General features: G+C 44.2%; 3 protein-coding genes and 1 pseudogene across 5 annotated transcripts; 2 read left to right on the top strand and 2 right to left on the bottom strand.

Annotated features, from left to right (window-relative positions):
• The first annotated feature begins 78,621 nt into the window (after positions 1-78,621).
• On the top strand, positions 78,622-212,321 carry LOC135549787 (retinoic acid receptor alpha-A-like). Its single transcript, XM_064980083.1, has 8 exons — positions 78,622-79,174; positions 99,243-99,391; positions 132,808-132,949; positions 162,049-162,209; positions 190,663-190,839; positions 204,127-204,331; positions 207,024-207,182; positions 207,342-212,321. The coding sequence occupies exons 1-8, from the start codon at positions 79,018-79,020 to the stop codon at positions 207,590-207,592; spliced, it is 1,401 nt and encodes a 466-aa protein (XP_064836155.1). The 5' UTR covers positions 78,622-79,017; the 3' UTR covers positions 207,593-212,321.
• Positions 212,322-212,503: 182 nt separating this feature from the next.
• Positions 212,504-261,962, bottom strand: LOC135549786 (DNA topoisomerase 2-beta-like). 3 transcript variants are annotated; one of them, XM_064980080.1, is made up of 35 exons: positions 261,476-261,962; positions 251,636-251,863; positions 250,769-250,859; positions 249,060-249,123; positions 243,323-243,468; positions 242,965-243,062; positions 242,095-242,307; positions 241,681-241,854; positions 241,340-241,441; positions 241,058-241,195; positions 240,670-240,808; positions 229,047-229,204; positions 228,624-228,749; positions 228,199-228,309; positions 227,802-227,907; positions 227,453-227,562; positions 227,022-227,114; positions 223,503-223,617; positions 223,046-223,167; positions 222,349-222,497; positions 221,881-222,112; positions 221,348-221,482; positions 219,802-220,002; positions 219,213-219,408; positions 218,542-218,633; positions 218,275-218,430; positions 217,901-217,984; positions 217,437-217,634; positions 217,008-217,173; positions 216,580-216,741; positions 215,094-215,381; positions 214,817-214,906; positions 213,786-213,926; positions 213,464-213,564; positions 212,504-213,360 (listed from the first exon to the last, which is right to left on the bottom strand). In XM_064980080.1, exons 1-35 carry the CDS (start codon positions 261,515-261,517, stop codon positions 213,169-213,171), a joined length of 4,959 nt encoding a protein of 1,652 aa, XP_064836152.1. In that variant the 5' UTR covers positions 261,518-261,962; the 3' UTR covers positions 212,504-213,168. The 3 variants fall into 3 exon arrangements, with proteins under 3 accessions (XP_064836152.1, XP_064836153.1, XP_064836154.1); XM_064980081.1 differs by having other exon boundaries at positions 213,786-213,923; XM_064980082.1 differs by having other exon boundaries at positions 251,636-251,845.
• A 186-nt stretch (positions 261,963-262,148) lies between these two features.
• ngly1 (N-glycanase 1) lies at positions 262,149-270,958 on the bottom strand. The gene is made up of 12 exons (XM_064980079.1): positions 270,774-270,958; positions 268,709-268,823; positions 268,307-268,534; positions 267,852-268,014; positions 266,338-266,557; positions 265,979-266,100; positions 265,537-265,682; positions 265,155-265,265; positions 264,575-264,751; positions 264,116-264,307; positions 263,648-263,825; positions 262,149-263,409 (listed from the first exon to the last, which is right to left on the bottom strand). The coding sequence occupies exons 1-12, from the start codon at positions 270,872-270,874 to the stop codon at positions 263,231-263,233; spliced, it is 1,932 nt and encodes a 643-aa protein (XP_064836151.1). The 5' UTR covers positions 270,875-270,958; the 3' UTR covers positions 262,149-263,230.
• Positions 270,959-272,241: 1,283 nt separating this feature from the next.
• On the top strand, positions 272,242-275,430 carry LOC135549284 (3-oxoacyl-[acyl-carrier-protein] synthase, mitochondrial-like; annotated as a pseudogene).
• The last annotated feature ends 12,928 nt before the right edge of the window (positions 275,431-288,358 follow it).

The following is a 288,358-nucleotide window of genomic DNA, read 5'->3' as shown; positions in this document are numbered from 1 at the left end:
CATGAAACGAGGGGTTAATACGAAAATACGAAGGAAGTAATAATCGATAACAAACCTTGTTTATTCTCCTCAGGACTTTAAATGTCCCTATACACTGCGGACCCAGCTTCCGGCAGGGCAAGCGGAGGGGCAGGTTTCGGGTCGAGAGCCAGACCCTGTCCCCAGGTGCAAGCACGGGGGCCTCACTGCGGTGACGGTCAGCGCTCTTCTTCTGCCTTACACTCGCTTGGCGATATGACTCTTGGACAGCCCTCCAGGTCTCCTTAGAGCGCTGCACCCACTCCTCCACCGCAGGGGCCTCAGTCTGGCTCTGATGCCACGGTGCCAGGACTGGCTGGTACCCCAACACGCATTCAAATGGTGACATGTTGGTAGAGGAGTGGCTTAGTGAGTTCTGGGCTATTTCTGCCCAGGGAATATATCTCGCCCACTCCCCTGGCCGGTCCTGGCAATACGACCGCAGAAACCTACCCACCTCCTGGTTCACTCTCTCCACCTGCCCATTACTCTCCGGGTGATACCCTGAGGTCAAGCTGACCGAGACCCCCAGACGTTCCATAAATGCCCTCCAAACACGGGAGATAAACTGGGGGCCCCGATCAGAAACTATATCCTCGGGCACCCCGTAGTGCCGGAAGACATGGGGGAAAAGAGCTTCCGCAGTCTGTAGGGCCGTAAGGAGACCGGACAATGGGATAAGACGGCAGGACTTAGAGAACCGATCCACAACGACCAGGATCGTTGTGTTTCCCTGAGAGGGGGGAAGGTCAGTAAGAAAATCCAACGATAGATGGGTCCACGGCCGTTGTGGAACGGGAAGAGGTTGTAATTTACCTCGTGGCAGGTGTCTAGGAGCCTTACTCTGGGCGCACACCGAACAGGAGGAGACATAGAATCGCACATCCCTCCTCAAAGTGGGCCACCAGTACTTCCTCTGAAGACCTCGCACTGTCCTAAAAAATACCTGGGAGACCCGACGAGGGTAGACAATGAGCCCATCGATTCAATTGATCATAAACAGCCAGCGGCACGTACCTACGACCCTCCGGACACTGTGGAGGCGCAGGTTCCTCCCTTAGCGCCCGCTCGATGTCCGCCTCCACATCCCATACTACTGGTGCCACCAGCTTAGCTGCCGGAATGATGGGAGTAGGATCGATGGACCTGTCCTCAGTGTCATAGAGTCTTGACAGCGCGTCGGCCTTAGTTTTGAGGGAACCTGGTCTATACGAGATAGTGAAACGAAATCTGGTGAAAAACATGGCCCACCTTGCCTGACGAGGATTCAGTCTCCTAGCTGATCGGATATACTCCAGGTTACGGTGGTCAGTCCAGATAAGGAAAGGGTGCTTAGCCCCCTCAAGCCAGTGTCTCCACACCTTCAGGGCCTTAACCATAGCCAACAACTCCCTATCCCCCACATCATAATTCCGCTCCGCTGGCCCGAGTTTCTTCGGAAAAAAGGCACAGAGGCGGAGCTTCGGTGGCGCACCCGAACGCTGTGAGAGCACCGCTCCAACCCCAGCCTCGGATGCGTCCACCTCTACTATAAACGCCAAAGAAGGGTCCGGATGCGCCAACACCGGCGCCTCAGTGAACATCGCCTTCAACTTATGAAAAGCTCCGTCCGCCTCTGCTGACCACTGTAAACGCACCGGCCCCCCCTTCAGCAGTGAGGTAATAGGGGCAGCTACCTGACCAAAACCCCGGATAAACCTCCGGTAGTAATTGGCAAACCCCAAGAACCGCTGCATCTCCTTTACCGTGGTCGGAGTCGGCCAATTACGCACGGCCTTTACGCGGTCACCCTCCATTACCAACCCAGAGCTGGAAATGCGATAACCCAAGAAGGAAACTGATCGTTTGGAAAACTCACATTTCTCCGCCTTCACATACAGGTCATGCTCCAGCAGTCATCTAAGAACCTTGCGCACCAGAGATACATGCGCAGTGCATGTAGCGGAGTAGATCAAAATATCGTCAATGTACACCACTACACCCTGTCCGTGCAGGTCTCTGAGAATCTCATCCACGAAGGATTGAAATATAGCTCGATCATTCTTTAAACCGTATGGCATGACAAGGTACTCATAATGGCCAGAAGTAGTGCTAAATGCAGTTTTCCACTCATCTCCATCCCGAATACGCACCAGATTATAAGCACTCCTGAGATCCAGTTTAGTGAAGAACTGCGCTCCGTGAAATGATTCCACTGCCGTAGCAATGAGAGGTAGTGGGTAACTAAAACCCACCGTAATGGAATTTAGACCTCTATAATCAATACACGGACGCAAACCACCGTCTTTTTTCTTCACAAAAAAGAAACTCGAAGAGACAGGTGACATGGAGGGCCGAATATACCCCTGTCCCAGAGCCTCGGTGATATAAGTTTCCATAGCCACCGTCGCCTCCTGGGACAAAGGATACACATGACTCCTGGGGAGTGCAGCGTTACCCTGGAGGTTTATCACGCAATCCCCCTGTCTATGGGGTGGTAATTGGGTCGCCTTCTTTTTACTGAAAGCGATAGCCAAATCGTCATACTCAGCTGGAATGCGCACGGTGGAAACCTGGTCTGGACTCTCCACCGTTGTCGCACCGATGGAAACCCCTACACACCTGCCTGAACACTCATCAGACCACTGCTGGAGAGTTCCCTGTTTCCACAAAATCGTAGGATTATGAATAGCTAGCCAGGGAATCCCCAGCACCACTGGAAACGCAGGTGAATCGATAAGGAACAAACTAATTCGCTCCTTGTGATTCCCCTGCGTAATCATCTCCAACGAAATTGTGGCTTTACTCACCAGCCCTGACCCTAATGGTCGACTATCTAAAGAGTGCACGGGAAAAGGGGGGTCTACTTTTACTAACGGAATCCTCAACCTCTGAGCGAGTCCGCGATCTATAAAGTTTCCAGTTGCGCCTGAATCTACCAGTGCCTTATGCTGGAGAGAAGTAGAATAATTAAGGAAACAAATTAATAAGAACATGTGACCAACAGGAAACTCTGGGAGAGTGTGGTGCTTACTCACCTGGGGTGACCGAGGAGTGTTCTGCCTGCCTTCTCGATTCCCAGATGAATTCCTCCAGCACCGACCAGACGTGTGCCCTCTCCGGCCACAACTGGTACAGGAGGGGCTTCCTCCTCCGATCTCCCTAGACGCGGTCCCTCCTAGCTCCATCGGGATAGGAGCAGGAGGGTCAGGAGGTAGAACTGACAGGACCCTTTCAGAACGTCCGCGAGCAGCTAGCAGATGGTCCAACCGGATCGACAGGTCTATCAGTCCATCCAGGCTAAGTGTAGTGTCCCGACAGGCCAGCTCCTGCGGACGTCCTCTCTCAGGCTACATCTGTAATGGTCTATCAGGGCCCTGTCGTTCCACCCTGCTCCAGCGGCCAAGGTCCGGAACTCCAGCGCGAAGTCCTGCGCGCTCCTCGTCCCCTGTCTGAGATGGAACAATCTCTCACCCGCCGCTCGACCTTCTGGAGGGTGATCGAACACGGCCCTGAAACGGCGGGTGAACTCCGGGTAATTGTCCTTCGCTGAGTCGGGCCCGTTCCAGACCGCATTAGCCCACTCCAGGGCTCTACCCGTAAGGCATGTGATGAGGACCCACACTCTCTCCTCGTCCGAGGGAGCCGGCCGAACGGTGGCCAGGTAGAGGTCTAGTTGAAGCAGGAATCCCTGGCACCCCGTCGCTTCTCCATCGTACTCCCTCGGAGGCGTAATGCGCAGAGCGCTGGAACCGGATCCAGATGGAGGAGATGGTAGAGTTGCTGGTGGGAGGGTTGGTGGGGTAGTAGGGAGACCATTCCTCTCCCAACGATCCATCCTCTCCATCATTTGATCCATCGCTGATCCTAGGCAATGGAGGATGGATGTGTGATGAAGGACTCTCTCCTCCATAGTGGGAAGAGGAGTGGTCGCTGCTCCTGCTGACTCCATATCGTGGTGCGGGCTTCTGTTACGGCAAATGAGTGAGGAGGTGTGGAGTCAGGCGCAGAGAGCAAAAGATGTGGGGAAAAACACGCTTTAATGTCCCGGAAAAATAACATGAACAAAAGTAGGAAAACAAATGATCAGAAATATTAACGGACAGCGCGAAACCCAAAATACAAACAAAATACACTCAAACATATAACAGACGAACAAGCCCGCACGAAACAGAAGTGGGCTGAACAAACTATATATAACCCTACCCTAACAACCAAACTAGAAACAGGTGATACCAATCAGACAAAACCAAAGGAACACAGAACAACGGATCGGTGATAGCTAGTAGACCGGCGACGATGACCGCCGAGCGCCACCCGAACAAGAAGGGGAGTCACCTTCGGTAATATTCGTGACAATTGGTTAGTTTTTTGTGTTGTTTGTAAGTTATTTTTAACCTGTTGCGTCGCGCAATCCCGGATCCGGGATTCTATTTATAGCCTCAAGCTCATTAGCATAATGCAACGTTAACTATTCATGAAAATCGCAAATGAAATGAAATAAATATATTTGCTCTCAAGCTTAGACTTTTGTTAACAACACTGTCATCTCAGATTTTCAAAATATGCTTTTGAACCATAGCAAAACAAGCATTTGTGTAAGAGTATTGATAGCTAGCGTAGCATTTAGCAGGCAACATTTGCACAAAAACCAGAAAAGGATTCAAATATAATCATTTACCTTTGAAGAACTTCGGATGTTTTCAATGAGGAGACTCTCAGTTACATAGCAAATGTTCAGTTTTTCCTGAAAGATTCTTTGTGTAGGAGAAATCGCTCCGTTTTGTACATCACGTTTGGGTACCAAAAAAAAACGAAAATTCAGTCATCAAAACCGCGAACTGTTTTCCAAATTAACTCCATAATATCGACTGAAACACAGCAAACGCTGTTTAGAATCAATCCTCAAGGTGTTTTTCACATATCTCTTCATTGATATATCACTTCTTGTGACGGCCGGCCGCCCAACAACCTGCCCGCTTGACCCTATCCCCTCCTCTCTTCTCCAGACCATTTCCGGAGACCTTCTCCCTTACCTCACCTCGCTCATCAACTCATCCCTGACCGCTGGCTACGTCCCTTCCGTCTTCAAGAGAGCGAGAGTTGCACCCCTTCTGAAAAAACCTACACTCGATCCCTCCGATGTCAACAACTACAGACCAGTATCCCTTCTTTCTTTTCTCTCCAAAACTCTTGAACGTGCCGTCCTTGGCCAGCTCTCCCGCTATCTCTCTCAGAATGACCTTCTTGATCCAAATCAGTCAGGTTTCAAGACTAGTCATTCAACTGAGACTGCTCTTCTCTGTATCACGAAGGCGCTCCGCACTGCTAAAGCTAACTCTCTCTCCTCTGCTCTCATCCTTCTAGACCTATCGGCTGCCTTCGATACTGTGAACCATCAGATCCTCCTCTCCACCCTCTCCGAGTTGGGCATCTCCGGCGCGGCCCACGCTTGGATTGCGTCCTACCTGACAGGTCGCTCCTACCAGGTGGCGTGGCGAGAATCTGTCTCCTCGCCACGCGCTCTCACCACCGGTGTCCCCCAGGGCTCTGTTCTAGGCCCTCTCCTATTCTCGCTATACACCAAGTCACTTGGCTCTGTCATAACCTCACATGGTCTCTCCTATCATTGCTATGCAGACGACACACAATTAATCTTCTCCTTTCCCCCTTCTGATGACCAGGTGGCGAGTCGCATCTCTGCATGTCTGGCAGACATATCGGTGTGGATGACGGATCACCACCTCAAGCTGAACCTCGGCAAGACGGAGCTGCTCTTCCTCCCGGGGAAGGACTGCCCGTTCCATGATCTCGCCATCACGGTTGACAACTCCATTGTGTCCTCCTCCCAGAGCGCTAAGAACCTTGGCGTGATCCTGGACAACACCCTGTCGTTCTCAACCAACATCATGGCGGTGGCCCGTTCCTGTAGGTTCATGCTCTACAACATCCGCAGAGTATGACCCTGCCTCACACAGGAAGCGGCGCAGGTCCTAATCCAGGCACTTGTCATCTCCCGTCTGGATTACTGCAACTCGCTGTTGGCTGGGCTCCCTGCCTGTGCCATTAAACCCCTACAACTCATCCAGAACGCCGCAGCCCGTCTGGTGTTCAACCTTCCCAAGTTCTCTCACGTCACCCCGCTCCTCCGCTCTCTCCACTGGCTTCCAGTTGAAGCTCGCATCCGCTACAAGACCATGGTGCTTGCCTACGGAGCTGTGAGGGGAACGGCACCGCAGTACCTCCAGGCTCTGATCAGGCCCTACACCCAAGCAAGGGCACTGCGTTCATCCACCTCTGGCCTGCTCGCCTCCCTACCATTGAGGAAGTACAGTTCCCGCTCAGCCCAGTCAAAACTGTTCGCTGCTCTGGCCCCCCAATGGTGGAACAAACTCCCTCACGACGCCAGGAAAGCGGAGTCAATCACCACCTTCCGGAGACACCTGAAACCCCACCTCTTCAAGGAATACCTACCTTACCTAGTAATAAGTAATCCTTCTCACCACCCCCCCCCTTAATGATTTAGATGCACTATTGTAAAGTGGCTGTTCCACTGGATGTCAGAAGGTGAATTCACCAATTTGTAAGTCGCTCTGGATAAGAGCGTCTGCTAAATGACTTAAATGTAAATGTAAATGTTCGTGGATATCTACTTTCTCCTCTGAATCGCTTGGAAAAAGACATGGAGCTGAAGATGACGCACCAATTTCGACGGAGGACACCGGGCGGACACCTGGCAAATGTAGTCTCTTATGGTCAATCTTCCAATGATATGCCTACAAATACGTCACAATGCTGCAGACACCTTGGGGAAACGATAGATCGGGCAGGCTCATTCCTTGCGCATTCACAGCCATATTAGGAGACAGTGAAAACAGAGCCTCAAAAATCCTGCTCATTTCCTGTTTGAAGTTTCATCTTGGTTTCGCCTGTAGCATCAGTTCTGTGGCACTCACAGACAATATATTTGCAGTTTTGGAAACGTCAGAGTGTTCTCTTTCCAAAGCTGTCAATTATATGCATAGTCGAGCATCTTTTTGTGACAAAATATTGCGCTTAAAACGGGCACGTTGTTTTATCCAATAATGAAATAGCGCCCCCATAGATGTAAGAGGTTAAATACCTGTATTCCATTATAAACATTCCAACAGTAAGACCCACCCACAACCTCTCACACAGACATTCCAACAGTCATTAATGGCATTAACCTTGCGCACACAGAAAACACATGAATCACAGTTTCCCTCATAACACAAGAAAGCACACCCCTGCCCGACTCCCGGTTCACACGTGCCAACCAGCTGTTAGTGGCCAGGCTCCCTTAATAGCTGTCAAGCCCTCAGCACCGCAGAGTAAAAGTCTGAGAGACCTGCTGTACTCAGGCTCACCAGCTTAATGAGGAACAGCTGCCGGTCCAACCCTAATCCACCAGCTCTCCTCAGCAGCGCACATGCTGGCTCCCTCCAGCCGACTTCAGTATTATACAGCAGTCTCTCTACCGCTTTTAGTCAGAAAGCAGCCACCCTGCTCTCCAGTTCCACCAGGCCTTGTCCTCATTCGTGGACGGACATGTACAACACTGCCGCCCTCAGCCAGTGATGGCCCGACCATTAGAAAAAAATCCACCAGCTTGTGTTGCAGTTCTGTGAGCAGACCGGCATGGGGGTTGAGGACAGCCAGTTTATGCTACAGGGAAGATGCCACCAGGTTGTTGATTAACAGCACCCTCCATCTATATATGACACTTCAGACAGGAAGCACCTCCACCTGGGCAGTCTCGACACCACTGCCTGTGACCGTCAATCCCAGTTCTTCCCGACCCACCCCTCTGAGCCCAGGTACACCCCCAAAATGTTAAGCCCTTCACAACCCCACTGCAAACCCCCTGGAAGCAGAGGGGAGGGGGGGGCTCCATGTCAAACATAACAGAGCTTTGTTCTTGCCCCAGTTCACCTTAACTGACGAAGCTCCCTCGTACACCTTCATACTATTCTCTAGTTCCTGCATATCCTGTCCATCACAGAAACGTCATCAGCATACGCCGACACTGCTATGCATGTCAACACACCCATAACTGTCCAGCACACTCCCTGTCAAAAAAGCTCAAAAAAGGCTCAATGGCTAGTGTATATAACTGCCCCGATAGAGGTCATCCTTGTCTAATGCCCCGTCTTACCCAGACTGGCCAACTGAGCCCTCCTCCCACCTTGACCATACATGATGCTCCAACATCCTCACAGGCCAAAAAACCTTTCCCCAAACATCACATTAAACAGATACTCCTAGTCCACTCTATCAAAAGCCTTCTCTTGATCTAGAGAGACCAGTCCAAAGTTCACATTAGAACCTCTCGAAAATTCCAACATGTCCCTGGTTTAACCTCTCTGTGCACCGAACCCGTGATGAAATTCGACAACATACGGTGACCGCTACATAAATAGTCATATTAAACATTCATGAAAATAAAGGTGTCTCACATGTTTCGAAAGCCTAGAATCTTGCTAATCCAACTGCGTTGTCAGATTTAAAAAATGATTTACTGCGAAAGAATACGATGCGATTATCTGAGGATAGAGCCCCATAAAAAAACAACTATTTCAACCAGCACAGGCATAACAAAATCACAAACTGCAATAAAATAAATGGTTTACCTTTGACGATCTTCCTCTGTTTGCAATCCCAATGCTCATTATTACACAATGAATGGTCTTTTGTTTGATAAAATCCATTTTTATAGCCTATCACAAAACATTTTGTGAACCGCTTGTCGTGAATTCCCTCTCATTTCATTTTCGACAACACATTCGATGTAAATACACACACTAAACGTGACTTTTCCAGTCATGTTTGGTTTCATTGCAATCAACTGGTTTGTTTGTAACACAACCAAACCTGATGGGTCATTTCGCGGGACGTATTTACTGAAAGAAACCGATTTGAATACAACAAGTAATGATGTCATTGTGCACCAATGATATGACCGCTGTTTCGTTGATTGACTGTATTTTAACCCAATGACCACTGATCGTCTTGAAATCTAGCTGGGTAGATAGCCAATGAGCTGAGGTAAACGGCAATATGTAATGTTTATGTGTTGGAAGACCAACCCATGTAGTAAACTCCGGCGTGAGGAGGGTCATTCGCCATTGAAGTTTCATATCGGAAGGAGCAACGCATGTTACGCACAGAGTTGTTTTGGTAAATCACGTCTTCAGCTGTTTATATATCAATCAGTATGGCGACTAAGTCAGAGAAAGCTAAATCTAAGTCTAGATATACAGATGTACAAACAATTTTAGAAGAAATTGATCAGGAAAGTGAGACAGAGATTGTTGAAGGACGATTCATTTAGCGATTCCCAAATGGAGGAATATTTTTTGAACGGAGAGGACATAGTTTTGGACTGGTAAGTTCTTTTCATGCTAATGCCGTTGTTTGAAATTAATAATCGAAAATATTATTTGTGATTAAATTTTTTTTTGTAGCAATATATAAAAATGTAATGTAAAGAAATGTGAGATGCACGTGTCTGTCGCCCCACCCCACCCCCACATGAAATAGCCTATTTGAGGCTGCTGAGGGGAGGGCAGGCCCATAACAATAGCCAAAGTGAAATGGAGACAGTAGATACAGCTGGTCTGTTGTAATATAATAAATACAGTAGATCTAGCCGTTCTGTCATAATATAATAGAGACAGTAGATCTAGCAGGTCTATAATAATATATTCAACCTTATGTTCCCTGTACTCATATATAAATCTGTTTATTATGCCTGTTGATACAGGGCTCATATGTGAAACTATTCTAACTGAACATTTCTTTTCACAGTGACACTGACTCCGAATGGGAGCCCCCAGTGCCAAGGTGTCCATCCCCCACTGAAGCTGGTTCATCCAGCTCCTGCCACAAGTGGTGTTCATCTGCCCAAATGTATTTCTGCAAGCATGGATGTGCCTCGGGTCCAAAAGGGGACAGCATGGCGGCGTCACTGTGTTCTTTGCAAAATGAAGTCCCCCATCACCTGCACCAGATGCTTGGTGACTCTCTGCTTTACAGCAGAAAGAGACTGCTATGGGACCTGGCATCAGCAGCACAATAATGTGTAGAGGACTGAGGGTCTTCCAAATATTGAAAGTGTTATTTTGTAAATGTATATTTTTTTTCTCCATTTTTTTGGGGGGGGTGTATGTTAGAATACCATTTTGGTATATTGTATATAGTTATTCCATTCAAAATGTATAACTTCACCAATTTGGCCACTTGGGTACATTTGGGCTACTTGTGTGGGACACCTGGGTGACTTCATGATAAATGTCATGTAGCACACTCATTTTGGAAGTTATCATTCTGAAACTTTGCACAAGTACTGTTTCCCTCTTATATTTTTCACTGAAATCGTCCCCATCATCCTATCTGAATGTTTGTTTTGTCTTGTTCATTTTAAAGATGATGATACAACAATAAAAATGAAAAAAACATGTTTTTTCATTGTATTATCTATATCAGATCTATTGTGTTATATTCTCCTACATTCAATTCACATTTACACAAACTTCAGAGTGTTTTCTTTCAAATGAAATCAAGAATATGCATATCCTTGGTTCTGAGTCTGAGTTACAGGCAGTTAGATTTGGGTATGTCTTCAGGCGGAAAAAGGAAAAAGTAGGGGGGTAGCTGTAAGAGGTTTTAATAACTCCAACCTAAGTGTATGTAAACTTCCGACTTCAACTGTATATACAGTCGTGGCCAAAGTTGACACAAGTATTAATTTTCACAAAGTCTGCTGCCTCAGTTTGTATGATGGCAATTTGCATACACTCCAGAATGTTATGAAGAGTGATCAGATGAATTGCAATTAATTGGAAAGTCCCTATTTGCCATGCAAATGAACTGAATCCCCCAAAAACATTTCCAGTGCATTTCAGCCCTGCCACAAAAGGACCAGCTGACATCATGTCAGTGATTCTCTCGTTAACACAGGTGTGAGTGTTTTGACGAGGACAAGGCTGGAGATCACTCTGTAATGCTGATTGAGTTCGAATAACAGACTGTAAACTTCAAAAGGAGGGTGGTGCTTGGAATCATTGTTCTTCCTCTGTCAACCATGGCTGCCTGCAAGGAAACACGTTCCGTCATCATTGCTTTGCACAAAAGGGCGTCACAGGCAAGGATATTGCTGCCAGTAAGATTGCACCTAAATCAACCATTTATCGGATCATCAAGAATCTCAAGGAGAGCAGTTCAATTGTTGTGAAGAAGGCTTCAGGGCGCCCAAGAAGGTCCAACAAGCGCCAGAACCGTCTCTTAAAGTTGATTCAGCTGCGGGGCACCACCAGTACAGAGCTTGCTCAGGAATGGCAGCAGGCAGGTGTGAGTGCATCTGCACGCACAGTGAGGCAAAGACTTTTGGAGGATGGCCTGGTGTCAAGAAGGGCAGCGAAGAAGCCACTTCTATCCAGGAAAAACAACAGGGACAGACTGATATTCTGCAAAAGGTACAGGGATTGGACTGCTGAGGACTGGGGAAAATTCATTTTCTCTGATGAATCCCCTTTCCGATTGTTTGGGGCATCCAGATAAAAGCTTGTCTGGAGAAGACAAGGTGAGCGCTACCATCAGTCCTGTGTCATGCCAACAGTAAAGCATCCTGAGACCATTCGTGTGTGGGGTTGCTTCTCAGCCAAGGGTGCTGGCTCACTCACAATTTTGCCTAAGAACACAGCCATGAATAAAGAATTGGTAGCAACACATTCTCAGAGAGCAACTTCTCCCAACCATCCAGGAACAGTTTGGTGACGAACAATGCCTCTTCCAGCATGATGGAGCACCTTGCCATGAGGCAAAAGTGATGACTAAGTGACTCGGGGAACAAAACATCGATATTTTTTGGTCCATGGCCAGGAAACTCCCCAGACATTAATCCCATTGAAAACTTGTGGTCAATCTTCAAGAGGTGGTTGGACAAACAAAACCCACACATTCTGAGAAACTCCAAGCATTGATTATGCAAGAATGGGCTACCATCAGTCAGGATGTGGCCCAGAATTGACAGCATGCCAGGGCTGATTGCAGAGGTCTTGAAAAAGAAGGGTCAACAATGCAAATATTGACTCTTTGTCAATAAAAGCCTGTAATTGTCAAAAATCCTTTGACACTTATGAAATGCTCGTAATTATACTTCAGTGTTCCATAGTAACATCTGACAAAAATATCTAAAGACACTGAAGCAGCAAACTTTGTGCAAATTAATACTTGTGTCATTCTCAACTTTTGGCCATGACTGTAGTCATAGTCAAACTTTTGGACACACCTACTCATTCCAGGGTTTTTCTTAATTTTTGAAAACTATTTTCGACGTTGTAGAATAATAGTGAAACATCAAAACTATGATTTAAAAAAAATCATCATCAATCATTTAACCAGGTAGGCCAGTTGAGAACAAGTTCTCATTTACATCTGCAACCTGGCCAAGATAAAGCAAAGCATTGTGACATAAACAACAACATAGTTACACATAAACAAACGTACAGTCAATAACACAATATGAAAGAAGAATCTATGTGCAGTGTGTGCAAATGTAGAAGAGTCGGGAGGTAGGCAATAAAATAGGCCATAGAGGCAATAATTACAATTTAGCATTTATACTGGAGTGATAGATGTGCAGATGTTGATGTGCAAGTAGAGATACTGGGGTGCAAAGGAGCAGGAGGGTATGTAATAATATGGGGATGAGGTTGTTGTGTGTGCATATTACACATTGGCTGTATACAGGTACAGTGATCGGTAAGCTGCTCTGACAGCTGATGCTGATGCTTCAAGCTAGTGAGGGAGATATGAGTCTCCAGCTTCAGAGATTTTTGCAATTCGTTCCAGTCATTGGCAGCAGAGAACTGGAAGGAAAGGCAGCCAAAGGAAGTGTTGGCTTTGGGGATGACCAGTGAAATATATCTGCTAGAGCTGGGCTATGGGTGGGGGTTGCTATGGTGACCAGTGAGCTGAGATAAGGTGGTGCAAAGACTTCTAGATGACCTGGAGACAGTGGGTTTGGCAACGGATATGTAGTGAGGATCAGCCAACGAGAGGATACAGGTTGCAGTGGTGGGTAGTATATGGGGCTTTGGTGGCAACACGGATGGCACTGTGATGAACAGTTTGCTGAGTAGAGTGTTGGGGGCTATTTTGTAAATGACATCGCCGAAGTCGAGGATCGGTAGGATAGTCAGTTTTACGAGGGTATGTTTGGCAGCATGAGTGATGGAGGCTTTGTTGCAAAATAGAAAGCCAATTCTAGATTTAATTTTGGATTCGAGATGCTTAATGTGAGTCTGGAAGGAGAGTTTACAGTCTAACCAGACACCTAGGTATTTGTAGGAGGGTAGCCTAGTGGTTAGAGCGTTGGACGAGTAACCGGAAGGTTGCAAGTTCAAACCCCTGAGCTGACAAGGTACAAATCTGTCCTTCTGCCCCTGAACAGGCAGTTAACCCACTGTTCCTAGGCCGTCATTGAAAATAAGAATTTGTTCTTAACTGACTTGCCTAGTAAAATAAAAAATATGCTGAGCACTTGTTGGCTGCTTTTCCTTCACTCTGCAGTCCAACTCATCCCAAACCATCTCAATCGGTTTGAGGTTGGGTTATTATGGAGGCCAGGTCATCTGATGCAGCACTCCATCACTCTCCTTCTTAGTCAAATAGCCCTTACTCAGCCAGGAGGTGTGTTGTGTCATTGTCCTGTTGAAAAACAAATGATAGTCCCACTAAGAGCAAACCAGGTGGGATGGTGTATCGCTGCAGGATGCTGTGGTAGCCATGCTGGTTAAGTGTTGACTGACCATCATCTCTTAAAGTAATGATGCACTGTCGTTTCTCTTTGCAAGTTTGACCTGTTCTTGCCATAATATGGATTTTTGTCTTTTACCAAATAGGGTTATCTTGTGTATACCACCACTAACTTGTCACAACACAATTGATTGGCTCAAACGCATTAAGGAAAGAAATTACACAATTTAACTTTTAACAAGGCCCTACTACAGTGAAGTACGTTATCAGCGATAAGCTAGATACATTAGCACAGATTTGTTAAGACTGATGGCTCCATGTATGACTGGTACTGTGTGTGTGTTCGTGCATGTGTTTGCGTGTGTGTAACATTAAATGAAATTTCTGGACATCTGTGAAACTAAATCTCAGGTACTGTAAAAGCATATCACTAAGTCCTTTTCTCTCTGCCCCCCATTGATCTCTTTACCGCTGTGTACAAACATGTGCCAGTACAGTTAACTGCCAAAGTAATGTAAACACTTTAGTAAATGAGGGATACTAAGTATATCCAACATAACATACAGTGGAGCAAAAAAAGTATTTAGTCAGCCACCAATTGTGCAAGTTCTCCCACTTAAAAAGATGAGAGAGGTCTGTAATTTTCATCATAGGTACACTTCAACTATGACAGACAAAATGAGAAAAAAAATCCAGAAAATCACATTGTAGGATTTTTAATGAATTTATTTGCAAATGATGGTGGAAAATAAGTATAATAAGTATAATATGTAACCCTATTACATATTGGATCAGTAAAAAATATAACTTTTACATTACTGTGTAGTTTACCAATTAAGGGGTCTGATGGTGAAGTGAACATACTTGTTTACCAAGGCACAAGGCGAGACCCAGATGCAGACACCGGAGGCAGATGGAGTGTTACAATGTTTATTAATCCAAAAGCTGTAGGCAAGAGACTGGTCGTGTACAAGCAAAAGGTCATAACCAGTTCAGAGTCCCACAGTGGTCAAACCGGGAAGACTAGCAGAAGAGAATAGAAAAGGAATACGGGGAAAAACATGCTGGTTGACTTGACTAAACATACAAGACGTACTGGCACGAAGAGACAGGAAACACAGGGATAAATACACTGGGGAAAATAAGAGACACCTGGAGGGGGTGGACACAATCACAGGGACAGGTGAAACAGATCCTTGTGGTGGGCCGGGTGCCTACAATCTGACTTCGGTTGTCAGTTAGAAAGTGTTTCCTCTGACACATTGGTGTGGCTGGCTTTCAGGTTAAGCGAGCAGTGTGTTAAGAGTTCGCGCCCAGGCTCTGTCGTAACCGGCCACGGCCGGGAGGTCTGTGGGGCGATGCACAATTGGCCTAGCGTCGTCCGGGTTAGGGAGGGTTTGGCCGGTAGGGATATCCCTGTCACATCGCGCAACAGCGACTCCTGTGGCGGGCCGGGCGCAGCGCATGCCAACCACAGTGTTTCCTCCGACACATTGGTGCGGCTGGCTTCCGGGTTGGATGCGCGCTGTGTTGTGTATCGGAGGATGCATGACTTTCAACCTTCGCCTCTCCCGAGCCCGCACGAGAACTGTAGCGATGAGACAAGATCGTGGGAGAGAGCAGCCTCGTAACAATTGGATACGATGAAATTGGGGAGAAAATGGGTAAAATCCCCACCCCCCAAAAAAAGACTAACTAGCAATTGGGGAGAATAAGGGTAAAAGTAATTTTAAAAAATATATAAAAAAAATGGAAGGAGGAGAAGGTAAGGAACTTGTCTGTCGGCCCTGAATGAAATACCTTTAAAATAGTCAGTGCCATACAGGTTACAAAATACTTGGTACATTACTATTGTCAGTGGTTGAGGAAAGAACAAATATCTCATTTAGGTCTATGAATGTTGAAATAAAACCTGTGTGTGTGTGTGTGCATGGGTGTGGGTCACTGTGTGTTCCTTGGTGAAGTGTGTGTGTGCGTGTGTGCATGTGTGCTTTCCTACAAACATTTTAGAGGCTGTATCAGAGAGGCCTCCATGGGAGAGAGCAGCCTCGTAAAGCAGACTGACTGATAAGCAGCTCAATGATTTGGAGCTGTCTTTTATCTTACCCCCTCTCTTTCTTTCTCTCTCTAATTCAGTATCTCTTCTCTTACTTTCTCTTTCTAATACAGTATCTCTTCTCTCTGTTGCGCTCTCTTCTCTCCTCTCGTTCTCTTCTATTTCTCTGTATCTCTCCTTCTCTTTCTCACTCTTTCATCTCGCTCTCTCCTCTCTTTTCAACCTGTTGAGTATGTCAACGACCCCCCCACCCCACCATTACCTGAGGCCTTGAAGTAGTGGCAGCAGCATCAAACCTCTTTAGGATTTTCTACATCTTCACCTCCAGCCTCAACTCTGCTCTCTCACATCTAATGGCGGCAGAGTAAAACGAATGTGACAATATTGATGTTATTGCAACAAAGCTCATTGGAGTAGGATAGCTGGTCTTCTCTCTCTCTCTCTCTCTCTCTCTCTCTCTCTCTCTCTCTCTCTCACTCACTCACTGGGAGTTCTTGAGGTGAGGTTAAACATGTGTTTTGTATGAGTTCTGACAATACTGCCGCTGTGTATTTGACCAAAAATTATGCCGGTAAAATACCTCCGCTGAAAGGAGCACGCTGGGTTAATCACATTACAGGTCTAACCCAATGACCTGTGTGTGTGTGAAAATAAAGTAGCTGCAGGGACATTTTGGCAGTCAGTGTCCTGGGATTACGTTCCCCACCTTTGTGCCACTGTTTCCTAAACCTACACTCTTGATTCCCTGAACCCCCAATCCTGCTCCAACATGAAACACAGCTGGAGTGTGTGTGTAACTATATGTGTTTAACATCATGCAGAACAAGGTGTGACTTGTTTGTTGAAGATGAAAAACATTAATCTAAGATGAAAAGTGCCACAAGGGAACTGCTAGAATCACACTCTCCTTTTTCCATCCCTCTTTTTCTTTCTCCTCTCTCTCTCCCTCCCTCCCTCTCTCTCTCTGCCCATCCCCCATCCTCTTTCTTTTTCCCTCTCTCTTTCCCTCTCTGACAGGTCAGGATAGACAGTAAGACGACGGAGGGGACATTATCAGTCAGCCAGGTCGTTCATTATTAACAGCACCCTAACTGCAGATTAGTGTCTTATGACCTCCATTATCCTGCCGCAGTTTATAACTCTGTTAAATGGTATATAGCACTAGGGCCTGATGGCTCCTCCACCACACCTCCGCTCCTCCCCACTCGTTTCCTACAGTACTCCTCATTCGGAGGGAGACACACTGGGGAGGAGGGAGACACACTGGGGAGGAGGGAGAGCAGAGGAAAGGCATCCAGCAGCATGAGGACCAGGGCTTTGGGCTGGAAATCAGACCGATTTTAATGGGGTAAATCACTTTCTTTTTCAAACTTATTTTGATGTTTTTTCTTGTCCCTGGTCTGTGTGCATTATATATTTTTCTGTATTTAGAACGGATGAAAAGGTACTCAAAGGTTCGCTCGATCGATGCTGAAGGCTAAATGAATTAAGATGATATGAGAAGATGAGAGAAAAAACATCCTTCTAGTCTTAGAGATAGTATTCAGCAGTTCAAGGACAGTATTTACTTATGTAAGTGCCATTAACATTGGTTGGAGAGAACATGAATTTTCTTTGACTGAAATCTCAACTATTTCATCTCAAAGGATGCCTGCTGAAAGAAGAACCGCAAGTGCTTGAGAGGAATGGGAGGATGAAAGTAGAGAAACAGAAAAGCAGAAGTATATGCGCATGAGGGTCCATTAACATTGGTTGGAGAGAATATTAAAGAGAGGTTGATGTGAGTTAGTAGTTGGTATTGAACAGAAAATAAACACTCGCTGTTCACCAGTACTACTAGTCAATCATAGCATATTGAATGTACAGTATTATAAACTCAGCAAAAAAAGAAATGTCCTCTCACTGTCAACTGCATTTTATTTTCAGCAAACTGAAGTATTTGTATGAACATAACAAGATTCAACAACTGAGACAAGTTCCACAGACATGTGACTAACAGGAATGGAATAATGTGTCCCTGAACAGGGGGGGGGGTCAAAATCAGAAGTAACAGTCAGTATCTGGTGTGGCCACCCAGCTGCATTAAATTCTTATGGTATAGGGGACGCTTGCGTCCCACTTGGCCAAAAGCCAGGGAAAATGCAGCTCGGCAAATTCAAATAAAATTATATAAAAATCAAACATATAAGATACTAAATTAAAGCTACACTCGTTGTGAATCCAGCAAACATGTCAGATTTTAAAAAGGCTTTTCGGCGAAAGCATAAGAAGCTATTATCTGATGATAGCACAACCGTAAACAAAGAGATTAGCATATTTCAACCCTGCAGGCGCTACACAAAACACAGAAAGAAAATATAAAACACCTTACCTTACCTTTGACGAGCTTCTTTTGTTGGCACTCCAATATGTCCCATAAACATCACAATTGGTCCTTTTGTTTGATTAATTCCGTCCATATCCAAAATGTCCATTTATTTGGCGTGTTTGATCCAGAGAAAAACAGCTTCCAAATTGCGCAACATCACTACAAAATATCTCAAAAGTTTCTTGTAAACTTTGCCAAAACATTTCAAACTACTTTTGTAATACAACTTTAGGTATTTTTAAATGTTAATAATCGATCAAATTGAAGACGGGTCTATCTTTGTTCAATACAGGAAGACAACAAACCAACGCTACTTTTCAAGTCTTGCGCATCTCTCAACAGTGTTACCCATTTCCTAGATGGCCGTACTTCTTCATTGCACAAAGGAATAACCTCAACCAAATTCCAAAGACGTGTGCCATCCAGTGGAAGCGGTAGGAACTGAAAACAAGTGCCTAAGAAATATTGTTTCCCAATGAGAACTCACTGAACAGACAGAGACCTAAAAAAAGAAATCTGAACGGTTAGTCCTCAGGGTTTTGCCTGCTACATAAGTTCTGTTATACTCACAGACATCATTCAAACAGTTTTAGAAACTTCAGAGTGGTTATCCAAATCTACTAATAATATGCATATCTTATATTCTTGGCATGAGTAGCAGGAAGTTGAAATTGGGCACGCTATTTATCCAAAAATGAAAATGCTGCCCCCTATACCTTTAATTTAAGTACTGCAGTGCATCTCCTCCTCATGGACTGCACCAAATTTGCCAGTTCTTGCTGTAAGATGTTACAGCACACTTCCACCAAGGCACCTGCAAGTTCCTGGAAATTTTTGGGGGGAATAGCCCTAGCCCTCACCCTCCGATGCAACAGGTCCCAGCTGTGCTCAATGGTATTGAGATCCGGGCTCTTCACTGGCCATGGCAGAACACTGACATTCCTGTCTTGCAGGAAATCACGTACAGAACGAGCAGTATGGCTGGTGGCATTGTCATGCTGGAGGGTCATGTCAGGTTGAGCCTGCAGGAAGGGTACTACATGAGGGAGGAGGATGTCTTCCCTTTAACGCACAGCGTTGAGATTGCCTGCAATGACAACAAGCTCAGTCCGATGATGCTGTGACACCTTCCTAGACCACGACGGACTCTTCACCTCCAAATCGATCCCACTCCAGAGTACAGACCTCGGTGTAATGCTCATTCCTTCGATGATAAACGTGAATCCGACCATCACCCCTGGTGAGAAAAGAGCTCTTCACTGACAAAACTGCGACTCGTCATTGAAGAGCACTTTTTGCCAGTCCTGTCTGGCCCACGACGATGAGTTTGTGCCCATAGGTGACATTGCCGGTGATGTCTGGTGAGGACCTGCCTTAAAACAGGCCTACAACCCCTCAGTCCAGCCTCTCTCAGCCTATTGCGGACAGTCTGAGCACTGATGGAGGGATTGTGCGTTCCTGGTGTTACTCGGGCTGTTGTTGTTGCCATCCTGTACCTGTCCCGCAGGTGTGATGTTTGGATGCTGTGGCCACATCTGCAGTCCTCATGTCTCCTTGCAGCATGCCTAAGACACGTTCACCCAGATGAGCAGGGACCCTGGGCGAAATTCTTTTGATGTTTTTCAGAGTCAGTAGAAAGGCCTCTTCTGTGTCCTAAGTTTTCATAACTGTGACCTTAATTGCCTACCGTCTGTAAGCTGGTAGTGTCTTAATGACCATTCCACAGGTTCATGTTCAATAATTGTTTATGGTTCATTGAACAAGCATGGGAAACAGTATTTAAACCCTTTACAATGAAGATCTGTGAATTTATTTGGATAATTACGAATTATCTTTGAAGACCGGGTCCTGAAAAAGAGACGTTTCTTTTTTTGCTGAGTTTATATAGTTGGGTGAGACTTTGGTTTTAGAAGTGGGGGTGACATAACTGGAGTAGATCAGCTGTAATATTGCAGATTGTGGCTTCCATCAATGTAATTGTGTGCATAATTTCCAATCCCCCATATATTGTTTTACCAATATATTATCCTTTATTATTTTCACCTAACCCTACAACCCCTCCCCTAATTGGAGAAAACTAATGGACAACAACTTTTAGGCTTCTACCTCCAGCTTATACATACACATTTTACGGACACAGTATATTTTACAATAGTTGTCTTTTGTTTGTTTTTAGTCCCATCCTTCAGCTCCACTCAACCCCTCCCATCTATCTCTGAGGAACATCCGGTTTTGATCTATTTGCCATATATAACTGTGCTATGATGTTTCACAAAAGTTCTTAACCTTTCTATTCTCATAAATTCTACATATTGTAAATTAAATAAACATTATTGCTAAGACTATTGTTAATTATTCATCGATTGATTATGACTTTTAAATCACCCAGCAGTGCTATTTGCAGAGAGGTTATATCGTGTGTCACGTTCGTCATAACGAGGAGACCAAGGCACAGCGTGATAAGAATACATTATTTTATTACACGAAGAACACTAAACAAACTAACAAAAGGAACGTGACGCTATAAGACATGAGTGCTGACATGCAACTTCACATAGACAATAACCCAAAATGCCCACAGTCATCAAGATAGGTAAGATATTATTAAATATGTTTAAGTGATTGATAAGACTGATCTAGATCCATGATAATTAAATAAGCAATATTGTGTTGCACCATTTATTAACCAATAGCCTAACAAATGAACAACTCTTACAAATAAAGTACAAAGACAACTTTTGATGGACTTTAAGACCTCTAAATCAAATTTCAGCCAGACTGCCCAGTCAACCCGAGCTGCCTACACACCTGACCCCCACCAGTCTAGTCAGTAACTCAACTCTCTCCCAAATACAACTTCCTTCCCATCTTTTTTTTTGTCTCAAGTGAAAGGTGTGGGAAACAAAAGTTGAATGATAACACACACACACCTACACAATAACACACAAACAGTACACCCTCCATATAATTCATATCATATCCCTAATAGTACTGTAGAGCTCTTTTACTTTCACACAATATAGCTGGGTCACCCCGTCCTGTCCCTAGGGGTCCACGGGCCTGTAGCGCCCCAACCCAACACACCCCACTCAGCTTTAGGATCTTAGTGAAACACAAATGATTGGTTTCAGGCGTGTTAGGCCAAGGCTGGAGTGACAACAGTACGACAGACACCTAAGGCCAAGACTGAGAAGCCCAGCATCTAGGGATTGGCTAAATAGCTCTCTCCCCTGACTTGGGCATGTTTTCAATACAGACTCCTTTTGTCGTACAGTATTCCATATAAGGCATCTAGACCTTATGAAAGTTGCACATTATACCCTTAATCTTAAAACAAATCTAGTAATGCTGTACATAACTTGACATTTCTTCCATACATTGTTGGAGGATAACCAACCTTCCAATTAATGGTAATGTAGTTATTAGCCACTATAAATGCTAGGTTATACAGTTTCTTCTGATAAGTCTCCAATATCAACATTTCCAAGCAAACAAAAACAGGGAGAATGGAGAATCTGTAGACATGCTGAGATAAAAGAACATACTCTTTGCCAGAATTCCGCCAGCCTTCACAAGACCACAACATATGCAAATCTGTCCCCTATTGTGTTTTACACCTCCAGTAGAATAATACAATCGCTGCCAAAGGTGCTTCAAAAAAGTACTGAGTAAAGGGTCTGAATACTTATCTATGTGTGATATTTAAATTCTCTTCCAAGATGGTGTAGCAGTCAGGCGTCTTTTGTCTTCGTCTTCGTCTTGTCGTGTCCGGTGTACATATATTTTTTCTTCATATATTTAAAAACAAATTTTCTTAAGTCCAGCTTCAACATACTCTCCGACAACCTGCCTCACCCCATGTGGTATGGATCTGCTATTTTCTTTACTTCAGAACCGGAACCCCCAAAAGAAGCTAGCCAGATAACTAGCTACTAGCTAGCCACTGCTAGCGGACATCAGCTAACCGTTAACCTGGACAACTCCTGCCAGTCTACACAACGCGATTCAACCCAGAGCATAGCGGACTTCTTATTCTCCAATTCCCCGGATTCCTACCGCAAGCTCTGAACCTCTTCACCTGGATCATCGCAGTTAGCTAGCTGCTATCCGATAGCTTCTCCTAGCTAAAGTCTCTATCCCGACACAAGCACCAATTAGCCTGGAGCTAGCTTATGCTAAGGCCATCTCTCGGCTAGCTGAAGAGGTCCATCAGCCTCTCCTTGGGTTACAATGCCTATTGCCAATTGGCCTGGACCCCTTTTATTGCCGATACGCAGCCTCGCCGATCCTTCACGGCTGGACTACCGACGTAATCTGCCCGAGGGGGTTTTTCAACTGGCTCCCCCGCCGCGACGTCCCCTGAATGCCCATCTGGTAGCCTGCTAGCCGCGGCTCGCTAGCCTAGTCTAGAGCACACCAGACTTTTAGCTGAAGAAGTCCATCAGCCAATTGGCCTGGACACTTTTACTACACGGAGCCCTGCTGATCCATCATGACTGATCTGCCGACATAACCGCATGAAGGGGCTACAACTGACTTCTTCTGTCGCGACGTCCCTTTAAGGCCCATCTGCTAGCCTTCTAGCCCGGCCCTGGCGCTGTCTGAATTGCCGTGTCTCCAGCTCGCCCAGCTACTCACTGGACCCAATGATCACTCGGCTACGCATGCCTCTCCCTAATGTCAACATGCCTTGTCCATTGATGTTTTGGTAAGTAATTATTGCCTTATTTCATTGTAGAGCCTCTCGCCCTGCTCAATACGCCTTAGCTAACCCTTTAGTTCCACCTCCCACACATGCGGTGAACACACCTGGTTTAAATGATGTTTCTACAGACAATATTGCTCTCATCGTCACTCAATGCATAGGTTTACCTTCACTGTATTCACATCCTACCATACCTTTGTCTGTACATTATGCCTTGAATCTATTCTACCGTGCCCAGAAACCTGCTCCTTTTACTCTCTGTTCCGAACGTACTTGACGACCAGTTCTTATAGCCTTTTGCTATACCCTTATCCTAATTCTCTAGTGATGTAGAGGTTAATCCAGGCCCTGCAGTGCCTAGCTCCAATTCCCATTCCCCAGGCGCTCTCTTTTGCTGACTCCTGTAACCGTACAAAACTTTGGTTTCATGCATGTTCACATTAAAAGCCTCCTCCCTGAGTATGTTTTATTCACTGCTTAAGCACACTCTTCCAACCCTGATGTCCTAGCCGTGTCTGAATCCTGGTTTTAGGAAGACCACCAAAACCCCTGAAATTTCCACCCCTATCTATAACATTTTCCAACAAGATAGCTCTGCCAAAAGGGGACGGAGTTGCAATCTACTGCAGAGATAGCCTGCAGAGTTCTGTCTTACTATCCAGGACTGTGCCCAAACAATTTGAGCTTCTACTTTAAAAATCCTCCTTACCAGAAACAAGTCTCTCACTGTTGTCGCTTGCTATAGACCACCTTCTGCCCCAGCTGTGCCCTGAACACCATATGTGAATTGATTGCCCCCATCTATCTTCAGAGCTCGTGCTCTTAGGTGACCTAACCTCGGACATGCTTAACTTGATGCCCTCAATTTCACACAAATTATCAATGAACCTACAATGTACAACCCCAAATCCATAAACACGGGCACCCTGATTGATATTATCCTAACCAACCTGCCCTCCAAATACACCTCTGCTGTCTTCATCCAGGATCTCAGCGATCACTGCCTCATTGCCTGCACCCATTATGGGTCTGCGGTCAAGTGACCACCCCTCATAATTGTCAAACGCTCCCTGAAACACTTCAGCGAGCAGGCATTTCTAATCGTCCTGGCCCGGGTATCCTGGAAGGATATTGACCTCATTCCGACAGTAGAGGATTCCTGGTTATTCTTTAAAAGTGCTTTCCTCACATTCTTAAATAAGCATGCCCAATTCAAAAAATCTAGAACCAGGAACAGATATAGCCCTTGGTTTACTCCAGAACTGACTGCCCTTGCCCAGCACAAAAACATCCTGTGGCGTAATGCATTAGGATCGAATAGCCCCCGCGATATGCATCTTTTCAGGGAAGTTAGGAACCAATATGCACAGGCAGTTAGGAAAGCAAAGGCTTGCTTTTTCAAGCAGAAATTTGCATCCTATTGCACTAACTCAAAAAAGTTCTGGGACACTGTAAAGTCCATGGAGAATAAGAGCACCCCTCCCAGCTGCCCACTGCACTGAGGCTAGAAAACACTGTCACCACCGATAAATCCATGATAATTGAGAATTTCAATAAGCGTTTTTCTACGGCTGGCCATGCTTTCCACCTGGCTACCTCTACCCCGGTCAACTGCCCTGCACCCCACACAGCAGATTGCCCAAGCCTCCCACATTTCTCTTTCACTCAAATCCAGACAGCTGATGTTCTGACAGAGCTGCAAAATCTGGACCCTTGCAAATCAGCCGGGCTAGACAATCTGGACCCTCTCGTTATAAAATGATCAGCCGAAATTGTTGCAACCCCTATTACTAGCCTGTTCAACCTCTCTTTCATATCGTCTGAGATCCCCAAAGATTGGAAAGCTGCCGCGGTCATCCCCCTCTTCAAAGGGGGAGACACTCGAGACCCAAACTGCTACAGACCTATATCTATCCTACTCTGCCTTTCTAAGGTCTCCGAAAGCCAAGTTAACAAACAGATCACTGACCATTTCGAATCCCACCGTACCTTCTCCGCTATGCAATCTGGTTTCAGAGCTGGTCACGGGTGCACCTCAGCCACGCTCAAGGTCCTAAACGACATCATAACCGCCATCGATAAGAGACAATACTGTGCAGCTGTATTCATCGACCTGGCCAAGGCTTTCGACTCTGTCAATCACCACATTCCTATCGGCAGACTCAACAGCCTTGGCTTCTCAAATGACTGCCTCGTCTGGTTCACCAACTACTTCGCAGGCAGAGTTCAGTGTGTCAAATCGGAGGGCCTGTTGTCCGGACCTCTGGCAGTCTTTATGGGGGTGCCACAGGGTTCAATTCTCGGGCTGACTCTTTTCTCTTTATACATCAATGATGTTGCTCTTGCAGCTGGTGATTCCCTGATCCACCTCTACACATACGACACCATTTTGTAAACATCTGGCCCTTCTTTGGACACTGTGTTAACTAACCTCCAGACGAGCTTCAATGCCATACAACTCTCCTTCTGGTGCCTCCAACTGCTCTTAAATGCAAGTAAAACAAAATGCCTGTTCTTCATCCGATCGCTGCCCACACCTGCCCGCCCGTCCAGCATCACTACTCTGGACAGTTCTGACTTAGAATATGTGGAAAACTACAAATACCTAGGTGTCTGGTTAGAATAAAATCTCCTTCCAGACTCACATTAAGCATCTCCAATCCAACATTAAATCTAGAATCAGCTTCCTATTTCGCAACAAAGCATCCTTCACTTATGCTGCCAAACATACCCTCGTAAAACTGACTATCCTACCGATCCTTGACTTTGGTGGTGTCGTTTACAAAATAGCCTCCAACACTCTACTCAACAAATTGGATGCGTTCTATCACAGTGCCATCAGCTTCGTATTCGTCGCCAAACCCACTGGCTCCAGGTCATCTAGAAGTCTTTACTAGGTAAAGCCCCACCTTATCTCAGCTCACTAGTCACCATAGCAGCACCCACCCGTAGTACGCGCTCCAGCGGGTTTATCTCACTGGCCATCCCCAAAGCCAATTCCTTCTTTGGCCACATTTCCATCCAGTTCTCTGCTCCCAGTGACTGGAACTAACTGCATAAATCACTGAAGCTGGAGACTCATATCTCCCTCACTAGCTTTAACCTCTTGGAACTACCCATCTCGGATCCGGGAGAATTGTCATCAACTACACTAATTAGCATAGCGCAACGGTCAAAAAATATTACTAGAAAATATTAATATTCATGAAATCACAAGTGAAATATAGTGAAACACAGCTTAGCCTTTTGTTAATCACCCTGTAATCTCAGATTTTGAAATTATGCTTTGCAGCCAAAGCAAGACAAGCATTTGTGTAAATTTATCGATAGCCTAGCATAGCATTATGTCCAGCTAGCAGCAGGAAGCTTGGTCACGAAAATCAGAAAAGCAATTCAATGAACTGTTTACCTTTGATGATCTTCGGATGTTTTCACTGACGATACTCCCAGTCAGACAGCAAATGTTACTTTCGTTCCATAAAGATGATTTTTATACCCAAAATACCTCCTTTTGTTGGCCACTTTATGTTGAGAAATCCACCGGAAATAGCGGTCACGACAATTCCAAATTATATCCATAATATCGACAGAAACATTGCAAACGTTTTTTATAATCAATCCTCAAGGTGTTTTTCAAATATCTATTCGATATTATATCAACCGGGACAATTGGCTTTTCAGTAGGAGCGAGAGGAAAAATGACTACCTCTGTCTTTTACGCAAGAATCACTCTGAGAGCCCTCAGCTGGCCACTGACGCAATGTAGTCGTTTACGCTCATTCTTCAAAATAAAGGCCTGAAACTATGTCTAAAGGCTGTAGACACCTTAGGGAAGCCACAGAAAAAGGAATCTGGTTGATATCCCTTTGAATGGGCAATACGGATGCATAGAAAGACAGGGGTTTCAAAATAAGAGTCACTTCCTGATTGTATTTTTCTCAGGATTTCGCCTGCAATATCAGTTCTGTTATACTCACAGACAATATTTGTACAGTTTTGGAAACTTTAGTGTTTTCTATGCTAAGCTGTCAATTATATGCATATTCTAGCATCTGGTCCTGAGAAATAGGTGGTTTACTTTGGGAACGTTATTTTTCCAAAAATAAAAATAGTGCCCCCTAGTTTCAAGAGGTTAAGCACCAGCTGTCAGAGCAGCTCACAGATCACTGCACCTGTACATAGCCCATCTGTAAATAGCCCATCCAACTACCTCATTCCCCATCCTGTTATTATTATTATTATTTTTCTCCTTTGCACCCCAGTATCTCTTCTTACACACTCATCTTCTGCACATCTATCACTCCATTGTTTAATTGCTATATTGTAATTATTTCGCCACTATGGCCTCTTTATTGCCTTACCTCCGTTATCCTACCTCATTTGCACACACGGTATATAGACCTTTTCTATTGTATTATTGACTGCATGTTTGTTTATTCCATGTGTAACTCTGTTGTTTGTGTCTCACTGCTTTGCTTTTTCTTGGCCAGGTCGCAGTTGTAAATGAGAACTTGTTCTCAACTAGCCTACCTGGTTAAATAAAGGTTAAATAAAAAATAAACAATAAAAATAAAAATAAACAATTTCTGAATGTGAATGTGGGGAGGGACATGTCCCCTCATTCTGAACGTTGCGCCCATGTATGTAGTGCTTTTCTAGGACCCACAGGCATGAAGTCCAAGTAAATATAAGTAAATATAATATGTTTTAATGCTTACATTGAGTGCACCTGCTTAACAAACTTTTCTGTAAAGTCTGATTCAATCAGTGCCATATGTACATATGGAATTTTTTCAGGAGAAGAGGAATTTATGTAATGTTGTGTTTTCTACACCCACCGTGCTTACTATAAACTCTAACAGTTTTCTCTCTTTTGTGTCTCTCTATTCCAGATCCTTGGTGAATTATTGGTTAAATGACTCAGACTGTAAATGAACAAGACGTGTACCCTGGACCAAGTCTCCAATATTATCCAGAATGCATCCAAGGAGGACAAGGAACGGGCTTGCCCCACAGAGCCCGCCCCAGTAACATTAACCTCTGTCTGGGTCCCACCCCACCCGGATGGCCTCCCAACCCCCCTGTGAAGCAGTCCGCACCCTCTCAGCAGAGGTGCAGCCGAGGCCCTCCAACCCCATCTTGCCCTTCACTCCAGTCCTCACTCCGCTCTGTCCATCTCTAGAATGAAGACAGCCAGTTGGGCCCGGCCCCGCTCCCCTAGCCCCCAGCCCCGACCACCACGCTCCCCCAGTCCTGGGCCCCAGCTCGTCCAAATGAGGCGGTACAGGCCTGGGGTGGGGGTGTACCCCTTCCTGTTCCCCTCGGTCATCAGCGCTCTGCCCCTGGCTAACCGACTGGCTTCTCCCCCGGCTCTGAGGCTACAGGTCCAGCAGCCCTCCAGCAGCAGTAGAACTCCATCGCCTGCAGGTGAGTCCTGTCTGCAGAATGCAGTGCAGGGTCCTGTCTTTCGGGCTTTCAGTTAAGAAGCAGCCACTAAGGAGCCTTCCAAGTGGCGCAGTGGTCTAAGGCATCGCAGTGCTTGAGGTGTCACTACCCGGGTTCAATCCTAGGCTCTGTCACAACCGTGTGACCGGGAGTCCCATAGGGTGGCGCACAATTGGCCCAGCGTCGTTAAGGGATTGTTTGGCCGGGGGGGGGGCTTTACTTTACTTTACTTGGTTTTGCCGGGGGGGCTTTATCTACTTCCCCAGAGTCAGATGAACTCGTGGGTACCATTTTTATTACATGTCTCCACTCGTGCATCAATGGCTGGAATTCTATGGTAACTGCTAGTTAGCTTTGGCTCGCGAAACTACCTCTAACTTCCTTCATACTGGAAACAGAGAATGTATTGAGATAGTTTGGGAAGTAGCCCCATATGCAAGCCCTCCTTAGCTTCTTGTAAATTATACAACATCAGCCTATTTTTCTGTATTCACTAGGAAACTAAGATAGCCATGGAGGCAGTCAACTGCTCAGAGGTAGGAGTTGAAAGCGAGGAGAGGAGGAGAGAGAGTAGGAGAGGTTGATAGAGGAGAGGTAAGGGAAGAGAGGAGGGAGTAGGGGAAGTCAGACTAATAAACATATCCACCAGTAAATAATTATAGAGCAGTGTATTATATTCACACTGTAATTGGCCCCCAGTGTCTCTCTGCACCACACTGATGAGACTGTGTGTGTCAAAATATCATAGCTGCAGGGACATTTTGACAGTCAGTGTCCTGGGATTGCAACCCCACCTTTGTGCCACTGTTTTCTAAACTTTCTCCTACACTCTGATTCCTTGAACCCCCAATCCTGCTCCAACATGAAACAAAGCTGGCAGCTCCAGCAGGTTCACCCCAGGGGATAGCTCACTCTGCCAACCCAGAGAGGAGGCACTCTGAGGCAGCCTGAGCCCGCTCCTTCCTCCCTCTGGCGTGTAGTGTAAATAATAACAGCATGAGAATGTCATGTCACTGCAATTTAGTTCAGTCTCACAATCTCTCTCTCTCTCTCTCTCTCTGAATTCTTTGTGGATCTGTGTAATCTGAGGGAAATATGTATCTCTAATATGGTCATACGTTGGACAGGAGGTTAGGAAGTGCAGCTCAGTTTCCACCTCCTTTTGTGGGCAGTGTGCACATAGCCTGTCTTCTCTTGAGAGCCAGGTCTGTCTACGGCGGCCTTTCTCAATAGCAAGGCTAAGCTCACTAAGTCTGTACATAGTCAAAGCTTTCCTTAAGTTTGGGTCAGTCACAGTGGACAGGTATTCTGCCACTGTGTACTCTCTGTTTAGGGCCAAATAGCATTCTAGTTTGCTCAGTTTTTTGTTAATTCTTTCCAATGTAATTATCTTTTTGTTTTCTCATGATTTGGTTGGGTCTAATTGTGCTGCTGTCCTGGGGCTCTGTGGGGTGTGTTTGTGTTTGTGAACAGAGCCCCAGGATCAGCTTGCTTAGGGGACTCTTCTCCAGGTTCATCTCTCTGTAGGTGATGGCTTTGTTATGGAAGGTTTGGGAATCACTTCCTTTTAGGTGGTTGTAGAATTTAACAGCTCTTTTCTGGATTTTGATAATTAGTGGGTATCGGCCTAATTCTGCTCTGCATGCATTATTTGGTGTTCTACGTTGTACACGGAGGATATTTTTGCAGAATTCTGCATGCAGAGTCTCAATTTGGTGTTTGTCCCATTTTGTGAAGTCTTGGTTGGGCCCCAACGGACCCCAGACCTCACAACCGTAAAGGGCAATGGGCTCTATGACTGATTCAAGTATTTTTAGCCAGATCCTAATTGGTATGTTGAAATTTATGTTCCTTTTGATGGCATAGAATGCCTTTCTTGCCTTGTCTCTCAGATTGTTCACAGCTTTGTGGAAGTTACCTGTGGCGCTGATGTTTAGGCCAAGGTATGTGTAGTTTTTTGTGTGCTCTAAGGAAACAGTGTCTAGATGGAATTTGTATTTGTGGTCCTGGCGACTGGACCTTTTTTGGAACACCATTATTTTGGTCTTACTGAGATTTACTGTCAGGGCCCAGGTCTGCCAAAATCTGTGCAGAAGATCTAGGTGCTGCTGTAGGCCCTCCTTGGTTGGTGACAGAAGCACCAGATCATCAGAAAACAGTAGACATTTGACTTCGGATTCTAGTAGGGTGAGGCCTGGTGCTGCAGACTTTTCTAGTGCCCGCGCCAAATCGTTGATGTATATGTTGAAGAGGGTGGGGCTTAAGCTGCATCCCTGTCTCACCCCACGACCCTGTGTGAAGAAATGTGTGTTTTTTGGCCAATTTTAACCGCACACTTGTTGTTTGTGTACATGGATTTTATAATGTCGTATGTTTTACCCCCAACACCACTTTCCATCAGTTTGTATAGCAGACCCTCATGCCAAATTGAGTCGAAGGCTTTTTTGAAATCAACAAAGCATGAAAAGACTTTGCCTTTGTTTGTTTGGTTGTCAATTCTGGTGTGTAGTGTGAATACATGGTCTGTTGTATGGTAATTTGGTAAAAAGCCAATTTGACATTTGCTCAGTACATTGTTTTCATTGAGGAAATGTACGAGTCTGCTGTTAATGATAATGCAGAGGATTTTCCCAAGGTTACTGTTGACGCATATTCCACGGTAGTTATTGGGGTCAAATTTGTCTCCACTTTTGTGGATTGGGGTGATCAGTCCTTGTTTCCAAATATTGGGGAAGGTGCCAGAGCTAAGGATGATGTTAAAGAGTTTTAGTATAGCCAATTGGAATTTGTTGTCTGTATATTTGATCATTTCATTAAGGATACCATCAACACCACAGGTCTTTTTGGGTTGGAGGGCTTTTATTTTGTCCTGTAACTTGTTGAAGGTAATTGGAGAATCCAGTGGGGGTTCTGGTAGTCTTTAATAGTTGATTCTAAGATTTGTATTTGATCATGTATATGTTTTTGCTCTTTATTCTTTGTTATAGAGCCAAAAAGATTGGAGAAGTGGTTTACCCATACATCTCCATTTTGGATAGATAATTCTTTGTTGATGTCTGTTTTGTGTTTTCCAATGTTCCCAGAAGTGGTTAGAGTCTATGAATTCTTCTTTTTCCGTAGTGTGTTTCTGTATTGTTTTAGTGATTCACCATAGTGAAGGCGTAGACTCAGGTTTTCTAGGTCTCTGTTTTTGGTTGGACAGGTTTCTCAATTTCTTTCTTAGATTTTTGCATTCTTCATCAAACCATTTGTCATTGTTGTTCAGGTTCTTCGGTTTTCTATTTGAGATTTTTAGATTTTATAGGGAAGCTGAGAGGTCAAATATATTGTTTAGATTTTCTACTGCCAAGTTTACACCTTCGCTATTGCAGTGGAACGTTGTACCCAGGAAATTGTCTAGAAGGGATTGAATTTGTTGTTGCTTAATTGTTTTTTTGGTAGGTTTCCAAACTGCATTACTTCCATCTATAGCATTTATTAATGTTACTCAGTTCCTTTGGCTTTGATGCCTTGTGATTGAGTATTGCTCTGTTCAAGTAGACTGTGATTTTGCTGTGGTCTGATAGGGGTGTCAGTGGGCTGACTGTGAACGCTCTGAGAGACTCTGGGTTGAGGTCGGTGATAAAGTAGTCTACAGTACTACTGCCAAGAGATGAGCTATAGGTGTACCTACCATAGGAGTCCCCTCGAAGCCTACCATTGACTATGTACATACCCAGCGTGCGATAGCTGCAGGAGTTGTGACCCGTTTTTGTTTGTTATGTTGTCATATTTGTGCTTAGGGGGGCATATGTGGGAGGGAATGCTGTCACCTGCAGGCAGGTGTTTGTCCCCTGTGTGCTGAGGGTGTCAGGTTCTTGTCTCTCTCTCTCTCTCTCTCACTCTCTCTCTCTCTCTCTCAAGCCGTTCATACTGTTGCTTTCTGCTTGCCAAACAAAGGCTTCTTAGACAACCTGTTTATTCTCTTTACCTGTATTACACAGGAGCTTGGTGCCACCCTAATAAGGGAGGACGGGCTTGTGGTAATGACTGGATCGGAATCGGTGGAATGGTATCAAATACATCAAACGTGGTTTCCATGTGTTTGATGCCATTCCATTCACTCCTTTCCATCCATTATCATGAGCTGTCCTCCCCTCAGCAGCCTCCACTGCTGTATTAATATTTAAAGGTTGCCTGTTCAGAACTTGATAATTAAATTCTCAAAATTAAATATACAAAAATGATCGAAAGCAGCATTATGTTATGCTCATCGGACACTGTACAAAGGCAATAAGTTAGGGGATATACAGTGCATTTGGAAAGTATTCAGACCCCTTGACTCTGACGCTCCCCATTCAACTTGACAGAGCTTGAGAGGATCTGCAGAGAAGAGAACTCCCCAAATACATGTGTGCCAAGCTTATAGCTTCATACCCAAGAAGACTCAAGGCTGTAATTGCTGCCAAAGGTGCTTCAACAAAGTACTGAGTAAAGAGTCGGAATATTTATGTAAATGTGATATTACTAAAAGCATGTTTTTGCTTTGTCATTATGGGGTTTTGTGTTTAAACTGATGTGGAATGTAATGTAACAACATTTGGAAATCGTATTGATTGTTCTGTTTATGGTGATTTTTATTATTAAACTGCGCCATTGTAACACCGTTTTTGCTCTTCTGCGCCTGACTTCTCTGCCCTCAGTACGCAGCCCTTACAGGAAAAAGTCAAGGGGTCTGAATAGTTTCCGAATGCAATGTATGTATTCAATTCATATAACATTCAGCGGTAAAGTCAATGGTCAGACAAATTGAGATGAGAATGGGGCAACAATTAACATCAAACCATGAAAACGAAACCAGTTAAAATCATAGCTCTTCCTTTGGAGTCTTTTAAGGAAACTCTGGCTCAAAGCTGTTTTCTTACACACCAATTGGAAAAATTAAGATGCACAACAACGTCTTTCTGATATGTGTCTGAACTTTAGATGTTGAGTGAAGTGAGATTAGCCTAGTTATCAGCCTAGTCGTAGACTGTGAGACTGTGGGCAGGTGCATGTGTTTGTCTGTGCGTGCGTGTGCTGAGATATTTGTGTGTGTGACGGTGAGACAGTGGGCAAGCAGATAAATAAATACAGAGAGATAAATCTGAGAAGAATCGGTGTGTCCCAGACTCCCTTGGGAGGGTCACCTGATCAACATGTACTGTTTGTATTCTTCTTTGGTGGTGGTCAGGTACTCCCAATGGCCTCCTCTCTCTATCTCAGGTACCCCTACACGACACACTAAACCTCCCCCTCTATCTCTCAACGGGGGGGTTGCAGGATCTCCTCTCCTCACTCCACACCCCGGGGAACTCCAATGACCCAGTCAAGATCAGGAGTGTTACTGTATTAGAGAGAGAGAGAGCATAGTCAAACACACTCACATAGACACTCCATTTTAGATTTTTAAAATCCAATTTCCTTTATTTTGCCAGGTAAGTTAATTGAGAACACAATAGACAGTCCATGCTTTTGTATGCCATATAAAGTATAGGATGGATTGAGTTCTATATTAAAAGGTGGCTATTGATATGTAGCCTGGTAGAACCCAATATGGGCCGAGGTTAGCTAGCCAGCTATTTGTCGTCCTTAACGTAGGAGTCACTGCTAGCTAGCTAGCCAACAGCTAGCCAACGTCTTCCGAATTGAACTTCAACAACCCGGTCAACATTCCGCCTCGCTCCACAGGTAGTATCACATTTTCATTTCACTTCATTACAGTACAACGGTTTGATTTGTTTGATCGTAGCTAGCTAGCTACTTAGCCGTCTTTGTATCTAAGACAATTGTGTAGTCTGGAGCGATTTTCTAGGTTAGCTAGCCAGCTATTGTCGTTCTTTTAACGTAACGTTACGTAATCAACACTGCTAGCTAGCCAGCTAGCCCCGAATAGCAGCACTGTAGAAACCATTACACTCGACGGAACGACTTGATTAGTGTAGTGTCAACAACGTAGCCACTGCCAGCTAGCCTACTCCAGCAGTACTGTATCATTTCAATCATTTTAGTCAATAAGATTCTTGCTACGTAAGCTTAACGTTCTGAACATTCGATAAGTGTAGTCCACTTGTCATTCCAATCTCCTTTGCATTAGCGTAGCCTCTTCTGTAGCCTGTCAACTATGTGTCTATCTATCCCTGTTCTCTCCTCTCTGCACAGACCATACAAACGCTCCACACCGCGTGGCCGCGGCCACCCTAATCTGGTGGTCCCAGCGCGCACGACCCACGTGGAGTTCCAGGTCTCCGGTAGCCTCTGGAACTGCCGATCTGCGGCCAACAAGGCAGAGTTCATCTCAGCCTATGCCTCCCTCCAGTCCCTCGACTTCTTGGCACTGACGGAAACATGGATCACCACAGACAACACTGCTACTCCTACTGCTCTCTCTTCGTCCGCCCACGTGTTCTCGCACACCCCGAGAGCTTCTGGTCAGCGGGGTGGTGGCACCGGGATCCTCATCTCTCCCAAGTGGTCATTCTCTCTTTCTCCCCTTACCCATCTGTCTATCGCCTCCTTTGAATTCCATGCTGTCACAATTACCAGCCCTTTCAAGCTTAACATCCTTATCATTTATCGCCCTCCAGGTTCCCTCGGAGAGTTCATCAATGAGCTTGATGCCTTGATAAGCTCCTTTCCTGAGGACGGCTCACCTCTCACAGTCCTGGGCGACTTTAACCTCCCCACGTCTACCTTTGACTCATTCCTCTCTGCCTCCTTCTTTCCACTCCTCTCCTCTTTTGACCTCACCCTCTCACCTTCCCCCTACTCACAAGGCAGGCAATACGCTCGACCTCATCTTTACTAGATGCTGTTCTTCCACTAACCTCATTGCAACTCCCTCCAAGTCTCCGACCACTACCTTGTATCCTTTTCCCTCTCGCTTTCATCCAACACTTCCCACACTGCCCCTACTCGGATGGTATCGCGCCGTCCCAACCTTCGCTCTCTCTCCCCCGCTACTCTCTCCTCTTCCATCCTATCATCTCTTCCCTCTGCTCATACCTTCTCCAACCTATCTCCTGATTCTGCCTCCTCAACCCTCCTCTCTTCCCTTTCTGCATCCTTTGACTCTCTATGTCCCCTATCCTCCAGGCCGGCTCGGTCCCCCCCTCCCGCTCCGTGGCTCGACGACTCACTGCGAGCTCACAGAACAGTGCTCCGGGCAGCCGAGCGGAAATGGAGGAAAACTCGCCTCCCTGCGGACCTGGCATCCTTTCACTCCCTCCTCTCTACATTTTCCTCCTCTGTCTCTGCTGCTAAAGCCACTTTCTTCCACTCTAAATTCCAAGCATCTGCCTCTAACCCTAGGAAGCTCTTTGCCACCTTCTCCTCCCTCCTGAATCCTCCTCCCCCTCCCCCCCTCCTCCCTCTCTGCAGATGACTTCGTCAACCATTTTGAAAAGAAGGTCGACGACATCCGATCCTCGTTTGTTAAGTCAAACGACACCGCTGGTTCTGCTCACACTGCCCTACCCTGTGCTCTGACCTCTTTCTCCCCTCTCTCTCCAGATGAAATCTCGCTTCTTGTGACGGCCGGCCGCCCAACAACCTGCCCGCTTGACCCTATCCCCTCCTCTCTTCTCCAGACCATTTCCGGAGACCTTCTCCCTTACCTCACCTCGCTCATCAACTCATCCCTGACCGCTGGCTACGTCCCTTCTGTCTTCAAGAGAGCGAGAGTCGCACCCCTTCTGATAAAACCTACACTCGATCCCTCCGATGTCAACAACTACAGACCAGTATCCCTTCTTTCTTTTCTCTCCAAAACTCTTGAACGTGCCGTCCTTGGCCAGCTCTCCCGCTATCTCTCTCAGAATGACCTTCTTGATCCAAATCAGTCAGGTTTCAAGACTAGTCATTCAACTGAGACTGCTCTTCTCTGTATCACGGAGGCGCTCCGCACTGCTAAAGCTAACTCTCTCTCCTCTGCTCTCATCCTTCTAGACCTATCGGCTGCCTTCGACACTGTGAACCATCAGATCCTCCTCTCCACCCTCTCCGAGTTGGGCATCTCCGGCGCGGCCCACGCTTGGATTGCGTCCTACCTGACAGGTCGCTCCTACCAGGTGGCGTGGCGAGAATCTGTCTCCTCGCCACGCGCTCTCACCACTGGTGTCCCCCAGGGCTCTGTTCTAGGCCCTCTCCTATTCTCGCTATACACCAAGTCACTTGGCTCTGTCATAACCTCACATGGTCTCTCCTATCATTGCTATGCAGACGACACACAATTAATCTTCTCCTTTCCCCCTTCTAATGACCAGGTGGCGAATCGCATCTCTGCATGTCTGGCAGACATATCAGTGTGGATGACGGATCACCACCTCAAGCTGAACCTCGGCAAGACGGAGCTGCTCTTCCTCCCGGGGAAGGACTGCCCGTTCCATGATCTCGCCATCACGGTTGACAACTCCATTGTTTCCTCCTCCCAGAGCGCTAAGAACCTTGGTGTGATCCTGGACAACACCCTGTCGTTCTCAACTAACATCAAGGCGGTGGCCCGTTCCTGTAGGTTCATGCTCTACAACATCCGCAGAGTACGACCCTGCCTCACACAGGAAGCGGCGCAGGTCCTAATCCAGGCACTTGTCATCTCCCGTCTGAATTACTGCAACTCGCTGTTGGCTGGGCTCCCTGCCTGTGCCATCAAACCCCTACAACTCATCCAGAACGCCGCAGCCCGTCTGGTGTTCAACCTTCCCAAGTTCTCTCACGTCACCCCGCTCCTCCGCTCTCTCCACTGGCTTCCAGTTGAAGCTCGCATCCGCTACAAGACCATGGTGCCTGCCTACGGAGCTGTGAGGGGAACGGCACCGCAGTACCTCCAGGCTCTGATCAGGCCCTACACCCAAACAAGGGCACTGCGTTCATCCACCTCTGGCCTGCTCGCCTCCCTACCACTGAGGAAGTACAGTTCCCGCTCAGCCCAGTCAAAACTGTTCGCTGCTCTGGCCCCCCAATGGTGGAACAAACTCCCTCACGACGCCAGGACAGCGGAGTCAATCACCACCTTCCGGAGACACCTGAAACCCCACCTCTTCAAGGAATACCTAGGATAGGATAAGTAATCCTTCTCACCCCCCCTCCCCCTTAATGATTTATATGCACTATTGTAAAGTGGCTGTTCCACTGGATGTCAGAAGGTGAATTCACCAATTTGTAAGTCGCTCTGGATAAGAGCGTCTGCTAAATGACTTAAATGTAAATGTAAATGGGCCACAGTGTGGTTAAAAAAATAACTTTCTCAGCATGTTGAAGGCTGAGGTCTGGATCCTGTCTTCTCCAACATTCTATCTTCCACCTCTCTAGCTGTCTGTCAGAGTTTCCTCTTTCTGGGCACTTCCTCTTTCTCTCCATCCCTCCATCCCCACTCCACCAAGATGACAGGAGGGTTACCTCGTCTCTCTCTCCATCTGTCATCCTTCATCCCCTCCAACCCTCCTTCCCCTGGTCTCTCCTCCTGTCAGTATGTTACCTGTGCATAACCCTTGGTCTGGCTGCTCAGCGTTGCTCAGTCTTTTCAGAGCCGAGGTATATGCAACAGTTTGGGCCGCCTTGCTCTTTGCGAACTAATTTGCCAGAATTTTACGTAATTATGATATAACATTGAATGTTGTTCAATGTAACAGCAATATTTAGACTTAGGGATGCCATCCGTTAGATAAAATACGGAACGGTTCCGGATTTCACAAAGAATAAATGTTTTGTTTTCGAGATGATAGTTTCCGGATTCGAACATATTAATGACCCAGGGCTCATATTTCTGTGTGTTATTATGATATAATTAAGTCTATGATTTGATAGAGCAGTCTGACTGAGTGATCGTAGGCATCGGCAAGCTCGTAAGCATTCATTCAAATAGCACTTTTGTGCATTTTGCCAGCAGCTCTTCACAATGCTTCTGTTTATGACTTCAAGCCTATCAACACCCGAGATTAGGCTGGTGTAACCGATGTGAAATGGCTAGCTAGTTAGCGGGGTGAGTGCTAATAGCGTTTCAAACGTCACTCGCTCTGAGACTTGGAGAGGTTGTTCCCCTTGCTCTGCATGGGTAACGCTGCTTTGAGGGTTGCTGTTGTCGATGTTTTCCTGGTTCGAGCCCAGGTAGCGGCGAGGAGAGGGATGGAAGCTATACCGTTACACTGGCAATACTAAATTGCCTATAAGAACATCTAATAGTCAAAGGCATATGAAATACAAATGGTATAGAGGGAAATAGTCCTATAATTCCTATAATAACTACAACCTAAAACGTCTTACCTGGGAATATTGAAGACTCATGTTAAAAGAAACCACCAGCTTTCATATGTTCTCATGTTCTGAACAAGGAACTTACATGTTAGCTTTCTTACATGGCACATATTGCACTTTTACTTTCTTCTCCAACACTTTGTTTTTGCATTATTTAAACCAAATTGAACATGTTTCATTATATATTTGAGGCTAAATTGATTTTATTTATGTATTATATTAAGTTAAAATAAGTGTTCATTCAGTATTGTCGTAATTGCCATTATTACAAATACATTTTAAAAACCGGCCGATTTAATCGGTAGTGGCTTTTTTGGTCCGCCAATAATCGGTATCGGCGTTGAAAAATCATAATCGGTCGACCTCTAGTTTTGTCATACTGTAGATGGTGTTTGATGGTGCTGCAGGGGATGGCTGCCCTTTTATGGGCTCTTAACCAACCATGCTATTTTTATTTTTTTTCTCGCATTGTCTAACTTATTTTGTACAAAATGTTACTGCTACCATTTCTTATGACCGAAAGAGCTTCTGGACATCAGAACAGTGATTACTCACCTTGATCTGGACGAATAGTTTTTCTTTAATGAGTCGTACGAGAGGGATTTACTCCAAACAGGCCCTCATCGCTGGAGAAAGAGACTGAGGTATCGCGGAAGGAGATCGGGGTGCCTTGTGAGGATCCGGTGACGAGTGGCTAACCTGCCTTTGCCATCGGTGCTATTGACCAATGTACAATCGCTGGATAATAAAGTGGACAAACTACAAGTACGTATATTCTACCAACAGGACATTAAATACTATCTTTCACTGAGTCGTGGCTGAAAGACAACATTAAGAACATACAGTGCCTTGCGAAAGTATTCGGCCCCCTTGAACTTTGCGACCTTTTGCCACATTTCAGGCTTCAAACATAAAGATATAAAACTGTATTTTTTTGGTGAAGAATCAACAACAAGTGGGACACAATCATGAAGTGGAACGACATTTATTGGATATTTCAAGCTTTTTTAACAAATCAAAAACTGAAAAATTGGGCGTGCAAAATTATTTGTTAAAACAGTTTGAAATATCCGATAAATGTCGTTCCACTTCATGATTGTGTCCCACTTGTTGTTGATTCTTCACAAAAAAATACAGTTTTATATCTTTATGCTTGAAGCCTGAAATGTGGCAAAAGGTCGCAAAGTTCAAGGGGGCCGAATACTTTCGCAAGGCACTGTACATCTGGCGAGTTATACACTGTATCGACAGGTATGAACAGCAGCCTCTGGTAAGACAAGGGGTGTGGGTCTATGTATATTTGTAAAAAAAACAGCTGGTGCATGATATCTACAGTAAGGATGTATTGAGGTTTTGCTCGCCTGAGGTAGAGTATCTCATGATAAGCTGTAGACTAACACGATCTACCAAGATTTTTCATCTATATTTTTCGTAGCTGTCTACATACCACCACAGACAGATGCTGCCACTAAGACCGCACTCAATGAGCTGTATACGGCCATAAGCAAACAGGACGGTGCTCCTAGTGGCCGGGACTTTAGTGCAGGTAAACTTTAATCTGTTTTTCCTCATTTCTACCAGCATGTTAAATATGCAACCAGACGGAAAAAAAACTCTAGACCACCTTTACTCCACGCGTACAAAGCTCTCTCTCACCCTCCATTTGGCAAATCTGACAATTATTCTATCCTCCTGATTCCTGCTTACAAGCAAAAATGTAAGCAGGATGCACCAGTGACTCGGTCAATAAAAAAGTGGTCAAATGAAGCAGATGCTAAACTACAGGTCTGTTTTGCTAGCACAGACTGGAATATGTTCTGGGATTCGTCCGATGGCATTGAGGTGTACACCACATCAGTCACTGGCTTCATCAATAAGTGCAACGATGACGTCATCCTCACAGTGACTGTACGTACATACCCCAACCAGAAGCCATGGGTTACAGGCAACATCTTCACTGAGCTAAAGGGTAGAGCTGCCGCTTTCAAGGAGCAGGACTCTAACCTGGAAGCTTATAAGAAATCCTGCTATGCCCTCCGACGAACCATCAAACAGGCAAAAACATCAATAAAGGACTAAGATCAAATCGTACTACACCGGCTCCGCCACTCTTCGGATGTGGCAAGGCTTGCAAACTATTACAGACTACAAAGGGAAGCATAGCCGAGAGCTGCCCAGTGACACGAGTCTACCAGATGAGCTACAGCTACTTATTTTGGAGTTATTGAAATTTGTTTTTCAACCACTCCAGAAATGTCTTGTTAACAAACTATAGTTTTGTCAAGTCGGCTAGGACAACTACTTTGTGCATGACACAAGTCATTTTTACAGACAGATTATTTCACTTATAATTCACTGTATCATAATTCCAGTGGGTCAGAAGTGTACATACACTAAGTTGACTGTGCCTCTAAACAGCTTGGAAAATTCCAGAAAATTATGTCATGGTTTTAGAAGCTTCTGATACGCTAATTGACATCATTTGAGTCATTTTGAGGTGTACCTGTGGATGTATTTCAAGGCCTACCTTCAAACTCAGTGCCTCTTTTCATGACATCATGGGAAAATCAACAGAAATCAGCCAAAACCTCAGAAAGAAATTATAGACCTCCACAAGTCTGGTTCATCCTTGGGAGCAATTTCCAAATGCCTGAAGGTACCACGTCCATCTGTACAAACAATAGTACGCAAGTATAAACACCATGCGACCACGCATCCGTCATACCGCTCAGGAAGGAGACGCATTCTGTCTCATAGAGATTAACTTACTTTGGTACGAAAAGTGCAAATCAATCCCATAACAACAGCAAAGGACCTTGTGAAGATGCTGGAGGAAACCGGTACAAAATTATCTATATCCACAGTAAAACAAGTTCTATATCGACATAACCTGAATGGCCGCTCAGCAAGGAAGAAGCCACTGCTCCAAAATTGGCTTAAAAAAGCCAGACTACAGTTTGCAACTGCACATGGGGACAAAGATCGTATTTTTTGAGAAATGTCCTCTGGTCTGATGAAACAAAAGTAGAACTGTTCGGCCATAATGACCATCGTTATGTTTGGAAGAAAAATGTGGATGCTTGCAAGCCGAAGAACACCATCCCAATCGTGAAGCACGGGGGTGGCAGCATCATGTTGTGGGGGTGCTTTGCTGTAGGAGGGACTGGTGCACTTCACACAATAGATGGCATCATGAGGATGGAAATGATGTGTATATATTGAAGCAACATCTCAAGACATTTGTCAGGTAGTTAAAGCTTGGTCGCGAATGAGTCTGGACAAAGACTCCAAGCATACTTCCAAAGTTGTGGCAAATGGCTTAAGGACAGCATAGTCAAAGTATTTGAGTGGCCATCACAAAGCCCTGATCTCAATCCTATAGACAATCTGTGGACAGAACTGTGAGAAAAAGCCTGTGCGAGCAAGGAGGCCGACAAACCTGACTCAGTTACACCAGCTCTGTCAGGAGGAAAGGGCCAAAATTCACCCAACTTATTGTGGGAAGCTAGTGGAAGGCTACCCAAAACATTTGACCCAAGTTAAACAATTTAAAGGCAATGCTACCAAATACTAATTGATTGTATGTAAACTTCTGACCCACTGGGAATGTGATGAAAGAAATAAAAGCAGAAATAAATAATTCTCTCTACTATTATTCTGACATTTCACATTCTTAAAATAAAGTGGTGATCCTAACTGACCTAAGACAGTGAAGTTTTACTAGGTTTAAATTATCAGGAATTGTGAAAAACTGAGGTTAAATGTATTTGGCTAAAGTGTATGTAAACTTCCGACTTCAACTGTAAATTACTTCTATGCTCACTTTGAGGCAAGTAACACTGAAACATGCATGAGAGCATCAGTTGTTCCAGATGACTGTGTTATCACTCACTCCGCAGCCGATGCGAGTAAGACCTTTAAATAGGTCAACATTCACCAGGCCGCAGGGCCAGATGGATTAACAGGACGTGTACTCCGAGCATGCTCTCACCAACTGGCAAGTGTCTTCACTGAAATTTTCAACCTGTCGGAGTCTGTAATACCAACATGTTTCAAGCAGACCACCATAGTCCCTGTCCCCAAGAACACTAAGGTAACCTGCCTAAATTACATCTGACCCGTAGCACTCACGTCTGTAACCATGAAGTGCTTTGAAAGGCTGGTCATGGCTCACATCAACACCATTATCCCAGAAACCCTAGACCCACTCCAACTTGCATACCGCCGCAACAGATCCACAGATGATGCAATCTCTTTTGCACTCCACACTGCCCTTTCACACCTGGACAAAAGGAACACCTATTTGAGAATGCTATTCATTGACTACTGCTCAGCGCTCAACACCATAGTGCCCTCAAAGCTCATCACTAAGTTAAGGACCTGGGACTAAACAACACCCGTTGCAACTGGATACTGGACTTCCTGACCTGCCGCCCCCAGGTGGTAAGGGTAGGTAACAAACCATCTGTCACGCTGATCCTCAACATGGGGGCCCCTCAGGGGTGCGTGCTCAGTCCCTTCCTGTACTCCCTGTTCAATCATGACTGCATGGCCAGGCATGACTCCAACACCATCATTAAGTTTGCAGATGACAACGACAAGACAGCCTATAGGGAGGAGGTCAGAGACCTTACCGTGTGGTGCAAGGACAGCAACCTCTCCCTCAGCGTGATCAAGACAAAGGAGATGATTGTGGACTACAAGAAAAGGAGGACAGAGAACGCCCCCATTGTCAACGACGGGGCTGTAGTGGACAGGTTGAGAACATGGTTCAAGCATACCAAGACAGTCATGAGGAGGGCACAACAAAACCTATTCCCCCTCAGTAGGGTTTTACAGCTGCACCATCGAGATTATCCTGACTGGTTACATCACTGTGTGGTATGGAAGCTGCATTGGATCATTCAGAGATCCTCACTGAACTTCTGGAGAGAGTTTGCTGCACTGAAAGTAAAGGGGCTGAATAATTTTGCACACCCAATTTTTCAGTTTTTGATTTGTTAAAAAAGTTTGAAATATCCAATAAATGTCTTTCCACTTCATGATTGTGTCCCACTTGTTGTTGATTCTTCACAAAAAAATACAGTTTTATATCTTTATGTTTGAAGCCTGAAATGTGGCAAAAGGTCGCAAAGTTCAAGGGGGCCGAATACTTTCGCAAGGCACTGTATATAGCCTCGTTATTTTACTGTTGCTCTTTAATTATTTGTTACTTTTATTTCTTATTTTTGTAGGTATTTTTCTTAAATCTGCATTGTTGGTTAAGGGCTTGTAAGTAAGCATTTCACTGTTGTATTCGGCACATGTGACAAATAACATTTGATTTATATAGCTTTCAATTCACTGAAATAGTGATCACAATTATTTTCCACGTTTTTAAGGGTAGTTGAACCACACCCCTGCAGGCCACACAATGCCATGAGCTCTGGGGGCCCCAACCAAAAAATGTAATACATTTCCCTCTGCCCCATGACAAATTGTGTAGAATAGCATGAGATTGGCTATAAAACTGAGTCTTGCTCGGACCTTGCGGGGCACCTCACAAAACTGCTGTGCACCACTAAGTATAATTCAGTAGTAATACCCCAATGATAGAGTATGAGAATCGGTTAATATTGCGAATACTCAAGGTTATAGGAGCATTTTGTAATTGAAGAATGTCTCGACAATAGCAATTTGTTGTTCAATCATCTAAGCTTTGTGTTGAGTTACTTTTCAAATCAATTTTGTCTAGACTAGAAGGTGTGTTTACAAAATATGCTTTGTGATGCTTTTATAAAAGAGGCCCTTTATGCAAGATATCATCTTCTCTTCAGACAAATGAAAAGGCTAAAGAATTGTCCTTACACAGCGCCTTCTGACAATATTATATCATCTTCTTTTACGGCTTCCATCCTTGATGGACTTGTACAGAAACATACATTTCTGCGACGCTGTAGTAGTCTCTCTTCTGATCGAGCTTTGGCCCTGAATTCATAAAGCATCTCAAATTATGAGAGCTGATCTAGGATCAGTTTGGCCTTTTAGATTAAAATAAATAAGGTTCAATTGACAGTGATGCTTTATGAATTCAGGGCCCTGGACCTGTGGCTGTGGTTCCTTGACCCAAGCCTCCACTGACTCCTCGGGCTCTCTGACTCACTGCTTTGACTCTCTTGATTAACATGTTCCTCTGTGTGACTACATTGGCTTCTCTTGTCTGATCAGGACCCCTGGCCTGTAGCAATGCTCTGTGATCTCTCTCCCAGAGACTCAAGCCTCTGACTCATTGCGTTGACTCAATTAAGATACCCTGCCACAGTCACCTGCGGAATGTCGGTAGGTCGCTGAGTAGTGGTGTGTTAGTATAAAGGAGCCAGACTAGAGTATAGACTCTAGCTAGGATGACTCATTCACCAAGACACTTGGTGTGTGTGTGTGTGTGTGTGTGTGTGTGTGTTTGTCAGAGCGTTTGCCAGACAGACAGATATACTGTACATAACTCCTAATCCATTTACACCCAGAGGAAGCCTGCTCAGCTCTGAATTCCATGTAATGGAACACATCTGCCCAGCACACACACTCAGACACAGGATTCTCAGAGACAGTGCCTCACACAAAACTAGGCGACCAGTTTTGATAGCCTTTAGCCGCACCCTCATACTACTCCTTCTCTGTTCCGCGGGTGATGTGGAGGTAAACCCAGGCCCTGCATGTCCCCAGGCACCCTCATTTGTTGACTTCTGTGATCGAAAAAGCCTTGGTTTCATGCATGTCAACATCAGAAGCCTCCTCCCGAAGTTTGTTTTACTCACTGCTTTAGCACACTCTGCTAACCCTGATGTCCTTGCCATGTCTGAGTCCTGGCTCAGGAAGGCCACGCCCACTGCACTGAGGCTAGGTAACACGGTCACCACCGATAAATCCATGATTATCGAAAACTTCAACAAGCATTTCTCAATGGCTGGCCATGCCTTCCGCCTGGCTACTCCAACCTCAGCCAACAGCTCCGCCCCCAACGCAGCTTCTCGCCCAAGCCCTTCCAGGTTCTCTTTTACCCAAATCCAGATAGCAGATGTTCTGAAAGAGCTGCAAAACCTGGACCTGTACAAATCAGCTGGGCTTGACAATCTGGACCCTCTATTTCTGAAACTATCCGCCACCATTGTCGCAACCCCTATTACCAGCCTGTTCAACCTCTCTTTCATATCGTCTGAGATCCCCAAGGATTGGAAAGCTGCCACAGTCATCCCCCTCTTCAAAGGGGGAGACACCCTGGACCCAAACTGTTACAGACCTATATCCATCCTGCCCTGCCTATCTAAGGTCTTCGAAAGCCAAGTCAACAAAGAGGTCACTGACCATCTCGAATCCCACCGTACCTTCTCCGCTGTGCAATCTGGTTTCCGAGCCGGTCACGGGTGCACCTCAGCCACGCTCAAGGTACTAAATGATATCATAACCGCCATCGATAAAAGACAGTACTGTGCAGCCGTCTTCATCGACCTTGCCAAGGCTTTCGACTCTGTCAATCACCATATTCTTATCGGCAGACTCAGTAGCCTCGGTTTTTCGGATGACTGCCTTGCCTGGTTCACCAATTACTTTGCAGACAGAGTTCAGTGTGTCAAATCGGAGGGCATGCTGTCCGGTCCTCTGGCAGTCTCTATGGGGGTGCCACAGGGTTCAATTCTCGGGCCGACTCTTTTCTCTGTATATATCAATGATGTTGGCCCGCCCTTGGACACTGTGCTATCTAACCTCCAAACGAGCTTCAATGCCATACAACACTCCTTCCGTGGCCTCCAACTGCTCTTAAACGCTAGTAAAACCAAATGCATGCTTTTCAACCGGCTAGACTGTAAACTCTCCTTCCAGACTCATATCAAACATCTCCAAACGAAAATCAAATCAAGAGTCGGCTTTCTATTCCGCAACAAAGCCCCCTTCACTCACGCCGCCAAACTTACCCTAGTAAAACTGACTATCCTACCGATCCTCGACTTTGGCAATGTCATCTACAAAATTGCCTCCAACACTCTACTCAGCAAACTGGATGCAGTTTATCACAGTGCCATCCGTTTTGTCACTAAAGCACCTTATACCACCCACCACTGCGACTTGTATGCTCTAGTCGGCTGGCCCTCGCTACATATTCGTCGCCAGACCCACTGGCTCCAGGTCATCTACAAGTCCATGCTAGGTAAAGCTCCGCCTTATCTCAGTTCACTGGTCACGATGGCAACACCCATCCGTAGCACGCGCTCCAGCAGGTGTATCTCACTGATCATCCCTAAAGCCAACACCTCATTTGCCGCCTTTCGTTCCAGTACTCTGCTGCCTGTGACTGGAACGAATTGCAAAAATCCCTGAAGTTGGAGACTTTTATCTCCCTCACCAACTTCAAACATGTGCTATCTGAGCAGCTAACCGATCGCTGCAGCTGTACATAGTCTATTGGTAAATAGCCCACCCATTTTCACCTACCTCATCCCCACACTGTTTTTATTTATTTACTTTTCTGCTCTTTTGCACACCAGTATCTCTACCTGTACATGACCATCTGATCATTTATCACTCCAGTGCTAATCTGCAAAATTGTAATTATTCGCCTACCTCCTCATGCCTTTTGCACACAATGAATATAGACTCCCCTTTTTTTGTACTGTGTTATTGACTTGTTAATTGTTTACTCCATGTGTAACTCTGTGTTGTCTGTTCACACTGCTAAGCTTTATCTTGGCCAGGTCGCAGTTGCAAATGAGAACTTGTTCTCAACTAGCCTACCTGGTTAAATAAAGGTGGAAAAAAAACACAAAAAAACAGTCCCTACACTCACACACACATCCTCTCACTCTTTTCACCCCTCTGTCTGCCTTTGTCTCTCTCCCCATCCCTTCTTCTGAGCAACAGAACTTATTTCAAGTTGTCTTGTCTGTCAGAGTTTACTAACTCAGTATTGTTCTCAGTATTTTAAGAACTGTCTCTCGGTATTTAGGTTACCGGGAGTTTTACACACACATACAGTACACGCACTGGCAGAGCATGAATAATGTAGATTTCTCTCATTACACCCCTGTGCGCTCCAGCTAGCTAACTGTCTGGATTGAAAATCAATGTGCACTCAAGTCACTGCCGATGACTGTGAGTAAAGCACCACTCCATAGAGGGGGCAGAGAGAGAGAGATGGGGACAGAGAGAGGGCGAAGGAGAGGGATGGGGAGAGGGATGGAGGGAGAGAGATCTGGAGAGAGAGGGGAATAGGGAAATTGTGAAATCGATAGGAAAGAGAGAGCGAGAGTCAGAGCATCTTAGGTCTGAACACTCATACAGAGAATAGAGTGTCCAGATGGTTTTTCTTTCACCTTGTAGGGAAGGTCTTTCTCCTGTTTGTCAGCTATTGTTGTCTGTCTGTCTGCACAAGGCTCTTACTCTGTATCAGTAGGCAAACACAACAGGCTAGACCAGTTCAGTTCTCTGCAAACAGAACACACTGCAAACAGAACAAACTCCTCTCAGAGAACAGAACAGCTGTGGGAAACATTTGCACACACACACACACACACACACACACACACACACACACACACACACACACACACACACACACACACACACACACACACACACACACACACACACACACACACACACACACACACACACGCACACGCACACGCACACGCACACACACCACAAACATACACACACATACACCACAAACATACACACACACCTGAGTCATAATTCTCTGTGTGTACGGTGATTGTATGTACACTACCATTCTTTCATTTGCTCAACCTCAGAATCAAATCAAACTTTATTTGTCACACACGTCGAAAGCAACAAGTGTAGACTTTACCGTGAAATACTTACTTACAAGCCCTTAACCAGCAGGAAAGTTCAAGAAGAAGAATATATTTACCAAGCAGAATAAAATAAAAGTAACAGAATAACAATAACGAGGCTATATAAAGGGGGCACCGGTACTGAGTCAGTGTGCGGGGGGTACAGGCTAGTTGAGGTAATCTGTACATGTAGGTGGGGGTGAAGTGACTATGCATAGGTAACAAACAAACAGGATCAGGGTGGCAGATGTGTTGTTGCCTACCTTTACCACCTGGGGGCGGCCCGTCAGGAAGTCCGGGATCCAGTTACAGAGGGAGGTGTTAAGTCCCAGAGTCCTTAGCTTAGCGATGAGCTTCGTGGGCACTATGGTGTTGAACTCTGATCTGTAGTCAATGAACATCATTCTCACATAGGTGTTCCTTTTGTCCAAGTGAGAGAGGGCAGTGTGGAGTGCGATTGAGATTGTGTCATCTGTGGATCTGTTGGGGCAGAATGCGAATTGGAGATTGGTCTAGGGTGTCCGGGAGGATGCTGTTGATGTGAGCCATGACCAGCCTTTCAAAGCACTTCATGGCTACTGACGTGAGTACTACGGGGCGGTAATCATTTAGGCAGGTTACCTTCGCTTCCTTGGGCACAGGGACAATGGTGGTCTGCTTGAAACATGTTGGTATCACAGACGTGGTCAGGGAGAGGTTGAAAGACACTTGACAGTTGGTCCGCACATGCGCTGAGTACATGTCCTGGTAATCTGTCTGGCCCAGCGGCTTTGTGAATGTTGACCTGTTTAAAGTTTTTTTTCACATCGGCTACCGAGAGCGTTATCACACAGTCATCCAGAACAGCTGGTGTTCTCGTGCATGCTTCAGTGTTGCTTGCCTCGAAGCGAGCATAAAAGGCATTTAGCTTGTCTGGTAGGCTCGCGTCACTGGGCAGCTCGCGTCTGGGTTTCCCTTTGTACTCCGTAATAGTTTTCAAGCCCTGCCACATCCGACGAGCATCAGAGCCGGTGTAGTAGGATTCAATCTTAATCATGTGTTGATGCTTTCCTTGTTTGATGATTCATCTGAGGGCATAGCAGGGTTTCTTATAAGTGTCCAGATTAGTTTCCTGCTCCTTGAAAGCGGTAGCTTTAGCTTGATGCGGATGTTGCCTGTAATCCATGGCTTCTGGTTGGGATATGTACCCACTGTCACTGTGGGGACAAATGTCATCAATGCACTTAATTATAGAATTATGGTCAGATTTGTCAAATGGAGGGCGGGGGAGAGCTTTGTGTGTGGAGTTTTTTCCCTGTTTGCACATGTGACATGTTGAAAAAAAAAAAGGTAAAACGGATTTAATTTTGCCTGCATTAAAGTCCCTGGCCACTAGGAGCACCGTTTCTGGGTGAGCATTTTCTTCTTTGCTTATGGCCTTATAAAGTTGGTTGAGATTGGTCTTAGTGGTCCTCACGGGTGGCACAGTGGTTAAGCGCACTGTACTGCAGCGCCAGCTGTGCCACCAGAGACTCTGGGTTCGCCTAGTGTCATCCGGGTTAGAGAGGGCTTGGCCAGTAGGGATATCCTTGTCTCAGCGACTCCTGTGGCGGGCCGGGCGTAGTGCGCGCTAACCAAGATTGCCAGGTGCACGGTGTTTCCTCCGACACATTGGTGCGGCTGGCTTCCAGGTTGGATGCGCACTGTGTTAAGAAGCAGTGCGGCTTGGTTAGGTTGTGTATCGGAAGACGCATTACTTTCAACCTTTGTCTCTCCCGAGCCCGTAAGGGAGTTGTAGCGATGAGACAAGATAGTAGCTACTAAACAATTGGATACCACGAAATTGGGGAGAAAAAGGGGTAAAATTCTAAGGAAAAAAAAGAGATTGGTCTTAGTGCCAGCTTCGCTTTTGTGGTGGTAAATAGATGGCTACGAATAATACAGATGAGAACTCTCTTGGTAGATTGTGTGGTCTACAGCTTATCATAAGGTACTCTACCTCAGGCGAGCAATACCTCGAGACTTCTTTAATATTAGACATCGCACACCAGCTGTTATTGACAAAAAGACACACACCCCCACCCCTCGTCTTACCAGAGGTAGAGTCTCTGTTCTGCTGGTGCATGGAAAATCCCGCTAGCTCTATATTGTCCATATCTTCGTTCAGCCACATCTCTGTGAAACATAAGATGTTACAGTTTTTAATGTCCTGTTGGTAGGATAATCTTAATCGTAGGTCATCAATTGTTTTTTCTAATAATTGCACGTTAGCAAGATGAATCGAAGGCAATGGGAGTTTACTCGCTCGCCTCCGGATTCTTAGAAGGCTGCCTCTTTTCCAGCGTCTTTTCTTCATGCAAAAGACTTGGATTTGGGCTTGTCCCAGTGAAAGCAGGATATCCTTCTTGTCGGTGTAACGGCTTTCTTCCTGGGAAAAAGAGGACCAAAGCGCAGCGTGGTGAGTGTTCTTCTTTAATAATAAATCCCAACTGAACACTTCAAATTATAAAACACCAAATGTGAAAACCGAAAATAGTCCTATCTGGTGCATAGACACAAAGACAGGAAACAATCACCCACAAACCCCAACACAAAACAAGCTACCTAAATATGGTTCCCAATCAGAGACAATGACTAACACCTGCCTCTGATTGAGAACCATATCAGGCCACACACAGAAACAGACAAACTAGACACACAACATAGAATGCCCACCCAGCTCACGTCCTGACCAACACTAAAACAAGGAAAACACACAAGAACTATGGTCAGAACGTGACAGTCGGACTCATTAAAGGAAAAAGTTTCTTCCAGTCCGAGGTGAGTAATCGCTTTTCTGATGTCCAGAAGTTATTTTCGGTCATAAGAGAAGGTAGCAACAACATTGTGTTCTACAATAAGTTTAAAAAAACAAGTTACACAAAAAATAAAATAAATAAATAGCACAATTGGTTGGGAGAATGTAAAACGTCAGCCTTGTTCTTCGGCGCCATATTTATTAGCCCTCTGGTAGAGGTCGACCGATTATGATTTTTCAACGCCGATACCGATTATTGGATTACCAAAAAAGCCGATACCCATTAATCGGCCAATTTTATTTTATTTGTAATAATGACAATTACAACAATACTGAATTAACAGTTATTTTAACTTAATATAATACATGGATAAAATCAATTTAGCCTCAAGTAAATAATGAAACATGTTCAATTTGTTTTAAATAATGCAAATACAAAAGTGTTGGAGAAGAAAGTAAAAGTGCAATATGTGCCATGTAAGAAAGCTAACGTTTCCGTTCCTTGCTCAGAACATGACAACATATGAAAGCTGGTGGTTCCTTTTAACATGAGTCTTCAATATTCCCAGGTAAGCAGTTTTAGGTTGTAGTTATTATAGGAATTATAGGACTATTTCCCTCTGTACCATTTGTATTTCATTAACCTTTGACTATTAGATGTTCTAATAGGCACTTTAGTATTGCCAGTGTAACAGTATAGCTTCCGTCCCTCTCCTCGCTTCTCCCTGGGCTCGAACCAGCAACACAACGACAACAGCCACCATCGAAGCAGCGTTACCCATGCAGAGCAAGGGGAACAACTACTAGAAGGCTCAGCGAGTGACGTTTGAAACGCTATTAGCGTGCCCTAACTAGCTAGGCATTTCACTTCGGGTTACACCATCCTCATCTCGGGAGTTTATAGGCTTGAAGTCATAAACAGCGCAATGATTGACGCACAACAAAGAGCTGCTGGCAAAACGCACGAAAGTGCGGTTTGAATGAATGTTTATGTGCCTGCTTCTGCCTACCACCACTCAGTCAGATACTTAGATACTTGTATGCTTGTATGCTTAGTCAGATTATATGCAACGCAGGACACGCTAGATAATATCTAGTAATATCATCAACCATGTGTAGTTAACTAGTGATTATGATTGATTGTTTTTTATTAGATAAGTTTAATGCTAGCTAGCAACTTACCTTGGCTTACTGCATTCGCGTAACAGGCAGTCTCCTTGTGGAGTGCAATGAGAGAGAGGCAGGTCGTTATTGCGTTGGACTAGTTAATTAACCTCTTGAAACTCCCCATCCCGGATCCGGGATTGTGACTAAGCCTCAGGCTCATTAGCATAACGCAACGTTAACGATTTCTGAAAATCGCAAATAAAATTAAAATAATGCGTTTGCTCTCAAGCTTAGCCTTTTCTTAACAACACTGTCATCTCAGATTTTCAAAATATGCTTTTGAACCATAGAAATTGACTAATTTGTGTAAGAGTATGCAAAGCTAGCATAGCATTTTGTGTAGCATGTAGCACGCAACATTTTCACAAAAGCCAGATAACCAAATAAATAAAATCATTTACCTTTGAAGAGCTTCTGATGTTTTCAATGAGGAGACTCCCAGCCACATACCAAATGCGCAGTGTTTCCTGAAAGCGTCTGTGTGTAGGAGAAATCGTTCCGTTTTCTACATTGCGCCTTTGGCTACCGAAACGAACCGAAAATGCAGTCACCTATAACGTGAAACTTTTTCCGGATTAACTACATAATATCGACCGAAACATGGCAAACGTTGTTTGGAATCAATCCTCAAGGTGTTTTTTCACATATCTCTTCATTGACATGCAGTTCGTGGAAGCTTGCTTCTCTCTCTGTGCCCCATGGAAAAATACTGGCAGGTGACTTTTGCGCACCAATTTCGGCGCAGGACACCGGGCGGACACGTGGTAAATGTGGTCTCTTATGGTCAATCTTCCAACGATCTGCCTACAAATACGTCACAATGCTGCAGACACCTTGGGGAAACGACAGAAAGGGCAGACTCATTCCTCTTGCGTTCACAGCCATATAAGGAGATCATGAAAGACAGAGCCTCAAAAATCCTTGTCATTTCCTGGATGCCAAGTCATCTTGGTTTTGCCTGAAGCTCACGTTAAAGGGCACGCACAGAGAAGATATTTGTATTTCTGGACACGTCAGAGTGTTTTCTTTCGAACAGTAGCAATTATATGCATAGTCGAGCATCTTTTTGTGACAAAATATCTTGTTTAAAACGGGAACGTTTTTCTTCCAAAAATGAAATAGCGCCACCATAAGTGTAAGAGGTTAACTGTAAGGTTGCAAGATTGGCTCCCCCGACCTGACAAGGTGAAAATCTGTTGTTCTGCTCCTGAACGAGGCAGTTAACCCACCATTCCTGGGTCGTCATTGAAAATAAGAATGTGTTCTTAACTGACTTGCCTAGTTAAATAAAGGTATAAAAAAATATATATTAAAAAAATCAGCGCCCAAAAATACAGATTTCCGATCGTTATGAAAACTTGAAATCGGCCCTAATTAATCGGCCATTCCGATTAATCGGTCGACCTCTAGTCCACAGTTCAACCTGCTAGTAGTAGCAGATATATCTTAGAATCCCTCCCCTCGCTGTTGCTAATACGTAGATCCCCACACACACACTATAGGCTTTGGCTAACTATGTTTAGTACATTGCCTATATTTTGGATAGCTCATTTTAGATTTGGACCTTATATATACTCTATATATTTGTAAAAAAAAATTGTATTGCTATTTCATACATTAACCCTTGTGAAAGTATACTGTTTCCCAATGGAGCCTTAGAGGTAGCTATAGGCTGCTCTTCCACAGACCGGCCAGTCTGCTCACACATACACATCTGGCAGGCATCTGGCTTGGGCTAATGAGAGGGTTTCAGTCTTTTCACTCTCTTAGTCTCTCAGATTAAGCCTCGGCCATTCAATCTGCTCCGTTCAACTTTATTTTTTTTATACATCAGCAAACTTCACTAACAGTTGAGTACTTTAAATAATAGCTAACATGATGAATTCAAAATAAAGACGAGGTGAACATTTCAAAACTCAAACAACCAGAGTATGAGGGGGAATAAGATTTCAGTTCCTCCACAGATTAATCCTCTTCCCTTACTGTTTTGTAAAGATTCAGTTCCCCCAGGTCACAGAGAGGTGTGTGAGCGGGCACTTGCGTGTGTGTTTTCGCATATGTGTGTGTGTCAGTGTGAGTCTGAGCATGAGGATTCACTTTCCAACGGAGTTATAGAAATGTCACTTGCACTGAATGACAACATCACTCCAAATCCGTGTTAAACTGATTGGGAATTCCTTGCAAGAAGCCTTCCTGCTTCCTCAACTGTTTCATTAACTTAACACTGTTGTCAACAAAACGGGACAGAAATAGTTGTATTTCTCTTTTGAAACATGAACACTACTTTAATCTCATTTATCCCTCAGTGTCAGAAAACAAGTCTCAAACTCATTTGAGATTCCTGGTGTGTAGCACCGGGCTCTGCATCTGTTGGTTATCAGATGTTGTTTAATTTCTCTCAAATTAAATGTATTCCTCTGTATAACACTGACACCAGTACAGTCTCATTTGTTTCTGTGTCAGTTAGTAAAACAAGATGTGTCAGTGTTAATCTGTAGCTCCTGACCCTGGCCTGTTTTGGCCCGTCCTCTCAGTAGGATCTCCAAGGTAACCACACATAAATCAACAAAATGACCTCCTTTGTCTATTCATTATTAGACACAACATGCATCCATACAAAAGCCCAACTATTCTCTGAATGGACGTTGATTGAAAGCTGGGTCTTTTTAAGGGCAGTATTCTTATTCTGGCCCTGTAGCAGCTTGTCTGCCTGTCCCACCTCAGATGTATGACCCCTTGAAGATGAGACCATGAAAAAGCATGTATATAAAGCAGACTAGTTGGAGCAGGATGGAGAGGAGCCATGTGTTTGTGTGTTTGTGTCTGTGTGTGTGGGTGTGTGTGAGAGAGAGGCCTGCTGTTACAAAGCAGTCTGGAAAGCAAAGGGAGCATCGCATCTCTTTGTTTGGCTGCGCCATACATGAGACTTGCTCTCTAAAGATTGTGCTTTTCGGTGTTGTGGGGGAGGTTTGAGGTGGTGGGGAGAAGGGGGGGTTAACTTAACCATGAGGGAAGATTTCACCAGGGAAGGAGGTGGGAAGGAAGAAAAGAGACTGGGAAGAATTAAGAGAAAGCAAAGTCAAATACAGGACAGTGCTTGCTAACTTACAGTTGATGGGATGATATCATTGTGTTGGTGTGTTTTAGGATGAAGTTGGCAAGTGGTGACAGTGGCCTTGAATAAAAAAACATTTAATTAAAATTATGTCATTTTAGAGACATAAATCTGCATTTTGGTAGCTCTGTATTAGTAGGTCATACTGGTTTTTCTACTTGGTGTTAATTTTTTTTTTATATGGTTCAAATAGAGTTTGATCATTACTGTAAAGGAACATCTTGCTTTATGTGAAGTTTTACTTGATGAATACATACATGTTGAGGAAAAAGTCCTCTTCCTGGTGCTCCTGGTATAGCAGGCCCATGGTGGCGGAAGTGGGTGGAATGACGTTGTTTACAAAGAATAATAAGGTGTACTCTGCTATAAGCCTCTGAAGCACCACCAAAAGAACCCTGTTGTTATGGTACTGTACAGTGCTTTCGGGAAAGTATTCAGATCCCTTGACTTTTTCCACATTTTGTTAGGTTACAGCCTTATTCTAAAATGTATTCGTTTGGGTTGCCGTGTTTGGGGAAGAAGAAGGATGAGTACAACCCCAAGAACACCATCCCAACCTTGAAGCATGGAGGTGGAAATATCATTCTTTGGGGATACTTTTCTGCAAAGGGGACAGGACGACTGCACTGTATTGAGGGGAGGATGGATGGGGCCATGTATCGCGAGATCGTGGCCAACAACCTCCTTCCCTCAGTAAGAGCATTGAAGATGGGTCGTGGCTGGGTCTTCCAGCATGACAACGACCCGAAACACACAGCCAGGGCGACTAAGGAGTGGCTCCGTAAGAAGCATCTGGCCTAGCCAGTCTCCAGACCTGAACCCAATAGAAAATCTTTGGAGGGAGCTGAAAGTCCGTATTTCCCAGCGACAGCCCCGAAACCTGAAGGATCTGGAGAAGGTCTGTATGGAGGAGTGGGCAAAAATCCCTGCTGCAGTGTGTGCAAACCTGGTCAAGAACTACAGGAAATGTATGATCTCTGTAATTGCTAACAAAGGTTTCTTTACCAAATATTAAGTTCTGCTTTTCTGATGTATCAAATACTTATGTCACGCAATAAAATGCAAATGAATTACTTAAAAATCATACAATGTGATTTTCTGGATTATTGTTTTAGATTCTGTCTCTCACAGTTGAAGTGTACCTATGATAAAAATTGCAGACCTCTACATGCTTTGTAAGTAGGAAAATCTGCAAAATCGGCAGTGGATCAAATACTTGTTCTCCAACTGTATGTAAACTTCTGACTTCCACTGTGTATATGTGTGTGTTTTTGTATGCATATATGTGTATATGTATGCATGTTTATATTTATGTGGGTATATATATATTTACCCCAAAAATATGTGGTGGATTGGAAATGATGTAGGCAATTACATTGATGGAAGCTACAGTTTTGGCCAAAAGTTTTGAGAATGACACAAATATTAATTTTCACAGACTCTGCTGCCTCAGTTTGTATGATGGCAATTTGCATATACTCCAGAATGTTATGAAGAGTGATCAGATGAATTGCAATTAATTGCAAATTCCCTCTTTACCATGCAAATTAACTGAATCCCAAGAAAACATTTCCACTGCATTTCAGCCCTGCCACAAAAGGACCAGCTGACATCATGTCAGTGATTCTCTCGTTAACACAGGTGTGAGTGTTGACGAGGACAAGGCTGGAGATCACTCTGATTGAGTTCGAATAACAGACTGTAAGCTTCAAAAGGAGGGTGTTGCTTGGAATCATTGTTCTTCCTCTGTCAACCATGGCTGCCTACAAGGAAACATGTGCCGTCATCATTGCTTTGCATAAAAAGGGCTTCACAGGTAAGGATATTGCTGCCAGTAAGTTTGCAGCTAAATCAACCATTTATCGACTCATCAAGAACTTCAAGTAGTGCGTTTAATTGTTGTGAAGGAGGCTTCAGGGAGCCCAAGAAGGTCCAACAAGCGCCAGGACCGTCTCCTAAAGTTGATTCAGCTGCGGGATCAGGGCACCACCAGTACAGAGCTTGCTCAGGAATGGCAGCAGGCAGGTGTGAGTGCATCTGCACGCACAGTGAGGTAAAGACTTTTGGAGGATGGCCTGGTGTCAAGAAGGGCAGCGAAAAAGCCACTTCTCTCCAGGAAAAACATCAGGGACAGACTGATATTCTGCAAAAGGTACAGGGATTGGACTGCTGAGGACTGGAGTAAAGTCATTTTCTCTGATGAATCCCCTTTCCGATTGTTTGGGGCATCCAGATTACAGCTTGTCTGGAGAAGACAAGGTGAGCGCTACCATCCGTCCTGTGTCATGCCAACAGTAAAGCATCCTGAGACCATTCATGTGTGGGGTTGCTTCTCAGCCAAGGGAGCGGGCTCACTCACAATTTTGCCTAACAACACAGCTATGAATATAGAATTGGTACCAACACATTCTCAGAGAGCAACTTCTCCCAACCATCCAGGAACAGTTTTGTGACGAACAATGCCTTTTTCCAGCATGATGGAGCACCTTGCCATGAGGCAAAAGTGATAACTAAGTGGCTCAGGGAACAAAACATCAATATTTTGGGTCCATGGCCAGGAAACTCCCCAGACATTAATCCCATTGAAAACGTGTGGTCAATACTCAAGAGGTGGGTGGACAAACAAAACCCACACTTTCTGACAAACTCCAAGCAATGATTATGCAAGAATGGGCTGCCATCAGTCAGGATGTGGCCCAGAATTTAATTGATGCCAGGGCGGATTGCAGAGGTTTTGAAAAAGAAGGGTCAACAGAGTCAAATATTGACTCTTTTCATCAACTTCATGTAATTGTCAATAAAAGCCTTTGACACTTATGAAATGCTTGTAATTATTCCATAGTAACATCTGACAAAAATATCTAAAGACACTGAAGCAGTAATCTTTGTGAAAATTAATATTTGTGTCATTCTCAAAACTTTTGGCCACAACTGTTCAATCTATCCCCAACATTAAAACTGATCCACCCTCTAAATATTTTTACAAATTTAAAATTTAAAAAAGGAACACCTTCCTAATATTCAGTTGCACTGCCCTCCCTTTTGCCCTCAGAACAGCCTCAATTCGTCATGGCATAGTGTCGAATGTGTTCCACAGGAATGCTGGGACATTTTGGCTCTGATTTTTCCCGCAGTTGTGTCAAGTTGGCTGGATGTCCTTTGGGTGGAGGACCATTCTTGATACACACGGGAAACTGTTGAGCGTGAAACCCAGCAGCGTTGCAGTTCTTGACACAAACCGGTGTGCCTGACACCTACTACCATACCCTATCTAAAGGCACTTAAATAACGTGTCTGGCCCATTCACCCTCTGAATGGCACACATACACAATCCATGCCTCAATTGTCTTCTTTATCCTGTCTCCTCCCCTTCATCTACACTGATTAAAGTGGATTTAATAAGTGACATCAGTACGGGATCATATCTTTCACCTGGATTCACCTGGTCAGTCTATGTCATGGAAAGATCAGGCGTCCTTAATGCTGTGTATGTATACGAAACACGTAGAGGCTCCTTTCTTAATGTTGGCCTTTCCTCCTGTCTTCTCTCTGGACAGAATCGTGGTTGACCCACAGAATGTAAAATGAGAGAGATGGAGGATAGCCTTCCTCTCGTCCTGGGCACTGGGCAGGTTGCTTTGCCCACAGGAAGGAAGGGCCCCCTGCCTCCACCTGCCTCCTGCGTCCCTGTCCGATGGGTGACCTCCTGAGAGGTTCTACTAGTTAGCAGGAGTTATTGGTAAATCAGCCACAGTCAGCACCGTGGTTATCCTGCATGGACGCAGGCCAGTAATGTGAATGGGACTGGTAATAGCAACTGATGAAAAGTAGGCTAAGTTTGTACTGAAAGGAGGAGAAGAGGGAGCCTGAGTTTTTCTCTCTCACTTTTTTTTCCACCCTCCTTTTTTCCGTCCCCTCCCTCCTTTCTGATGTGGTAAGTATTCTGTTTGCATTCCGTCGATTGTCGATGCCGTTACCTTAAATTCCATACATGCATTTGTGTGTATGTGTTTGTACAGCTTGTGTGCATGCAAGTGCACGACTGCCTGAAATGTATTGATTTTCTGGCACCAGCCTGCCTAGATTTAGAAATGCCAATACTAGTATTCCACCCCAATTCTCTGGTTCATGTTAAGTTCACTTGTCATTTTCAATAATTTGGATAAAATCAAGATGGTTAACAATGATGTAGTTATCCTCCCTGCCAGGCAGGCAGGTTGCCCCCGCCCTGTCTCTCTCTGTGTGTAATTGAATGACATGTCTGTGTTATGCCATTATGCTACCAGCCTGAAGGATTCCCAACACTTAATAGACCAACGGCTGAACAGTTATTACTGTTTTAAAATAGTGGAGTGAATGTTTAAGAGGAATAATTCCACACATGTACACACACACACACACACACACACACACACACACACACACACACACACACACACACACACACACACACACACACACACACACACACACACACACACAGTATGGGTCATAAATTAGCTGATTAGAGAGGAGAGTCCGTGAGCTGCCTAATAGCTGATGTAATTGTTTTTTCCTTTTGGACATTAAACTCTACGAGCAGTTGCCTAAATGGCTCCCTATTCCCTATATAGTGCCCTATAGGTGCTGGTCAAAAGTAGTGCGCTAAACAGAATAGGGTGCCATTTGGGACACATACACAAAGTTACAGCAGGCTGGATCTAGTTTCCCTTTCTGGAATATCAGACTTTAATAAGTGTTCTAGAACTGGTGTTGTTATTATCTGAAAATTAAGTGTGTAGGCGTTTTAAATTTGTTTAAATTATTCTAATTTTTTATTTTTTATTAACCCTTCCACCACCCTCGATCTTCAGAAGGACACATCTTTTTGTTTTTACAGCTTTTCTGCTACATATACATACATTTTACAAATACATTTGACATACATTGTACTTTTATATACAGCAATCACATAACAATAATAAATGACAGAACATAAGCTCTTTAATCTCACCCCTCTGCCCATCCCACCTCTCTCCATAGACCCCCCCTCATTTGGTTTCCATGTGCCATATACTTTTCAACTGTGCTGTGATTTTTTACATACATTTTTTACCTTTCAAATCTCATTGTATCCACAGATTATGAGCTAAAGATGAAAACCTTTCCAAGTATTATTATATTATTGATTGACTATAGCTTTCCAAATTGCCCAACACTGCTATTTGTAAGGTTAATTTTAAGTGTATGTTGTGATTTTTCTTGTTTTTTATATTTATTTTTGATTTATTTTACTTTTACCCTATTTTCTCCCTAATTGGTAGTTACAGTCATGTCCCATTGCTGCAGAGTTGCAAAGAAAAAGCCATACCTCAGACTGGCCAATAAAAAGAAAAGATTAAGATGGGCAAAAGAACACAGACACTGGACAGAGTTACTCTGCCTAGAAGGCCAGCATCCCAGAGTCGCCTCTTCACTGTTGACGTTGAGACGGGTACTATTTAATGAACCTGCCAGTTGAAGACTCGCGAGGTGTCTGTTTCTCAAACTAGACACTCTAATGTACTTGTCCTCTTGCTCAGTTGTGCACTGGGGCCTCCCACTCCTCTTTCTATTCTGGTTACAGACCGTTTGCGCTGTTCTGTACACAGCGTTGTACGAGATCTTCAGTTTCTTGGCAATTTCTCACATGGAATAGCCTTAATTTCTCAGAACAAGAACAGACTGACGAGTTTCAGAAGAAAGGTCTTTGTTTCTGGCCATTTTGGGTCTGTAATCGAACCCACAAACGCTGATGCTCCAGATAATCAACTAGTCTAAAGAAGGCCAGTTTTGTTGCTTCTTTAATAAGAACAACAGTTTTTAGCTGTGCTAACGTAATTGCAGAAATGTTTTCTAATGACCAATTAGCCTTTTAAAATTATAAACTTGAATTAGATAACACAATGTGCCATTGGAACACAGGAGTGATGGTTGCTGATAATGGGCCTCTGTACGCCTATGTAGATATTCCATAAAAGCTTTAACAATGTCTACTCTGTATTTCTGATCAATTTGATGTTATTTTAAAGGACAAAAAATATGCTTTTCTTTAAAAAACAAGGACATTTCTAATTGACCCCAAACTTTTGAATGGTAGTGTATATATAAACTCAACAAAAAAAGAAACGTCCTCTAACTGTCAACTGCGTTTATTTTTAGCAAACTTAACGTGTAAATGTTTGTATGAACTTAACAAGATTCAACAACTGAGACATAAACTGAACAAGTTCCACAGACATGTTACTAAAAGAAATGGAATAATGTGTCCCTGAACAAAGGGGGGTCAAAATCAGAAGTAACAGTCAGTATCTGGTGTGTCCACCAGCTGCATTAAGTACTGCAGTGCATCTCCTCCTCATGGACTGCACCAGATTTGCCAGTTCTTGCTGTGAGATGTTACCCCACACTTCCACCAAGGCATCTGCAAATTCCCGGACATTTCTGGGGGGATTGGCCCTAGCTCTCACCCTCAGATCCAACAGGTCCGAGACGTGCTCAATGGGATTGAGATCCGGACTCTTCGCTGGCCATGGCAGAACACTGACTTTCCTGTCTTGCAGGGAATCACGCACAGAACAAGCAGTATGGCTGGTGGCATTGTCATGCTGGAGGGTCATGTCTGGATGAGCCTGCAGGAAGGGTACCACATGAGGGAGAAGGATGTCTTCCCTTTAACGCACAGTGTTGAGATTGCCTGCAATGACAACAAGCTCAGTCTATGATGCTGTGACACACCTCCCCAGGCCATGACGGACCCTCCACCTCCAAATCGTTCCCGCTCCAGAGTACAGGCCTCGGTGTAACACTCATTCCTTCAAGGATAAATGCAAATCCGACCAGCACCCCTGGTGAGACAAGACTGCAACTCGTTAGTGAAGAGCACTTTTTGCCAGTCCTGTCTGGTCCAGCGAGGGTGGATTTGTGCCCATAGGCAACATTCTTTGCCGGTGATGTCTGTTACAACTGGCCTACAAGCCCTCAGTCCTGCCTCTCTCAGCCTGTTGAGGACAGTCTGAGCGCTGATGGAGGGATTGTGCGTTCCTGGTGTAACTCGGACAGTTGTTATTGCCCTCCTGTACCTGTCCCGCAGGTTTGATGTTTGGATGTACCGATTCTGTGCAGGTGTTGTTACACTTGGTCTGCCACTGCGAGGACGATCAGCTGTCCGTCCTGTCTCCCTGTAGCGCTGTCTTAGGCATCTCACAGTACGTACATTGCAATTCATTGCCCTGGCCACATCTGCAGTCCTCATGTCTCCTTGCAGCATGCCTAAGGCACATTCACACAGATGAGCAGGGACCCTGGGCATCTTTCTTTTGGTGTTTTGCAGAGTCAGTAGAAAGGCCTCTTTTGTGTCCTAAGTTTTCATAACTGTGACCTTAATTGCCTACAGTCTGTAAGCTGTTAGTGTCTTAATATTCCACAGGTGCATGTTCATTAATTGTTCATGGTTAATTGTTTATGGAACAAGCATGGGAAACAGTGTTTAATATTTCTGGGGTAGGGGGCAGTATTTTGACATCCGGATGAAAAGCGTGCCCAAAGTAAACTGCCTGTTACTCAGGCCCAGAATCTAGGATATGCAAATAATTGGTAGATTTGGATAGGAAACGCTCTAAAGTTTCTAAAACTGTTAAAATAATGTCTGTGAGTATAATAGAACTGATTTGGAAGGCGAAACCCAGAGGACAAACCCTCCAGAGGGAAAATAATTGAGGTCATAGGATTTTCCAATGGTTTCTATGGGATACTCTTATTATTAGGAACCTGGTTGCAGTTCCTATGGCTTCCACTAGATGTCAACAGTCTTTAGAAATTGTTCGATGTTTTCTTTTGAGAAATGAAGAAGTAGTCCTATTCATTGTAAGTGTCACTTCAGGTGGACTCTACTGTTTTGGTGCGCGTGAACAGTGCGCTCCATGTTGTTTTCATCCGGTATTAGAAATAGTTTATTCTGTCTTAAATTTTATTGATTATTTACGTTTTACGGTACCTGAGTTTGGATTAGAAACGTTGTTTGAAATGTTTGGACCTTTTTTGGGACATAAAGAAGGACATTATTGAACAAAATGACCCTTTGTAATGTTTCTGGGACATTATGGAGTGCCATCAGAAGAAGATCTTCAAAGGTAAGGCATTAATTATATCACTATTTCTGACTTTTGTGGTGCACCTGCCTGGTTGAAATATGATTTTCATGGGTTAGTATGCGGGGCACTGTCCTCAGATAATCGCATGGTGTGCTTTTGCCGTAAAGCCTTTTTGAAGTCTGTTTTTCCAGACTTGAAAGATTTTATTTCTTAAATAAGTTCCTCCTCTGTAAGTTGGCTTTCACGCAGGTCTTTCTGTACATTTTGATAATTTTACATTATTATTATTAGGAAAGAAATCCTTACAGTTAACATCATTCAGTGAAAATGGAGGAGACTGAAAAGAAAACATATGCTTAAAATATTTTGTAATAAATTACACTTGATCGTTGTTGAACAAGTTCCTTGAATTGCTTGTTTTTCCTCTTACCTATTTTGTTCCTCTATAGTACAGTTTCCATTACCAACTACCTGCACTGTTATTTCCTCTATTTTCTTTAGTAGTCTATTCTCTTTTGACCTATATTGCTTTTGTATTAATGATGAGTATTGTATTGAATTGTCTCTAAAAGTACATTTGCGTGTCTTACAATAAGGGGATCTGCTTTACCTACACGACCGGTCAAAAGTTTTAGAACACCTACTCATTCAAAGTTTTTCTTAAATTTGTTTAACACTTTTTTGGTTACTACATGATTCCAAATGTGTTATTTAATAGTTTTTATGTCTTCGTTATTATTTTACAATGTAGAAAATTGTAAAAATAAAGAAAACCCCTTGAATGAATTGCTGTTCTAAAACTTTTGACCTATAGTGTATGTTGTCCAGAAAAAAGTCCATTTTGAATTATTTTCTCTTAGTTAAGAGCCATCCAGTTGGCTTTGATTAAATTAACAATATCCCCATCCATGTGGAAATTCTGTAAGGGTTATATGGAGGCCAATTAGATGGTGGTGCGATGGCATTCGGTCTCTTATTAATACTTTTTTTAAATGTTTGATTCCAGCAAGAATAAGACGTAGTCAAGATGTCTAGCTTGATTAAACCTCCTCCATGTATATCTCACCAGGTCAGGGTTTTCAGCCTCCATATAGCCGCTAGTTCTAATGTATCCATGATATTTGTGATCTCCTTAAGTGCATGAGGGGGATAGTTTGTAGTGTGATTTATTTTACGATCCATTGAGGTACTTAAAACCGTATTATAATCTCCCACCATAATAATAGATTAATTCGTTGCTTGTGACCTCAATAGTGTCACGTCCTGACCTTAGTTCCTTTTTTATGTCTCTATTTTGGTTTGGTCAGGGCGTGAGTTGGGGTGGGCATTCTATGTTTTGTTCTGTGTGTTGTATTTCTATGTGTTTGGCCTGTTATGTTTCCCAATCAGAGGCAGCTGTCAATTGTTGTCTCTGATTGAGAACCATACTTTAGGTAGCCTGTTCCCACCTGTGTTTGTGTGTAGTTGTTTCCTGTTTTGTGTTTTTTCACCTTACAGGACTGTTTCATGTCGTTCACTCTCTTTGTTGTTTTTTGTCATTCAGTGTTCAGTTTATTTAATTAAATTTACAATGAACACTTACCACGCTGCGTGTTAGTCCGATGATTCCTATTCCTCAGCATCAGACGAACTACCCACCACCAAAGGACCAAGCAGCGTGTAATGGACTCCTGGACATGGGAGGAAATATTGGACGGCAAGGGACCCTGGGCACAGCCGGGAGAGTATCGCCGTCCGAAAGAGGAGCTGGAGGCAGCTAGAGCGGAGCGGCGACACTATAAGGAATTGGCTCGAGGTAACGTGCACGAGAGGCAGCCCCATAATTTTATTTGGGGAGAGGCACACGGGGAGATTGGCGGAGTCAGGTAGGAGACCTGAGCCAAGTCCCCGTGCATACCATGGCGAGAGAGTGACAGGGCAGGCACCGTGTTATGCGGTGAAGCGCATGGTGTCCCCAGTGCACAGGCATAGACCGGTGCGCTACATTGCAGCTCCTCGAATCGGCCGGGCTAGAGTGGGCATTGAGCCATCGAGCCTCCTCGGCCCGGGTTATATGGCACCAGCCCTAGGCACGGTGTCTCCGGTTTGCCAGCACAGCCCAGTGCGGCCTTTTCCAACTCTCCGCACTTGCCGGGCTACAGGGGGTATCCAGCCAGGACAGGTTGTGCAGGCTCGTTGCTCGAGACCTCCAGTGCGCCTCCACGGCCCAGTGCATCCGGTGCCTCGGCCAAGGAAGAGGCCGCCTGTATGTCTCCTCAGCCTGGTGAGTCCTGTGCCTGCTCCCAGAACCAAGTCGCCCCCCTGTCCGGAGCTGCCAGAGCCGCTCGTCTGCCTGGAGCTGCCAGAGCCGCCCGTCTGTCTGGAGCTGCCAGAGCCGCCCGTCTGTCCGGAGCTGCCAGAGCCGCCCGTCTGTCCGGAGCTGCCAGAGCCGCCCGCCTGTCCGGAGCTGCCAGAGCCGCCCACCTGTCCCGCACTGCCAGACTCTCCCTTCTGTCCGGCGCTGCCAGAATCTCCCGCCTGTCCGGCGCCCGCTGTGAGGGTCCCCAGTTCGGGGTCGGCGGCGAGGGTCTCCACTCCAGAGGCGCCACCTAAGTGGGCCAAGACTAAGGTGGAGTGGGGTCTACGTCCCGCACCAGAGCCGCCACCGCGGTGAAATGCCCACCCAGACCCTCCCCTATAGGTTCAGGTTTTGCGGCCGGAGTCCGCACCTTTGGAGGGGGGGTACTATCACGTCCTGACCTTAGTTCCTTTTTTATGTCTTTATTTTGGTTTGGTCGGGGCGTGAGTTGGGGTGGGCATTCTATATTTTTCATTCTATGTTTTGTTCTGTGTGTTGTATTTCTGTGTTTGGCCTGGTATGGTTCCCAATCAGAGGCAGCTGTCAATCGTTGTCTCTGATTGAGAACCATACTTAGGTAGCCTGTTCCCATCTGTGTTTGTGGGTAGTTGTTTCCTGTTTCGTGTTGTTCACACTCTTTGTAGTTTTTTGTCATTCAGTGTTTAGTTTATTTAATTAAATTTACAATGAACACTTACCACGCTGCGTGTTGGTCCGATGATTCCTATTCCCTATCATCAGACGAAGAGGAGAGTCGTTACAAATAGATTATTATATATATTTTCAAGGAAGTGTGGATCGTCATTATTTGGCCCATATAGATGAACTAGCCAGATATGTTTTTGGTTCAATAGCATATTTAACCTCTTGAAACTCCCCATCCCGGATCCGGGATTGTGACTAAGCCTCAGGCTCATTAGCATAACGCAACGTTAACGATTTCTGAAAATCGCAAATAAAATTAAAATAATGCGTTTGCTCTCAAGCTTAGCCTTTTCTTAACAACACTGTCATCTCAGATTTTCAAAATATGCTTTTGAACCATAGAAATTGACTAATTTGTGTAAGAGTATGCAAAGCTAGCATAGCATTTTGTGTAGCATGTAGCACGCAACATTTTCACAAAAGCCAGATAACCAAATAAATAAAATCATTTACCTTTGAAGAGCTTCTGATGTTTTCAATGAGGAGACTCCCAGCCACATACCAAATGCGCAGTGTTTCCTGAAAGCGTCTGTGTGTAGGAGAAATCGTTCCGTTTTCTACATTGCGCCTGGCTACCGAAATGAACCGAAAATGCAGTCACCTACAACGTGAAACTTTTTCCGGATTAACTACATAATATCGACCGAAACATGGCAAACATTGTTTGGAATCAATCCTCAAGGTGTTTTTTCACATATCTCTTCATTGACATGCAGTTCGTGGAAGCTTGCTTCTCTCTGTGCCCCATGGAAAAATACTGGCAGGTGACTTTTGCGCACCAATTTCGGCGCAGGACACCGGGCGGACACGTGGTAAATGTGGTCTCTTATGGTCAATCTTCCAACGATCTGCCTACAAATACGTCACAATGCTGCAGACACCTTGGGGAAACGACAGAAAGGGCAGACTCATTCCTCTTGCGTTCACAGCCATATAAGGAGATCATGAAAGACAGAGCCTCAAAAATCCTTGTCATTTCCTGGATGCCAAGTCATCTTGGTTTTGCCTGAAGCTCACGTTAAAGGGCACGCACAGAGAAGATATTTGTATTTCTGGACACGTCAGAGTGTTTTCTTTCGAACAGTAGCAATTATATGCATAGTCGAGCATCTTTTTGTGACAAAATATCTTGTTTAAAACGGGAACGTTTTTCTTCCAAAAATGAAATAGCGCCACCATAAGTGTAAGAGGTTAAAAGGATCCATCTTCCTTGAGGATATGTTTGCACAGTTTCGGATCAAAATTGTTGTAAATTAATATAACCACCCCTTTTGAGTTTCTTTGCCCATGACAAAAATATGTCTCCCTTCCAGTCCTTTTCCCACCCAACCTCATCTATATTTGTTTCCTGTAAACAATAGATATTATATTATGTATCTTTCTGTATGTCGGTGTTTGTGTCTTTGTGAGGTAGAGCAACTATTTGTGTGTGTGTGTGTGTGTGTGTGTGTGTGTGTGTGTCTGTGTGTCTGTGTGTGTGTGTGTGTGTCTTTAAATGTATAAAATGTATCTTGTCAGTGTGTGTCTATGTGTGTGTCTAAAGTGTAGTGAGGGTGTGTGTGTGTGTGTGTGTGTGTGAGACAGATGCAGTGACGCTATAGACCGACGTCCCATTGTGGCATAGCTATGCGTCTCTGAGACCACCACTTTGAGTGCTAATCTGTGTGAAATCACAGGCCTCAGGGGTGATGCGTGGCTAGGCAAGGTGTAGGTGTGGTGTGGTGAGAGATGGTGTGATAGTAGTGCTATTCTCTGATCAGACGGTCCGGGGCTCACTTTGTGAAGCTGTCTGAACACCAGTAATCCCTTGCAGAGACACTCAGAAGCCTGCAGGGCTGATCAGGAGGCTGTTTGGCTGGGGAGGATGAGGCTCCTTCACACCTCCACAGGGAATAGGAGGAGGATGGAGGGAAGGGAGGGGCTGCAAAGGCAAGGGGAGGGAGGAAGGTTATGGAGACTGGATGGTTTCTGTGTGGAGGAAAGGCTCAGGTGTGTCTTAAATATTTTCCCAAAAGTATTTTTCAAATAGTATAATAGAGCCTTTTTTTAGGGTAGGCTCAGGGAGAGAAAAAGGGAAAGAAAACATTTTATTTGACAGATTGCAGAGAGGGAGACTGATTAGGTTCCGATGGTAGCTTTGCTTCCTGCATCTTGTCTCTCTCCCTTTTTACCATAATTTCTATTGAGGTAGTTTTATTTACCCAGTTCAGAGAGCTTTGTTAGTGTGATGAATTGACAGCCTTTTTAACCATTGAAGGTAAACATTTAGAGATTTTCTCTAAGTTACAATAATTAACAGATATATTGTTAATATCAGCACAAATAGCAGGATAGACAAGATTATTTGCTCATTCACCTATTCCTATCTTCTAATTTTGCTCTCTTTTTTCTTTCTTTCTTTGAACTATCCTCTTCTCCCACCCCCACCCCCTCACCCTACAGCCCCTTCACCTACCATTTATAACTTCTTTTTGTTTTTACCTTTGAGGAAAGAAGGAGAATTTGATTTTGCTGCATCACTCCCTCTGAAATGAAATGTTTTCCTCTGGAGAGGGTGAGAGATACAGGTGTATTGTTGTACTGTTACTGTACTCTCTTAACGTGATGTTAGGAAGCTCATTGACCAGATAGAACAGGAACTCACTGTCTTTTGACTGCCACTAGAATAAAAGTGTGAGTTTCTGCAACTAGAAGCCATTTGTGTAGGTTTAAAGGTTCCGCTTAAACTGAATTGACCCCAACCCAGGTGGGCTGGGATGTGCATATAACATTAGCGGTTATTAACAACATAGCTAGTCGGGATAAACAAATGTTTGTAATTAAGGTGGGCGTTTGTATCATTTCTTTTATTTACTGCATTTAACACGTTAGGAGGACTATTAGCAAAACAATCCTCAATTATTTCACATCACTCATTTGCTATACAAATGCTCGTATTAACTGTAATGACCTCTTAAGGGTTTACACACACACACACACACACACACACACACACACACACACACACGTTACTTACTGCTGATAAAAATGAGTCCAGCGGCACTGACAGTTCTTTGTATGGGAGAGGGAGAAGTGTGTGAGCTCACATCAAGACACTTAGACTGAAGTGTAATTATACCGTCTACATTGATCCACATATCCAACAGGGGACCCATTGCATTACTGTGGTACTTAAAATGCCTGCTCTAAATGAGTGTGTGTGTGTGCGTGCCCATGTGTGTGGCTCTAAATGAGCTGACTTTATTGCCTGCTGATTTGTATTGTAACGCTCTCTCTCTCTCCTCCCTCTGCACCCCTGGCCTCTGCTCCACTGATGAATGTTTTAATAAACCAATCAAGATCACCCACACAGATGTTGATGTTTATTAGCTATTGTCCTGAGAGGAACAAGGTTGTAAAGTTGTACTTGAGGTTCCACAATGACTTCCTGAGGTGGGAGATTCTAAGAGCTCAGTCATACATTTTACAATCACAATGATTCCATGTCTGTCTCCACTGTTCTGTTCTGTTCCATCATATCTCACTCTATCTCTCTTACCTTCTCTCTATTGTGTGAAGGCATCCATTGTGAATCTACTGTACACAGCCTCAATTCATCGAGCGATAGTAAAGAATATTGATACGGTGAAATGGATTTCTATAGACATTGACCCATGCAACTACTCAATCAACGAATCAATGTCAGGCAATGCATTCTCCATTATATCCTTAGACATAGTGTAAGTGTTGAGACGATAGTCCTCTCATATGGAGTTAATAACATAACACACAGTACCATTGCTTTTACAGTATTATGCTCCAGCAAACAGTTATGAAACAACATACAAACATCACACTATGACTTCCTCTCAAATGGCACCCTCTTTCCTATTTAGTGCACTATTTTTGAGCAGGGCTCTGAGCCCTGTTAAAAAAAGTACACTAAATAGCGAATAGGGTACTATTTGAGATGCAGGCATATTCTTAACAGTTACACCATACAGAACCCTTGAACACTGATCGGATAAGCAATATTATTTTGAATACTTTTGGAAATAACAATATTTGTGTGGGTTTGTAGAACAATAATGGTTTGTTCTAATTGAATAGATCATAAAGTAGGGGGTAGACTCTGGGTGTGTTTAGCTTATTTAATGTGTGTGGGGTTGAGTGAGGAGGAAGAGAAAACAGAATGCCCCAAACAGGGTCAAAGAGTCACAGAGAACTGGAGAATATCAGCCTCCAAAATGCTTCCTTTTTTTTGTTATTGGTGACTGATACTATTTAGAGCCCCTATCAAGGCCACACAGTGCGAACTAAGACACACGCTGTGGAAAGACATGTACTAAATGAAAATATGTTGCCTTAACTGTGAAAAAAAGAGAACAAGAGGTGTGAAAAGAAGTAGAGAAAAGAGAAGAGGGGAAATAAATGGATCTTTCAGCACTTTCGGGTTTTGTTAGGTTTGAGTGTTTTTTTCATAATCTACCCTGTTTTGCTCTTTCAAGTTCTCTCCTTCCACCCCTCCATCTCTATCTTTTTATTTCTTCCACTCTTCTCCCTCTTCACAACTTTATCCACCTGGAGACATTTAGTGATGGCTGCAGTAGGAAAGGGCTTTCTCTGGTCTTTGTCAGGGAGCTCAGAATAAGGATATTGTACGAAACATGCTCCTTTATTTGTTTATTGGAAGTGAAAATATAATTATCATTGACATGAAAAACATCTCAAATAAATAATTTTCTTTGGCTATTAGTCAAGATTTGAAGCCATAAAAGGTGTGAATATTTAACACAATATTGAGTATTGGCAAATGCTGTTGGGCAAGACTTGAGAGACATGTTGGAAAATGTACTTCCTCTCCAATGAGCCTTTGAACAAACATGGACTGTAACGATGTACGCTGAGAGTAGGGAAGCAAGTAGGGAGTGAGTATCTAATAAATAAACGGTACATAAAACAAGAAACACAAACAACGCACTGACATGAGTCAAAAACACCTGAGGAAATAACCAAGGAGAGTGACAAATATAGGGAAGGTAATCAAGGAGGTGATGGAGTCCAGGTGAGTAATGAGACGCGTGACGATGGTGACAGGTGTGCACAATAATCAGCAGCCTGGTGACCTAGAGGCCAGAGAGGGAGCACACAGTGCCCGGCTCCAGCCGCCGGATGCAGACCAAAATGACTGTCCCGGGGATCAGGAGCGGACCGGTCACCTCTGCTGAGGCGTGTGAACCTGTCGATCCGGCTGAGCATGGAGACCTAGAGCGCCGGAGAGAGAGCATACGTGACAGTGCCCCCTCCCCGGTGCGCGGCTCCGGCCGCAGAACGCCGACCAAAGGGACGATCCCGGGGATCAGGAGTGGACAAGTCGCCTCCACTGAGGCGCAGAAACCTGACGGACTGGCTGAGGCGTGAGACCCCAATGAACCGGCTGAGACGTGAGAGCCCGACATGCTGGCTGAGGCCTCCCTGGTAGCTCCAGTACTGACACCCAGAAACAACATACCTCCCAACACAAAAAAACAAAGAAAGAAGCACTCCCCGATGCTTCCCTTAGATAAGGTGTTATTCTGTAACGATGACGCCGTGAGTAAAGAAGCAGGTGCAGGTAAAATGTTTAATGAAAACAACAAACATGATAGCGTAACAGAAGCAAGGTAACATGAACACAGGTACCAACTGAGGAATGAACAAAAGGAAGGGACCTATAAAGGGGATGTAATGAGGTCCAGGTGTGAATCATAATGATGAGTGCCAGGTGAGCGTAATGATGAGTGCCAGGTGAGCGTAATGATGAGTGCCAGGTGAGCGCAATGATGAGTGCCACGTGAGCGTAATGATGAGCGCCAGGTGAGCGTAATGATGAGCGCCAGGTGAGCGTAATGATGAGCGCCAGGTGAGCGTAATGATGAGCGCCAGGTGAGCGTAATGATGAGCGCCAGGTGAGTGTAATGATGAGCGCCAGGTGAGCGTAATGATGAGTGCCAGGTGAGCGTAATGATGAGCGCCAGGTGAGCGTAATGATGAGCGCCAGGTGAGCGTAATGATGAGCGCCAGGTGAGCGTAATGATGAGCGCCAGGTGAGTGTAATGATGAGCGCCAGGTGAGCGTAATGATGAGTGCCAGGTGAGCGTAATGATGAGTGCCAGGTGAGCGTAATGATGAGTGCCAGGTGAGCGTAATGATGAGTGCCAGGTGAGCGTAATGATGAGCGCCAGGTGAGCGTAATGATGAGCGCCAGGTGAGTGTAATGATGAGCGCAATGATGAGCGCCAGGTGAGCGTAATGATGAGTGCCAGGTGAGCGTAATGATGAGTGCCAGGTGAGCGTAATGATGAGTGCCAGGTGAGCGTAATGATGAGCGCCAGGTGAGAGTAATGATGAGCGTAATGATGAGTGCCAGGTGAGCGTAATGATGAGTGCCAGGTGAGCGTAATGATGAGCGCCAGGTGAGCGTAATGATGAGTGCCAGGTGAGCGTAATGTTGAGTGCCAGGTGAGCGTAATGATGAGTGCCAGGTGAGCGTAATGATGAGTGCCAGGTGAGCGTAATGTTGAGTGCCAGGTGAGCGTAATGATGAGCGCCAGGTGAGCGTAATGATGAGTGCCAGGTGAGCGTAATGATGAGTACCAGGTGAGCGTAATGATGAGCGCCAGGTGAGCGTAATGATGAGCGCCAGGTGAGAGTAATGATGAGCGCCAGGTGAGCGTAATGATGAGTGCCAGGTGAGCGTAATGATGAGTGCCAGGTGAGTGCAATGATGAGTGCCATGTGAGCGTAATGATGAGTGCCAGGTGAGCGTAATGATGAGCGCCAGGCGAGTGTAATGATGAGCGCCAGGTGAGCGTAATGATGAGTGCCAGGTGAGCGTAATGATGAGTGCCGGGTGAGCGTAATGATGAGTGCCGGGTGAGCGTAATGATGAGTGCCAGGTGAGCGTAATGATGAGTGCCAGGTGAGCGTAATGATGAGTGCCAGGTGAGCGTAATGATGAGTGCCAGGTGAGCGTAATGATGAGCGCCGGGTGAGCGTAATGATGAGTGCCAGGTGAGCGTAATGATGAGCGCCAGGTGAGCGTAATGATGAGCGCCAGGTGAGCGTAATGATGAGCGCCAGGTGAGCATAATGATGAGCGCCAGGTGAGCGTAATGATGAGTGCCAGGTGAGCGTAATGATGAGCGCCAGGTGTGCACAATGTTGACGTGGCACACCGGAGGGGAGGAGCAGGAGTAGACGTGGCATGGACATAACAGTCATGTTCATCTTAATACTGTTACCACCTTGTCAAATATAGTATATACACAGTCATTATTTTCTCAATAAAATAAAAGTGACGAAAAATTATCTCTATCGTACAAAGTGATAACGGAATCCTTTAAAGCTCAGGCACAAGAACAGAAAAAACAAAAGATTTGAATCTCTCTTCATTTTCTGCATATCACATTACTTCCTAACTAGAGAATCCCAAATGTGTGCGTTTCCAGTCTACCCTTCATCATATTACTCTTTAGTCATGCGGCTTCAATTAAATAAGCAGCGTGCAAGTGTAACTAAATATAGCTATCTGAACGCTGAGAGGCCCAAGCAGGAATTACTGCCAGTGCTAAAATCCTCCATCCTCTCCATTAATATGCTATCAAAAGTTTGCTCATGAAAAATAAATGGGAAATAATGTAAAAGATACCTGAAGTTGTGGAACGAACATGCAAGTGGTAATGCTATCCTCCCTCTTTCTCTCTGTCTCTCTCTCTTGCTCTCCCTCTGTCTCTTGCTCTCTCTCTCTTTCTCTCACTCTCTTGCTCTCTCTTTCTCTTGCTTTCTCTCTCTTTCTCTCTCTCTCGTTCTCTCTGTCTCTCTTGCTCTCTCTCTTTCTCTCTGTCTCTTGCGCTCTCTCTCTTTCTCGCTCTCTCTGTCTCTTGCTTTCTCTGTCTCTTGCTTTCTCTCTGTCTCTCTCTCTTGCTCTCTGTCTCTTGCTCTCTCTCTCTCTCTCTCTCTCTCTCTCTCTCTTTCTCTTGTGCTCTCTGTCTCTCTCTCTCTTTTTCTCTGTCTCTTGTGCTCTCTGTCTCTCTCTCTCTTACTTTCTCTCTCTGTCTCTTGCTCTGTCTCTGTCTCTTGCTCTCTGTCTCTTGCTCTCTCTGTCTCTTGCTCTTTCTCTCTTTATCTCTCTGTCTCTTGCTCTTTCTCTCTCTATCTCTCTCTGTCTCTTGCTCTCTCTCTGTCTCTTGCACTCACTTTAAGCAATGATTGAAAGTCTCTATTCCTGAGTGAGCTCAAACTAAATAGCACCTATGGCTAGTACCTGCTAACTGTCCTGCATGCTCCATATGTGTAGCCTAGACCTCCAGCTTTGTCGCTTTGTCCAGCCATGTTAAATGATGTGCTGTAGGAATTTACCATGGTCATAGTCTGCTCGGTTTTTGGCAGCGGGCTCCCAGGGAGCTGCAGGACCTGGAGGAGCACTTGATGTCAGAAAGTATCTTATCTTGAAAGACAGGTTCATTGTCACCTTCTAATTACAGGTGAATCTAAACCATGTGGATAAATTACCTGGATAGGTCTGGCTTATGCAGTACATGGGGGTGGGGTAAGGGAGGGGGTGGGAGTGCATGTGGGTTATTGTTACATTGGTGCGAGCCAGCCGTGGGGGGCAGGTGGTGGTGGGGGGTGGGGATGCAAGTAGGTTACTGTTACAGTGTGGCAATCAGGGTGGGGGGGTGCAGGTTGTGTAACAGGGGGAGGCTCAGGGGTTCCTAATGGGGTAGTGGAGGGGTGTGTGTCTGTGTGTGAGGGGAGAGGGGATACAGTTACAGTGGGGCGAGCCGTCGGGAGGCAGGTGGTATAGGCTGTATGTGGTGGGGATAGGGGTTCCTTTTCAGCTCTCTGCTCTCTCCACTCTCTCGGCCCTGCTACATTATTCATCAGCATCGAGGGGATCAGTCTCTCCTCCTCTGTAAAAGAGATGAGCACCCGCTGAGCATCCCTGAAACTATCTCTCTCTCGAAAACATGTTCATCCCATCCACGCAACATAATCACAGGTTATGACAAGAACTTGTCAAGTCTTCCTCAGTGTTTGCTGCTGAAGTCTTCAGTGTTTGGCTACTTTGGCAAGTACTTTCAGTGAGACAATATAAGTTTTATTAACCTGGAAAGTCAGTAAGAACAAATTCTTATTCACAATGATGGCCTACCGGGGCACAGTGGCTTAACTGCCTTGGTCAGGGGCAGTACGACATATTTTTACCTTGTCAGCTCCGGGATTTGCTGGACAGCCCTCTAACCACTAGGCTACCTGCCACCCCAGGCAATAGCTAGGATTTTGTTATTAATAAGCCAACATTATCAGAACCAGGCTGTTGACTTTCCCTGTTTCTTATCTGGGTTATAAACATACAACATAACATGTAATCAGTGCTGAACTCCCCTTGGGGTTTGTGGAAGGGTTGGGGGTCACTTCAGTTTTAATATTAGAGTAAGGCAAGCACGTGAAATAAAGTTCACCCATTTGTCACTGAGGATTTGTCAATTTATTAATTAAATTAAATTAAATTAAAAATGAATTGACCCCAAACCTGGTTGTAATTCAGCTGATATTGTAGTTGAAATTACATGTAAAATAGAAATACTTACTTTTTTGTGTGACTTTATTATAATGATCAGGCACATTTTAGGTCTGGAGATGTTAAGTTACGGTGTAACGGTCCTGTGTGGCTCAGTCGGTAGAGCATGGCGCTTGCAACGCCAAGCGTCGTGGGTTCGATTCCCGCTAGGGCCACCCATATGTAAAAGTAGTGGCCCCAGCCGACTTGTAAGTCGCTTTGGACAAAAGCGTCTGCTAAATGGGATATATTATAACCAAGTTGAAGGAATGCCAAATGAGCTAATTATTATTTTGGAGTGACTGACTTCTCTGAACCCCTCTTCCTGACAGCTGAAGGTCCAAAGCCTCTGATTCTCTACTTTATGCACAGTCCCTGCTCTACTCGTTCAGCTGTCCAGAGAACCGGCTACCCTGACGAGTGGTGCTTGTTTAATAAAGTTAGGTCAAAGATGAATCAATGTCTGCAAGATCACATACTGATAGTATTCTACATAACATAACTGAATATAATAGAATAGTATAACGTTATTATTTTACCACAGCGGATCACCCACCCACTAGGTTATCACTGTATAACGGGCTCAATAACATGCTACACTTCCTCCCTCAACATTCAAGGAAGTGCAGCTCAACAGTAGCCTATAGCAGGACAATGAATTATATCCTGAGCAACTCTGGCACAAGCAGGAAATCATAATAATTTTATAAAGACGTCAGCTTAAAGGTGTTATGTGTAATGGTTACTGCTGTTCCATGGCTATTTCTATTAATGATTTAGAATCACTGAAATATGAATTACAGATTGTGGCTTTAAAAACAGGTGTAGACCTTACCGTGAAATGCTTACTTACAAGCTTTAACCAACAGTGCACTTTAAGAAGAGTTAAGAAAATGTTTACCAAATAAACGAACATAAAAAAATATCAAAAGTAACACAATAATATAACAGTAATGAGGCAATCTACTTCTGACAGCTCGTGAGCAGCAGTATGTGATCAGAGAAATTCTATATAGTGCAAAGTTATTATATAGCCTAGGCTATGAGGGGGTACCGGTACCGAGTCAATGTGCAGGGGTTATGTTGGGTCTTTCTAAAGGGGTTAGACTGTGTGTGTGTGTGTGGCACGTGCAGAGTTAGAGAGATGGTTAATGGGATGTTTAGATAGTCGTGGTGAGGTTCATGGTGCACCCCCTTCCCCAACCAACCACAAAGGACCAATATGTCCTTATATTTTCTGTGAAATGTAGGTAGTTATTTCAATGCACATTTGTCATTTTGAAAAACACATTTTCCATAAATTCCACAAATTCCATACTTGAGTATATCTTCTTCTTTGGATCTTTCTTTGGTTCTTCACAACACAAAGTCACAAACACTCAAACTACAGTATTATTCGTATTATTCATGCCCTTACTAAAACCCTATTCTTACAAACTTCTTTCCTCTAATTATAGGATTTAGAGATATTAAAATGTCCCTGCCTGTAACAGTGTGTATAATGCATAGATTAAGTAGCCTAGAAACAAATCTAGTCGTAAAGATTCAGATGTAACTTTCCTAATTTAACTTAACTTGCAGTAATGCACATGTGAGAATAAACAACAACTGGGATTTTAAGTAACTAACTATTGGTCATAAAATAATAAGAAAACATCTTGAAGCTGTAAGCATGTCAATACACATAGCCTAGGCTACATAATAACTTTGCACTATATAGAATTTCTCTGATCACATACTGCTGCTCACGAGCTGTCAGAAGTAGCCTAGGCTACTGACAAAACAATGTGTGTTTGTAAAACTCTGAAATTGAAAAAGTATTGAAATGTTAAGATTTACTCCTTTTACGTTTTCTTTATATATTTGTCTTTATCAGATTGCTTAGTTTTACATAATCTTTTAAACAATTGGAGCCTACACTTTTGCTGTGATACAGAGTAATACCCTACCACGGTTGGTTAGATCGTGAACAAATCTAAGTGAGCTACTTTGATTCATGAATTTAGAAATGTGTTTTTATCGCACGAAAATATCGTGTATCGTATTCTTTCGAGGGAAAATAATATTATGCGCGGTGAGCTTGAGCTGCCTGCGTTTCTTCTTTCAGCCTGGCTCGCGCTGCTGCTTGTGATGCTCGCGTTGCACGGTGTGTGAGAATCCTGGGACTTGGTGATGTCAGGCTGGTTGGGTCATTTGAAGGTTAGCAGTCTCGGATGGGTTCATAGAAAGTTCACTCGCATATATTAGGCAATTCAATCTTTCATTCTCTGTGAGCAAACTAGTATGACATGAGCTGCATGGAGGCAGGATAACCCATTCGTCATCCGAACGGGGAGATATGGTTTAAAAACGCGATCTGTAATATTTATAAGAACATATTTTCAGTAGGGCGGGCTCGAGCGAGGAGCTTGTTAAGCGCACTGGACCGGGCTGTGCAAAAAATAAAGTATATACACGTTGGAACGTTACGGAGGTTACTGACTGGCTGACACACGTTGGAACGTTACGTAGGTGACTGATGTCGGACACCTTTTCGTCTCAACAACCGGACACCAGAGGAAAATGGCAAATCATCATTTGGGTCAATTACAAGCTTTCAGCGGTGTTGTCTGTCATAATTCATGACATAGTCTGGGAAGAAGACCAATATTTTACGTGCCATAAAGGGGCAGACTTTGATGGAGTTGTGTGCATTTATGTTCGCGATTATTATCCACACCTAAATTATATTTAAAGGGATACAATAACAGGCAGACTTTTGCGACTAAGGGAAATCATGTTTGATTGTATGGATTTGCTAGCGGTGAGCCCGGGACAAATGTTGGATTTCTACACTTCGAGTCCCTCTTCGTGCATGCTACAAGAGAAGGCACTGAAAGCGTGCTTCGGCGGGCTCGCTCAGAGAGACTGGCAACACCGCCGGAGCGCACATTGTAGGTTAACTTTTTTCCCCCTTTCATTTCACGTGTCTACAGCCTAGTAGCTTCATAACAGTACCCTATCATAATAATGATATAATGAAATTATAATAGCCATGATGTGCGTGGCTTGTCCACTTAATCTCTTTGATCATCTCTTTACATTGTGTCCATGCACCCCTCCTCACAGTGTTTCCTGTCTTCTCATTTCCTCTCTTCTGATGCGTTTAATGACCACACACACACACACACACACACACACACTTGTGACCCCCATCATTGCCCCTTAAATCACCCTAATGTCCCATAAACAGTGTTGTAGGGCATACCTGTGTCTGAGTGTTAAGTAACTAGTTAGATAACTTATTCGAGAATTAAACACAAGAATAGAACATAATAGAATAGATACTTTATTGTCCATAATTCTTGAAAACATAAATTGTTCTTATATCTCAAATGACTTGAAGAGCAGCCATTGACTTCATTTGTAACAACTCAACACTTTTTTTGTCCTGTCACTGTGACATGGCCCTGTGTTTGAAGCGTTCCTCCTCATCCTAGCCATGTCATATTTCATCTGTACACACTTGGGTCGTAAATTCTGGAGGTGGAAACAGCTCTCTACAGCAGGCTGATGTATGTTCAGTAGCTGCATCTCAAAAAGCACCCTATTCCCTACATTGTGCAATACTTTTAAACCAGAGCCCTATAGGGTCCTGGTTAAAAGTACTGCACACTATAGGGAATAGGGTGCCATTTGGGACGCAAGCAGTATGTGATCTCCTGGTTCCTACACTGGGCGGAGGAATGCACAGCGTAAACACGGGCAGGCTGTGCCTTGACACTTCCCTCCCTCCCAGAAAAAGAGCGATGACAGGGGGCGGCTATAACCCCAGGACGTAGAGCATAGAGATGCTCGCAAGTCTCTCTCTCTCTCCCACTCTCTCAATTCAATTCAGAGATTTATTGGCATGGAAAACATGTTTACATTAAATGTTTACATTGCCAAAGCAAGTGAAATAGGTAGTAGATAAAAGTGAAATAAAAAATGGACAGTAAACATTACAATCACTAATGTTTCAAAGGTATAGAGACATTTCAAATGTCATATTATGGCTTTGTACAGTGTTTGTAACTATGTTAAAATAATAGTTAAAGTACAAAAGGGAAAATAAATAAACATACATATGGGTTGTATTCTCTCTCCAACTTTTCAACAAGGTTAATTTTGAACGGCTTGCTCCAAGGCTATAGACAGACCTGTTTTACAGTGCATTGGGAATGTATTTAGACCCCTTGACTTTTTCCACATTTTGTTATGTTGCAGCCTTATTCTAACATGGATTAAGATACTTTTTTTCTCTTCTCTTCCACACATAATACCCCAATATCACAAAGTGAAAACAGGTTTTTAGATATGTGTTAAATTCAATTGATTGGGCATGATTTGGAAAGGCACACACCTGTCGGTATAAGGTCTCACAGTTGACAGTGCATGTCAGAGCAAAAACCAATCCCTAAGGTTGAATGAAATGTCCGTTGAACTCCGAGACTGGATTGTGTTGAGGCGCAGATCTGCGGAAGGGTAGCAAAAATTGTCTGCAGTATTGAAGGTCCCCAAGAACACAGTATCCTCCATGTTTCTTAAATGGAAGAAGATTGGAACCACCAAGACTCTTCCTAGAGCTGGCCGCCCAGCCAAACTGAGCAATCGGGGGAAAAGGGCCTTGGTCAGGGAGGTGACCAAGAACCCAATGGTCACTCTGACAGTGCTCCAGGGGTTCACTATGGAGATAGGAGAAACTTCCAGAAGGACAACCATCTCTGCAGCACCACCAATCAGGCCTTCATAGTAGAGTGGCCAGACGGAAGCCACTCCTCAGTAAAAGGCACATGACAGCCCGCTTTGAGATTGCCAAAAGGCACCTAAAGGACTCTCAGAACATGAGAAACAAGATTCTCTGGTCTGATGTAACCAAGATTGAAATATTTGGCCTGCATGCCAAGCGTCACTTCTGGAGGCAGCATCATGCTGTGGGGATGTTTTTCATCAGCAGGGACTGGGAGACTAGTCAGGATCGACGGAAGGATGAACGGAGAAAACTACAGAGAGATCCTTGATTTAAAAAATAAATAAAATTATTTCACCTTTATTTAACCAGGTAGGCTAGTTGAGAACAAGTTCTCATTTACACCTGCGACCTGACCAAGATAAAGCATAGCAGTGTGAACAGACAACAACACAGAGTTACACATGGAGTAAACAATAAACAAGTCAATAACACAGTAGAAAAAAAAGAGTCTATATACATTGTGTGCAAAAGGCATGAGGAGGTAGGCGAATAATTACAGTGCCTTGCGAAAGTATTCGGCCCCCTTGAACTTTGCGACCTTTTGCCACATTTCAGGCTTCGAACATAAAGATATAAAACTGTATTTTTTGGTGAAGAATCAACAACAAGTGGGACACAATCATGAAGTGGAACGACATTTATTGGATATTTCAAACTTTTTTAACAAATCAAAAACTGAAAAATTGGGCGTGCAAAATTATTCAGCCCCCTTAAGTTAATACTTTGTAGCGCCACCTTTTGCTGAGATTACAGCTGTAAGTCGCTTGGGGTATGTATCTATCAGTTTTGCACATCGAGAGACTGAAATTTTTTCCCATTCCTCCTTGCAAAACAGCTCGAGCTCAGTGAGGTTGGACGGAGAGCATTTGTGAACAGCAGTTTTCAGTTCTTTCCACAGATTCTTGATTGGATTCATTCTAACACCTGGATATGTTTATTTTTGAACCATTCCATTGTAGATTTTGCTTTATGTTTTGGATCATTGTCTTGTTGGAAGACAAATCTCCGTCCCAGTCTCAGGTCTTTTGCAGACTCCATCAGGTTTTCTTCCAGAATGGTCATGTATTTGGCTCCATCCATCTTCCCATCAATTTTAACCATCTTCCCTGTCCCTGCTGAAGAAAAGCAGGCCCAAACCATGATGCTGCCACCACCGTGTTTGACAGTGGGTATGATATGTTCAGGGTGATGAGCTGTGTTGCTTTTACGCCAAACATAACGTTTTGCATTGTTGCCAAAAAGTTCAATTTTGGTCTCATCTGACCAGAGCACCTTCTTCCACATGTTTGGTGTGTCTCCCAGGTGGCTTGTGGCAAACTTTAAACAACACTTTTTATGGATATCTTTAAGAAATGGCTTTCTTCTTGCCACTCTTCCATAAAGGCCAGATTTGTGCAATATACGACTGATTGTTGTCCTATGGAAAGAGTCTCCCACCTCAGCTTTAGATCTCTGCAGTTTATTCAGAGTGATCATGGGCCTCTTGGCTGCATCTCTGATCAGTCTTCTCCTTGTATGAGCTGAAAGTTTAGAGGGACGGCCAGGTCTTGGTAGATTTGTAGTGGTCTGATACTCCTTCCATTTCAATATTATCGCTTGCACAGTGCTCCTTGGGATGTTTAAAGCTTGGGAAATCTTTTTGTATCCAAATCCGGCTTTAAACTTCTTCACAACAGTATCTCGGACCTGCCTGGTGTGTTCCTTGTTCTTCATGATGCTCTCTGCGCAGGGTAGCCTAGTGGTTAGAGCGTTGGACTAGTAACCGGAAGGTTGCAAGTTCAAACCCCCGAGCTGACAAGGTACAAACATGTCGTTCTGCCCCTGAACAGGCAGTTAACCCACTGTTCCTAGGCCGTCATTGAAAATAAGAATTTGTTCTTAACTGACTTGCCTGGTTAAATAAAGGTAAAATTAAAAAAAAAAAATTAACGGACCTCTGAGACTATCACAATGCAGGTGCATTTATACGGAGACTTGATTACACACAGGTGGATTGTATTTATCATCATTAGTCATTTAGGTCAACATTGGATCATTCAGAAATCCTCACTGAACTTCTGGAGAGAGTTTGCTGCACTGAAAGTAAAGGGACTGAATAATTTTGCACGCCCAATTTTTCAGTTTTTGATTTGTTAAAAAAGTTTGAAATATCCAATAAATGTTGTTCCACTTCATGATTGTGTCCCACTTGTTGATTCTTCACAAAAAAATACAGTTTTATATCTTTATGTTTGAAGCCTGAAATGTGGCAAAAGGTCGCAAAGTTCAAGGGGGCCGAATACTTTCGCAAGGCACTGTACAATTTTGCAGATTAACACTGGAGTAATAAATGATCAGATGGTCATGTGCAGGTAGAGATACTGGTGTGCAAAAGAGCAGAAAAATAAATAAATAAAAACATTATGGGGATGAGGTAGGTAAAATTGTGTGGGCTATTTACCGATGGACTATGTACAGCTGCAGCGATCGGTTAGCTGCTCAGATAGCAGATGTTTAAAGTTGGTGAGGGAGATAAAAGTCTCCAACTTCAGCGATTTTTTCAATTTCGTTCCAGTCACAGGCAGCAGAGAACTGGAAGGAAAGGAGGCCAAATGAGGTGTTGGCTTTAGGGATGATCAGTGAGATACACCTGCTGGAGCACGTGCTACGGGTGGGTGTTTCCATCGTGACCAGTGAACTGAGATAAGGCGGAGCTTTACCTAGCATGGACTTGTAGATGTCCTGGAGCCAGTGGGTCTGGCGACGAATATGTAGCGAGGGCCAGCCGACTAGAGCATACAGGTCGCAGTGGTGGGTGGTATAAGCTGCTTTAGTAACAAAACGGATGGCACTGTGATAAACTGCATCCAGTTTGCTGAGTAGAGTATTGGAAGCTATTTTGTAGATGACATCGCCGAAGTCGAGGATCGGTAGGATAGTCAGTTTTACTAGGGTAAGTTTGGATGAAATTCTGCTTCAAGTACAGAGAGATCCTTAATGAAAATTTGCTCCAGAGCGCTCAGGACCTCAGCCTGGGGCAAATGTTCACATTCCAACAGGACAATGACCCTAAGCACATAGCCAAGACAATACAGGAGTGGCATCGAGGCAAGTCTCTGAATGTCCTTGAGTGGCCCAGCCAGAACCCGGACTTGAACCCGATCTAACATCTCTGGAGAGACCTGAAAATAGCTGTGCAGCAACGCTCTTCATCCAACCTGAAAGAGCTTGAGAGGATCTGCAGAGAAGAATGGGAGAAATTCCCCAAATACAGGTGTGCCAAGCTTGTAGCGTCATATCCAAGAAGTCCTGAGGCTGTAATCGCTGCAAAGGTGCTTCAGCAAAGTACTGAGTAAAGGGTCTGAAAACTTATGTAAATGTGATATTTCAGTTTTTTATTTGATATACATATGCAAACATTTCTAAAAATCTGTTTTTGCTTCGTCATTATTGGGAATAGTGTGTAGATTGATGAGGGGGGAAAAAACAGTTTAATCAATTTTAGAATAAGGCTGTAACGTGAAAAAAAAGGTGGAAAAAGTCAAGGGGTCTGAATACTTTCCGAATGCTGTCTATGAGACAGCCCCTTTTTTTCTGACAAGAATGATGGCACACATTCACTCACTCTCTTTACACACTCCATACGCAGAACATTGCTAAACAGGTTTGTTTTTTACTCACTCACTCAGAGAAGTAGGCTTGTCTCTCTGTCCTATCACACAGTGATGAGAAGAAGTCAGTGGTTTGCAGTCCGATAATAACCTTAGCTTATGGAATACTTGCCTTATCTGTGTGTGTTTGCCTGAGGCCCCTCCACTCCGCTTATTGAGAAGGTGTGATCTCCTGGCAATACAAGTGTTTGTTTAAGCCCCCCCCCCCACTTGGTTTATTTTGATAGTATGATGACTGGAGAGCAGATAATGTTAAGCACTGCTGTACTGTCGGTCACGTCACTACACTTTCCAGGACGTGTTTGCTCTACAGGCACAAATCACAGTGAAGTGGCCCTTATCAGTAACAGCGAAAGTGGAGAAGGTGGCTACAATTCACCCCCTACTCACCCCATTTCACTGCTCTCCTACAGTAGGCTACATTGGTTTTACATGAATAGCCTCTGTTTATTTGTTTAATTCGATTTGTTTATATTTTGCATTTGTATGCCCCGTAAATTATAGCAAATTAGTTTATCTGGCAAAGCAGATTTAATCCCACGTAAATCCTATAGTTTCTACCTACATTTGGTCATCTTAATTGATGGTTTAGCTGAGCTGCTATGTGTGCATATTGTGTGTATCCTATGTATAAGAAAGGTATGTGTGTGTTTGCCTTTGTGTGAATGCCTTACATGAGAGAATAGAGGGAATGCAATAACTGTATTCCATAGATTTATAATAGTCTCCAGGTGTAGTAGCTAGTGCAGTGTTCCGTTCATGATTGATAAGACTATTATCTTGTCACTGTGGTGTGATCACTAATAGAAAAGGTCATCATTTCTCATCATTTCAGTACACCACTGTGTGTTCATTGTGTGTGTGCGTGCTTGTGTATGTGTGTGTGTGCATGTGTGTGTGTGTGTGCATGTGTGTGTGTTCTACGTAATTAAATCATCTTGAACATTAAAGTATAAGTAACTCATCATGTTCATTAATCACCACACACAAGGTGCCTTTGATTAGCATTTCAATGCAATTAGAAAACCATTTTCCATTCATGCACAGAGAGTGTGTGTGTATGTATGTGTGTGTGTGTGTTGCAAATTATCCTGATAACAGATTTGCTTGTATTCATCACCAAGGCAATGTAGCAAAACAAGGTTGAACCGATTGGGCAATCTTTCTTTCCCCCCACTATTTCATATGCATAGGCTACATTCACATTAGCCTTGTGGCATTGCACTCGTCTTGCAACGCTCTGCCCCCTTTCATGTTTAAATAAGGACCCGTTTAAATTGGACTTTAATTTAAAGAGCTTCCTAGAGAGGTCATTGAAACTTAGTTTTTTATTAATTAATTTATTCAGTGCAATGGAAGCCCCAAGGGTGTCAATTCGATCTATTCACTATGAGCTGCGCTCTGTTAACACACTCAGGCATGCACAAGCACAAACACTAGCATACACACACATAAGCCCTCTTTTTTTTAGAATGAGCAGGAAAACAAATGGTTGTACGAAGGATACAATGAGAAGGTGTTTGTGTGTGTGTGTGTGTGTGTGTGTGTGTGTGTGTGTGTGTGTGTGTGTGTGTGTGTGTGTGTGTGTGTGTGTGTGTGTGTGTGTGTGTGTGTGTGTGTGTGTGTGTGTGTGTGTGTGTGTGTGTGTGTGTGTGTGTGTGTGTGTGTGTGATGATATTATGAAGTTTGATGCATGCACTAAAACAGAAATATTTTCTAAATTCATAGCTTAGTTTTATATTATGGACATTGTTCTTTGTGTTTGTTTGTTTTCCATTATAGAATGGATATCAGGACAGTAATGTACAGTATATTAGTTACCATAGGTACTATTATGTATAGGCTTATAGAATTCAAGGTTATTGGTGAATGCAAAAAAAAAGAATTAACTCAAAGTTACAATATAAGGATAATCTTTGAAAAACTTGAGAATATTTTATGTATTGAATCCTTTGACAGGAGTGATAGTCATACGGGTATAACACTACATGGCAATACAGTATGAATGGTTTCTCTTTGTCTGTAGTCCATATGGCATTGGAAGCTGTAATCCCAAGGCCTTTCGGGACTTGAATACCAACATTGAAACAATTCACACGTTCACTTAAAGGGTCTAAGCGCTAGCCATTGTCAAGTAAAGCACAAAATTGATGGTAAAATGACTTGTTCAGATATTTCTGAGGTTAGTTGACTCTCATTCCTTTGTCATCTTATTCTTCTAGTGAAGTAGGTAATACTGATTTATATTGCATGGATTATGTATGACATGGGCAGGCATGATTGTTAATAAAGTGTGTGTGTGGGTGGGTGGGTTCACGTGTATGTGCACATGCACATGTTTTTGTGTGTGCCTGCATGCTTAAGTGTGTGTATTGTGTGTGTGTGTGTACACGCGTGTGCTCCCATACACATGTATCAACAGTCTCATGTTTTCTCTGCAGTTACATCCTTGTAGCTGAACAACAATGTCCAATGTCAAGTTCTCCCTTTGTTGTAAACAACGAGCAGACAGACAGACCATGCTTGAGATGACAGCATGCTATGTTAATTACATCCTGTCCCTGTTCTTCTCTTTAAAGCTTAATGTGATTCAGATAGGGACATGAAAGACCATGATCACAGCTTTCACACCAAGCTGATTTTGCAGGTATGCGACAGGACAACTAAGAGGTTGGAGGGGGGTTGGATGGGGGGGATAAAAGAAGGGTAACAACTTTGAAACAATGCTGGTGCTGGAACACCATACCACACTACTGCCTGCTGGTCCCAGATCTGTCAGGCCATTCTCTCTGTTTGGCAATGACAATGACCATAGGATTTGGCTATACACCACAAACAGATCTGGGACCAGGCTATGCCACCTAAGGGGCCAGGGTTCTGATCTGTAAGCACGGTTTCGACTGCTACAATCATGCTTCGGTACTGCAGTTTAACTGACATCTGGCCCAGAAAGACAATTTCCATAGATAAGTCCAATTTGGAAATGTCTAATAAGACACTTTAGTCATCATCTTTGTGCACAAAAGATCCACTGAATTTTTCATATAATTGTTGCTGAGGCCAATTCCCCCCCATCACTCACAGCTGACGATATTAGCATTTTATATTCATCCAAGGTTTGCCATGTTTTTGGTTGCTCGCGCTAATGCGTATGTGACGTTGGGCCGTGTAAATCGTATGCAACCCAGATATAGACGTCCATGAATCGGCGAATGTGAGTAGATTACATTGAAGACAATGGTTGGACATCTTGGATGCAGTTCACTTACCCTCCCGAGGAAGAAATTCCCATTGAGAGAAGCAACGGACTACATTGGAAAAAGGAAGAGTGCCTTTATTTTATTTCACTCTTACATTTGTCAGATGTCACTCTGACATGATGGATGGTGACTCACTTTTATATTACTGCTAAAAATGAAACAATTAGCAGGAAATGCATTTTTCTATTTTTGCTGAAGAACCACTGAACCATTAGACTGAAGGGGTTTCCAGACTTCTTTTGAGGAACTTCCCAGCAAACCAAATTTGTTTCTGTGAAAGTTCTCAGAACATTTGTCAGGTTGCGGCAAATGTTCTCATAACACAAAAACTGTCCAGTCGTGCTGATGATTAAACAATGATTGTATAAAACATTTGCCTGATGTTGCAAGAATATTATCAGAACACATTTTTCTGTTCTTTAAAGGTTTCCCAAATGTTTCATTAGTTTAAAATAACATAATGTGAATCTTAGCTAATGTTCTGGGAATGTCCTCTGTTTGCTGGGTTGTCTCTATCTCAGAGATTAGTAGCCTGTCTAATGCAGGCCTCCTTTACTGCTAAGTTTCCAAAGTATAACTTACAACAAAATCAGACATCTTGACATGTTCTAACAACTCCGGAGTGTGTGTGTGTTCCTACATCATCCCCAGAGCTGACGTGTGGTTCAAATGACCCCCTAATGTGCCTGGCGTAGACTGGAGAATCATAACAACGTCGTCAGGCTCTTATTTCTAAGAATGGATTACAAATAATCGTATCACATTTCTCTCTTTTCCTCTCGATTCCTCTCTCTATTTGAACTTTCTCTCTCTCTCGCTCTCTCTCTCTTTCCCCCTCGTCTCTCTTTATGTCTGTCTTAGCTTCTTGTTTCACTTTATGAAAGCTTTGAAGTGCCTCGCACCTGTTGCATCGCTCAGGAACGTGAGAGCTCCGGCTCTTTATACATCCACTGTTTCCAATTTGCCTTTAACCTCAACAGGTCACAGGGTGGGCGCCCAAAGGTCAAGGTAGGGAGGGTGGCTTGGAGGTTAGCAACAGTCACATGACATGAACCTCTGATCCAAACATAATGCCCTTCAGTGGTTCAAACCAAGGTCCAGTGCCTAACCCTGACACCTCTATCTAGTCCCATTTAGAAGCTGTTGGCCTTCAAATGAAATCACATTTTATTGGTCACATACACATATTTAGCAGATGTTATTGCGGGTGTAGCGAAATGCTTGTATTCCTAGCTCCCACAGTGCAGTAATATCTAATAATTCACACAAATCTAAAAGTACAAGAATGGAATTAAGAAATACATCAATATTAGGACGAGCAATGTCAGAGTGGCATTGACTAAAATATAGTAGAATAGAATACAGTATATACATATAAAATGAGAAAAGCAGTATGTAAACATTATTAAAGTGACTAGTGTTCCATTATTCAAGTGAGCAGTGAATCCATGTCTATGTATATAGGGCAGCAGCCTCTAAGGTGCAGGGTTGAGTAACTGGGTGGTAGCCTGCTAGTGATGACTATTTAACAGTCTGATGGCTATGAGATAGAAGCTGTCTCTCGGTCCCAGCTCTGATGCACCTGTACTGACCTTGCCTTCTGGATGATAGTGGGGTGAACAGGCCATGGCTCGAGTGGTTGATGTCCTTGATGATCTTTTTGGCATTCCTGTGACATCGGGTGCTGTAGGTGTCTTGGAGTGCAGGCAGTGTGCTCCCGGTGATGTGTTGGGCAGACTGCACCATCCTCTGCAGTGCAGTTGCCATACAAGGGGATGATATAGCCCAACAGAATGCTCTCAATTAAGCATCTGTAAAGGTTTGTCAGGGTCTTAGGGACCAAGCCAAATTTCTTCAGCTTCCTGAGGTTGCCATGCTGTCTGTGTGGGTGGACCATTTCAGCTTGTCAGTGATGTGTACGCCAAGGAACTTGAAGCTTTCTACCTCCTCTACTGCGGTCCCGTCGATGTGGATAGGGGCGTGCTCCTGTTTCCTGAAGTCCACGATCAGCTCATTTGTTTTGTTGACGTTGAGGGAGAGGTTATTTTCCTGCCACCACTCGCCCAGGGCTCTCACCTCCTCTCTGTAGGCTGTCTTGTCATTGTTGGTAATCAGGCCTACTATTGTTGTGTCGTCTGCAAACTTGATGATCAAGTTGGAGGCGTGTGTGGCCACACAGTCATGGGTGAACAGGGAGTACAGGAGGGGGCTGAGCACACACCCTTGTGGGACCCATGTGGTGAGGATCAGGGAAATTGAGGTGGCCCGTCAGGAAGTCCAGGACCCAGTTGCACAGGGCAGGGTTCAGACCCAGGGACCCAAGCTTAATGATGAACTTGGAGGGTACTATGGTGTTGAATGCTGAGCTATAGTCAATGAACAGCATTCTTATGTAGGTATTTCTGTTGTCCAGATGGGATAGGTCAGTGTCATGACGATTGCATCGTCTGTGGATCTATTGGGGCGGTAAGCAAATTGAAGTGGGTCTAGGGTGGCAGGTAAGGTGGAGGTGATATGATCCTTAACTCGTCTCTCAAAGCACTTCATGATGACAGAAGTGAGTGCTACGAGGTGATAGTCCTTTAGTTCAGTTACCTTTGCTTTCTTGGGTACAGGAACAATGGTGGACATATTGAAGCAAGTGGGGACAGCAGACTGGGATAGGGAGAGATTGAATATGTCCGTAAACACTCAAGCCAACTGGTCTGCGCATGCTCAGAGGATGCAGCTATGGATGCCGGAGGGGCCGGTAGCTTTGCGAAGGATAACGCGTACATTTCTTTCTCATGTCGGCCACGGTGGCACAGTGGCACTGTGTTATCCTCAAAGCGGGCGATGGTGTTTAGCTTGTCCGCAAGCAAGACGGCGGTGTCCGTGATGTGGCTAGTTTTCCCTTTGTAATCCGTGATTGCCTGTAGACCCTGCCACATACGTCTCGTGTCTGAGCCGTTGAATTGTGACTCCACGTTGTCTCTGTACTAACGTTTTGCCTGTTTGATTGCATTACAGAGGGAATAACTACACTGTTTGTATTCAACCATATTCCCAGTCACCTTGCAGTGGTTAAATGCGGTGGTTTGTGTTTTCAGTTTTGCGCCAATACTGCCATCTATCCACGGTTTCTGGTTCCCCTATACACTTCCTGATGAACTCAGTCACCGCTTCCGTGTATACATCAATGTTATTCTCAGAAGATACCCGGAACATATCCCAGTCCACGTGATGAAAACAATCTTGAAGCATGGATTCCGATTGGTCAGACCAGCGTTGAATAGACCTTAGCATGGGTACTTCCTGTTTGAGTTCCTACCTATAGGAAGGGAGGAGCAAAATGGAGTCGTGATCTGATTTTTCAGACGGGAGGGCTTGGGAGTTGCAGTGGTTTGAGAGTTTTACCAGAGTGAGTACTACAGTCAATGTGTTGACAGAACTTCTGTAGCGTTTTCCTCAAATTTGCTTTGTTAAAATTTCCAGCTACAATAAATGCGGCCTCAGGATATGTGGTTTCCAGTTTGAATGAGGTCCAAAGTCATTCTTTGAGGGCCGTCGTGGTATCGGCTTGAGGGGGAATATACACGGCTGTGACTAACCGAAGAGAATTCTCTTAGGAGGTAATAGGGTTGGCATTTGATGATGAGGTATTTTAGATCAGGTGAACAAAAGGACTTGAGTTCTGTATGTTATCACAATCACACCATGAGTAGTTAATCATGAAACATACACCACCGCCTTTCTTCTTCCCGGAGAGTGGATGATGTGCACGCCTCCTGAGTTGGACTAGAAGTCCACTCCGAATACATACTTCTTCGCAGGTGACATCTTGTAGCAGCCTCTGGGATAAGTTCAATTGCCCTGGAGAGTGTGAAGAAAGGATCAAATTCAGGAAAGTCATATTCCTGGTCGTATTGCCAGTGAGTTACCACTGCTCTGATATCCAAAAGTTATTTCCGGCTGTATGTAATAACACAAAAAATACTACAAAGTTGCTTAGGAGCTAAATGCAGATCTGCCATGTCTGTCGGCACCATTCAGTTTCAGTGGCTCTTTTAGATGCAGTTTGATTGGTTCCCTCTACTGGGAGACACTTTTGCACTTAATGTGTGCCGTCCTGAAATCTGACTAGACAGACCGTTTCCCTGTGAATTTTCAGCATCCCCCACCTGTCAGCACCCCATGACCAGTGTCAGTCTGCCGTCTGTTTCCACCGTTCTCTCTCCTAATCAAAAAGTACTTTTTCCTCATCTTTTTCTAGACAAGGCATACATATTTTTTATAGTTTCTATCTTCTCTTCCAGTCAGTGTTTAACTTCTTGGTGACAGGGGGGCAGTATTGAGTAGCTTGAATGAATAAGGTGCCCAGAGTAAACTGCCTGCTACTCTGTCCCAGATGCTAATATATGCATATTATTAGTAGTATTGGATAGAAAACACTCTAAAGTTTCTAAAACTGTTTGAATGATGTCTGTGAGTATAACATAACTCATATGGCAGGCGAAAACCTGAGAAAATCCAACCAGGAAGTGGTAAATCTGAGGTTTGTAGTTTTTCAACTCTTTGCCATTCCAATATACAGTGTAAATGGGGTCATATTGCACTTCCCAAGGCTTCCACTAGATGTCAACAGTCTTTAGAACTTTGTTTGAGGCTTCTGCTGTGAAGTGGGGCTGAATGAGAGGGGAATGAGCCAGGTGTCTGGCAGAGTGCCACAGGCTAGTGACGTGCGGTCACGAGAGAGTTAGCTCTCGTTCCATTGCTTTTCTACAGACAATGTAATTCTCCGGTTGGAACATTATTGAAGATTTATGATAAAAACATCCTAAAGATTGATTCAATACTTAGTTTGACAAGTTTCTACGACCTGTAATATAACTTTTTGAACTTTTCGTTCGACGTTCGGCTGGACCTTAACGCGCGTTTGGATTTGTTTATCAAACGCCCTAACAAAAGAAGCTATTTGGACATAAATGATGAACTTTATCGAACAAATAAAACATTTATTATGGAACTGGGATTCCTGGGAGTGCATTCTGATGAAGATCAACAAAGGTAAGTGAATATTTATAATGCTATTTCTGTCTAATGTTGACTACACAATATGGTGGATATCTTTTTGGCTGCTTTGTTGTCTGAACGCTGTACTTCATCAACATTTATTATGGGTATTTCTGTAAATTGATGTGGCTCTCTGCACAATCACCGCATGTTTTAGAACTACTGAATGTAACGCGCCAATGTAAAATTGTATTTTTTTATATAAATATGCACTTTAGCGAACAAAACATACATGTATTGTGTAACATGAAGTCAGTGTCATCAGTGTCATCTGATGAAGAGCATCAAAGGTTAGTGATTAATTTGATCTCTATTTGTGCTTTTTGTGACTCCTCTCTTTGGCTGGAAAAATGGCTGTGTTTTTCTGTGACTTAATGGTGACCTAACATAATCGTTTGTGGTGCTTTCACTGTAAAGCATTTTTGAAATCAGACACTGGCTGGATTGACAAGAATTGTATCTTTAATTTTTGTTGTTTTGAATTTGGCGCCCTGCACTCTCACTGGCTGTTGGCTAGGTGGGAAGCTATCGTCCCACATATCCCAGAGAGGTTTTAAAGAAGGGATTATAGATAACCTTCTGAATTAAATGTGTACTACAGCCCTACAGCCAGTGCTGCTCCGTCTCCCTCCCACCGCAAAGCTGCTTCTAATTTGGTGTACTTTGGGTGAACTTCGACCGTTTCCTATTGACTCTCCTTCTCCACCCGCCTGGTGTATGTGAGCTGTTTGTGTGAGCTACGTGCTCCTGCAGAAAACCCAGAAGAAGAGGGGGAGAAAAACACTTCCAGCTTGAATAAACGGCCAGAGGAGAGGTGGGGTTGTGGAGGGAGCTGGATGGGCATGTGTGGCTCTAGTAAGTTAGGCCGTACTGTGGTATTGGTAGGACAGTTTCCTCGTGCAACACAGCACTCTAGTGTCTACTAGCGATAGTTTGGGTTTTAGAAAAATTTAGTTAGCAGTGCCCTCAACTGTATAAATTCAGGTATATCCCCTAATTCTTCCCATACTGCCCAGTGCCTGTCTCTCCACCTCTCCACCTCTTCATGGGTACATCATCACAGCTTCCTCTTAGTATAGCCCAAACACACAACAGGCTAACCCCAGGAACTCAGGAAATGCATCTGTCTTTCACTCTCTACCCATCTCCATATTTCTCTCTTATGCACACTGTCTTTTCCCTTAGTCTTTTCACTTATCCCTTTTTTATTTTCCCTGTCTCGTTCTTCCTGTTAATTTGCTCTCTCTGTTTGTTAAAAGTAGGGCCATTGTAAATGGATCGCTGCAGTATAACAATCATTTTGACGTAACTGTGGTCTCATGAGTACAGTGTAGAAACCGTTCATGTCCTGGTTCCATGTCATTGTGACATAATTGTGCTAAATGGTGTGTGCACGTGTGTGTGTGTGTGTGTGTGCGTGCGTGTGTGTGTTCGGGGACAGATCTTGCCTTAGGTACCTCCCTCCTAGCCATCTGTGAGGTCTGTAGACCATGTGGGTGAAGAGTCCTGATTGTTTTCATATCACTGGTCATCTGTCAATCTGACTGTTAGTATGGGGACAATGTGGTGGACAGCAGGTAGGGACAGGTGGACATAGTGAGGATAGACATGGTTGATTGGCCCACACATTATTTTTTATTGACATATAGGACCCTTATTCTTCTTCTTCTTCTACTACTACTTCACCACCCACAGCAAGCCATAGCCATAACAGTGCTCTTTCCTGACTCAGCCTCTGTCTTTTCACTTATTCTTTCCCCCATTCAGAGGTTGACCTCCCTCCCTCCTCCTCCAGGCCGGGTGTGTTTTCCTGTTTGACCATGCTGGCTGGTTCAGCAGGGGGCTAAGAGTTCAGCAGGATAAGCTATGAGACATTTTTCACACACACACACACACACACACACACACACACACACACACACACACACACACACACACACACACACACACACACACACACACACACACACACACAAATCAAATCAAATTTATTTGTCACATACACATGGCTAGCAGATGTTAATGCGAGGGTAGCGAAATGCTTGTGCTTCTAGTTCCGACAATGCAGTAATAACCAACAAGTAATCTAACTAACAATTCCTAAACTACTGTCTTATACACAGTGTAAGGGGATAAAGAATATGTACATAAGGATATATGAATGAGTGATGGTACAGAGCAACATAGGCAAGATACAGTAGATGGTATTGAGTACAGTATATACATATGAGATGAGTATGTAAACAAAGTGGCATAGTTAAAGTGGCTAGTGATACATGTATTACATAAGGATGCAGTCGATGATATAGAGTACAGTATATACGTATGCATATGAGATGAATAATGTAGGGTAAGTAACATTATATAAGGTAGCATTGTTTAAAGTGGCTACACACACACACACACACACAGAGTATTCTCACATGCACACTGATACACACACACGCACACACTGCTCCCACCCCTTGGTTCATCTTGTCTGTCGCTTGTCTGTCGCTGGTCTCCAGCACTCTAATGGTGCTGGTGTGGAGGTATGTTAACATGTGGTGAAGTTAATTCGCTGCAGAGCCAAAGCTTAATCACCCAGAAAATTGAGAAAAAGCTCCCCAGCGCCCGATATATAGTGCTGTACACGCACACACACAGAGACACACTCACATAGACACGCGTACACACAATCAAACACACACACACACAACACCGAAGGGGGGAAATGCATCTGCCTTTATGTGCTCTATCTGTCTGCAGGTAGCCACACTCCCAGATCCAACCATGAGTTTCAAATAGGCAGCGCCGAGTGTCATGTAAAAATCTTCCCTGAGTGAAATAATTCCCAATTGTTCTGAATGTGTTGTGATTGTGATGTCATGTAACATTTCTCACAGCGTGAAATTGTTCCCAGTTCAGTAATTGCACGCTCATCTCTTTGTGTGGATGGCTGAGCTCAGGCTATCTCTCACACCCTCCCTCGCCCTTGATTTAGCTAGCTAGCATAATTAGCAGTCAGTTGGTTGAGATGGCTTGTTCTCAGAGGTGTGCAGTTTTAGCTTGTTTGTATAGCTAAATAAAGAAGTCTAAAAGCTAGATTTTAGCCAAAGTATAAACAACTGTTTCACAACTCCACTAGTTACTTTTGATAACTAAATGTATTTAGCTAGCGATCTGCCATTCTGTGCATCACATGATAGGCTACACTAGCTAGCTAGCACAACTAGCTAGCTTATAACTTTACCCACCATCTCTCACATTACCCGAAGCCAACGGTACTGTGATAGCCTTTTTGCTGGAGCAATCCTTGAGTGGAAAGTAAATGGCAGCACTGCAAATAAATGCAATGCCAATTTGTGGTAAAGCCAAATAAACCATTAAAACTACTACCAAAGATTGATATAACTAACCCATGGTACTGCAATTTCTCCAAAATAATCTGTTTTTGCTGTCATTTGTCACTTTAGCCTGTAATGTGGAACTAAAGACTTGACTGTGTTGCAAGTGTGTCTTCCAAGTTTGTCACCAGAATATTACCAAGGAGAAAGCAAGTCCTTGATGTCATTTATGGCCATAAATGTAATTAGTGGGTTGATAAAAGAAATTCACAGTGAAATATTTGAGTGAACAGATTTTATTTCAGGGTATGAGAGGAAAAGACAGGCTATCCAAAAGAAAACTATCATCTTCCCCCTGGCAGATATTAGACCATGTAAAACCTGCATAAACAGGTCATGTCTCAGCAATCTACTGTCTTATAGCAAGTGTTTGACACTTTAAAAATACAATTTAATTAATTAATATAACCCCACCCCACACCAAATTGAGATGCTGACCAACAAAAATAAACCATTATGGTTGTTTTTGTCGCACTGCTTTGCTCTATCTTGGCCAGGTCACAGTTGTAAATGAGAACTTGGTTCTCAACTGGCCTACCTGGTTAAATAAAGGTGAAATAAAAATATTAAATAAAAAAAATTGAAAGGAGAAAACTAAAACCCTGAAGACATTTCTGAAATAAAATACAGAAGTTTCTTATGTAGCCCTTTACACTCGTACCCAGCAACTTTTGCAAATGTTTTGTTGTCTGAGGGAAGGAAATGCTGTAAATTTAAGAAGATTGTATTTTGAAAGATGAGACGTTGAGTATTATAATAAATACCTCTTTGATGTCATACAAGCAAGAAAAACACCTGGGAGTCCAAATGTACACACCAAATTATGATCTGTTTTCCTGAATTGTATTGCGAAAGCCTATCACTAATATCGTATTTAAAACTTCACAAGTCATGTTGGCAATAGAACAAGCCTTGAAATTATGACCACCTGACCCAGATTGCAATTTCTAATGAACCATTTCTAGATTGCGTAATTGTGTTATGGTGAGGATGAAGAGTTGTTTTCCAAACAAAACTACATGGGTGCTTGCTCTAGTTCCTCAATGGCACAGCTAGGAAAGCTCAAAGAAAGAAGCTTATAGTTGAAGACTAAAAAAAACACCTTATAGTTGAAGTGCATAGAAATTACTTAGGAACTGTGAACACTTTGTAGAGGTGTGGCCACTTGGAGACACCAGTTAGTCTTCTCACTCAAACCCTTGTCATTACTTTGTATTATGTTGCACCTACACCATATTTTGCTTCTGCTATTGTTGTGTCCTCACCTTTGGTCTAATCATTTCTCCATAATCTCCAAACTGTTCCCTTTCAATTGCTACCATAGTTATAAAGTGGAAGTCGGCCAAATACATTTACGCACGCACGCACACACACACGCACGCACACACACACACACACACACACACACACACACACACACACACACACACACACACACACACACACACACACACACACACACACACACACACACACACACATACACAGCTAGCTGACCTGATAAATAAATAAAAACAAACATCTTTCTGTCCTCATAAATTATACCAGGTTCTAGGAAGAGGGTGTTTGCACTTCAGAGAGAAAACATTAATGCAAACTGCTTGTTTTCATTTATTTAGACTCAACAAAACAAGCACAAAAACATTAGTCAGAGATGTGTGCGTAGTACAATATTGATTACTATCAGCAACACACTATATACATATGATAGCAAAGTGACTCACTCCAACTGACTAGCCAGTTGCACTAGTTTCTGTTTGCTTTGGGATTTGATTGACAAATAACAAGTCTGATTGATTCACCAGAGGGGAAGCAAAGGTCACTATGCATCATGCAGTAGAACTAATATTCACCGTCATGACAGTTCTACACTCACACTGTCCTTTATATATCCCAAAGAGATTGGCAATATAACAGGTAAACAAACATGGACAAGCACACAGAAACACACACACACAATGGGTCAATGTGACCCATTTTTGACCCATCTACTGTAAGTGTCAAATTGACCCAGAACACATTTTGAACATAATAAATTGAATTCCACATGGGGAATTGAGGGGTTGCTCGCTAATAGATGTATTATTGAGTTTAAGCTGATGAAGTATGGAAGAATAGAATCTAATCAGTCAACCAACAACCCAACCAACACTGCTCTGATCTGCGCAACTCTCCATGCAGATAGATCTATAGACGGTCAGGCCCTTGAGCAAGCTACATATATTCCTGAGTAGGGTAGCAAAATTCTGTCAACTTTCAATCAATTCCTTGGTTTTCTCAAAATCCCTGTTGGAGGATTCCACCCAGGATTTCTGTAAAACCAGGGAATTTATTAAAAGTTGAAAGGCTATAACATGAAGTAATCATGGGCAATTTCCACTTTAATAGCATTTATTTTTTCAACCTTTATGTTTAAACTCAGTCAAGCCACAGGTGGACTTTTCAAAACCAATTACAATGAAACCCACTGGCTCAAAAGTTTGCTTTTGTTCACTCTGAATGACCGTTGTATCAGTCAGACCACTAGGGTTGTTCTGATAACTCATTCCAGGGTTCTGGAGGTTCTATATGAACTCATTAAATATCACAATCTTTGTGTTTCCGTTCCAGTAACATCAAAATCGAAATAAAGTGGCCACTCAGAACCACTGTAGGATGAGTATGTGGACACAGTAATTGCATGCCAACGATTTGCTACTGTGTGCCCGTATTTCAGTTTATTCAGTACCTTGTTCACTCACTCAGGAAATGGGTTTTGAATGCTCTACCATTACCATCCGGTTCCACACTAAAACATGAACCCTCTTATTCTTTCCACAAAACATTTTTTCCATCTGGGACTAATAAAGAACTAATCATCTTCTTCTGTTGTGTCTCTGCAGCCATCGAGACCCAGAGCACCAGTTCTGAGGAGCTGGTCCCAAGTCCCCCGTCCCCCCTGGCCCCGCCCCGCGTCTACAAGCCCTGCTTCGTGTGCCAGGACAAGTCCTCGGGGTACCACTATGGTGTCAGCGCCTGCGAGGGCTGCAAGGTAAGTCAACGTTCCGTACCGACATATACACCCCAACCAGCAACATACACACTAAAACCATTAACATATGCAGTGGGGCAAAAAAGTATTTAGTCAGCCACCAATTGTGCAAGTTCTCCCACTTAAAAAGATGAGAGAGGCCTGTAATTTTCATCATATGTACACTTCAACTATGACAGACAAAATGAGGGAAAGAAATCCAGAAAATCACATTGTAGGATTTTTAATGAATTTATTTGCAAATGATGGTGGAAAATAAGTATTTGGTCACCTACAAACAAGCATGATTTCTGGCTCTCACAGAACTGTAACTTCTTCTTTAAGAGGCTCCTCTGTCCTACACTCGTTACCTGTATTAATGACACCTGTTTGAACTTGTTATCAGTATGAAAGACACCTGTCCACAACCTCAAACAGTCACACTCCAAACTCCACTATGGCCAAGACCAAAGAGCTGTCAAAGGACACCAGAAACAAAATTGTAGACCTGCACCAGGCTGGGAAGACTGAATCTGCAATAGGTAAGCAGCTTGGTATGAAGAAATCAACTGTGGGAGCAATTATTAGGAAATGGAAGACATACAAGACCACTGATAATCTCCCTCGATCTGGGGCTCCACGCAAGATCTCACCCTGTGGGGTCAAAATGATCACAAGAACGGTGAGCAAAAATCCCAGAACCACACGGGGGGACCTAGTGAATGACCTGCAGAGAGCTGGGACCAAAGTAACAAAGCCTACTATCAATAAAACACTAAGCCGCCAGGGACTCAAATCATGCAGTGCCAGACGTTTCCCCCTGATTAAGCCAGTACATGTCTAGGCCCATCTGAAGTTTGCTAGAGAGCATTTGGATGATCCAGAAGAAGATTGGGAGAATGTCATATGGTCAGATGAAACCAAAATATAACTTTTTGGTAAAAACTTAACTCGTCGTGTTTGGAGGACAAAGAATGCTGAGTTGCATCCAACGAACACCATACCTACTGTGAAGCATGGGGGTGGAAACATCATGCTTTGGGGCTCTTTTTCTGCAAAGGGACCAGGACGACTGATCCGTGGAAAGGAAAGAATGAATGGGGCCATGTATCGTGAGATTTTGAGTGAAAACCTCCTTCTATCAGCAAGGGCATTGAACATGAAACGTGGCTGAGTCTTTCAGCATGACAATGATCCCAAACACACCCCGGGCAACGAAGGAGTGGCTTCGTAAGAAGCATTTCAAGGTCCTGGAGTGGCCTAGCCAGTCTCCAGATCTCAACCCCATAGAACATCTTTGGAGGGAGTTGAAAGTCCGTGTTGCCCAGCAACAGCCCCAAAACATCACTGCTCTGGAGGAGATGGGGGAATGGGCCAAAACCCCATAGAAAATCTTTGGAGGGAGTTGAAAGTCCGTGTTGCCCAGCAACAGCCCCAAAACATCACTGCTCTAGAGGAGATGGAGGAATGGGCCAAAATACCAGCAACAGTGTGTGAAAACCTTGTGAAGACGTACAGAAAACGTTTGACCTCTGTCATTGCCAACAAAGGGTATATATCAAAGTATTGAGATAAACTTTTGTTATTGACCAAATACTTATTTTCCACCATAATTTGCAAATAAATGTTGTCTGTCATAGTTGAAGTGTACCTATGATGAAAATTACAGGCCTCTCTCATCTTTTTAAGTGGGAGAACTTGCACAATTGGTGGCTGACTAAATACTTTTTTGCCCCATTATACACCTCAACCAGCAACATACACACCAAAACCATTAACATATATAACCCAACCAGCAACATACACACCAAAACCATCAATAGACACACCAAAACCATTAACATATACACCAAAACCAGCAACATATACACCCCAACCAGCAACATACACACCATAACCTTCAATATGCACACCAAAACCATCAGCATATACATCCCAACCAGCAACATACACACCAAAACCATCAATATACACACCAAAACCATCAACATACACACCAAAACCATCAACATAAACACCAAAACCATCAACATACACACCAAAACTGTCAACATACACACCGAAACTATCAACATACACACCAACACTATCAACATACACACCAAAACAATCAACATACAAACCAAAACCATCAATATACACACCAAAACAATCAACAAATATACCCCAACCAGCAACATACACACCAAAACCATCAATATACACACCGAAACCATCAACATACACACCGAAATCATCAACATACAAACCAAAATCATCAATATACACACCAAAACCATCAATATACACACGGAAACCATCAACATACACACGGAAACCATCAACATACACACCTAAACCATCAACATACACACCAAAACCATCAGTATACACACCAAAACCATCAACATACACACCACAACCATCAACATACACACTACAACCATCAACATACACACCAAAAGCATCAACATACACACCACAATCAGCAACATACTAACCACAATCAATCAATCAAACACATGTATTTATAAAGCCCTTTTTACATCAGCCAATGTCACAAAGTGCTATACAGAAACCCAGCCTAAAACCCCAAAACAGCAAACAATGCAGGTGTAGAAGCACGGTGGCTAGGAAAAACTCCCTAGAAAGGCAGGAACCTAGGAAGAAACCATCAACATACACACCACAACCAGCAGACCTCTAGGACCAGATGTTTTCCTCACAACTTGACCTAACCAGAATTGAAAACTTTGTCCTGGTCAGGTCACTTGGTGAGGAAAAACCTCTGCTTGATGTTGCCCACAGTCTATCAATGCAGCTGTACCTGACTGTGCATACTGCATACATACAGAGCGCTCAAACAGTATATCAACGTAAATCAAAGTTTATTTGTCACCTGCTCCGAATACAACAGACCTTACAGTGAAATGCTTACTTACAGGCTCTAACCAATAGTGCAAAAAAGGTATTAGGTGAACAATATGTAAGTAAAGAAATAAAAACAACAATAAAAGACAGTAGCGAGGTACATACAGACACCGGTTTGTCAGGCTGATTGAAGTAGTATGTACATGTAGATATGGTTAAAGTGACTATGCATATATGATGAACAGAGAGTAGCAGTAGCGTAAAAGAGGGGTTGGCGGGTGGTGGGACACAATGCAGATAGCCTGGTTAGCCAATGTGCGGAAGCACTGGTTGGTCGGACCAATTGAGGTAGTTAAAGGATGTACCTGTGTGCATACGGAACATACATCATTGTGTTTACTTGATAGCTACCTACACAAATAGCTAGCTAGAACAAAGTGTTAATAAGATAATACAGTGGTTGACACTCCAGTCCAGTGTGTGCCTGGAGGCTGAATAGGCATCTTCATTCTATCTCTCCTGCTATAATCAAAAGGCTGGAATTTCTGGAATTTAGGACTGGGGGAAGGGTGGTGATCAACTCTCTCACAGGGGTCAGGGTCAAACACAGGTCTCTTTGGCCCTCATATCCAGCCATGAATCTAACGTTATTTAGATTAAACATTTTTGTAATTTAGCAGACGCTATTATCCAGAGCAACTTACAGTAGTGCGTGCATACATTTTCATTCATACTGGTCCCCCATGGGAATCAAACACACAACCCTGGTGTTGCAAGTGCAATGCTCTACCAACTAAGCCCAGCGTAGGTCTGGTGTGACCCTGTACCTCCAGCCCCACGACCTGATAATACCACCTAGAGTCAGACATATGTCAACTATATACAGTACCATGGAGGTATAGATGCATTGAGATTACAACATAGCTACAGAAATATGGGGAAACAAATGCATGCAATCACACACACCAAACTTAAATATTTAGTGGGGTCAAGCACATTCCTTCTACTCCTGCACCCTGACTGGACTGCAGATGGTATCATCTCTGAAATAAAAGGACAGATGGGGGTTTAACTTGTAAGCATAATGAAACAGCCAGCTAGCTCTCTATGGAAATTGCCTAACGTAGTGGGGTGACTTAATTCCATAAACCTCCCTCTCTCTCTCTCTCTGTCTCTCTCTCTCTGTCTCTGTGTCTGAGTGGCCAGTAGCAGGATGTAAAAATAGCAGAATTCATGGTATAATAGCTGTGACATCTTGACACGGGGGGATTATGCCAGAGATTAAGGCTTTTTCCTTGTTGTATTCCTGTCTCCATGGCGAGGGCATTGTTGTCATGGGGTGTGAGGACCGAGTCCCTCCATTGGACAGAGTCAATTGAGCGTGCTCTCTCTCTCCGCAGCTGTAGGGTTTTAGTTGCTAAAGTTATCTCTCTCTCTTCCCTCTCTCTCTCTCTCTCTCTCTCTCTCTCTCTCTCTCTCTCTCTCTCTCTCTCCCTGTCTCTATATCTATATCTCTCCCCCTCTCTCTATATATATATCTCCCTCTTCCTCTCCCTCTCTCTCCCTCATATTAAAGGGTCCTCTACTGCCCTGTGAATGATCGAATTACACCGGCAAACACACACACAGCGTGTGCTATGTGTGTATATGTACTGTTTACATGTTATGAGAGGGATGAGAGAGAGGCAACAGCAGATGAGAGAGAGACACGCCATAAGAGAAGACACAGACTACGGCAGATGTGATCATGCCAGAACACACTCAACTCATTTACATCATCTGACACCAGCAACGCTCTCCTTTGTTTGATATCTTGAAGAGAGAGGATTTGAATTGGTAAAATGGCGAGCAGACATGTGGGCTCCCATAAGTACATGCATATGCAGTGGTAGCGGTGCGCTAGGGGGGCTATGCTACTTCTTATGGGTATTCAGTGAAAGTCAAGACAACTCAAACCAAAGGCTGCCTCCTCTGCAATTCAGATGAGACAGTTGTGTCCTACACCTTTGTGACATCATCCCTCTTGGGGTTCTGAAACTGTCCCCACAGAGAGCAACTCAACACAGCTCACAGCAATGCACCAGATCTGGGTCAAATACCTTTGAATACTTGAAACAGTGTAACAAAAAACAAACTCTTTTTTTTACCATACAGTTTCTTAGAGTTTGCACTTTTGGAAACTATTCTGATAGTTTGATAGTGGGGAAAACTAGATAAAGAATAACGGTGTTTGACCTATGTATTTGACTTACGGTATGTCTGTAGATCACATAAACTTTAAGACATAATTAACATAGTGTACCAGAGTACCCAAGGGCAATAGACTAGGCCTAGGGACTATATAATCATATTATACTACTATAAAATCATATTGTCTGCTCTCTGTCAATAGAACGGATAGCTTCACTGCCTCTGAGAAAAGCAGAAGAATAACCTAAAGTGAAGAGAATAAGAACAGAAGAATACACAATAGGGCTTAGACACACAGACAACGCTTTACTTTTACATCTCTACTTTAGTTCAGTGTACAGCACAGGAGGCTGATGGTGTACAGTATGGATAACAAAAAATACTTTGAATCTAGAAGGACATCACATTAGAAATGGTAGAGAATCACAATAGCATCGTCTCAGGTCTCAATGTTAGGATATTGGGTTTTGTCGATGCACATGACAAAGGCTATAGATTTTTTCAAGTAGACTCATATCTCTACGACTATAAAAGACTACAGCTTTATAGGTTGGACCCGGTCCACATCTTCTTTGTTAGGCTGACTGAAAAGCTTCACTAAAATACTGAATGAACATTTATTTTAACTTAATATAATACATCAATAAAATCATTTTCGTCTCAAATAAATAATGAAACATGTTCAATTTGGTTTAAATAATGCAAAAAACAAAGTGTTGGAGAAGTAATAGTGCAATATGTGCCATGTAAAAAGCTAACGTTTGAGTTCCTTGCTCAGAACATGAGAACATATGAAAGTTGGTGGTTCCTTTTAACATGAGGCTTCAATATTCCAAGGTAAGAGGTTTTAGATTGTAGTTAATATAGTATTTATAGGACTATTTCTCTCTATACCATTTGTATTTCATATACCTTTGACTATTGGATGTTCTTATAGACACTATAGTATTGCCAGTGTAACAGTATAGCTTCCATCCCTCTCCTCGCCCCTACCTGGGTTCGAACCAGGAACACATCAACAACAACCACACTTGAAGCAGCGTTACCCATCGCTCCACAAAAGCCATGGCCCTTGCAGAGCAAGGGGAATAACTACTCCAAGTCTCAGAGCCAGTGATGTTGAAACGCTATTAGCGCGCACCCCGCTAACTAGCTAGCCATTTCACATCGATTAAACCAGCCATTAGGCTGATAGGCTTGAAGTCATAAACAGCGCTGTGCTTGCGAAGAGCTGCTGGCAAAATGCACAAAAGTGCTGTTTGAATGAATGCTTACGAGCCTGCTGCTGCCTACCATCGCTCAGTCAGACTGCTCTATCAAATCATAGACTTAATTATAACATAACACACAGAAATACGAGCCTTTGGTCATTAATATGTTCAAATCCGGAAACTAGCGTTTATTATTTCAGTGAAATATGGAACTGTGCAATGAACGCAAGAGAAGTGACACAATTTCACCTGGTTAATATTGCCTGCTAACCTGGATGTCTTTTAGCTAAATATGCAGGTTTAAAAATATATACTTCTGTGTATTGATTTTAAGAAAGGCATTGGTGTTAATGGTTAGGTACAGTCGTCCAACGATTGTGCTTTTTTCGCAAATGCGCTTTTGTTAAATCATCCCCCAGCATTGCATTGATTATATGCAACTCAGGCCACACTAGTAATATCATCAACCATGTGTAGTTATAACTAGTGATTATAATTGATTGATTGTTTTTTCTAAGATAAGTTTAATGCTAGCTAGCAACTTACCTTGGCTTCTACTGCATTCGCGTAACAGGCAGTCTCCTTGTGAAGTGTAACAAGTGGCAGGTGGTTAGAGCGCGAGACTAGTTAACTGTAAAGTTGCAAGATTGTATCCCCCGAGCTGACAAAGTGAAAATCTGTCGTTCTGCCCCTGAACAAGGCAGTTAACCCACCGTTCCTGGGCCATCATTGTATGTGTTATTAACTGAATTGCCTAGTTAAATAAAGGTATAAAAAAAAAATCGGCAAAATCGGCGCCCAAAAATTCCCGATTTCCGATTGTTATGAAAACTTGAAATCGGCCCTAATTAATCGGCCATTCCGATTAATCGGTCGACCTCTAATACACTCATACCATATGCACACACGCAGCATACGCACGCATGCATGGACACATGCACACGCACACATGCACACACACACACCACACACACACACGCACACACACACTCCATATGCATGCATGCATGGGCACAGGCTCATCTGGGTGATGTTCTCTGATTCTGAGTGTAATGATTATTATTAGAATGGGAGCTATGATGACTGCCAGCTGGGGTAGACAGATGGAAAATGGGTTCCTGTGTGTGTGGTGTGTGTGTGTGTGTGTGTGTGTGTGTGTGTGTGTGTGTGTGTGTGTGTGTGTGTGTGTGTGTGTGTGTGTGACTGATTCACTTTCTTATTGCTTTCAACTTCGCTTAAAAAAAAATATATATATATATAAACATATCTGCTTGAAGTTTGTTGGTTTAACGCTGACATTCATATAAATCATGTATCGTTGTCAATGATTGAGGCACTCAAACAAGCTATGAACACAGATCTCCAGTTAGAATTCAGCCCTTATTGACAAGACAAAACAGTACAAGGCTTCACTGTCCAGCCTGATTAAGAAACCTGCTGCTTGTCTTGAAGAGGGACGGTCAGCCGATCCTGTATGTACGTCAGAAGCTTAGTGGAGCAGAGTGTTACCATCTGCTGAGAGAGAGGATAAGAGTGGAGACTGAAGATGTCTGCTTGTTGCCCCCAGGCCAGTGCCGAGAGAGGGAGAGGTAGAAAGAGAGGGAGAAATAGAGAGAGAGAGAGAGAGAGAAATAGAGATGGAGAGGAAACCTGAAGAATGGGGACACAATTGGTCATCTGTGGAAGGTGGGGGGGATCTGAAACCCAACAAGGAAACTCTCCTCCATCCTCTCTTTCGATTCTACCTTTCTCCCTTTTCTCTCCTCCTCTGTGTCTCGATCTATTCAGGTCATGCTGGCTGAGTCGCCTCTCGTTTGAAAGGCCCCGACTCATTTACTTTTTTCTTTCTTTCTCCCTCTTTATTTTACCCTCTCTCTCTTTCTCTCTCAACCCATCTGTGCACTTCACGGGTGCCGTTTCCGGGGTGGTAAGGAGAAAGAGAGAGAATAGAAGGAGGAAGGAGGGAGGAAGGAGGGGGAGAGATTGGCCCTGCCTATCCGACTTGTTCACTGTTTCCCAGAGGCCCATTGGCCACGGTCACTCTCTAGTCACTCTCTCTTCTCTTCTCTAGTCTTCTAGTCTCTCTTCTTCTTTGCCTTTCTACCTCTGTTCCTCTCTACCTCTCTTCCTCTCTTCCTCTCTTCTTCTTTACCTCTCTGTCTCTATTCCTCTCTATGTCCTATTCCTCTTTATTTCTCTCTACCTCTCTTCTTCTTTACCTCTGTCTCTATTCTTCTATTCTTCTATACCTTTCTTCTTTGCCTCTCTACCTTTATTTCTCTCAACCTCTCTTCTTCTCGACCTCTCTTCCTCTCTACCTCAAATCAAATTAAAAATCAAATGTATTTTCAAATATAATCAAATCAAATGTTTTTATATAGCCTTTCGTACATCAGCTGATATCTCAAAGTGCTGTACAGAAACCCAGCCTAAAACTCCCTAGGAAGAAACCTAGAGAGGAACCAGGCTATGAGGGGTGGCCAGTCCTCTTCTGGCTGTGCCGGGTGGAGATTATAACAGAACATGGCCAAGATGTTCAAATGTTCATAAATGACCAGCATGGTCAAATAATAGGTCTGGGACAGGTAGCACGTCCGGTGAACAGGTCAGGATTCCATAGCCGCAGGCAGAACAGTTGAAACTGTAGCAGCAGCACGCCCAGGTGGACTGGGGACAGAAAGGAGTCATCATGCCAGGTAGTCCTGAGGCATGGTCCTAGGGCTCAGGTCCTCCGAGAGAGAGAAAGAAAGAGAGTGAGAGAGAATTAGAGAGAGCATACTTAAATTCACACAGGACACCGGATAAGACAGGAGAAGTACTCCAGATATAACAAACTGATCCTAGCCCCCCGACACATAAACTACTGCTGGAGGCTGAGACAGGAGGGGTCAGGAGACACTGTGGCCCCACCCGATGATACCCCTGGACAGGGCCAAACAGGAAGGATATAACCCCACCCACTTTGCCAAAGCACAGCCCCCACACCACTAGAGGGATATCTTCAACCACCAACCTACCATCCTGAGACAAGGCCGAGTATAGCCCACTAAGATCTCCGCCACGGCACAACCCAAGGGGGGGCGCCAACCCAGACAGGAAGATCACATCAGTGACTCAACCCACTCAAGTGACACACCCCTCCTAGGGACGGCGTGAAAGAGCACCAGTAAGCCAGTGACTCAGCCCCTGTAATAGGGTTAGAGGCAGAGAATCCCAGTGGAAAGAGGGGAACCGGACAAGCAGAGACAGCAAGGGCGGTTCGTTGCTCCAGAGCCTTTCCGTTCACCTTCACACTCCTGGGCCAGACTACACTCAATCATATTACCCACTGAAGAGATGAGTCTTCAGTAAAGACTTAAAGGTTAAGACCGAGTTTGCGTCTCTCACATGGGTAGGCAGACCATTCCATAAAAATGGAGCTCTATAGGAGAAAGCCCTGCCTCCAGCTGTTTGCTTAGAAATTCTAGGGACAATTAGGAGGCCTGCGTCTTGTGACCGTAGCGTACGTGTAGGTATGTAAGGCAGGACCAAATCAGAGAGATAGGTAGGAGCAAGCCCTTGTAATGCTTTGTAGGTTAGCAGTAAAACCTTGAAATCAGCCCTTGTCTTGACAGGAAGCCAGTGCAGGGAGGCTAGCACTGGAGTAATATGATCACATTTTTGGGTTCTAGTCAGGATTCTAGCAGCCGTATTTAGCACTAACTGAAGTTTATTTAGTGCTTTATCCGGTTAGCCAGAAAGTAGAGCATTGCAGTAGTCTAACCTAGAAGTAACAAAAGCATGGATTAATTTTTCTGCATCATTTTTGGACAGAAAGTTTCTGATTTTTTGCAATGTTACATAGATGGAAAAAAGCTGTCCTTGAAACAGTCTTGATATGTTCGTCAAAAGAGAGATCAGGGTCCAGAGTAACGCCGAGGTCCTTCACAGTTTTATTTGAGACGACTGTACAACTATTAAGATTAATTGTCAGATTCAACAGAAGATCTCTTTGTTTCTTGGGACCTAGAACAAGCATCTCTGTTTTGTCCGAGTTTAAAAGTAGAACGTTTGCAGCCATCCACTTCCTTATGTCTGAAACACATGCTTCTAGCGAGGGCAATCTTGGGGCTTCACCATGTTTCATTGAAATGTACAGCTGTGTGTCATCCGCATAGTAGTGAAAGTTAACATTATGTTTTCGAATGACATCCCCAAGAGGTAAAATATATAGTGAAAACAATAGTGGTCCTAAAACGGAACCTTGTGGAACACCGAAATGTACAGTTGATTTGTCAAAGGACAAACCATTCACAGAGACAAACTGATATCTTTCCGACAGATAAGATCTAAACCAGGCCATAACTTGTCCGTGTAGACCAATTTGGGTTTACAATCTCTCCAAAATAATGTGGTAATTGATGGTATCAAAAGCAGCACTAAGGTCTAGGAGCACGAGGACAGATGCAGAGCCTCGGTCTGATGCCATTAAAAGGTCATTTACCACCTTCAAAAGTGCAGTCTCAGTGCTATGATGGGGTCTAAAACCAGACTGAAGCATTTCGTATACTATTTTTGTCTTCAGTAAGGCAGTGAGTTGCTGTGCAACAGCCTTTTCTAAAATTATTGAGAGGAATGGAAGATTCGATATAGGCCGATAGTCTGGATTACTGCAACTCGCTGTTGGCTGGGCTCCCTGCCTGTGCCATTAAACCCCTACAACTCATCCAGAACGCCGCAGCCCGTCTGGTGTTCAACCTTCCCAAGTTCTCTCACGTCACCCCACTCCTCCGCTCTCTCCACTGGCTTCCAGTTGAAGCTCGCATCCGCTACAAGACCATGGTGCTTGCCTACGGAGCTGTGAGGGGAACGGCACCGCAGTACCTCCAGGCTCTGATCAGGCCCTATCCCCAAACAAGGGCACTGCGTTCATCCACCTCTGGCCTGCTCGCCTCCCTACCACTGAGGAAGTACAGTTCCCGCTCAGCCCAGTCAAAACTGTTCGCTGCTCTGGCCCCCCAATGGTGGAACAAACTCCCTCACGACGCCAGGACAGCGGAGTCAATCACCACCTTCCGGAGACACCTGAAACCCCACCTCTTTAAGGAATACCTAGGATAGGATAAAGTAATCCTTCTCACCCCCCCTTAAATGATTTAGATGCACTATTGTAAAGTGGCTGTTCCACTGGATGTCATAAGGTGAATTCACCAATTTGTAAGTCGCTCTGGATAAGAGCGTCTGCCAAATGACTTAAATGTAATGTAAATGTAGTTTTTTACATTTTCTGGGTCAAGGTTTGGCTTTTTCAAGAGAGGCTTTATTACTGCCACCTTTAGTGAGTTTGGTACACATCCGGTGGATAGAGAGACGTTTATTATGTTCAACATAGAAGGGCCAAGCACAGGAAACAGCTCTTTCAGTAGTTTAGTTGGAATAGGGTCCAGTATGCAGCTTGAAGGTTTAGAGGCCATGATTATTTTCATCATTGTGTCAAGAGATATAGTACTAAAACACTTGAGTGTCTCTCTTGATCCTAGGTCCTGGCAGAGTTGTGCAGACTCAGGACAACTGAGCTTTGAAGGAATACGCAGATTTAAAGAGGAGTCCGTAATTTGCTTTCTAATAATCATGATATTTTCCTCTCTACCTCTATTCTTCTTTACTTCTCTACCTCTATTCCCCTCTAGCTCTATTCTTCTTTACCTCTCTACCTATATTCCTCTCTACCTCTCTTCTTCTTTACCTCTCTACCTCTCTTCTTCTTTACCTCTCTACCTCTATTCCTCTCTACCTCTTCTTCTTTACCTCTCTACCTCTATTCCTCTCTATCTCTCTTCTTCTTTCCCTCTACCTCTATTCCTCTCTACCTATTCTTCTTTACCTCTCTACCTCTATTCCTCTCTACCTTTATTCCTCTCTACCTCTCTTCTTCTTTACCTCTCTTCTTCTTTACCTCTCTACCTCTCTTCTTTACCTCTCCACCCCTATTCCTCTCTACCTCTACATCTCTCTTCTTATTTTTCTCTCTACTTCTTTACCTCTCTACTTCTTTTCCTCTCTACCTCTATTCCTCTCTACCTCTCTTCTTCTTTACCTATATTCCTCTCTACCTCTCTTCTTCTTTACCTCTCTTCTTCTTTACCTCTCTACCTCTATTCCTCTCTACCTCTCTTCTTCTTTACCTCTCTTCTTCTTTACCTCTCTACCTATATTCCTCTCTACCTCTCTTCTTATTTACCTCTCTTCTTCTTTACCTCTCTACCTCTATTCCTCTCTACCTCTCTTCTTCTTTACCTATATTCCTCTCTACCTCTCTTCTTCTTTACCTCTCTACCTCTATTCCTCTCTACCTCTCTTCCTCTCTACCTCTCTTCTTCTTTACTTCTCCTCTTCTTTACCTCTACCTCTGGTTGTAGTGAATACTCAGGCAACACAAAGCACCTTGGTCACAGGGGAGGGCAGGAGTGTGGAAGAGGGAGGTGGGTAGAGAGAGAACGAGGCTGAGAGAGAGAGGTAAAGTGAAGGGGTTGGGTGGATTAGGTAAATAATTGATGTTCGGCACTTTCATTTTTTAATCTGTAAATGAGGCCCTTAAGATGCCTCCAGGTTCCTGGACTCGGTGTGTGTGACACCCTGTTGGTGTTAGTGTTTATGTGTTTGTGTATGTGTGTGACATCCTATCTCTCCTCCCATTAAGATAACAAGATGGAGGATAAGGATCCAGTTAAGATGCACAGGAAATCAGAAGAAAGAGTGTCTGTCATGTCTGTCTCCCAGGTGGATCACACCATATCCCCTGAGTGGTGTGTGTGTGTATGTGTCCATGCTTGCATCCATGTGTGTGTATGTGTCCATGGTTGCGTCCGTGTGTGTGTGTGGGGGGGGGGAGTCTTATCTCCCCATTAGCTCAGAGACAGAGAGAAACATAGAGAGAGACACAGAGAGTCAGTAGACCAGACAAGGCTCAATATCCACTCATATCATGTCCCCAGATCAAACTTATAATTTATTTAGTCACCAGAACAGAGCCCCCCAGCTGGTGTGTGTCTGTGTGTGTGTTAGAGCTGGGCGATATGAAGCTGAGCAAAATTTTCTTTAATCCGTATTGCAATAAATCAAATCAAATTTTATTTGTCACATACACATGGTTAGCAGATGTTAATGCGAGTGTAGCAAAATGCTTGTGTTTCTAGTTCCGACAATGCAGTAATAACCAATGAGTAATCTAACCTAACAACTCCACAACTACTACCTTATACACACAAGTGTAAAGGGATAAATAATATGTACATAAAGATATATAAATGAGTGATTGTACAGAACGGCATAGGCAAGATGCAGTAGATGGTATCGAGTACAGTATATACATATGAGATGAGTAATGTAGGGTATATAAACATAAAGTGGCATAGTTTAAAGTGGCTAGTGATACATGTATTATATAAAGATGGCAAGATGCAGTAGATGATAGAGTACAGTATATACATATACATATGAGATGAGAAATGTAGGGTATGTAAACATTATATTAAGTGACATTGTTTAAAGTGGCTAGTGAAATTTATTTACATCAATTTCCGTTATTAAAGTGGCTGGAGTTGAGTCAGTATGTTGGCAGCAGTCACTCAATGTTAGTGGTGGCTGTTTAACACTCTGATGGCCTTGAGATAGAAGCTGTTTTTCAGTCTCTCGGTCCCTGCTTTGATGCACCTGTACTGACCTTGCCTTCTGGATGATAGCGGGGTGAACAGGCAGTGGCTCGGGTGGTTATTGTCCTTGATGATCTTTATGGCCTTCCTGTGACATCGGGTGGTGTAGGTGTCCTGGAGGGCAGGTAGTTTGCCCCAGGTGATGCGTTGTGCAGACCTCACTACCCTCTGGATAGCCTTACGGTTGTGGGTGGAGCAGTTGCTGTACCCGTCGGTGATACAGCCCAACAGGATGCTCTTGATCGTGCATTTGTAGAAGTTCGTGAGTGTTTTGGTGACAAGCCAAATTTCTTCAGCCTCCTGAGGTTGAAGAGGCGCTGTTGCGCCTTCTTCTCAACGCTGTCTGTGTGGGTGGACCAATTCAGTTTGTCCGTGATGTGTACGTCGAGGAACTTAAAACTTACTACCCTCTCCACTACTGTCCCGTCGATGTGGATAGGGGGTGCTCCCTCTGCTGTTTCCTGAAGTCCACAATCATCTCCTTAGTTTTGTTGACGTTGAGTGTGAGGTTATTTTCCTGGCAACACACTCCGAGGGCCCTCACCTCCTCCCTGTAGGCCGACTCGTCGTTGTTGGTAATCAAGCCTACCACTGTAGTGTTGTCTGCAAACTTGATGATTGAGTTGGAGGCATGCATGGCCACGCAGTCGTGGGTGAACAGGGAGTACAGGAGAGGGCTCAGAACGTACCCTTGTGGGGCCCCAGTGTTGAGGATCAGCGGGGTGGATATGTTGTTACCTACCCTCACCACCTGGGGGCGGCCCGTCAGGAAGTCCAGTACCCAGTTGCACAGGGCGGGGTCGAGACCCAGGGTCTCGAGCTTGATTATGAGTTTGGAGGGTACTATGGTGTTAAATGCTGAGCTGTAGTCGATGAACAGCATCCTCACATAGGTATTCCTCTTGTCCAGATGGGTTCGGGCAGTGTGCAGTGTGGTTGCGATTGCATCGTCTGTGGACCTATTGGGGCGGTAAGCAAATTGGAGTGGGTCTAGGGTGTCAGGTAGGGTGGAGGTGATATGGTTCTTGACTAGTTTCTCAAAGCACTTCATGATGACGGAAGTGAGTGCTACATGGCGGTAGTCGTTTAGCTGGGTTATCTTAGCTTTCTTGGGAACAGGAACAATGGTGGCCCTCTTGAAGCATGTGGGAACAGCAGACTGGGATAAGGATTGATTGAATACGTCTGTAAACACACCAGCCAGGTGTTCTGCGCATGCTCTGAGTACGCGGCTGGGGATGCCGTCTGGTCCTGCAGCCTTGCGAGGGTTAACACATTTAAATGTTTTACTCACGTCGGCCGCAGTGAAGGAGAGTCCACAGGATTTGGTAGCGGGCCGTGTCAGTGGCACTGTATTGTCCTCAAAGCGGGCAAAAAAGTTATTTAGTCTGTCTGGGAGCAAGACATCCTGGTCCGCGACGGGGCTGTTTTTTTTTGTCATCCGTGATTGACTGTAGACCCTGCCACATACCTCTTGTGTCTGAGCCGTTTAATTGTGACTCTACTTTGTCTCTATACTGACGCTTAGCTTGTTTGATTGCCTTGTGGAGGGAATAGCTACACTGTTTGTATTCGGCCATGTTTCAGGTCACCTTGCCCTGGTTAAAAGCAGTGGTTCGCGCTTTCAGTTTCGCGCGAATGCTGCCATTAACCTTTTGTGACTAGGGGGCAGTATTTTCATTTTTGGAGAAAAAAAACGTTCCCGTAGTAAACGGGATATTTTGTCAGGACAAGATGCTAGAATATGCATATAATTGACAGCTTAGGATTGAAAACACTCAAAACTGTAAAAAATATTGTCTGTGAGTACAACAGAACTGATGTTGCAGGCGAAAGCCTGAGAAAAATCCAATCAGGAAGTGTTTTGAAAGCGCTGCGTTCCAATGTGTCCCTATTGAGCAGTGAATGGGCTATCAATCAGATTACTCTTTCTCCGTATTCCCAAAGGTGTCTACAGCATTGTGACGTAGTTTTACGCATTTATGTTGAAGAATACCCTTAGGCGGTTACATTGAGCAAGTGGTCACCTGATGCTCCCAGAGAGATTCTCGCGTAAAATACAGAGGTAGCCATTACTCCAATCGGTCCTACTGAAAATGAATTGTCCCAATGGATATATTATCGAATAGATATTTGAAAAACACCTTGAGGATTGATTATAAACAACGTTTGCCATGTTTCTGTCGATATTATGGAGCTAATTTGGAATATTTTTCAGCGTTTTCGTGACTGCAATTTAGGGGCGATTTCTCAGCCAAACGTGAAGAACAAACGGAGCTATTTCGCCTACAAAAATAATATTTTTGGAAAAAGGAACATTGGCTATCTAACTGGGAGTCTCATGAGTGAAAATTTTTGGATAAAAAAACGTTCCCGTTTTAAACAAGATATTGTGTCACGAAAAGATGCTTGACTATGCATATAATTGACAGCTTTGGAAAGAAAACACTCTGACATTTCCAAAACTGCAAAGATATTGTCTGTGAGTGCCACAGAACTAATGCTACAGGCGAAACCAAGATGACATTTCATACAGGAAGTGCCCCAGATTGTGAATGCGCTGTGTTCCAATGTCTCCTTATATGGCTGTGAATGCGCCAGGAATGAGCCTACACTTTCTGTCATTTCCCCAAGGTGTCTGCAGCATTGTGACTTATTTGTAGGCATATCATTGGAAGATTGACCATAAGAGACTACATTTACCAGGTGTCCGCTTGGTGTCCTCCGTCGAAATTATCTCCAGCTACGTGCACTTTTCCATTTGGTTCAGAGGAGAAAGGCATCTGCCACGAATGATTTATCATCGAATTGATATGTGAAAAACACCTTGAGGATTGATTCTAAACAACGTTTGACATGTTTCTGTCGATATTATGGAGTTAATTTGGAAAAAAGTTTGGCGTTGTAATGACTGAATTTTCGGGGGGTTTTCTTAGCCAAACGTGATGAACAAAACGGAGTGATTTCTCCTACACAAATAATCTTTTTGGAAAAACTGAACATTTGCTATCTAACTGAGAGTCTCCTCATTGAAAAAATCCGAAGTTCTTCAAAGGTAAATTATTTTATTTGAATGCTTTTCTTGTTTTTGGGAAAATGTTGCCTGCTGAATGCTAGGCTAATGCTATGCTAGCTATCAATACCTCTTACACAAATGCTTTTGTAGCTATGGTTGAAAAGCATATTTTGAAAATCTGAGATGACAGTGTTGTTAACAAAAGGCTAAGCTTGTGAGCCAATATATTTATTTCATTTCATTTGCGATTTTCATGAATAGTTAACGTTGCGTTATGCTAATGAGCTTGAGGCTATGATTACGCTCCCGGATACGGGATTGCTCGACGCTAGAGGTTAATATTACATAAAATAATATGCAGTATGTACAAGAACAATATCAATGATGATATCAGTGATAGACGAGGTAGTTATATGTGTTTTAGAAATATTTAGGGCTAACTTATTCCTTGCCACACACTCTGACACAAACTGCAGCTCTTTGTTGAGTGTTGCAGTCATTTCAGTCGCTGTAGTAGCTGACGTGTGTTGAGTCATCCACATACATAGAAACTCTGGCTTTACTCAGTCAGTGGCATGTCATTAGTAAAAATTGAAAAAAGCAAGGGGCTTAAACAGCTACCCTGGGGAGTTCCTGATTCTAACTGGATTATATTTGATAGGCTTCCGTTAAAGAACACCCTCTGTGTTCTGTTAGACAAGTAACTATTTTTCCACATTATAGCATTAAAGGATTAAAGCCACAACACATACGTTTTTCCAGAAGCAGACAATGATTGATAAGCTGCACTGAAGTCTAAGACAGCCCCCGCAATAACTTTATCATCAATTTCTCTCAGCCAATCATCAGTCATTTGTGTAAGTGCTGTGCTTGTTGAGTGTCCTTCCCTATAAAGCTCCGCCTTATCTCAGTTTACTGGTCACGATGGCAACACCCACCCGTAGCACGCGCTCCAGCAGGTGTATCTCACTGATCATCCCTAAAGTCAACACCTCATTTGGCCGCCTTTCATTCCAGTTCTCTGCTGCCTATGACTGGAACGAATTGCAAAAATCGCTGAAGTTGGAGACTTATCTCCCTCACCAATTTCAAACATTTGCTATCTGAGCAGCTAACCGAACGCTGCAGTTGTGCATAGTCTATCGGTAAATAGCCCACCCAATTTTACCTACCTCATCCCCATACTGTTTTTATTTATTTACTTTTCTGCTCTTTTGTTCACCAATATCTCTACCTGCACATGACCATCTGATCATTTATCACTCCAGTGTTAATCTGCAAAATTGTAATTATCCGCCTACCTCCTCATGCCTTTTGCACACAATGTATATAGACTCCCCTTTTTTTCTACTGTGTTATTGACTTGTTAATTGTTTACTCCATGTGTAACTCTGTGTTGTCTGTTCACACTGCTATGCTTTATCTCGGCCAGGTCGCAGTTGCAAATGAGAACTTGTTCTCAACTAGCCTACCTGGTTAAATAAAGGTGAAAAAAATAAAAATAAATAAGAATGCTGAAATTCTGTTGTCAATTTGTTTATTGTAAAATAGCATTGTATCTGGTCAAACACAATTTTTTCCAGAAGTTTACTATGGGTTGGTAACAGGCTGATTGGTCGACTATTTGACCAAGTAAAGGGGGCTTTACTATTCTTGGGTAGCAGAATGACATTAGCTTCCCTCCAGGCCTGAGGGCACACACTCTGTAGTAGGCTTAAATTGAAAATGTGGCGAATAGGAGTGGAAATATCATCTGCTATTATCCTCAGTAATTTTCCATCTAGATTGTCAAACCCTGGTGGCTTGTCATTGTTGATAGACAACAATACGTTTTTCACCTCTTCCACACTGACCTTACTTAATTCAAAAGTACAATTCTTGTCTTTCATAATTTGCTCCGATAAACTTGGATGTGTAGTGTCAGCGTTTGTTGCTGGCATGTCTTCCCTAAGTTTGCTAATCTTGCCAATGAAGAAGTCATTAAAGTAGTTTGCAATATCAGTGTGCTTTGTGATGAATGAGCCATCTGATTCAATAAATGAAGGAGCCGAGTTGGCTTTTTCCCCTAAATTTAAGGTGCCCCAAAGCTTTTTACTATCATTCTTTATATAATGTATCTTTGTTTCATAGTGTAGTTTCTTTTTATTTATTTTAGTCACATGATTTCTTAATTTGCAGTACGTTTGCCAATCAGTTGGGCTGCCAGACTTAATTGTCATACCTTTTGCTTCATCCCTCTCAACCATACAATTGTTCAATTCCTCATCAATCCAAGGGGATTTAATAGTTTTTACAGTAATTTTCTTAATGGGTGCATGCTTATTAGTAACTGAAATAAGTAGTTTCATAAATGTGTCAAGTGCAGCGTCTGGTTGCTCCTCATTACACACCACAGACCAGCAAATATTCTTTACATCATCAACATATGAATCACTACAACACTTCTTGTATGACCTCTTACACACTATATTAGGCCCAGCCTTTGTAACTTTGGTGGCTATGGCTTTCACACCTGCGGCCCAACGATGGTACTGGACCTGAAATTATTGACCATTTTTTGGAGTCTTTTAATACTAAAATCAGTTCTTTAAAATCAATTTTCAATGTTCCGAGTTAGCCCTCCTGATGTCGTTTGACCCCACATGGACTACGACAGTGTCAGCTCCCGGCATCTGTGGTAGAACAGTCAGAAGCAGCCATGTTATGTCCTGTACTCGTGCTCCTGGGTAGCACAGGGCTTTTGGAGACCGAGATGTTTCTCACCATAGAGCTGCCTATGATGACAGCTGGTGATTTTGAATGGGCCGGGTCTTTCAGGCAGCCTCCTTGTGAGGCTGGGAGCTCAGAGGATCTGAACCCGAGGTAGAAGCCACCGGAGAGGGAGACAGAGCCGAGGACGAAGACACAGATACCTCCGGATCCGATCTTGATTGGGAAGCCACCACGGACGAAGGCACTGGAACCTCTGGAACCAGGGTGGCAAAGCTGTTTCTGGTCTGTGTCAGTTCCGGGCTCAACATCTCCCGTTGCCAGAGGATGCCTTCTTCGACCTCCACGGCAAGTGACGTACCTCCATGGCTGATTGGTTGGGTCTAGATCAGCTCCATTCTGCAGGGAAGGGGGAGACACATTCAGGGATGGAACCCTGCCTAGCACGTGCCAGTCGGCTGTGGAGAGCCGACACGAAACTTCCACCAGACCAGAGCGGCATCCGGCTACTGGGGTGGAAGAAAAATAAAAGTAGGTGGGCATGGGTTCCCCAGTAGCTTATGTAGGTTTGCTACTTGCTTGCTAAGAGTAGCTACTTCGATCCTGTAGTCCTCCACAAGCAAGCAGTTGCTACATTGAAAGTCAACGCGGTCCATATTGTTCCGGAACAAAGCAAAGTAAACGCAGCTTCTGCAACGTTGGAAACGTTCAATAGCGGCCTCTGTTTGAGCCCGCCGAGCCAGCTAGGCTAGCTGGACTTTCGCGTCTCTCCCCCTATACGAAATCTGGCAGGATCCCGGGACAGATAGCAGCACTCACACCAATTTAGCCCAACAGAGCCGCAGGATTCAAAGTAAAATAAAAGTATATAAAAACACTGTCAGCTTTTAAACCGAGGTCTTTAGTTCAGGTTTCGACGGTCGACAGGTTTCAGTTTCAGCGTTCGACAGCGTTCAACAACAACAAACAAACGTTGTGCTTTGATGACATCAGTGTCGCATTAGCAAGACATTTGCAGTTCTTCATGGCTAGCGTTATATCTTTCAAGAAAACTGCAGCAGAAAGGATTATCTAAGCATAATGAGCAGCTCATTTTATAAACACAAGATTCTACACCACAGACCAATCTGAAACTCATCTCTCGGCATGTCCAGCTCCTTCATTCTCTCAGCCAATCATGGCTAGCGGGAAGGTTCCTGACTTTTTCTGTGACTAAACCAACTAGGCTCGTAGTTTAACAACTTTAGTTGTATTTGCAGATGGTATACAAATTTGTTATTAAAGCACATGAAAGTTCAAATGTTCCAGAAGGCTTTTCTGACGAAAAACGCAATATGCGGAATTTTTTTTTAAAGGACGTTCAAAGAACGTTTAACCTACTAATAACCTATTTATTTATGGTTGCGTAACTTCGTTGTTGTGTAGTGCAAACTATTTGATTTCTGCTGGTGTAAAGATCACAGGTCTTCCTCAACTCGGCACTTCATTACTTGAAGTTTACCAAAGTAACCCTATCTCTGGCTGGCCTGAGTTCCTCCTTCGTCTGCGGAGTGTCTTGGCCAAGCTGCACCTTTTTGCTCTTCACCTGGCTGTCAGTGGCAGCTCAACAATCTCAACGTTCTCTCTATCGACCTCAACACCCAATCTACTCACACACGCAAACACTCACATTCAGACTCATACATACACGCTGTCTCTCTCTCCCCTTACCTTCGTTGGCCTCTAATTTCTTTTCTTTTTTTGTCAGAGAAAATGACAGTTTTTGTGGTATTGCTTTGTGCACTGACTTTACTGAACTCTAGAGCACTCATTACGAATGGTTGTCACTACCAAAGTCTAATGGTTTTAAATGACTGTTTTGTATTGTATTGTCTGGAAACTCACTTGCAGTAGGTCTCTTAAAAAAGAGAAGCCGTGCAAGGTTATTAAACAGAGGTGCAACCTAACCCTGGCCCTGATATGCAATGTCTCCAAACCCCCTCTGATTTTAAATCAAGATATTTTTCATTTAAATGTATGCAGCCTGTTGTCAAAAATTGATGGGGTTAGGATTTGGACTAAATCAACTGATGCTGATGTAATTGTGTTTTCTGAAACCTGGTTCAGCAAGTCTGTTTTTGATAAGGATATTTGTATAAGTGGTTACAATGTTTATCACATTGATCGGGTTAAGAAAGGTTCGGGTGTGGCTATATATGTAAAATCTAAATTCCATGTAAGTGTGGCAAAGTCTGAAACTATTTGTAAACAGTTGGAATTTCTTGCTTTGAATATTGAGGTTTCAAAGGGCCTCTCTATAACTGTGATTGGCTGTTATAGACCCCCCTCTGCTCTCTATGACTGTGATTGGCTGTTATAGACCCCCCTCTGCTCTGGGTGATGCATTTTCTTCTTTGACGCACCATATGTCTAAACTGATCTTGATTGGTGATCTCAACTGGTGTTGGTTAAAGCCGGTGTCTGATGATTTAAAAATGTTTTGTAATTCTATGAATCTTACCCAGTTGATTAACTCAACCACTCACCCAAATCTTAAATGCCCAGATAAATCTACCCTGATTGATTTGATATTGACAAATGTTCCACGTAAATATTCTGCGGTTGGTGTTTTTTGTAATAATTTAAGTGACCATTGTGCTGTTGTTGCTGTTAGAAATACTAAGGTTCCAAAGACAAACCCACATTTTATTCGTAAGAGAAATTTGAAGTGTTTTAATGAGCAGGCTTTCTTTCATGATTTGTTTTATTTTGACTGGAGCAAGATTGAGCTTATCCCTTATGTGGAAACTGCCTGGAAATTCTTTCATGATGGTTTTTCCCAAATAGTAAACAAACATGCCCCATTCCGCACGTTCAGGGTCAAAGGGCGTGGTTAATCCATGTTTTTTTCTGAGCTGTCTTGTATTATTCGCCACTGTAATCTAGCTTGGGCTAAAGCAAGGAAATCATGTTCTGATGCTGATTGACTTATTTTTAGGCAGTTACGAATCAAGTGTTCTTTTCTTCTCAGGAAGGCCAAGTCTGAATATTTTATGTCTGTTACCACTGATAACCTGAATGACCCTAGAAAGTTTTGGAAGGCTATTAAGTCTATGTCTGGTAACAGTAATGTTAATGAATTATTGTCATGTGTTTTGAAGGTCTCTGTTGCTAAATATGACAAAACTGAAATGCTGAATTGTTTCAATGAGCACATTGTATCATCTGGTAGGCTGTTTGATTCAGTGTCCTCTGTCTCTGTACAACTCTGTGTGGATGAACCAGTGAGAGCTGGTCAAATTTTTGCTTTTTGACATTCTCAGTGCAGGTGGTACATAAAGCCCTGAAATCCTTAGATCAGAGAAAGCCTGCAGGTCCTGATTTTTTGGATCCCTGCTTTTTAAATCTGGCAGCTGATTTCATAGCTTACATCTCTGTTCCATCTAACCCTGGAATGGAATGAAATTCCAAAGATCTGGAAATCAGCATTTGTCCTACCACTGTTAAAAGGGGGAGATCCAACTCTTTTAAATGATTATAGGCCAATCTCAAAACTGTCACTCCTGGTGAAAATACTTGAAACCCTTGTAAGTGAACAGTTAAAATAGTTTTTTTTTAACTAACTTTATTTTAGCAATGTACCAATCGGGCTTCAAGAAGAAGCATAGCACAATTACAGCAGCCATGAAGGTTTTAAATGATATCACTGAAGCTATTGATGTCACGGCTTCAATAAGTAGTGAGTGCAGGAGTCAGGCGCAGAGAGCAGGGTAGTGCAAAAGATGTGGATCTTTAATATTCCAAAAAAACAGAGAGACGGTCACGCCACACACACAAGGGCGCGTAAAGTCCCAGTCCAAACAAACAGGACGAAACTGATCGTTTGGAGAACACACATTTCTCAGCCTTGACGTATAGGTCATGCTCCAGCAGTCGCCCAAGTACCTTGCGCACCAGGGAGACATGCGCGGCACGTGTGGCAGAATAGATCAAGATGTCATCAATGTATACCACCACACCCTGCCCGTGCAGGTCCCTGAGAATCTCATCTACAAAGGATTGAAAGACGGCTGGAGCATTCTTTAACCCATACGGCATGATGAGGTACACATAGTTGCCTCATGTGGTACTAAATGCTGTTTTCCACTCGTCTCCCTCCCGAATACGCACCAGATTATACGCGCTCCTGAGGTCCAGTTTCGTGAAAAAAAGCGCTCCGTGGAATGATTCCACCGCCGTAGCGATGAGAGGTAGCGGATAACTAAATCCCACTGTGTGAGAATTTAGACCTCGATAATCAATGCACGGACGCAGTCCTACCTCCTTTTTCTTCACAAAAAAAGAAACTCGAGGAGACAGGTGACACGTGGAGGGCCGAATGTCTCCTCCTGAGACAATGGGTACACGTGACTCCTGGGAAGTGCAGCATTCTCCTGGAGGTTTATCACGCAATCCCCCCATCGATGGGGTGGTAATTTGGTCGCCTTCTTTTTACAAAAAGCGATAGCCAAATCAGCATATTCTGGGGGAATACGCACAGTGGAAACCTGGTCTGGACTCTCCACCGACGTAGCACCGATGGAAACTCCTATACACCTACCTGAACACTCCTCTGACCACCCCTGAAGAGCCCCTGTTTCCAGGAAATGAGGGGATTGTGAATAACCAGCCAGGAAATCCCTAACACCACTGGAAACGCAGGTGAATCAATAAGGTAGAAACTGATCTGCTCCCTACGATCCCCCTGCATTACCATGTAGGTCTATCTGCACCAACGGAATACCCAACTTACGGGCGAGTCCGCAATCCATAAAACTCCCAGCTGCGCCTGAATCGACTAGCGCCTTATGCTGGAAAGAGGGAAAAAACAATGGAAAAAAATATATAAAAACATGTGACCAACAGGGAGCTCTGGGTGAGTTTGGTGCCTACTCACCTGGGGTGGCCGAGAAGTGTTCCGCCTGCCATCTCGACTCCCCGACGGACTCCTCCAGCGCCGGTCCGAAGTGTGTCCTCTCCGGCCGCAGTAGGTGCAGGAGGAGCCTCCTCCTTCGGTCCCCCTAGATGCAGCTCCTCCCAACTCCATCGGAGTTGGAGTGGGAGAGCTGGAAGGTGGAACTGACAGGACCCCTCTGAACGCCCGCGGGCAGCTAGCAGGTTGTCCAGTCGGATCGACATCTCTATAAGCTCGTCGAGGGAGAGTGTGGTGTCCCGACAAGCTAGCTTCCTGCAGACGTCCTCCCGGAGGCTGCATCGGTAGTGGTCCATCAGAGCCCTGTCATTCCACCCCGCACCAGCAGCCAAGGTCCGGAACTCCAAGGCGAAGTCCTCGTCTCCTGTCTGAGGTGGAACAGTCACTCACCTGCCGTTCGGCCCTCCGGAGGGTGGTCGAACACGGCCCAAAAACTGCGGGTGAACTCCGGGTAGTGGTCCCGAGCCGAGTCTGGGACGTTCCAGACAGCGTTGGCCCATTCCAGGGCTCTACCTGTCAAGCAGGAGACGAGGAGGCTCACACCCAAGGGAGTCGGATGAACGGTAGCCAGGTAGAGCTCAAGCTGGAGCAAAAAACCCTCGCACCCAGCCGGCGCTCCATCGTACTCCCGCGGGGGCGCGAGACGCAATGCCGGAACCAGAGGATGACGTTGGAGGAGTTGGTTGCATCGTCTGTCGGGGAGCTGGGGTGGATGTCGGGAGACCACTCCTTTCCCATCGCTCCATCCTCTCCATCATCAGGTCCATCGCCGAACCGATCCGATGGAGGACGGCTGTGTGATGGAGGACGCACTGCTCCATCGATGGAAGTTGACTCCATAGAGGTGCAGGCTTATGTCACGGCTTCAATAAGTAGTGAATGCAGGAGTCAGGCGCAGAGAGCAGGGTAGTGCAAAAGATGTGGATCTTTAATATTCCAAAAAAACAGAGAGACGGTCACGCCACACACACAAGGGCTCGTAAAGTCCCAGTCCAAACAAACAGGATGAAACTGATCGGAAAAAAGAAACCACAAGAATAATAAAACAGAAAAACAATTGTGTCAATTGAAGCTTATCCTCAATACTGACAAAACTAAACTAATGATGTTTACTAATGCAAGAAATAGACCTCTGAACCTCTGAAATGACCGCTGGCTACGTCCCTTCCGTCTTCAAGAGAGCGAGAGTTGCACCCCTTCTGAAAAAACCTACACTCGATCCCTCCGATGTCAACAACTACAGACCAGTATCCCTTCTTTCTTTTCTCTCCAAAACTCTTGAACGTGCCGTCCTTGGCCAGCTCTCCCGCTATCTCTCTCAGAATGACCTTCTTGATCCAAATCAGTCAGGTTTCAAGACTAGTCATTCAACTGAGACTGCTCTTCTCTGTATCACGGAGGCGCTCCTCACTGCTAAAGCTAACTCTCTCTCCTCTGCTCTCATCCTTCTAGACCTATCGGCTGCCTTCGATACTGTGAACCATCAGATCCTCCTCTCCACCCTCTCCGAGTTGGGCATCTCCGGCGCGGCCCACGCTTGGATTGCGTCCTACCTGACAGGTCGCTCCTACCAGGTGGCGTGGCGAGAATCTGTCTCCTCGCCACGCGCTCTCACCACTGGTGTCCCCCAGGGCTCTGTTCTAGGCCCTCTCCTATTCTCGCTATACACCAAGTCACTTGGCTCTGTCATAACCTCACATGGTCTCTCCTATCATTGCTATGCAGACGACACACAATTAATCTTCTCCTTTCCCCCTTCTGATGACCAGGTGGCGAATCGCATCTCTGCATGTCTGGCAGACATATCAGTGTGGATGACGGATCACCACCTCAAGCTGAACCTCGGCAAGACGGAGCTGCTCTTCCTCCCGGGGAAGGACTGCCCGTTCCATGATCTCGCCATCACGGTTGACAACTCCATTGTGTCCTCCTCCCAGAGCGCTAAGAACCTTGGCGTGATCCTGGACAACACCCTGTCGTTCTCAACTAACATCAAGGCGGTGGCCCGTTCCTGTAGGTTCATGCTCTACAACATCCGCAGAGTATGACCCTGCCTCACACAGGAAGCGGCGCAGGTCCTAATCCAGGCACTTGTCATCTCCCGTCTGGATTACTGCAACTCGCTGTTGGCTGGGCTTCCTGCCTGCGCCATTAAACCCCTACAACTCATCCAGAACGCCGCAGCCCGTCTGGTGTTCAACCTTCCCAAGTTCTCTCACGTCACCCCGCTCCTCCGCTCTCTCCACTGGCTTCCAGTTGAAGCTCGCATCCGCTACAAGACCATGGTGCTTGCCTACGGAGCTGTGAGGGGAACGGCACCGCAGTACCTCCAGGCTCTGATCAGGCCCTACACCCAAACAAGGGCACTGCGTTCATCCACCTCTGGCCTGCTCGCCTCCCTACCACTGAGGAAGTACAGTTCCCACTCAGCCCAGTCAAAACTGTTCGCTGCTCTGGCCCCCCAATGGTGGAACAAACTCCCTCACGACGCCAGGACAGCGGAGTCAATCACCACCTTCCGGAGACACCTGAAACCCCACCTCTTCAAGGAATACCTAGGATAGGATAAAGTAATCCTTCTCACCCCCCTTAAATGATTTAGATGCACTATTGTAAAGTGGCTGTTCCACTGGATGTCAGAAGGTGAATTCACCAATTTGTAAGTCGCTCTGGATAAGAGCGTCTGCTAAATGACTTAAATGTAATGTAAATGTAACCTATCACCTATTACTACCTGTCAGGGCAAGGAGATTGAGGTTGTAACCTCATATAAATATCTTGGAATTTTAATTAATGACGGCCTCTCTTTTAAATTGCGTATTCAACAACTTACAAGAAAATGTAAGCTGAAATTGGGATTTTATTTTAGGAATAAGGCCTGTTTTTTTGAAGCCAGAAGGAGGCTAGTGTCAGCTACATTTATGCCTTTACTAGACTATGGGGATATTTTATATATGAATTCTTCCGCTCAGTGTTTGAGATCAATTGACACTCTTTACCATGGCACTTTGAGATTTATTTTAAACTGCAAAACCCTTACACACCACTGCACTCTGTATACCAGGGTTGGCTGGCCTTCTCTAGCCACTCGTAGGCTCCGTCACTGGTATTCTTTTAATTACAAAGCCATTTTGAGTTAACTACTTTTTTATTTGTGCATTTTTATTGTTCAGAAATGTGGTGGGTACTCTCTTGGTTTGCTGGACTTTATCCTGCTAACTGTTCCAAATGTCCGAAATTAATTTGTTTAAAGGGCTTTTATGTACTCTGCGCCATCGTCTTGGAACACCTTACAAAATACTTTTAAACTGGAAGAACTTGTCCCGATTGGTGTTTTTAAATCACTGATGAAGGATTTTGAGGCTGATTTTTAATTTGCTGTTTTATACTCTTGTGAATTCAATGGTTTTTACTAGATTACTTGTAGTTTTTCATGTTGTCTGTCTGTAATTTTTTTGTAATGACTTGGTGCTGCCTATCTTGTCCAGGGCGCTCTTGAAAAATAGATTTTAATCTCAATGAGCCCTTCCTGGTTAAATAAAGGTTAAATAAATAATAAATAAAAATGGCTCTCCTGTGAAGTCGTGAAATACGCCTAGTTTGCTGAAACAGGTCGCATTTCCTTCCACGGGGGCGTGGGGTGAGACAGGGATGCAGCTTGAGCCCTATCCTCTTCAACATATATAGTGCATTTGGAAAGTATTCAAACCCCTTGACCTTTTCCACATTTTGTTACGTTACAGCCTTATTCTAAAAAACATTTAATATTTTTTCCCCCTTATCAATCTACACACAATACCCCAATATGAAAAAGTGAAAACAGTTTTGTAGAAAAAACAGAAATACCTTATTTACATAATTATTCAGGCCCTTTGTTATGAGACTCGAAATTGAGCTCAGGTAAATCCTGTTTCCATTGATCATCCTTGAGATGTTTCTACAACTTGATTGGAGTCCACCTGTGGTAAGTTAAATTGATTGGTCATGATTTGGGAAGGCAAACACCCACAGTTGACAGTGCATGGCAGAGCAAAAACCAAGCCACAAGATCAAAGGAATTATCCGTAGAGCACAGAGATAGGATGTGTCGATGCACATATTTGAGGAAGGGTAGCAAAAAATGTCTGCAGCATTGAAGGTCCCCAAGAACACAGTGGCCTCCATCATTCTTCAATGGAAGAAGTATGGAATCACGAGACTCTTCCTAGAGCCAAGCTGAACAATCAGGGGAGAAGGGCATTGGTCAGGGAGGTGACCATAAGAGAGCTCCAGAGTTCCTCTGTGAAGATGGGAGAACCTTACAGAAGGATACATATCTCTTCAGCACTCCACCAATCAGGCCTCTATGGTAGAGTGGTCAGACGGAAGCCACTTCTGGAGTTTGCAAAAGGCACCTACTTACTTGAAACAAGATTCTCTGGACTGATGAAACCAGGATGAACTCTTTGGCCTGAATGCCAAGAATCACATCTGGAGGAAACCTGGCACCATCCCTACGGTGAAGCATGGTGGTGGCAGCATCATGCTGTGGGGATGTTTTTCTGCGGCAGGGACTGGGAGGCTAGTCAGGATCAAGGGAAACATGAACGGAAAGTACAGAGAGCTTCTTGATGAAAACCTGATCCAAAGCACCCAGGAACTCTGACTGGGGTCAAGGTTCACCTTCCAACAGAACAACGACCCTAAGCACACAGCCAAGACAACGCAGGAGTGGCTTCGGGACAAGTCTTTCAATGTCCTTGAGTTGCCCAGCCAGAGCATAGACTTGAACCCGATCTAACATCTCTGAAGAGACCCATCAAAAGCTGTGCAGCGGCGCTCCCCATCCAACCTGACAGCTTGAGAGGATCTACAGAGAGGAATGGGAGAAACTGCCCAAAGAAACTGCCCACAGGTGTGCCAAGCTTGTACCGTCATACCCAGGGAGACTCAAGGCTGTAATCACTGCCAAAGGTGCTTCAACAAAGTACTGAGTAAATGGTCTGAATAATTATCTAATGTCATATTTCAGTTTTTGATGAGGGATTTATTTTTAAATTAAGTTTAGAATAAGGTTGTAACGTAACAAAATGGAAAAGGTCAAGGGGTCTGAATACTTTCCGAATGCACTGTATATCAGCAAATTGCCGATGTCACTAGAACAGTCTGCCGCACCGGCCTCATTCTACTAGAATCTGAAGTCAAATGTCTACTGTTTGCTGATGATATGGTGCTTCTGTCCCTAAACCAAGGTGGTCCTACAGTAGCACCTAGGTCTTCTGCACAGATTCTGTCAGACCTGGGCCGTTAAGACAACATTAATGATGTTGAAAGAAAGGTCCAGTTGCCAGGACCACAAATACAAATTCCAGCTAAACACTGTTGCCCTGGAGCACACAAAATAAAAATATATACCTTGGCCTAAAAATCAGCGCCACAGGTAACTTCCACAAAGCTGTGAACGATCTGAGAGACCAGGCAAGAAGGGCCTTCTACACCATCAAAAGGAACATAAAATTCGACATACTAATTAGGAACCCATTGCCCTTTACCGTTGTGAGGTCTGGGGTCCGCTCACCAACCAATAATTCACAAAATTGAACAAACACCAAATTGAGACTCTACATGCATAATTCTGCAAATGTTATCCTCCGTGTACATCGTAAAGCACCAAATAATGCATGCACAGCAGAATTAGGCCAATATCCCTAATTATCCAAATCCAGAAAAGATACGTTGAATTTTACAACCACCTAAAAGGAAGTAATTCCCAAACCTTCCATAACAAAGCCATCACCTACAGATAGATGAATCTGGAGAAGAGTCCCCTAAGCAAGCTGGTCCTGGGGCTCTGTTTACAAACACAAACAGACCCCACAGAGCCCCAGGACAGCAACACAATTAGAGAAAACAAAAAGATAATTACTCAAAATTACAAAGAAATAGAATGCTATTTGGCCCTAAACAGAGAGTACACAGTGGCAGAATACCTGACCACTGTGACTGACCCAAAATGAAGGAAAGCTTTGACTGTGTAGAGACTCAGTGAGCATTGAGATTGAGAGAGGCCGCCGTACGCAGATCTGGCTCTCAAGAGAAGACAGGCTATGTGCATACTGCCCACAAAATGAGGTGGAAATTGAGTTTACACAGATTACACAGACCCACAAAGAATTGGATAACAAATACAATTTTCATAAACTCCCATATCGGTTGGGTGAAATACCACAGTGTGCCATCACAGCAGCAAGTTTTGTGACCTGTTGCCACAAGAAAAGGGCAACCAGTGAAGAACAAACACCATTGTAAATACAACCCATATTTATGTTTATTTATTTTCCATTTTGTACTTTCACTATTTACACATCGGTACAACACTAAATATAGCCATAATATGACATTTGAAATGTCTCTATTCATTTGGAACTTTGATGAGTGTAATGTTTACTGTTCATCTTATATTGTTTATTTCACTTTTGTTTTTTATCACTTGCTTTGGAAATTAAACATATATTTCCCATGCCAATAAAGCGAGAATCAAGTAGGTAGAAAGAGAGTTAGAGAGAGAGAATCAGGTAGGTAGAGAGATAGAGAGAATAATGTAATTAGAGAGAGAGAGAGAGAGAGAGAGAGAGAGAGAGAGAATAAGGTAGGTAGAGAGAGAGACAATAAGGTAGGTAGAAAGAGAGAAAGAAAGAGAATCAGGTAGAAAGAGAGAGGGAGAGAATCAGGTATGTAAAAAGAGAGAATCAGTTAGGTAGGGAGAGGGAATCAGGTAGAGAGAGAGAGAGAATCAGGTAGAGAGAGAGAGAGAGATAAAGAGAGAGAGAGAATCAGGTACTGTAGGTAGAGAGAAAGAGAGAGCATCAGGTATGTAGAGAGAGAGAGAGAGAGAGATAAAGAATCAGGTAGAGAGAGAGAGAATAAGGCAAGTAGAGACAGAGAGAATCAGGTAGGTAGAAAGAGAGAGCGATATAGACTCAAGTATGTAGAAAGAGAGCGAATCAGTTAGGCGGGGAGAGGGAATCAGGTAGAGAGAGAGAGAATCAGGTAGGCCGAGAGAGAGAGAGGTACTGTAGGTAGAGAGAAAGAGAGAGAATCAGGTATGTAGAGAGAGAGAGATAAAGAATCAGGTAGGTAGAGAGAGAGAGAGAGAGAGAGAGAGAGAGAGGGAGAATAAGGCAAGTAGAGAGAGAGTGAGAATCAGGTAGGTAGAAAGAGAGAGAGATAAAGAATCAGGTAGGTAGAGAGAGAGAGGGAGAGAGAGAATAAGGCAAGTAGAAAACGAGAGAGAGAGAGAATAAGGTAAGTAGAGAGATAGATAGAGAGAATAAGGTAGGTGGAGAGGGAGAGGAAGAGGAGAGAGAGCGAGAGAGAGCAGATGTGATGATTAAGTCTGGGTGCATCGGGGTGTGTGTGTGTGATAGTGCTTCCCTTGAGGAACACAGAGATGAAGAAGTCACAGCATCTGTTGACTGCTGCTGCTTCTGCGGCTGCTGAGAAATCACTTCACAAAGACTCTGAGGCACACACACACACATGCACGCACACATACTCCGATGCACGCACACACACACCAATGCACGCACACACACACCGCTCCAGGACTTTTATCCTGCCCTGCATGGTCACAGGGATGGGATTGAATGAATTATTACTACATTAGCCTTGGGTTCTGCACCCAACCTGAATACATTGCGCGTTGTTTCTGTTTGTGCGTGTGTGTGTTATCTATATAGTAGAACAGAGAGGTAATGTATAAGAAGGTACTCTGCTCAGATCAGCTAGGATAAAGACACACATGTGCACGCACAGACACTCAGACTCACAGCCACACACACACACACACACACACACACACACACACACACACAAACACTCACATGTAGATCAGGCAAGAATAAAGGCCTCTATTAAGAAACTGAATAATACCAGTCGAGGGGCGGTGTCCCTGGACTGGTCACATGGTGTTGAAATCCCAGACGTGATTGGCTAGTTGTTGTGGGCACTGCGGGACGGGACTGGTATGTTGACGGATGTTTGAGTCTAAAGCAAGATGGGGCTGCTACACACACACACGCTACAGCATCAGCCGTTTCAGCCCTGTGCGTACGCCATCTAATCCGTTACCCATCATGCATTCTGCTCCCCTAATGAAAACGCAAGGTCCTATCTGTCACAGAAGCCTATGGCAAATGGCAGAGGCCCTCTCGCCTGAGAGGGCCTGGATGATGGAGGATCATTGAGAAGGACCCCAGAGCCACAACAAATAAATAACAACTGAAACATCTTTAAGGAAGCTACTTGAATTCCTCCTGTTTTCCCTCAAATTCCTCTCATCTCTCTCACGCTGCTCTGACTGTGTTGGTAGGCAAATGATGCTTCTATTGAAGCAACAAATACAAGACAGTTACACCATAGTTGTTTTTGGACATACTGTAGACGTAAACCATAGGGGGGGTCATTCTCCTTCTGTTATAGTCAGTTACACCAGCGTTCTCAGAAAGTCACACCAATTCACTGAACATCACTTAACACACCATGTTAACATCCTCTACAACGCTTCCCCTTTCCTCTGATTACTCACACACACACAGATGCCACAAATGCTTGTTGCTATGACATCCTGAGCTGAATGCAGTCGAGGAAGATTTGTATTTATTAATTGTATTTAACCTTTTATCCAGTGTAACCATGTTTTACCAGATAGACTGATCTCTCCCTTCTCTCTCTCTCTCTCTCTCTCTCTCTCTCTCTCTCTTTCTCTCTAACTCTTTCTCTCTCTAACTCTTTCTCTCTCTATCTATCTCTCGTTCTCTCTAACTCTCTCTCTCTCTCAGGGTTTTTTCCGTAGATCCATCCAGAAGAACATGGTGTACACGTGTCACCGGGACAAGAACTGCATCATCAACAAGGTGACCAGGAACCGCTGTCAGTACTGCCGGCTCCAGAAGTGCTTTGGTGTGGGCATGTCCAAAGAGTGTGAGTCTTTCTCTCACACAAACACACAAACACACGCACATTCGCACACACACAACACTGTTACTACTGATGGGAATGTCCAAACAGTGTTGGTTAATTTGTCTCAATCCCACATCTCTAATCCCAAACCACGCCACTAGGAAAGTTTCTTGGAATAACAGGAATCGAGGGACTCCTAGTCTTGATCAGAGGTCACATGCTACACACACCATCCTATCCATCCTTTAGATGATTTAAACACACCTACACACCTACACACACACACACACACCCACACACACACACACACACACACACACACACACACACACACACACACACACACACACACACACACACACACACACACACACACACACACACACACACACACACACACACACACACACACACACACACACACACACTTACACACGTCCACATTATCCTATTCCCCTAGTGTAGGTATTCCCAAACCGGGATGCGCAATGATGTCGGGGGTACGTCAAATAAAAAGGTCATTCACATTAAAAATAGATACAAATAAAATTCAAGTAGTTCATTTATATTTTCCAACTGGGCGGTACATTTGGGTGAGGTTTTTGTCCCACCTGAGTAGCCTCGTTTCACTGCCAAAAAATGTAATTCAACCATCTAGTGTTCAGCCAAATAACAACACAATGTCAAACAGGTAGCCTAGTCAAATAATTAACATCTAATCACATTAACCGCTACTCTTTCGCGGTAATTCCACTAACGTTTTGTATGTTGCCAAACATAGCTGCTGTTCATGTTGGTATCTGTACTGATGGTGCAAAATCCATGACAGGGAGACATAGTGGAGTGGTAACGCGCGTGCAAGCAGTTGCTCCCGACACCACTTGGGTTCACTGCAGCATCCACAGAGAGGCTCTTGCTGCCAAGGGAATGCATGACAGATTGAAAGATGTTTTGGACACTACAGTGAAAATGGTTAACTTTGTTAAAGCAAGGCCCATAAATATGTGTATTTTCTGTACTATACAATGATATGGGCAGCGACCATGTAATGCTTTTACAACATACACAAGTTCGCTGGTTATCAGGGGGCAAAGAATTTAAACGCTTTTTTAAAATTGAGAGACGAGCTTAAAGTTGGCATGAAGACGAGTTTCTCACAGGACTGGCCTATCTGAGTGATGTTTTTTACAGGGACTCTCCACAACTATATTCAATGTGCGGGACAAAATTGAGGCTATGATTAAGAAGTTAGAGCTCTTCTCTGTCTGGATTAACAAGGACAACACACAGGTCTTTCCATCATTGTATGATTTTTTGTGTGCAAATGACATCAAGCTTACGGACAATGTCAAATGTGATATAGCGTTGCACCCGAGTGAGTTGGGTATGCAATTACACAGGTACTTTCCTGAAATGGATGACACTAACAACTGGATTCATTATCCCTTTCATGACCTGCCTCCAGACCACGTACCGATATCTGAACAAGAGAGCCTCATCGAAATTGCAACATGCGGTTCTGTGAAAATGTAATTTAATCAGAAGCCACTGCTGGATTGGGCTGCGGTCAGAGTATCCTGCCTTGGCAAATTGTTTGGTAAGACACTGATGCCCTTTGCAACCACGTACCTATGTGAGAGTGGATTCTCAGTCCTCACTAGCATGAAAACTAAATGCAGGAACAGACTGTGTGGAAAGATTTAAGACAGACTCTCCAATACAACCCAACATTGCAGTTATGTGCATCCTTTCAAACACACCCTTCTCATTAACCTGTGGTGAGTTATTCACCATTTTCAATAGACAAATAAGGTTTTATATGTAAGATGGTTAAATAAAGAGCAAAATGATTGATTATTATTATATTGTTATTTGTGCCCTGGTCCTATAAGAGCTCTTTGTAACTTCCCACGAACCGGGTTGTGACAAAGACTCACTCTTTCTTATGTTTAACAAATGTATTGCATAGTGTGTGTGTGGCAGGCTTACAATGGTGGCAAAAAACAACATTTGAGAGTGCGCTGACTCTGGTGCTAGAGGGGGTACTGAGCTGGAGGTTGAATGTTTGAAGGGGTACGGGACTAAAAAAAGTTTGGGAACCACTGTCTTAGTGGTTTTAAATCCTTCAGCTTTCTGCTCTTGCACTTTTGAACTTTTTAAGTGGATCGCATTTCTCACTTTTAATGATATAGTGTGTGTGTGTGTGTGTGTGTGTGTGTGTGTGTGTGTGTGTGTGTGTGTGTGTGTGTGTGTGTGTGTGTGTGTGTGTGTGTGTGTGTGTGTGTGTGTGTGTGTGTGTGTGTGTGTGTGTGTGTGTGTGTGTAAAATCCAACATGCTGTATCTGATGATTGGCACTCCAGCAACAGCAGAACTTTTCCTAAGTCTGTTGAAATTAAAGTAGTACTTGTTTGATTTCTCCATCTTACCTTGATCTCTGACAGAAATCCCTCAGCATCCACACACTGTACCCTTCAAGAAGGTTGATCCTATAGTGTCTGTGCCTGTCTGTGTCTGAAGTACAGAACTGGCTGGTGAGAAAGGACGATAGGACTCTCCCAGGAGAAAGATGGATGGATGAGAGGAACTAGTGCAGGTGAATGATAATGTGATTTTCTTTGGTGGTCAAATTCTCAAACACGATGCACATAAACATGATGCACATACTTCCCAAAAAACATGAAGGCCTTTTGAAACACATAATCGACAGAGTTACCCTTGAAACCATTACTATTTTTTCCATAAAAGAGTTGAGTGAGTCATTCATTTTGAATGGTGACTTTTGAATTGTAATTTACAATATATACAGTGTGTTCAGAAAGTATTCAGACCCCTTGACTTTTGCCAAATTTTGTTGTGTCACTGCCTAAATTTAAAATGGATTCAATTTAGATTTTTTTTGTCACTGGGCTACACACAATACCCCATAATGTCAAAGTGAAATTATATTTTTTCGAAATGTTTGTAAATTAATTAAAAATGAAAAGTTGACTGTAGTCAATATTCAGTAATCAACCCCAAGCCTAAATAAATTCAGGAGTAAAAAACAGCTTAACAAGTCACATAATAAGTTGCATGGACTCACTGTGTGTGTAATAATTGTCTTTAACATGATTTTAGAATGACAAGCTCATCTCTTTACTCTACACATGCAATTATCTGTAAGGTCTCTCTGTCAAGCAGGGAATTTCAAACACAGATTCAACCACAAAGGCAAAGGAGGTTTTCCAATTTCTCGGAAAGAAGGGTTCCTATTGGTAGATGGGTAAAACATATACAGTTGAAGTCGGAAGTTTACATACACTTAGGTTGGAGTCATGAAAACTCCTTTTTCAACCACTCCACAAATTTCTTGATAACAAATTATAGTTTTGGCAATTTCTGTTAGGACATCTACTTTGCGCATTTTTCCAACAATTGTTTACAGAAAGATTATTTCACTTATCATTCACTGTATCACAATTTCATACACTAAGTTACATTTACATTTACATTTAAGTCATTTAGCAGACGCTCTTATCCAGAGCGACTTACAAATTGGTGAATTCACCTTCTGACATCCAGTGGAACAGCCACTTTACAATAGTGCATCTAAATCATTTAAGGGGGGGGGGGGAGAAGGATTACTTTATCCTATCCTAGGTATTCCTTGAAGAGGTGGGATTTCAGGTGTCTCCGGAAGGTGGTGATTGACTCCGCTGTCCTGGCATCGTGAGGGAGTTTGTTTCACCATTGGGGGGCCAGAGCAGCGAACAGTTTTGACTGGGCTGAGCGGGAGCTGTACTTCCTCAGTGGTAGGAAGGCGAGCAGGCCAGAGGTGGATGAACGCAGTGCCCTTGTTTGGGTGTAGGGCCTGATCAGAGCCTGGAGGTACTGCGGTGCCGTTCCCCTCACAGCTCCGTAGGCAAGCAGTTGACTGTGCCTTTAAACAGCTTGGAAAATTCCAGAAAATTATGTAATGGCTTTAGAAGCTTCTGATAGGCTAATTGACATAATTTGAGTCAATTGGAGGTGTATCTGTGGATGTATTTCAAGGCCTACCTTTAAACTCAGTGCTTCTTTGATTGACATCATGGGAAAATCAAAACAAATCAGCCAAGACCTCAGAAAAAAAATTGTAGACCTCCGCAAGTCTGGTTCATCCTTGGGAGCAATTTCCAAACGCCTGAAGGTACCACTTTCATCTGAACAAACAATAGTACGCAAGTCTAAACACCACGGGACCACGCATCCGTCATACCACTCAGGAAGGAGACGCATTCTGTCTCCTAGAGATGAACGTACTTTGGTGCGAAAAGTGCAAAACAATCTCAGAACAACAGCGAAGGACCTTGTGAAGATGCTTGAGGAAACAGGTACAAAAGTATCTATATCCACAGTAAAACAAGTCCTACGTTGACATAACTGAAAGGCCGCTCAGCAAGGAAGAAGCCACTGCTCCAAAACCACCACAAAAAGCCAGACTACGGTTTGCAACTGCACATGGGGTCAAAGATCATACTTTTTGGAGAAATGTCCTCTGGTCTGATGAAACAAAAATAGAACTGTTTGGCCATAATGACCATCGTTATGTTTGGAGGGAAAATGGGGAGGCTTGCAAGCAGAAGAACACCATCCCAACCGTGAAGCACAGGGTGGCAGCATCATGTTGTGGGGGTGCTTTGCTGCAGGAGGGACTGGTGCACTTCACAAAATAGATGGCATCATGAGGCAGGAAAATTATTTAGATATATTGAAGCAACATCTCAAGTCATCAGTCAGGAAGTTAAAGCTTGGTCACAAATGGGTCTTCCAAATGGACAATGACCCCAAGCATACTTCCAAAGTTGTGGCAAAATGGCTTAAGGACAACAAGGTCAAGGTATTGGAGTGGCCTTCACAAAGACCCGACCTCAATCCCATAGAAAATTTGTGGGCAGAACTGAAAATGTGTGTGCGAGCAAGGAGGCCAACAAACCTGACTCAGTTACACCAGCTCTGTCAGGAGGAATGGGACAAAATTCATCCAAATTATTGTGGGAAACTTGTGGAAGGCTACCCAAAACGTTTGACCCAAGTTAAACAGTTTAAAGGCAATGCTACCAAATACTAATTGAGTGTATGTAAACTTCTGACCAACTGGGAATGTGATGAAAGAAATAAAAGCAGAAATAAATAATTATCTCTACTATTATTCTGACATTTCACATTCTTAAAATAAAGTGGTGATCCTGACTGACGTAAGACAGGGAATTTTTACTAGGAATAAATGTCAGGAACTGTGAAAACCTGAGTTTAAATGTATTTGGCTAAGGTGTATGTAAACTTCCGACTTCAACTGTTTATCCCTTTGAGCATAGTGAAGTTACTAATTACACTTTGGATGGTGTATCAATGTACTCAGTCATTACAAAGATACAGGCATTATTCCTGACTCAGTTGCCAGAGAGGAGGGAAACTGCTCAGGGATTTCACTTTGAGGCCAATTGTCACGTTCTGACCTTAGTTCCTTTGTTTTGTCTTTGTTTTAGTATGGTCAGGGCGTGAGTTGGGTGGGTTGTCTATGTTCCGTTTTCTATGTTGTGCTTTTGCGTTTGGCCTGGTATGGTTCTCAATCAGAGGCAGGTGTTGTTACTTGTCTCTGATTGAGAATCATACTTAGGTAGCCTTTTCCCACTTGTGTTTCGTGGGTGTTTATTTTCTGTCTAGTTTGTTTTGTCACCTTACAGAACTATTTTGGTTTCGTTTCTTTCTCTTTGTTATTGTGTTTAATGTTCTGAGTTTAAATAAATATCATCATGAACACATACCACGCTGCGCTTTGGTCCTCACCTCATTCCAACGACGATCGTTACACCAATGGTGACTTTAAAACAGTTACAGAGTTTAATGGCTACATTCAACATTGTCGTTTCTTCACAATACTAATCTAGTTGACCGAGTGAAAAGAAGGAAGCCTGTACAGAATTAAAAAAAATATTTCAAAACATGCGACCCGTTTGTAACAAGGCATTAAAGTAATATTGCAAAAAATGGCGCAAAGCAATTAACGTTTTGTTCTGAATACAAGGTGTTGTTTGGGGCAAATCCAATACAGCACATTACTGAGTACCACTCTCCATATTTTCAAGCATAGTGGTGGCTGCATAGTGTTATTGGTATGCTTGTAATCATTAAGGACTGGAGAGATAAAAAAGAAATGGAATGGAGCTAAGCTCAGGCAAAGTCCTAGAGGAAAAGCTGGTTCAGTCTGCTTTCCACCAGACAGTGGGAGACAAATTCACTTTTCAGCGGGATAATAACCTAAAACAACAAGACAGTGAGTGGCTAAGTTACAGTTTGGTCATAAATCTACTTGAAAATATGTGTCAAGACCTGAAAATGGTTGTCTAGCAGTGATCAACAACCAATTTGACAGAGCTTGAAGAATTTTGAAAATAATAATGGTCAAATGTTGCACAATCCAGGTGTGGAAAGCTCTTAGAGACTTACAGAGAAAGACAACTGTAATCTCTGCTAAAGGTGCTTGTACAAAGTATTGACTCGGAGGTGTGAATACGTATGTAAATTTGATATTTCTGTGTTAGCAAAGCTTTATAAAAACATGTTTTCACTTTGTAATTATAGGGTATTGTGTGTAGATGGTTGAGAGAAAAAACAATTGAATCCATTTTGAATTCAGGCTGTAACACAACAATAAGTCAAGGAGTATGAATACTTTCTGAAGGCATATATCAATTCCCCCCTATTGAGAAGGGTATCCTCCACTGCCTGTTTCAAAAGACAGTTCCACACATAGTACACTGTCTCCTTTTTAATTAAATGATCAAAGTATTAAATATTACGTTTGACAGGAAGACATGAGAGGCGTTGCACATGATAAAGGTAAGATAACCACTAGTGGATCATGCTGTGAAGGTAACACTTCTGTCCGAAAAATGAGAACTGCACTGTCCTTGAAATCAACCACTTGATGTGAGTGGCATGCATCATCAACCAACCCACTAAAGAACTGAGTACATTTAGCCGTTGGAGTGTGTGTGTGTTTTTGTGTGTGTGTGTGTTATAGCGATCATATGTTGCTCCATTCCATTGTCAGCGACAAGAACAGTTTACGTTTCACAGGTTATTGCCGCTCTTTGATTGCATCAGCAGTTAGGGCTCACGTCCACTTCACGCTCCATTAGCCCTGAGGGAAAGAAGACATTGCTCTCCTCTTTTGTTTTTTTCTCTCCTATTTCTCCCCCATAGAGTCACAGAGAACGTGATGGTCTCTATTCTTCTGCACTCCTTCTCCTGGTCTGGTCTGGCCTCCCCACAGAGCACGTGCCAAACTCATTCCATGGAGGACCGAGTGGCTGCGGGTTTTCTCTCCTTCCGTGTACTTGGTTGATGAATTAAGATGACTGGTTAGTAAGGAACTCCCTTCACCTGGTCTTAATTGAAAGGAAAAAACAAAAACCAGCAGACACTTGGACCTCCATGGAATGAGTTTGACACCCTTACCATAGGGATACTGTATAAAGTACAGTATATAGTCTTTTATTTAATTCTGTTGTTCTCCCACACTGAGCAGAGAACAAAGGAACCATTCCCTTCCTCCATGTGTTGCTGTGATGAGGTTGTGTACCTTAGCTTTACTCCAATCCTGTAGTGAAAAGGGGATAATACCTAGTCAGTTGCACAACGGAATTTATTCAACCGAAATGTGTATTCCGCATTTAACCGACGCCCTCTTAATCAGAAAGGTGCAGTGGCGGTCTTAATTAACGTCTAGGTGATCAGTGCCCGGGGAGCAGTTGTTGCTAATACCTAACCGCAGCAGGTGCCCTGTCCTTCCTATTAGCTGCGCTAGGATGCTAATGTAGTGTTGTTTACTCGAGTGCTATTGAAGACAGTGATGATGATGGTTATGTGATTAGAAACATTGTACAGGTAGCTAGGTACTGTGGGTTTGGTAGCACTTTATTTTGCGGTACTGCTTCTGTTGGTATTTCCATGGTATTTTAGAGGAAATTCTCTCTTCAGTCAGAGGGAACCGGGCTCAGGAGGCCCATGCTTCAGCTTGTGCCTTGTAGATACCCTTATGGAATTTCACATGTGAACACGTGAAATGTTCCAAAAACACATGTTTTCACATGAGTTCCACGTGACATCATGTGGTTTTTCTGTAAAGGTAACTAGCTCCATGTTCAGAGTTTGGGCACAAAGGAGTGGGTGTGTGTTTGTTTTTGTGTGCGGGTGCATGTGTGTGTGCGTACATGCGTGTGTATGTCTGCGTGTGGCCAGTTAGTGATGTTAGAGAGTATGATATGGAGCTGATATGGAGAAGTAATTTCAGGCCCCTACAGTCACATTTCCCCAGCTCTGGTCTCTGACATAGAGACTTCAGAAAGCTGGCTGGCTTGCTTACTGGCTTGCTTAACATCATCTGTGTTTCACTGGTGTCTGACCACACACTATCTCCACTGGGGGATGGTATGTGTTTGTATGGTGTGTGTGGAGGGTATGGTAATATATCACTGTCTCCCAGAGTGGGGGGACTTTCATGGCGAGGCGAGCTCTAGGGGAGAACTTCCCCAGTACAATCAATTACCCAGCACTCCAAGCAAATGACCAGGAGCAGATACGTCCTAGTGATGCATCAGACAACAGGCCTGGAAAATAGATGGGTTTTTAATACCTACGGACCGATGAAGTGAGGAGGAGGGAGGGATGGAGGGAATACATCTAGCGAGGGAGACCGTTGTCCATCTCATCATTACCCCCTTCTACTGGAGATATTACTACTGCTTTTTACTCCAAATGAAAGACTAAAAAAATTTATCTTCCCTCCCTCATTCTATGGATAAGTATTTTCCTCTTGAATCACTTTGTATTTGATTGACCCTGTAGGACGGATGCTATGTAAAGGGTCAGGGCCTTAGGGGCACCTTTTAGAACAAGTAATAGATTAACATGAGAACACTATACTTTTATTCCTAGTTAAAGACACAGACTGTGTTCACACAGGCAGCACAATTCTGATCTTTTTATTCACTCATTTTTCTTTTGACCAATCAGGTCAGCTCTTTTGAAAATATTTGGTTAAAAGATCAGAATTGGGCTGCCTTTGTAAATGCAGGTAAAGACACCATAGACAGTAGTTGTAGTGGAGTTTGTAAACTATGGTGAAGTGTACACTATGCCGAATGAAATGTGCAGTAAATAACCAGGTCTATAGTAACATTGAATTTATTCTCAACTACTTTCCTGGCTGAATAAAAGTTGAAATAAATGCTGTAAGGGCCTCCCGGGTGGCGCAGTGGTCTAACGCACTGCATCGCAGTGCTAGCTGTGCCACCAGAGATTCTGGGTTCGAGTCCATGGGGGCGGCGCGCACTAGCGACTCCTGCTGACCAGGTCGTCAGGTGTACGGTGTTTCCTCCGACACATTGTTGCGGTTGGATGGATTGGCATTGTGTCAAGAAGCAGTGCGGCTTGGTTGGGTTGTGTTTCGGAGGACGCATTGCTCTCGACCTTCGCCTCTCCTGAATAGGTACGGGAGTTGCAGCGATGAGACAAGACTGTAACTACTACCAATTGGAGAGAGAAAAAGGGGGTAAAATATATATATATATATAAAAAATAAAATAAATGCAGTATGACCCTATTGGTAATCTAGGGTAGAGTGCACTACTGTGGTAAATCTAGGCTGGAGTGTGCACTACTATAGTAATCAAGGGTGGACTGTGCACTACTATAGTAATCTAGGAGTGTGCACTACTGTGGTAAATCTAGGCTGGAGTGTGCACTACTATAGTAATCTAGGGTGGAATGTGCACTACTATAGTAATCTAAGAGTGTGCACTACTATAGTAATCTAGGGTGGAATGTGCACTACTATAGTAATCTAGGAGAGTGCACTACTATAGTAATCTAGGGTGGAATGTGCACTACTATAGTAATCTAGGGTGGAATGTGCACTACTATAGTAATTTAGGCTGGAGTGTGCACTACTGTAGTAAACTAGAGTGGAGTGTGCACTACTGTTGTAAACTAGAGTGGAGTGTGCACTACTGTGGTAATCTAGACTGGAGTGTGCACTACTACAGTAATCTAGGGTGGTGTGTGTACTTCTATAGTAATCTAGGGTGGAGTGTGCACTACTGTGGTAATCTAGGGTGGGCTATGTACTCCTATAGGGCGGAGTGTTCACTACTGTGGTATTCTAGGGTGGAGTGTGCACTACTGTGCAGTTTTCAGCTGAAGTGATCTTGGCTGCTGTGTGAAGAGGCTGTTAAATTAAGACACTTTGCCGCGCCGTGCCACTCTCTCACACTCTCACTTCAAGGCATGCTGCCACGCTTTATAGGACCACTGCTCTCCAGGACACTCAGCTAATCCTCATCTGGTCAATGAGCTACGTCCTGTTCACCCTCCCTCTCCCTTCCCCCTGTTGTCCCTCCCCCTCTCCCTTCCTCTCGCCTTTCCTCTCCTTCCCTCCTGTCTTCCCTTCCTCTCTCCTGTCCACCCTCCCTCTCTATCTTTCTCTCTGGCCGCTGAAGTCGTCGACAGACAGGCAGCTTTCTGGGCTGGTGGATGCCTGGGATAACACACACATACACACTGCGTTAACGTTTTGTAAAGAGGGCTGCGGGTTGGACCATCTGTGTGGACCATTCACCCGGCGCAACGGCAAAATAACAGATGCACCAGTAAATAAACGGTATATTTCTTCATGGCGACCAGTTGCCACATCCCATAATACCAAGGCAGTCTTTAACACCCACCAGGTGGGGAGCGATGAACGGCACATAACTCTATCCACGCCAGCAGAGAGAGTTACACTTAATGGTGGTGTGTGAGTTTGCATGTGTGTGCGTGTGTGTGTGTGTGTCAGTTAGGAGACACTTGTACGGTGATGTTATGACCTTGCAGCAGGGTGGATGATACAATAGTTAAACTAGTTGAGCTACCAGCGGTAACACAGTGGTATTGTAACGCCCAGCAGTGTTACTGTAACGGCCAGCAGTCTTACTGTAACGGCTAGCAGTGTTACTGTAACGGCCAGCAGTGTTACTGTAATGGCCAGCAGTGTTACTGCAACAGCTAGTAGTGTTACTGTAACGGCCAGCAGTGTCACTGTAACGGCCAGCAGTGTCACTGTAACGGCCAGCAGTGTTACTGTAACGGCCAGCAGTGTTACTGTAACGGCCAGCAGTGTTACTGTAACGGCTAGCAGTGTTACTGCAACAGCTAGTAGTGTTACTGTAACGGCCAGCAGTGTCACTGTAACGGCCAGCAGTGTTACTGTAACGGCCAGCAGTGTTACTGTAACGGCGAGCAATGTTACTGTAACGGCCAGCAGTGTTACTGTAACGGCCAGCAGTGTTACTGTAATGGCTAGCAGTGTTACTGTAAAGGCCAGCAGTGTTACTGTAACGGCCAGCAGTGTTACTGTAACGGCCATCAGTATTACTGTAACGGCTAGCAGTGTTACTGTAACGGCCAGCAGTGTTACTGTAACGGCTAGCAGTGTTACTGTAACGGCCAGCAGTGTTACTGTAACGGACAGCAGTGTTACTGTAATGGCCAGCAGTTTTACTGTGGCTAGCAGTGTTACTGTAACGGCCAGCAGTGGTACTGTATCCAGCCAGCAGTGGTACTGTATCTGCCCAGCAGTGGTACTGTATCAGGCCAGGAGGGGTACTGTATCTGCCCAGCATTGGTACTGTATCTGTCCAGCAGTGATACTGCATACGGACAGCAGTGGTACTGTATACGGCCAGCAGGGGTACTGTATACGGCCAGTAGTGGTACTGTATCTGCCCAGCAGTGGTACTGTACACGAACAGCAGTGGTACTGAATTTGTGATGTTATGACCTTGCAGCAGGGTGGATGATAGTGGCGCTGCATATGGCCAGCAGTGGTATTGTATACGGCCAGTAGAGGTACTGTATCTGTCCAGCAGTGGTACTGTGTCTGGCCAGCAGTGGTATTGTATCTGTCCAGCAGTGGTACTGTATCTGTCCAGCAGTGTTACTGTATCTGGCCAGCAGTGGTATTGTATCTGTCCAGCAGCGGTACTGTATCCAGCTAGCAGTAGTAATGTATCCGTCCAGCAGTGGTACTGTATCCAGCTAGCAGTAGTATTGTATCCGACCAGCAGTGGTACTGTATCCAGCCAGCAGTGGTGCTGTATCTGCCAAGCAGTGGTACTGTATCCTGCCAGCAGTGGTATTGTATCTGCCCAGTAGTGGTACTGTATCTGCCCAGTAGTGGTACTGTATCTGGCCAGCAGTGGTATTGTATCTGTCCAGCAATGGTACTGTATCTGTTCAGCAGTGTTACTGTATCCAGCCAGCAGTTGTACTGTATCTGTTCAGCAGTGGTACTGTATCTGTCCAGCAGTGGTACTGTATCTGGCCAGCATTGGTATTGTATCTGTCCAGCAGTGGTACTGTAGCTGGCCAGTAGTGGTACTGTATCTGCCCAGCATTGGTACTGAATCCAGCCAGCAGTGGTACTGTAATGTCCAGCAGTGGTACTGTATCCAGCTAGCAGTGGTACTGTAACGGTCAGCAGTGGTACTGTATCCAGCCAGCAGTGGTATTGTATCTGGCCAGCAGTGGTACTGTATCCAGCCAGCAGTGGTATTGTATCTGCCCAGCTGTGGTACTGTATCCGGCCAGCAGAGGTACTGTATCGGACCAGCAGTGGTACTGTATCTGCCCAGCAGTGGTACTGTATATGGCCAGCAGTGGTACTGTATACGGCCAGCAGTGGTACTGCATACGGCCAGCAGTGTTACTGTATCCGGCCAGCCGTGGTATTGTATCTGTCCGGCAGTGGTACTGTATCTGGCCAGCATTGGTATTGTATCTGTCCAGCAGTGGTACTGAATCCAGCCAGCAGTGGTACTGTATCTGCCCAGCAGTGGTACTGTATCCATCCAGCAGTGGTACTGTATCCAGCCAGCAGTGGTATTGAATCTGCCCAGCGGTGGTACTGTATCCAGCCAGCAGTGGTACTGCCTACGGCCAGCAGTGGTACTACATACGGCCAGCAGTGGTACTGCATACGGCCAGCAGTGGTACTGTATACGGCCAGCAGTGGTACTGCATAAGGCCAGCAGCGATACTGAATACGGCCAGCAGTGGTGCTGTATATGGCCAGTAGTGGTACTACATATGGCCAGCAGTGGTACTGCATACGGCCAGCAGTGGTACTGTATCCGGCCAGCAGAGGTACTGTATCGGACCAGCAGTGGTACTGTATCTGCCCAGCAGTGGTACTGTATATGGCCAGCAGTGGTACTGTATACGGCCAGCAGTGGTACTGCATACGGCCAGCAGTGTTACTGTATCCGGCCAGCCGTGGTATTGTATCTGTCCGGCAGTGGTACTGTATCTGGCCAGCATTGGTATTGTATCTGTCCAGCAGTGGTACTGAATCCAGCCAGCAGTGGTACTGTATCTGCCCAGCAGTGGTACTGTATCCATCCAGCAGTGGTACTGTAACGGTCAGCAGTGGTACTGTATCTAGCCAGCAGTGGTATTGTATCTGGCCAGCAGTGGTACTGTATCCAGCCAGCAGTGGTATTGAATCTGCCCAGCGGTGGTACTGTATCCAGCCAGCAGTGGTACTGCCTACGGCCAGCAGTGGTACTACATACGGCCAGCAGTGGTACTGCATACGGCCAGCAGTGGTACTGTATACGGCCAGCAGTGGTACTGCATAAGGCCAGCAGCGGTACTGAATACGGCCAGCAGTGGTGCTGTATACGGCCAGTAGTGGTACTGCATACGGCCAGCAGTGGTACTGTATACGGCCAGTAGTGGTACTGAATACGCCCAGTGGTGGTACTGTATCCAGCCAGTAGTGGTACTGCCTACGGCCAGTAGTGGTACTGCATACGGCCAGTAGTGGTACTGAATACGGCCAGCAGTGGTACTGCATATGGCCAGCAGGGGTTCTGTATACATCCAGTAGTGGTACTGTATCTGCGCAGCAATCCAGCCAGTATTGGTATTGTATCTGCCCAGTAGTGGTACTGTATCTGCCCAGAATTGGTACTGTATCTGCCCAGCATTGGTACTGTATCCAGTCAGCATTGGTACTTTAACGGCCAGCAGTGGTGCTGTATCTGTCCAGCAGTGGTACTGTATCCAGCCAGCAGTGATATTGTATCTGTCCAGCAGTGGTACTGTATCCAGCCAGCATTGGTATTGTATCTGCCCAGCAGTGGTACTGTATCCAGCCAGCAGTGGTACTGTAACGGCCAGCAGTGGTACTGTATCCAGCCAGCAGTGGTATTGTATCTGCCCAGTAGTGGTACTGCATACGGCCAGCAGTGGTATTGCATACGGCCAGCAGGGGTACTGTATACGGCCAGTAGTTGTACTGTATCTGCCCAGCAGTGGTACTGTACACGACCAGCAGTGGTACTGACTTTGGCCAGCAGTGGTACTGAATACGGCCAGCAGTGGTACTGCATATGGCCAGCAGGGGTACTGTATACATCCAGTAGTGGTACTGTATCTGCGCATCAATCCAGCCAGTAGTGGTATTGTATCTGCCCAGTAGTGGTACTGTATCTGCCCAGAAGTGGTACTGTATCTGCCCAGCATTGGTACTGTATCCAGTCAGCAGTGGTACTTTAACGGCCAGCAGTGGTGCTGTATCTGTCCAGCAGTGGTACTGTATCCAGCCAGCAGTGATATTGTATCTGTCCAGCAGTGGTACTGTATCCAGCCAGCATTGGTATTGTATCTGCCCAGCAGTGGTACTGTATCCAGCCAGCAGTGGTACTGTAACGGCCAGCAGTGGTACTGTATACGGCCAGCAGGGGTACTGTATACGGCCAGTAGTGGTCCTGTATCTGCCCAGCAGTGGTACTGTACACGACCAGCAGTGGTACTGAATTTGGCCAGCAGTGTTACTGTATCCAGCCAGCAGTGGTACTGTATCTGTCCAGCAGTGGTACTGTATCTGGCCAGCAGTGGTATTGTATCTGTCCAGCAGTGGTACTGTATCTGTCCAGCAGTGGTATTGTATCTGCCCAGCAGTGGTACTATAACGGCCAGCAGTGGTACTGTATCCGTCCAGCAGTGGTACTGTATCCAGCCAGCAGTAGTAATGTATCCGTCCAGCAGTGGTACTGTATCCAACCAGCAGTGGTATTGTATCCGACCAGCAGTGGTACTGTATACGGCCAGCAGTGGTACTGCATAAGGCCAGCAGCGGTTCTGAATACGGCCAGCAGTGGTGCTGTATACGGCCAGTAGTGGTACTGCATAAGGCCAGCAGCGGTACTGAATACGGCCAGCAGTGGTGCTGTATACGGCCAGTAGTGGTTCTGCATACGGCCAGCAGTGGTACTGTATACGGCCAGTAGTGGTACTGAATACGCCCAGTGGTGGTACTGTATCCAGCCATTAGTGGTACTGCCAACGGCCTGCAGTGGTACTGCATACGGCCAGTAGTGGTACTGCATACGGCCAGCAGTGGTACTGAATACGGCCAGCAGTGGTACTGCGTATGGCCAGCAGGGGTACTGTATACATCCAGTAGTGGTACTGTATCTGCGCATCAATCCAGCCAGTAGTGGTATTGTATCTGCCCAGTAGTGGTACTGTATCTGCCCAGAAGTGGTACTGTATCTGCCCAGCATTGGTACTGTATCCAGTCAGCAGTGGTACTTTAACGGCCAGCAGTGGTGCTGTATCTGTCCAGCAGTGGTACTGTATCCAGCCAGCAGTGATATTGTATCTGTCCAGCAGTGGTACTGTATCCAGCCAGCATTGGTATTGTATCTGCCCAGCAGTGGTACTGTATCCAGCCAGCAGTGGTACTGTAACGGCCAGCAGTGGTATTGTATCTGTCCAGCAGTGGTCCTGTATCTGTCCAGCAGTGGTATTGTATCTGCCCAGCAGTGGTACTATAACGGCCAGCAGTGGTACTGTATCCGTCCAGCAGTGGTACTGTATCCAGCCAGCAGTAGTAATGTATCCGTCCAGCAGTGGTACTGTATCCAACCAGCAGTGGTATTGTATCCGACCAGCAGTGGTACTGTATCCAGCCAGCAGTGGTGCTGTATCTGCCCAGCAGTGGTACTGTATCCAGCCAGCAGTGGTATTGTATCTGCCCAGTAGTGGTACTGTATCTGGCCAGCAGTGGTACTGTATCTGTCCAGCAGTGTTACTGTATCCAGCCAGCAGTGGTACTGTATCTGTCCAGCAGTGGTACTGTATCCAACCAGCAGTGGTATTGTATCCAACCAGCAGTGGTATTGTATCTGTCCAGCAGTGGTACTGTATCCAGCCAGCAGTGGTGCTGTATCTGCCCAGCAGTGGTACTGTATCCAGCCAGCAGTGGTATTGTATCTGCCCAGTAGTGGTACTGTATCTGCCCAGTAGTGGTACTGTATCTGACCAGCAGTGGTATTGTATCTGTCCAGCAGTGGTACTGTATCTGTCCAGCAGTGTTACTGTATCCAGCCAGCAGTGGTATTGTATCTGCCCAGCAGTGGTACGATAACAGCCAGCAGTGGTACTGTATCCAACCAGCAGTGGTATTGTATCCGACCAGCAGTGGTACTGTATCCAGCCAGCAGTGGTGCTGTATATGCCCAGCAGTGGTACTGTATCCAGCCAGCAGTGGTATTGTATCTGCCCAGTAATGGTACTGTATCTGGCCAGCAGGGGTATTGTATCTGTCCAGCAGTGGTACTGTATCTGTCCAGCAGTGTTACTGTATCCAGCCAGCAGTGGTACTGTATCTGTCCAGCAGTGGTACTGTATCCAACCAGCAGTGGTACTGTATCTTGCCAGCATTGGTATTGTATCTGTCCAGCAGTGGTACTGTAATGTCCAGCAGTGGTACTGTATCCAGCTAGCAGGGGTACTGTAACGGTCAGCAGTGGTACTTTATCCAGCCAGCAGTGGTATTGTATCTGGCCATCAGTGGTACTGTATCCAGCCAGCAGTGGTATTGTATCTGCCCAGATGTGGTACTGTATCCGGCCAGCAGAGGTACTGTATCGGACCAGCAGTGGTACTGTATCTGCCCAGCAGTGGTACTGTAACGGCCAGCAGTGGTACTGTATACGGCCAGCAGTGATACTGCATATGGCCAGCAGTGTTACTGTATCCGGCCAGCAGTGGTACTGTATCTGCCCAGCAGTGGTACTGTATCCAGCCAGCAGTGGTATTGTATCTGCCCAGTAGTGGTACTGTATCTGCCCAGTAGTGTTACTGTATCTGTCCAGCAGTGGTACTGTATCTGCCCAGTAGTGGTACTGTATCTGGCCAGCAGTGGTATTGTATCTGTCCAGCAGTGGTACTGTATCTGTCTAGCAGTGTTACTGTATCCATCCAGCAGTGGTACTGTATCTGTCCAGCAGTGGTACATTGGTATTGTATCTTTCCAGCAGTGGTACTGTATCTGTCCAGCAGTGTTACTGTATCCAGCCAGCAGTGGTACCGTATCTGGCCAGCAGTGGTATTGTATCTGTCCAGCAGTGGTTCTGTATCCAGCCAGCAGTGGTACTATAACGGCCAGCAGTGGTATTGTATCTGTCCAGCAGTGGTACTGTATCCAGCCAGCAGTGGTACTGTATCCAGCCAGCAGTGGTACTTTAACGGCCAGCAGTGGTACTGTATCCAGCCAGCAGTGGTACTGTATCCAGCCAGCAGTGGTATTGTATCTGCCCAGCAGTGGTACTATAACAGCCAGCAGTGGTACTGTATCCGTCCAGCAGTGGTACTGTATCCAGCCAGCAGTAGTAATGTATCCGTCCAGCAGTGGTACTGTATCCAACCAGCAGTGGTACTGTATCCAGCCAGCAGTGGTATTGTATCTGCCCAGCAGTGGTACTATAACGGCCAGCAGTGGTACTGTATCCGTCCAGCAGTGGTACTGTATCCAGCCAACAGGAGTAATGTATCCGTCCAGCACTGGTACTGTATCCAACCAGCAGTGGTATTGTATCCGACCAGCAGTGGTACTGTATCCAGCCAGCAGTGGTACTGTATCTGGCCAGCAGTGGTATTGTATCTGTCCAGCAGTGTTACTGTATCTGTCCAGCAGTGTTACTGTACCCAGCCAGCAGTGGTACTGTATCTGTCCAGCAGTGGTACTGTATCTGGCCAGCATTGGTATTGTATCTGTCCAGCAGTGGTACTGTATCTGCCCAGCATTGGTACCGAATCCAGCCAGCAGTGGTACTGTAATGTCCAGCAGTGGTGCTGTATCCAGCTAGCAGTGGTACTGCATACGGCCAGCAGTGTTACTGTATCCGGCCAGCAGTGGTATTGTATCTGTCCAGCAGTGGTACTGTATCTGCCCAGCAGTGGTACTGTATATGGCCAGCAGTGGTACTGTATACGGCCAGCAGTGGTACTGCATACGGCCAGCAGTGTTACTGTATCTGTCCAGCAGTGGTACTGTATCTGGCCAGCAGTGGTATTGTATCTGTCCAGCAGTGGTACTGAATCCAGCCAGCAGTGGTACTGTATCTGCCCAGCAGTGGTACTGTATCCATCCAGCAGTGGTACTGTAACGGTCAGCAGTGGTACTGTATCCAGCCAGCAGTGGTATTGTATCTGGCCAGCAGTGGTACTGTATCCAGCCAGCAGTGGTATTGAATCTGCCCAGCGGTGGTACTGTATCCAGCCAGCAGTGGTACTGCCTACGGCCAGCAGTGGTACCTCATACGGCCAGCAGTGGTACTGCATACGGCCAGCAGTGGTACTGTATACGGACAGCAGTGGTACTGCATAAGGCCAGCAGCGATACTGAATACGGCCAGCAGTGGGTCTGTATACGGCCAGTAGTGGTACTACATATGGCCAGCAGTGGTACTGCATACGGCCAGCAGTGGTACTGTATACGGCCAGCAGTGGTACTGCATAAGGCCAGCAGCGGTACTGAATACGGCCAGCAGTGGTGCTGTATACGGCCAGTAGTGGTACTGCATACGGCCAGCAGTGGTACTGCATACGGCCAGCAGTGGTACTGCATATGGCCGGCAGGGGTACTGTATACATCCAGTAGTGGTACTGTATCTGCGCAGCAATCCAGCCAGTAGTGGTATTGTATCTGCCCAGTAGTGGTACTGTATCTGCCCAGAAGTGGTACTGTATCTGCCCAGCATTGGTACTGTATCCAGTCAGCAGTGGTACTGTAACGGCCAGCAGTGGTACTGTATCCAGCCAGCAGTGGTATTGTATCTGCCCAGTAGTGGTACTGTATCTGGCCAGCAGTGGTACTGTATCTGTCCAGCAGTGTTACTGTATCCAGCCAGCAGTGGTACTGTATCTGTCCAGCAGTGGTACTGTATCCAACCAGCAGTGGTATTGTATCCAACCAGCAGTGGTATTGTATCTGTCCAGCAGTGGTACTGTATCCAGCCAGCAGTGGTGCTGTATCTGCCCAGCAGTGGTACTGTATCCAGCCAGCAGTGGTATTGTATCTGCCCAGTAGTGGTACTGTATCTGCCCAGTAGTGGTACTGTATCTGACCAGCAGTGGTATTGTATCTGTCCAGCAGTGGTACTGTATCTGTCCAGCAGTGTTACTGTATCCAGCCAGCAGTGGTATTGTATCTGCCCAGCAGTGGTACGATAACAGCCAGCAGTGGTACTGTATCCAACCAGCAGTGGTATTGTATCCGACCAGCAGTGGTACTGTATCCAGCCAGCAGTGGTGCTGTATATGCCCAGCAGTGGTACTGTATCCAGCCAGCAGTGGTATTGTATCTGCCCAGTAATGGTACTGTATCTGGCCAGCAGGGGTATTGTATCTGTCCAGCAGTGGTACTGTATCTGTCCAGCAGTGTTACTGTATCCAGCCAGCAGTGGTACTGTATCTGTCCAGCAGTGGTACTGTATCCAACCAGCAGTGGTACTGTATCTTGCCAGCATTGGTATTGTATCTGTCCAGCAGTGGTACTGTAATGTCCAGCAGTGGTACTGTATCCAGCTAGCAGGGGTACTGTAACGGTCAGCAGTGGTACTTTATCCAGCCAGCAGTGGTATTGTATCTGGCCATCAGTGGTACTGTATCCAGCCAGCAGTGGTATTGTATCTGCCCAGATGTGGTACTGTATCCGGCCAGCAGAGGTACTGTATCGGACCAGCAGTGGTACTGTATCTGCCCAGCAGTGGTACTGTAACGGCCAGCAGTGGTACTGTATACGGCCAGCAGTGATACTGCATACGGCCAGCAGTGTTACTGTATCCGGCCAGCAGTGGTACTGTATCTGCCCAGCAGTGGTACTGTATCCAGCCAGCAGTGGTATTGTATCTGCCCAGTAGTGGTACTGTATCTGCCCAGTAGTGTTACTGTATCTGTCCAGCAGTGGTACTGTATCTGCCCAGTAGTGGTACTGTATCTGGCCAGCAGTGGTATTGTATCTGTCCAGCAGTGGTACTGTATCTGTCTAGCAGTGTTACTGTATCCATCCAGCAGTGGTACTGTATCTGTCCAGCAGTGGTACATTGGTATTGTATCTTTCCAGCAGTGGTACTGTATCTGTCCAGCAGTGTTACTGTATCCAGCCAGCAGTGGTACCGTATCTGGCCAGCAGTGGTATTGTATCTGTCCAGCAGTGGTTCTGTATCCAGCCAGCAGTGGTACTATAACGGCCAGCAGTGGTATTGTATCTGTCCAGCAGTGGTACTGTATCCAGCCAGCAGTGGTACTGTATCCAGCCAGCAGTGGTACTTTAACGGCCAGCAGTGGTACTGTATCCAGCCAGCAGTGGTACTGTATCCAGCCAGCAGTGGTATTGTATCTGCCCAGCAGTGGTACTATAACAGCCAGCAGTGGTACTGTATCCGTCCAGCAGTGGTACTGTATCCAGCCAGCAGTAGTAATGTATCCGTCCAGCAGTGGTACTGTATCCAACCAGCAGTGGTACTGTATCCAGCCAGCAGTGGTATTGTATCTGCCCAGCAGTGGTACTATAACGGCCAGCAGTGGTACTGTATCCGTCCAGCAGTGGTACTGTATCCAGCCAACAGGAGTAATGTATCCGTCCAGCACTGGTACTGTATCCAACCAGCAGTGGTATTGTATCCGACCAGCAGTGGTACTGTATCCAGCCAGCAGTGGTACTGTATCTGGCCAGCAGTGGTATTGTATCTGTCCAGCAGTGTTACTGTATCTGTCCAGCAGTGTTACTGTACCCAGCCAGCAGTGGTACTGTATCTGTCCAGCAGTGGTACTGTATCTGGCCAGCATTGGTATTGTATCTGTCCAGCAGTGGTACTGTATCTGCCCAGCATTGGTACCGAATCCAGCCAGCAGTGGTACTGTAATGTCCAGCAGTGGTGCTGTATCCAGCTAGCAGTGGTACTGCATACGGCCAGCAGTGTTACTGTATCCGGCCAGCAGTGGTATTGTATCTGTCCAGCAGTGGTACTGTATCTGCCCAGCAGTGGTACTGTATATGGCCAGCAGTGGTACTGTATACGGCCAGCAGTGGTACTGCATACGGCCAGCAGTGTTACTGTATCTGTCCAGCAGTGGTACTGTATCTGGCCAGCAGTGGTATTGTATCTGTCCAGCAGTGGTACTGAATCCAGCCAGCAGTGGTACTGTATCTGCCCAGCAGTGGTACTGTATCCATCCAGCAGTGGTACTGTAACGGTCAGCAGTGGTACTGTATCCAGCCAGCAGTGGTATTGTATCTGGCCAGCAGTGGTACTGTATCCAGCCAGCAGTGGTATTGAATCTGCCCAGCGGTGGTACTGTATCCAGCCAGCAGTGGTACTGCCTACGGCCAGCAGTGGTACCTCATACGGCCAGCAGTGGTACTGCATACGGCCAGCAGTGGTACTGTATACGGACAGCAGTGGTACTGCATAAGGCCAGCAGCGATACTGAATACGGCCAGCAGTGGGTCTGTATACGGCCAGTAGTGGTACTACATATGGCCAGCAGTGGTACTGCATACGGCCAGCAGTGGTACTGTATACGGCCAGCAGTGGTACTGCATAAGGCCAGCAGCGGTACTGAATACGGCCAGCAGTGGTGCTGTATACGGCCAGTAGTGGTACTGCATACGGCCAGCAGTGGTACTGCATACGGCCAGCAGTGGTACTGCATATGGCCGGCAGGGGTACTGTATACATCCAGTAGTGGTACTGTATCTGCGCAGCAATCCAGCCAGTAGTGGTATTGTATCTGCCCAGTAGTGGTACTGTATCTGCCCAGAAGTGGTACTGTATCTGCCCAGCATTGGTACTGTATCCAGTCAGCAGTGGTACTGTAACGGCCAGCAGTGGTGCTGTATCTGTCCAGCAGTGGTACTGTATCCAGCCAGCAGTGATATTGTATCTGTCCAGCAGTAGTACTGTATCCAGCCAGCATTGGTATTGTAACTGCCCAGCAGTGGTACTGTATCCAGCCAGCAGTGGTACTGTAACGGCCAGCAGTGGTACTGTATCCAGCCAGCAGTGGTATTGTATCTGCCCAGTAGTGGTACTGCATACGGCCAGCAGTGGTACTGCATACGGCCAGCAGGGGTACTGTATACGGCCAGTAGTGGTACTGTATCTGCCCAGCAGTGGTACTGTCCACAACCAGCAATGGTACTGACTTTGGCCAGCAGTGGTACTGAATACGGCCAGCAGTGGTACTGCATATGGCCAGCAGGGGTACTGTATACATCCAGTAGTGGTACTGTATCTGCGCAGCAATCCAGCCAGTAGTGGTATTTTATCTGCCCAGTAGTGGTACTGTATCTGCCCAGAAGTGGTACTGTATCTGCCCAGCATTGGTACTGTATCCAGTCAGCAGTGGTACTTTAACGGCCAGCAGTGGTGCTGTATCTGTCCAGCAGTGGTACTGTATCCAGCCAGCAGTGATATTGTATCTGTCCAGCAGTGGTACTGTATCCAGCCAGCATTGGTATTGTATCTGCCCAGCAGTGGTACTGTATCCAGCCAGCAGTGGTACTGTAACGGCCAGCAGTGGTACTGTATACGGCCAGCAGGGGTACTGTATACGGCCAGTAGTGGTACTGTATCTGCCCAGCAGTGGTACTGTACACGACCAGCAGTGGTACTGAATTTGGCCAGCAGTGGTACTGCTTACGGGCAGCAGTGGTGCTGCTTATGGCCAGCAGTGGTATTGTATACGGCTAGTAGTGGTACGGTATCCGGGCAGCAGTTGTACTGTCTCTGTCCAGCAGTGTTACTGTATCCAGCCAGCAGTGGTACTGTATCTGTCCAGCAGTGGTACTGTATCTGGCCAGCAGTGGTATTGTTTCTGTCCAGCAGTGGTACTGTATCTGTCCAGCAGTGGTATTGTATCTGCCCAGCGGTGGTACTATAACGGCCAGCAGTGGTACTGTATCCGTCCAGCAGTGGTACTGTATCCAACCAGCAGTGGTATTGTATCTGACCAGCAGTGGTACTGTATACGGCCAGCAGTGGTACTGCATAAGGCCAGCAGCGGTACTGAATACGGCCAGCAGTGGTGCTGTATACGGCCAGTAGTGGTACTGCATAAGGCCAGCAGCGGTACTGAATACGGCCAGCAGTGGTGCTGTATACGGCCAGTAGTGGTACTGCATTCGGCCAGCAGTGGTACTGTATACGGCCAGTAGTGGTACTGAATACGCCCAGTGGTGGTACTGTATCCAGCCAGTAGTGGTACTGCCTACGGCCAGCAGTGGTACTGCATACGGCCAGTAGTGGTGCTGCATACGGCCAGCAGTGGTACTGAATACGGCCAGCAGTGGTACTGCATATGGCCAGCAGGGGTACTGTATACATCCAGTAGTGGTACTGTATCTGCGCAGCAATCCAGCCAGTAGTGGTATTGTATCTGCCCAGTAGTGGTACTGTATCTGCCCAGAAGTGGTACTGTGTCTGCCCAGCATTGGTACTGTATCCAGTCAGCAGTGGTACTTTAACGGCCAGCAGTGGTGCTGTATCTGTCCAGCAGTGGTACTGTATCCAGCCAGCAGTGGTACTGTATCCAGCCAGCATTGGTATTGTATCTGCCCAGCAGTGGTACTGTATCTGCCCAGCAGTGGTACTGTATATGGCCAGCAGTGGTACTGTATACGGCCAGCAGTGGTACTGCATACGGACAGCAGTGTTACTGTATCCGGCCAGCAGTGGTACTGTATCTGCCCAGCAGTGGTACTGTATCTGCCCAGTAGTGGTACTGTATCTGGCCAGCAGTAGTATTGTATCTGTCCAGCAGTGGTACTGTATCTGTCCAGCAGTGTTACTGTATCCAGCCAGCAGTGGTACTGTATCCAACCGGCAGTGGTATTGTATCCGACCAGCAGTGGTATTGTATCTGTCCAGCATTGGTACTGTATCCAGCCAGCAGTGGTGCTGTATCTGCCCAGCAGTGGTACTGTATCCAGCCAGCAGTGGTATTGTATCTGCCCAGTAGTGGTACTGTATCTGCCCAGTAGTGGTACTGTATCTGGCCAGCAGTGGTATTGTATCTGTCCAGCAGTGGTACTGTATCTGTCCAGCAGTGGTACTGTAGCTGGCCAGTATTGGTACTGTATCTGCCCAGCATTGGTACTGAATCCAGCGAGCAGTGGTACTGTAATGTCCAGCAGTGGTACTGTATCCAGCCTGCAGTGGTACTGTAACGGTCAGCAGTGGTACTGTATCCAGCCAGCAATGGTATTGTATCTGGCCAGCCATGGTACTGTATCCAGCCAGCAGTGGTATTGAATTTGCCCAGCGGTGGTACTGTATCCAACCAGCAGTGGTACTGCCTACGGCCAGCAGTGGTACTGCATACAGCCAGCAGTGGTACTGCATACGGCCAGCAGCGGTACTGCATACGGCCAGCAGTGGTACTGCATACGGCCAGCAGTGGTACTGTATACGGCCAGTAGTGGTACTGCACGGCTCCTTTCCCAGCCTCGGACGCGTCCACCTCCACTATGAACGCCAAAGAGGGATCTGGATGGGCCAGCACGGGAGCGAAGGGTACAGGGCCCTCAGGTGACCAAAGCCCTGTCCGCCTCAGCCGACCACTGCAAACATTCATAAACCCATATGGCATGACGAGGTACTCATAATGCCCTGAGGTCGTATTGAACACCATCTTCCACTCGTCTCCCTCCCGGATGCGCACCAGGTTGTAAGCGCTCCTGAGATCTAGTTTGGTGAAGAAGCGCGTCCCGTGCATTGACTCAATTGCAGTGCCGATAAGAGGTAGCGGGTAACTGTACCGCACAGTGATCTGATTTAGGCCTCGGTAGTCAATACACAGGCGCAGACCTCCCTCCTTCTTCTTCACAAAAAAGAAACTCGAGGAGGTGGGTGAAGTGGAGGACCGAACATACCCCTGACACAGAGATTCGGAGACATATGTTTCCATAGCCGCCGTCTCCGCCTGTGACAGGATACACGTGACTCCTGGGAAGTGTGGCGTCTACCAGGAGATCTATCACACAATCGCCCCGTCGATGGGGTGGTAATTGAGAGAGCCAAATCTGCATATTTGGGGAGAATGCATATGGTGGAGACCTGGTCTGGACTTTCCACCGTAGTAGCACCAACGGAAACCCCTAAACACCTCCCCGAGCACTCTCACGACCACCCCGTGAGAGCCCTCCGTTGCCATGAAATGGTGGAGTCATGACGAGCTAACCAGGGCACGCCTAGTACCACGGGAAACGCAGGAGAGTCAATGAGGAAGAGACTGATTCTCTCCTCGTGACCCCCCTGCGTCACCATGCCCAGGGGAATGGTAGCCACCCTAATCAACCCGGACCCTAATGGTCGACTGTCCAGAGCGTGAACTGGGAAAGGCCTAACCACTGGAACAATAGGGATCCCTAACCTATGGGCCGATGCTCTGTCGATAAAATTCCCAGCTGCGCCTGAATCGACGAGCGCCTTATACTGGGAATGCGGGGAAAACTCAGGAAAGTGAACATGCACAAACAGGTGTACAATAGAGGGCTCTGGATGAGAGTGGTGCAGGCTCACCTGGGGCGACGCCAGAGTGTCCTGCCTGCTGCCTCGACCCCTAGAGGAACCAACCCAGCACCAACCAGCAGTGTGACTTCTGCGGCCACAGATGGTACACGTGAAAGCCCCTCCGGCCTCCCTGAGCGCAGCCCCTCCCAGCTCCATAGGCACCGGAGCGGTGGTGCTGGGAGGGGGAAACGACAGAGCCCTCTCTGGACGTCCACGGGTGACTGGATGGACAGGTCCACAAGCTGTTCGAAGGTGAGGGTGGTATCCCTGCAGGGCAAGTCCCGACGGACATCCTCGCACAGGCTGCGGCGGTAGTGGTCGATAAGGGCCCTGTCGTTCCATCCCGCTCCTGCGGCCAGGGTCCGAAATTCCAGGGCAAACTTCTGGGCGCTCCTCGTCCCCTGCCTCAGGTGGAAGAGACGTTCACCCGCCCTCCTACCCTCGGGCGGGTGGTCGAAGACTGCCCGGAAGCGGCTGGTTCACTCCTCGAAGTCGTCCAACGCAGCATCTCCTTCTCCCCACACGGCGTTTGCCCACCCCAGAGCTCTATTCATTCATTCCTGTGAGACGATACAACGATACAAGTAATATGTTTTAGTTATTTGACTAAACTTTAGTTACCCCCAGCTGACTTACCCCCATTCTGTCTTTCTGTCTCTCTCAGTGGAGCCTGCAGGGGGGAGAACAGCTCATAATAATGGCCAGAACAGAGCAAATGGAATGGCATCAAACACCTATAACAACATTGTGTTTGATGTATTTGATACCATTCCACTGATTCTGTTACCACGAGCCTGTTCTCCCCAATTAAAGTGCCACCAACCTCCTGTGGTCTCTCTCTTTCTTTCTCTGTCTCTCTCTCTGTGTTCCTGTCTCTCTATCTCGCCGTGTACATGGTTCAGTGGTTAGAGAGGTGGCCTTGATGTTGCTGTTTCTGTCGTGCTCTTTCATTGAATGAGAGAAGATAACGAAAGAAAAAGAACACCTCAAACTCATTTTTTCAGGATGCACGCACATACACGCACAAACACACGTTTGAGTAATCCCCACGGCCGCCACACATAAACACGGCATCACATGGAACTGCCCCCAGGGTTGTCAAGTTACTCTGAGACGAGGCAATGGTGGTCAGATGATGTGCCTCGGGCATCGTGTTGAGATATCTCTTGGCCAAATTACACACTGCCGTTCTGAAACCATAGCTGCCTTCCTTATACGCTGATGGTTTCTCCTTCTTTAATATTGTCCAGTGATGACACTAAGCTGACAGAGAAATACTGAGTGACAGAGCGTTTAACCATACTGTGAGCTTAACTACACAGTCGTCATGGTAAAAGATAGTTACTGCATGGACTCAGTCTCCTTGTCATAAGTGGTTCTGTATACCGTTGAAGTCGGAAGTTTACATACACTTAGGTTGGAGTCATTAAAACTCCTTTTTCAACCACTCCACACATTTCTTGATAACAAACTATAGTGTTGGCAAGTTCTGTTAGGACATCTACTTTGCGCATGACACAAGTCATTTTTCCAACAATTGTTTACAGACAGATTATTTCACTTATAATTCACATCACAATTCCAGTGGGTCAGAAGTTTACATACACTAAGTTGACTGTGCCTTTAAACAGCTTGGAAAACTCCAGAAAATTATGTCATGGCTCTAGAAGCTTCTGATAGGCTAATTGACATAATTTGAGTCAATTGGAGGTGTATCTGTGGATGTATTTCAAGGCCTACCTTTAAACTCAGTGCTTCTTTGATTGACATCATGGGAAAATCAAAACAAATCAGCCAAGACCTCAGAAATAAAATTGTAGACCTCCGCAAGTCTGGTTCATCCTTGGGAGCAATTTCCAAACGCCTGAAGGTACCACTTTCATCTGAACAAACAATAGTACGCAAGTCTAAACACCACGGGACCACGCATCCGTCATACCACTCAGGAAGGAGACGCATTCTGTCTCCTAGAGATGAACGTACTTTGGTGCGAAAAGTGCAAAACAATCTCAGAACAACAGCGAAGGACCTTGTGAAGATGCTTGAGGAAACAGGTACAAAAGTATCTATATCCACAGTAAAACAAGTCCTACGTTGACATAACTGAAAGGCCGCTCAGCAAGGAAGAAGCCACTGCTCCAAAACCACCACAAAAAGCCAGACTACGGTTTGCAACTGCACATGGGGTCAAAGATCATACTTTTTGGAGAAATGTCCTCTGGTCTGATGAAACAAAAATAGAACTGTTTGGCCATAATGACCATCGTTATGTTTGGAGGGAAAATGGGGAGGCTTGCAAGCAGAAGAACACCATCCCAACCGTGAATCACGGGGGTGGCAGCATCATGGTGTGGGGGTGCTTTGCTGCAGGAGGGACTGGTGCACTTCACAAAATAGATGGCATCATGAGGGGAGAAAATTATGTGGCTATATTGAAGCAACTTCTCAAGACATCAGTCAGGAAGTTAAATGTTCGTCGCAAATGACAACAAGCATACTTCCAAAGTTGTGGCAAAATGTCTTAAGGACAACAAAGTCAAGGTATTGGAGTGTCCATTCACAAAGCCCTGACCTCAAACCTATAGAACCTTTGTGGGCAGAACTGATAAAGAGTGTGCGAGTAAGGTGGCCTACACACCTGACTCAATTACTCAAGCTCTGTCAAAATTCACCCAACTTATTGTGGGAAGCTTGTAGAAGGCTACCCGAAACATTTGACCCATGTTAAACTATTTAAAGGCAATGCTACCTAATGCTAATTGTGTGTATATAAACGTCCGACCCACTGGGAATGTGATGAAAGAAATAAAAGCTTAAATGAATCATTTTCTCTGCTATTATTCTGACATTTCACATTCTTAAAATAAAGTGATGATCCGAATTGACCTAAAGCGGGTAATTTTTACGAGGATTAAATGTCAGGAATGGGGGAAAACTGAGTTTAAATGTTTTTGGCTAAGGTGTGTGTAAACTCCCGACTTCAACTGTATGCCATTCCAGACAACTCACATCTAACATCTCAGCTGTTCTGAATATCAGTGGCTCGCGAATACAGCCTAAAGCTAACACTGTGCTGAATGGTGGATATGTCCAAAATGTGCAGGATATATTTTAGGCTACAATTAACTGTTTATTGTTGACATTTTTTCATTTACCTTTTCTCATTCCTTCCTTTTCCCCTCTCTCAGCTGTCCGGAACGACCGCAATAAGAAGAAGAAGGAGAGTCCCAAACCAGAGCTGACAGAGAACTATGAGCTGAGTGCAGAACAAGAGGCCATCATAGAGAAGATACGCAAGGCTCATCAGGAAACCTTCCCATCGCTCTGCCAGCTGGGGAAATACACCACGGTTAGTACTGTAGCACACACACACACACAGAAGGAGAATAGAATAGACCAATACTACTGTACTGTATATTGTAATTTTCAGATCACAGAAATTCGTAACCCAACCCCTCAAGAAATTCACAGATTAACCCTGAGAGGTTGGAAGCCAGGGTCAGCCACTGTGCAGTTTAGAAGGGCACAACATCAGGAGATTAGCATGCACGAAGACACACTTGTATTTAGTTGTAGTTAATGCTCCAGGCACAGTTTGCATCAATGTCAGTGTAGTGAGGTCTGGCGAACTCACTATTGACAGATTATTGTCTACATGTCCCACTGACGCGCACCAAGAGCCTGTATCTCTCAGCCCTCTGTTGACAGAAGGCACTGTCTGTTTCATTTCTGTGATAGTGTACTTCTGACTGGCAGAGCCCTCAAAGGGAATCGATCCTATGTACTGTACTGCAAATCCCCCTCTAATGCAGTAGCCAGAACTCAATTATGAGATAAATCCTCGCTAACACAACTCAATAACCTCTCCTCTCTATGCACGTCAAGGAGGGTCGGATAGATTTTGAATGGAAATCAATGACAATCAGAGGAGGTTAGGACTCGTTTTTGTGGCAGGTGCTTCATGTCAACTGATGATCAATATCTGGAGAGTGTCATGAGAAGATAGACATTGTGCACTAGTCTTTAGAAAGCCTCAATAGGTTCCACAACTGAACAGTGCTCTTGTGTGTATGAGTGTGATATGTATTCTATTCTATTTTTTCTATTCTATTGTATTCTATATTATTCTCAAAAATCTCTATTACATTAACCTTCTGAGTATTATAAATACTATATAGACCAACTCCAACGATCATATGTCTTTTTGCAGATTCATAATGTATGTTCTACTACCAGGGGATCCAGAGTAGACCATCCATAATGTTAGTACCAGACCCTCTTGGTTAGAGACATCCATAATGTTAGTACCAGACCCTCTTGGTTAGAGACATCCATAGTGTTAGTACCAGACCCTCTTGGTTAGAGACATCCATAATGTTAGTACCAGACCCTCTTGGTTAGAGACATCCATAATGTTAGTACCAGACCCTCTTGGTTAGAGACATCCATAGTGTTAGTACCAGACCCTCTTGGTTAGAGACATCCATAATGTTAGTACCAGACCCTCTTGGTTAGAGACATCCATAGTGTTAGTACCAGACCCTCTTGGTTAGAGACATCCATAATGTTAGTACCAGACCCTCTTGGTTAGAGACATCCATAGTGTTAGTACCAGACCCTCTTGGTTAGAGACATCCATAGTGTTAGTTCAAGACCCTCTTGGTTAGAGACATCCATAGTGTTAGTTCCAGACCCTCTTGGTTAGAGACATCCATAGTGTTAGTACTAGACCCCCTTGGTTAGAGACATCCATAGTGTTAGTACCAGACCCTCTTTCTTAGAGACATCCATAATGTTAGTACCAGACCCTCTTGGTTAGAGACATCCATAGTGTTAGTACCAGACCCTCTTGGTTAGAGACATCCATAGTGTTAGTACCAGACCCTCTTGGTTAGAGACATTCATAATGTTAGTACCAGACCCTCTTGGTTAGAGACATCCATAGTGTTAGTACCAGACCCTCTTGGTTAGAGACATCCATAGTGTTAGTACCAGACCCTCTTGGTTAGAGACATCCATAGTGTTAGTACCAGACCCTCTTGGTTAAAGACATCCATAATGTTAGTACCAGACTCTCTTGGTTAGAGACATCCATAATGTTAGTACCAGACCCTCTTGGTTAGAGACATCCATAGTGTTAGTACCAGACCCTCTTGGTTAGAGACATCCATAGTGTTAGTACCAGACCCTCTTGGTTAGAGACATCCATAGTGTTAGTACCAGACCCTCTTGGTTAGAGACATCCATAGTGTTAGTACCAGACCCTCTTGGTTAGAGACATCCATAATGTTAGTACCAGACCCTCTTGGTTAGAGACATCCATAATGTTAGTACCAGACCCTCTTGGTTAGAGACATCCATAATGTTAGTACCAGAAACTCTTTCTTAGAGACATTCATAATGTTAGTACCAGACCATCTTGGTTAGAGACATCCATAGTGTTAGTACCAGACTCTCTTGGTTAGAGACATCCATAGTGTTAGTACCAGACCCTCTTGGTTAGAGACATCCATAGTGTTAGTACCAGACCCTCTTGGCTAGAGACATCCATAGCGTTAGTACCAGACCCTCTTGGCTAGAGACATCCATAGCGTTAGTACCAGACACTCTTGGCTGGAGACATCCATAGCGTCAGTACCAGACCCTCTTGGCTAGAGACATCCATAGTGTTAGTACCAGACCCTCTTGGCTAGAGACATCATTAGTGTTAGTACCAGACCCTCTTGCCTGGAGACATCCATAGTGTTAGTACCAGACCCTCTTGGCTAGAGACATCCATAGTGTTAGTACCAGACCCTCTTGGCTAGAGACATCCATAGTGTTAGTACCAGACCTTCTTGGTTAGAGACATCAATAGTGTTAGTACCAGACCCTCTTGGCTAGAGACATAAATAGTGTTAGTACCAGACCCTCTTGGCTAGAGACATCCATAGTGTTAGTACCAGACCCTCTTGGCTAGAGACATCCATAGCGTTACTACCAGACCCTCTTGGTTAGAGACATCCATAGTGTTAGTACCAGACCCTCTTGGTTAAAGACATCCATAGTGTTAGTACCAGACCCTCTTGGCTAGAGACATCCATAGCGTTAGTACCAGACCCTCATGGCTAGAGACATCCATAGTGTTAGTACCAGACCCTCTTGGTTAGAGACATTCATAATGTTAGTACCAGACCCTCTTGGTTAGAGACATCCATAGTGTTAGTACCAGACCCTCTTGGTTAGAGACATCCATAGTGTTAGTACCAGACCCTCTTGGTTAGAGACATCCATAGTGTTAGTACCAGACCCTCTTGGTTAAAGACATCCATAATGTTAGTACCAGACTCTCTTGGTTAGAGACATCCATAATGTTAGTACCAGACCCTCTTGGTTAGAGACATCCATAGTGTTAGTACCAGACCCTCTTGGTTAGAGACATCCATAGTGTTAGTACCAGACCCTCTTGGTTAGAGACATCCATAGTGTTAGTACCAGACCCTCTTGGTTAGAGACATCCATAGTGTTAGTACCAGACCCTCTTGGTTAGAGACATCCATAATGTTAGTACCAGACCCTCTTGGTTAGAGACATCCATAATGTTAGTACCAGACCCTCTTGGTTAGAGACATCCATAATGTTAGTACCAGAAACTCTTTCTTAGAGACATTCATAATGTTAGTACCAGACCATCTTGGTTAGAGACATCCATAGTGTTAGTACCAGACTCTCTTGGTTAGAGACATCCATAGTGTTAGTACCAGACCCTCTTGGTTAGAGACATCCATAGTGTTAGTACCAGACCCTCTTGGCTAGAGACATCCATAGCGTTAGTACCAGACCCTCTTGGCTAGAGACATCCATAGCGTTAGTACCAGACACTCTTGGCTGGAGACTTCCATAGCGTCAGTACCAGACCCTCTTGGCTAGAGACATCCATAGTGTTAGTACCAGACCCTCTTGGCTAGAGACATCATTAGTGTTAGTACCAGACCCTCTTGCCTGGAGACATCCATAGTGTTAGTACCAGACCCTCTTGGCTAGAGACATCCATAGTGTTAGTACCAGACCCTCTTGGCTAGAGACATCCATAGTGTTAGTACCAGACCTTCTTGGTTAGAGACATCAATAGTGTTAGTACCAGACCCTCTTGGCTAGAGACATAAATAGTGTTAGTACCAGACCCTCTTGGCTAGAGACATCCATAGTGTTAGTACCAGACCCTCTTGGCTAGAGACATCCATAGCGTTAGTACCAGACCCTCTTGGTTAGAGACATCCATAGTGTTAGTACCAGACCCTCTTGGTTAAAGACATCCATAGTGTTAGTACCAGACCCTCTTGGCTAGAGACATCCATAGCGTTAGTACCAGACCCTCTTGGCTAGAGACATCCATAGCGTTAGTACCAGACCCTCTTGGCTAGAGACATCCATAGTGTTAGTACCAGACCCTCTTGGCTAGAGACATCCATAATGTTAGTACCATACCCTCTTGGTTAGAGACATCCATAGTGTTAGTACCAGACCCTCTTGGTTAAAGACATCCATAATGTTAGTACCAGACTCTCTTGGTTAGAGACATCCATAATGTTAGTACCAGACCCTCTTGGTTAGAGACATCCATAGTGTTAGTACCAGACCCTCTTGGTTAGAGACATCCATAGTGTTAGTACCAGACCCTCTTGGTTAGAGACATCCATAGTGTTAGTACCAGACCCTCTTGGTTAGAGACATCCATAGTGTTAGTACCAGACCCTCTTGGTTAGAGACATCCATAATGTTAGTACCAGACCCTCTTGGTTAGAGACATCCATAATGTTAGTACCAGACCCTCTTGGTTAGAGACATCCATAATGTTAGTACCAGAAACTCTTTCTTAGAGACATTCATAATGTTAGTACCAGACCATCTTGGTTAGAGACATCCATAGTGTTAGTACCAGACCCTCTTGGTTAGAGACATCCATAGTGTTAGTACCAGACCCTCTTGGTTAGAGACATCCATAGTGTTAGTACCAGACCCTCTTGGCTAGAGACATCCATAGCGTTAGTACCAGACCCTCTTGGCTAGAGACATCCATAGCGTTAGTACCAGACACTCTTGGCTGGAGACATCCATAGCGTCAGTACCAGACCCTCTTGGCTAGAGACATCCATAGTGTTAGTACCAGACCCTCTTGGCTAGAGACATCATTAGTGTTAGTACCAGACCCTCTTGCCTGGAGACATCCATAGTGTTAGTACCAGACCCTCTTGGCTAGAGACATCCATAGTGTTAGTACCAGACCCTCTTGGCTAGAGACATCCATAGTGTTAGTACCAGACCTTCTTGGTTAGAGACATCAATAGTGTTAGTACCAGACCCTCTTGGCTAGAGACATAAATAGTGTTAGTACCAGACCCTCTTGGCTAGAGACATCCATAGTGTTAGTACCAGACCCTCTTGGCTAGAGACATCCATAGCGTTAGTACCAGACCCTCTTGGTTAGAGACATCCATAGTGTTAGTACCAGACCCTCTTGGTTAAAGACATCCATAGTGTTAGTACCAGACCCTCTTGGCTAGAGACATCCATAGCGTTAGTACCAGACCCTCTTGGCTAGAGACATCCATAGCGTTAGTACCAGACCCTCTTGGCTAGAGACATCCATAGTGTTAGTACCAGACCCTCCTGGCTAGAGACATCCATAATGTTAGTACCATACCCTCTTGGTTAGAGACATCCATAGTGTTAGTACCAGACCCTCTTTCTTAGAGACATCCATAATGTTAGTACCAGACCCTCTTGGTCAGAGACTTCCATAGTGTTAGTACCAGACCCTCTTGGTTAGAGACATCCATAGTGTTAGTACCAGACCCTCTTGGTTAGAGACATCCATAGTGTTAGTACCAGACCCTCTTGGTTAGAGACATCCATAGTGTTAGTACCAGACCCTCTTGGTTAGAGACATCCATAGTGTTAGTACCAGACCCTCTTGGTTAGAGACATCCATAGTGTTAGTACCAGACCCTCTTGGCTAGAGACATAAATAGTGTTAGTACCAGACCCTCTTGGCTAGAGACATCCATAGTGTTAGTACCAGACCCTCTTGGCTAGAGACATCCATAGCGTTAGTACCAGACCCTCTTGGTTAGAGACATCCATAGTGTTAGTACCAGACCCTCTTGGTTAAAGACATCCATAGTGTTAGTACCAGACCCTCTTGGCTAGAGACATCCATAGCGTTAGTACCAGACCCTCTTGGCTAGAGACATCCATAGTGTTAGTACCAGACCCTCTTGGTTAGAGACATTCATAATGTTAGTACCAGACCCTCTTGGTTAGAGACATCCATAGTGTTAGTACCAGACCCTCTTGGTTAGAGACATCCATAGTGTTAGTACCAGACCCTCTTGGTTAGAGACATCCATAGTGTTAGTACCAGACCCTCTTGGTTAAAGACATCCATAATGTTAGTACCAGACTCTCTTGGTTAGAGACATCCATAATGTTAGTACCAGACCCTCTTGGTTAGAGACATCCATAGTGTTAGTACCAGACCCTCTTGGTTAGAGACATCCATAGTGTTAGTACCAGACCCTCTTGGTTAGAGACATCCATAGTGTTAGTACCAGACCCTCTTGGTTAGAGACATCCATAGTGTTAGTACCAGACCCTCTTGGTTAGAGACATCCATAATGTTAGTACCAGACCCTCTTGGTTAGAGACATCCATAATGTTAGTACCAGACCCTCTTGGTTAGAGACATCCATAATGTTAGTACCAGAAACTCTTTCTTAGAGACATTCATAATGTTAGTACCAGACCATCTTGGTTAGAGACATCCATAGTGTTAGTACCAGACTCTCTTGGTTAGAGACATCCATAGTGTTAGTACCAGACCCTCTTGGTTAGAGACATCCATAGTGTTAGTACCAGACCCTCTTGGCTAGAGACATCCATAGCGTTAGTACCAGACCCTCTTGGCTAGAGACATCCATAGCGTTAGTACCAGACACTCTTGGCTGGAGACTTCCATAGCGTCAGTACCAGACCCTCTTGGCTAGAGACATCCATAGTGTTAGTACCAGACCCTCTTGGCTAGAGACATCATTAGTGTTAGTACCAGACCCTCTTGCCTGGAGACATCCATAGTGTTAGTACCAGACCCTCTTGGCTAGAGACATCCATAGTGTTAGTACCAGACCCTCTTGGCTAGAGACATCCATAGTGTTAGTACCAGACCTTCTTGGTTAGAGACATCAATAGTGTTAGTACCAGACCCTCTTGGCTAGAGACATAAATAGTGTTAGTACCAGACCCTCTTGGCTAGAGACATCCATAGTGTTAGTACCAGACCCTCTTGGCTAGAGACATCCATAGCGTTAGTACCAGACCCTCTTGGTTAGAGACATCCATAGTGTTAGTACCAGACCCTCTTGGTTAAAGACATCCATAGCGTTAGTACCAGACCCTCTTGGCTAGAGACATCCATAGCGTTAGTACCAGACCCTCTTGGCTAGAGACATCCATAGCGTTAGTACCAGACCCTCTTGGCTAGAGACATCCATAGTGTTAGTACCAGACCCTCTTGGCTAGAGACATCCATAATGTTAGTACCATACCCTCTTGGTTAGAGACATCCATAGTGTTAGTACCAGACCCTCTTGGTTAAAGACATCCATAATGTTAGTACCAGACACTCTTGGTTAGAGACATCCATAATGTTAGTACCAGACCCTCTTGGTTAGAGACATCCATAGTGTTAGTACCAGACCCTCTTGGTTAGAGACATCCATAGTGTTAGTACCAGACCCTCTTGGTTAGAGACATCCATAGTGTTAGTACCAGACCCTCTTGGTTAGAGACATCCATAGTGTTAGTACCAGACCCTCTTGGTTAGAGACATCCATAATGTTAGTACCAGACCCTCTTGGTTAGAGACATCCATAATGTTAGTACCAGACCCTCTTGGTTAGAGACATCCATAATGTTAGTACCAGAAACTCTTTCTTAGAGACATTCATAATGTTAGTACCAGACCATCTTGGTTAGAGACATCCATAGTGTTAGTACCAGACCCTCTTGGTTAGAGACATCCATAGTGTTAGTACCAGACCCTCTTGGTTAGAGACATCCATAGTGTTAGTACCAGACCCTCTTGGCTAGAGACATCCATAGCGTTAGTACCAGACCCTCTTGGCTAGAGACATCCATAGCGTTAGTACCAGACACTCTTGGCTGGAGACATCCATAGCGTCAGTACCAGACCCTCTTGGCTAGAGACATCCATAGTGTTAGTACCAGACCCTCTTGGCTAGAGACATCATTAGTGTTAGTACCAGACCCTCTTGCCTGGAGACATCCATAGTGTTAGTACCAGACCCTCTTGGCTAGAGACATCCATAGTGTTAGTACCAGACCCTCTTGGCTAGAGACATCCATAGAGTTAGTACCAGACCTTCTTGGTTAGAGACATCAATAGTGTTAGTACCAGACCCTCTTGGCTAGAGACATAAATAGTGTTAGTACCAGACCCTCTTGGCTAGAGACATCCATAGCGTTAGTACCAGACCCTCTTGGCTAGAGACATCCATAGCGTTAGTACCAGACCCTCTTGGTTAGAGACATCCATAGTGTTAGTACCAGACCCTCTTGGTTAAAGACATCCATAGTGTTAGTACCAGACCCTCTTGGCTAGAGACATCCATAGCGTTAGTACCAGACCCTCTTGGCTAGAGACATCCATAGCGTTAGTACCAGACCCTCTTGGCTAGAGACATCCATAGTGTTAGTACCAGACCCTCTTGGCTAGAGACATCCATAATGTTAGTACCATACCCTCTTGGTTAGAGACATCCATAGTGTTAGTACCAGACCCTCTTTCTTAGAGACATCCATAATGTTAGTACCAGACCCTCTTGGTCAGAGACTTCCATAGTGTTAGTACCAGACTCTCTTGGTTAGAGACATCCATAGTGTTAGTACCAGACCCTCTTGGTTAGAGACATCCATAGTGTTAGTACCAGACCCTCTTGGTTAGAGACATCCATAGTGTTAGTACCAGACCCTCTTGGTTAGAGACATCCATAGTGTTAGTACCAGACCCTCTTGGTTAGAGACATCCATAGTGTTAGTACCAGACCCTCTTGGTTAGAGACATCCATAATGTTAGTACCAGACCCTCTTGGTTAGAGACATCCATAGTGTTAGTACTAGACCCTCTTGGTTAGAGACATCCATAGTGTTAGTACCAGACCCTCTTGGTTAGAGACATCCATAGTGTTAGTTCAAGACCCTCTTGGTTAGAGACATCCATAGTGTTAGTTCCAGACCCTCTTGGTTAGAGACATCCATAGTGTTAGTACTAGACCCCTTGGTTAGAGACATCCATAGTGTTAGTACCAGACCCTCTTTCTTAGAGACATCCATAATGTTAGTACCAGACCCTCTTGGTTAGAGACATCCATAGTGTTAGTACCAGACCCTCTTGGTTAAAGACATCCATAGTGTTAGTACCAGACCCTCTTGGCTAGAGACATCCATAGCGTTAGTACCAGACCCTCTTGGCTAGAGACATCCATAGCGTTAGTACCAGACCCTCTTGGCTAGAGACATCCATAGTGTTAGTACCAGACCCTCTTGGCTAGAGACATCCATAATGTTAGTACCATACCCTCTTGGTTAGAGACATCCATAGTGTTAGTACCAGACCCTCTTTCTTAGAGACATCCATAATGTTAGTACCAGACCCTCTTGGTCAGAGACTTCCATAGTGTTAGTACCAGACCCTCTTGGTTAGAGACATCCATAGTGTTAGTACCAGACCCTCTTGGTTAGAGACATCCATAGTGTTAGTACCAGACCCTCTTGGTTAGAGACATCCATAGTGTTAGTACCAGACCCTCTTGGTTAGAGACATCCATAGTGTTAGTACCAGACCCTCTTGGTTAGAGACATCCATAGTGTTAGTACCAGACCCTCTTGGTTAGAGACATCCATAATGTTAGTACCAGACCCTCTTGGTTAGAGACATCCATAGTGTTAGTACTAGACCCTCTTGGTTAGAGACATCCATAGTGTTAGTACCAGACCCTCTTGGTTAGAGACATCCATAGTGTTAGTTCAAGACCCTCTTGGTTAGAGACATCCATAGTGTTAGTTCCAGACCCTCTTGGTTAGAGACATCCATAGTGTTAGTACTAGACCCCCTTGGTTAGAGACATCCATAGTGTTAGTACCAGACCCTCTTTCTTAGAGACATCCATAATGTTAGTACCAGACCCTCTTGGTTAGAGACATCCATAGTGTTAGTACCAGACCCTCTTGGTTAGAGACATCCATAGTGTTAGTACCAGACCCTCTTGGTTAGAGACATTCATAATGTTAGTACCAGACCCTCTTGGTTAGAGACATCCATAGTGTTAGTACCAGACCCTCTTGGTTAGAGACATCCATAGTGTTAGTACCAGACCCTCTTGGTTAGAGACATCCATAGTGTTAGTACCAGACCCTCTTGGTTAAAGACATCCATAATGTTAGTACCAGACTCTCTTGGTTAGAGACATCCATAATGTTAGTACCAGACCCTCTTGGTTAGAGACATCCATAGTGTTAGTACCAGACCCTCTTGGTTAGAGACATCCATAGTGTTAGTACCAGACCCTCTTGGTTAGAGACATCCATAGTGTTAGTACCAGACCCTCTTGGTTAGAGACATCCATAGTGTTAGTACCAGACCCTCTTGGTTAGAGACATCCATAATGTTAGTACCAGACCCTCTTGGTTAGAGACATCCATAATGTTAGTACCAGACCCTCTTGGTTAGAGACATCCATAATGTTAGTACCAGAAACTCTTTCTTAGAGACATTCATAATGTTAGTACCAGACCATCTTGGTTAGAGACATCCATAGTGTTAGTACCAGACCCTCTTGGTTAGAGACATCCATAGTGTTAGTACCAGACCCTCTTGGCTAGAGACATCCATAGAGTTAGTACCAGACCCTCTTGGCTAGAGACATCCATAGCGTTAGTACCAGACACTCTTGGCTGGAGACATCCATAGCGTCAGTACCAGACCCTCTTGGCTAGAGACATCCATAGTGTTAGTACCAGACCCTCTTGGCTAGAGACATCATTAGTGTTAGTACCAGACCCTCTTGCCTGGAGACATCCATAGTGTTAGTACCAGACCCTCTTGGCTAGAGACATCCATAGTGTTAGTACCAGACCCTCTTGGCTAGAGACATCCATAGTGTTAGTACCAGACCTTCTTGGTTAGAGACATCAATAGTGTTAGTACCAGACCCTCTTGGCTAGAGACATAAATAGTGTTAGTACCAGACCCTCTTGGCTAGAGACATCCATAGTGTTAGTACCAGACCCTCTTGGCTAGAGACATCCATAGCGTTAGTACCAGACCCTCTTGGTTAGAGACATCCATAGTGTTAGTACCAGACCCTCTTGGTTAAAGACATCCATAGTGTTAGTACCAGACCCTCTTGGCTAGAGACATCCATAGCGTTAGTACCAGACCCTCTTGGCTAGAGACATCCATAGCGTTAGTACCAGACCCTCTTGGCTAGAGACATCTATAGTGTTAGTACCAGACCCTCTTGGCTAGAGACATCCATAATGTTAGTACCATACCCTCTTGGTTAGAGACATCCATAGTGTTAGTACCAGACCCTCTTTCTTAGAGACATCCATAATGTTAGTACCAGATCCTCTTGGTCAGAGACTTCCATAGTGTTAGTACCAGACCCTCTTGGTTAGAGACATCCAGAGTGTTAGTACCAGACCCTCTTGGTTAGAGACATCCATAGTGTTAGTACCAGACCCTCTTGGTTAGAGACATCCATAGTGTTAGTACCAGACCCTCTTGGTTAGAGACATCCATAGTGTTAGTACCAGACCCTCTTGGTTAGAGACATCCATAATGTTAGTACCAGACCCTCTTGGTTAGAGACATCCATAGTGTTAGTACCAGACCCTCTTGGTTAGAGACATCCATAGTGTTAGTACCAGACCCTCTTGGTTAGAGACATCCATAGTGTTAGTACCAGACCCTCTTGGCTAGAGACGTCCATAGTGTTAGTACCAGACCCTCTTGGTTAGAGACATCCATAGTGTTAGTACCAGACCCTCTTGGTTAGAGACATCCATAATGTTAGTACCAGACCCTCTTGGTTAGAGACATCCATAGTGTTAGTACCAGACCCTCTTGGTTAGAGACATCCATAGTGTTAGTACCAGACCCTCTTGGTTAGACACATGCATAGTGTTAGTACCAGACCCTCTTGGCTAGAGACATCCATAATGTTAGTACCAGACCCTCTTGGTTAGAGACATCCATAGTGTTAGTACCAGACCCTCTTGGCTAGAGACATCCATAGCGTTAGTACCAGACCCTCTTGGCTAGAGACATCCATAGCGTTAGTACCAGACCCTCTTGGCTAGAGACATCCATAGCGTTAGTACCAGACCCTCTTGGCTAGAGACATCCATAGTGTTAGTACCAGACCCTCTTGGCTAGAGACATCCATAGTGTTAGTACCAGACCCTCTTGGTTAGAGACATCCATAGTGTTAGTACCAGACCCTCTTGGTTAGAGACATCCATAATGTTAGTACCAGACCCTCTTGGTTAGAGACATCCATAGTGTTAGTACCAGACCCTCTTGGTTAGAGACATCCATAGTGGTAGTACCAGACCCTCTTGGTTAGAGACATCCATAGTGTTAGTACCAGACCCTCTTGGTTAAAGACATCCATAATGTTAGTAACAGACTCTCTTGGTTAGAGACATCCATAATGTTAGTACCAGACCCTCTTGGTTAGAGACATCCATAGTGTTAGTACCAGACCCTCTTGGTTAGAGACATCCATAGTGTTAGTACCAGACCCTCTTGGCTAGAGACATCCATAGCGTTAGTACCAGACCCTCTTGGCTAGAGACATCAATAGCGTTAGTACCAGACCCTCTTGGCTGGAGACATCCATAGCGTCAGTACCAGACCGTCTTGACTAGAGACATCCATAGTGTTAGTACCAGAACCTCTTGGCTAGAGACATCATTAGTGTTAGTACCAGACCCTCTTGCCTGGAGACATCCATAGTGTTAGTACCAGACCCTCTTGGCTAGAGACATCCATAGTGTTAGTACCAGACCCTCTTGGCTAGAGACATCCATAGCGTTAGTACCAGACCCTCTTGGCTAGAGACATCCATAGTGTTAGTACCAGACCCTCTTGGTTAAAGACATCCATAGTGTTAGTACCAGACCCTCTTGGCTAGAGACATCCATAGCGTTAGTACCAGACCCTCTTGGCTAGAGACATCCATAGTGTTAGTACCAGACCCTCTTTCTTAGAGACATCCATAATGTTAGTACCAGACCCTCTTGGTTAGAGACATCCATAGTGTTAGTACCAGACCCTCTTGGTTAGAGACATCCATAGTGTTAGTACCAGACCCTCTCTGTTAGACACATGCATAGTGTTAGTACCAGACCCTCTTGGCTAGAGACATCCATAATGTTAGTACCAGACCCTCTTGGTTAGAGACATCCATAGTGTTAGTACCAGACCCTCTTGGCTAGAGACATCCATAGCGTTAGTACCAGACCCTCTTGGCTAGAGACATCCATAGCGTTAGTACCAGACCCTCTTGGCTAGAGACATCCATAGTGTTAGTACCAGACCCTCTTGGTTAGAGACATCCATAGTGTTAGTACCAGACCCTCTTGGTTAGAGACATCCATAGTGTTAGTACCAGACCCTCTTGGCTAGAGAGATCCATAATGTTAGTACCAGACCCTCTTGGTTAGAGACATCCATAGCGTTAGTACCAGACCCTCTTGGCTAGAGACATCCATAATGTTAGTACCAGACCCTCTTGGCTAGAGACATCCATAATGTTAGTACCAGACCCTCTTGGCTAGAGACATCTAGCGTTAGTACCAGACCCTCTTGGCTAGACACATCCATAATGTTAGTACCAGACCCTCTTGGTTAGAGACATCCATAGCGTTAGTCCCAGACCCTCTTGGCTAGAGACATCCATAAGGTTAGTAGTAGACCCTCTTGGTTAGAGACATCCATAATGTTAGTACCAGACCCTCTTTCTTAGAGACATCCATAATGTTAGTACCAGACCCTCTTGTTTAGAGACATCCATAATGTTAGTACCAGACTCTCTTTCTTAGAGACATCCATAATGTTAGTTCCAGACCCTCTTGGTTAGAGACATCCATAATGTTAGTACCAGACCCTCTTGGTTAGAGACACCCATAGTGATAATACCAGACCGTCTTGGTTAGAGACATCCATAATGTTAGTACCAGACCCTCTTGGTTAGAGACATCCATAGTGTTAGTACCAGACCCTCTTGGTTAGAGACATCCATAGTGTTAGTACCAGACCCTCTTGGTTAGAGACATCCAAAGTGTTAGTACCAGACCCTCTTTCTTAGAGACATCCATAATGTTAGTACCAGACCCTCTTGGCTCGAGACATCCATAATTGTATCTCTGTCCTTGACGCTACATTTGTTTACGCCAGTGTGTTTCATGTTGAGCAGCAACAAACCTAGTGGTGGGGGGAAATTAAAAATAGATGTCAGGAACAGATGACTTTGCTTTCCTGCAGATGAAAACATCAAAAGCACATCAGGGAAATGTCTGAGCTCAGGCAGCATTACGTGTGTGTGTTTGGGTTTGTGTGTGCTCAGGCAGCATTACGTGTGTGTGTTTGGGTTTGTGTGTGCTCAGGCAGCATTACGTGTGTGTGTTTGGGTTTGTGTGTGCTCAGGCAGCATTACGTGTGTGTGTTTGGGTTTGTGTGTGCTCAGGCAGCATTACGTGTGTGTGTTTGGGTTTGTGTGTGCTCAGGCAGCATTACGTGTGTGTGTTTGGGTTTGTGTGTGCTCAGGCAGCATTACGTGTGTGTGTTTGGGTTTGTGTGTGCTCAGGCAGCATTACGTGTGTGTGTTTGGGTTTGTGTGTGCTCAGGCAGCATTACGTGTGAGTGTTTGGGTTTGTGTGTGCTCAGGCAGCATTACGTGTGTGTGTTTGGGTTTGTGTGTGCTCAGGCAGCATTACGTGTGTGTTTGGGATTGTGTGTGCTCAGGCAGCATTACGTGTGTGTTTGGGTTTGTGTGTGCTCAGGCAGCATTACGTGTGTGTGTTTGGGTTTGTGTGTGCTCAGGCAGCATTACGTGTGTGTGTTTGGGTTTGTGTGTGCTCAGGCAGCATTACGTGTGTGTGTTTGGGTTTGTGTGTGCTCAGGCAGCATTACGTGTGTGTTTGGGATTGTGTGTGCTCAGGCAGCATTACGTGTGTGTTTGGGTTTGTGTGTGCTCAGGCAGCATTACGTGTGTGTGTTTGGGTTTGTGTGTGCTCAGGCAGCATTACGTGTGTGTGTTTGGGTTTGTGTGTGCTCAGGCAGCATTACGTGTGAGTGTTTGGGTTTGTGTGTGCTCAGGCAGCAGCGGGACGTAAACGTTCATCTGGGTGAGTGACGAAGACGTCGAGACATTTGGGACGACCGAGCGCGTCTTCTCTTCCGTTTCATTCCCTTCTTTCCTGACAGTTGTGAAAAGTGTAATAAATGTGTCTGATCCATGGTGGATTGGGAAAAGGAGGGGTGATTGGTACACACACACACATACACACACGATGCGACAGGGCTTAGTTTAGTATTGTAAATTACTATCAGTCTGTTTTAGGGCTTCATTTACACCAGTCATCTATAAGAAGGCATCAAGGTTGATTTGAGTCTCTCTCTCTCGCTCTCTCGCTCTCACTCCTTTCCTCTCTCTCTCGCTCTCTTGCTCTCACTCCTTTCCTCTCTCTCTCTCTCACTCTCTCGCTCTCACTCCTTTCCTCTCTCTCTCTCGCCCTCTCCATCTCTCACTCTCTTGCTCTCACTCCTTTCCTCTCTCTCGCCATCTCTCGCTCTCTCGCCCTCACTCCTTTCCTCTCTCTCTCGCTCTCTCTCTCTTGCTCGCTCTCTCTCTCTCGCCCTCTCTCTCTCTCGCCCGCTCGCTCTCTCTCCCCCTCTCTCTCGCTCTCTCTCTCTCTCTCTCTCTTGCCCTCGCTCTCTCTCACTCTCTCTTGCTCTCTCTCTTGCTCCCTCGCTCTCGTTCGCTCTCTCGCTCTCACTCCTTTTCTCTCTCTCGCTCTCTCTCTCTCGCCCTCACTCCTTTCCTCTCTCTCTCTCTCGCTCTCTCTCTCTTGCTCTCTTTCTTGCTCTCTCGCTCTCTCTCACTCTCTCTCTCCCTTCTCTCTCTCTCTCTCTCACTTCTTTCCTCTCTCTCTCTCTCTCTCTCTCTTGCTCACTCACTCGCTCTCTCACTCTCTCTCCCTTCTCTCTCTCTCTCACTCCTTTCCCCTCTCTCTCTCTCTATCTCTCTCTCTCTCTCACCCTCTCTCGCTCTCTCTCTCTTGCTCTCTTTCTTGCTCTCTCTCGCTCTCTCTCACTCTCTTTCTCCATTCTCTCTCTCTCTCACACTCCTTTCCCCTCTCTCTCTCTCTCTCTCTCTCTCTCTCACACTCCTTTCCCTCTCTCTCTCTCTCTCTCTCTCTCTCTCTCTCTCTCGCTCTCTCTCGCTCTCACTCCTTTCCTCACTTTGCTTAATCTCCCCACTGCTTCCGTCCCTTCCTCTTCCATCCTTCCTCCCTCTCCCCTCCTTTGCCCAGCACCATGTTAACTAAAACCCCCATGAAGGCCAGACAGATAGACAGACAGGCAGACATCAGGGTATCTGTTGGTTTGGTACTATACCCTGAGAGCCTGCCCTCCAGAGAGATGCCCTGCCCTGACGGATAAACTCTGACGTGTACATAATTAAAACCACTTAAGATCAATTTGTCACGTCGCTCTTCTGGTTTCACAGTCTTCAAAAGCCTGACCTTGTGTGTTTGATATTGAGCTAGCTATGGTCTCCAGCTGGCTTGTACAGGGATAGAGTATAGGGTCTTTTAGATAAAATAAAAAAATGTAATCTTATAAAGATGTTGGTCCATAAAGTTGAAAACAGAAAGGCCAAAGATGGAGATTAACATTCCGACTCTAGAGGTGTCTTCTGCCAAGAGCTTCAAATGCCCCAGTACAGCTAGACAGCCACAACTCCAAATCTACTGGGGGAAACACCACAGTGTTACATCACAACAGCAAGCTTTGTGACATGTTGCCACAAGAAAAGGGCAACCAGTGAAGAACAAACACCATTGTAAATACAACCCATATTTATGTTTATTTATTTTCCCTTTTGTACTTTAAGTATATGCACATCGTTACAACACTGTATATAGACATATTATGACATTTGAAATGTCTTTATTCTTTTGGAACTTCTGTGATTGTAATGTTTACTGTTTATTTGTATTGTTTATTTCACTTTTGTTTATTATCTACATCACTTGCTTTAGTAATGTTAACATTTGTTTCCCATGCCAATAAAGCCCTTAAATTTAAATTGAATTGAGAGAGAGAGAGAGAGAGAGAGAGAGAGAGAGAAAAGGTCTCTAAGCCTGCATGTGAAGGCAGCTCTCTGCTCCCAGCATCCCTCTGAGCAGAGGTCAAGATTCACAGAAACCTGGAGCAGCAAAACCTCCTGAGCCAAATAGCAGAGTTAGATATGTACTGAGCTATGACATGTAGATGGAAACATCCGATAGAGATACACTGCCTTGACAGAGAGATAGAGCTTAGCTAGTTTTGGGACATTTTGACAGGTAAATGTGAGATAGTCATGTGGGATAGTGAAATGGGTCCTGAGTGACTGATAGTTTTCTAGCAGGTTGAGATAGCGGTTTGTTTGATTGACAGCTAGGCATGGCATTGTTGTGCAGGGAGTTTGAAAGTGTCTGTTTGTTTTTAGACTGATAGACTTACTTACATACAGTTTAGATTGGGGCTCGGTGTGAAATAGTGTGTGATTGACACCGGAACTTTGCGAACGATGTACTGTTGGGAGTGTTGAGGAGCAGAGCAAGGTGAGATTTGTGAGGGATAATGTGGTAGACTTGTAGGAACTCAGGCACACACACATACACACACAAACACACATACCATAAACTTGTCTCAAGGCTTGGAGTTTCATGTCACCAATCAATCATTCAGGCTTTGTTCACACAGTTTAATAAACAAACAAGTAGAAAACACCATGGCACTGGCACACCCTGTCTTAAAAAACTAAATATATAGCAGTGGTAACAATCATTCCTATCCTTTCCCATGGTGGATGATTGACATAACTAAGCTAATCATTAGTGATTAAAGCCTTCCGCCTTCAAAGTATGTGTAAAGACTTTCCCTGTCGTAGGACAGCTCTGAAGGAAGAGTTACCATCAGTCTGTGCATAGTTTCTCAGAGGTTAAAGGTTCACGGTTTGCCATACATCATTTTATTTTTCTGTACAACACATACGTTTAGGAATTATCCCACAACTATGCTTACCCCACCTCCTACCCTTACCTCTTACTCCTTCATTTCTACCAAGTAGTAGTACCATTCATTTTCAGATAGAAATCCTAGTAATAAATATATTATGCTATTATATATTTATTTGCCCAGTTCATCAATCATGTAATATTCATGTCACGTTCTTCAAAATTAAAATATACTTAATTTTTCAAAATGACAGAAGAAAAACTGTGGCTTTAATTAAAGATAATTTGAGTCAGTCAGTCATATAGGAGGGATGCATTCCGCTGTGCTGCTGTCAGTACTGTCACGGCAGTACCAGTAGTCCTGTAGATAGATAAAACCTTAATCTGGAACACTAGTAATTATGTTGGCTCTCAGACTGAGAACTCCCTCATTATTATATGAGATTGGTTCTTGATGTGCCTTTTGAACATCACTCCTCAGCTCTCTCTCTCTCTCTCTCTCTCTGTCTCCCTCTCTCTCTTTCTCTGTCTCCTTCTCTCTCTGTCTGTCTCTGTCTCTCTCTCTGTCTCTTTCTGTCTCCCTCTCTCTGTCTTTCTGTCTCTCTCTCTCTGTCTCTCTCTCTGTCTCTCTCTGTCTCTCTCTGTCTCCCTCTCTCTATGTCTCTCTCTGTCTCTCTCTCTGTCTCTCTCTGTCTCTCTCCCTCTCTCTCTGTCTCCCTCTCCTCTGTCTTTCTGTCTCTCTCTCGCTCTCTGTCTCTCTCTGTCTTTCTGTCTCTCTCTGTCTCTCTCTGTCTCCCTCTCTCACTGTCTCTCTCTGTCTTTCTGTCTCTCTCTGTCTCTCTCTGTCTCCCTCTCTCTCTGTCTCTCTCTGTCTCTCTCCCTCTCTCTCTGTCTCCCTCTCTCTGTTTTTTTGTCTCTCTCTCTCTGTCTCTCTCTGTCTTTGTCTCTCTCTGTCTCTCTCTGTCTCCCTCTCTCTCTGTCTCTCTCTGTCTCTCTCCCCCTCTCTCTGTCTCCCTCTCTCTGTTTTTTTGTCTCTCTCTCTCTGTCTCTCTCTGTCTTTGTCTCTCTCTGTCTCTCTCTGTCTCCCTCTCTCTCTGTCTATCTCTGTCTCTCTCCCTCTCTCTGTCTCTCTCTCTCTGTCTCTCTCTCTGTCTCTCTCTCTCTCAGCTCCCTAGATTAGGTTAAAGCTCCAATTATGTGGTGAAGAATTACAATCCTAGTCCTGGGTGATTTAGGAGTTTACTGCTGTGTGAGGGGAGATAATGGAGAGAGAGTGGGTGAGTGAGGGCTTAAAGCGTGACAATGAATAAGGCTTCATTGACAGGGATGGTGATGAAAATGGCCCTGGCACTTTAAAAGACAAAAAAAAACATTAGGGATATGTGGCCCTCAGCTTCAAGGAGAGTGTGTGTGTGTGTGTGTGTGTGTGTGTGTGTGTGTGTGTGTGTGTGTGTGTGTGTGTGTGTGTGTGTGTGTGTGTGTGTGTGTGTGTGTGTGTGTGTGTGTGTGTGTGTGTGTGTGTGTGTGTGTGTGTGTGTGTGTGTGTGTGTGCTCACGTTTGTGTGCGCGTGTGTGTTATATAGCCCAGTCAGCCATTGACTATGAGCTACATTATTACTGCTATACTCTACTGTCATTATCCTTCACAGGTACTGGATAATAATGCTGCCAAGAGTCTTTTTTTCTTTTGTTATGCCTACACACACACACACCCCGGCCAGTGATGAAGTGCAGAGCGTTGGTTTCTACATTGGCAGCTTATTTTCTAACGTCGCAACTTGTCTAATTTGTTTGGATAAATGCCTTTAAATGAAATTAGATCTCCCAGGCCACTTCCTTGTTTGGCTCTATTGAATTATGGGACTGGGGTAATTGACTGAAATTGCAGTGTGAGAGGGGGATGGGGAGAGGAGAGGGAATCAAACTGTGAATCTACCTCTTCCTCCATATCCCGTCCTCCCTCCTTCGCCCAGGGGAGGAACAAGACGAGTAGCTTTAATAGCAGAGATTACGTCTCCCTCCCCCATCCCTCCCTCCATCTCCAACTCCTTTCTCCCCCATCCGCCATTCAGAAGCGACACACAGTACAGTAGTATGTATTGTCAGTCAGAAGCGAAACACAGTACAGTAGAATGTATTGTCAGTGACACACAGTACAGTAGTATATATTGTCAGTCAGAAGCGACACAGAGTACAATAGAATGTATTGTCGGTGACACACAGTACAGTAGTATATATTGTCAGTCAGAAGCGAAACACAGTACAGTAGAATGTATTGTCAGTGACACACAGTACAGTAGTATATATTGTCAGTCAGAAGCGACACACAGTACAATAGAATGTATTGTCAGTGACACACAGTACATTAGTATATATTGTCAATCAGAAGCGACACACAGTACATTAGTATGTATTGTCAGTCAGAAGTGACACACAGTACAATAGAATGTATTGTCAGTGACACACAGTACAGTAGTATATATTGTCAGTCAGAAGCGACACAGTACAGTAGTATGTATTGTCAGTCAGAAGTGACACACAGTACAGTAGTATGTATTGTCAGTGACACACAGTACATTAGTATATATTGTCAATCAGAAGCGACACACAGTACATTAGTATGTATTGTCAGTCAGAAGTGACACACAGTACAATAGAATGTATTGTCAGTGACACACAGTACAGTAGTATATATTGTCAGTCAGAAGCGACACAGTACAGTAGTATGTATTGTCAGTCAGAAGCGACACAGTACAGTAGTATATATTGTCAGTCAGAAGCGACACAGTACAGTAGTATATATTGTCAGTCAGAAGCGACACAGTACAGTAGTATATATTGTCAGTCAGAAGCGACACAGTACAGTAGTATGTATTGTCAGTCAGAAGCGACACAGTACAGTAGTATGTATTGTCAGTGACACACAGTACAGTAGTATATATTGTCAGTCAGAAGCGACACAGTACAGTAGTATGTATTGTCAGTCAGAAGCGACACAGTACAGTAGTATGTATTGTCAGTGACACACAGTACAGTAGTATATATTGTCAGTCAGAAGCAACACAGTACAGTAGTATGTATTGTCAGTTAGAAGCGACACAGTACAGTAGTATATATTGTCAGTCAGAAGCGACACAGTACAGTAGTATATATTGTCAGTCAGTAGCGACACAGTACAGTAGTATATATTGTCAGTCAGAAGCGACACAGTACAGTAGTATGTATTGTCAGTCAGAAGCGACACAGTACAGTAGTATGTATTGTCAGTTAGAAGCGACACAGTACAGTAGTATGTATTGTCAGTAAGAAACGACAGAGTACAGTAGTATGTATTGTCAGTTAGAAGCGACACAGTACAGTAGTATGTATTGTCAGTTAGAAGCGACACAGTACAGTAGTATATATTGTCAGTCAGAAGCGACACAGTACAGTAGTATGTATTGTCAGTCAGAAGCGACACAGTACAGTAGTATGTATTGTCAGTCAGAAGCGACACAGTACAGTAGTATGTATTGTCAGTCAGAAGCGACACAGTACAGTAGTATGTATTGTCAGTTAGAAGCGACACAGTACAGTAGTATGTATTGTCAGTTAGAAGCGACACAGAACAGTAGTATATATTGTCAGTCAGAAGCGACACAGTACAGTAGTATGTATTGTCAGTTAGAAGCGACACAGTACAGTAGTATATATTGTCAGTCAGAAGCGACACAGTACAGTAGTATATATTGTCAGTCAGAAGCGACACAGTACAGTAGTATGTATTGTCAGTCAGAAGCGACACAGTACAGTAGTATGTATTGTCAGTCAGAAGCGACACAGTACAGTAGTATGTATTGTCAGTTAGAAGCGACACAGTACAGTAGTATGTATTGTCAGTGACACACAGTACAGTAGTATATATTGTCAGTCAGAAGCGACACAGTACAGTAGTATGTATTGTCAGTCAGAAGCGACACAGTACAGTAGTATATATTGTCAGTCAGAAGCGACACAGTACAATAGAATGTATTGTCAGTGAGTCGTGAGATGTGTGTCTGTAGTGGCTGCTGCAGCTCGTTCACAGTGATTTAAAAACACTCCTAATGTCCCTCTCACTTAACCCCACATCCTATCTACTCACCTCTCTCTGTCTGTCACACTCAGTCTCTCTCTCTGTTTCTCTGTCTCTCTCTGTCTCTCGGTATCTCTCACCCTCTCTCCCTCTGTCTCTCTCTGTCTCGCTCTCTGTCTCTGTCTCTCTCTCCCTCGCAGTCTCTGTCTCTCTCACCCTCAGTCTCTCTCTCGGTCTCTGTCTCTCTCACCCTCAGTCTCTCTCTCTGTCTCTCTCTCCCTCAGTCTGTCTCTCTCGCTGTCTCTGTCTCTCTTTCCCTCAGTCTCTGTCTCTCTCTCCCTCAGTCTCTGTCTGTCTCTCTCTCCCCCTCAGTCTCTGTCTCTGTCTCTCTCTCCCTCTGTCTCTCTCTCTCCCTCAGTCTGTCTCTCTCAGTCTCTCTCTTTCTGTTGCTCTCTCTGTTTCTCAGTTTCTCTCTGTCTATCAGTCGCTCTCTGTCTCTCTCTGTCTCTCTCTCTGTATTTCACTCTCTCTCTGTCTCTCTCTCTTTATCTCTCTCTGTCTCTCTCTCTGTCTATCAGTCACACTGTCTCTCTCTATCTCTCTCTTTCGCTCTGTTTCTCTCTCTCTGTCTCTTAATTCAATTCCATTCAATTCAAAAGGCCACTCTTTCTCATCTTTCTCTGTCTGTTTCTTTCTTTGACTGTGAAGTCAATAGGAGGAAGACGTTTGTGTTTCATTTATTTTCTGAACTGTGAAAGTCAAATAGTCAGGCAGTTTTCGCTGAATAGAATTAAACATTTATTTATGCAAAGTTGTTTGGGGTCGATAGTTTAACTTGTTCTATGGCTACAGTTCACTGTCAATAGAATGTCAAAAACTTGTGCACACCTTAACGCACTCACACACACGCAGCAAACACACACACACAAACATGCACACAAACACAGACACACTTCAATCTGTGTGTGTGTGTCTCTGCCCTTGCTGTGATCACAGGCAGGCCGGCTGGCATAGACCAGCCATCCAGAACAGATGGGCCATTTCATGTAAACTAGCTAAAGACAATCATTTGTTTGTTTTTCGATAGTTTACATGAAATGGCACAAATGATCATCAGCTGCTCCATCCACAGTAATATTAAACACACACTTCCTGCACAAAAGCACACACACACGCACACACACACGCACACAAACACACACACACGCACACACACAGTAATGTAAGCAATTCCTCAAATTATGCTTTGTTTGCCTCTTTTCTTTCCCTGTTTTTTATCTCTCTGGATTCTTTTTCCCGATCTCTCTCTTTCTCACTCTCTCTCTCTCGCTCTGGACTCTTTCCTTCTTTCTTTCTTTCTCTCGCTCTCTCTCTCTCTCTTTGGACTCCCTCTTTCTTTCTTTCTTTCTCTCGCTCTCTCTCGCTCTGGACTCTTTCTCTCTTTCTTTCTTTCTTTCTTTCTTTCTCTCGCTCTCTCTCTCTCTCTCTCTCTCTCTCTTTGGACTCTTTCCCTCTTTCTTTCTTTCTCTCTCTCTCTCTCTCTTTGGACTCTTTCCCTCTTTCTTTCTTTCTTTCTTTCTCTCTCTCTCTCTCGCTCTGGACTCTTTCCCTCTTTCTTTCTTTCTTTCTTTCTCTCGCTCTCTCTCTCTCTCTTTGGACTCTTTCCCTCTTTCTTTCTTTCTTTCTTTCTCTTGCTCTCCCTCTCTCTGGACTCTTTCCCTCTTTCTTTCTTTCTTTCTTTCTTTCTCTCGCTCTCTCTCTCTGGACTCTTTCTCTCTTTCTTTCTTTCTCTCGCTCTCCCTCTCTCTCTCTCTTTAGACTCTTTCCCTCTTTCTTTCTTTCTTTCTCTCGCTCTCTCTCGCTCTAGTCTCTTTCCCTCTTTCTTTGTTTCTCTCGCTCTCTCTCTCTCTCTCTCTGGCTCCCTTGAGTCTCACTTATATTCCTCCATCCCACATTCCATCCCTCCATCCTCCCGTCTCAGCCTATTCTCCTCTGTTTTGAATCAACTTGTCTGCTGACTCTGGACTTTCCTCCTCCTCTTCCTCACTTTCTCACCAAAGACAAACAAACTACTGCTGGTGAAAACAGCTTTATTACCATATATTAATTCAGTATTTAGAGATGATCTGACTGTCAATACGTGGGAGATGATTATATAAAGCTGTAGATGCTGTCAGATCAGGACTGAAGAGGAAGTTGTTTATGAAAGTCTTCAGAACAACTTTATAACAAGGGCAGGGAGTGAGATGTTTCCACTCCCACGCCTCATCATCCCCAAGCCTCTGTTTACTGTTTGTCTGTCTTCCTCCCTCTCACTCACTTTCTCTTTCAATTTATCCTCCTCCTCCTCCCACATTGTCTTGATCCCGTCTTCCTCTCTCTCCATCTATTTCTCTCTCCATCTCTTCTTTCATTCCTATCCCTGTCACTATCTTCCTCTCCCTAATGGCTTGCCATCTCCCTGTCTCTCACCTCCTCCTCTTTATTCCTCTGTATTTCCTTCTCCTTTCCCTTTTACTCAATCTGCTTTCTTTCTCTCTCTCCTCCTCCTCTCTCTCTCTCTCTCTCTCTCTCTCTCTCTCTTTCCTCCTCCTCTCCTCTCTCCTCCTACTCCACCTCTCTCCTCCTTCTCCTCCTCTCTCTTCTCTCCCCCTCCTCTCCTCTCTCTTCCTCCTCTCCTCTCTCTTCTCTGCTCCTCCACTCCTCTCTCCTCCTCCTCTCCTCTCTCTTCCTCCTCTCCTCTCTCTTCTCTCCTCCTCCTCTCCTCTCTCTCTTCCTCTCCTCTCTCTTCTCTCCTCCTCCTCTCCTCTCTCCTCCTCCTCCTCTCTCCTCCTACTCCCCCTCTCCTCTCTCTTCTCTCCTCCTCCTCTCCTCTCTCCTCCTCCTCCTCTCCTCCTCCTCTCCTCTCTCCTCCTCCTCTTCTCTCAGTATGTTAGTGTAGGACTTGGCCCATATAGATACTTTATCTCCATTCCTCTCACTTCAAAGTGCTCCCTGTTACCTGTCACAGTTTTATGGCTGATTCCTGTTCTCTCTCTTTCCTCTCCTCCTGCTCTCTCTCACTCATTACCGCAGCCCAGTCCTCTCTGCTCGGCTCTATTTATGACAACAACAACAACAACCACTGAATGTTCTATAATTCTATAGTTTCATGGTGGAGAGTGTATTATTTATATACAGTGAGATAGTGTATTATTTATATACAGTTAGATAGTGTTTTGTTTATATACAGTGAGATAGAGTGTATTATCTATATACAGTTAGATAGTGTATTATTTATAAACCATGAGATAGTGTATTATTTATATACAGTGAGATAGTGTATTATTTATATACAGTGAGATAGTGTATTATTTATATACAGTGAGATAGTGTATTATTTATATACAGTGAGATAGTGTATTATTTATATACAGTTAGATAGTGTATTATTTATATACCATGAGATAGTGTATTATTTATATTCAGTGAGATGGTGTATTGTTTATATACAGTGAGATAGTGTATTATTTACATAGAGTGAGATAGTGTATTATTTATATACAGTGAGATAGTGTATTATTTATATACAGTGAGATAGTGTTTCGTTCATATACAGTGAGATAGTGTTTTGTTTATATACAGTGAGATAGTGTATTATTTATATACAGTGAGATAGTGTATTATTTACATACAGTGAGATAATGTATTATTTATATACAGTGAGATAGTGTTTCGTTCATATACAGTGAGAGTGTTTTGTTTATATACAGTGAGATAGTGTATTGTTTATATACAGTGAGATAGTGTATTATTTATATACAGTGAGATAGTGTTTCGTTCATATACAGTGAGAGTGTTTTGTTTATATACAGTGAGATAGTGTATTGTTTATATACAGTGAGATAGTGTATTATTTATATACAGTGAGATAATGTTTTGTTTATATACAGTGAGATAGTGTTTTGTTTATATACAGTGAGATAGTGTATTATTTATATACAGTGAGATAGTGTATTATTTACATACAGTGAGATAGTGTATCATTTATATACCGTGAGATAGTGTATTATTTATATTCAGTGAGATAGTGTATTATTTATATACAGTGAGATAGTGTATTATTTACATAGAGTGAGATAGTGTATTATTTATATACAGTGAGATAGTGTATTATTTATATACAGTGAGATAGTGTTTCGTTCATATACAGTGAGATAGTGTTTTGTTTATATACAGTGAGATAGTGTTTTGTTTATATACAGTGAGATAGTGTATTATTTATATACCGTGAGATAGTGTATTATTTATATACAGTGAGATAGTGTATTATTTATATACAGTGAGATAGTGTATTATTTATATACAGTGAGATAGTGTATTATTTATATACAGTGAGATAGTGTATTATTTATATACAGTGAGATAGTGTATTATTTATATACAGTGAGATAGTGTATTATTTATATACCGTGAGATAGTGTTTTGTTTATATACAGTGAGATAGTGTATTATTTATATACAGTGAGATAGTGTATTATTTATATACCGTGAGATAGTGTTTTGTTTATATACAGTGAGATAGTGTATTATTTATATACAGTGAGATAGTGTTGTATTTATATACCGTGAGATAGTGTATTGTTTATATACAGTGAGATAGTGTATTATTTATATACAGTGAGGTAGTGTATTATTTATATACAGTGAGATAGTGTATAATTTATATACAGTGAGATAGTGTTTCGTTCATATACAGTGAGAGTGTTTTGTTTATATACAGTGAGATAGTGTATTGTTTATATACAGTGAGATAGTGTATTATTTATATACAGTTAGATAGTGTTTTGTTTATATACATTGAGATAGTGTTTTGTTTATATACAGTGAGATAGTGTACTGTTTATATACAGTGAGATAGTGTATTATTTATATACAGTTAGATAGTGTTTTGTTTATATACAGTGAGATAGTGTTTTGTTTATATACATTGATATAGTGTATTGTCTATATACAGTGAGATAGAGTGTATTATCTATATACAGTGAGATAGTGTATTATCTATATACAGTGAGATAGAGTGTATTATTTACATACAGTGAGATGGAGTGTATTATCTATATACAGTGAGATAGAGTGTATTATTTATATACAGTGAGATAGAGTGTATTATCTATATACAGTGAGATAGAGTGTATTATCTATATACAGTGAGATAGAGTGTATTATCTATATACAGTGAGATGGAGTGTATTATCTATATACAGTGAGATAGAGTGTATTATCTATATACAGTGAGATAGAGTGTATTATTTACATACAGTGAGATAGAGTGTATTATTTACATACAGTGAGATAGAGTGTATTATCTATATACAGTGAGATGGAGTGTATTATCTATATACAGTGAGATGGAGTGTATTATCTATATACAGTGAGAGAGTGTATTATCTATATACAGTGAGATGGAGTGTATTATCTATATACAGTGAGATAGTGTATTATTTACATACAGTGAGATAGAGTGTATTATTTACATACAGTGAGATAGTGTATTATCTATATACAGTGAGATGGAGTGTATTATCTATATACAGTGAGATAGTGTATTATTTACATACAGTGAGATAGTGTATTATCTATATACAGTGAGATAGAGTGTATTATTTACATACAGTGAGATAGAGTGTATTATCTATATACAGTGAGATAGAGTGTATTATCTATATACAGTGAGATAGAGTGTATTATTTACATACAGTGAGATAGAGTGTATTATCTATATACAGTGAGATAGAGTGTATTATCTATATACAGTGAGATGGAGTGTATTATCTATATACAGTGAGATGGAGTGTATTATCTATATACAGTGAGATAGAGTGTATTATCTATATACAGTGAGATGGAGTGTATTATCTATATACAGTGAGATAGTGTATTATTTACATACAGTGAGATAGAGTGTATTATTTACATACAGTGAGATAGTGTATTATCTATATACAGTGAGATAGAGTGTATTATTTACATACAGTGAGATAGAGTGTATTATCTATATACAGTGAGATAGAGTGTATTATCTATATACAGTGAGATAGAGTGTATTATTTACATACAGTGAGATAGAGTGTATTATTTACATACAGTGAGATGGAGTGTATTATCTATATACAGTGAGATAGAGTGTATTATCTATATACAGTGAGATAGAGTGTATTTTTTACATACAGTGAGATATAGTGAATGGGTGAAGACTGGAGATCACTAGCAACTCGTTGTCTCATCATGACGGTGCCTCTCGCCAGACTCTCTGTTTGTGTTTGGTTCTATGTGTGTGTGTGCCTGTGTGTCTCTGTGTGTGTGTCTTCATGCCTGCTAATGCATGAGTATGTCCTCTCTCTCCCCACTCCAGAAGTCGAGTGCGGAACAACGCGTGAGGCTGGACCTGGGGCTGTGGGATAAGTTCAGTGAGCTGGCTACTAAGTGCATTATAAAGATCGTGGAGTTTGCCAAACGAGTGCCTGGCTTCACAGGACTCACCATAGCTGACCAGATCACGCTGCTTAAAGCTGCCTGCCTTGACATACTGGTAAGGACTGACTGTCACAAACACGCACAGGCACACACACACAGAGATCACGCTGATCCAAACTGCCTTCCTCGACATACTGGTATGTATCAGCAGTTTTCAAAGTAACACATCTCTTATGTACATACTTCATGCATTTAATCCTACAATGCATTCGGAAACTATTCACACCCCTTAACTTTTCCCACATTTTCTTATGTTACAACCTTATTCTAAAATGCATTAAATAGATTTTTTCCATTAATCTGCACACAATACCCCATAATGACAAAGCAAAAACAGGTTTACATTTCGTTCCTCAAATGTATACAAAATCAAAAAACTAAATATCACATTTACGTAAGTGTTCAGACCCTTTACTCAGTACTTTGTTGAAGCACATTTGGCAGCAATTACAGCCGTGATTCTTGGGTATGAGGTGCGTTGCTACACAGCTATTTTCAAGTCCGGGCTCTGGCTGGGCCACTCTAGGACATTCAGAGACTTGTCCTGAAGCCACTCCTACGTTGTCTTGGCTGCTTAGGGTCGTTGTCCTGTTGGGAGTTGAACTTTCGCCCCAGTCTGAGGTCCTGAGCACTCTGGAGCAAGTTTTCATCAACGATCTCTCTCTATACTTTGCTCCATTTATCTTTAACTCGAGCCTGACTAGCCTCCCAATCCCTGCCGCTGAAAAACATTCCCACAGGACGATGATGCCACCACCATGCTTCACTGTAGGGATGGTGCCAGGTTTCCTCCAGACATGACGCATGGCTTTCAGGCCAAAGAGTTCAATCTTGGTTTCTTCAGAGCAGAGAACCTTGTTTCTTGTGGTCTGAGAGTCCTTCAGGTGCCTTTTGACAAATTCCAAAAGGGCTGTCATGTGCCTTTTACTGAGGAGTGGCTTCCTTTGGCCACTGTACCAGAAAAGCCTGATTGGATGAGTGCTGCAGAGATGGTTGTCCTTCTGGGAGGTTCTCCCATTTCCACAGAGGATCTCTAGAGCTCTGTCAGAGTGACCATGGAGTTCTTGGTCACTGCCCCTTTCCCCCGATTGCTCAGTTTGGCTGGGCGGCCAGCTCTAGGAAGAGTCTTGGTGGTTCCAAACTTCTTCCATTTAAGAATTATGGAGACAACTGTGTTCTTGAAGAGAAATGTTTTAGTACCCTTCCCCAGATCTGTACCTCGATATAATCCTGTCTCTGAGCTCTACTGACAATTCCTTCGACCTCATGGTTTGGTTTTCGCTCTGACATGCACCGTCAACTATAAAGACAGGTGTGTGCCTTTCCAAATCAGGTTCAATCAACTGAATTTACCACAGGTGGACTCCAATCAAGTTGTAGAAACATCTCAGGGATGATCAATGGAAACAGGGTGCACCTGAGCTCAATTTCGAGTCTCATGGCAAAGGGACTGAATACTTACAGGTGAAGTCGGACGTTTACATACACCTTAGCCAAATACATTTAAACTCAGTTTTTCCCAATTCCTGACATTTAATCCTAGTAAAAATGCCCTGTCTTAGGTCAGTTAGCATCACCACTTTATTTTAAGAATGTGAAATGTCATTATAATAGTAGAGATAATTATTTCTTTCTGCTTTTATTTCTTTCATCACATTCCCAGTGGGTCAGAAGTTTACATACACTCAATTAGTATTTGGTAGCATTGCCTTTAAATAGTTTAACTTGGATCAAACGTTTCAGGTAGCCTTCCACAAGCATCCCACAATACGTTGGGTGAATTTTGCCCCATTCCTCCTGACAGAACTGGTGTAACTGAGTCAGGTTTGTAGGCCTCCTTGCTCGCACATGCTTTTTCAGTTCTGCCCACAAATCTTCTATGGGATTGAGGTCAGGGCTTTGTGATGACCACTCCAATACCTTGACCTTGTTGTCCTTAAGCCATTGTCCATTTGGAAGACCCATTTGCGACCAAGCTTTAACTTCCTGACTGATGTCTTGAGATGTTGCTTCAATATATCCACATAATTTTCCTGCCTCATGATGCCATCTATTTTGTGAAGTGCACCAGTCCCTCCTGCAGCAAAGCACCCTCACAACATGATGCTGCCACCTCCGTGCTTCACGGTTGGGATGGTGTTGTTCTTTAGCTTACAAGCCTCCCCAAATTTCCTCCAAACACAACGACAGTCATTATGGCCAAACAGTTCTATTTTTGTTTCATCAGACCAGAGGACATTTCTCCAAAAAGTACAATCTTTGACTCCATGTGCAGTTGCAAACTGTAGTCTGGCTTCTTTATGGCTGTTTTGGAGCAGTGGCTTCTTCCTTGCTGAGCGGCCTTTCAGGTTATGTTGATATAGGACTTGTTTTACTGTGGATATAGCTACTTTTGTACCTGTTTCCTCCAGCATCTTCACAAGGTCCTTCGCTGTTGTTCTGGGATTGATTTGCACTTTTCGCACCAAAGTATGTTCATCTCTAGGAGACAGAACACGTCTCCTTCTGGAGCGGTATGACGGCTGCGTGGTGCCATGGTGTTTATTAAAGGGGAATTATTGTTTGTACAGATGAACATGGTACCTCCAGGCGTTTGGAAATTGCTCTTAAGGATGAACCAGGCATGTGGAGGTCTACAATTTTTGGCTGATTTCTACAATTTATTTTTCTGAGGTCTTGGCTGATTTTCCCATGATGTCATGCAAAGAGGCACTGGGTTTGAAGGTAGGTGTCACGTTCTGACCTTAGTTCCTTTGTTTTTGTCTGTGTTTTCGTATGGTCAGGGCGTGAGTTGGGGTGGGAAGTCTATGTTTGTTTTTCTATGTTTGTTTTTGAGTTCGGCCTAGTATGGTTCTCAATCAGAGGCAGCTGTCAATTGTTGTCCCTGATTGAGAATCATACTTAGGTAGCCTGGGTTTCACTTTTGGTTTGTGGGTGTTTGTTTCCGTGTAAGTGTTTGGGCCACACGGTACTGTTTCGTTTTGTTCACATCGTTTATTGTTTTGTTCCAGTGTTCAGTTTGTTTATTAAAAAGACATGAACACTTACCACGCTGCACCTTGGTCCTCCTCTCTATCTCCAGACGACATCCATGACAGTAGACCTTGAAATACATCCACAGGTACACCTCCAATTGACTCAAATTATGTCAATTAGCCTATCAGAAGCTTCTAAAACCATGACATCATTTTCTGGAATTTCCAAGCTGTTTAAAGGCACAGTCAACTTAGTGTATCTAAACCTCTGACTCACTGGAATTGTGATACAGTGAATTGTAAGTGAAATAATCTGTCTGTGAACAATTGTTGTAAATGCACAAAGTAGATGTCCTCACCAACTTGTCAAAACTATAGTTTGTTAACAAGAAATTTGTGGAGAGTTTGAAAAATTAGTTTTAATGACTCCAACCTAAGTGTATGTAAACTTCCGACTTCAACTGTATGTAAATAAGGTTTTTCTGTTTTTTATTTATATTGCAATTTGCAAAAGTTTATAAAAGCTGTTTTTGCTTTGCCGTTATGGGGTATTGTGTGTAGATTGCTGAGGAAAAAAATCTCTTTAATACATTTTAGAATAAGTCTGTAACGTAACAAAATGTGGAAAAAGTCAATGAGTCTGAATACTTTCCGAAGGCACTGTATTATAAACTCAGCAAAAGAAGCAAACGTCCTCTCACAGTCAACTGCGTTTATTTTCAGCATACTTAACATGTGTAAATATTTGTATGACAATAACAAGATTCAACAGCTGAGACATAAACTGAACAAGTTCTATAGACATGTGACTAACAGAAATTGAATAATGTGTCCCTGAACAAAGGGGGGTTCAAAATCAAAAGTAACAGTCAGTATCTGGTGTGGCCACCAGCTGCATTAAGTACTGCAATGCATCTCCTCCTCATGGACTGCACCAGATTTGCCAGTTCTTGCTGTGAGATGTTACCCCACACTTCCACCAAGGCACCTGCAAATTCACTGACATTTCTGAGGGGGAATGGCCCTAGCCCTCACCATCCTATCCAACAGGCCCCAGACGTGCTCAATGGGATTGAGATCCGGGCTCTTCACTGGCCATGGCAGAACACTGACATTCCTGTTTTGCAGGAAATCACGTACAGAACGAGCAGTATGGCTGGTGGCATTGTCATGCTGGAGGGTCATGTCAGGATGAGCCTGCAGGAAGGGTACCATATGAGGGAGGAGGATGTCTTCCCTGTAATGCACAGGATTGAGATTGCCTGCAAGCTCAGTCCGATGAGGCTGTGACCCACCATCCCAGACCATGACGGACCCTCCACCTCAAAATTGATCCCGCTTCAGAGTAGCTCTGTCTTAGGCGTCTCACAGTACGGACATTGCAATTTATTGCCCAGGCCACATCTGCAGTCCTCATGCCTCCTTGCAGCATGCCTAAGGCACGTTCACACAGATGAGCAGCGACCCTGGGCATCTTTATTTTGGTGTTTTTCAGTCAGTAGAAAGGCCTCATTAGTGTCCTCAGTTTTCATAACTGTGACCTTAATTGCCTACCGCCTGTAAGTTGTTAGTGTCTTAACGACCGTTCCACAGGTGCATGTTCATTAATTGTTTATGGTTCATTGAACAAGCATGGGAAACAGTGTTTAAACCCTTTACAGTGAAGATCTGTGAAGTTATTTGGATTTGTACGAATTATCTTTGAAGACAGGTGTCCTGAAAAAGGGACGTTTCTTTTTTTGCTGAGTTTGGTAAGACTAGTTTAAGGCCTCCATTTTTCAGGGTGCCTCAACTTCTGGTCCATGAACAGGGCCAGTCCCTGATGGTTAACTGACCCTGATTAAGTCACTTCTACAGGCTAGTTGTAATGTAAATGGACATCCAAGGAGGAAGGATAATATATAGTATCTTAATAATAATATAGTATCTTACCAATATAGTATCTTACCAATCTGTGGTACAGGAATAGTTGAGAGACAGCCACACTACTCAATGTAATCACAGCAGTGATTGTGCTAGCCTAACAAATTACACTGATTAGCACTGTGACTCGATGCAGAAACACATAGTGTACCTTTACCACATAACCAAATGAGCAGGTTTCTATTTAATGACAAAAGGTTTGGCCTAATTCCATCTGTACTGTTTACTGTCTAAAGATCTCTGTTAACTGGGTTTTCTCTTTCCACTGAGGTAGTCAGTCAATAAGCTCAAATGTACTGGGGGTTTAACCTCTGAACTTCCTCCCTGGAGTCCGGTCCTTAGACCTTATTGGTCGGTTTGTCCAGAAAGCCAATAGAAGAGCGGTTTAATTGATCCTGATGGTGGATCAGTATGTAGAGGAGCCATCCTTAATCAAAGTACATTAAGTTAGTGTCTCTCAGACGTTACTCAGTTCCAAATCTCATTAAGGATTGATTGAAAGACCTGTTCGTCTTTTTCTGCAGTGAGTTTCAGTGAGGACTGTTGTTCATGTTTGTTTGGGTTGCTTGCTGTATGTTTTTCTGGAGCAGGGACATGAATACGGGGGAGCACAGTGTTAGCAGACTTAGTGCAGTCGAGTGCTAATGTGCCCTCAGTAACGAGACAGAGAAGCAAAGAGGGAGAGAGAGGGAGGAGAAAGGGGGAGAGAGAGGGAGGAGAAAGGGGGAGAGAGAGGGAGGAGAAAGGGTGAGAGGGAGGGAGGAGAAAGGGAGAGAAAGAGGGGGTAGAAAGGGTGAGAGGGAGGGAGGGAGGGAGGGAGGAGAAAGGGGGAGAAGGAGGGAGGAGAAAGGGGAGAGAGAGAGAGTAGAAAGGGGAGAGGGAGGGAGGAGAAAGGGGGAGGGAGGGAGGAGAAAGAGAAAGGGTGAGAGAGGGGGAGAGGGAGAGAGGAGAAAAGGGGAGAGAGGGGGAGAGGGAGGAGGAAAGGGGGAGAGAGGGAGGGGTAAGGGGGAGAGAGAGGGGGAGAGGGGGGAGGGAGGAGGAAAGGGGGAGAGAGAGGGAGTAGTAAGGGGGAGAGAGAGGTGTGGATTGTCTCAAGCTCCAGTCATGTTTATTTTGTCATATTTTTTTATTTAACCTTTATTTAACTCTCTCCATGTGCCTTGCCTCTCTCTCTGGCTCTATGAGGCTATCCTCAGTCGGCTCTATGAGGCTATCCTCAGTCGGCTCTATGAGGCTATCCTCAGTCGGCTCTATGAGGCTATCCTCAGTCGGCTCTATGAGGCTATCCTCAGTCGGCTCTATGAGGCTATCCTCAGTCGGCTCCTTGCATCAAGCACATCTCATCTACTTCCATGATCGCTCTACTCCAATTCACTGCCAACTTTTCCTTTTTCTCTCCTTCGCTCTCTCGCTCCTCTCATCCTCAGCTCAGCCCCCCCGGCAGTATGTCTGACCTGAAAAGGCCCTTCTCTCTCTCTTCACTGGGAGCTCACAGCACAGCAGCTACAATAGTGTCACTGTTCAGCACCCAGGGTTAGTGAGTAATCATGTATCATGGGGGTAGTATTTATAAAAAGTAGTATGGACTATTTAATAGATTTAGTGAAGTAAATGTCATGATGAATGTGATTATTATGTTCTTCCTGAAGCTGTTCTGTACAGCGACTGCAGTGTAAATGGATACATGTTATTCTACATGTTCATATCATTAGTGTTATTGTGGTGTTTCCTGTGGTCTAGATTAGTAGTGGCTGTATTACACTATCACTTCCTGGTATGATGAGAACTGTTGCCACACTGATTAGATGGGAGGTTTGCAGTAATGCTGGATGGATTCGTTTGCTATGACTATGTGGTATTTGTCAAATGTGACAACCCACTGGGTACAGACGTCAATTCAACGTCTATTGCACGTCGTCATTTCATTGAAACAACATTGATTCAACCAGTGTGTGTCCAGTGGGAAGCCACTGGAGTTGAAGAGGTGAGAAGTTCAAGTCCTGCTTAGATCACTCTCTCTTACACACCCTGACAGGTTTGTACAGTGAAGGACCTGCCCTGTGTATTGTGTTCTAGATCTGGGTGAGCAAGTGTGTGAAGAAGGAACAAACTGTGTGTGTGTGTGTGTGTGTGTGTGTGTGTGTGTGTGTGTGTGTGTGTGTGTGTGTGTGTGTGTGTGTGTGTGTGTGTGTGTGTGTGTGTGTGTGTGTGTGTGTGTGTGTGTGTGTGTGTGTGTGTGTGTGTGTGTGTGTGTGTGTGTGTGTTGACAGTGAGTGGCAGGAGCGTACGCAAAATGAAATGATACAGGCTGGCGGAGACTCAAACACCGGCTGGTCAGACACACACACACCCTCTATAGCTGTACAATACAGAAGCAAGCACACAGACACACTGAGGTTTTTCCTCCTCAAGGTCATGATCATAGTGGTGGTTTCTCTCTTTAGTCTTTGTTGGCTGTGAAACGTGTCAGTCCTTGCTACAGGTGTATAGTATAACTTGTGCATAGCCTCTGTGGGCCTCACTTCGAATTTGTCTTTCTACTCTTTACAAGTCCTGTCATGACCCTCTCTCCTCTCCTCTGTCTTACTGTCCCTCTCTCCTCTCCTCCCCCTTACTGTCCCTCTCTCCTCTCCTCTATCTTACCGTCCATCTCTCCTCTCCTCTGTCTTACTGTCCCTCTCTTCTCTCCTCTGTCTTACTGTCCCTCTCTCCTCTCCTCTGTCTTACTGTCCCTCTCTCCTCTCCTCTGTCTTACTGTCCCTCTCTCCTCTCCTCTGTCTTACTGTCCCTCTCTCCTCTCCTCTGTCTTACTGTCCCTCTCTCCTCTCCTCTGTCTTACTGTCCTTCTCTCCTCTCCTCCCCCTTACTGCCCCTCTGTCCTCTCCTCCCTCTTACTGTCCCTCACTCCTCTCCTCTGTCTTACTGTCCCTCTCTCCTCTCCTCTGTCTTACTGTCCCTCTCTCCTCTCCTCTGTCTTACTGTCCCTCTCTCCTCTCCTCTGTCTTACTGTCCCTCTCTCCTCTCCTCTGTCTTACTGTCCCTCTCTCCTCTCCTCTGTCTTACTGTCCTTCTCTCCTCTCCTCCCCCTTACTGCCCCTCTGTCCTCTCCTCCCTCTTACTGTCCCTCACTCCTCTCCTCTGTCTTACTGTCCCTCTCTCCTCTCCTCTCTCTTACTGTCCCTCTCTCCTCTCCTCTGTCTTACTGTCCTTCTCTCCTCTCCTCTGTCTTACTGTCCCTCTGTCCTCTCCTCCCTCTTACTGTCCCTCTCTCCTCTCCTCCGTCTAACTGTCCCTCTCTCCTCTCCTCTGTCTTACTGTCCCTCTGTCCTCTCCTCTGTCTTACTGTCCCTCTCTCCTCTCCTCCCTCTTACTGTCCCTCTCTCCTCTCCTCCGTCTAACTGTCCCTCTCTTCTCTCCTCTGTCTTACTGTCCCTCTCTCCTCTCCTCCGTCTTACTGTCCCTCCCCCTCTCCTCCCCCTTACTGTCCCTCTCTCCTCTCCTCCGTCTTACTGTCCCTCTCTCCTCCCCCTGACTGTCCCTCTCTCCTCTCCTCTCTCTTACTGTCCCTCTCTCCTCTCCTCTGTCTTACTGTCCCTCTGTCCTCTCCTCCCTCTTACTGTCCCTCTCTCCTCTCCTCCGTCTAACTGTCCCTCTCTCCTCTCCTCTGTCTTACTGTCCCTCTGTCCTCTCCTCTGTCTTACTGTCCCTCTCTCCTCTCCTCCCTCTTACTGTCCCTCTCTCCTCTCCTCCGTCTAACTGTCCCTCTCTTCTCTCCTCTGTCTTACTGTCCCTCTCTCCTCTCCTCCGTCTTACTGTCCCTCCCCCCTCTCCTCCCCCTTACTGTCCCTCTCTCCTCTCCTCCGTCTTACTGTCCCTCTCTCCTCCCCCTGACTGTCCCTCTCTCCTCTCCTCCCCCTTACTGTCCCTCTCTCCTCTCCTCTGTCTAACTGTCCCTCTCTCCTCTCCTCTGTCTTACTGTCCCTCTCTCCTCTCCTCTGTCTTACTGTCCTTCTCTCCTCTCCTCCCCCTTACTGTCCCTCTGTCCTCTCCTCCCTTTTACTGTCCCTCTCTCCTCTCCTCCGTCTAACTGTCCCTCTCTCCTCTCCTCTGTCTTACTGTTCCTCTGTCCTCTCCTCTGTCTTACTGTCCCTCTCTCCTCTCCTCCCTCTTACTGTCCCTCTCTCCTCTTCTCCGTCTAACTGTCCCTCTCTTCTCTCCTCTGTCTTACTGTCCCTCTCTCCTCTCCTCCGTCTTACTGTCCCTCTCTCCTCTCCTCCGTCTTACTGTCCCTCTCTCCTCTCCTCCGTCTTACTGTCCCTCCCCCCTCTCCTCCCCCTTACTGTCCCTCTCTCCTCTCCTCCGTCTTACTGTCCCTCTCTCCTCCCCCTGACTGTCCCTCTCTCCTCTCTTCCCCCTTACTGTCCCTCTCTCCTCTCCTCTGTCTAACTGTCCCTCTCTCCTCTCCTCTGTCTTACTGTCCCTCTCTCCTCTCCTCCCCTTACTGTCCCTCTGTCCTCTCCTCCCCCTTACTGTCCCTCTCTCCTCTCCTCCGTGTAACTGTCCCTCTCTCCTCTCCTCTGTCTAACTGTCCCTCTCTCCTCTCCTCTGTCTTACTGTCCCTCTGTCCTCTCCTCTGTCTTACTGTCCCCCTCTCCTCTCTTCCCTCTTACTGTCCCTCTCTCCTCTCCTCTGTCTAACTGTCCCTTTCTCCTCTCCTCTGTCTTACTGTCCCTCTCTCCTCTCCTCCGTCTTACTGTCCCTCTCTCTCCTCCGTCTTACTGTCCCTCTCACCTCTCCTCTGTCTTACTGTCCCTCTCCCCTCTCCTCCCCCTGACTGTCCCTCTCTCCTCTCTTCCCCCTTACTGTCCCTCTCTCCTCTCCTCCCCCTTACTGTCCCTCTCTCCTCTCCTCCCCCTTACTGTCCCTCTCTCCTCTCCTCCGTCTTACTGTCCATCTCTCCTCTCCGTCTTACTGTCCATCTCTCCTCTCCTCCGTCTTACTGTCCCTCTCTCCTCTCCTCCGTCTTACTGTCCCTCTCTCTTCTCCTCCGTCTTACTGTCCCTCTCTCCTCTCCTCCGTCTTACTGTCCCTCTCTCCTCTCCTCCCCTTACTGTCCCTCTCTCCTCTCATCCGTCTTACTGTCCCTCTCTCCTCTCCTCCGTCTTACTGTCCCTCTCTCCTCTGTCTTACTGTCCCCCTCTCCTCTCTTCCCTCTTACTGTCCCTCTCTCCTCTCCTCTGTCTTACTGTCCCTCTCTCCTCTCCTCCCCCTTACTGTCCCTCTCTCCTCTCATCCGTCTTACTGTCCCTCTCTCCTCTCCTCCGTCTTACTGTCCATCTCTCCTCTCCTCCGTCTTACTGTCCCTCTCTCCTCTCCTCCGTCTTACTGTCCCTCTCTCCTCTCATCCGTCTTACTGTCCCTCTCTCCTCCGTCTTACTGTCCCTCTCTCCTCTGTCTTACTGTCCCTCTCTCCTCTCCTCCGTCTTACTGTCCCTCTCTCCTCTCCTCCCCCTTACTGTCCCTCTCTCCTCTCCTCCGTCTTACTGTCCCTCTCTCCTCTCCTCTGTCTAACTGTCCCTCTCTCCTCTCCTCTGTCTTACTGTCCCTCTCTCCTCTCCTCGCCCTTACTGTCCCTCTGTCCTCTCCTCCGTCTTACTGTCCCTCTCTCCTCCGTCTTACTGTCCCTCTCTCCTCTGTCTTACTGTCCCTCTCTCCTCTCCTCCGTCTTACTGTCCCTCTCTCCTCTCCTCCCCCTTACTGTCCCTCTCTCCTCTCCTCCGTCTTACTGTCCCTCTCTCCTCTCCTCTGTCTAACTGTCCCTCTCTCCTCTCCTCTGTCTTACTGTCCCTCTCTCCTCTCCTCGCCCTTACTGTCCCTCTGTCCTCTCCTCCGTCTTACTGTCCCTCTCCTCTCCTCTGTCTAACTTTCCCTCTCTCCTCTCCACTGTCTTACTGTCCCTCTCTCCTCTCCTCGCCCTTACTGTCCCTCTGTCCTCTCCTCCGTCTTACTGTCCCTCTCCTCTCCTCTGTCTAACTTTCCCTCTCTCCTCTCCACTGTCTTACTGTCCCTCTCTCCTCGCCCTTACTGTCCCTCTCTCCTCTCCTCGCCCTTACTGTCCCTCTCTCCTCTCCTCCGTCTTACTGTCCCTCTCTCCTCTCCTCCGTCTTACTGTCCCTCTCTCCTCTCCTCCGTCTTACTGTCCCTCTCTCCTCTCTTCCGTCTTACTGTACCTCTCTCCTCTCCTCTGTCTTATTGTCCCTCTCTCCTCTCCTCCGTCTTACTGTCCCTCTCTCCTCTCTGTCTAACTGTCCCTCTCTCCTCTCCTCGCCCTTACTGTCCCTCTCTCCTCTCCTCGCCCTTACTGTCCCTCTCTCCTCGCTCTTACTGTCCCTCTCTCCTCTCCTCCGTCTTACTGTCCCTCTCTCCTCTCCTCCGTCTTACTGTCCCTCTCTCCTCTCCTCTGTCTAACTGTCCCTCTCTCTAACTGTCCCTCTCTCCTCTCCTCTGTCTTACTGTCCCTCTCTCCTCTCCTCGCCCTTACTGTCCCTCTCTCCTATCCTCCCCCTTACTGTCCCTCTCTCCTCTCCTCCCCCTTACTGTCCCTCTCTCCTCTCCTCCCCCTGACTGTCCCTCTCTCCTCTCCTCCCCCTTACTGTCCCTCTCTCCTCTCCTCCATCTTACTGTCCCTCTCTCCTCTCCGCCGTCTCACTGTCCCTCTCTCCTCTCCTCTGTCTTACTGTCCCTCTCTCCTCCGTCTTACTGTCCCTCGCTCCTCTCCTCCCCCTTACTGTCCCTCTCTCCTCTCCTCCGTCTTACTGTCCCTCTCTCCTCTCCTCTGTCTTACTGTTCCTCTGTCCTCTCCTCTGTCTTACTGTCCCTCTCTCCTCTCCTCCCTCTTACTGTCCCTCTCTCCTCTTCTCCGTCTAACTGTCCCTCTCTTCTCTCCTCTGTCTTACTGTCCCTCTCTCCTCTCCTCCGTCTTACTGTCCCTCTCTCCTCTCCTCCGTCTTACTGTCCCTCTCTCCTCTCCTCCATCTTACTGTCCCTCTCTCCTCTCCTCCGTCTTACTGTCCCTCTCTCCTCTCCTCCCCCTTACTGTCCCTCTCTCCTCTCCTCCATCTTACTGTCCCTCTCTCCTCTCTGCCGTCTCACTGTCCCTCTCTCCTCTCCTCTGTCTTACTGTCCCCTCTCTCCTCCGTCTTACTGTCCCTCGCTCCTCTCCTCCCCCTTACTGTCCCTCTCTCCTCTCCTCCGTCTTACTGTCCCTCTCTCCTCTCCTCTGTCTTACTGTTCCTCTGTCCTCTCCTCTGTCTTACTGTCCCTCTCTCCTCTCCTCCCTCTTACTGTCCCTCTCTCCTCTTCTCCGTCTAACTGTCCCTCTCTTCTCTCCTCTGTCTTACTGTCCCTCTCTCCTCTCCTCCGTCTTACTGTCCCTCTCTCCTCTCCTCAGTCTTACTGTCCCTCTCTCCTCTCCTCCGTCTTACTGTCCCTCCCCCTCTCCTCCCCCTTACTGTCCCTCTCTCCTCTCCTCCGTCTTACTGTCCCTCTCTCCTCCCCCTTACTGTCCCTCTCTCAGGGTTGGGGGAGTAACGGATTACATGTAAGGGATTGCAAAAAAACAGTAACTGTAATCCATTTTGTTACCAGCTAAAATATTGTAATCAGATTACAGATACTTTTGAAAAACTAGATGATTACTTCAAGGATTACTTAAAAATCTAAATGTGTATTTAACCCCAATATTTTTTTAATTCAAGAAGTTTAAGCTGCCTATCAATAATTGTTTTGGACAGAAAGTGAAAAATGTGCTCCTGCAACAGCTGCATAATGCAGATCCCAGCCTATGGAATGAAAGTGAGGCTTTTATTGCTCAATCTAATACATGCTGGGAAAAAATCCATAGGCCTAATGGACACATGTTTAAACCTGCACACTTTGGATAGACTTAACGGGGGAAGTCTGTTGTTGCCACATCCATTTTTGACGTATAAATGATATATATTAATGTAAAGATATAATTGAATCGTATTATTATATGTAGTAGAAAGTGATTGGCTTGGAGAAGCCTACTTAACAAACAACATAAAGTAAAATTGAACATCCATATATGGCCAGCTATGTAAACTTTAACATTGATTTATCCTGCAATAGATGTCGTTCAATTGGTAACATACATTTTTGTCTTCTTCTAACGCCCCTTAAAGGGAAAGTAATCTAAAAGTAACTGAATGTAATCTGAGTTTGGATAATCCAAAAGATACATTACTGATTACAATAATGGAAAGGTAACTAGTAACTGCAACGGATTACACTTAGAAAGTAATCTACCCAACCGTGCCCTCACTCCTCTTCTCCCCCTCACTGTCCCTATCCTCTCCTCTGTCAGATAATGTGTGTGTATACATAAGGTATAATTCTCTCCTCTCCTGTCCCCTGTCATTTAGATTCTACGTATCTGTACGAGGTACACTCCGGACCAGGACACCATGACGTTCTCAGACGGACTGACCCTGAACCGGACCCAGATGCACAACGCAGGCTTCGGCCCGCTCACCGACCTGGTGTTCACCTTCGCCCACCAGCTGCTGCCCATGGAGATGGACGACACAGAGACAGGCCTGCTCAGCGCCATCTGCCTCATCTCTGGAGGTACACTACACCTTCTTCACTTTCTTTGAAGGTTGCATATATTCATTAAGCATCTGTCATTAGTGTCATTAATGTTGAATAGTATGTCAGAAGAGATGAAATATCTAAATAAAAGTCTGAATTTTGTGACACAGAGACAGACAGGCTACCTCAGTCCCATCTTGGGGGGAGGTTGGAAGGTGACTGTTATCTCCAGAGGCGGGCACCACAATGGGGTGTACATACCCAGCGGGCACCAGACTGGGGTGCAAGGAGAGAGACGGGCTGGGCAAGGAGAGAGACGGGGCTGGGCAAGGAGAGAGACGGGGCTGGGCAAGGAGAGAGACGGGCTGGGCAAGGAGAGAGACGGGGCTGGGCAAGGAGAGAGACGGGGCTGGGCAAGGAGAGAGACGGGCTGGGCAAGGAGAGAGACGGGCTGGGCAAGGAGAGAGACGGGGCTGGGCAAGGAGAGAGACGGGGCTGGGCAAGGAGAGAGACGGGCTGGGCAAGGAGAGAGACGGGGCTGGGCAAGGAGAGAGACGGGGCTGGGCAAGGAGAGAGACGGGCTGGGCAAGGAGAGAGACGGGGCTGGGCAAGGAGAGAGACGGGCTGGGCAAGGAGAGAGACGGGCTTGGCAAGGAGAGAGACGGGGCTGGGCAAGGAGAGAGACGGGCTGGGCAAGGAGAGAGACGGGGCTGGGCAAGGAGAGAGACGGGGCTGGGCAAGGAGAGAGACGGGCTGGGCAAGGAGAGAGACGGGGCTGGGCAAGGAGAGAGACGGGGCTGGGCAAGGAGAGAGACGGGGCTGGGCAAGGAGAGAGACGGGCTGGGCAAGGAGAGAGACGGGGCTGGGCAAGGAGAGAGACGGGGCTGGGCAAGGAGAGAGACGGGCTGGGCAAGGAGAGAGACGGGGCTGGGCAAGGAGAGAGACGGGCTGGGCAAGGAGAGAGACGGGGCTGGGCAAGGAGAGAGACGGGGCTGGGCAAGGAGAGAGACGGGCTGGGCAAGGAGAGAGACGGGGCTGGGCAAGGAGAGAGACGGGGCTGGGCAAGGAGAGAGACGGGGCTGGGCAAGGAGAGAGACGGGGCTGGGCAAGAGATGGTGATTTAAGAAGTAGTAAAAGTTGCCCAGTCTTAAGGTTGAAAGGGTGCCTTTGGGGTAGATGTGAAGCTTGGACAAGTCATTAGAAAGGCAGTAAAACACTTCTGATACAGACTTAGACAGACAGACTGGAAGTCTGGAATCAGGTCATCCACAGGTCCATCTCTGTGAGGCAGGGTGTGTGTGTTGGACTGTTCTCACAGGAAATGAGTCTGTTCTGTTCAGCCTGTTTCAGCACACAACACCCAGGCAGTAGTTCTCTCTCAGCTGGGACATGGAAGGCAGACATTGATTAAAACACACACACACATTGAGCTCTACATTTTTCCATAATGCAGTTACAAACACCCACACGCTCACTCTCTCACTATGTCTCTTGCTCTCACTCTCTCGCTCTCACTCACTATCTCTCTCACTCAATCTGTCTCTCTCGTTCTCTTGCTCTCACTCACTATCTCTCTCACTCAATCTGTCTCTCTCACTCACTGTCTCTCTCACTCAATCTGTCTCTCTCACTCTTGCTCTCACTCACTATCTCTCTCACTCAATCTGTCTCTTGCTCTCACTCTCTCACTCTAACTCACTATCTCTCTCACTCAATCTGTCTCTCTCACTCAATCTGTCTCTCTCGCTCTCACTCTCTCACTCACTCTGTCTCTTGCTCTCACTCTCTCGCTCACTATCTCTCTCACTCAATCTGTCTCTCTCGCTCTCGCTCTCACTCACTATCTCTCTCACTCAATCTGTCTCTCGCTCTCACTCTCTCACTCTGTCTCTTGCTCTCACTCTCGCTCTCACTCACTATCTCTCTCACTCAATTTGTCTCTCTTACTCTCTCGCTCTCACTCACTATCTCTCTCACTCAGTCTGTCTCTCTCGCTCTCACTCACTATCTCTCTCACTCAATCGGTCTCTCGCTCTCACTCTCGCTCTCACTCACTATCTCTCTCACTCAATCTGTCTCTCTTACTCTCTCGCTCTCACTCACTATCTCTCTCACTCAATCTCTCTCTCGCTCTCACTCTCTCGCTCGCTCTCACTCTGTCTCTTGCTCTCACTCACTCTGTCTCTTGCTCTCACTCTCTCACTCAATCTGTCTCTCTCGCTCTCACTCTCTCGCTCTCACTCACTATCTCTCTCACTCAATCTGTCTCTCTTACTCTCTCGCTCTCACTCACTATCTCTCACTCAATCTCTCTCTCTCACTCTCTCGCTCGCTCTCACTCTCACTCACTCTGTCTCTTGCTCTCACTCTCACTCACTCTGTCTCTTGCTCTCACTCTCTCACTCAATCTCGCTCTCACTCTCTCGCTCGCTCTCACTCACTATCTCTCTCACTCAATCTGTCTCTCGCTCTCACTTACTTCTCTCTCACTCAATCTGTCTCTCGCTCTCACTCTCTTGCTCTCACTCACTATCTCTCTCACTCAATCTGTCTCTCTTGCTCTCACTTTCTCACTCACTATCTCTCTCACTCACTATCTCTCTCACTCAATTTGTCTCTCTCACTCACTATCTCTCTCACTCAATCTATCTATCTTGCTCTCACTCTCTCGCTCTCACTCTCTTGCTCTCACTCACTATCTCTTTCACTCAATCTGTCTCTCTCTCAGACCGGCAGGACCTGGAGGAGCCCTCTAAGGTAGACCAGCTCCAGGAGCCTCTACTGGAAGCTCTGAAGATCTACGTGAGGAAGAGGAGGCCCAGCAAGCCACACATGTTCCCCAAGACCCTGATGAAGATCACTGACCTCCGCAGCATCAGCGCCAAAGGTACAGACTTCACAGAGACGAATATACTAATAAAACTGAGTAGAAATGAGCCACTATAGATTCAATGGCAGTTCAGTAGGAAAACGTTGTACACAGATGCCCTATAACATCATTTTGCAGTACGTTGGTTTTGCAATATGTCCTTTCCTCTCCCTCCAGGTGCGGAGCGGGTCATCTCGCTGAAGATGGAGATCCCTGGGTCCATGCCTCCTCTGATCCAGGAGATGCTGGAGAACTCAGAGGGCCAAGACGGCCAGAGCAGCACCGAGGGCGAGGACGGAAGCAGCCCCAAGAAGGGAATCCCGAAGGGGGGTAAACCCTGCCCTGTGTCCCCTGACCCTGACCCAGATGCTTCAGACAGCGACGGGCCCACAGCGGCCCCCAAGGAGGAGGAGGAAGAGGACCCCTAGGTCCCCGTTGGAACTCAGGGGCCTCTCAGACTGACACTCTCTCTCTCTCGCTGACATTCCTTTGCAAAAAAACAAAAACATCCAGGCATAGTGGACCCCCCTCCTTCTCCCCTCCCCTCTCCTCCTCCCCTCAGGCCGTTGGTCCCTTAGTGAACCACCACCACCTTTGCTTGTTCTTATGTTATCCTTTACGTTTGTTTTTTCCTTCTCTCTCTTTATCACTTTCTTTTCCCTTAAAAAAATGACAACACTAAAACCTAAAAGGACCAGTGGTTGGTTTGTGTATAATTCTACATTTATTGAGGCGTTGTGTCTTGGGGACTAGAGTGTGATTGGTCGAGTTGGGTTTGACCTCGCCCGGCCACGCCCTCTTACTTGTTGTACACAAAGGTCATAGGTCATACATCCTCCTCAGGTCTCCTGTATAAATTCATCCCTGCATGATGGACTCGAGTTTAATAAGTAGTTTTAATCCCTCTCTCTCTCTGTCTCTCTATCTCTCTGTCTGTATCTCTGTCGGTCTCTCTCCCTCTTTGTCGGTCTCTCTCCCTCCCTCTCTCTCTCCCTCTCGCTCTCTCCCTGTCTGTCTCTCTCGATCTCTCTCTCTGTCTGTCTCTCTCCCTCTGTCTCTCTCTGTCTGTCTCTCTCCCTCTCTCTGTCTCTCTCGCTCTCTGTCTCTCCCTGTCTCTCTCTCCCTCTACTGTCTCTCTCCCTCTCTGTATCTCTCCCTCTCTCTGTCTCTCTCGCTCTCTGTCTCTCCCTGTCTCTCTCTCTACTGTCTCTCTCCCTCTGTCTCATATTGTTGGAATACATTGTATATACCATTGTTAGAAATCTGTCTGTTTCTATGATTAATTTTGTGGTGCTTTTTCCATAGTCTTAAATATTATTATTTGATGCGAAACAGTACATACATGACAAAGTTTGAAGGGGGGCTAAAATGTAAAGTCCTTTACAAAAACAGTTATATAGACTGTTCTTGCATATAGACCGTATGGAAGACTAATACTTTATATTTGTTCCTCTATTTAAAGCTGGTTTTTGTTTTGTCTTTTATAACTCATTATGTTGACGTCTCCATCAGTTTACATTACATCACCATAAAGCCAGAGTGCTAGAGGCTTGTCTCCCCTGTCAGTGGCTGCATCTCTTCAGCCGCTTCCTCAGACTGTCGAGGCCATAGATATACAATGACTAGATTGAATCTAGATAAACTATTACCCGATTGGATCTGTCTATCACAGATAACAGACTGTAATTTAATGTACAGGGCTTCTGAGGTTAAAAGGATTCTGAGATTTTATCATTAAATGACATTCCCAGAGAGAAACCAAGCATTCTTTACAAGTGACATCTCTGGGGAAAGATAAGGGTTAAGCGACTCTCTTTGACAAAGACTTTCCTTAGCCCAAGCTTGTGCCACTGAGAAATGTAGATTTTTTATTTTTATGAATTTGGTTATACATTTGAAGTTTCCTTGCAATTCTCTTGAACATTCTCCACAATCTGTGCAGTGAAATGCATTCTTATTACAGTGTTAAAATGTAAATTACTTCTCTTCTCTGATTCAATCTAGTAATTGTGCATTAATGGCTGTCAGCAACTACAAGCGTCTGCGCAACACAAAATGCACATTGCGTTCTGGGCCAGGATTAGAAAGGAGTCCTGTAGGCCCAGAATCACTTGACCTGCCCCTTCTTACATACTTGCATTCATAAGTGTCTTGTTTTGGAAGGAAACCACGGGGACATTGCAATCGTTAAAATACATATTCATGACCTAACCGCTCGGCCGGGAAGATTGTACACTAGACTCTAGTAGCCACTGTGCATTCTTAGTTCTAGTCCTACAGAGTGACTGACCGTTGCCTTGCTCCTCCACAAGTCCTGTGCATAACTACAGTGATGCAAAGGAGATTCTTAACATGACCCTTAACCCCTGAGACGTGCAGTAATTATAGATAGACAAGCTCGGGTAGCGTTCATTTGGGTTGCAACATCACAGAATGTTTGGATATAAATATATTATGTAAACATGCGCTTCTCTATCATGTAGAATAGGGAATCATGTCAGCTCTAAAACAAGAATATATTTTCCTGAACGTTGCATCTCCTGAACCCAACCCTGCTTTGTGTTTTGGACGGCAGATCCACTAGACAGCACTTTTTCTCAGGGATGAGGAATGATGTCCCATATCGGCCACCGCCACAACAGCCTTTCTGATCTTCTAAATATATTCTTAGTAAAGCTGGTTTTCTTTAGAGCCTAAGGGCTAGATTTAGTCCATAGCAATGAAGATCTGCGGTATACCGTGATTAAAATGTAAAGGCAATGTTCCCACTTTCGCGGAGACTGCATTCACGGTAAACGCTGCATATGTCTGCTCAATCGGAAATTACACTGTTCTTCAGCTCTACGGATTGGATCGAACTCTAAATCACAGATACAAATTTGGACACTATTTATAAAGTTAATACCCTAGAATCCTCACTGAATATTGCTCTGTTCGTTTCACTGTTGTGAAGTGAAACAGAGTGGTATTCAGTGTGGAAGCCAGGCTATAGACAATATAATTTATTCAGATGTTGACCAGTTACTCAACTAGCACGAAGGCAATACTTCTCATCGTACTTATTTAAAACTTGAAGGTGAATAATATGTAGCCGACATAATGTTAAGGGTGATAGTAATAAACAGTTTTCTTTATCATTCTTAAGGGTAATAATAATTTGGCATAAACTGTTATGGGTCACTCATCTCAGAGGTATAAAGAGTTTTTTTATTCTGAATAGAGGCAAACATTTTACCATAAGGGAACAGATGACCACTGTAGTCAGTCAGCTCGAAGGTTGGGGTCAATTCCTGTTGGATTATTTCAGTTTGCTTCCTGAATGGACTGAATTGATATGGAATTGACCCCAACCCTGGCTAGAACCTTTCAGAACCATCTCACACACAACCATCTCCTCTCCTCCATATCAACACCACATGTAATACATACATATCTTGGGGAAATGGGAAAACAAAACTGTCTCCGTTGTTTCATGTTTGAATGTGAATATGCCATCCAGGCTTTACATAGGAATGATATGCAGTGTTAAAGGATTTAAATTTACTTTAAAGCAGCGTTTTGTCAAATTCATTGCATCTCATTGTATGTATGACAAAAAATGAAATGCTCTCTTTCCCTCTAAGGGAGAGAGGGATGCAGTAGGGTAAAACAATCCTGGTGGCTCATCACAAGAGCAGTGTGGGTGAATCTCAATAGTCTTCCCTACATTCCTCTCCCTTGATGCCGCGCCTCTTTCTCAAAACGCATTGGAGGAAAGGGTGCAGAACCTCAGATCTTCTACAATGTGTGTTGTTGAGGTGAGGAATCGAGGATGTGATGAATCACGGAAAGACTTCTGACATTTACCCTGAGTGTCTTTGAAGTTGGAAAACTTATTTCACAGCTTAAGAATGTCTACATCCATCTCCCTAGTGACCTGAGCGCCACCTACAGGCACCAGGTGACACGGCAGGGAACTCAATCCATTCCACAATGCTGAATTTACATTGGTTTCTGTTGAATGTTGTACCGATGTAACTGTTAATATTTACTACTACTATCTCACTGCAGACTTGTTCATGTATTAGATGGTGTGTGTGTGGTGTGCTTTATGTCTCAACTAATGGCAGCTTTAGGCTATCTGACCTCTCAGAGCTTCATTTCATAGCCAGCCCCTCTTGGGTAGCAGCTGCTCACCCCCCCATCATTTAGGACCAAATGGTCTCAGTACCTGAGCATGGGTTCACAATAGGGTTGTAAAATTCCAGAAACATTCCCCAAATTCCTTTTTTTGGTGGGCGAGGGGGGGGGGGGGATCATGGTCAGAGGATCAAGAGGGAATAAGCTAAAGGAATTTCCAACGTGGAATTCTTCAATTTGTGAAAAGTTTCCATAATTTCAAAACCCTAGTTACGCCGATGTCATCGCTGATCAAACAACAGAGCTGCTTTCCCCTCTTCAGCTGGAATGCCAAGCAGCTGTCACTAAATCAATCAACTGACAGAAATTTGTTTAAGTCAATAAACGGAATAAGATCAATACATGTACCGGAAGGGGGCAACATACTGAACATTGCAAATAGAAATACACTGAATAGATCTGGCACAACGAGTCCATACTCTACAAGTCAGTGGTGTCTGTTCTATGCAACGTATTTCTATATGCATGTTCCACCGCTGTGCCCTACAGTATCCAACTATCCAGTAGAAGCATGACTGTGAACCTCAAAAAAATTTACCTTCAAAAGCAACTTTGTTGTATGCCTGTTCAAAAATGTTCAAAAGTTTAACATTTACAAATAATGTATATGAATGCCTTTTTCACCCCATCGGTATCAGAAAACCTCATTGTCATCATATGCAGTGTTTTATAGTTAGTGTTATTATGAAGAGACATGATCAAATTATGGTTGAGTTTTCTTAACTTTGTCTTTCTGGAGGGTGGGGAGGGCAGCAGGGAGTTGTCATGGTGATAATACATTTACCCAGAACCTTCTGCTGGCCTGGTGGGAAGAGAAAGCAAGACGTCCTCATAGGGAGCTTTACAGTGAGCTTCTATCTTGTTTTCGTTTTCAATATTGTCTGTTTGTATATTAACAATGCTTTATATGTTCATATTCTGTTTAACTTTACCATGAAATGCCCTGGCAAAGTAATAAAAATATATTTATTTTAAAATACATAACGTGTGAACGTGTTATAACCCGAATATTTAGATTTACTGTAACCTTGAAGCCTTGAATAGTGTGTGTGTGTGTGTGTGTGTGTGTGTGTGTGTGTGAGAGAGAGAGAATTGTGTTCCTACGGTTCTGCTCTGCAGGAAATAGAGTCAATCTTACAGAAAACCAAACAGCCTGAGAATAATTTACATTTCATTGTTTATTTCCAAGGTCATGTTCAAAAAGGTACATAGTCTCTTCTTTACTTTTTAAACAGTTAAAATGTGCTGAAGCACCGCGTTCCTAACTTCTAAAAGCTGTTTAGGACAAATACAGAACATTTCCATGGTAATAATAATAATTTAAAAAACAAAATTGTTTTGTATGTATAATAAAAAGTGTAAAACACCTACACAGTAGAAAGCATTAAACGTCACCATTAAAATTAAAAGGGGGGGGTGTACAAAAGTCTGTGGGACACAGCACAGGGGTATTTCAACCAGCGTGTGTCTGGTCCTGGAAGAATACTTCAAAACTAAATTCTTCCTTCTTGCGTTGAAATAATCACATGATATTTAAACATGACTGGATATTTATGCAACCACTGCCTACACCTATCCCACCTCTCAGATGGTTTCTACTAGAAAGTCAAGGAAGGATGCATGTTAAAATTACTCAAGCGATGTGTGTGCAAATGGCTGTTCAAATTGTTTAAAAACCCATCCTTCGTGATTTCATCAAGGTGATCACAGATCATAATTGATTGGATAGGTGACAGCATGGGGTACCAACCAATGAAGCTCTGTGATTACTTCAAGGGAGGGAGAAAGCATTGAAACAGAGCCTGTGTGGGAGGGATTCCATGGTCTAGTCGAACATGTCGTACTGATCGTCGTCTGACCCTGACGCTGACTCAGCAAAGTACTTCACTTCCTTCTTTGCCCTGCTTCTGCACGGTCGGTCTCGGGATGCCGTGCCGGATTGGCTGAAACGGTTGGAGTCTACATCATCATCATCTGACATGGGGGGTGGGGTCACGGCTGCTTTCTTTGACAGTTTCTACACAGGGAGAAGACGAGAAGACTTGTTGTATAGAAGTCTTCGTTTTTTTAGTATCTTCTTATATCCTATATGATTCAATGACACACACACACTTTCTTACCCTACTGGTAGGGGCTTTGGGTGTTTTCCCAGGAGTCTTCTTGGGACTGAAATCATCCTCTTCAGATTCAGACTGCTTCCTCTTCCTCCCTCCGCCTTTACCTACACAGGTAAGGAAAAACACACCCAGGTTACACCCGGTTCATACCCAGGTTACACCCGGTTCATACCCAGGTTACACCCGGTTCATACCCAGGTTACACCCGGTTCATACCCAGGTTACACCTTTTATAGTCAGTTTACATTTGTCAATCGTTTATATTCATCGAGAAATAGAGTGTAAGCTTACTAACTCCACTGGCCATTGTGAGGTAAGCCTGTACCTTTGAGTGGTGTTGCAGGCTTCTTGGAGCCGGTATCTGAGTCGGAGTCCCAAACGGACGTGTCCAACTTCTGTTTTGGTGGCTCTTTGGGTACTGGTGCTTTCCTGGGTTTGGGAGCTGCATCCGAAGGCTTCTTCACTGCTGTGGGTAACAGAGATCAATAATAACAAGGATCTCAGCAAGACACCATGGTTGTGTCTAAAAAGGCACCCTATTCCCTATATAGTGCACTTTATTCAGCAGCAGCAATGTAATCCATATCTTTTTAACCCCCTTGGTAGTGATATTTGTAGGGATTCCTGGCATATCTGGCATTACACATCTCATATGTATATACTGTATTCTGTACTATTCTACTGTATCTGTCCGTTCCGCTCTGACATCGCTCGTCCATATTATATAGTCTTCATTCATTCCTACTTACATTTGTGTGTATTGGGTATATGTTGTGTAATTTGTTAGATATTACTTGTTAGATATTACTGCACTGTCGGAGTTGGAAGCACAAGCATTTTGCTACACCAGCAATAACATCTGCTAATCACGTGTAGGTGACCAATAAAATGTGATTTGATTTGAGATTTGCATTAGTGTTCCCTCTAGCGGCAGATGTGGGTGTTACCAGTCAGAAATTGTAATGTAATAGCGGTCATACAACATCATACGAATTGGATGTCGAAAGTATCATACGTGTTGGAAGGACATATAGTATTATACGTCTTGCTCTGAGACCAGGCTGCTTGTTGTGTCAATGTCAAAGGAAAGGATCATTTTTCCTAGAACGTCATGAGAATTAGGTTAAGGTTAGGAAAAAGGTCAGGGGAAAGGTTAGCTAAAATGCTAGTTGTCTCCGACGCGACTCGAACACACAACCTCTTGATCGCGGTTTACGCCCACCCATCCTCCCTGACCAACCTCCCTATTGTTCTGTCTTAAGTAAGCAGACCAAAATTTTATTTGAAACGTAATAAGTACTTAATGAAGGTACACAAATGTACGTCTGTTTAATGTGGCCAGGCTCTGTGTGTTACCTTTCTTAGCAGGGACAGGTTTGTCGAAGGCAGAGCTGCTGGAGTATGAGAAGGCCTTGTCATCCCCGTCACTGTCCAACTTCAGATCGTCTGGAAGAGAAGAGAAACTGACATTAACCCTCAGATGAATGAAGGGACTAGGAGCTTATTTACAGACAGTCCTCTTTCATAGACAAACACACAAGACTGGAAATAAAAACAAGAAATATACATCTAACCTTTTACTAAAGAAAGTAGAAGACAAGGCAAACATGCTGACCTTGCTGTGTGAACTCACCACTGTCATTGCTCTTTTCAGAGGAGCAGGCTGATTTGGAGGAGGAGAATATACTCTCTGGTTCCTCCTTCTTCTTTGCTGGTGAGACGGTGGTGGTGGTCTGTTTGGGCGGGGGGAAGATATCTTCATCATCATTGCTGTGGTCATTGTATCGGTCTTTAGTTTCGGAGGAGGCAGTGAAGTCATCTTTGCAGGGCCGGGCTGGCGAGGATGCAGCATCATCATCATCCTCTTCCTCTCCTCCATCCTCTTCCTCACTGAAGTCAAATGTGTACTTGGGCTTGGCCGCTGAGGAACAGACAAAGTTCATTATAAATGTGGGTGTGTTTTGAATCACTTGTTGTAGTTTGATCGATTTGTAATGATTTCTGAAAGGCAGAATGTCCTAAAAGCCCACTACTAGTGATAAGGAAGAGCTACAGAGTTCATAGTGTGAGTCAAATCAGTGTTTTGAGAGCTGAGAACAGTAGCATAACCTCTCCTATTGCATATGGATTGCGTCACGCTGCTGTCAGACTTCAGGCTCATCAAGCCAGGGAGAACCAGACTTTCAAAGAGCTGATGGAGTTTCACGTTATAGTCACCCCAGGTGACAGAGAGCATAGTGTGTAGAATGACAATGAGGCAAAACTATTATGTTCGAATTAGCAAGGCCAGAGTTCTGACCACGTGACCTGCAAAGGGAAAAGATCACTGCCATTATAGTGCTTTCTAACCAAGGAACAGGAATTGAGGAGTGAACTGGGGGAGAGAGGATATCCATCAACACTTGGAGGACAAATGGAATTTAATGAAAGAGCGTCTTTATTGCAAAAAGTAGAACCACCACGTTTCGGCTTTCGGGTTTTTACAGAAATAAGAATGAGGCTTTTAAACATTTCAAAATGGCCTCAAGGACCAATCACAAAGAATATGTAATTAAAAACATAAGATTGGTTGGTTTTTCTTCAACTGTTTTAACCAATCAACTATGTGACTGGACTCTAGAAAAAACTCTAGGCCCAGATAATCTCTCGTAGACAGATAAACATAACTGGTTCAGTACAATCTGTCGTGAAGGAATGGGACGAGCAGCAGTCGTTTCAGTGTTTCAGGGTTTTTCATTACTGGCATCTTTCCAATTTCGGAAGGGGAGGTGACATTCGGCCCGTAACTTGCAAAGTGAGAGAGAGAGCTACTCGTTCCGGTTCTGTTCCTCATTCTAGCATCACTTCAGCTCTTCTCTTTACAGGTATAGACCCAGAACTTAAATCGAGCAGCTGACCAATTACGCAAGACTTTAGTTCTGGGTTAACCGAGATTAGAGCCCAGTTAACTGCTGTGATCAGGAAAAATGCCTGTCCCAAGTTCTAACAGGACAGTGAACACAAAGAAAACACCCTAAACCACAGTGAAAAAGGAAGCTCCTGTCTGAACTTATCCAACAAAAACCACTCTGTTTTAATGGTGTGTCCTAATGAACACAACCCAGTAGGTAAGTGGTTACCTGAGGCACGTTGTGACTTGGTGTCTCGGGGGATGACCACAGGTTCACTGTCCTCCAGGTCGCTCTCTGATTTGGACTCGTCCTCCGACCAGGGGTTACGCTTCTTCACCTTCTTACCAGATGATCCTTTGGCTGTGGGGGGTTTCCTGGCTCTGGGAGTACCTGATATAGAAAACATTTATTCATTCAGATTTCAGGTCTTTTATTTAATTGCCATGAAGTGTGATTAAAATAAATGAGCGCCAAAGTTTCCTCTAGTGATATAACTTCTGACTCCCAACTACAAATTGCCCCAAGAGGAAGGGATACAATCCTTGGGTCTACCACCTACCTGTCTATCCCTCTCATATGTCTCCCCTTCTCCCCCAATTCATGACTGAACCCCAATAAGATGAGACACATGAAAGGAGAATGGAACATCTGCTGACCTGGCTCCTTCTTCTCCTGTTTGACCCGGGGGGCCTTGGGCTTGGCTGTGGTTGGGGCTGGTGTATTAGAGGAGGAGTTGAGGGAGTTCTCCCCTGTTCCCCCGTCTGACCCCAGCACTCCCATCTCATCATCAAACTCCAGCTTCATCATCAGGTCCGCATCACCCTGAGAGGCCACACACACACACACACACACACACACACACACACACACACACACACACACACGTCATGTCTAATGCCTGAAAACACACAGAGACCAATGCAAACAATGCTGAGCTATGACGGAGGAATACAGTTGATCTAACTCATACGGCACTGGGTGTAAATCATCAACTTCAAATGGTTGGAATTGTCTGGAAACATTACAGACTGGACCGTTAATAATGAAGCATAGAGAGGATTCATCTTAAATATGACATGTTATACCTTCTTCTTCTTGGTCATCTTCTTGGAGGCGTCAGTCTTCATGGCCTGTGTGATGGTGGGTACGACCCTGCGGCCGTACAGCGAGGGCAGCGTCTCCTCCAGGTGGAGTTTCTTCACCTTGGGTTTGCCCACCTTGCCCTTCACCAGCTTGGTGCCTCTACCTGCACTCATGTCTGCCTGCTCCTGGGCCTCGATTTTCTGTCACATGCACAGGGAGAGAACACACCACAGTCACTTTTTGTAAATGGTCGAAGTCACTTGTATTGAGGTGACGGTTTATAGTGAAAGGAGATAAAAGCCAAACATATGTGAATAGATCTGCCGTCAGTAAAGCCTGGAGAAAGAAACCTGGAGATTAACCGTCTTCTCCCCAACAAAAGCAGTCTGGCACAAGTAGGCAAGTCACTTCTTAAGCAGTGACTTAGATGAGTGACTCTGCTGCACATAGTGCTGGTAGCACTCACATCCAGTTCCTCAATGAAGACGGCCAGGTCCTCCTTCCACAGGTCCTCAGGGGACTTCCTCTGCAGCTCATTCAACTCTCCTTTCTGTTGAACAACACACACTCAGTTGATAAAAGACATGGTGCTAGTAACACATAGCATGTGGGTTCCTTTCCCTCTGCGATCACATACACATATTAAAAAAGCACTGATATTCACACACTATGCTCCAAGAACAAAATACACACAACCGTTCAAAGAGACACTCAGCCCCTGACTACTTGTGTAATGTTGCTGCAAATGAATAGCCCTTTGGGGACGATAAAGATCTATTGAATAGAATTGCAGGTCTTTGACAGGCAGGTGTCTACACCCTTCCTCTCTTGAGTCTGTACCTTGATGTCTCTCTGTCGGAGCAGCTCGTCCACCTTCTCCTTGGACAGGCACCACAGAGGCATGTTGAGGATGTAGTTGAAGTTTGGTCCCGACAATGACACAGAGTCCACAGAGTCGTCACTGTCATTACCATCACGATCATCCTCCTCCAGAGCCTATAGAGAGACCAGGAAGATGTCCAATCAGAATACAGGGTGTTGAAGCGTCAAGTGGTCTCAGCCAGTCACAGGGCTGAATGGTGGACAGTGGCAGGATGCTAACAGTACCTTTTCCTGTGCTTTGGTCCATGCTGCCACAGGGTCTGACTCAAAGCCTTTCTGCACCAGCATCCTGATCAGATCCCTCTTAGACTTGTTCTCTGTAGACAAACAACATTAATATAGCAGTACTCTAGTACCAAATTGCCAATTGAAATAAATAGAAGCAGAGACAGAGACAGAGACAGAGGGAGAGACAGAGGGAGAGACAGAGGAAGAGGGAGAGATAGAGGGAGAGGGAGAGATGGAGGGAGAGATAGAGGGAGAGATAGAGGGAGAGACAGAGGGAGAGAGAGAGGAAGAGGGAGAGATAGAGGGAGAGACAGAGGGAGAGAGAGAGATAGATAGAGGGAGAGATAGAGGCAGAGACAGAGACAGAGGCAGAGACAGAGGCAGAGACAGAGGCAGAGGCAGAGGGAGAGACAGAGGGAGAGAGAGAGGAAGAGGGAGAGATAGAGGGAGAGACAGAGGGAGAGGGAGAGATAGAGGGAGAGATAGAGGGAGAGGCAGAGACAGAGGGAGAGATAGAGGGAGAGCGAGGGAGAGACAGAGGGAGAGACAGAGGGAGAGACAGAGGGAGAGGGAGAGGGAGAGATAGAGGGAGAGATAGAGGGAGAGGCAGAGGGAGAGGCAGAGGCAGAGGGAGTCCACTCCCTCTGGGATGCAGTTAAAATTCTCACCGATTGTGATCTTTCCTTCGATCTTCTCCAGTACAAATCGCGCCTGATTGGACAGTTTGGAAGCCTCCGCCCCCAGGCTCCCCACTAACCAATCCTTCCTCAGCTTGTAGTAGTGCAACCGCAGCTCAAAGAACTCCTTGAGAATGTCCTGGACCGAGTCATACCTCTTCAGACAGCCCATGTGGTCAAACAACACCTGAGGGGAGAACAACTACTTTAGATAGTTCTCCTTTCCAAAACAGGTTAAAAACCATGAAACACCTCAAAATGTTTTTCCCTTTTTAGATGAGACTCATTCCAAAGAATCCCATCATCCAGACAGATGTGATTCCTATAATAGGAGTGCTCTGTATATACACAAAACAGAGCACTTCATCCAAAGAGGTGTGTATAATGAATAAACAGTTATACAGCTATTAAGTTCAACTCAAATACAGGGTCGTATTCATTAGGGAAACTGTTTTGCTAAGGATAATGAAACCAAGGCATTTATTATTGAACAAGCTCAGGTAGTTTCTCCCTGTTTCAGTCCGTTTTCTTCTGTTTGGTGCCGAGTGAATAGAACCCAGATTTGGGGAGTGGTACTAACCATGGAGTTGCAGGTGAGGCTGGACTGTAGCTTGAAGACTTTGTGTAGTCCAGCAGCCTCTGCCTGGGCCAGCTTCTCCTCTGACATGCGAACTACAAACTTGACGGTTTGGTCCGTGTGGTACTCCTTATAGTCATTAATCAGAGCTGGAGTCTTCTCTGTCCCCTGGAGCATGGGCTCTAGTACCGACTCCTTGTAGGCCTGGAGGGAGACAGGGAGGGGAGGGAGAGAGAGGGAGGGAGGGAGGGAGAGAGAAGAGAGAGGGAGGGGGAGGGAGGGAGGGAGAGAGAAGAGAGAGGGAGGGGAAGGAGGGAGAGAGAGAGAAGAGAGAGAGGGAGGGGAGGGAGGGAGGGAGAGAGAAGAGAGAGGGAGGGGAGGGAGGGAGAGAGAAGAGAGAGGGAGGGGAAGGAGGGAGAGAGAGAGAAGAGAGAGAGGGAGGGGAGGGAGAGAGAAGAGAGGGAGAGGGAGGGGAGGGAGAGAGAAGAGAGGGAGAGGAGGGAGGAGAAGAGAGAGAGAGGAGGGGGGAGGAGAGAGAGAACAGAGTCCATTACAAGAACTAACAAACACAACATAACAGCATAGAAACAAAGGTTCAACATCTCTTTCACTCATTCCGTCAAAGCAGCTAGATGACCAGAAGTGCTGGACAGGTGTGATATATCCTGTCCTTAGTGTACCTGTGTCCAGGTGTGATATATCCTGTCCTTAGTGTACCTGTGTCCAGGTGTGATATATCCTGTCCTTAGTGTACCTGTGTCCAGGTGTGATATATCCTGTCCTTAGCAATAGTGTACCTGTGTCCAGGTGTGATATATCCTGTCCTTAGTGTACCTGTGTCCAGGTGTGATATATCCTGTCCTTAGTGTACCTGTGTCCAGGTGTGATATATCCTGTCCTTAGTGTACCTGTGTCCAGGTGTGATATATCCTGTCCTTAGTGTACCTGTGTCCAGGTGTGATATATCCTGTCCTTAGTGTACCTGTGTCCAGGTGTGATATATCCTGTCCTTAGTGTACCTGTGTCCAGGTGTGATATATCCTGTCCTTAGTGTACCTGTGTCCAGGTGTGATATATCCTGTCCTTAGCAATAGTGTACCTGTGTCCAGGTGTGATATATCCTGTCCTTAGTGTACCTGTGTCCAGGTGTGATATATCCTGTCCTTAGTGTACCTGTGTCCAGGTGTGATATATCCTGTCCTTAGTGTACCTGTGTCCAGGTGTGATATATCCTGTCCTTAGTGTACCTGTGTCCAGGTGTGATATATCCTGTCCTTAGTGTACCTGTGTCCAGGTGTGATATATCCTGTCCTTAGTGTACCTGTGTCCAGGTGTGATATATCCTGTCCTTAGTGTACCTGTGTCCAGGTGTGATATATCCTGTCCTTAGTGTACCTGTGTCCAGGTGTGACATATCCTGTCCTTAGTGTACCTGTGTCCAGGTGTGATATATCCTGTCCTTAGTGTACCTGTGTCCAGGTGTGATATATCCTGTCCTTAGTGTACCTGTGTCCAGGTGTGATATATCCTGTCCTTAGCAATAGTGTACCTGTGTCCAGGTGCGAACGGGCAGCTCAGTGATCTCAATGGTGTTCTTGTCCAGGACAGAGATCTCTCCACTGACCATGTACTGGTTCTGACCCAACTCATGGATCACGCCTTTAAAGTTCTTATAGCTGGGCAGCTGGGAAAGGAGAGACGTAGGAATATTTAGTCAGCCGTCATTATGATAGCTGACTTACTTATAACATGATTAACACAAATCTTGATATTCGTTCCCAGCAGTGGACTCCAGCCTGCTGAACTTCTGGATGACCGTAGACACAGAAAGTTGATGGTTTATCCAGTTCTATCAAAAGAGGTTTTAAAATCCCAAATGACAATTGACTTAGCTAAAGGTTTTAATGTATAATGGTATCAATCTACAAAAATATTAATCGGAGTTGATATGCTTTAAGCAATAAAATCCTAAAACCAAATGGACAATAGCGCTGCTTGGTCCACAACAAATTTCCCCCCTGGGACAATAAAGTTGATCTTATCTTATGCATTGAAATACGTTTGAACGTTGTAAATGTTCACCATGGGCAGAGGGTCCTGCATGTTGAGCATGCGGTACAGGTTGTTGACTATCTCTCTGTGGTCGTAGTTGGGGATCTTGCAGGCCCAGCCCGTCCCGATGCCCTCGGCCCCGTTCACCAGCACCAAAGGGAGGATGGGGATGTACCACTCTGGCTCCACCTTCTGGTTGTCATCATTCAGGAACTTCAGCAGGCTGGAGTCCACCGCTGGGAACAACATCTTGGCCAGAGGACTGAGAAAGTGACATTACTTCATAATAAATACATTTTTAAAGCATTTTGAGTTTTAATGTGTTTTATGAAAGGTGATGTATAAACAAACTTTATCTGAAATACATCATTAACCTTTTTTTTTAATCAAGCAGGTATGACTGGACTTCAGGATGACACAAAGGCCCATACAAATCATACAACAAGTAGACCAATCAAATAGCTAGCACAATTCTGTTTTGACCCTGGGAGGCATTACCTGAGCATGGTGAAGATGTAACGGGGGCTGGCAGCGTCCTTGCCCCCGTTGATGCGGGTACCAAACTGACCCAGCGGCTGCAGGATGTTCACGTTGTTGCTGCCCACAAAGTTCTGGGCCAAGTTCACGATCGTCATCAACAGGGATTGCTGATCACACACATACAGAGGCACACGTGTCAAAACAGTGTTGTTGTGGGAAACACAAAGTCTCTTCAGACAGTATTGATTTAAAGTGGAAGATAGCTCTCTAAGTATATTTCATCAGTGGTGTAAAGTACTTATGTAAATATACTTTAAAGTACTACTTGTACAGTTTTTTGGGGTATCTGTACTTTACTATTAATATATTTAATATATTAATAACTTTTACTTCACTACATTCCTAAAGAACATCATGTACTTTTTACACCATACATTTTCCCTGACACCTAAAAGTACTTGTTAGAATTTTTAGCAGGAGAGGAAAAGGGTCCAATTCACACAATTATCAAGAGAAAATCCCTCGTCATCCCTACTGCCTCCAATTATAAATGTCTGACTGTTGGAGCGTGCCCATGGCTTTCCGTAAATTAAATAAAAAACAAGAAAATGGTGCCATCTGGTTTGCTTAATATAAGGAATTTGAAATAATTTGTACTTTAAATTTGACCTTTGATACTTAAGTATATTTCATATAGCTCAGTAAGTTTACGGACCTCTCCGTGATGGTAGGCAGACATCTCTGCTACTGAACCAGCCAGCTGAGCCACCTTCACCTCCCTCTTATCATTCCTCTTCATACAGGTGAACAGCACTTTCCTCTGGCCTGGCTTCAGTCCTGCACACATACACACATGACATCATCAAAAGGGGACCACACCACACACACACACATCTCTTCAAAAGGGGATCACAAGTGGACCGCATGAGGAGTAGGTGTAGCAACAAACAGCTAATGGGGATTGAAATAAACAAATGATACACATCATCAATGGGGGACCACTTCACACAAACAATGATTCAAGAGAAAGGTGAAGAACTCTGTTAAAAACAAGTTTCCAGGCTTCCCAGTTCCCTTATGAAACTTCAAAGCCTTTTGACAACAAAGAACAACAAAAGCTACTAAGACAAGAGTGTCCAGGGAGATAGTCTAGTGGATCGATGCATACGTACCGTCCACCAAGGATGGGATGGATCTCTCGTTGTCGGAGTTGGAGAAGAGGATGAGTTCTTTGTTGATGAAGTCATTGTAGGAGAGGTGTTTAGCCTGCGTGCCGTACAGGTATTGCTGCGTGGGGACAATAAAAGGATGGAACGTAAAGTGACTTTAGGGCTATGATGTTGTTATGGTCTTATCAGTGCCACAAGGGAGAGTGTTGTCTACTTTGCATCAGCGACCGACAGCAAACAGAGTCATTTACAAAACTGTGTTCCGTGGAGCTATTGCTGTAGGATGAAATAGAAATAAACAGAATTGAAGCAGCGCTCTGATGATGTCACCAGTGTTAGACATGGTTCTGATGGGATTCACACGGGGAATGCAGCTGCTACTTTACATCAGTGATAGACAGTAGAGAATTTTCAGGAAATATTTCCATTTCAATGCTTAGGATATTTGGGTAACACGGGCTGTACACAAATCCTCAGAGGCGTGTGAATCTGAGCCAGCTAAAGACTAAACAAGCTGTGATACATCATGGTCCAAGTAACTCCCATGGTGGAGAGATCCCTCTATGAAAACACAAACATCTGAACAGTCTACATCCTCTTCCTTTAATCAAACTCCAATATCAAAATGTCTCTCACTGGGTGCATCTCAATAGTCTGTTGCTTCCTCTCCTTGTCTCCTTTCCTTCATCTGCACTGATATGAATGATCTGGACAGTCTCTCACAGTGCAGATGGAACATAGATGTTTCAGTGAAGCACACGTGTGTGATTTTTTATTATTTTTTTTTTTTCACCTTTATTTAACCAGGTAGGCTAGTTGAGAACAAGTTCTCATTTACAACTGCGACCTGGCCAAGATAAAGCATAGCAGTGTGAACAGACAACACAGAGTTACACATGGAGTAAACAATTAACAAGTCAATAACACAGTAGAAAAAAAAGGGGAGTCTATATACAATGTGTGCAAAAGGCATGAGGAGGTAGGCAAATAATTACAATATTGCAGATTAACACTGGAATGATAAATGATCATGTACAGGTAGAGATATTGGTGTGCAAAAGAGCAGAAAAGTAAATAAATAAAAACTGTGGGGATGAGGTAGGTGAAAATGGGTGGGCTATTTACCAATAGATTATGTACAGCTGCAGCGATCGGTTATCTAGTCAGATAGCTGATGTTTGAAGTTGATGAGGCAGATAAAGGTCTCCAACTTCAGCGATTTTTGCAATTCGTTCCAGTCACAGGCAGCAGAGTACTGGAACGAAAGGCGGCCGAATGAGGTGTTGGCTTTAGGGATGATCAGTGAGATACACCTGCTGGAGCGCGTGCTACGGATGGGTGTTGCCATCGTGACCAGTGACCTGAGATAAGGCGGAGCTTTACCTAGCATGGCCTTGTAGACGACCTGGAGCCAGTGGGTCTTGCGACGAATATGTAGCGAGGGCCAGCCGACTAGAGCATACAAGTCACAGTGGTGGGTAGTATAAGGTGCTTTAGTGACAAAACGGATGGCACTGTGATAAACTGCATCCAGTTTGCTGAGAAGAGTGTTGGAAGCAATTTTGTAGATGACATCGCCGAAGTCGAGGATCGGTAGGATAGTCAGTTTTACTAGGGTAAGCTTGGCAGCGTGAGTGAAGGAGGCTTTGTTACGGAATAGAAAGCCGACTCTTGATTTGATTTTCGATTGGAGATGTTTGATATGGGTCTGGAAGGAGAGTTTGCAGTCTAGCCAGACACCTAGGTACTTATAGGTGTCCACATATTCAAGGTCGGAACCATCCAGTGTGGTGATGCTAGTCGGGCATGCGGGTGCAGGCAGCGATCGGTTGAAAAGCATGCATTTGGTTTTACTAGCGTTTAAGAGCAGTTGGAGGCCACGGAAGGAGTGTTGTATGGCATTGAAGCTTGTTTGGAGGTTAGATAGTGTCCACAGTGTCCAATGACGGGCCGAAAGTATATAGAATGGTGTCGTCTGCGTAGAGGTGGATCAGGGAATCGCCCGCAGCAAGAGCAACATCATTGATATATACAGAGAAAAGAGTCGGCCCGAGAATTGAACCCTGTGGCACCCCCATAGAGACTGCCAGAGGACCGGACAGCATGCCCTCCGATTTGACACACTGAACTCTGTCTGCAAAGTAATTGGTGAACCAGGCAAGGCAGTCATCCGAAAAACCGAGGCTACTGAGTCTGCCGATAAGAATATGGTGATTGACAGAGTCGAAAGCCTTGGCAAGGTCGATGAAGACGGCTGCACAGTACTGTCTTTTATCGATGGCGGTTATGATGTCGTTTAGTACCTTGAGTGTGGCTGAGGTGCACCCGTGACCGGCTCGGAAACCAGATTGCATAGTGGAGAAGGTACGGTGGGATTCGAGATGGTCAGTGACCTGTTTGTTGACTTGGCTTTCGAAGACCTTAGATAGGCAAGGCAGAATGGATATAGGTCTGTAACAGTTTGGGTCCAGGGTGTCTCCCCCTTTGAAGAGGGGGATGACTGCGGCAGCTTTCCAATCCTTGGGGATCTCAGACGATATGAAAGAGAGGTTGAACAATGGCGGCGGATAGTTTCAGAAATAGAGGGTCCAGACTGTCAAGCCCAGCTGATTTATATGGGTCCAGGTTTTGCAGCTCTTTCAGAACATCTGCTATCTGGATTTGGGTAAAGGAGAACCTGGAGAGGCTTGGGCGAGGAGCTGCGGGGGGGCCGGAGCTGTTGGTCGAGGTTGGAGTAGCCAGGCGGAAGTCATGGCCAGCCGTTGAGAAATGCTTGTTGAAGTTTTCAATAATCATGGATTTGTCGGTGGTGACTGTGTTCCCTAGCCTCAGTGCAGTGGGCAGCTGGGAGGAGGTGCTCTTGTTCTCCATGGACTTCACAGTGTCCCAGAACTTTTTGGAGTTGGAGCTACAGGATGCAAACTTCTGCCTGAAGAAGCTGGCCTTAGCTTTCCTGACTGACTGCGTGTATTGGTTCCTGACTTCCCTGAACAGTTGCATATCGCGGGGACTGTTCGATGCTATTGCAGTCCGCCACAGGATGTTTTTGTGCTGGTCGAGGGCAGTCAGGTCTGGAGTGAACCAAGGGCTGTATCTGTTCTTAGTTCTGCATTTTTTGAACGGAGCATGCTTATCTAAAATGGTGAGGAAGTTACTTTTAAAGAATGACCAGGCATCCTCAACTGACGGGATGAGGTCAATGTCCTTCCAGGGTACACAGGGCCAGGTCAATTAGAATGAGTAACCGTCGCAGAGACCTGAAGATTTACGCAATAGGAGGTATGCAAAACTTCTTGTAATGGCTGTATTTCTACCTACTTGAATGGTGAATATCTCAGATACACATGAAAACATGAAATGACACCAGGAATTGATAGAACATCACTCAGAGATGCACAAATACAATATAACACAAAAAAGTGGATACATCTTTTGTTTATTAAGCTAAGCGGGCTAACAGTCTTCTGGCATGCAGGAGACGCGGATTTGAACCCAGTCGGTCACACAGTCAGTCCCACTCACCTCTGGCAGGCCGTGCATCCTCCTCTGTCTCCTGTCCTCCATGAAGTTAGTGAGCCACTCCTTCCTGTCGTCAGTCTTCTTCTTACTGAACGCCTAGAGACAGGCAGCAACGGATAGATCACTGTTCGTGTCAGTCAAACAAAATCACTGTCAGTCCTCTCTCCATTTGGCAAGGATCTCTCAAGCAGAGCACTGACAAATCACAAAGTCAAAACAAAGTCTCAGGTGTGAGTTGAGAGAAGGATTGAAGAAAGCACCAAGTGTGTGCACAGCAATCTTAGCTTGAGGAATATATTTTCGAAAATGTTTTAGCCATTTCAGAATTGATTTTCTAACTTTTCTAGACATTTGTTCTGTACATTTACTGAAAACGTGTTCAGAAGACCCAAGACAGGGAAAAGGAGAGAGAGTGGTATTCATGTTAAACCCACCAGTGTGATGGCAGCATCGTCCTCTGTCCCGGCGTATCTAAACATGATCCGGTGTTTCTCCATGTCTGCAAAGTACTCCTTGGCCTCCTTGCTTGTGCTGGTACCCAAACCTGGAACACAATCAAACACTCAAACCCTTTTCACAGTACCGTGGCAACCCAAACTGTGCTGGATGGCTAAAATATTATTTTCCCACATTGTCCTTTCCAGCATGCTCCAGCAACTATGGTGGATGTATATTCAGGCCAGTACAGTAGAGCTTGGCTCGATTTGCCTCAGTAGTGTGAAACAGAATAGCTTCTAACAATAATGGTTAGTTTGGAGGATTATCCACATGTGATGAACAAACCTTTGTAGTACTTTATATGCCAGGTTTTGAAGTTGACTGTCTGTTTCTTCCATTCGTCAAACTCTGGAATGCTGTAGAAAGCATGCTCTTGTTTATTCTTGTTCACCTGCAGCAAAGAGTTCAAAGCAGCATTACAACCATGCTTGCTAGTTTTAAGCCAATCTAAACGTTGTTTGTGTTTTATAACAGTTTAAAGTTAGTTGCCATAAGCTGAAATTAGAGGTCACGAATGTGTCATGTAGTCCTTGAGAGATTTGCAAACTCTGAAGAGTTCAAGCCAAGGGGAAGTGATAGGGAGAAGATTGGGACCGGCTGTACCAATGTATGAATCTTACTTAGACTGTATAGAATGTGTGTAATAGTCCAGAACCCCTGCTATTACCTGTGTGAGTCTTACCTTAACGATGGGCGTGATGAACTCCTCCAGGAAGGTGTGTTTGAGCAGGGATGGCCAGTTGTGATGGAAGAAGTTGATGAGCAAACCCTTGATATGGGAGCCATCCTGATCCTGTCAGCAGGTCATCAACACAAACACACACTATTGGTATGGATTGTTATGACCCAAGGGTGCATCCAAAAGGATAACCTATGCCATATGTAGTGCTTTACTTTTGGTGCATTACACCATACTATATAGGGAATATCATGCCATTTCAGAGTAACCTTAGAGAGTGTAACTTCAACAAAACAAGGCTTTGAACATGCATACTGTATGAAAGATGCTTTACGCCCATTGTTGTTACAATTATTGATGATGAAAATCCCAAGACATTGGTCAATTATAGACGTCAGTCGTTGGTGGGATTGATTAAGTGTTAGAACCTGATCGGTCATGATCATGATCTTGCCGTAGCGTAGGGATCTCAGAGACTCTGGGTCGTCGTAGCTCTTCTTGTACTGCAGACCCACGATCTTGATGATGTTGTTGATCTCTGCGTTCTCCATGATCTGGTGGGAAAGAGAAAAGGGGATTGTGTCAGTGTTTCCCCTAACATAATATAGGCAGGGTGGGCCACCCTAGCTCTGGTGGAGTTTGGCTTCAGTTGATCACAATTTCCTTTTCAGTTGAACTGAATAGTTATTGCCCCACATTTGGGAAATAATTGATGTATATCCCTTCAGTAATTATCTCTTTACAAGATAACCTATTATTGTGGTGTATGTCTGATAGCTACTTGAATCATTTAGATTGTAATCACCCATACACCTCTCCCAGACCAACCTAACGGCTCTCTACTCTCTCACCTGTTTGTGTGTGGCCTCTCGTACATTCAGGATCTTTCCTCTTAGTGGGAAGACACCATAGCGATCACGCCCGATGACGCCGAGCCCGGAGACGGCCAGGGACTTGGCTGAGTCTCCCTCAGTCAGGATCAGAGTGCATTCAGACGAGTGTTTACCACCTGGGGTGAAGACATAAGTAAAACGTGCAGTTCAGTGAGTGTTTAAACAGTGTTTTTTTTTTTTTTTTTTTTTTTTTTTTGAATATCCAAAACATACAATATACTTGCAGTGAAGCCGCTCAACAACGACACCACACCAGTCATCCAACAGATTCCCATTCAGAGCGACACACAGAAGCATCCAGGGTCAATGCCCTGCTCAAGGGCACGTCAACAGATCTCCCACCAGGCCAAAAAAAGACAGGGACGCAAACCCTCCAAGATCCCCCCCACAGTTCCACATAGCTGTCCCTCCACCACCCGAGACCTCTCCCACCGCCCCCCTGCTCCCCCAAGAAAAAAAGTAAATCATAAAAAAGAAAATTCATTCCATTCCCCACCACCCCAATGCACCAACAACCAATACAATTAACTCGTGAGAAAACAACAACAACGCAAAAAAAAGGACAACTAAAATCATAACAGCAAGTCCAACTGTATATGTTTGAGTGCAAGTCTGGCATTATTACATGTGTGTGTGTCCGTGTATGAGTGCATTTGAATGAGAGTGTGTGTATATGCATGTGTACAAACACCTGCACGGCATCAGCCTCAAAAAACACTGCCTCTCAGTGTAATTCAAACTTACTTTTTATTATGTTTTATATTTGACCATCATTCTATCTCCCGCCCAGCAACACCACTCCCACTGGTCTCCAATTCCACATCCCAACCCTCAGCTTCCCTCAGCCCATCCCACCTATCTCTGCTGGCTACTCTCTTCGGATTTCTAAGCAACATACAACATACATACTACCCTTTAAAAGTTTGGGGGTCACTAAGAAATGTCCTTGTTTTTGAAAGAAAAACTTTTTTTATCCATTAAAATAACATCAAAATTGATCAGAAATACAGTGTAGACATTAGTCATTTACAATATTAACATTGTAGCTGGAAACGGCAGATTTTTTATGGAATATCTACATCGGCGTACAGCGGCCCATTATCAGCAACCACCCGTGTTCAAATGGCACGTTAGCTAATCCAAGTTTGTAATTTTAAAAGGCTAATTGATCATTAGAAAACCCTTTGCAATTATGTTAGCACAGATGAAAACTGTTGTCCTGTTAAAGAAGCAATAAAAAACTGTCCTTCTTAAGACAAGTTGAGTATCTGGAGCATCAGCATTTGTGGGTTCGTTTACAGGCTCAAAATGGCCAGAAACAAAGAACTGTCTCCTGAAACTCATCAGTCTATTCTTGTTCTGAGAAATGAAGGCTATTCCATGTGAGAAATTGCGAGAAGATCTCGTACAACGCTATGTACTACTCCCTTCACAGAACAGCTCAAACTGGCTCTAACCAGAATAGAAAGAGGAGTGGGAGGCCCCAGTGCACAACTGAGCAAAAAGACAAGTACATTAGAGTGTCTAGTTTGAGAAACAGACGCCTCACAAGTCCTCAACTGGCAGCATCATTAAATAGTACCCGCAAAACACCAGTCTCAACGTCAACAGTGAAGAGGAGACTCTGAGATGCTGGCCTTCTAGGCAGAGTTCCTCTGTCAAAGAAAGTTGCAAAGAAAAAGCCACATCTCAGACTGGCCAATAAAAAGAAAACATTAAGATGGACAAAAGAATACAGACACTGGACAGAGGAACTCTGCCTAGAAGACCAGCATCCCGGAATCTCCTCTTCACTGTTGATGTTGAGACTAGTGTTTCGCAGGTATTATTTAATGAAGCTGTCAGTTGGGGAATTTCTGCTCAATTTAATGTTATTTTAAATGGACAAAAAATATATTTTCTTTCAACAACAAGGACATTTCTAAGTGACCCCAAACCTTTGAACGGTAGTGTATATCTTTCAACTATGCTGTGATGTTTAACATACAATTTCAATCTATGTAATCAAATAGATTCCACAGATTGCAAGTTGAAGATAAATACTTTTACAAAGAGTATTAGTATATTAGTAACTGACTGGCCCGGTCTCTCCAGATCTCCTAACAGTACTATTTCTAGGGTCAATGTTAGATAAAATGCTATGCATTTTCAGCCATTCCTGAACCTGAGACCAGAAACAGGCTACCTGAGGGCAATACCAAAATAAATGCTCTATTGATTCTCTATCCTCACCACAAAATCTGCCAAGCATTGATGATTGTATGCCCCAAATATTCAACATTTTGTTGATGGCAAGAATTCTATATAATAATTTTAGGTGAAAAACACGAAGTCTTGAATTTTGCATCATTTTATATATCAACTCATACACCCTGTACCATGGAATAAGTACATCAAAACTCTCCCAACAATTTTGCCATCTGTATGGCACAGTTGTCAACATACTGGTCCTGAAATGAAACTGGTATACATTCCTATTTATGCTACTTTTATTCTTCTGACAGTTTTGATCCTTTATATTTGGCAGAAAGACCAGTTCCCCATCTCCTCCCACTGCCACCTGCCTCCTCCATTTTTGGGTTAATGCTGTAATAAATTGGTTGTACTCTTGGATTGAGCCGATCCCATACAATTCTGATAACTCCATGAAAGACATAACTCTACCATTCCAATTTACAATATAATTTAAGAACAAAATACCCCTTTCAAACATCTTTCCAATAAATACAGTTATTTTATCAACCAGCACATTTGAGTTCAGTAATAATATTTGTTCTAGCCAGCTCTGCAATGCTTGTTTGAAAGAGAGAAAATGAGACATGGAAATCTGCAAAGGCAAAAAGGCCATTTTTAAACTATGAGCTTTTCTTAGTAATCTACTTGAGAACCATTTAGGGTTCAAGTAAAACTTTTGAATAAGTGAAGCTTTTAGAGAGAGGTTTAGTTATTTTAAATGTAATACTCTCAACCCACCCAATTCATATTCATTATATAGATAGGCACGCTTTATTTTGTCTGGTTTAGCGTCCCAGATAATATATTTTTTTTCTCATATGATTTGAAAAACGAATCATCAGGAGTAGGCAGCAGAGTAAACTGAGATATGACTAACGAGTTAATCAGGGTCATTTTTCCATAAATTGACAGGTATTTACCTCTCTCTGTTTGCAGGATCTTGTCTATTTTTACTTCTCTATTGAAATTCATTGTGGAGAGCTTATTTATATATTTTGTGATATGAATACCAAGTTTGTCTACTTCACCATCAGCCCATTTTATAGGTAAACTGCAGGGTAAAAGTTGGACTTTTTTAAAGATTCAATACATAGTCATAACTAGGTTTTAGTCCAGAGGCCAGAAAAGTTATCTAGATCTTCAATGAGACATTGCAGGGATCTAGCTTGCGAACTTAATATAAAACTCGAGTCATCGGCATACATGGACACCTTCGTTTTTAAGCCTTGGATTTCTAATCTTAAAATGTTGTTATTGGATCTCAATTTTAAAAGCTAGCATTTTGATGGCCATAACGAATAGATATGGTGACACCAGACATCCTTAACTCCTCTTAACAATTCAAAACTCTCGGAGAAGCAGCCACTATCTATTTTACACTTGGGGTTGCTATACAATACTTTTACCCATTTTATAAGAGATTTACTGAAATTGAAAAAAATCCAGTCTTACTTTATCAAATTGCTTTTCAAAATCCGCTATAAAATACCAGACCTGGCTTCTTAGATGTTTCATGATGTTCTATTATTTCTAGTAGTTGTCGTATATTATCTCCAATGTATCGCCCATGTAAAAAACCTGTCTGATCAGGATGAACAATCCCTGGTAAAACCCTTTTAATTCTAGGTGCTATGCATTTCACTAGTATTTTTGCATCACAACACTTAAGTGTAAGGGGCCTCCGGGTTTTTTTAATAGACTGGACCTTTATATTTGCCATCTGGGTCTTGTTTTATTAATAGTGAAATCAGACCTTCCTGCCGAGTACCTGACAGACAACCATTTCTATAGGAGTAGTTAAAACAATCTAGCATTTAGTATATCAAAAAAGCTTGATATACAGTTGAAGTCAGAAGTTAACATACACCTTAGCCAAATACATTTCAACTCAGTTTTTCACAATTCCTGACATTTAATCCAAGTAAAAATGCCCTGTCTTAGGATCCCCACTTTATTTTAAGAATGTGAAATGTCAGAATAATAGTAGAGAGAATTATTTATTTCAGCTTTTATTTCTTCATCACATTCCCAGTGGGTTAGAGGTTTACATACACTCACTTAGTATTTGATAGCATTGCCTTTAAAATTGTTTAACTTGGGTCAAACATTTCAGGTAGCCTTCCACAAGCTTCCCACAATAAGTTGGGTGAATTTGGCCCATTCCTCCTGACAGAGCTGGTGTAACTGAGTCAGGTGTGTAGGCCTACTTGCTCGCACACACTTTTTTAGTTCTGTCCACAAATTTTCTATAGGATTGAGGTCAGGGCTTTGTGATGGCCACTCCAATACCTTGAAGTTGTTGTCCTTAAGCCATTTTGATACAACTTTGGAAGTATGCTTGGGGTCATTGTCCATTTGGAAGACCCATTTGCGACCAAGCTTTAACTTCCTGACTGATGTATTGAGATGTTACTTCAATATATCCACATACATTTTCCTACCTCATGATGCCATCTATTTTGTGAAGTGCACCAGTCCCTCCTGCAGCAAAGCACCTCCACAACATGATGTTGCCACCCCCGTGCTTCACGGTTGGGATGGTGTGCTTCGGCTTGCAAGTCTCCCCATTTTTCCTCCAAACTTAATGATTATGATCATTATGGCCAAACATTTCTATTTTTGTTTTATCAGACCAGAGGACATTTCTCCAAAAAGTACAATCTTTGACCCCATGTGCAGTTGCAAACCGTAGTCTGGCTTTTTAATGGCGGTTTTGGAGCAGTGGCTTCTTCCTTGCTGAGCAGCCTTTCAGGTTATGTCGATATACAACTCGTGTTACTGTGGATATAGATACTTTTGTACCGGTTTCCTCCAGCATCTTCACAAGGTCCTTTGCTGTTGTTCTGGGATTGATTTGCACTTTTCGCACCAAAGTACGTTCATCTCTAGGAGACAGAACGCGTCTCCTTCCTGAGCGGTATGACAGCTGTGTGGTCCCATGGTGTTTATACTTGCGTGCTATTGTTTGTACAGATGAACATGGTACATTCAGGTGTTTGGAAATTGCTCCCAAAGATTAACCAGACTTGTGGAGGTCTATATTTTTTTCTGAGGTCTTGGCTGATTTTTTATTTTCCCATGATGTCAAGCAAAGAGGCACTGAGTTTGATGGTAGGCCTTGAAATATATCCACAGGCACACCTCCTATTTACTGAAATGATGTCAATTGGCCTATCAGAAGCTTCTAAAACCATTACATAATGTTTTGTACTTTTCCAAGCTGTTTAAAGGCATAGTCAATTTAGTGCATGTAAACTTCTGGCCCACTGGAATTGTGATACAGTAAATTATAAGTGAAATAATCTGTCTGTAAACAGTTGTTGGAAAAATGACTTGTGTCATGCACAAAGTAGATGTCCAAATAGACTTGCAAAAACTATTGTTTGTTAACAAGAAATTTGTGGAGTGGTTGAAAAACGAGTTTTAATGTAAACTACCGACTTCAACTGTACCTCCACCGGTATGCCATCAAGCCCTGGGGTTTTTCCAGACTGAAAGGATTTAATAGCCTTAAAAAGTTCCTCCTCTGTAATTTGGCCTTTGCACTGATCTTTCTGTAAATTTGTTAATTTTCCATTTTTTTTATTATTTGGAAAGAATTTATTTCCGTAATCTTCATTCAGTGGGAGAGGATGAGATGGAAAAGAGAACATCTGCTTAAAATATTTAGCTTCCTCTTTTAAAATATAATTCGGGGAATCATAAATGACTTCGTCTTCAGTAATGAGTTTCTGCAAATTCTTTTTGTTAGCGTTCCTGTGTTGGAGATTCAGTTAGAATTTTGTGCATTTTTCTCCATATTCCCATCCAGTTTGCTTTATTTTTGTAATAGATTACATTAGATTGTTCTTGAGTTCTTTTTGTTTTTCCTCTAACTTATTTTGTATCTCTGTAGTTGTTTTTATTGCTATCTACCTGTACTATTAGTTCATGGATTTTCCTTGTTAGTCTTGTCTCTATAGCCAGAAACTGCTTTTTTATTATTGATGAATATTGAATTCAATGACCTCTGAAGGTACATTTAAAAAGGTATCCCAAACAATAAGTGGATTTGCTGTTCCTATAATATACTGAAAAAAATTCAGTTATAAATTATTTTGTCTTATTTTTAACTAAGTTGTCCTCCAGTAAACTTTGATTAAATGTCCAATATCCCCATCCACGTGGAAAATCTATAAGAGTTATGTGAAGGCCAATTAGATGATGATCTGATCGCATTCTGTCTCCTATTAAAACTTTAACCTTTGATGCAAGAGAGAAAGACACAATTAAGTCTCCTCCATGTGTATCTCACTTGGTCAGAGTTTTTTAGTCTCTAAATATCCACTATTTCTAATGTGTCCATAATATTTGTGATTTCGATAAGGGCAAGGTGTGATGATACTTTGTAGAGTGATTTCCTTTATGGTCCATTGAGGTACTTAACACTGTGTTTTTGTCTCCTACCATAATGATTTGATTATTTGTTGCTTGTAAGTTCAATAAATTGGTATAAATATTTTCGAAGAAGTGTGGATCATCCTGATTTGGACCTTATAGATTAATGAGCCACATCTCTTTTTGGTCCACTTTCATATTCAAAAGAATCCACCTTCCTTGCGAATCATTCCTAACTATTTGCACATTCAGATCAAAATGTTTGTTAATTAATATCATCACACCTTTTGAGTTCCTATGTCCATGACAGAAAATTATTTCACCACCCAATTCCTTTTCCACGCAACCTCATCTAGGGATGTAGAGTGAATTTCCTGTAAACAGTATATGTTATATTCCTTTTCTTTTAGCCACAAAGACTGATCTTCTTTTTTTATAATCTGCTAAACCGGTACAATTGAAACTGCCTATACTTATTTCACCCCTTACCATAACTAGATCATTTAGACTGAGAATAGTGTCCATAATTAGTGTTTGTAAAGTTACTGCCATCAGACGTATTATGACGGTCAAAACTAAAGCTTCAAATGTCTGGTCCTGTGTGGCTCAGTCGGTAGAGCATGGCGCTTGCAACGCCAAGCGTCGTGGGTTCGATTCCCGCTGGGGCCACCCATATGTAAAAAAGTAGTGGCCCCAGCCGACTTGTAAGTCGCTTTGGACAAATGCGTCTGCTAAATGGGATATATTATTATTATATTATTTACTAATCAAGAAATAGGTTCTAGCAATATGTTTTATTCCCTTGCCTGTTTTCCTGTGAGCCAATGCCACAGATGTTAGAAAATTGAAACAAGATATTATGTGTGTAGTAAATCTGAGTAGGTTGATGTGTATGATATTGGATGTGATTTAGTGAGTGTGTACAATGTCTGTAAAAGAGTAAGATTATAATATGTGCTGTCCAAATAAATAATAACTCCGCCAATTTGCATGGTTGAGTGTCTATGTGTGTAACATGTAGTGCGTATAGCCTTAATATTCATGATGATAATTGTAATCCATATCGTATCACCGTCATAGTTGCATCATAATTACCTTTAACATCATTGAAAAACACATCACAGCATTTCCAGAGCAATTGACGTTTCACATGATCATGAAAGAGACCTTGCATTACTATAGAGACGGCTTCACCATAGTACAAATGTATTCCGTACAATATGTTAATATTCCCCAATGCCTCTATTCTGATATCTTCCCCTTGCTTGTTGTAAACATATATAAACATGGAGACAAAGACAAACAAGAAACATGTTAAATTATAGAACAGTTCTCGACAATAGAGAGAAAGAGAGAGGGAGAGAAAGAGTGAGAAAAGACAGCGAGATCAGGTATGTGTGTATGTATGTATGTATGTATGTATGTCTGTATGTCTGTATGTCTGTATGTCTGTATATGTAAGTGAACATGTAATTGAATATGTGTGTGTTCATATCCACTTCATAGTGTTCAGATATTTTTACAGTTCCCATACTTTCTTTTTTTCGTAACCTGAAGTCCCTGTAGAATTTAGTACAGCCATGTTGTTATGGAGTTGTCTCAGAATAGTTGTCCATCTATAAAGAGTTTGTCCACAATGAGAAAGGCACGCTTACCCCTCTCCCTCTGTTGCCTCTGTACCGGATACAGTCTCTTGCGGTGTTTGTTTATCTCCCTTGGAAATTGGTCATTGAGATCATATTTGGTCCCTTTAAGCTCCCTTCCCCTGCTTTTGATCAGATCCTTTTGTTGGTAGTGTTTAAATTTTGCGATAATCGACCAGGGACCCTTGATCTTGTCGCTCCGAGCTCCAAGTCTGTGTACACGGTGGAAAGTATTTTCCCTGAGTAGACAATCCATTTTAAAATTGTGGATTTTTACCTTGGCTGTGAGTGCCTTGTTCTCTCCTTTGATCGTGAGAATTTTACTCAGGGAAAACCCCCTCAGCCCTGCTACCTCCTCACACAACTTTTCCAGTGTTGCATGGATTACAGCCAGCGCATTAGCCTCTACTTCAACGGTAGATAAATTGTCAGTTTCTGTAGATTATTTTTTATCATGTTAGAGTTTATTTTGTGAGGTAGTCGGATCTTTCCATGATGGAGTATGTTGTTCCTCCATAGCGTAAAGCTGTTGGTACTCGTTGATTTCCCTCAGGATCTCCTTAGTATCCAGACTGGCTCTTTACTGTTTTTCAAAAGTTTTTAACAATGCGTCTTTCCATGACGACAACTGGTGTCTGTAATACAGCCACCGAGCACTGTTGTTTGGTTAGCAGTGTTTTCTGGCTGTTAAAAGCTAAACACATCGCAGAATCCACACAAAAACAAGTTTGGTATTCTTATTTAATTAACAGCGGTTTTGTTTTAATCAAAAATAACAAACCGGGTGTTCTTCAGCATACAGTGTTCAACTGCTCACTCTGATGACGTGTGACGACAATTCCCCTAATGTTTTATAAGTGGGGTGGGGCCCCACCGTCTAGCTCTGTTCCCCCAGCCTACGTAAATATCTTCAACTAGTGTCAATATAAACATTTGGTAAAATAGGCCCTCTTGGTGGATAATTGATTAGGAACATTTACATTACATTTACATTTACATGGTATCGCGCCGTCCCAACCTTCGCTCTCTCTCCCCCGCTACTCTCTCCTCTTCCATCCTATCATCTCTTCCCTCTGCTCAAACCTTCTCCAACCTATCTCCTGATTCTGCCTCCTCAACCCTCCTCTCTTCCCTTTCTGCATCCTTTGACTCTCTATGTCCCCTATCCTCCAGGCCGGCTCGGTCCTCCCCTCCCACTCCGTGGCTCGACGACTCATTGCGAGCTCACAGAACAGGGCTCCGGGCAGCCGAGCGGAAATGGAGGAAAACTCGCCTCCCTGCAGACCTGGCATCCTTTCACTCCCTCCTCTCTACATTTTCCTCCTCTGTCTCTGCTGCTAAAGCCACTTTCTACCACTCTAAATTCCAAGCATCTGCCTCTAACCCTAGGAAGCTCTTTGCCACCTTCTCCTCCCTCCTGAATCCTCCTCCCCCCCCCCTCCTCCCTCTCTGCAGATGACTTCGTCAACCATTTTGAAAAGAAGGTCGACGACATCCGATCCTCGTTTGCTAAGTCAAACGACACCGCTGATTCTGCTCACACTGCCCTACCCTGTGCTCTGACCTCTTTCTCCCTCTCTCTCCAGATGAAATCTCGCTTCTTGTGACGGCCGGCCTCCCAACAACCTGCCCGCTTGACCCTATCCCCTCCTCTCTTCTCCAGACCATTTCCGGAGACCTTCTCCCTTACCTCACCTCGCTCATCAACTCATCCCTGACCGCTGGCTACGTCCCTTCCGTCTTCAAGAGAGCGAGAGTTGCACCCCTTCTGAAAAAACCTACACTCGATCCCTCCGATGTCAACAACTACAGACCAGTATCCCTTCTTTCTTTTCTCTCCAAAACACTTGAACGTGCCGTCGTTGGACAGCTCTCCCGCTATCTCTCTCAGAATGACCTTCTTGATCCAAATCAGTCAGGTTTCAAGTCTAGTCATTCAACTGAGACTGCTCTTCTCTGTATCACGGAGGCGCTCCGCACTGCTAAAGCTAACTCTCTCTCCTCTGCCCTCATCCTTCTAGACCTATCGGCTGCCTTCGATACTGTGAACCATCAGATCCTCCTCTCCACCCTCTCCGAGTTGGGCATCTCCGGCGCGGCCCACGCTTGGATTGCGTCCTACCTGACAGGTCGCTCCTACCAGGTGGCGTGGCGAGAATCTGTCTCCTCGCCACGCGCTCTCACCACTGGTGTCCCCCAGGGCTCTATTCTAGGCCCTCTCCTATTCTCGCTATACACCAAGTCACTTGGCTCTGTCATAACCTCACATGGTCTCTCCTATCATTGCTATGCAGACGACACACAATTAATCTTCTCCTTTCCCCCTTCTGATGACCAGGTGGCGAATCGCATCTCTGCATGTCTGGCAGACATATCAGTGTGGATGACGGATCACCACCTCAAGCTGAACCTCGGCAAGACGGAGCTGCTCTTCCTCCCGGGGAAGGACTGCCCGTTCCATGATCTCGCCATCACGGTTGACAACTCCATTGTGTCCTCCTCCCAGAGCGCTAAGAACCTTGGCGTGATCCTGGACAACACCCTGTCGTTCTCAACTAACATCAAGGCGGTGGCCCGTTCCTGTAGGTTTATGCTCTACAACATCCGCAGAGTACGACCCTGCCTCACACAGGAAGCGGCGCAGGTCCTAATCCAGGCACTTGTCATCTCCCGTCTGGATTACTGCAACTCGCTGTTGGCTGGGCTCCCTGCCTGTGCCATTAAACCTCTACAACTCATCCAGAACGCCGCAGCCCGTCTGGTGTTCAACCTTCCCAAGTTCTCTCACGTCACCCCGCTCCTCCGCTCTCTCCACTGGCTTCCAGTTGAAGCTCGCATCCGCTACAAGACCATGGTGCTTGCCTACGGAGCTGTGAGGGGAACGGCACCGCAGTACCTCCAGGCTCTGATCAGGCCCTACACCCAAACAAGGGCACTGCGTTCATCCACCTCTGGCCTGCTCGCCTCCCTACCACTGAGGAAGTACAGTTCCTGCTCAGCCCAGTCAAAACTGTTTGCTGCTCTGGCCCCCCAATGGTGGAACAAACTCCCTCACGACGCCAGGACAGCGGAGTCAATCACCACCTTCCGGAGACACCTGAAACCCCACCTCTTCAAGGAATACCTAGGATAGGATAAAGTAATCCTTCTCACCCCCCCCCTTAAATGATTTAGATGCACTATTGTAAAAGTGGCTGTTCCACTGGATGTCATAAGGTGAATTCACCAATTTGTACGTCGCTCTGGATAAGAGCGTCTGCCAAATGACTTAAATGTAAATAATTGATTAGGAAGATAGCAGGGCAGAGTCGTTGTGGTTGACTTACCAGCATCGTTGGCGTCGTCCAGCTTGGGGATGCCTTTAATCTTGCTGTACTTCACTGAAGAACACTTCTTGTTGAGTTGTGTCTGGGCCTTGAACTTCACCCAGTTCAGGATACTCTCCACAATGCCACAGTTAGTCGCCTGCAAACAAAATAAATAATTGAATATGATATATCATTGTTTAATACTCCAGGTGATCTGAGAACACAAGAGGACATGGAACCGATTTTAGGATCATATGATATCAATTCAATCTAAATAACTTTACTTTCTCAGTGAGGAAACAGTGTATGTAGAGAGTAAATGCACAACATAGGATGTAAACATGAAGGAGGAAGTGATATTTCACCGTGGTAAAGAAAAGTCATTTATGAAGAAGAATCTCCTTACTGCTCTGATGAACTTCTCAGACAGAGGACACTTAGAACCAAAGCTCTTGGTTTGGAGGGTCATGTTCTCCTTGGTCTGGGAGTCAAACGTTGGGTTCTCGATCAACGCATTCACAAACACCCAGATGTGGTTCTTCACCTGATGGAGAGAAAAACAAAGCATTAAGACTGACCAGACTTCACATTAGGTTGCTCCTATACCAGTGTACTAAGAATGTAATCACTAGTACCACTATTGTAGTAACATGACAGTAATAACAGTAATAAGATAGCAATAACTAACCTGGAAGGGTTTGACTGAGACACCAGCTTTGTTCTTCTTCTTCACCACCTCTATCAGTTTGGCTACGATCTGGTCCACCACGTAATCAATGTGTCTGCCACCCTGAATGACACAAAACAAGCAGTGTAGTACATAAAACATGTCTAATGTGGTAGAAAGTGATTCAAGTCATACTCCAAGATGTGAATACCATTAAAATGCATACTCATCCAGGCATATTTACATGTGCAAATGGCACTTAATTTCTGTCCTTTATTCCTAGATTGGTCAAGTCATAGTTTTCTAAATGAAAGGGTAGATTTCTGGTAAAATAACAACATAATTCCCTGACGGGATGTTACCTTGGTGGTGGCGATACTGTTGACAAAGCTGATCTGTTGGAATCCCTTCTCACTCATGGTGAGACACACCTCCCAACGCTCGTTGACGGACTCGTTGACCACCTTTAGGGCCACGCCCACCTCATCCAGCTTGTCCTTCACGTACAGGTCCACATAGCTGCGGAACCCTGTCACCTGGGAGGACAAGGACAGGTGAGAGGAGCCTAAAACGGGTCTGGATAGTGGCTCTGGTTGTGGAAAGGTTATTAGCAAATGACATTGTATTGAAACTGGTGTAGTGAAATGTTTTTTTATCAAGTCAAAACGTTCTTCCCAGGGTCTTCCAAGACTTGGCACCTTATGTACAGCATATAGTCTGTGTATATGGGACAGCCCATCTTACTATGTGCGGTTACATGGGGCAGGGAGACTTACAGGGAGTTTCTTCCCGTTGAGCATGACTTTGACGCCCTTGCAGGAGCCAGCAATGTCGTAAGCCCTCTTGGTGAGCAGAGCCACGATGTCCTTGTCCAGCTTCTCCATCTTGAACTTGGACAGGTCCGGCTGGAAGGTCACGCACGTGAAGTCGTCCCCATCAAAGAACTTTATCTTGGGGTCGCTCGTCTTCCCCATGTTGTTCTGCCAGGTCTAAGGAGGGAGAGAGAAAGAAGGGGACAGATATTGTCATGAAATGCACTACATTCTTCACATGTTAAGAAAAAAATTAAAGTTATTTATTTTACCTTTACTTAACTAGGCAAGTCAGTTAAGAACAAATTCTTATTTTCAATGACGGCCTAGGAACTGGGGGTTAACTACCGGTTCAGGGGCAGAACGACAGATTTGTACCTTGTCAGCTCAGGGATTTGAACTTGCAACCTTTCGGTTACTAGTCCAATGCTCTAACCACTAGGCTACCCTGCTGCCCCAATTAAATATGGTGAATGGTGAAATTCCATCAAAGAGATACGAGTTAATAAAAAGCCTTGTGAAACTGATTGAACAAACCATCACTATTTTGGTGAGTCATTTCATTGAAAGTGACAATTGTAGGACAAACCACACAAACAAAGACACCAATCATCTAGCTTACGAGAAATAACCGAAATACCCCAGAACTATGTTGAATCCTACAATATCAACATAAAAGTCCTGTGAGTCCACCCCCGACAGTGCAAATCAACTCATACTCACCCCCTTACATACTGTACTCCTGCAAAACATCAACTGGAGTTCAGCTGTTTCATTTTCAAGGTTGACTAAACAACAGACGTCAATCACACTGTGCTTTCTCGTTGTCTGTACCTGTTTGAAGCTGTGTTTGTACTCCTTGCAGGCGGTTTCCACTGTGAACTTTGTGCTGAAGATGTTGCAGAGTTTAGCACCGTACCCGTTCCTTCCACCTGGGAGGAAAACAGAAGGGAGACTTTCATCTATGGTGAGATTGTCCTTGAAGAGCTATAGTCATTCACTCACTCCAGTGTTGTGCTACTAAGCACTGCAAGGGGTACCACAAAACTAGTTGAGATCGTAAAAGCAGACAGTAGAAATGGCTTCGGTTGGACGTTCTGTCTGAAGCTTTATCGAAACCATATGAAATGGTGTTACACAAATGGACAATAATTATTTAATTAGATTCTCGTTTTCAGAGTGATTTTGTCACCTGTGACTTTCTTCTGCTCGTCGTCGTAGTTACTGGAGGTGAGGAGGTGTCCGAAGATGAGAGCGGGAACGTACATCTTCTCATCTTTGTGTTCCACCACAGGGATGCCTTTACCATTGTTCCAGATGGTGATGGTGTTGGACTCACTGAAGCAAGAGAGGAGGATGATGAATGTAGGAATGAACGAGGAGGGATAAACAAGGAGGGATAAACAATGCATCCCAAAGAAATTCACAGGACAGACAAACATCATGACCCAACTTGAATAATCATTACGTATTTCCATTTAGATGTACTAACCTTTAGATTAGTGCTCTGGCGGTAATGACATTTTGTCAGCTGGTTACTGTCATGCAAAACACATCCGTTCTCACGGTAACTGATCGTTAATTAACAACATGTTGAGCATCTCCAGGCCTCCATACATACAAGCCACTGATTGTGTGCTTTTAGAACATCTACATTTAAAAAAGTCTAATAAATCAATTTAATATCCATATGTATATACTGTATGTTATCTGGCTATGTGCCATGCCATAGACTGTAGGCTTTTTCGGTTAGCAGACAAGATATGCTTATATGTTCCCTGCATTGGCGGTTGGTGCGAGATGGTGGTGGTGAGATATTCCGTAGCTAAAAGTAGCTAAATGTAGCTAAAGGTAATGTGTCAGTCGTGCATTATATGCAGTAGGCTATGTATCGTATAACGGCAAAATAATTAATTTTAGCATTTTTTTATTTTATTTTTTTCGGGCTTGGGCTCATATATAGTTCTATGCGTATGCATACGCTCTAATATGCATATGGAGGTTTTGAATGAATCGTCACCTTATAAAGTGCTGTTCATTTCGTTGTGTAAAGGTGTCAGCATGCTTTAGTTCGGCTGGCGGCTAGCTGAAGTCAGCAAGGCGAACGAGTGTGCTCGTATACTCCCTTAAAAAGACATCCGCTTGAAAAAATAAAAATGAGTGGAAATAGTACTGTTTGTCCATTTTGAGACGCCGTAACCTGTATACACTTCCTCAAACTAGTCAGAATTAATCTAAGATAATTAATCTAAGATAAAACGTTTTTGTCCAGGAGATCTTAGTTACGCAATTTTACATCTAACTAAGAGGTTTTATTTGGAAATACTGCACCAGACAGTGCATGAAAACAAATCTTCTCTCATTGAATGACAAGAAAAACTTTCCTGAAGAATCCTTACTTTTGACCTATCACCGACGAAGGGGCGTAGACTTTTTATTTAACCTTTATTTAACTTGGCAAGTCAGTTAAGAACTAATTCTTATTTACAATGACGGCCTCAGTGATTTGCCGTAAGAAATAAATGTTGTGTGCCCGAACAACTGACAAACCCCTCACGAAGTCCGAAACGAACAAAAACATCACAAAATGTTGTCATAATATATGCACAAACTCTTCTGAACTGTTTCAGCTGGGAAGCATGTGGACACCTTTAGGTTTTGAAACAACATCCACAATGAGCAGGTATCCACTCAGTTTCAACCCATTGTTGAACTCCTTTCTTCAAATTGATCACAGTGAGGTGAGTTTTAAAACGCACATACTGTTTTGATGATGTGTTTGATGTGATTTTCGATAGCATTTGCATTGAGTGGTTCGAGGGACAATCAAGCCCTGAGTACCAGGCCATTAGCGACCTGATAATCGTTAGGGGGTTCTGGACTCCCAACGCATGTCCTGAGTGCATAAGAGGAGAGATATGACAGGGCCTTATAGGGAGAGAGACGTGCAGACAGGCCTCACAGGGAGAAGACCGGGAGCTCCGCTTAAGGACACTGGTGCTAAGCGGTCTGCTCTTTCTCTCCCTGTGTGTGAAGACAGAAACCCCAGAGGAATACGAGCGTTCGGCAGATTGCTGTGGTTGCCGTGCCGTAGGTGAACAGCATGTTAAATGAGCTCCCTGAATTCCAGAACCGACTGTTCATTAAGACCTACCCAGAGATATATCAGCCTCTACAGTACCTCCCGGTCTCTCTCTCTACCCAGAGATCTATCAGCCTCTTCAGTACCTCCCTGTGTCTCTCTCTACCCAGAGATCTATCAGCCTCTACAGTACCTCCCTGTCTCTCTCTCAACCCAGAGATCTATCAGCCTCTACAGTACCTCCCGGTCTCTCTCTCAACCCAGAGATCTATCAGCCTCTACATTCCCTCCCGGTCTCTCTCTCAACCCAGAGATCTATCAGCCTCTACATTCCCTCCGGGTCTCTCTATCAACCCAGAGATCTATCAGCCTCTACAGTACCTCCCTGTCTCTCTCTCTCTACCCAGAGATCTATCAGCCTCTTCAGTACCTCCCTGTCTCTCTCTCTCTCTACCCAGAGATCTATCAGTCTCTACAGTACATCCCTGTCTCTCTCTCTCTACCCAGAGATCTATCAGCCTCTTCAGTACCTCCCTGTCTCTCTCTCTCTACCCAGAGATCTATCAGCCTCTTCAGTACCTCCCTGTCTCTCTCTCTCTACCCAGAGATCTATCAGCCTCTTCAGTACCTCCCTGTCTCTCTCTACCCAGAGATCTATCAGCCTCTACAGTACATCCCTGTCTCTCTCTCTACCCAGAGATCTATCAGCCTCTTCAGTACATCCCTGTCTCTCTCTCTCTCTACCCAGAGATCTATCAGCCTTTTCAGTACATCCCTGTCTCTCTCTCTCTACCCAGAGATCTATCAGCCTTTTCAGTACATCCCTGTCTCTCTCTCTACCCAGAGATCTATCAGCCTCTTCAGTACATCCCTGTCTCTCTCTCTCTACCCAGAGATCTATCAGCCTTTTCAGTACATCCCTGTCTCTCTCTCTCTACCCAGAGATCTATCAGCCTCTTCAGTACATCCCTGTCTCTCTCTCTCTACCCAGAGATCTATCAGCCTTTTCAGTACATCCCTGTCTCTCTCTCTCTACCCAGAGATCTATCAGCCTCTTCAGTACATCCCTGTCTCTCTCTCTACCCAGAGATCTATCAGCCTCTTCAGTACATCCCTGTCTCTCTCTCTCTACCCAGAGATCTATCAGCCTCTTCAGTACATCCCTGTCTCTCTCTCTCTACCCAGAGATCTATCAGCCTCTTCAGTACCTCCCTGTCTCTATCTCTCTACCCAGAGATCTATCAGCCTCTTCAGTACCTCCCTGTCTCTCTCTCTCTACCCAGAGATCTATCAGCCTCTTCAGTACCTCCCTGTCTCTCTCTCTCTACCCAGAGATCTATCAGCCTCTTCAGTACCTCCCTGTCTCTCTCTCTCTACCCAGAGATCTATCAGCCTCTTCAGTACCTCCCTGTCTCTCTCTCTACCCAGAGATCTATCAGCCTCTACAGTACATCCCTGTCTCTCTCTCTCTACCCAGAGATCTATCAGCCTCTTCAGTACATCCCTGTCTCTCTCTCTCTACCCAGAGATCTATCAGTCTCTTCAGTACCTCACTGTCTCTCTCTCTCTACCCAGAGATCTATCAGCCTCTACAGTACCTCCCTGTCTCTCTCTCTCTCTACCCAGAGATCTATCAGCCTCTACAGTACCTCCCCGTCTCGCTCTCTCTCTACCCAGAGATCTATCAGCCTCTACAGTACCTCCCGGACTCGCTCTCTACCCAGAGATCAGCCTCTTCAGTACATCCCTGTCTCTCTCTCTCTACCCAGAGATCTATCAGTCTCTTCAGTACATCCCTGTCTCTCTCTCTCTACCCAGAGATCTATCAGCCTCTACAGTACCTCCCTGTCTCTCTCTCTCTACCCAGAGATCTATCAGCCTCTACAGTACCTTCCCGTCTCGCTCTCTCTCTACCCAGAGATCTATCAGCCTCTACAGTACCTCCCTGTCTCTCTCTCTACCCAGAGATCTATCAGCCTCTACAGTACCTCCCGGTCTCTCTCTCTACCCAGAGATCTATCAGTCTCTACAGTACATCCCTGTCTCTCTCTCTCTACCCAGAGATCTATCAGCCTTTTCAGTACATCCCTGTCTCTCTCTCTCTACCCAGAGATCTATCAGCCTCTTCAGTACATCCCTGTCTCTCTCTCTCTACCCAGAGATCTATCAGCCTTTTCAGTACATCCCTGTCTCTCTCTCTCTACCCAGAGATCTATCAGCCTCTTCAGTACATCCCTGTCTCTCTCTCTCTACTCAGAGATCTATCAGCCTCTTCAGTACATCCCTGTCTCTCTCTCTCTACCCAGAGATCTATCAGCCTCTTCAGTACATCCCTGTCTCTCTCTCTCTACCCAGAGATCTATCAGCCTCTTCAGTACATCCCTGTCTCTCTCTCTACCCAGAGATCTATCAGCCTCTTCAGTACATCCCTGTCTCTCTCTCTCTACCCAGAGATCTATCAGCCTCTTCAGTACCTCCCTGTCTCTCCATGGTCCTGTTATCTCTTCCCTCTCCTCTCTACCGCTCCCCTCTCATCTCTTTCTCCTCTGGAGCTTCTCTCCTCCATGTCTTCACTCTGTTCTCCCTAAGCCCATCCCCTAAAACCCCTTGCTGCTAGCTAACTACCAAGGCCACCAAGAACTGTGCCACGAATCAACCTACAGCTAAATACTCAGCTGATCCATGCACAATGCAGACTTTAACCCACACGTACCACACAGGCATCACAGTGGTCCGATCACTTCAACAAATTGGATGCTCTGCATTTCCAAAGACATCCTCCCACAGAAAAATCCTCATGCTTTGATACAGTGCCTTCAGAAAGGAATCACACACCTTGACTTTTTCCAATATTGTTGCATTTCAGCCTGAATTTAAAATGGATTAAATGTAGATGTTTTTTTTACTGGCCTACACACAATACCCCATTATGTCAAAGTGGAATAATGTTTTTTGAAATCTTACAAATTAATGAAAAATGAAAAGCTGAAATGTATTGAGCTATTAAGTATTCAACCCCTTTATTACAGCAAGCCTAAATTAGTTTAGGAGTAAAAGAAACACTCACAGCTGTAAAGACTCAGGAGTGTGATAGGATATTTACTTACGAGCCCTTTCCCAACAATGCAGATAAAAAGCAAGAACATTTGCAAATAGATACAAATTAAATAGTTTGATATTTTATTCTATGACGTGGCTACAGTGGCTTGCGAAAGTATTCACCCCCTTGGCATTTTTCCTATTTCGTTGCCATACAACCTTTTTTGGAGGTTTGTATCATTTGATTTACACAACATGCCTACCACTTTGAAGATGTAAAATATTTTTTATTGTGAAACAAACAAGAAATAAGACAAAAAAAATGGAAAACTTGAGCGTGCTTAATTATTCTCCGAAGTCAATACTTTGTAGAGACACCTTTTGCAGCAATTACAGCTGCAAGTCTCTTGGGATATGTCTCTATAAGCTTGGCACATATAGCCACTGGGATTTTTTTCCCATTATTCAAGGCAAAACTGCTCCAGATACTTCAAGTTGGATGGGATCTGCTGGTGTACAGCAATCTTTAAGTCATACCACAGATTCTCAATTAGATTGAGGTCTGGGCTTTGACTAGGCCATTCCAAGACATTTAAATGCTTCCCCTTAACCTCTTTGATATAGAGGTTATTTTTTATTTTCTTCGATATAGGCGCTATTTTAATTTTTGGATGAAAAACATTCCCGTTTTAAACAAGATATTTTCTGCATCAGATAGAAGCTGCTGTGCCTACCTAAGCCACGTGCACAGTACGGTTCTTGGACTTGACTAATGATTGACAACTGCTTACTGGTCATGTGTACTTACGGATCAATGGAGATCTTTATGGTCGACATGCTCTTATCCCGCTGTTTGTTGTCGGCCGCGTTGACTGTGGAGTAGAGAAAAACATGTTGAAATGACAAGTAGTAGGCTGCAGGGATTCAATTGTGTTGATAGAAACTATCAAAAAGGTACTTGGTACTGGCACTTTCATCAAGAGCTTTAGACACACTGGAGAATCAATAGCCTAAATGTTGCCTGGCCTATAAAATGCAAAACCACATCCTTTCAACACAGCAAGTCTCTCATACTGAAAACATATTGAAAAGTCAAATAGCCTCAATCAAGTCTCCTGTGTGTTAAACGGTTTGCATTAGAAAGCCTTTGCTTTGGTTGTAATGTGACATTGTGTGACTGACCCTGTGTGAGTTATGTCTAGTCAGTAATTACAGAGATGTGGTAAGAACTAGTAAATATTTGGGCAGCGAGGACAGGCGGCTGTCTTTACCTTATCACCAGTATAAAACAGCTAAATGAGCACAGTGTGGGGAGCAAAAAAACTTGATGACTTTTCGTGTCTCCTTCCATTGCATATGACCCAGTTCCAGTAGTTTGATCGCTCAAGGTATTGCCTAGTATAAACGTACTGTTACAGGACAGGGTCATTCATCTTTTAATCAATGCATAAGCCTAACATTTTCCGGTACAATAATTGGTTGTACACCATGTTAATGTGCCAGTCAGCCAAACACATAAGCGAGACTAGTGCTGGATTCTACTGCCGCTTGCCTTCATCAGTGTGCGACTGACAACCAATAAAAGATTTCCTCAGACGGCTCTTCATTCCAGACAAATTACTACATGAGGAGTAGGAGCGAGGAGGGGGACACAGAACACACAAGGACAAGCTAGCTCCTCTACACAACTGGTTACATATAATATGTCTGGATAAAAGTGTCTGCTAAATTAATCAAATGTCAAATTTAGACTGGTCGACTGGCACAGCAAAGTATGCCGAAAATAGAATCTACGTCAAACAATTGAGATTTTTATGATCGCTTACATTTACATTTTAGTCAATTAGCAGGCGCTCTTATCCAGAGACTTACAGTAGCAACTAGATTTCTCACCCAGTCTGCTCGGGGATTCGATCCAGCGACCTTCTGGCTAATTATTAGGCTACCTGACGCTTTTTTCTTCCTAATTCCGATCTCCTCTCATCGCTGCAACACGGGGTCAGGAGAGGCGAAGGTGGAGTCATTCGTCCTCCGAAACCTGACCCGCCTAACCGCGCCCCTTAACACCTGCCAGCTTAACCTGGAAGTCAGCCGCACTAATGTGTCAGAGGAAACACCGTTCAACTGGTGACCGGGGTCAGCCTGCAGGTACCAAGCCCACCACAAGGAGTAGCTTTACCGGTCAAACACTCCCAACCTGGATGACGCTGGGCCAATTGTGTGCCGTCCTATGGGACGTCCCACGTCTGGTTGTGGCACAGTCTGGGAATGAACCAGGGTCTGTAGTAACGCCTCTAGCACTGCGATACAGTGCCTTAGAACGCTGCGCCACTCGGGAGGATCTTGAGGCAAAGTCCATCAGAGGCCATTACAGTAATAACTGGGCCTGATATAAAGGGATAATAACTGATTAATAACAGCCTAATAACAATTAACTGAGTGCTATGGCTAGCTCATAATGACCACCTTGTTACCTGTGTATGTTCTGCTTTAAAATACCCTGATAAATAGACTTACCAAGAATTTCATCAAAGATTTTGTATAATCCAGGGACGTAGGTGATTTCTCGTAGATTCATTCCAAGGTCTTCATCGAAAACCCACATTTGCTGAAAGGGTTGAAATAGATACGTCTATTGATCAACCATTCATAATACTTGACTACGCAACAACAACAAAGAGCAACGCCAGATTTCTCTGTTAGATCCATCTATAGAACTGGATGTTGTTGTGGCTAACGTTGTGTAGAACAGGGCTTCCCAAGCTGTTTCACTCGGGCCCCCCTTCCAGCATGTGGAATGTCTTATTTCTAAGGACACAAGCACTGTTCATGACACACACTGTTCACACCCCTCATTGGTAGAGAGAATTTTGCAGGTTTGAAGCTTATTTCCTGCAATTCTACACATTTTGTCATGGGGTGCAAAGAACATTTAGCAGTTTTCAATAAAATTTTGTTTCAATTCTATAAACTTTGCCATGTCTAGTGTGTATTCATGTGATATGAGTGACAAGAAAATTACAACAATATCTATGGGCAAAGAAAGCTAATAAAAAAACGTTAGCTGCCATGGGCTAGTGTATCTGGACATTTCTGACCAGTTATAAATAGCTCTACGGTCTACAATGACTAACATGACAAGAGGAGCTGATGATTCACTACCCAATTTCAAAATTACACCTTGTGCATTCACCTATTACAACTTTCAAGAGTAAGTTTAAAGCCGAACCCCTCCGTTTGGGATCCACTGGTGTAGAATATGAGTAAAGTTAATTTGGCACAAAACAGGAGTGACACTTTTTTTTCTTTCTCACAATTTTGTTTTCTTTTGCACCCCCTTGAACACAAGCTAGACGTCCACAGTCATGAAGAAACCGAACCCACCTGGGTGACCGGTTCCACAGAGCCGATGTAGGTGTCGGGCCTCAGTAGGATGTGCTCCAGCTGGGTCTTCTTCTGGTACACCCTCTCCACTGACAACTTCTCTCCTCCCTTCTTCTTGGCTCCTCCGCCTCCTCCCTCGGGCTTGCCCCCATCGCCCCTGCCGTTCGCCGCCGCTGCTGCTGCCTCCTCCTCCCTCTTTTTGGCAGCATTCTTCTTATCAAAGAGGGTCTGGTATTAGACACATGTGCACAACTTTGTTAAAAATGACACTAGAGATAAATGATTGAACTCTGTGTCTGCAGGCACTGGCAGCTGATTATCAGAACTAAGGCACAGCAGTAGCCATTTGTTTGACACAGGATTTAGACAGACCATCCAAACTCATTCCATGGAGGGCAGAGGGTCTGCAGGTTCACACTCCTCCCTTGTACTTGATTGATGAATTAAGGTCACTAATTAGTAAGAACTCCCCACACCTAGTTGTCGAGGTATTAACTGAAACAAAAACCGGCAGACACTCAGCCCTCCATGGAATGAGTTTGACACCCCTGGTCTAAATCCTACTAGTCCAGTGTAGCCTCAAATGTTTCCGTCAATGCTTCTTTACGCTTTGGTTGGTTGGTTGATTAGTGGGTTGGTTGGAACTTGGAAGGTTTCCTTGGTTAGGCTAATTGCCCAGCACACACCCACAGTAGACACCATTGGTTAAGGCAGTGGATCTCATTGTTAAATACTTAGGATTGCACCCAAGGAGAGGCCAAAAAGTGACTGAGCCTGTGGAGAAAACTTTATCAAATAAAATGTAAATGTTTCAAGCATAGGGAAATCTAAACGGTATTGTTGTGGTAATGAATGTATATAATTGATCGAGAGCCGTTGAGCATGCAATAGGCTCATATAAACTGAGCAAATAATCTACTGTGCAATAACAAACACAGTGGTTGAGTAAAATGCAGTCCCTGTCATCTGTGGCCCTTGAGATCTGTTTACATTTCTCTATGGGGAGGTATCTGAGCAACAGACCCTCACAATTCTCATCAGCCTATTAGTAACAAACAGGGGACCCAAGACAGTTCACTCCATATGGTCTATGGTTTACCCAAACTCTCACAGCGAGTCATAATCAGATTATCAAGCCAAAGCAGCCATTTAGCTCACGACAGTCCACCATTCTGGGATATTTGCTTTGACAAGATATGTACAAAAAAAATGAATCATGAGAGTATTATATATTAGGTCTGCTAAGAACCTAATCTTGGTTGCTCAAACACACTGAAAGAATTCTGCATGACCTCATTATAGCATCTTCTATCAGACAGCCAGCTGCTCCATTGTCTATCTGCTGCCAGTGGCACCCAAATTGACCTGTGTGAAGCTAGCCACAATAAGGATTCGCCACAATAGCGGAATTTGCACTTCGCCATCAAAATAAAAGTCCCCCATTGAAAGTGATTCAAACGGATACAAAGTGGATTCATTGCATATTTGCACTAGATAATGCTAAACAAGGTCGGAATATTGTTATAAATTCAACAAATTATAATAATTTGTTAATTTGACACAACAAAAGTAAAAACTTTTTGGATAAATTAGACTTTAGAATTGCATTGGGGGGCATACTTATACAAACTGCACAAATCAAAATTTGTGAAAATTTACAAACTGCACAAATCAAAATCACATGCGCCGAAAAAAACAAGTGTGGACTATAGCGTGAAATATTTACTTACGAGCCCTTTCCCAACAATGCAGATAAAAAGCAAGAACATTTGCAAATAGATACAAATTAAATAGTTAGAATAAAATATCAATGACGTGGCTACAGTGGCTTGAGAAAGTATTCACCCCTTGGCATTTTTCCTATTTCGTTGCCATACAACCTTTTTTGGAGGTTTGTATCATTTGATTTACACAACATGCCTACCACTTTGAAGATGTAAAATATTTTTTATTGTGAAACAAACAAGAAATAAGACAAAAAAAAATGAAAACTTGAGCGTGCTTAACTATTCCCCGAAGTCAATACTTTGTAGAGACACCTTTTGCAGCAATTACAGCTGCAAGTCTCTTGGGATATGTCTCTATAAGCTTGGCACATATAGCCACTGGGATTTTTTCCCATTATTCAAGGCAAAACTGTTCCAGATACTTCAAGTTGGATGGGATCTGCTGGTGTACAGCAATCTTTAAGTCATACCACAGATTCTCAATTAGATTGAGGTCTGGGCTTTGACGAGGCCATTCCAAGACATTTAAATGTTTCCTCTTAACCTATTTTCTTCGATATAGGCGCTATTTTAATTTTTGGATGAAAAACGTTCCCGTTTTAAACAAGATATTTTATCACGAAAAGATGCTCGACTATGCATATAATCAACAGCTTTGGAAAGAAAACACTCTGACGTTTCCAAAACTGCAAAGATATTGTCTGTGAGTGCCACAGAACTAATGTTACAGGCGAAACCCAGATAAAAATCCAATCAGAAAGTGCCGCATTTTTTGAAACCGCCTCATGCCAATGACTCCTTATATGGCTGTGAATTAGCTTACGTTTTCCACGTTTTCCCCAAGGTGTCTACAGCATTGTGACGTCTTTTTAGGCATTTCCCTTGAACATTGGCTGTTAGGGACCATATATGGCATGTGGTCACATGTTGTCTCCCGCAAAAAACCTTGCGTAAAATACTGAGGTAGTCATTTTTCCAATCGCTTCTTATGAGAAACCAACTGCCTCGACGGAAATATTATCGAATACATATGTTAAAAACACCTTGAGGATGGATCAGCGTTTGCCGTGTTTCTGTCGATATTATGGAGCAAATTTTGAAAAACGTTTGGCGTTATAGTTTAAGTATTTTTCGGTCGATTTCTCAGCCAAAACAGATGAACAAACGGGACCTTTTTCGCCTACAAAAATATTATTTTGGAAAGGAGGAACATTTGTTATCTAACTGGGAGTCTCCTGAGTGAAAGCATCTGAAGTTCTTCAAAGGTAAATTATTTAATTTGGTTGCTTTTCTTATTTTTGTGAAAATGTTGCCTGCTGCCAGCAGAGCCTAGCATAGGATTATGCCATGATAAACTTACACAAATGCTTGTCTAGCGTTGGCTGTAACGCATATTTTGAAAATCTGAGATGATAGTGTTGTTAACAAAAGGCTAAGCTTGTGTTTGAATATATTTATTTAATTTCATTTGTGATTTTCATGAATAGGAAAAGTTGCGTTATGGTAATGCGCTTGAGGCTATGATTACGCTCCCGGATACGGGATTGCTAGTCGCTAGAGGATAAACCACTCAAGTGTTGCTTTAGCAGTATGCTTCGGGTCATTGTCCTGGTGGAAGGTGAACCTCCGTCCCAGTCCCAAATCTCTGGAAGACAGAAACAGGTTTCCTTCAAGAATTTCTTGATGGATGGCGGTTAGCGCCATCCATCATTCCTTCAATTCTTAACAGTTTCCCAGTCCCTGCCGATGAAAAACATCCCCACAGCATGATGCTGGATTTCACGGTGCTCCGTGGGATGTTCAAAGTTTCTGATCTTTTTTTTCATAACCCAACCCTGATCTGTACTTCTCCACAACTTTGTCCCTGACCTGTTTGGAGAGCTCCTTCATCTTCATGGTGCCGCTTGCTTTGTGGTGCCGCTTGCTTTGTGGTGCCCCTTGCTTAGTGGTGTTGCAGACTCTGGGTCCTTTCAGAACAGGTGTATATGTGCTGAGATCATGTGACAGATTGCACAAAGGTGGACTTTATTTAAGTAATTATGGGACTTCTGAAGGTAATTGGTTGCACCAGATCTTATTCAGGGGCTTCATAGCAAAGGGGGTGAATACATATGCACGCACCACTTTTCTGTTTTTTATTTTTTGAAAAAAGTTATTTATTTTTTTCATTTCACTTCACCAATATGGACTATTTTGTGTATGTCCATTACATGAAATCCAAATAAAAAATATATTTCAATTACAGGTTGTAATGCAACAAAATAGGAAACATGCCATGGGGGATGAATACTTTTGCAAGGCACTGTTTATAAACAGGCAATAAACAATTATTTTGGGGGTACGAGATAATTGGGGTGATTGATTGAGGTAATATGTATGTGTAGGTTTGGTTAGGTGATTAATTAAAGTACTATCTACATGTAGGTAGGGGTGAAATGCAGAAAGTCCCGGTAGCCATTTGATTAACTGTTCAGGAGTCTTAGGACTTTGGGGTAGAAGCTGATCGGGTACCTTTTCAGCTCCGGTGCTGCTTGCCGTGCGGCAGAAGAGAGAACAGACTGTGACTTGGGTGCCTGGAGTCTAATTTTTAGGGCCTTCCTCTGACACCGCAGTACCCTCTGTAGCACCTTGCAGTTGGATGCCAAACAGTTTCCATACCAAGCGGAGATGCAGCCGGTCAAGATGCTCTCAGTGGTGCAGCTGTGGAACTTTGAGGATCTGAGGGCCCATGCCAAATCTTTTCAGCATCCTGAGGGGGCTACCTGCCCTCCAGGACACCTACAGCACCCGATGTCACAGGAAGGCCAAAAAGAACATCAAGGACAACAACCACCCGAGCCACTGCCTGTTCACTCCGCTATCATCCAGAAGGCGCGGTCAATATAGGAGCATCAAAGCTGGGACCGAGAGACTGAAAAACAGCTTCTATCTCAAGGCCATCAGACTGTTAAATAGCCATCACAAGCACATAGAGGCTGCTGCCTATATACATAGACTTGAAATCACTGGCCACTTTTATAAATGGAACACTAGTCATTTAATAATGTTTACATATCTTGCATTACTCATGTCAAAATGTCTACACTGTTTTCTATACTATTTTACTGTATCTTATGCCGCTCTGACATTGCTCGTCCATATACACTGCTCAAAAAATAAAAGGGAACACTAAAATAACACATCCTAGATCTGAATGAATGAAATATTCTAATTAAATACTTTGTTCTTTACATAGTTGAATGTGCTGACAACAAAATCACACAAAAATTATCCATGGAAATCAAATTTATCAACCCATGGAGGTCTGGATTCAGAGTCACACTCAAAATTAAAGTGGAAAACCACACTACAGTCTGATCCAACTTTGATGTAATGTCCTTAAAACAAGTCAAAATGAGGCTCAGTAGTGTGTGTGGCCTCCACGTGCCTGTATGACCTCCCTACAACGCCTGGGCATGCTCCTGATGAGGTGGCGGATGGTCTCCTGAGGGATCTCCTCCCAGACCTGGACTAAAGCATCCGCCAACTCCTGGACAGTCTGTGGTGCAACGTGGCGTTGGTGGATGGAGCGAGACATGATGTCCCAGATGTGCTCAATTGGATTCAGGTCTGGGGAACGGGCGGGCCAGTCCATAGCATCAATGCCTTCCTCTTGCAGGAACTGCTGACACACTCCAGCCATATGAGGTCTAGCATTGTCTTGCATTAGGAGGAACCGCACCAGCATATGGTCTCACAAGGGGTCTGAGGATCTCATCTCGGTACCTAATGGCAGTCAGGCTACCTCTGGCGAGCACATGGAGGGCTGTGTGGCTCCCCAAAGAAATGCCACCCCACACCGTGACTGACTCACCGCCAAACCGGTCATGCTGGAGGATGTTGCAGGCAGCAAAACGTTCTCCACGGCGTCTACAGACTCTGTCACGTCTGTCACATGTGCTCAGTGTGAACCTGCTTTCACCTGTGAAGAGCACAGGGCTCCAGTGGCGAATTTGCCAATCTTGGTGTTCTCTGGCAAATGCCAAACGTCCTGCACGGTGTTGGGCTGTAAGCACAACACCCGCACCTGTGGACGTCGGGCCCTCATACCACCCTCATGGAGTCTGTTTCTGACCGTTTGAGCAGACACATGCACATTTGTGGCCTGCTGGAGGTCATTTTACAGGGCTCTGGCAGTGCTCCTCCTGCTCCTCCTTGCACAAAGGCGGAGGTAGCCAGGTGCATGTGTCTGCTCAAACATTCATTCATTCAGATCTAGGATGTGTTATTTTAGTGTTCCCTTTCTTTTTTTGAGCAGTGTATATATATGTAATAATGGCATTTACAACCATACTGAATTAACAATTAACACTTATTTTAACTTTAATATAATACATAAATAAAATGTATTTATTCTAAAATAATGAAACATGCTCAATTTGGTTTAAATAATGCAAAAACAGTTTTGGGGAAGAAAGTAAAAGTGGAATATGTGCCATGTAAAAAAAGCTAACGTTTAAGTTCCTTGCTCAGAACATGAGAACATATGAAAGCTGGTGGTTCAATATTCCCGGTTCTTCAATACTCTCAGTTAAGAAGTTTTAGGTTGTAGTTATTATAGGAATTATGATGTGTTGACTATTTCTCTCTATACCATTTGTATTTCATATAACTTTGACTATTGGATGTTCTAATAGGCACTTTAGTATTGCCAGCCTAATCTCAGGAGTTGATAGGCTTGAAGTCAAACAGCGCTGTGAAGCAAGCATTGCTAAGAGCTGCTGAAAAACGCAGTGAAGTTGGAATGAATGCTTACGAGCCTACCACCGCTCAGTCAGACTGCTATATCAAATCATAGACTTAATTATAATAAACACAGAAATACAAGCCATTGGTCATTAATATGGTCAAATCTGGAAACTATCATTTAGAAAACTAAAAGTTTATTCTTTGAGTGAAATACGAAACCGTTCCGTATTTCATCAAACGGCGGCAACCTTAAGTCTAAATATTGCTGTTACATTGCACAACCTTCAAATATGTAATACTCTGGCAACTTAGTTCACAACGAGCCAGGCAGCCCAAACTGTTGCATATACCCTGACTCTGCATGCAATGAACGCAAGAGTGAAACAATTTCCCTAGTTAATATTGCCTTGCAAACATGAATTTCTTGTAACTAAATATGCAGATTTTAAGAAAGGCATTGATGTTTATGGTTAGGTACATTCGCGCAACGATTGTGCTTTTTTCGCAAATGCGCTTTTGTTAAATCATCCCCCATTTGGCAAAGTAGGCTGTGATTCAATAATAAATTAACAGGCACCGCATTGATTATATGCAAAGCAGGACAAGCTAGTTAACCTAGTAATATCATCAACCATGTGTGGTTAACTAGTGATTGTGAAGATTGATTGTTTTTTTATAAGATAAGTTTAATGCTAGCTAGCAACATTGTCTCCTTGCTGCACTCGCATAACAGTTGGTCAACCTGCAACGCAGTTTCCCCTTGGAATGCAATGTAATTGGTGTCCAAAAATAGGTTGTAGTTATTATGAAGCATGGAGGAGGAGGTGTTATGATGTGGGGGTGCATTGCTGGTGGCACTGTGATTTATTTAGAACTCAAGGCACAAGACATGCTACCACAGCATTCTGCAGCAATACGCCATCCCATCTGGTTTGGCTTAGTGGGACTATCATTTGTTTTTCAACAGGACAATGACCCATCACACCTCCAGGCTGTGTAAGGGCTATTTGACCAAGAGTGATGGAGTGCTGCATCAGATGACCTGGACTCCACAATCCCCCAACCTCAACCAAATTAAGATGGTTTTGGATGAGTCAGAGTGCAGAGCGAAAGAAATCAGCCAACAAGTGCTCAGCATATGTGGGAACCCCTTCAAGACTGCTGGAAAGGCATTCCAGTTTAAGCTGGTTGAGAGAATGCCAAGAGTGTGCAAAGCTGTCATCAAGGCAAAGAGTGATCATTTGAAGAATCTCAAATATATTTTGATTTGTTTAACACTTATTTGGTTACTACATGATTCCATATGTGTTTTTTCATAGTTTAGATGTCTTCACTATTATTCTACAATGTAGTAAAATAGTACAAATAAAGAAACCTTAAGCTTTTGACCGGTAGTGTACCATGATGATCTTGATGAATTGGAAATGATTTTCCCACCTTAGCTACTGGCCTTCTGTGGCTTTAAACTACACAGTACTACTCTATTCTTCATTTTATGATTGGATCCCCCCGCCACCAATTATGCTTACTTTTGCCCGGTCCTCAGAGGCGGTTCGTTTGTGAAGAGAAAAAAGTTACCCAATAACGCCTCTCTCTCTCTCCACTCTCTTAAAACACTTAATTCTCTGAGCTAACTTGTAATAAATGAAGATGTACAATCATATTTAACATGGTAAATTCATAAGCATAAATAATAATTAATTAATATTTTTTAAATGGAGAAGGTTTCTATTGCGAAGTGACGGCGTGAAAAACAAGTGATTATTGGTCACTTGTTAAATTGTGCTCAATTTTGGGAGTTCAAAGTCAACTTTGGAAGTATTATAAACTTTGAAACTGGGTTCCAGTAAACCACATAATTACAGAAGGGCTGTTTCTCTGAACCTCAGGCAGTAGGCTCAAGCTAGCCTGTTTCTCTCCCCAGTCAGAGGCAGCATGCCTGTCTCAGACTCTGACCAGCAGCAACCTATCCGCCTTACTTCCCCCCATGATGAAGGGGCCAAGACTGAAAAAGTTTGGGAAGCACTGATCGGCAGGTAGCCTAGTGGTTAGAGCATTGGGCCAGTGACCAAAAGGTTGCTAGATTGAATTCACGAGCTGACAAGGTAAAAATATGTCGTTCTGCCCCTGAACAAGGCAGTTAACCCATTGTTCCTTGGCAATCATTGTAATTAAGAATTTGTTCTTAACTGACTTACCTGGTTAAATTAAAAAAATACAAATCTTGCTAATGATTATTACAAATACAGATGGGCAACCCCATCTATTAATTTATAGCAACTATACTGCATCAGTTGGGCTACAGGTGATAATTGCTTATTGCTAAATAACACACCAGCCTGATAATATGGCCCAATATGTTGTTATGCTCATTTTTGGTGTGACATTTATTTTAAAATTGTCTCCATTTTAATTTCATACATTTTTAAAATAGAAAGCAAGGCTGCAATCAGGCCCAAAAAAAACATAATTCAATGTTCAATTAAACAGACCGGTGCAGTTCTGAAGAACTAATTGAAAAACAAAGGTTGTGGGTTCAAAATGCACCTCTGCCCTTCAAATATCACATACAAGTATGCCCCCGATGCAATTCTAAGGTCTAATACATCCACAGTATGATTTCAACAGATTGTCAAATTAACTAATTGTCTTTTGTTTAGCATTATCTAGTCCAAATATGTCACGATTCCACTATTTATATCCGTTTGAATCACTTTCAAATGGGGGACTTTTATTTAGAAGGAAAACCGCAAATTCCACTATTGTGGCTAATCCTTGTGGCTAGCTTTACACAGGTCCCAAATTGTGCTGCCGTATCTACGGGCTGGTCGCTGCTAAAGCTAACGTTAGCTGACCAAATGTCGTGCAAATACATTTAAGGAATATGTCGCATAATTATTTTTTATAGAGATTAGGCTACCTACGAATAACGGTATTTGAGACACATTCAATATTCTATATTTAAACGGCGTGCATGTAAAATATACAAACTGACTATCAATCAATCACACTTGACGTGTATTGCAACAAAGAACTTCTTGGGGCATTGCCATTGGCCAAGTGGCTCACTCACTGAAAAGCAATGTTGCCGAATGACATGAAAAAAGAAAACAACGTATCTGACGTTGGTGGACCAATCTGTGATAGTATGTGCCGGGCAATCGTAGCTAAATGAATATCCCAAATCATGGCCCATCTTGAATAGGCGCATGATAGTTTAAAGGAATGCATTAGCTGCTGGCTAGTTATCACTGGCCATTTTACAAATATCCAGCTCTTGAAACTTGGGAATTTCTCTCATGCATCCCGGCAAAATGATCAGCGCTAGCTGAAGCGATAAAGCAAACATGTCCAGTAAATGCAACATAACAAAATAGTAACTTACCACCCAAGTCAGACCCCCACTTCCTGCTGCGCCGTTGGACATCTTCCTTTTGTTTCCCTAAATTTGAGTGATGCTACTAAGCAGATAAAATACTGAAAAGTCCGGCATACAATATAGTCCATAAACTCAGGAATGCTTTCAGTTAACGGACCCCATTCTGTTATTTTCTGTGTCAGTACAAGTATAAAATGTCTGTCAAAATAGTTCAAGATGAGGGACTTAGAGCGCGGCTATTGTTAAAATCGACGAGCGGTGGTTAGAACTAGGCCTGAAATCGTCAACGCCGATGTGTATAAATTACTGTACAAAATCCAGACGTTAAATAGTGCAACAAAATGTAATTTAGTACAAAATAAATTGAAATACTGTATAAACAAATTTACTTTAAAATACGGCTGTAAATCAATACCAAAATGTTCATTCACAAATAATAACACCGCCGCCTGCCTCCGTCAGGTTCCACCATCCGCAAGGCGACAATCCCCCATAGCGGAACCCACCAATCCGGTGCTCGCTTTTCTAGGAGCCGGTACTTCAGCCAATGGGGAAGAAACAAAAATACATGCCCCACGATGTACTTGTAATTTTTAACCAGTAGGTGGTAGTAGAAACACCGCCCGCACTACTTTTCATACTTAGGAACCCATGTGGTCCATAGACTGCATGCAACCAGTTAATCAAAAAAGCGTATTCTTTATTATACCGATTGCACAATTGACATATTTGAACAAGGACACAATAACTTTTTTATATTTCTGCAAGGTAGTTGTAGTTAAAATATTTTAACAAAGGTCTTCATCATGCATTCACCACAAATAAAATATAGAATACCTGTATATCCATAAGTGGATACTGACATAAAATCCTATCAATAGTTACATTGCTTTCTGGGGTCCATTCAACAATTACACAGATATTATATTGCTTTTCTTCAAAAGACAAGTGGAAAATCCATATCAGATGGACTTTAGGCTCACAAGTCATATTCCTATGTCCAGGAGCCAGAACCTTGTTATGGCAGGGGTTTGCAGCCAGGCCATATTGATCCACTGTCCCCTTTGAGGTGGAAAGCCATGTTGGACACCATATGCTCCCAAGAGGTCCAAGAGGATTAAGTTACTCCTTATTGGGCAGAGACAGTCTAGATAAGAGGCTTTTGTGTCATACAGAAGCTGGGTCTGGGTCTTGCTACATTCCTGGCAGTAAATATCCAACCAGCCTCATTACAAAATCTGTAATCAATATTAGATTATTGATTTAAGACACACAGATCCCAAAGGATTATTGGACTAATTGACCGACCATCCATCCTGTACCCACAACCATCATCATCACCAGACTACTAACCCTTCGTTTGTCTCATAAGTGCCAAGACGCATATGAATATACTATACATGTCTATGTACAGAGTCGGTGTATTCAAGGTGACCATATTGAGCATGTGTCGATCTCATTCCACGGAGGGCAGTATGTCTGGATTTACACACCTCCCTTGTAATTCATTGATGAATTATGGTCACTAATTAGTAAGGAACTCCCATCACCTGGTACTCTAAGTCTTAATTGAAAGAAGAAAAAAAGCAGACACTAGGCCCTCCATGGAATGAGTTTGACTCCCCTGATCTTGAGCAAGGCACTGAGAAGATTCACTGATCTATACATCATGTTGCATCCCAAAATAACTACTCATTACGTGATGAAGATTAACGTAGCAGCGCCTTGCTCAGAGCGATCGAATGCACAGTGTCTCCATCATTAAGCATCCTCCTCCATCTCAACAAGGATTTCCAACGATGATTCCTCCAGCTCATTCAAACTCCGCCGGAACAGCTGGGAGTGTTGCCATGACGACTCACCCTCTCCTCCGGCTAGCTCCGCCTCCAAGACCAACTCAGAGGATCCAGAAAAACCCGGAAGCAAATGCATCTCCCCGTCTGGGTGTTCAAAAACATAACAAAACATAAAGCCATTGTTATGCAGGATAAAGACGAAAAATATATCAATTTAAGTGCACAAGCAAAGCATACCTGATTATCAAATCATAATATCCGTTTTACATTTACAAATCACTAAGTATACAATTAGCACTTCAAGTCAATTTGAAAAAAATGCTTCCAACTTAATAGTGAAATGGTCACATAAACCAGACAAATCTATCAATCATCCATCAACCTCCTGAGAACTCTGTGGTGTTCTGTCCAGACTGCAGACCCCAGCGGACGGTTCCAGAGTGAAAGGTCTGGCTGCATGCTCTGACTGAGACCGTCTTTATCTTCATCCCTACAGGACCACAGTCCAACTTCCAACTGATCTTCCCTGACGATGAGCCCTCTGTACGAGCTAGATATACCTGACAGGACAGAGCGCATTTACTGACAGGAAAAAGACAGCAGAAATATGGAAACATTTACAGTTGCGATAGATACATCATACAAGTTGGGATATATTGATAAAGGCTACCTCTTTATTATTGGTTCTGCAAAAAAGGAATGCCCTTGAATTAACGATCAAATACTCACCAATATTAAAAATACAGAAAAGCAACAAAGTATCCCATTGATGTGTCAATATAAGAACTAGATTGAATCAATAAGAGCATTGCATCTTGTTGTTTATGATATATCATGGATAAAAACTAACCATCTGCCAGTCATTCTCCAGCTTCCTGAAGACAGACTCTTTCCTCCACACAGTCTTGTCCCAGCCCTGGATGTCCTCACTGTCATTGGACACCCTGCAGTAGTGATCCTTGGTGGAGTTGTACCGCAGATGGAATACTCTCCCACTCTTCTCCTTCTCAGTCGGAACAAACACAAACTCTGCTGCAGCAGCCTGGTAGAGAGAGAAACACAAATACATTCATTTAAAAACAGACGTTTCCCCCATTGGTCCCCAAGGAACAATTGTCTTGTAACTATCTGACTCAAAGGACCATTACAGTTATTATTAATAAAAATAATAATAATAATAACATTTAGCAGACACTTTTATCCAAAGCGACTACAGTCATACATGTTCGAATCAGTGGTCCCAGTGGGTCCACAAAGATGCAAGGAAGTAACAAGTTATTTGACTCAGTAACACAGCTGTATAGCTCACCGATGGGGTAGTCCCTGGTCCTGTTTCGCCGCGGGCATTCCTCCAGGCCAGGGAGCCAGAGTTGCGTCCTCCCAGCTCGCCCTGTTTGGGTGTCTTAGGAGATATAAACTCCACCAGCTCCACGAGGAGTCTCTCTAACAGCTCCTTCTTCCTCTCAGAGCTCAGGGACTGCTGCCTCTGGACATGAATACAGAAAAGTGATGGGTGACTGAGCTCTACCCTCTACAGATGAACACATAGGAATGTTATCAGGCTCTGGGTAAAGAGGCTGGTGCCTCTATAGACAAACCCTGAACAACATGGATAAGGGGCTGCAGAATCTCTTGAGCTGACTGGCAAATTCAGGGCCATTAAGCTTTAAAAAAACCTAGTTTAAAAAGTACATTTAATAAGCCTCCTTTTGAATACAGTTGCTTGTATATTTACAATCTACCTCACCAGATGAGAGGTCTCTACACAAATTGCATAACATATATGCTCATAGCACGTGAAGCACTATACCGGTTTACACATATGTAGACACGGGTTTGGTGATGAATATATGAGGTTAAAAAGTGGTGGAGGTCTGAGGTGAACCTACCACAGCATTGAGCCCGTTGATGGTGTATAGCAGCCAGGGCTCCTGGACCTTGTTCCGTCTGGACAGGACCTCTGGGTGGTAACAGGAATACCTCCAGGTCACATCCACCACCTGCAGCACAACACACTCCTAACATCCTGAAAACTCTACAATCCACAGCTAGAGACTTATTGACTCATTTGTTTCTGAAGTGTGTGTAATCAAGCGAAGCATGGGTGAAGAGATTAGGTAAAGCATCGCATCATATTTTAACAGATCGGGCCTAAGTGAATGCTCACTATTGCATTGTGTTTGAACGCGGCATTTTCAGTGGGAAACACCAACTACTCTCTCCGGCACCTTCAAAGTGTACATTCTGTGTGAGAGCGAGTGTGTTCCTCACCTGGTCCTTGGAGAAAGCCAGAACGTAGTCTAGTTTCTTCCCCCAGCCAATCTCATAGAGCAAAGGTTTGTCACAGGCATTCTCACAGGAGTCACAGTGCAGCCAGCGATGCTGAGAGGCAGAGTACACCTCGGTCCACACGTGGTCTGGGACAGGACAAGGAACAGGAGAACATATTAACGACATATCTGCCATACAGTATGAGGAGATACACAGTTATGGCCAGTTAGAAATAGTTGAGAATAGGATAAACCGCCACGGAGCCAATAGCTCCACATAGTCAATTAACCTCTCCAGGGATAATAGCAGAGAATGGGAAAGCAGTCACACCATCACAGAATAGAAACATGTCGAGAGACGCCCTCCTGAACCAGTCTTAATTAGTAGAGCCTCCAGCAACAGCTTCTGTGCTTTAACATGAATGAATAGAGTGTTACAGTACCTGTGCTGTCCCAGATATACCTGGCCTCCAGGTCCAGGGCTCTGCAGCACAGGGTGAAACAGTTGGCCCACTCCCCACAGCGCCCTCTCCTGGTTTCCAGCAGCTTCTCAGGGTTGTTGTACCTGCACACAGGAGAGTGATGTCTTAATATGTAGCTTAGCAGATGTTTTATCCAATGTGACATACAGTAATGAGTGAATACATTTTTTTATTAAAATCCCTGCAGAAATTGAACCCACGACCTTGGAATTGTTAGCGCCACGCTCCTACCAACTGGCCATGTAGGATCACGTTCCAGCTCTTCTTTGAAACAGGTGGGATATATAATGATAGAGAAAACACTGACTCATTGAACCCACCTGGGGAACCTGGTAGAGTGGTTACAGGCCTGACAGTGATGGTTCTCTACCCTCTGGGCTCCCCAGCGAAGGTCCTCTGTAGAAGGGGCCAGTGGGCCTGAGGACTGGGTTGGACCCCCACAGTGGTTGCACGGCAGGCAGTCCACCCAGGAGAAGAAATCCCCTTTAAACCAGCGGAGCAGCTCCAGCACCAGTAGGTCCTCTTCACTCAGGTTGCAATCTGAAGACCGGAGAGAGACAGGAATAAGGTCAAAGCAAGAACAAATGTCTTTAAAGTTCATGGACGGCCTCCCGGGTGGCGCAGTGGTTAAGGGCGCTGTACTGCAGCGCTAGCTGTGCCACCAGAGACCCTGGGTTCGCGCCCAGGCTCTGTCATAACCGGCCGCAACCGGAAGGTCCGTGGGGCGACGTACAATTGGCCTAGCATCGTCCGGGTTAGGGAGGGCTTGATATCCCTGTCTCATCGCGCACCAGCGACTCCTGTGGTGGGCAGTGCACGCTAACCAAGGTTGCCAGGTGCACAGTGTTTCCTCCGACACACTGGTGCAGCTGGCTTCCGGGTTGGATGCGCGCTGTGTTAAGAAGCAGTGCAGCTTGGTTGGGTTGTGTATCGGAGAACGCATGACTTTCAACCTTCATCTCTCCCGAGCCCGTACAGGAGTTGTAGCGATGAGACAAGATAGTAGCTACTAAAACAATTGGACATCACGAAATTGGTGAGAAAAAGGGATCAAAATAAAATTGTTCTTGGACATCCAGAAATACAATAAACATTAACTGTTTGATTACAAGCTCTGAAGAGTTTGCTCCTTTATTCATGCACCTTCTGTGTCGAGTGAAGTAGCAACAGTGTTCTTGTTGTCGTTTTAATTATTATTAAGCCTATTAAAGCTAATATTGGCCAGCTTACTTCAAGGTTTTTCTCATTAAACCAACAATAAGTGCTAAAATTACCCGCACTGCTGATCTCAAATGCAACTATCATTGGCCACTGATTTACCGCTCTTCCCAGAGCGTGCACTGGTTGTCTCTTCTCTCTTCAGGCACGTGCTGCATTCTGTTACGTGAACGATTGGCTAAGCCTTGGATACATCCAGTATTGCTCCAAACGCGTATCACTCGTTCGCATACAGCCAGTAGTCAGCCAAAGACCCCCACCCCCAAACCTCTAATTGGATCTACACGAATCACCTATTTTGGATTCAAAAAGGCAAATTTCACACGAAAGGTGACTAGTTTGCACCCCTGAAGATCAGGCAAATCACTGGTTTGTTGTTGTGAGTTTTTCATTGCAATCAAGCTTATTTTAGCACTCAGTATCATTAAGAAAAACTGTACCAACACGGTGCACCACGTGAAGTTCAACATCTATGTTGCAATCCACCCAGCGTTTATAAAGCACAGTAGAACTGGTTTAGCTGGAATTCATCTCATCTGCCAACCAGCAATAGCAATAGAGACTGGGAATGAGGTTAAACCTGAATAGGAACTTTGAACTACGGGGTTGGTGTTACCTGGATCGGCCTGCTTGGCCTGTTGTAGTTTCTCCTTGGCTGTGGTGGTCAGCTGCTGGTGTGGTATAACACCTAAAGCTTTCTGCTGTAGCTCTGAGTTCTCATACTCCATCACATGCTGGAAGTTAGACTGGAGGGTAGTCAGGAAGATCATACTGCTTCCCTGATGAACAGAAACAGAGGGCAGGAGATAGATTAAAGAGGGAGAGGGGGGTGAGAGAGATGAGAGAGAGTTCAATTGAAGGGATGCAATTGTTTACTGACAAAGTAAGAAAATGTATGTAGTTCTGTCCTTGAGCTGTTCTTGTCTAATGATGTTCTGTATTATGTTTCATGTGGACCCCAGGAAGAGGAGCTGCTACTTTTGCAACAGCTAATGGGGATCCTAATAAAATACAAATAAAAAATACAAAAGAGCATCAGAGAGAAATTATCACACAAGACTGAAGCTTTACCAAGGAGGGTGCTTGTGCAGGGGTTTGTCTAGCTGCCAGGATGGCAGTAACAGGTGGACCCTGGGCTGCTGCCGGAGCTGAGACTAGGGCTGTGGCACTTGCTGTCACAGGAGACTGTTGGGGCTGCCCCACACCCAGTCTCTGATCCCTTTCTGCAGCGATGGACTCCCGGATTCTCCTCAGCTGGTCCACAGAGGCAGACTTGGGGAACACCAGGTGAGTTTCAGCCTGAGGAGAGAGGGAGACATCCAGATAAAAATGCATCCCAAAAGACATGCAGAGGCTTCTGGCATGTTTACTTATGGAGAACTTTTCAAAGGCAGTCATGCATACATCATTCCTGACATTTCAATGACATGCAATCAGTGTGTATTTAGAATAAGGATGACAACAGTAGCCTACCTCCTCAAAGCCCATCTCAAAGAGGCACTCCACTGCCCCTCTGATAGGAAGGAGTTTGGTGGAAAATGAAGGGTTCCCTATTCGAATAGACCTGTATTTGCCTTCATTGGGATTCCTGCAAGGACATTCACAAATATCTTAGCTAGAGAAAATGTATTGGATGCACAGTGCCTTGCAAAAGTATTGAGACCCTGTGGATTCCTTAACGTTTTGTGATGCAGTGGGATTCAAATGGATTGTAATTTGTCAATCCACACAAAATACTCATCAGTGGAAGAAAAAATATTTTTTAAGATTTAAAATTATGAATTTTGTAATTTGTTGCATACGTATTCAGCCCTTCTGTTTAGGTAAGCCTAAATTAGCCCAGGAATACAATTTGGCTGAACAAATCAAATGGACTATCTCAGTGTGATATAATACAGGTTGACATTTTTGAATGACTAAACGTTCCTCTGTCTCCCATACATACATCTGTCAGGTCCCTCAATCAAGTATTGAATTTAACTACAAAGATCAGGGAGCTTTTCAAAAGCCTCATAAAAAAGAGGGCAGTGATTGGTAGACGGGTAATAATAACAAATTGTTTTAAATTAAAACTTGAAAAACAAAATCAGACATTGAATATCTCCTTAAGCATGGTCAATATAACTATGCTTCTGTTTATGTATTCAACCACCCAGACACAGCAAAGATGGTTGTCCTTCTGAACTGAGCTGCAGGACAGGAATGAAACTGCTCAGGGATGTTACCATGGGTTGGTCGTCGTGGTAATACTATGAAAGTTTGGCATCTAACGCCATATAAAGTCCAAAGAAGAAAAGGCCTGGAAGGTGGAGAGATGACTAGAAACGATTTGGTTGACCGTTTTATGTGTGTATTAATTGTTAGAGTAGAGGACCTTGTGGATTTCAGGTAAAACAACTAAACATTTATATCCCAGGACAAATTAGCTAGCAGCAGCAAGCTAGCTGGCTAAATTGCCATAAATAAACTAAATTACTATAATTGGGTCAGAGTTTTGATATTTCAACCTGTGTGTCGTGATCGTGAATTTATATGGCGATTGGCATCCAACTTTCATAGTATTACCACAACAACCGACCTCAGTTCATCTTTCAATCACCCAAGTGGGTATAACCAATGAGGAGATGGGAGAGGCAGGGCTTGCACAAGGTGTCACAAATATAACTGACTTCTATTTTAGCGCTTGGCAACGCAGACGCTCGTTGGCGCAATGATTGAATAACATGCATGTGTACATTTATTTCGCAATGCTTGTGCACGCGATGGGAGCGGTGTGGTCAGTATGTTACTTTAGGTAGCTTAAATAAAGCAGAAAATACCATATTTTAGGTTATTGCAAATATTTTACAGCGGTTTAGAGATGGTACAATGATTATCTACACTATACATTGTTTTGTCAAACTGAAATTGGGCGAACAATTACAATTTTAGCAACAAGGAAATGGAGGAGCAAATTCTGCATTTTGCAGCTGCCCAAGAAGACCGCTGTAATCGATGGTAAAGGGTTTTCCTAACACGTATTGACTTAGGGAGTTGAATACGACTATTTTATTTATTACATTTTATTAATAAAAAAATAGAAATCCACTTAGACATGATTGTGTCTTTGACTTTTTTCAATTTAAATTAAATCCAACAGGCAAGGGGTCTGAATATTTTTGCAAGGCATTGTATGTTATGTTGGTATAAAGAAGAGGCAGGTCTTTGAGTTCCTTTAAAGCAATTTTCATACGTTACTCAGCAGCTGCATGAGATAGTTGAGTTAGAGATAAGTAGTTACATTTGTTACAAATCGTTTCTAATAGGAAAATACATGCCGTTACAATGTAACAAGCGTTTGCAACTCGAGCGGATGACAGCTTTGCCCGTTTCAGTAGCTTGTAGTCGCCTCATTTTCTTTTCAACAAGATGACACTGCATAATGTTTAACTATGAGTTAAAGAATAAGTTAATTAGTAAGGAAGCTAGCATTAAGCTAACTAGCAAAGTTAGCAAGGCAATCTTTTCCGCTTACATTCAAGCACACAGACAGTATTACCTAATAATGTTGTCGGCATAGGTGATCAACAATTTCGCGACGTCTAGAAACACTTCATTCGAATTTTCGCATAGTGTTGAGAATCCTTGAGACCCAGCCATGTCCTCTCTGCTCAAACTCCTTCCCTGGACGTATTTTACTCACTAGGGTAGCTAGCTATACGAACGACGATTTCATTGCTGCTTGCAACTTCAAGTAAATAATCCAAATAGCTGCCATTGCAATGCCTGAACAAATCACGAATATAAAAAATAAAAACTATTCAGAAATCGATGTAAAATATGGTAATGACATCCACAAATCAATATTTCCCAATGTATACATTAATTGACATTGTTCTGTTGTATATAAATTGTAATCTACACTTCTATGTTCAATGTATGGTATCAGGCAATACGATAGTACCTCCGTTGAATGAACTCACTTGCTTGGATGCCAGTGTGTGAGCAAGACACATTTGACATTTGCAGAGGATTTCAGAGGTATAATGACATAATATATCGTCGCTTTCACGTGGCAAGTGGCAAATAGATGATTCAGGGAGGTGTATTTCGTAGTTGGACAAATTACAACACTAATAGCCTGTTATGTTGTCGTGTTGATGAGGGATCAGTCATTGACAGCCTGGTTCCAGGGTCACAGATGGAGCAGTAAGGATATGATACCGCGGTAAAGTTGGTTTTATATTCACACATTCGGACTTTCAATAGACATTCATAAGACATTTGCCAAAAGCCATTTAAAATAACTAATTCATTGATTGTCACAGAAACATAAAACTAGATATGGTTTATTCTATAAATGTCAAGCATAGTTTTACAACCTTTGTTTTGAGGAAAAAAATCCACTTTTGACTTGATAGAAAACATCAAATCTATCAAATGCCATTTAAAACTGTATAAATCAATAGCTAATTCACCATTTGTCATAGAAACATCAAACTAGATATGATTTATTCTATAAATGTCTAGCATACTTTTACAACCTTTGTTTTGAGGAAAAAAATCCAGTTTTGACATGATAGAAATACACAACATCTATAAAATGCCATTTAAAGCTATATAAATCAATAACGTTTTCACTGATTATAACAGAATCATCAAACTTGGTATGATTTATTCTATTTTTTATTTTATTTTTTATTTCACCTTTTATTTAACCAGGTACGCTAGTTGAGAACAAGTTCTCATTTGCAACTGCGACCTGGCCAAGATAAAGCATAGCAGTGTGACACAAACAACAACACAGAGTTACACATGGAATAAACAAAACCTTATAGTGAAATGCTTACTTACAGGCTCTAACCAATAGTGCAAAAAATGTATTAGGTGAACAATAGGTAAGTAAAGAAATTAGTCAGGCTGATGTTTATGTATGTTTATGTAGATATGGTTAAAGTCACTATGCATATATGATGAACAGAAAGTAGCAGTAGCGTAAAAGAGGGTTTGGCAGGTGGCGGGACACAATGCAGGTTAGCCAAAGTGCGGGAGCACTGGTTGGTCGGCCCGATTGAGGTAGTATGTACATGAATGTATAGTTAAATTGACTATGCATATATGATAAATGGAGAGTAGCAGCAGCGTAAAAAGAGGGTTTGGGGGGGAGGCACACAATGCAAATAGTCCGGGTAGCCATTTGATTACCTGTTCAGGAGTCTTATGGCTTGGGGGTAAAAACGGTTGAGAAGCCTTTGACCATTTTTAGGGCCTTCCTCTGACACTGCCTGGTGTAGAGGTCCTGGATGGCAGGCAGCTTAGCCCCAGTAATGTACTGGGCCGTACGCACTACCCTCTGTAGTGCCTTGCGGTCAGAGGCCTGGCAATTGCCTTACCAGGCAGTGATGCAACCAGTCAGGATGCCCTCGAAGTTGCAGCTGTAGAACCTTTTGAGGATCTCAGGACCCATCCCAAATCTTTTTAGTTTTCTGGAGGGGGATTAGGCTTTGTTGTGCCCTCTTCATGACTGTCTTGTTTGGACCATTCTAGTTTGTTGCTGATGTGGACACCAAGGAACTTGAAGCTCTCCACCTGCTCTACTACAGCCCCATCGATGAGAATGGGGCCGTGCTCGATCCTACTATTTCTGTAGTCCACAATCATCTCCTTAGTCTTGGTTACATTGTGGGATAGGTTGTTATTCTGGCACCACCCGGCCAGGTCTCTGACCTCCTCCCTATAGGCTGTCTCGTCGTTGTCGGTGATCAGGCCTACCACTGTTGTGTCGTCTGTCAACTTAATGATGGTGTTGGAGTCGTGCCTGGCCATGCAGTCGTGGGTGAACGGGGAGTACAGGAGGGGACAGAGCACGCACCCCTGGGGAACTCCAGTGTTGAGGATCAGCATGGCAGATGTGTTGCTACCTACCCTCACCACCTGGGGGTGGCCCGTCAGGAAGTCCAGGATCCAGTTGCAGAGGAAGGTGTTTAGTCCCAGGATCCTTAGCTTTGTGATGAGCTTTGAGGGCACTAATGGTGTTGAACGCTGAGCTGTATTCAATGAATAGCATTCTCACATAAGTGTTCCTTTTGTCCAGGTGGGAAAGGGCAGTGTGGAGTGCAATAGAGATTGCATCCACTGTGGATCTGTTTGGGCGGTATGCAAATTGGAGTGGGTCTAGGGTTTCTGTAATAATGGTTTCGATGTGAGCCATGACCAACCTTTCAAAGTATTTCATGGCTATGGACTAGAGTGCTACGGATCTGTAGTCATTTACGCAGGTTGCCTTTGTGTTCTTGGGCACAGGGACTATGAAGGTCTGCTTGAAACATGTTGGTATTACAGACTCAATCAGGGACATGTTGAAAATGTCAGTGAAGACAGCTGCCAGTTGGTCAGCACATGCCTGGAGCACACGTCCTGGTTACCCGTCTGGCCCCACAGCCTTGTGTATGTTGACCTGTTTAAAGGTCTTACTCACGTCAGCTATGGAGAGCGTGATCACACAGTTGCCCGGAACAGCTGATGCTCTCATGCATGCCTCAGTGGTGCTTGCCTCAGTGTTGCTTGTCTCAAAGTGAGCATAGAAGTGATTTAGCTCATCTGGTAGGCTCGTGTCACTGGGCAGGTTGCGGCTGTGCTTCCCTTTGTAGTCTGAATGTTTCCTATTTGCAGAGGAGGGTTGAGAACTTGGGATTATATAAGAACAGTCTGCAAATAAACACCAATTTCCATTTCGATTGTATTCTAGGTCAGCCCCTTTGTGCCTCGTATCCTGGTCAACATGGCTGCAGGTCATGTCAGCATTAAGCACAAACTAAAAGGCCCCAACCACGCCGTGTCCACCGCCTGCACAACTTGAGAGCATGTTCTCGGTGACGCAGCCAGGTTCATTGCCCACGGAGACGCTGTCACCATGGTAGTGGGTGGGACAGAAGCCTGTGTGGGACCTCTGTCAATTGCGGGGTTTGCGAGGGCAAGGTAAATCTTGAAGGTCCCAGGATATTTGTTTTTTGTGTGTTATTGTTGTTGTTAGTATACATCTAGTCTGTCCTTTTTTTACATTTTTACATATGTATTAAGATATGCCTACGCCATTTGTACGTTCATTGATTTCAGTTGGTATTGACTGCTATGTGGGTGTAATTCAACTTTTACATTTACTTGAAGGGTACCCATTGGAACGACCAGCCCAGGCTGGCATCACGGCCCTTACACCCAGAGAGGAGTGGGTTTGTGATGGGTGAAGGGTCTGCGGTGGTGTTCCTGGAGGAGTGGGGCCAGGGTGTATGCTGAGGTGCTGGGGTATGGCCTGTCAGGGGACGCCAGCCACATCACAGCCCCCACTGCTGACGGAGATGGAGCCATCAGGTAATAGTCAAGGATGGGGTTTATAGCACTCTTTCACCAGGTGCATATTATTTGTGTTGAGGATTCATTGAGATGTACTGTAGCCAGTACCATTATCAAAATCTATCAACTTGACCATGACATAAAACATTTAAAAATCTTAGGCCTATTTTTAACTTTTTTTAATGATTTTTTTAAATGAAATTGTGAACATATTTGAAGTCATGGCATTTTTACAGTCCACTTTCATTCTCCTGTTCTTCTTCCAGGTGCATGTCTGCAGCACTCTGAGACACTGGTGTGGAACTAGCCCTTGTGACGTATGGGAATGCACATGCCACCTCTACTCCACTAGGTGATTCTGCAGAGAACACTGCCATCAAGAGACTGTTCCAGCAGCACGCCACCACCCTGGCTGTCCCCTCCGCTAAATGGGCCACGGGGCTTCTCCTGGGGGCTGCCGGGGCCCTAGAGGCAGCCTTCACTGCTCTGGCCTGCTACCACAGCATTTTGCCACCCGCCCACCCTCAACCTGGACTTCACTGAGCCAGAGTTTGACCTGAACTATGTGCCCTGCACTGCATAGCAGTGGAAGACAGGGGGCAGATGGGTATTTCTCAAGCTCTTTTGCGTTTGGGTGGACTAATGTGTCGCTGTGTTTCACCAGTGTCTGAAAAGCTTGTCTGAAGGATTCACTTCTTACTGGTTTTATATGGAATTTGATTTCGCAACAGATCCTTCATAGATTCCTAGTATTTCAGTTTCAATATGTTCTCAATATTATATTGGGACATGTAACAGTAAATAATTTGCATGAAATTATGATTGATGTTTGCATTTTGTTCATTAAAATACAGATATACTTTGTGTACTTGAATACCAGTAGTATATATATTTATCACCAGCAGGTGGCACTGTCTTACATGGAGACTACACTGGAGAAGCTATGGGTTTATTACCTTTTATATTTAGACAGTCTATACAGGAAGTTCAGCTCCATCTCAGACCCTAATGTAATAGCCCAGTTGGTTAGTCATAAAGTGTAACTTCCCAAGGCTTCCTGGATCCACCATCCACCACATCACAGTCACTCATTTGGGTCCCAAATGCCCACTTCCTGTCCTCCAAAACAGTGTTTTTAATGGTGGAATTCAGTGGTTCTCAACCTGGGTTATGGGTAAACCTGGGGATACTTGACCTATAGAGGATGGTAGAGCAAAATGTGATTGCAGATAGAGTGACCAAAGAACCACTGGTGTAATTCTACAACCGGATTTAGCACTGCTGTTTATTGGAGGAGAGATGATCTAACATTTCCAATAATCCTCTCTCTCTTGCTCTCCCTCTGAAAGTGCTTAGGGTTTTGTTTGTTGAATCAGCAATACATGCAAGCAGAGCATTTTGTGTATGTACTGGTATTTACGGTGTTCATCCATCCTCGTGTCGTGGAAATTACCACCAGGGACACCTGAAGTCAATATTAAATGAATCATTCTTTGTTATCAGCGTGCTGGAGAGGTTCCAACCAACTCAATGCATCATGTACACATGTCAGTCAGGAGCTCCCCCAGGGCTGTCCCGTTAGTTCTCTTATATGCTGCTTACACAGACAAGTTATATTAGCACGATTTAGCTTATTCATAATTAATTTGTCATTAACATTTGGTTCATGCATGTGACTGACCAATACCTCACAAGGCTTCTTCTCTCCAAGCTGAGACCTTGAAACAGATGTCCCTTTCTGTTCACAAAACAAGGTTCTGGGCGTACTGCCAAATTGCAGATACTGATAGTGAGGATTCCTCCCAGGCATGATCAATCAGTCACTTGCATGAACACAGAAAATGGTTATTAGAAAAGCACAAACATAGAACACAGAAATTGGTTATTAGAAAAGCAAACATTTTCCATCACATTACCTCTTATCACTCACTGTGATAATTATTATTACATTGTATTAATTTGGTTATTACTTAAATAAAACCAACACAAAATCAGACACTTCATCCTTTCAAACCCTTCATTCTGGGTTATATAATCCAACTTGTAAAACCATTGCAGTAGAATGTTTTAACTGAAGACCTTCACTTCATACAGTCCCATATATGCTTCATTACACAATTTCATTTATGGATTTTGGCAATGACATTTCAGATGAAGCTTTGTTACTAAGATCTATTCTAGATACTGGGGGGCTGGTTTCCCGGACACAGATTACAAAGCCTAGTCCTGGACAAAAAATAGCTTTCAATGGAGATTCTCAGGGAAATTGTCAGGTAAACCGGCGTTGTATTTGTTTGGGCTCTGTGTGAACAATAAGGTCTCAGTCTCAGACAGAGGAGAGCACAGTGGTGATGTGATATAGGGGAAGGTTCAGTGGAGACAATGTGGCATTATCTGCATCCTAAATGGCACCCTATTCCCCCTAGCACGCTACTACAGGGTTCTGGTCAAAACAAAATGAGTACTCATTTGGGACACATCCATTATTTCAAGGGAGACGTAGAGGTAATGGGAGAAACGTGGCCCAGAGGGGACCAGGAAAATAAACTTTCACATTTGTTCCTCCACTCCTCCAATATGTAAAGCCATAATCAGTGCAAGCCACTCTCTTGTGGAAAACAGAAACAGAGTTGTTGAACCAATGTGGTCCTCCTGGGGGAGATGTGTAATGATTGCATAGAGGGAATATGAAGGGTGATTTGGGGATCTCTTATCCTCATTGTATTCCCTCTGGATCACTGGATGTGGGTTGCTCAGTCTGAGGAAAAGCTACTATGAATGTGATTGCAAAAGAAGACTAGCCTCTTGCAACCTGTTGGCGCAGGAGTATAGAGAGGTGCATACAGTATGATGTACTAGTAGTGTATTTTACTGTAAATATTGACTGGTAAGAACATCAGTTGATATGAACAAAATGCAGGCTTTCTATGTATTGGAAACACTGTGCAAAACATACTCTTCAGTGTATGAATTCTTCAATAGTTTGTTCAGTCACGAGTCATGACTGAAGTGAATAGAAGATGCAATACAGGAAACTAACTGGCATGATGAATTACAGGGGGATGTATGTCTCAAGGCCATTTTTAGAGATGAAGTTTTATTAACTCTTACAGGATGTCATCTTCCACTAATGAATAAATCAATTATTCATTCTCCATTTTAATTTAAAATAATTTGACATGGATAAATGATAGGGGAACCTTTTTTTCGAGTTGGGAAGGAAGGAAAGTCCTTATTTGTGTCTTGAACCTTTTTAGAGTTTTGTAGGGGGGGAACTGGCCTAAACCAGCAGCAGGTGCTGTTATCTGTGGTATTTTCACAAAGTTATTTGTGGAAAGTTAACCTCGTCCCCTGGCTATTGCGCAAAGTGCATTTGGGCGGAAGTGTTTGGGAAGGAGATTCATGGAAATGAACCTAATGTATCAGACAGAACACAATAATAACAGATTCACTGTAGGAAGGTTTATTAGGTGATGACCTAACAACCCCCTCAAAGGCTGCCATTGCATTACGATCCCTCATGTATCAAAAGTACTGCCATTGACACACTGCAGTATTGTGCTGTTATGACTGATTATAGATCAAGAGATGCTACTGATCTATTCCACGTACAGTATAGACAAAGAAATGTGGGATCACGAGATCACAAATATGGTATCCAATTAGAGGTCTACCGATTATGAATTTTCAATGCCGATACCGATACCGATTATTGGAGGATCCCCCAAAAAAAAAGCAGATACCGATTAATTGGCCGATTTTTAAAAATGTGTTTGTAATAATGACAATTACAACAATACTGAATGAACCCTTATTTTAACTTAATATAATACATCAATAAAATCAATTTAGCCTCAAATAAATAATGCAACATGTTCAATTTGGTTTAAATAATGCAAAAACAAAGTGTTGGAGAAGTAAAAGTACAATATGTGCCATGTAAAAAAGCTAACGTTTGAGTTCCTTGCTCAGAACATGAGAACATTTGAAATCTGGTGGTTTCTTTTAACATGAGACTTCAATTTTCCAAGGTAAGAGGTTTTAGGTTGTAGTTAATATAGTATTTATAGGACTATTTCTCTCTATACCATTTGTAATTCATATACCTTTGACTATTGGAGGTTCTTATAGGCACTATAGTATTGCCAGTGTAACAGTGTAGCTTCCGTCCCTCTCCTCGCCCCTACCTGGGATCGAACCAGGAACACATCGGCAACAGCCACACTCGAACCAACGTTACCCATGCAGGTTAAAGGGAATAACTACTCCATGGCTCAGAGCGAGTGACGTTTGAAACGCTTTTCGCGAGCACCCCGCTAACTAGCTAGACATTTCACATCGGTTACACCAGCCATTAGGCTGATAGGCTTGAAGTCATAAACAGAGCTGTGCTTGCGAAGAACTGCTGGCAAAACGCACGAAAGTGCTGTTTGAAGTAATGCTTACGAGCCTGCTGCTGCCTGGCATCGCTCAGTCAGACTGCTCTATCAAATCATAGACTTAATTATAATATAATAACACACAGAAATACTAGCCTTTGGTCATTAATATGTTATAATCCGGAAACTGTCATTTCGAAAACAAAACATTTATTATTTCAGTGAAATACGGAACCGTTCGGTATTTTATCTAACAGGTGGCGTCCCTAAGTCAAAATATTCTCCTTACATTGCACAACCTTCAATGTTATGTCATAATTACGTAAAATTCTGTCAAATTCGTTCGCAATGAGCCATGCTGCCCAAACTGTTGCATATACCCTGACTCTGTGTGCAATGAACACAAGAGAAGTGACACAATTTCACCTGGTTGATATTGCCTGCTAACCTGGATTTATTTTAGTTACATATGCAGGTTTAAAAATATATCCTTCTGTGTATTGATTTTATGAAAGGCATTGGTGTTTATGGTTAGGTACACATTGGAGCAACGCTACGCACTGCATCGATTATATGCAACTCAGGACACACTGGGGCGGCAGCGTAGCCTAGTGGTTAGAGAGTTGGACTTGTAACCGGAAGGTTGCAAGTTCAAACCCCTGAGCTGACAAGGTACAAATCTGTTGTTCTGCCCCTGAACAGGCAGCTAACCCACTGTTCCTAGGCCGTCATTGAAAATAAGAATTTGTTCTTAACTGACTTGCCTAGTTAAATAAAGGTAAAAAAAACAACAACAAAAAACATGTGTAGTTATAACTAGTGATTATGATTGATTGTTTTTTTTAAGATAAGTTTAATGCTAGCTAGCAACTTACCTTTGCTTCTACTGCATTCGCGTAACAGGCAGGCTCCTCGTGGAGTGCAATGAGAGGCAGGTGGTTAGAGCGTTGGACTAGTTAACTGTAAGGTTGCAAGATTGGATCCCCGAGCTGACAAGGTGAAAATCTGTCGTTCTGCCCCTGAACAAGGCAGTTAACCCACCATTCCTAGGCCGTCATTGAAAATAAGAATGTGTTCTTAACTGACTTGCCGAGTTAAATAAAGGTATAAAAAAATATATATTAAAAATCGGCAATATCGGCACTCAAAAATACCGATTTCCGATTGTTATGAAAACTTGAAATCGGCCCTAATTAATCGGCCATTCCAATTTCCAATTGAATTGTTGTTTCTTCGTTTGTTGGTTTAACAGACAGAGTGGAGATTTAGGTCTTCTCATTCCATTCCGCAATGCTGCATTTTTGTGCATGAAATTGGAGATTGACATTTACAGTTCCATTTGTTTTTATAGCGTTATGAACAAAAGGCTCGCTCCCACCTACAGCATTGACAGAAGTAAGTGCCCCTGCCTTCCCACCTCACGGTACTGTAATGCACTCACACTGCCATTTAGTGCACAGTACGTCAGGTGGTAAAACACTGACAGCTAGAGAGAGCGGACCCTGAGTATGTAAATGATCTGTGGTATACGGTACGTTCAGCTTTAAAGTATTTCTCTACCTGGCTTTTCTACTCTGAGCGGCAATCATTTAAGTTGAAGGCTCCTCCATTGATTTGTATGAACCCCCCCTTCCTCCCTCCCTCCCCCTGTCACAGCCCTCCTCTGATTCCTCCCCCCTCACCTCTCCCCCTTCACCTATCGATACTGCCACAGCTCGAGCACCTAGGCCAGCGACTATTGATTCCTATTAATGATAATGACTCTGATGTTTTTCTCTTATTTTTTCTCGTTTTCTCCATCCATGCTTTCCAATTAGGAGACATCCAAGCTGAATTAGGCTCACCATGGCAACAGAGTCGGCATGTATTCCCTTTGATATCCGGCCGAGCCAACCAACCGTCCCAGAGGAGAGGAACGGGGTTTAGCTCCTCTACAGAAACATGTATGCATGCTAAAATTATAGCCCCCCCCCTCTCTCTCTCTCTCTCTCTCTCTCTCTCGGCCATAACTTGATGGCCGTTCATTGAGCCCTAGTGCTGGTTTAATGAGGGTCAATATACAGTAGCACCTGATGTCGCCGTATATCACATCACCACAGGCAGAGATGCTTATATTCGGATCAATGGGCTAAAAGGCTCTGGAATATGAAGCACTAGAGTCGACACAGGGAGGATGGAAGACCATGCATATTCTTCAAAGGGCATAGTTCAAATTATGACCTGTGTGTTAGCCTAGAGATTTTTACTACAGCATGGTAATGTTTTTGAGAGGAATATAATGAATGGTCAAAGATATGTTCCACTAACCTGGTAAAGAAACTAATGAACCTATGGGTCATGGATTTTACAGCCTAGTGTGAGCCTCTGTTGCTGTGTTCCACTCCATGGGCAGTGTTTCCCAAACAGTGGGTAAGAACTCATTGATGATGGGTCTCAGCAAGTTATTTTCCCGGTTTAATTAAGACTCTGGCTTGGCTACAAACTGGTTTTGTTGACTTGATTGATTGATTTTATTTTCCAGTTAAAAAACACACACACAGTACAAATTGTTGATTCGGAAAGTATTCAGACCGCTTGAATTTTCAACATTTTGTTACGTTACAGCCTTATTCTAAAATAGATTAAATAAATAAAAATCCTCATCAATCTACACACAATACCCCATAATGGGAAAGCAAAAACAGATTTTTAGAAATGTTTGCAAATGTATGAAACTCCAAATAAAAAAATACCTTATTTACATGAGTATTCAGACCCTTTGCTATGAGACTCGAAATTGAGCTCAGGTGCATCCTGTTTCCATTGATCATCCTTGAGATGTTTTTACAACTTAATTGGAGTTCACCTGTGTTAAATTCAAATGATTGGACATGATTTGGAAAAGCACACACCTGTCTATATAAGGTCCCACTGATGACAGTGCATGTCAGAGCAAAAACCAAGCCATGAAGTTGAAGGAATTGTCCATAGTTCTCCGAGACAGGATTGTGTCAAGAAACAGATCTGGGGAAGGGTACCAAAACATTTCTGCAGCATTGAAGGTCCCCAAGAACTCGGTGGCCTCCATCATTCTTAAATGGAATAAGTTTGGAACCACCAAAACTCTTCCTAGAGCTGGCCGCCCAGCCAAACTGAGCAATTGGGGGAGAGGGGCCTTGGTGAGGGAGGTGACCAATCAATCAATCAAATTTATTTATAAAGCCCTTCTTACATCAGCTGATGTCAAAAAGGGCTGTACAGAAACCCCAGCCTAAAACCCCAAACAGCTAGCAATGCAGATGTAGAAGCACTTTGAAGCAGGTGTAGACCAAGAATGCGATGGTCACTCTGACAGAGCACTAGAGTTTCTCTGTGGAGATGGGAGAATCTTCCAGAAGGACAACCATCTCTGCAGCACTCCACCAATCAAGCCTTTATGGCAGAGTGGCCAGACAAAAGCCACTCCTCAGTAAAAGGCACATGACAGCCTGCTTGGAGTTTTCCAAAAGTCACCTAAAGACTCTCAGACCATGAGAAACAAGATTCTCTGGTTTGATGAAGCCGAGATTGAACTCTTTGGCCTGAACGCCAAGCGTCACGTCTGGAGGAAACCTGGCACCATCCTACGGTGAAGAATAGTGGTTGCAGCATCATGCTGTGGGTATGTTTTTCAGCGGCAAGGACTGGGAGACTAGTCAGGAACTAGTCAAAGATGAACGGAGCAAAGTACAGAGATATTCTTGATGAAAATCTGCTACACAGCGCCCTGAACCTCAGACTGGGGCGAAGGTTCACCTTCCAACAGGACAACGACCCTAAGCACACAGCCAAGACAATGTAGGAGTGGCTTTGGGACAAGTCTCTGAATGTCTTTGAGTGGCCCAGCCAGAGTCCAGACTTGAACCTGATCGAATATCTCTGGAGAGACCTGAAAATAGCTGTGCAGCAATGCTCCCCATCCAACCTGACAGAGCTTGAGAAGATCTGCAGAGAAGAATGGGAGAAACTCCCCAAATACAGGTGTGTCAAGCTTGTAGCGTCATACCCAAGAAGACTCCAGGCTGTAATCGCTGCCAAAGGTGCTTTAACAAAGTACTGATTAAAGGATTTGAATACTTATGTAAATTTCCTTTTTTTTTATTTTGATAAATTAGCAAAAATGTCTAAAAAACTGTATTTGCTTTGTCATTATAGGGTACGGTGTGTAGATTGGTGAGGGGGAAAAAAAGATTTAATCAATTTTAGAATGAGCCTGTATTCTAACAAAATGTGGAAAAAGTCAAGGGGTCTGAATACTTTCCGAAGGCACTGTACATTTTAAAAACATGACAGGGATATCACAAAAAAGTCTTATTTCCATTGTGCTCCCTAAATTCCATGGTGAAAAAACATTACTTAGATACAGATACATTTCATAGATACAGACATTAACAGTTGTTCAATTGCCCGATCATTAGCCAGATTTTGACATTATTTCTAAATGCAGTTATAGTCTGCATGGCTTTGAGTTGTTGTGGTAGTCTGTTCCACTCAACAGTTCCGGTATATAAAAAGATGTGACTTGCAGGGTCGCATAGAAACTCCAAAGGTGTTGGGTGGGTTCAAGGTACCAACATGTTTTTGTAACTACTGGGGTGAGGTTCTCTATTACCTCAGTGTTTCTCAACCTGTTTAGTACCAGGGACAGGTAAGCTATATAATTCTTCCTCCTTGGAGCACTACTAACTTAAACTAGTACAAGGCTGATTGAGAAACACTTGTCTACCTCAGCAGCTCCAATACTCCTAATGCTCAGCCAAGTACTGTAAATGGACATATAACATATCAAGTAATTAATGACCTGCATGACATATTTGACTGACCAGACAGACCGCTGAACAAACAGTGCTCTCATCTGGCTATAGTGAATATTGTGTGACACATTAATGTTGTCCAACATCTATTGAGTAGCATCACAAAGCAATATGTTTCCCAGACCTAGTTTATACCTACTGTGTTTAGTCCTGGACACTCTCCATTGAACAACCTGTGATGATGCGCAGCGTATTAGTGTCCCCACACACATCTGAGTTACATTTATAACTGGAAATTACTGGGTAAGTGTTTAGTTGAATTAACTGGTAAGAGCATCAATTATAGAAGCTATATTATACTGTGCATTATTTGAATGATCATTATGTAGCCCAATGTGTCTGGGGTTCCTCAGCATTAGAGATAGAACCGGAGAGAATGGTGCAGCATGCCTTTCTGTTGTCAGACTAATGCGTAGGGCTCTAGAGGGCTAACGCATGGATTACCCCTCACCACACACACACACACACACACACACACACACACACACACACACACACACACACACACACACACACACACACACACACACACACACACACACACACACACACACACACACACACACACACACACACACACACAATCTGTGTTGTCTTGTAAATACAGAGACAGAGTTCAAATAGTACCACCAATGGTTGAATTAGCATTCTTTATGAACTGAGTAAATACTACCTAATTAACCACACACACACACACTCACACACACACACACACACACACACACACACACACACACACACACACACACACACACACACACACACACACACACACACACACACACACACACACACACACACACACACACACACACACACAGCCAAGGAAGACATTCCCAATGGATACCTATCTTCTCCTCCTCTACCAGAAGGACACTAAAATGGAGGGATGAAGGAGGGAGGGATAAGCTGCACACCAGAGGCTTTCTCTCACACACACACCCACACACACTCAGGGTCTCCTGAGACAATGAAGAAATTGATATGCCAGCCAACCAGCCCCCTACATACAGTATACTCCTGTCCTGTTCAATGTAGCCCTCCTGTGTAAATGGGTGTAGTTTTTGTCCTCTCAGCATGTTCTGATGGGTTCCAGTGAAGATGCTTATTTCTCACAATCAAGATGAGTCGGTCTTCTCCCCCCGTTGCTGTTTTGCTGTAGATTATAAGGTCCTTCTAAGAAATGATACATTCAGACCTATATGGTTTATTATAGTGACTGCACAGGGAGACAATGTTCTGAATTTATTTTTAAGAACTGCCCACATAGGCTACAATGCAGGATCTTAATTTAATCACCCTGTTGCAGAAATGTCCTGCATTTGTAGTGTATTTGAGGTTTGAAATTACTTCTGAAGTTTGTCATTTCCACTTTTAAATTTCAGACATGATTTTTCCCTTATGAAAAATGTATCAAACCCTGCAAAAATGTCTATTAATTATAATCCACATAATAATTCATATTTCCTGTTGCTGCACGATTATTTCCTGATGTAGCAAACCGGCCCCCAAAAAATCTTACATCTGTAATTCATCCTCTTCATTCCTATGTTGAACACAATACTTCCACACACGAAGCTGCCTGTCTAGATCGTGTGTTCCATGGCAAGCCACAGAACTTTACCTGCCTATTAATATATTATTATCCTCTTTGTTTCCTTCCTCATTGGATTGCTAATAACAACTTCCTTGTGTGCTCTGTTAAGTGGTGTTAATATGAATGGGGAAACACAACTCACTCACGTCTCGCAGGACAAGGGTCAATCTCTGTTCTCTGTGGTTTAGCGTGGGACAAGAAGTGAACGTTCCCCCCTGAGCATTAAAAGTAAAATGCTCAGGAAACCTTTGTCCATGAAGTGTAGCTGGCTAATTATTTGTCAAGGATGTTTCTGTCTCCAACCCATACAAGTTGAAGTGACTGCTTCTTTTTTTAAAGCATTATAGCTACCAATTCTGCCTTTACTTTCCCCAAGGACATGAAAAAGTGTTGACTCTCTTGTACTCTGAGAGAGAGAGAGAGAGAGAGAGAGAGAGAGAGAGAGAGAGAGAGAGAAAGAGAGAGAGAGAGACAGAGAGAGAAACAGAGACAGAGAAAGCGTGAGAGAGACAGAAAGAGAAACAGAGACAGAGAAAGCACGAGAGATAGAGAGAGAGAGGGGGAGAGGGGGAGAGAGGTAACCTTTCATCTCTCCTATGTAACTCTTGGGACGTTCAGCTCATAGAGAGAGGCTGTTGTTTAGACTTGTTGTGGCTGAGTTTGTGTTCAGTTTCAATGTAAATCTAATCATCTACAAGGACGACCTCGGCTAACTATTAATAATAATGATAATAATGGATTTTATTTGGCAGACACCTTTCAGGACACATTATTAAATATATGCCTCTACATAAAATCAAGTGCATATTTGTATGTGTAAACGTTAGGATTAGATCCCTCCAGGTCAACCAACCAAGAAATCACCTCCTTTACATACGCACCTCTACCATGATATCAGAGATCTCTTAACGGCACCTATTCCCATGCATTTTCTCCCACAAATGTAGCCAATGTCCCATGCAATTGTCATACCACGGGATTTTAATGACCTGAGACGAGAACAGCAGGGCTTGAGTTGAGCTTGTGCTCACTGGTACAGAGTATACCGACACCCTGAGTTTTCTACGGCTTGAGTATCGGCACCTCATAGAACATTGGAGCTCAAGATGAAAGGAGTAGGCTTCAGGCACCTAAAAGGAGTACCATACACCTTTTTCATTCCATCCACTTTATGCCCTTTCTAACAAGGAGGAAGGGTAATGATGTGTGGAAGGGGGAAGGGTCATGAGGTGGGGGGTGTGGAAGGAGGAAGGGACAAAGTACAGAAAGGGAAGACTGACAATGAGAGTGAGAATATTCCTTAAAGAGGAATCTTGGAGCTCCGGTGGATTTTGGAGTCACAGAGCGGTTAGATAAATGTCCTCCTTATCACTGTTAATTCCTCTCTTAATTGGATGGAAAGAACGTCCCTGAAAGAACTCCTGGACCATTAGGCCATCTCCTTAAAGATTCACAGAATCCCCCTGATCTCTGTAAAATACCAGGGTTTTCCAGAGTTGGAGTAATATTACCTTTAAATGCCACGTTTCTGAATATTTACAGATGAAATTAGGGAAAAATGTGTAAATATGAGACATTTGATGAATTCCTCTGGTGAAAGATATGAAAGGCAAATGTAATATTTTGAGTCAGAATGCTGCTGGTATAGTGGAGTATCCCTCTCCATCCACATCTGTGAAGGCTGTATCTAGACTTCTATGTTTTATACATGAAAAAGCCTAGCTTGGATGAGGGATTCTACTTATAATGAAGAGAACATGGAAATTCCGACTTTTAAAACAGAGAGACGTTTCAAAGCCATGCGCTCGGAGAGAGGGTGGCGGGGGACATGAATTGCATGTTGTTAAAAGAGCCCATCATGTTTCAAACCCTACGTTACAATGAGACAGAAAAACCCAGTTGACTCTTTAGGATACAAAGACTTTCTCCTCATTGCCCAGCTGACTTACTGCCTCGCCACTTACTGACTGCCTTCGTTATTCTTCCTATTGCATGATGTATGGTTTTTGCATTGCTGTTTTAATTTTGCGACACTCTAAGAGTTTTGTTTGGTTCAAGTGGTGTTTCGACAGTTTTTGTATGTTAAGTTGGGTGTCCACAATACAGTATATATTTTTTTCTGTGGATATCTGGCACATTATTCTATAACCCTTGTTTCTCCAAGAGAGAAAGAGACAGAAAGAGACAGAGAGAGACACAGAGAGAGACACAGAGAGAGACACAGAGAGAGAGACAGAGAGAGAGACAGAGAGAGAGAGACAGAGAGACACAGAGAGAGAGACAGAGAGCGAGAGAGTGACAGACAGAGAGAGAGAGAGAGAGAGAGAGACAGACAGAGAGAGAGACAGAGAGCGAGAGAGTGACAGACAGAGAGAGAGAGAGAGAGACAGACAGAGAGAGGGACAGAGAGCGAGAGAGTGACAGACAGAGAGAGAGAGAGAGAGACAGACAGAGAGAGAGACAGACAGACAGAGAGAGAGACAGAGAGCGAGAGAGTGACAGACAGAGAGAGAGAGAGAGACACAGAGAGAGAGAGAGAGAGAGAGAGAGACGGAGAGCGAGAGAGTGACAGACAGAGAGAGAGAGAGAGAGAGAGACACAGAGAGAGAGAGACACAGAGAGAGAGAGAGAGACAGAGAGCGAGAGAGTGACAGACAGAGAGAGAGAGAGAGACACAGAGAGAGAGAGAGTGACAGACAGAGAGAGAGAGAGAGAGAGAGAGAGAGAGAGAGAGAGAGAGAAATAACCACACACACACCACACACATGTATTATTTTCTATTGATTTCTATAGCCATGTGTGGATACAGTGACAATTACCTTGACAGTCACGTCGCCCACTTAGACTTCTTCTTAAAAAGATACTGAAGCAGGCACATCTCCGGAGCTCAGGCAAACCCCACAACCTTCATTTTTGGATTCAATACATGGGAACAGATTTTCGATCAGAGTGGATTTACAGAAAAACAATGACATATTGTAGTTAT

The sequence above is a fragment of the Oncorhynchus masou genome, chromosome 12, assembly GCF_036934945.1.
Source record: "Oncorhynchus masou masou isolate Uvic2021 chromosome 12, UVic_Omas_1.1, whole genome shotgun sequence".
Lineage (NCBI taxonomy): Eukaryota > Metazoa > Chordata > Actinopteri > Salmoniformes > Salmonidae > Oncorhynchus > Oncorhynchus masou.
The sequence above is the reverse complement of the archived record's forward strand: the minus strand, read 5'-3'. Positions and strand labels throughout refer to the sequence as shown.

Bases quoted from the DNA above. Each gene is read 5' to 3' on its own strand.
- LOC135549787 (XM_064980083.1), top strand. From the start codon at position 79,018: ATGTTTGATTGTATGGATTTGCTAGCGGTGAGCCCGGGACAAATGTTG. The intron at 132,950-162,048 runs GTGAGTCTTTCT...CCCCTCTCTCAG, and splicing joins TGTGGGCATGTCCAAAGAGT to CTGTCCGGAACGACCGCAAT. The intron at 190,840-204,126 runs GTAAGGACTGAC...CCTGTCATTTAG, and splicing joins CTGCCTGCCTTGACATACTG to ATTCTACGTATCTGTACGAG.
- LOC135549786 (XM_064980080.1), bottom strand. From the start codon at position 261,517: ATGTCCAACGGCGCAGCAGGAAGTGGGGGTCTGACTTGGGTG. The intron at 243,063-243,322 runs GTGACAAAATCA...TTTTCCTCCCAG, and splicing joins CGAGCAGAAGAAAGTCACAG to GTGGAAGGAACGGGTACGGT. The intron at 213,927-214,816 runs GTAACACACAGA...TGTTACCCACAG, and splicing joins ACCTGTCCCTGCTAAGAAAG to CAGTGAAGAAGCCTTCGGAT.
- ngly1 (XM_064980079.1), bottom strand. From the start codon at position 270,874: ATGGCTGGGTCTCAAGGATTCTCAACACTATGCGAAAATTCGAATGAA. The intron at 266,101-266,337 runs GTGGGTTCAATG...TCCTGTGTGCAG, and splicing joins CACTCTACCAGGTTCCCCAG to GTACAACAACCCTGAGAAGC. The intron at 263,410-263,647 runs GTTGATGGATGA...TTGAACACCCAG, and splicing joins CACCACAGAGTTCTCAGGAG to ACGGGGAGATGCATTTGCTT.